This window comes from Somniosus microcephalus, chromosome 17 (genome assembly GCF_052327205.1).
Source record: "Somniosus microcephalus isolate GS21.2 chromosome 17, FLI_Smic_1.0, whole genome shotgun sequence".
NCBI classification, from domain to species: domain Eukaryota; kingdom Metazoa; phylum Chordata; class Chondrichthyes; order Squaliformes; family Somniosidae; genus Somniosus; species Somniosus microcephalus.
Window position 1 is genome coordinate 69,206,344 of NC_141003.1, and position 259,845 is coordinate 69,466,188.

Consider the following 259,845-nt stretch of genomic DNA (forward strand, 5'->3'; position numbering starts at 1 on the left):
TCCACTTCCCTGCCCTCTCCCTGTAACCCTTAATTCCCTTATCTGCTAGGAAACTGTCTATCTCCATTTTAAATTTATTTAATGTTGCAGCTTCCGCAGCTCTCTGGGGTAGCAAATTCCATAGATTTACTACCCTCTGAGTGAAGAAGTTTCTCCTCATCTCAGTTTTGAAAGGGCAGCCCCTTATTCTTAGATTATGCCCCCTAGTTCTAGTCTCACCCATCAGTGGAAACATCCTCACCGCATCCACCCGATCAAGCACCCTCACAATCTTATATGTTTTGATAAGATCGCCTCTCATTCTTCTGAACTCCAATGAGTAGAGTCCCAACCTACTCAACCTTTCCTCATACGTCAACCCCCTCATCTCCGGAATCAACCGAGTGAACCTTCTCTGAACCACCTCGAGAGCAAGTATATCTTTTCTTAAATATGGAAACCAAAACTGCACGCAGTATTCCAGGTGTGGCCTCACCAATACCCTGTATAACTGCAGCAAGACTTCCCTGTTTTTATACTCCATCCCCCTCGCAATAAAAGCCAAGATTCCATTGGCCTTCCTGATCACCTGCTGCACCTGCATACTAACTTTTTTGTGTTTCATGCACCAGGACCCCCAGATCCCTTTGTACTGTAGCACTTTGCAGTTTCTCTCCATTTAGATAATAACTTGCTCTTTGATTTTTTCTGCCAAAGTGCATAGCCTCACACTTTCCAACATTATATTGCATCTGCCAAATCTCTGCCCACTCACTTAGCCTGTCTATGTCCTTTTGCAGGTTTTTTATGTCCTCCTCACTCACTGCTTTCCCTCCCATCTTTGTATCGTCGGCAAACTTGGATATGTTGCACTCAGTCCCTTCCTCCAAATCGTTAATATAGATTATAAAGAGTTGGGGTCCCAGCACTGACCCCTGCGGAACACCACTAGTTACTGATTGCCAGCCCGACAATGAACCATTTATCCCAACTCTTTGTTTTCTGTTAGATAGCCAATCTTCCACCCATGCCAGTATATTACCCCCAATCCTGTGATTTCTTATCTTGATCAGTAGTCTTTTGTGTGGAACCTTGTCAAATGCCTTTTGGAAGTCCAAATACACTACATCCACTGGTTCCCCTTTATCCACCCTGTATGTTACATCCTCAAAGAATTCGAGCAAATTTGTCAAACATGACTTCCCCTTCATAAAACCATGCTGACTCTGTCCTATTAAATTATGTTTATCCAAATGCTCTGTTACTGTTTCCTTAATAATGGACTCCAACATTTTGCCAACCACAGATGTTAGGCTAACTGGTCTATAGTTTCCAGCTTTTTGTCTACTTCCCTTCTTAAATAAGGGTGTTACATTAGCAGTTTTCCAATCTGCTGGGACCTTTCCTGAGTCCAGGGAGTTCTGGAAAATAATCACCAATGCATCCACAATCCCTACCGCCACTTCTCTCAAGACCCTAGGATGTAGGCCATCAGGTCCGGGGGATTTATCCGCCTTAAGTCCCATTATTTTACTGAGTACCATCTCCTTAGTGATTTTAATCGTGTTTAGCTCCTCCCCCACCCCATTGCCCCCTGTTTGTCCAGTGTTGGGATATTTTTAGTGTCCTCTACTGTAAAGACTGATACAAAATATTTGTTCAGCGTCTTTGCCATCTCCATGTTCCCCACCACTAGTTTCCCGGTCCCATCCTCTAAGGGACCAACGTTCACTTTAGCCACCCTTTTACTTTTTATACAGCTGTAGAAACTCTTGCTATCTGTTTTTATATTTTTTGCTAGTTTACTTTCATAATCTATCTTCCCTTTCTTAATTAATCTTTTAGTTATTGTTTGCTGGCTTTTAAATGCTTCCCAATCTTCTATCCTCCCACTAGATTTGGCTACTTTATATGCCCTTGTTTTCAGTCAGATACTATCCTTTATTACTTTACTAAGCCACGGATGGCTGTCTTTTCTTTTATTCCCCTTTTTCCTCAGTGGCTTATATTTATCTTGAAAGATGTGAAATATCTCCTTGAATGTAGACCACTGCTCTTGTACCGTCTTACACTTTAATCTGTTTTCCCAGTCCACTTTAGTCAATTCAACTCTCATACCTTCATAGTCTCCTTTATTTAAGCTCAGTACGCTGGTTTGAGATCCAACTCTCTCATCCTCAAACTGAATTTGGAATTCAACCATATTATGGTCACTCATTCCAAGGGGATCCTTTACTAGGACATTTTTTATTATTCCTGTCTCATTACACAGGACACGCTGAAGATTGGTCCACCAAGCTGCCAATCAAAGTTAATGCCTTGAATGGAAAGCTGCCTCCTGACTTTGGGACCAAGTGGTACTTGTATACCTGGTTCAGCCAAGCCTCCTGCCTGGCACATGAATGAAAAGCTTCCCACCGCTTAGGATGAGAACTGTTATAGAATGTGCTCGATAACTTCCCATTGTCTCAAATCTGATGTAACATGAAAAAGTTCATCATTTTATGGCTGTATTCATGGAATCCTCCCTGGGAACCATACTAACCAACATTCTAAATGGTGAAGTCAAAAAATGTTATACCTGTCAGATCTTCATAGTATGAATTAAAATAAAATCCCTTCGAAGCTTAATAGATAATCCAAAAGGCTACACCAGCATAATTGATCAAAGCTCTGAATCACAGCTCTGAAGAGCAGCGGCGGCAGGCGGGCAGACCTCCGAGGGACGAGGCGACCGAGGCAGCGAGTTTAAAAGCGGCTCCGAGACCAGGTAGGCTTCAGAGCAGCGGCGGCAGGCAGGCGGACTTGCGAGAGACGAGGCGACTGAGCGGCGGCGGTTAAAAGCGGCTCTGAGACCAGGTAGCGTACTGATCTCCAGTCTCCGAGCTCAGAGGGAGGGAGAGAAGTAAAAAGTAATCAAAATGTGACGTTACCAGAAAGCAGGTAAGTGATTGGTTGGTGAGTATTTCTCTCTTTTTAAACTTTAACTCTGTGGCTTATTGTTACTAAGGTCTCTTTGGTGTAGCGGGGACTGTTGGTAAACCATTTAACTGTAGTGTAATTGGTGGGATTGATTTGATTTAATTTAATTTCAGTTAATTAAAGGGTAAGTCATGGCAGGATAGCCCGGCCACATGGTATGCTCCTCCTGCGCTATGTGGGAACTCAGGGACACTTCCTGTGTCCCTGACAACTATGTGTGCAGGAAGTGTATCCAGCTGCAGCTACTGACAGACCGCATTGTGGCATTGGAGCTGCGATTGGATGCACACTGGAGCATTCATGATGCTGAGGACGTCGTGAATAGCACGTTTAGCGAGTTGGACACATCGGAGGTAGAAAGGGAATGGGTGACCAACAGGCAGAGTACTAGGCACAGGCAGGTAGTGCAGGGGTCCCCTGTGGTCACCCCCCTCTCAAAAAGATACACCACTTTGAGTACTGTTGGGGGGGTGGCTTATCAGAGGAAGGCAGCAGCAGCCAACTTCCTGGCATCAGGGGTGGCTCTGCTGCACAGGATGGGAGGAAAAAGAGGGGTAGAGCTATAGTAATAGGGGATTCCATTGTAAGGGGAATAGATAGGCATTTCTGCGGTCGCAAACGAGACTCCAGGATGGTGTGTTGCCTCCCTGGTGCAAGGGTCAAGGATGTCTCAGAGCGGCTGCAGAACATTTTGGAAGGGGAGGGTGAACAGCCAGTTGTCGTGGTGCATATAGGTACCAACGATATAGGTAAAAACTGGGATAAGGTCCTAAAAGCTGAATATAGGGAGTTAGGAGGTAAATTAAAAAATAGGACCTCAAAGGTAGTAATCTCAGGATTGCTACCAGTGCCACGTGCTTGTCAGAGTAGAAATAGAAGGATATTTCAGATGAATACGTGGCTAGAGGAATGGTGCCAGGGGGAGGGATTCAAGTTCCTGGGACATTGGAACCGGCTCTGGGGGAGGTGGGACCATTTCAAACCGGACGGTTTGCATCTGGGCAGGGCTGGAACCAATGTCCTAGGGGGTGTGTTTGCTAGTGCTCTGGGGGAGGGTTTAAACTAAGATGGCAGGGGGTTGGGAACCTGAGCAGGGGGACAGAGGAAAGGGAAACAAGGATAAAAGCAAAAGATAGGAAGGAGAAAAACAAAAGTGGCAGTCAGAGAAATCAACGGTTTAAATCAAAAATGGCCACAATAAATAATAATTCTAATAGGTCTAAGAGCGTTAAAAAAATAAGCCTGAAGGCTTTGTGTCTTAATGCGAGGAGCGTTCGTAATAAGGTGGATGAATTGGCTACGCAAATAGAGGTAAACGAATATGATTTGGTTGGTATTACGGAAACGTGGCTCAAGGATGGCCAAGGCTGGGAACTCAACATCCAGGGGTATTTGATATTCAGGAAAGATAGGCAAAAAGGAAAGGGAGGTGGGGTAGCATTACTGGTTAAAGAAGAGACTAACACAATTGTAAGGAAGGATATTAGCTCTGATGAAGTGGAATCTGTATGGGTAGAACTGAGAAATACCAAGGGGCAGAAAACGTTAGTGGGAGTGGTATATAGACCTCCAAACAGTAGGGCGGAGGTTGGGGATGGCATTAAAAGGGAAATTAAAGAAGCGTGCAATAAGGGCACAACTGTCATCATGGGTGACTTTAATCTACATATAGATTGGGCTAACCAAATTAGTAACAATACTGTGGAGGAGGAATTCCTGGTGTGTTTACAGGATGGTTTCCTGGACCAATATGTCAAGGAACCAACCAGAGATCAGGCCATCTTAGACTGGGTAGTATGTAATGAGAAAGGATTAATTAGCAATCTTGTTGTGCGAGGCCCCTTGGGTCGGAGCGATCATAATATGATTGAATTCTTCATTAAGGTGGAGAATGAAGTAGTTGACTCAGAGACTAGGGTCCTCAATTTAAATAAAGGAAACTATGATGGTCTGAGGCGCGAGTTGGGTAGGATTGATTGGGGAATGTCACTCAAAGAGTTGACGGTGGATAGGCAATGGCAAACATTCAAAGACCGCATGGATGAACTACAGAATTTGTTCATCACAGTTTGGCGCAAAAATAAAACAAAAAAGGTGACTCAACCGTGGCTAACAAGGGAAATTAGGGATAGCATAAGATCCAAGGAGAGGACATATAAATTGGCCAGAAAAAACAATAATCCTGAGAATTGGGAGCAATTTAGAATTCAACAAAGGAGGACAAAGGGATTAATTAAGAAGGGCAAACTAGAATATGAGAGTTAGCTTACAGGGAACATAAAAACTGACTGTAAAAGCTTTTATAGATATGTGAAGAGAAAAAGATTGGTGTAGTCAAGCGTAGGTCCCTTGCAGTCAGAATCAGGGGAATTTATAATGGGGAACAAAGAAATGGTAGACCAACTAAATACATATTTTGGTTCTGTCTTCACAAAGGAGGACACAAATAACCTCCCAGAGATGCCGGGGAACATAGGGCCTGATGAAAGGGAGGAACTGAAAGAAATCAGTATTTGTAGGGAAATGGTGTCAGGGAAATTGATGGGATTGAAGGCCGATAAATCCCCAGGGCCTGATAATCTACATCCTAGGGTACTTAAGGAAGTGACCCTAGAAATAGTGGATGCATTGCTAATCATCTTCCAACATTCGATGGAATCTGGAACAGTACCCATGGGTTGGAGGGTAGCTAATGTTACCCCACTATTCAAAAAAGGTGGTAGAGAGAAAATGGGGAATTACAGACCGGTAAGCCTGACATCGGTAGTGGGGAAAATGCTAGAGTCCATTATAAAAGATGTAATAGCAGAGCACTTGGAAAGCAGTGACAGGATCGGACAAAGTGAACATGGATTTACAAAAGGTAAATCATGCTTGACTAATCTACTGGAATTTTTTGAAGATGTAACTGGTAAAATAGATAAGGGAGAACCAGTGGATGTGGTGTATCTGGACTTTCAGAAGGCCTTCGATAAGGTCCCGCATAAGAGATTAGCGTGTAAAGTTAAGGCACATGGGATTGGGGGCAAGGTATTGACTTGGACAGAGAACTGGTTGGCAGAATGAAAGCAAAGAGTTGGAATAAACGGGTCCTTTTCTGAGTGGCAGGCAGTGACTAGTGGGGTACCGCAGGGATCGGTCCTTGGACCCCAGCTATTCACAATATATATTAATGATCTAGACAAGGGAACTAGATGTAATATCTCCAAATTTGCAGATGACACAAAGCTGGGTGGGCGTGTGTGCTGTGAGGAGGATGCCGAGAAACTCCAGGATGATTTGGACAGGTTGGGTGATTGGGCAAAAGCATGGCAGATGCAATATAATGTGGATAAATGTGAGGTTATCCACTTTGGTGGCAAAAACAGGAAGGCAGATTATTATCTGAATGGCAATAGATTGGGAGAAGGGGAAGTGCAATGAGAGCTGGGTGTCCTTGTGCACCAGTCGCTGAAGGTAAGCATGCAGGTGCAGCAAGCGGTTAAGAAGGCAAATGGCATGTTAGCCTTTGTAGTGAGAGGGTTTGAGTACAGGAACAAGGATGTCTTGCTGCAGTTATACAGGGCCTTGGTGAGACCACATCTCGAGTATTGTGTGCAGTTTTGGTCGCCTTATCTGAGGAAGGATGTCCTTGCCATGGAAGGAGTTCAGCGAAGATTCACCAGGCTGATACCTGGGATGGCAGGCATGACATATGAGGAGAGATTGGGTCGATTGGGCTTGTACTCGCTGGAGTCTAGAAGAATGAGAGGTGATCTCATTGAAACTTATAAAATTCTGACAGGACTGGACAGACTAGAAGCAGGAAGGATGTTCCCGATGGTTGGGGAGTCCAGAACCAGGGGACACAGTCTAAGGATAATGTGTAGGCCATTTAGGACAGGAGGAATTTCTTCACCCAGACAGTGGTGAACCTGTGGAACACTCCACCACAGAAGGCGGTGGAGGCCAGTTCATTAAATATATTCAAGAAGGAGTTGGATATATTTCTTAAGGCTAAAGGGATCAAGGGGTATGGGGAGAAAGCAGGGACCGGGTACTGAATTTGGATGATCAGCCATGATCGCATTGAATGGCAGAGTAGGCTCGAGGGGCCAAATGGCCTACTCCTGCTCCTATCTTCTATGTTTCTATGTTTACGTCTTCCAAGTGATATACCTGTCAATCAAGTCAGCTTCTCCCCAGGCTTCCTGATACAGTTTTAGCATCTTTAGAACAAAGCAAAACTGCCACAATCAGCCACCCCCGCTCCCCGACCCCAGTGGGATTGTAATCACGGGTAATGATTTAAGGGAACATGTTCTGCTTTGGCACTCCTAACAGAGAGCACCACACGCCAGATTATGGGGAATGGAGAATTGCACGCCTGTTATGCAGCCTTCTATATTAGAACTGGTTACAATTTGCTTTTCAGAGGTCTGGGAAGTTGCAAATATAATAGATTGTAGGGCCTGAAATTCATGGACTTGCAGAAAACATTTGCAGTGCAATTGAGGCAGGACACAGTTCCACACCTTGGAGACAGCCCAGATTCAAACTAGGGCTTTAAAGGCTAAATTATGAGGGCACATGGGAACTGAACCCACAAGCTTCTGACTCAGAGGCAAGAGTGCTACCAATGAGCCAAGGCTGACACCAGAGAGCTGTGTGGTGCAGTTTGATATATTTCAATGGACAACAGAGTCATAGAGTTATACAGCACAGAAAGAGGCCCTTCGGCCCATCGTGTCTGCACCAGCCATCATGCTCTGTCTATTCTAATCCCATTTTCCAGCACTTGGTCCATAGCCTTGTATGCTATGGCGCTTCAAGTGCTCATCTAAATGCTTCTTGAATATTGTGAGGGTTCCTGCCTCTACCACCCTTTCAGGCAGTGAGTTCCAGATTCCAACCACCCTCTGGGTGAAAAAGTTTTTCCTCAAAACCCCTCTAAACCTCCTGCCCCTTACCTTGAAACTATGCCCCCTGGTTATAGACCCCTCTACTAAGGGGAAAAGTTCCTTTCTATCTACCCTATCTATGCCCCTCATAATTTTGTACACCTCAATCAGGTCCCCCCTCAGCCTTCTCTGCTCTAAGGAAAACAGCCCCAGCCTGTCCAGTCTCTCTTCATAGCTGAAGCGCTCCAGCCCAGGTAACATCCTGGTGAATCTCCTCTATAGGAGAGCAACGAGAGAAATAAGAAACAAGTGAGTAAAACATTAGAGCTGAGGGACAGGCTAGGGTGTGTGGCCCAAACAAGTGTTCTTTATACAAATGGTCTTCTATTTTTTCACACTTTCTTACATGAGACCCATTACCGTCCTTGCCTAACTTATCCATTTAGGAGCCTCCAATTAATCCAAACACATTGGTAGAAAAGATTCTTGCAAATAAGAACAAGGAGACACTTGTCTGCTGGTTATAGTGATTGTTTTATTATTGTGGTAGGTACCCTTGTCATAATTTGATATTCATTTAGTACACAGGATATTCAAAAAGAAGCAAAGCACTAAGAAGAGGAATTTTAAAACTAATTATTGGAGTGCTTTGTGCATTGAGTGCTGTTGGAGTTTTGCTAAGTGGGAGAAAAATCATTTAAGTGTATTTTGTGAATTTTAGTGTGTTAAGAAGTCAATTATTTGAAGTAAGTTTAATTTTTTAAGGGTTTTTTAAACTCTTGGGCAGTTTAAACAGGAAGTAGAATCTGGGTATAAAAGGGGAGGGGCTAGTGCAGTGCACGAAGTGCTTTGTGCATTGAATGCTGTTGGAGTTTTGCTAAGTGGGAGAAAAATCATTTAAGTGTATTTTGTGAATTTTAGTGTGTTAAGAAGTCAATTATTTGAAGTAAGTTTAATTTTTTAAGGGTTTTTTTTAACTCTTGGGCAGTTTAAACAGGAAGTAGAATCCGGGTATAAAAGGAGAGGGGCTAGTGCAGTGCACGGAGTGCTTTGTGCATTGAGGGCTGTTGGAGTTTTGCTAAGTGGGAGAGTTCGGATAAGTGGGAGGTGAGGGTGTGTTTTTTGCTCTGTTTTGTTCCCCACTCCCAGGCTTAGACAGCACTGCGGAGGCGGAGCAGCGAGACGAGTCAACCAAACAGGCTCCACAGACAGTATTCAAGGAGGAGGTTAGTGATCAGCTGGTTGGTTGGTTTTCTTCCTTCTCTTCTCTTTTATACCTTTAAGCTGGTAAGTCCTATTGAATAGTGGTGTGATATTATCATATATATCCGGGCAGGGTCTTCATAACTAATAATAAGAAATTAAATTAATTATATAGAATGGAGCAGGTGATGTGTTACTGTTGTGAGATGTGGGAGCCGGTGAACCCCATTGAGGCTCACGGTGATTACATCTGCGACAAGTGTTTGCTGCTAGAGGAACTCAAGTTCCATGTTATGGAGCTTGAGACCGAGCTTCAGACACTGCAACACATCAGGGAGGGGGAGAAGTTCCTGGACTCTATGTTTCAGGAGATGGTCACACCTATGAAGTTAATTACTGCAGATGTAGTCCGTGGTCAGGGACAGGACAGTGTGACTACGAGTGAGGAAGGTACAGGGATCCAGGATGTAGTGTTGAAGGAGACGCAGCCCTTGTTCTTGTCCAGCAGGATCGAGGTTCTTACTCCCTGTGAGGGCGGGAGCGGGGACTGCAGGGAGGATGAGCAACCTGGCCACAGCACCGTGGTACAGGGGGCCATTCAAGTGGAGGGAGTAAAAAGAAATGTTGTAGTGGTAGGGGATAGTATCATTAGGGGGATAGATAGGGTTCTCAGCAGTCAAGAGCGGGAGTCCCGAAGGCTGTGTTGCCTGCCTGGTGCCAGGGTTAAGGACATCTCTTCTGGGCTGGAAAGAAACTTGGAGTGGGAGGGGGAGGATCCAGTTGTCGTGGTCCATGTTGGTACAAACGACGTAGATAGGACAAGGAAGACGGTTCTGTTAAAGGAGTATGAGCAGCTAGGAGTCAAATTAAAAAACAGAACCTCAAGGGTAATAATCTCTGGGTTATTACCTGAGCCACGAGCGAATTTGGCTAGGATAAATAAAATTAAAGAGTTAAATGCGTGGCTCAAAGACTGGTGTGGGAGAAATGGGTTTTGCTTCTTGGGACACTGGCACCAGTACTGGGACAGGAGGGAGCTGTTCTGTTGGGACGGACTCCACTTGGCCAGTGCTGGGACTAGAGTCCTGGCGAATCATATAACTAGGGCTGTAGAGAGGGCTTTAAACTAATTAGTGGGGGGGAGGTTTCTAGAGAGCAAATAATAGAAATGACAACAGAGAAGGTCATAGACTTAGGTAGCAGTGGGGGAATTAAAAAACAGAATGTGTCAGGAAGGGACAGAAGGTATGGAGTAAAAAGTAAAGTACTAAAAAGGGAAAAAACAGGAACTAAGTGTTACAAAACATATTTGAAAGTTCTTTATCTGAATGCACGTAGCATTCGTAACAAAATGAATGAGTTAACGGCACAAATAATGACATATGGGTATGATCTTGTGGCCATTACAGAAACATGGCTGCAGGGTGACCATGACTGGGAATTAAACATACCAGGTTATTTAACAATCAGGAAGGACAGGCAGGAAGGGAGAGGAGGTGGGGTGGCTATGTTAATAAAGGAAGGAATCACTATAATACAGAGAAATGATATTGGGTCAAAGGAGCAGGATAGTGAAACAGTTTGGGTGGCGATAAGGAATAATAAGGGAAAAAAACACTAGTGGGTGTAGTCTATAGGCCTCCGAACAGTTGCAACTCTGTTGGACGGAGTATTAATCAGGAAATAGTTGAGGCTTGTAATAAGGGAACAGCTATAATTATGGGGGATTTTAATTATCATATTAACTGGACAAATCAAATTGGGCAGAGCAGCCTTGAGGAAGAGTTCATTGAGTGTATTAGGGATGGGTTTCTTGAGCAGTATGTAACTGAACCGACCAGGGGGCAAGCAACCTTAGATTTGGTCCTGTGTAATGAGACAGGATTAATTAAAAATGTCCTAGTAAAGGATCCCCTTGGAATGAGTGACCATAACATGGTTGAGTTCCATATTCAATTAGAGGGTGAGAAGGTTGGATCTCAAACAAGCGTGCTGAGCTTGAATAAAGGAGACTATGAAGGTATGAGAGCGGAATTAATTAGAGTGGACTGGGAAAATAGATTAAAGGGTAAGATGGTACATGACCAGTGGTGTACATTTAAGGAGTTATTTTACAACTTCCAAAAAAAATATATTCCACTGAGGAAAAAAGGGTGTAAAAGAAAAGATAGCCATCCGTGGCTAAGTAAAGTAATTAAGGATAGTATCCGACTAAAAACAAGGGCATATAAGGTAGCCAAATCTAGTGGGAGGATGGAAGATTGGGAAGTCTTTAAAAGACAGCAAAAAATAACTAAAAGATTGATTAAGAAAGGGAAGATAGATTATGAAAGTAAATTAGCAAAAAATATAAAAACAGACAGTAAAAGTTTCTATAGTTATATCAAAAGAAAAAGGGTGGCTAAAGTAAATGTTGGTCCCTTAGAGGATGAGACCGGGAAATTAATGGTGGGAAACATGGAGATGGCAAAAACACTGAACAATTATTTTGTATCAGTCTTTACAGTAGAGGACACTAAGAATATCCCAACACTGGACAAACAGGGGGCTCTAGGGGGGGAGGAACTAAATACGATTAAAATCACTAAGGAAGTGGTACTTGGTAAAATAATGGGACTCAAGGCGGATAAATCCCCTGGACCTGATGGCTTGCATCCTAGGGTCTTGAGGGAAGTAGCGGTAGGGATTGTGGATGCATTGGTAATAATTTTCCAAAACTCACTGGACTCAGCAAATGTCCCGGCAGATTGGAAAACTGCTAATGTAACACCCTTATTTAAAAAGGGTAGTAGGCAGAAGGCTGGAAACTATAGACCTGTTAGCCTAACATCTGTGGTTGGTAAAATGTTAGAGTCCATTATTAAGGAGACAGTAACGGGACATTTGGATAAACATAATTTAATAGGACAAACTCAGCATGGTTTCATGAAGGGGAAGTCATGTTTGACAAATTTGCTTAAGTTTTTTGAGGAAGTAACATACAGGATGGATAAAGGGGAACCAGTGGACGTAGTGTATTTAGACTTCCAAAAGGCATTTGACAAGGTGCCACACAAAAGATTATTGCTCAAGATAAAAAATCATGGGATTGGGGGTAATATTCTGGCGTGGGTGGAGGATTGGCTCTCTAACAGAAAGCAGAGAGTTGGGATAAATGGTTCGTTCTCAGATTGGCAACCAGTAACTAGTGGTGTTCCGCAGGGGTCAGTGCTGGGTCCCCAACTCTTTACAATCTATATTAACGATTTGGAGGAGGGGACCGAGTGTAACATATCAAAGTTTGCAGATGATACAAAGATGGGACGGAAAGTAGTGAGTGAGGAGGACATAAAAAACCTGCAAAGGGACATAGACAGGCTAAGTAAGTGGGCAGAGATTTGGCAGATGGAATACAATACTGGAAAGTGTGAGGTTATGCACTTTGGCAGGAAAAATCATAGAGCAAGTTATTATCTTAATGGCAAGAAACTGGAAAGTACTGTAGTACAAAGGGATCTGGGGGTCCTGGTGCACGAAACTCAAAAAGTTAGTATGCAGGTGCAGCAAGTGATTAAGAAGGCCAATGGAATGTTGGCTTTTATTGCTAGGGGGATGGAATATAAAAAGAGGGAGGTATTGCTGCAGTTGTACAAGGTATTGGTGAGACCGCACCTGGAATACTGCATACAGTTTTGGTGTCCATACTTAAGAAAAGACATACTTGCTCTCGAGTCAGTACAAAGAAGGTTCACTCGGTTAATCCCGGGGATGAGGGGGTGGTCATATGAGGAGAGGTTGAGTAGATTGGGACTCTACTCATTGGAGTTCAGAAGAATGAGAGGCGATCTTATTGAAACATATAAGATTGTGAAGGGGCTTGATCGGGTGGATGCGGTGAGGATGTTCCCAATGATGGGTGAAACTAGAACTAGGGGGCATAATCTTAAAATAAGGGGCTGCTCATTCAAAACTGAGATGAGGAGAAACTTCTTCACTCAGAGGGTGGTAGGTTTGTGGAATTTGCTGCCCCAGAAAGCTGTGGAAGCTACATCATTAAATAAATTTAAAACAGAAATAGATAGTTTCCTAGAAGTAAAGGGAATTAAGGGTTACGGGGAGCGGACAGGAAATTGGACATGAGTCTAGGTTCGGAATGGTCATGGCCCTGTGGGTAGTGGAGTGGGCCCAGGGGCCGTGTAGCCTTGTTCTGCTCCTACTGTGTTCTAATTCTGTGTTAGATTTCAGGAGATGGTTTTATTCCTGTTCCTGGCTGGGGTGGAGATCGCCTTTACAGAAGGTAAGTACTGTAGAAAATATAGGGACAGAGTGATCTCCTGGAAGAATTTCGATCGCCTAGATGGGTCGGAGAGGAATTTCCCAGATTTTTTTCTCCCAAATTGGCCATTGGGTCTTTATCTGGTTTTTCGCCTCTCGGGAGATCACATGGGTTCGGGTAGATGCAGAGTGATAGAAGATTTGAGGTTAGGATCAGATCAGCCATGATCTTATTGAATGGTGGAGCAGGCTCGAGGGGCCGATTGGCCTACTCCTGCTCCTATTTCTTATGTTCTTATGTTCTTATTTCTTGCATTTTATAATTTATCGTCATCATGGCAATATTCCGTATTCCCTCCTCCGTGTATAAACATGGTGCAAGATTCTTTACTACATACACGAGCCTTCATTTCTCAATTGGTGTTATTTAACACCAGCATTAACCCCTTTCCTTTAAATGGTTTAATGCCGGTGTTTAAACAATGGCCATTGGAAAATCTAGACCACTAACCCTTTAATTAAAGATTCACCAGCCACAGTCGCCGCTTGCAGTGTAAGGAGCCCTGAGCAAATAACTAAACCAGTAATTATTGTCAATATCCAGCACCAATAGTGATTGTGTGTCTAAAGTTGTTCTGGGCAAAGTAATTATTATTAACCACCCAATAAAAATGTTTGGATCAATTTCAAATTCATTATATACAATCACAGAACAAGAAAATCACATTTATAATCATCATGAAGGAAGAACAGAGTCCCTGACAGAGCAGTCTGTATGTGTACTATAGAAAAAAAAGTTTGATGTGTCAAATTGCCTTTTCTTGTTACGTGCTTTTATAGGTTTCTTAAGTTTCTGAATGGTGCAGTAACTATCAAAGTGTACATGAGAAAAGGAAATTATTTCACTTCGACAGAAACTGCCTAAATGAACATTTGGTCAGTGTGTGATTTAACAGAACGTGGCTCCAAAAGGAGGAAAACAACTCTTAATATTGTTTGTGGATCTTCCATCTCTCGCAGCGACATCCTGTGTGTTGATTAATAGAGCGGCCGGGACAGCGTCTTGTCCGAATTGATCCCCCGTCATCGCTAAGCCAATAGCTGCTGTCAACAGTGGACTGTATGTATACATCATCCCCGTGCACAAGAGGTTTTCCTCTACATGAACTGCACCCACCCATTCTCGCAGCTGAGAAGATGTAAAATCTTTCCCAAGTGCAGCCATGGAAATTGGGTCCGTGGAGTTTACCTGGGCAAGGACGCGTGGCACACAATTGTCCAGAGTGTGGACAACTTACCCAGTCATCCATCACACGGGAATGTATGCCAATCTCATCACCATGATGAATAGGAGAATTCTCACCGTGTCTCACTGATTTTATGTGAAATATTTCATCTCTACAGCTATACCACTCGTTTGAATGAATTTCATATCCTGGACAAGGACGAACTAGGCACTTATAAAAAACTGTACAAAAGGAGCACTGGCAACTCAGCCAGTGGTTTTGTGTGCATGAGCCTTTGAGAGCTATGGTGTCACCAGATCGGATCATTTTAGGACACTTTGCTCTGGACTCATCCTCTCCATTCCCACAGTCATTATTCCCATCACACAACTGTGACTCACGGATACATCTTCCATTTGAACATTGATAATTTCCATCCCTTGACAAACAACACTTCCTGTTGTTGCAGACCTTTTCCTCCCTGTACTCTGAGCCACAGAGGTGTGTTTCGTGGCCAATACACCCACGTGTACGATACTGTTTACCATTACCACAGGTAACAGAACAGGCACTCCAGCTTCCCCACCCAGCCCATTGGTAATTGCAGCTTGGAGTCGCGCTCCACACAAGCTTACCATTCCTCCTGACACACTGCACTGAACTGGGAGATGGGACCTTGTGATCGGAGCAGCTGAGCTGGACTTTCATATTTTCATAACTGAGCGTGTCAGTACAGAAGTTCTGAATTAAACCTGGAACCGTTAGAGACGGACAACTTGTCTCGCTCCAATAGTTATGATAGGTGCGCTGCCGAGTACTGAAATCCCGAACGAAGGTCTCTAGATTCGCAATTACAGACCTATCTCCTTTTTCAATCTTCCATAGTTTCCACATTAACAATGCTTCACCAACAGCCTCATCAAGATAAACCAGATTTTTTTTCAAATTGCTTACTGCAGTGGAATATGTTTGAGTACATGCATTGTTATAGTTAGAGACATAGTATTTCTTGAAGGTGTTAAAAAAATCCTCTCCTTTTAAGTCTGCTATCCCTTTACCAGGTAAAATTCCTCTCAGTCTGTAAAGAATATAATTCTCAGGATTAACCCTCAAGAATTTTCCCATTACCTGTCCAAATGTAGCAAGACTCTTCTGACCATGGCTTAAGCCAATGAAAAGCTGAGCAATATAGCTGGCCTTGTACAGTATCTCTGAGTGTTTAACCAAGGCCTGTGTGTGTGCTATAGCATCTTTTATACTCTTCAAACTAGTTTTCAATCCATTCTGTAACTCAAAGTAAATGTCCACTACAGTAGGAACCCCATTAACAGCCATGAATTCTGCTCGCAGTGCAGCCAAGTACTTTGAAATCTCATTGTTGGAAACAATTTCTTTCTCACATGTCTCACCGTCATACATCGGATGACAGATACACATGAACTGGTTTGTATCAGGGACAGAGTGACAATTACCATGTCCATTACAGACCTGCGGTTCACGACACTTATCCTTCCGTGCCTCAGCATCAACTGCAATCCAGTCCCAGTTCGTCACTACGTAGGCGTGAAAAGTGGGTTTAATACATTGTAGGTTTAAAGTGCGTGGACACTTTTTCTCAGTCAGGATATTCTGCGAAGCAGAGACATGATCATTATTACACTTATCACAGCGCTGATAGGGGACTAGTGTTCTGACACGCTTAATATCAGTACAGCTCAGACGATCATTAATGTCCTGCCATGTTACCAGAATGTTTGTCTTCTGCTCACCATTCTTCTCCTTAGTGAAGTAGTGGGCACCTTTTTTTATATGCTGATGTGGCTTACAAGTTGGCGATCCAATCTTCTTAAAGTCAGCAACTCCCCAGGCATACCAGGGATACAGGTTTGTCAGTCTCTTTGATATAAACTGTACCAAGACCTCAGGCAAGAGGCGAGTGTTCTTCTCCAGTATATTGTCCACTTCTTTCTTTGCATTCCCGATTGTGTTTTGCTTGCAGGAATAGACACGTTTTTGGAACTCTTGCCGCATTTGGAAGAGATACATTTTTATTGTTTCAAAGGAGCTCTTGGCGCGAGCTTCCTCACCCTTGAAGTAATAGTAAGTCAGGGTCTGTTGGGCGGCACTTGTCATCAGGCCTTTAAGGATGATCATTAAACCTAGAAAAGATGAGATTAATGTGATCAAAGGAAACAAAAATTAGGAAAAAATAGATATCTTAATCCTTAACGTAAAGAGACTCTCATTCCCTCTGTGTGTGTTTTCTATCTCTGACTCTCTCTAACACACACATTAGATCACCCCTCAATGTTCTTATAATCAAGGAGAATCAAGTCACGTTTATGTAAACTGTCCTCATAATTTAACCCTCTAAGCCCCAGTATCATTCTGGTGAATCTGTGCTGCACGCCCTCCAAGACCCATATATCCCTCCTGAGGTGCGGTGCCCAGAACTGAACGCAGTGCTCCGGGTGGGGTCTGACCAAGGCTCTGTACAACTGAAGCATCACTTTGTCCCCTTTGTAATCCAGCCCCTTGAGATAAAGGCCAACGTTCCATGAACCTTTTTGTACCTGTCCTCGCTTTAAATGTTCTGTCCATTAGCCTTTGAGATTATTTTGTGTACCTGTGCACTAGTTTTTAGTGATTTCTGTACAGGGACCTCTAAATCTCTCCGCTCCTCCACAGTTACTCACTTCTCACCATTTAGAACATATTCTGATCTTTCTTTCTTAGGCCCAAAGTGGATGACCTCCAATTGCCCACATTAAACTCCATCTGCCACAGTTCACAACTTCCTGCTCCCATTTGCACTGCTTACTGTCCCTCCTAACTTAGTATCTCAGACATGACTTACTTTGAACAAAGCCATGCTGGCTCTCTGTGATCAGCTCATATTTAGTCAAGTGCTCAGTCACTCTATCCTTAATGCCTACCAGTAGTCAGTGGCCAGAGTTTGCATAAAGATCACTAGGAGGTCTGTCTCCAACCTCAGGAAAAGTGATTGGAGAAAAAAAACTGGAGAGATAAATCATCATATCCAAGCAGAAAATACTGAACTTCTGTACATTTGACATATAAAAACAAAACAGGAGTGACACTGTGTACCTGATAATCGGGTGATGTCACAGGAGTGTTCCTCATTGAAGAGGTCAAACAGGTTTCGGTTGGTTGGGTTGTTCGCCGTAACTGTGATGCGATACAAGTTGAGCATCCTCCCCTCCAGCTGATTGTCATTGTAGTACGTTATATATTCTAAAGCCATTTTCAGCAGTGATTTTCTGTCTCGTGTTTGTCCCATTTCCTTCCTGACAACTCTCAGTTTCTCTGCACCATTCCTAATGGCATACTCCCACTCAATGTAGGTTGAGAGAAATGTGTTGAATGCTATTGAAGCTTTAACACTAGTTTCCATCAGATCAAGTTTGTTGGACAGGCCATCCAATTTCCTATTAACCTCATCAAATCTCTTGTTAATTAGCTCAGTGATCATATCCAACTCACTTGGTAGAAAGAAAGAAAGTATAAAACCGGCTATAGCAGAAGCAGCGTTAAGTAGTTTAAAGGCCTTCCCTAAAGCAGAGGCAATCTTTACCATTGTCTTTGACTGCTTAGTTGATTGATGGAATCTGCAATATTCAGTTTGACGACTGAATCTACAATATCCAAAGTTTCTTTCAGTTTCTCTAAATCTGCTGTGATATCTTGATTTGCCTCTTCCAACTTTTGCTCTGAGAGCTCTAGTTCCGCTTCTACCTTGATTTGGATATCTGAAAGAAGTAACAGGATTCAAAATGATAGTTTAATCATAACATAATAAAAATGTAGTTTCTAACTTATGTTATGTTACATATTGGGTAAAGCAATGTCATTTCAATTCTGGAATTTTGAACCTGCTACTAAGCTGGTAACTTTATTCCGACACCACAAGAATAGTTGTGCAGGAAATGGAATTATTACACCAGTGTACTAGGACTGGGTTCTGTTCTTCGATACCAATGGCTGCCAGCACCTGCCAGCTCTCGGACCCATCCTCGGCTATCCCCTGACCCATCCTCGGTCTTTTGATGGTCCTTGCTGGAGGGAGAACTCATGTGGTCTCCTTCAGAGGGGCTTCCCCTGCCAGCCCCACAAGAGCAGGCAATAGTTTGCCTGCAATGTGGCTGAAGCCTGACATCACTGCTCTCTTCAACCAATCACAGCCTAGTAAATGCAGCAGTGACAGACTCTTGTAATTGGGTGCCCAGAGTCTCAGTAGCAGCAATCATGGGTTTCGTGAGAAAACTCTGCTTTGTGCTCGCTCCCTCACTGCAGATGGCTGTGAAGATGCAACGTGGTCTATAACACTTCATATTTGAGTAAATCACTCCCGCAGGATCACAGTGATGCCAGAGGTGCACATTCTCTGACAGTGATTGCAGGCTGCTGATGGTGGACGCAAAGGCCTAGAAATTCAGTTGGTAGCGCCAGCCGCTAGGCAACTTAAGAGGGTGATAAGTGGGGCGCGAAGCGGCTAGTGCCTGGGCGCGGCATGATCTGCGCCTCTCGCGAACTTGAGTGAAGATTTAGCGGCGGCGCAAAACCGCAATGCCCGCTCAGCTGCACACGCAGATCCTGACGTCATTTCATGGTGCAACGCCCTTGGTGCGCCCCGAACCGGAACTTCAGTGGCACCCCCCTTCTTTCCGCCTGGTGCTCACAGCGACTGGTTGAATGGAACGGTTCCCAGTTGCTGTGGGGCGCGGGGGGCGCTATTTAAAGGGGACTCTTCCTGCATTGTTTGTGGTAGCCATTTTGAACCACTCCTTCTGTGTGAGAGAGAGACAAAGGGAGAGAGCTTTCTGCTTTGACTCAGCGCTCGCACAGGTACTTCTGGCTTCAGGCCAGAGCTTTGCAGTTGGATTTATTTTTCAGTGCCATAGCCTTGAGTGGCCACATATAATGGGGGCTGCAATGGGTGGAAACGTTGGGTTTCTGCATTGCATTGAAAGGGCTCAGAGACGCCAAGAGAGAGTGCCAATCATGGCCAGATGGAGAAGGGCCAACAGGCGTTGGCACAGGAGGCCTTACCCTCCCAGGGTATACCGCCAGCACTTCTCCTACCTCAACATGTCTGAGGAGCAGTGCATTCGGAGGCTTCGATTCAGAAGGGAGGTGGTCACTGAGATCTGCCACCTTCTTCAGAGAGATCTGCAGCCTCAGCTGAGGAGCAGGACGTCTTTGTCGGTGGCAGTGAAGGTGACAGTGGCTCTCAACTTCTATGCCACCGGCTCCTTCCAATCCGCTACTGGGGACATTGCCAATGTCTCCCAGTTCGTGGTGCATTGCTGCATCCGCCAGGTCACAAATACCCTCTTCAGAAGGAGACGTCAGTACATTTCCTTCCCCATGACCCTGGACAAGCAGCAAGAGCATGCCATGGGATTTGCAAGAATAGCGGGCTTCCCCATGGTCCAGGGCGCCATTGACTGCACGCATGTGGCTTTGCGGGTGCCTCTAGAGAATGCCGAGGATTACCGCAACCGGAAGGGGTACCATTCGCTGAACGTGCAGTTGGTGTGTGACCACAGGCAGCTCATACTAGCTGTCAATGCCCGCTTTCCAGGCAGCAGCCATGACGCCTTCATCCTGCGCCAGACTTCAGTGGCAGACATTTTCGAAGCCCCGGCTCACCCAGGAGGCTGGTTTCTCGGGGACAAGGGCTATCCTCTGTGCACCTGGCTGATGACCCCGCTCTGTGCGCCCACCACCCCTGCTGAAGAACGATACACTGACAGCCATCAAGCGACCAGGAACATCATTGTGCACACGATCGGCGTGCTGAAGCAACGGTTCCACTGTCTGGACCATTCCGGGGGAGCCCTACAGTACTCGCCTGAGCGAGTCTCCCATTTCGTTGTAGTGTGCTGCATGCTGCACAACCTGGCTATCCTCAGGACTCAGCCACTGCCAGCAGACATTGGAGCACCACCAGAGGAGGAGGAGGAGGAGGAGGAGCACCAAGACGGGAGGGAAGCACAAAGTGCAAGGGCCATCCGTCGGCGGCTTATTGCAAGTCGGTTCTAGGCCCCCTCTCAGGGAATGGCTTGTGCCATTGAAAGAACATGAATGGAGCCGCTCCGCAAACCCTGAGGCGGTCAAGGCAACAAATAGTTCAAAGTGCAAACATGCACAATCTGAATAAAGACAATTTTTTATTTAACAAACTCTGGGCCCTTCCCGCATGACAAACAAATACAGAGAAACCCCCCAAAAAACAGTCAGACACATAACTGGCTCTCACAACCTGGAGACAATGAACAAAAATTACCATGATCCTCGGCCTTCATAAAAAACAAAAACAACATCCTCGGCCTTCAGAAAAATAAACACAACATTTTGCCACACCTCCTACTTTTCGGCCTGCAAGGGTGATCTGCCTCACTTACAAGATTGGCCCCTTCCCGCCCTTCAGCTCCTCCGCAATGGGACCCCAGTGGCTGCAGCAAGGCTGGGGGAAGGCTGCTGAGGGTCAGAGAGTAAGTCGGCAGATGCTCTTGGGGGATGGCCTGGACCAGCTCTGGGCCTGGAGGGCCCGGCTGCTGACTGCTCCAACTCTGCTTGGGCGGCAGCAGTCTGTCCTATGGGTGGTGGCAGCTGCAGTGGAGGAGTGACAGTGTTGGCAGCAGGAATGCTGCCAACCTGACAGAGCACAGGCACTCCCTGGTCGGACGAGACACTGGCACTCGCACGGGGCAGCACTGAAGCATGCGCAGCAATCTGCTGAAGCACAGACTGGTGGGCTGCTGCAGCGCGGCAAGGGCCCCGGCAATTCCTGGCCAATCCAGCGAGGGTGGCAGCAGTTAGTGCTCGTGTGGCCCTGATTTGTGTCTGCATCAGACCAGCCAGTGACTGCATGGCACGACTAAGCACTTGGCTGGAAGCCGCATGTGATGCAGCGATGTCCTGCTGACTCCTGGCCTGTGCTGCCCCGAATTCCTGTACACTCCTTGCCAGTGACTCTATGCAGTCAGGCATCCTTGCCACTGCAGCCATGAGCTCAATGTGCCTGCGCTCAGCCTGGGCGCCCATTTCACCAAGGAGCCGCACCTCCTCTGCGCTCACTGTAGCAGGACTGGAGGCCGCACTCACCCTCCGGGGAGAAGGCCGCCGAGCTTCCCCACCCCTCCTGCGTTGCTGCAGCCCGCTGGGCCCTGGAGCTTCACCCTCCTCAGACCCTTCCCCCCTGCTCCCCTCCAGGGAAGACGTGTCCCCATCATGGCCATGGGCTGCCTCGGCTGAGGGTGGCACTGATGGTCCGGCTTCCTCTTCCTCCTCCCGCCTTCCGATTCACTCACAGTGCCAGCTTGAGGGCCCGCCTCCTCACCTGGCGAATCAGCATCTGAAAGCAGGGAGGCACAAGAGTTGCTTTAGCGTGAGGACAGGGCGGCAGTGAGGGAGGCATGAGTGCTGCAATGCACTGCATTGGTTCGAGAGTGGCAAAGGATGCTGGTGTGAGGCACAAGTGGAAAGAGAGGTCAAAAAGGTGATGGCCTTACCATTGCTGTCCAGAACGGGGTCGGCATCTCCAGTGGCGACGGGGCCAATCAGCCGCCTGCCATAATCCATACCACTTGCTGCTCCAGATCACTGAGGTCTTTAAGTTCAGCACGGCCTCCCCCGGTCCGTCGCTGCTGCCTCCTATTGTGGGCCAGCTTGCCCTGCAAGAGAAAGGACGGGCTCTGAGTACAGTGTCAAGCCCTGATCTTGCCTGCACTGCCTCCCATGGTCGAATAGCCCTGACTGTGTCAAGCCCTGATCTTGCCTGCACTGCCTCCCATGGTCAAATAGCCCTGACAGTGTCAAGCCCTGATCTTGCCTGCACTGCCTCCCATGGTCGAATAGCCCTGACAGTGTCAAGCCCTAATCTTGCCTGCACTGCCTCCCATGGTCGAATAGCCCTGACAGTGTGTAAAGTGGTGATTGTGCATGTGATTTTCTTGAGAGTCTCATAGGTGTTGGATGAGGGCTGGGCATTGGGGTTTCAGGACCCTTTGGCCATAAAGTGAGGTGCACATGCAGGGATGAAGAGGATACTGGAAAGGGTACTCACTCTGACAACCTGAGTGAGGTCATTGAACTTCTTTCTACATTGCGTTGGTGTCCTGGGGACCATGCTGCTGGAGGTCACTCTGTGTGCCACCTCCCTCCAAGCTTTTCTATATTCGCTGGGCAGCAGCCTCCTGCCACTGTCAGGGAAGAGGATAGGTCGCCTGTGCTCCACTGCACCAACCAGAACCTTCAGGGCACCCTCACTGAAGCGCTGCGCTCGCTCCCTAGCCTTAGCGTTGTCGAAGCAGGTCTGTCCAGGCCTAGAACCAGGGCTCCAGTGTGCAGGGCGTGGCTGCAAACCAAATCGACCCTCCCCCTTTAAGAGGTGACCGGCACCAGCGTGTCTACCTGCAATTGATAACTCGCCGCACCTGCGCTGCGCCCACCCTCGGTGGTAGCGCCTCGGCTCGCCGACTTAGTGCCTTATGATAGTCATGCACCGCCTGCTTTAGCGCAGCAGCGACCTCTTGGGGCAAAGCAACTCAATTTCGGTGAAGGTGGCGCTAAGTTGCGCCGGGCGCTAAATTTAGCGAACGCCCGGCTGTAGCGCCCCAAACGTGGCGATACTGAATTTCTAGGCCAAAGTGCCAAAAGCCTTTTGCTCTCGCATTAACTCCCAACTGAGGGCAGAGCCGATTGGATATCATGCATTAACTCCCATCTGAGGGCAGAGCCGATTGGATATCACGCTCTTCCCAGGCTGTTGGCAAATGGTGTGGCCTCAACTTGGGCAGATCTTTATTCTTCCTGACCCGTCACCTCCACTTACTTCTCCTCACTTGTGAGTTCTGTTTCACCCAATGCTCCTTGCTCAGTCTCTGAGTCCCAGTACAGGCGTACCTTGACAGATCGCAAGTTCGAAATCCCGAACTTGCAGTCAATTTCAAAGGCGGTATGACGGGGTATTCTCAGAGTATGCCATCATACCCACCGCAAAATCTGCCCCAATATCTCCTATTTCACCATCTACTGCTCCATAACAGAGGTGACAGAAGTTCAATATGCCAGGAGAGGGGACATCATTGTCTTCAGACGGAGTGTGCACGTGACTTCGCCAGAATTGCAGACTTCCCCATGGTGCAGGGTTTTGTGGGCATCGTATATACCATCACCGCAAAGGGTACCACTTGCTGAATGTACAGTTGGTGACCAGCACATCATGATGGTGAGTGCCCAGTATCCTGGTACAGTCATGATGTTTTTATTCTGTGCCAGTCCTCTGTTCCCTCAGTCTTTGAGCCACCAGAACAAACCAGAGGGTGGCTACTGGGCGACAAGGGCTATCCCTTGACCACCTGGCTCATGACTCAGCTTCGCAACCCAACCACACATGGGCAGCATGCTTACAACAAGAGCTAGGCTGCCACATGAAACATCATAGAGCAGACATTTGGCGTCCTTAAACAATGCTTCTGCTGCCTGGACTGCTCTGGAGGAGCCCTACAGTAGTCACCGGAGTGTGTGTCCCGGTTCGTGGTGGTCTGCTGTATCCTCCACAACCTGGCCATCATGAGGGCACAGCCATTACCACCCGGGATACAGCCATCAGCTCAGGAGCATGAGGAGGAGAAGAAGGAGGAAGCGGAAGGGAGGAGGCAGCCCAGACAGCCCCTTTCTGGCCGGGATATCCGGGATTGAATCATCCAGCTATGTTTCAATTGAACGCAACCCCATTCAACATTAGTCCCACACCTTCCCTTCCCTCTGTTACTGACCATCACAACATCATCTTGGCCACAATGCTGAAATAAAATCCACCACAAAGCAAACTTTCCAATCAAACATTATGCATATATGCATTCAATATTATATCAAAAATGTAACTAATCACCCTTATGCATTCCCCTTAGTGACTGTCTTCCATGTGCCCTTTCCTATCCTAGTGCCCCTACGCAGTACTACCCCAGTGGCTGCAACATGGTTGGCGGAAGGCTGCTGATTTTCAGTAGGGTAACTGCAGATGGCCTTGCAGGACGACCTTGAGGAGCTTTGGGCCTAGTAGGCCCGGCTTCGGACTGCACCACCTTGATATGGGCAGCAGCAGTCTCGGCTGGCTGGCTGACAGGCAACAGCAAGGGCACTGGCAGAGTGGCAGTGGTGGGAGGACGAATGTTGTCATCCTGAGAGAGGACAGCAGGGTCGGTCTCCACGGAGCCACTGCCACTCCCCCCGGGGCAACGCCTCAGCAATCCTAGTAATCTGCTGGAGTACAGACTGCTGGACACACTGCAAGTTCCTTTCCACACTGCTAAACCCAGCCATGATGGCAGCAGTCTGTGCTTGCATGACTTCAGTCTGAGTTTCCATTGCAGCACTCAGATGTGGGGTGGTTTGTGCTTGTGCTGCAATGGAAGCTGAGACATTGGCCATCAGGCGCTGCATCATGGTTGGCTCCACAAGTGCGTTAATGGATCTGCCCAGCCCTTCTACACTGGAAAGGATGGGCTCCAAGCTCTGTCCAAAACCCTGTGCAAGGCTGGAGCTGGACTCCTCCATGCTCCTTGACATTGCACTCAGCATTTCATTGTGCCTGCCCATCAGTGTTCTTCTGTAGGCCGCTCCATCAAGGTCTTCATCTGAATCCTGTGCCGCAGAACACATGTGCGACCTCGCCCTCCGGGGAGCTGGCACCTGAGCTACCCTTTCCCACTGCCCTGGCTGCAGGCCCCTCGTGCCCGGTGTCTCACTATGTGCAGATCCCACGTCTAACCTATCCTCTAAAGTACGTGGAGTGTCATATCTGAGCTGGTAGCTGGGAGTGTGTAAGCGAGTGACGATATTTCTTCTTCTGCTTCTGGACTCTCCTCTCCCTCTTGTTCTTCGACCACTGGCTGGGCAGGCTGCAATACTTGGGTGTCTGAAATGAGAAAAGATACAAGGGTAGGGTTGTGGTGAGGGGAGGGGGGGAAGCAATAGCTGCATGCTTAGACCATGTGCAGATTGTAAATCAGAAGAGATTGTGGGATGAGAGGAAGTAGGATGCGAGAAGGAGGATAACATATGAGGATATCGGACCGGCATCTTGAATTCCTTCAGCCCCGCCACTGGCCACGGGCTCAGCCATGCCCCTACCAAGAATGGTCAGCACCGTCTCCTCTAAGGGGGTGAGATGATGCAGGTGAGCCTGTCCCCTGCTGGTTAAGCTCTGCTGTCTGCGGTGATGTGGCACCTTTTCCTGGAAGACAAAGTGAGTTGTGTCAGCAAGTGTGGTGTAATGTGTTTGGGTGATGTGCCTGTCATGGTTGAATAGCTGACAGTGTGTTCAAGCTGTGAGATGTGGGTGTGAGTCTTACATTAGTGAGGTGAGGTGAAGCTACGAATGCGAGGTATGAATCGTGCTTGGTTGAGATTGTTGGTAGGTGAGTGATGGGGGTGTGTTGCACTGAGCAGTGCATGTGGCTAGTGGTGTAGAGGATGGGATATGGCATTTGAAGATGAATTTACTTACCTTGACCACACGTGTGAGGTCAGTAAACTTCTTCCTGCACTGAGTCCAGGCCCTCGCGGCTATACTGCTGTCATTGACCACATTGGTTATCTGCTCCTACTGCACTCTCATCGGTTTCCTGGAAGGCCTCCTCACACCTGTGGGAAGAGGACCGCTCTGCTGGAGTTGACCTCCAGGGCCAATGCCTCCAGTGCTGCATCTGAAAATCTCGGAGCCCTTTCTCTGGCTTGTTGAGCGATTATTCAATCTTGTTTTCCTTATAGCAGCCTTCATAATCACTCCCACCACCTGTTGCAGGCAGAAAACATCTCCCCTTTAAGAAGTGCAGACTGCCTTTAAGTAGTGCAGGCTAGCTTTAATTGAAGTTAGCCTTGCACGAACTTGGGCCCCCTGCTGAGCGTTCACCCACATAGCAGTGCATTCAGCCTGCTATCATATTAATTAGCAGGCAGCTCAAATTTCACATGCTGCCTGCAGTCCTCCGAAAGGGCGCGGGTTGCTATCGCAGCGTGATCCCCGCGCCCGTTTTCAGAGCCGATCGAATTTCTAGGCCATAATGTTTATTTCAAATGAAGCGGATTGAAGAGAGACCCTATGGTGCAATTTATATATACTTTTATATTTACAAAAACAAGATAGATCAACCATGTCATAGGATGCATGTTAGCTGAGTAATGTATTGTTTTCATGTTTATATTTTGATGTTCCATTTTAAAACTCAGTTTTATTTGGCATTTTTAATTTATAAGAAAACCAAAAGGAAAACACAAACACATGCATACCAATCCTTGGAGATGGGTCTGTGGCTGCCACCATCATCATGACTGACAAGTTGGGTGCTGAAAGAAAAAAGTGGAGACTCAACAACTTCCCAAATAACTAAACCATGCTTGTTTTTTTTTGTCTTATAATACTCCTGTGAAGCGCCTTGGGTCGTTTTACTACGTTAAAGGCGCTATATAAATACAAGTTGTTGTGGAAAAACAGAAGGATGAAAGACTGAAGCAAGTGGGTACTGGTAGACGTGGTGGGAAACCTGACAATTTTTACACTCGACAAAATGAGGATGTGAGGAAGAGGTGGAGAAATACTTGCTCTAGTTGAATGGACTACAGAAAATTACCGGGAGAAGGCACAGGTTGGATGTTTTCCCCCCAATTTTCCACCTTCCTGTCCTGAAAGTGGTGCCTGATGCTGATGCATGGTTCCACGGGAGCAGAGAGCTCTCCAGTATCTCAATCGAGTCCATTCCTCCAGTGAATGACTGTCAGCAATTCACCATTTGGGGGGCTTCAGCGATCAGCTGGATCTCGTCCAGCCCTGGATCCATACATGCAACAACAACAACAACAACTTGCATTTAATGTAGTAGAACGTGCCAATGTACTCCATAGGAGCGTTAACAAAATTTTACACCGAGTCACATAAGGAGATATTAGGACAGGTGACCAAAAGTCTCTTAAAAGGAGAGAGAGGTAGAGACACAGAGAGGTTTAGGGGGGAAATTCCAGAGCTTAGGGTCTAGGCAGCTGAAGGCACGTCCGCCAATAGTGGAGTGATTAAAATCTGGAATGCGCAAGAGGTCAGAACTGGAAGAGCGCAGATACCTAAGAGGGTTGTAGGGCTGGAGGAGGTTACAGAGATAGGGATCAAGAGTCAGTTATATACAGGAAACTCTTGTTTAAACAGCACCTAATTATCCGGAATTCTCTAATTACCGGCAAAATTCAGGAGTAGGTTTTGAGGCTTCCGTATACTGTATAATTGTGGCTGTGTAACCAGGGATCTTGTACCTTTTGCCATGTAACCATGGCTCCTGCACCTCTGGTTGTGTAACCGGGTTCCCTGTACCTGTGCTACGGGACTCCAGCACTTCTGGCTGTGTTCCGGGGCTCCAGCACTTCTGGCTATGTTCTGGGGCTCCAGCACTTCTGGCTGTGTTCCGGGGCTCCAGCACTTCTGGCTGTGTTACGGGACTCCAGCACTTCTGGCTGTGTTACGGGACTCCAGCACTTCTGGCTGTGTTCCGGGGCTCCAGCACTTCTGGCTGTGTTCCGGGGCTCCAGCACTTCTGGCTGTGTTCCGGGGCTCCAGCACTTCTGGCTGTGTTCCGGGGCTCTCGTACCTTGGGCCATTGTCACTCCATGTCCCTTCTTCCTTATCCGGAATTTTTTAATCAACCGGCACCATCCCGGTCCCGTTGGTGCTGGACACCAAACAGTTTCCTGTAGGTTTAAACTCTTCATTGCTAATTTTAGTAAAACATTAGAAGTGAGTAAAAGGAGGAGCATTTCTTGAGAGGCACGAATGGATTATTCATGCATGTTTAGTGCTTCGGAGGACACTCATTCCAAAAATGGATTAATTAGCATTAGTAACAAAACAGTAAAAAAAGGCTTTTTTTTTGATTTGTCAAGGCTGGTTAGGGTTCAGGAACAAGCAATTGTGCAGCATTCAACAGTTACATATTGTAATCAAGGACAGACCTGGCATTAGTGAGCTAATGAAGTCACACCGCAGCAGCGACAGAAGTGAATAGCTCCTCACAAAATATCATTCACAGGAGCCGTTCTTGCAATTCACTTTATATAATTGCTGGGATATGTTATTTTCATTGGATTCTTAGAATAACACTTTTGATAATCTTCTGCAGTGTATTCTGCAGATTCAAGTTTAGACATATCGAATTAAGATATTCCATCAGATATGCCACTCCAAAAATGTGGGGCCATAAATTGCTACAATGGCGGGTTTGGAGACAAGCTACATTAATTGGACTATTATGCTCACCACTGCCACCGCACTATGTTTGCACCGCAAATTTGTCACATGTGGGACCTCGTAAATGGCATGGCCAACGACATCTCCCAGGCCAATGAAAGAAAAGGTTAAAGAAACAGATCGAAATACAGAGAATAAATAGGGTGAATCAGAGTAAAACAAAATATAGACAGAAAGAGGGAAAGGAGGAGTAGATTAAGATATAGAGCAAAAAGGAAGATAAAGGAAAAGGAAAAAAGGAAGAACAAGCAGAAGAGGAGAACATTGTAACCCAGTTGTGTTTGGCTATTGTTGTATTGGTCCTTGAGAAGTTAATGAGTGAATGACAGGGTAGGTGGGCAAAATTCTTGACCCATGAAGTATAGAGCCAGCGTCCCCGGCCATCGTGATCAGGAACAATGGAACACACTGTGGGTACTAATTACACTGCTTTCATAGATTTAAAAAAAGCTCCATCTAGTTCTACCATCCTGGTAGTCACATGATGCAATGATAATTGATTCACTAATCATAGCAATCAATCTCTATCAATTAGTCTACAACAGACCCAGAAATGACACAAAGTGGTCGAGAACATTGGGATTCATAGGTCCAAAGTCGCCTTTTTCCTCCCAAGTATGCTACACTTATCAAGTCATGTATCAAATTACTCAGCTATGCATTTGAATGAGTGACCCTTTACTGAGCACCGATAGAGCTGAAAATTTTTGCCTTCCAAAAGTAACAGGAGTGTGAATGGCAAAACTGCCACAAAAAAACTGCCAAGACAGATACAAAGATTAAGAAACCTCTCGGTACAATTCACCACCTGTTCGAGTGAGAATCTACAGTTGTATACGTCCCTTTCTGGGCCTCCAAGGTTAAGTGTCATGTCAGGACCATAGATTACATCGTTACCGGGGTCCTTTAGATCATTAATTACCAGCCCTAAATGGCTGCGGCGGGAATAATTCGTAATAACGTCATAAATCCAGCAATTTCACAAACACCATTAATTTCAAGGGGGAGCGTCACGGAGAGCAGGGACTTTAATCGGCTTCGGGGAGGCAAATGGTGGAGCGGAGCAATTTATGGATAATGTGAACCTTTTCTCGTTTATTTGATACATTCCTGGATATTTTATGAATTAATAATGGTGAGCGCAGTTAATGCGTCATTCTAATGACAGGATATCCCAGCAATTTCTGGCCCTTGCTTACGTTTCTCCATGACAGAGTTACTAGCACATCCAACGCTGCGGTCCAAAACTGGATTAATGAACTTTGCAACATTCACACCAGTTCAGTGTAAGAAGGATTAAAGGATCATTACTACAAGTGCATTGTGATTTCTTTCTTTCTCAAGAATTGAGTATTTCCAAGCTGAGATTCCAAAGCTGCAAAGGAGTTATGCTGCTTTCCATAATAAGCTGGCAATTCACCCATTTTTCAAAAGAAAAAAGCAGTTTTGTTCCCTGTTATAAATCTCATCATCAAGAAACTACTTATGAAATAATGCTGGACAGCCAGCTGGTGGCGCCGTCCAAGGAGTATAAATACTCGGGCGTGGGCCCCAGCTATCCAGGGACATTTTGTAAGACAAGGAGCTAGTGAAATACAACTAGACTTCCATGTTCTGAAACAAGTTGATTAAAGCCTTGCTTTATGCTCAAACCAAGTGCGTAGTGAGTTTTATTACGTCAGTCCCTATTTAGTGATCAGTACCACAGCTGCTTTTTCCCTCCATAGCCCAGGGACACAGAAACCTGTGGTACTGTCCTGACTGATTGAAGTTTTGGATCACAATTCACCTTATAACTTCAATCATTCCCACAAAGAGGAATCTCAGAGATACAGAGAGAATGGCAATCTTTGAGAAACACCTCTGGCACATAGAATTCAACTAGTTCCAGCAGCCCTCAGAATGAAGTGCCCAGTCTCTGCTAGTGAGATAGGACGGTATCAACAAGCTATTTAACTATGGCAGACACCACTTTTGTGCCTTACTGGCCTCACCCAATGCCCATTTACGCACACACACACGGATAGTGGGTCTGAAATTCTGGCTGATTACTCTGCTCCCTAGCTCAGAGATATGATGCCGATTGTAATGTTCCTAGCCGAGATCAACTGGCTCAGCACGAACCTGCAATCAAACTTGGGACTTGCCTGCTCATTATCACACCACATATTGGCCCAGAAATTACTGGTAGTTCACAGCGCTCGCCATTACTAGTTTGTAAAAAAATCCAGGAATTTGTGGCAAAGGAAAGATCTGCCACGAGCTCTGATTCTCCACAAATTTCTGGACGATTTGAGCCATTCTGCAGTTAAACTCAACAAATGCCCCTGCCAAGAATGGCCAGCACCGTCTCATCCAAGGGGGTGAGGTGCAGCTAAGAATGGGAGGCGTGCCTCGTGATTGGTACAGATTGTTGGTAGGTGAGTAATGGGGGGGGAGGGGAGTCGTGCAGTGAGAAGTCTGTGAGGCTAGTGATGTAGTTGGTAGGAGATGGCTTTTGAAGATGCATTCACTGACCTTGACTACTGGTCTGAGGTCATGAAGCTTCTTTGGGCACTGGAGCCAGGTCCTGGGGGCGACACTGCTGGCAGTGATGACCTCGGTGATGTGGTCCCACATCATTCTTTCCGGAGGGCCTCCTGACCCCTGTGGGTAGAGAACCTTTGGGTCTGTTGTAGACTCATTGGGCTGGATTTTAACTCAGGTGCGGGATGGCATTGTGTTATCTGAATTTCGTGTTATCCACACAATTCTAAATGGATGTGGGAGATTGATGCAATTTTAACTTAATTGTCCAATTGATTTCCAACGTGTGGGAACCCTTGGCAAATGAGTTTCTCCTGACTGAAAGTCGCCTCCGATGTCGTCATCATTGCTGCTGCATTTAAGGTCTACAGCAAGCCTTGCTTCTTCTGCAGACTGCCAAGCTTCTTGCCTGTGGAGTGTGAGAGACCTGCAGGAAAGATGAGTAGCGGGAGACCCAGATCAGCTCCTCGTTTTGACGTGGTGGCCCTGCAGGCATTAGTAGATGGGGCTGCAGCCAACAGGGAGGTGCTCTTCCCTTTATCAGGGAGGAAGAGGCCTCCCAAGCAGACCAAGACAGTGTGGATGCAGGTGGCTGAGGAGGTCAACTCCTTCGGAGTCACCCGCAGAACCTGGATACAGTGCCGCAAGAGATTTCATGACCTTCTCCGCACTGGAAAAGTAAGTATGATTTTTCCATCACCCTCAATCTGAATCCCATTGCCTTTCCTCACCAGCACTCAGCTTCAGCAATCTCTTCCTCCACATCCCACTTGACACTGACATCCATGCACCCTTAGCCATTCCCTTTCTCTCTATGCTCACATTCACATAACTATTCGAAAATGCAGCCCTCACACTCCCTATCACTGTGGTGCTATGCAAACAACTGACAACACACAGGGAAGGCCCTTGGTCGTGCCACCTCACTCCATCTTTGTCTCCTTCTAAGTATCGATGCTATGGAATCTCTACACTTACTCCTTCATTCTCACTCAAACCTCCACTTGTCTCCCTCACTGCAGGAAAAGAGAGCTCACAATAAAAGAGAGCGAGCGAGGACAGGAGGAGGGACAGCCTCAATAGCCCACCTCACCCCCTGGGAGGAGGCGGTCCTGGAAATCGTGGAAGTAGAGGACGATGCACAAGTGGGGGACGGACAGATGGGTGAAACACAGCAAGCTGGTGACAGAAAAGTTTCCCACCTCTCTCATTGGCATTGCATGAGTCGCTGATAATGATTTTGAAGCTCTAACAGATGGACTTATGAGCATCTGCAATATGCAATGTGCATGTAACCTTGGCATCACATCTCTGATTCTTTCCTTTACTCCCCCACAGGACCATCACAAGCATCCGTCCCCACTAGCCAGGAAGAAGAAGCTGAGCAGCCAGGCTCCTCAGAGGAAGCTGCAACCTCTGAGGGCGCAGCGTCACCAGAATTCAGCGCACCCAGCACCAGTGCAGACACTCACACCTCGGTGGGACCTTCGGGACATAGAGTAGTATTGTCACCTGGTGTATCACAGCTCACAAGTGAGCATCAGCAGATTGTGGAGACAGGGACAGCAGTGGAGAGTCCTAGTCGGAGGGCACAGGACTCTGTCAGCTCGGCTCAGCAGCATGTCGATCCTCTGCCTCTGGGTCCATCCACAGTATCAGCGGTGATGGCACTCCAGGAAGAGATGCAGGAGTCTCTGGCAGGTTTTGTCTCCAGGGTCGCTGTGAGTGTGGAGCAAATGGAGGAGTCCATCGCTAACATGAGCAGAGCCTTTGTGGAGTCATTGGCGCATGAACGCATCACCACGGAAAGGATGGCAACCTCCGTGGAAAGGATGGCTACAGTAGACGAGAAGATGGCTACGGCCATGGAGGAGCTAAGTCGCCAGAGTGTTGAAAACATGGTGAGTGTTCAGAATAGACTGACATCTTTGGAGGAGCGATGGTCAGCTATTGAACAGAGAAACCAGACCTTCATGGCAGTCCCTCTGAGTAGGACTGCCAGTGCAGATACGGGTCCCCATGGCCCCCCTGATGTGCAGCAAGGTGCTCTCAAGCCACTTGCAAGCGCTGAGGGGGACCTGACCCATGAGATGGAAGTTGGTGGCAGACATCAAGGAAGTGGGGGCTCCTCTCCAAGCGCTCACACTTCCATACCACTGCAGAGCACTTGGTCAGATCCCACCGGAGTCCACACCCAAGTGAGATAGGCATCTCAACCCCTGCACAGCTGCAGGAGCAGCAGACTGTTGACGAGCCCTCACAGGCTCGCAACCCCAGAGGACGCCCGCCAAAGGTGTCGAGACAGGAGCAGCAGCAAAGTGAGCAAGGGGCCTCCACATCTGCTGAAGCCACAGGGGAGGCAACACGTAGGAGCACGCGTAAGAGAAAAATTCTGCACAAATAGTCACAAGGGTAGTCACTTGGGTGAAATGTTGTGTTTATTGTAAAAATGCCATCAGTTGGTTCTTGTACATAAAAATTCTGATGGCAACTGTTGCAGTTGTGGCGTGTGTCATTTCACGAATGGGACTTTCACATTGAGGGCTTAGGTTTACTTGCAACTGTCAGTATGCTGGTCAAATAGCTAGGAATCAGCAGGGTCTTGGCCATTGTCGATGCTCAGGCAAGAAGCTGCGAGGCAAAAGTGCTTGATCGGCTAGGCTAGGCAAATCTGGCCAAGATGAGTGCGTTCCTTGCATCCTGGGCAGCAATGTTCTCGCATACTGCTGCCGCTGGTTGATGGGCCTCTGCGAGATGTTAATTTTCGCTCTCCTCCTCATCTGAGGAGGATATGTGAGGAGCCACTTGGTCCTCAGGAATCTGCAAGCCACGACGCTGTGCCATGTTGTGAAGTGCACAGCAAACCACGACGATTCTGGAGACCCTGGCTGCTGAGTACTGCAGGGCTCCACCTGATCTATCCAGGCATCTGAAGCGCATCTTCAGCAAACCGATAGTTTGCTCGATTATGGCTCTGGTGGACATGTGGCTGGAGTTTTAGCTCTCCTCAGCTTCGTTGGATGGGCTCCTCAACGGCGTCATTAGCCACGTCCTCAGGGGATAGCCCTTATCTCCAAGTAGCCATCCGTTAAGTTGGTCTGGTGGACTGAATAGCGGAGGCACACTAGACTGGCGCATTATGAAGGAGTCATGGCAACTGCCAGGGTACTTTGCACAAACATGCAAAATTTCCTTCTTGTGGTCACACACCAGCTGAACTTTAAGGGAGTGGAAGCCCTTACGGTTGGCAAAAATACCTGGGATTGCGATGGGGTGCTTTAAGGGCCACATGTGTGCAGTCAACGATGCCCTGCGCCCTTGGAAAGCCTGCCAGATGAGCTAATCCAACCGCTCGCGCCATGACACTTGCTCGATCCGTGGTGAAATGGGTGTGATTGTGCACGATGGCAAAGAGGGCATCGGTTACCTGCATGATGCAAGTGTGTGCGGCCGCCTGGGAGGTGCCGCTGATGTCTGCTGCTGATCCCTGGAATGAGCCTGAGGCAAAAAAGTTGAGTGCGGTGGTGACTTTGACGGCCACTGGTAAGGCTTGTCCACCTGGTCCTCTGGGCTGCAGGTACTGTTGCAGCATTGCGCAGATGTCACTCACTACCTCTCGCGAAAGTTGGAGCCGCCTTTGGCACTGCTGCTCAGACATGTTGAGATAGCTGACCCTGTGTCTGCAGACCCTGTTTGGGAGGTATCTCCTGCGCCGACGGGCCAGGAGGTCGCACTGGAGATGGGTGTCAGGCTCCAAACTTCCACAGCTATGGTTATGCCTTCTAAAAGATCCCCCAGACCTGAGACAACAAAGTCCTGCCACCTGCAAACGATGGCTGATCAAATCTCCTCTTTAATGGTTGACCTGCAGCTGATAGTCAGCAATCCAATAGTGCTCCCGCCAGGTTTCACCATCATGTTTCCCACCAGGCATGTTTCATGTGGGAAAAGGGTTAAATTCGCAAGGGCCTTTCAAAATAGGATTATAGAGGCTATTTAGTGCTTGTTAAGGGCCTTAACGACCTATCCCACCTGTTGGAGACGGGACGGAGTCGGGACCATTAGACACGACTGAGTTAAAGTTGCTCGGAGTCGGGAACCAGGCGGGGGGGGGGGGGGTTCCGCCCGCCAGTTTTCACAATTTTAACCCCCCACACGTCTCCAATCACGCCTCCACGGCCCATTGAAAATTGAGCCCATTGATAGAGATTGATTGCTATGATTAGTCAACAGCTCCATCATCATGTATCATGCAACTGAAGGCACGGCTACCAATTTCTGCGCCGTATTTGTCACTATAAATGTTCATAGGTAAATTATTAATTTACCTGTCAGCTTGTCCATACCTATCAATTCATTTATCTCTGTCTCTATCAGTCTGTCCATCACTATCAAACCATGACTATCTATTCCTCTATCCCATCTATGACTCTCCATGTCTCCATCTACCCAAGTCAATCCCTACTATTACTCTATCTATTATTTATATATTTCTTTCCATTTATTTCTATCAATATCTTGCCAGCACTCTCCATTCAATAATCAAATTTTCTTCACATAATTCTGGGTATTGGAATTTCCAAATTGCGGGAATCGAGGGCCCTGAAAGTTACACGGTGGTAAATCCCATCACTTGTATCCGAGCAGTCATGCTACAATTGGCAATAAACAGCATTTTAACTTTCTGCCAGAGAAAAGTAATTTTCTGGTCCCACCAGGTGACATCCAGTCCATATAGTCACGACACTGTAGCTCTTGCCCATAGTAAACAGTAAGCAAGGTAGTGATGGACTTCAAGAACACATAGACAGGCTGGTGGAATGGGTGGACACATGGCAAATGAAATTCAATACAGAAAAGTGTGAGGTTGTATATTTTGGTAGGAAGAATGAGGAGAGACAATGGCCCGGAATTTGCGTTCAGCAGCAAAGTGAAGGCGTTCGCCGCTGGCCCCGAAGCACGCTCCGCACAAGGATCTCGCGATCCCTGTGTCGAGAACTTCGGGTTTTCCATCCTTGAATTCAATTCAACAGAACTTAATGGGGATCCCCTTGTGCGAACTGCTGTGACGTCAACAGGCTGTCTAAGCAGCCAATCAAAAGGCAGAATTCTCACAGGCAGCGAACAAGGAAGTGAGTAAGCCCTTAAAATTCTAACTTTTTTAAGGAGTTAGAGAGGGCAAAAGAAAGATTGGGGTTCCCACATGGGGAAAAGGCAAACCTGAAATAAAGATGGACAAACCTAAAAAGAAAATTTAAATTTTTTGAAAAGTTTCTTAAAAATGTTTATTTTTATTAAAATGGACACATTTCACACTGCACAGGATTAAAATTAGTTTTCCACGCCCTTAATATTTGTTTAGCAGTCAATAAACTGGTAAGGGGCAATTAGGAATGGGCAATAAATGCTGGCCTTGCCAGTGACACCCAAATCCCAGGAAAGAATTAAATAATTGACAGCTTGACAAAGCAGTTAAGGTTTTATAAATAGAGGCAAATAGTGCAAAAGCCAGGAAGTTATGCTAACCCTATATCAAACACTAGTTTAGCCCCAGCTGGAGTATTGTGTCCAATTCTGGGCACCACATTTTAGGAAGGATATGAAGGCTTTGGAGAGGGTACAGAAGAGATTTACTCCTTCCCGATTCCAGGAATGAGGGATTTCAGTTACGTGGATAGACTGGAGTAGCTGGGCTGTTCTTAGAGCAGAGAAGGCTAAGAGGAGATTTGATAGAGGTTTAAAATCATGAAGAGTTTAGATAGAATAAATAGAGAAACTGTTTCCAATGGCTGAAGGGTCGATAACCAGAGGACACAGATTTAAGGTGATTGGCAAAAGAGCCAGAGGCAACATGAAGCAAAACTTTTTACGCAACAAGTGGTTAGGATTTGAAATGCACTGCCTGATAGGGTGGTGGACACAGATTCAATAGTAGCTTTCAAAAGGGAATTGGAGAAAAGTAGCGCCCCAGCGAAGTTAGTGCCCCAAAGTGGGCGCGACTCAATTAACCCCCTCCAGGAGATTAAAATTCATTCAAATGAATGCATGTGCAATTTCCCATGACAAGCCCCTGAAAACTGATGTGTCCAGCTGCCCATATAACACAAGCTTTCCCGATTGTTGGGTTGCCTGCTGCCAGGAAGTTGGCATTTAAAAATTTTCCATTCGAATTTTTGGGGCCTGTAGGAGAATATTGGTGATTTTTTTCTTATTGGGGTACTTACTTTCTTCTCACTTTGTTTCGATATTGTTTGCGTCAAGAGTTTTGACACTGCCATTTTTAGTTACTGCAACTTACAGTTGCACTATGGGAATACCTTTAAATTTGTTATTTGGAGGAGGAGGCGGGGCAAAGGAGGGGTGCCAGGCAGTTACATTAGAGGCAGACAGCCTGCACATGTTGGTGCCCCTGAACCTGGATTTACAGGAAGAGGCGCAGTTACCTGGGTTTTTCCAAGGAACTCTGTCTTCACAGATAATGATTCACATGGAAGGCTGTGGCAAAGTTGAGCCTCACACTGAAACATGACAGTTATCAAAACTTCACCACAGACGTGGCCTGCCAGTGGCTGTCGAGATCACTAAAGCATTTAATGTTTAGGCTTCAGGCTCATTTCAGGGTGCCATATGGGACATCAGCAACATCAATTACTAAATCTGTGGGGCACAGATGAATAGTAGGTGGTTAATGTTGTGTTTTTAAAAATGAACCTCACTTACCTGTGCCCTGGATCCTGGCTGTCTCCCATCCCCAGCAGGCTCGCTCATCTCTCTTGAGCTTCCTTGTTATGTGGTTGCTGTACTGTTGTTTATGTTGGCTCCTACATAGAGCTACATTCCATCTCATGAGTTCCTTGTTACAAGGAAACCAAACTATTATTATGAGCTGTCAACCACCTCATAACTAATGTCAAATGATCTTCTTTATGACAGCATTTCAAGAGTAATGTTTACATGTATTGACAATGGACATGAACTTCCTGTGCATATTCCACTGGCAAAGTTCTCAATTCTTTTAAAAGTAAATTAGATAATTGCATGAAAAAGAGAAATATTAAAGTTTGTGGGAAGTGAGTAGGAGAGTGGGATTTTTAAAATTTATTCACAGGATGTGGGCGTCATTGGCAAGGCCAGCATTTATTGCTCATCCCTAACTGCCCTCGAGAAGGTGGTGGTGAGCCACCTTCTTGAACCACTGCAGTCCGTGTGGTGAATGTACTCCCACAATGCTGTTAGGTAGGATGTTCCAGGATTTTGACCCATCGACGATGAAGGAACATCGATATATTTCCAAGTCAGGATCATATGTGACTTGGAGGGGAACTTGGAGGTGGTGGTCCTCCCATGCTCTTGCTGCCCTTGTCCTTCTAGGTGGTAGCGGTCACGGGTTTGGGAAGTGCTGTTGAAGAAGCCTTGACGAGTTGCTGCAGTCATCTTATAGATGGTACGAACTGCAGCCGCGGTACGCCGGTGGCGGAGGGAGTGAATGTTTAAGGTGGTGGATGGGGTGCCAATCAAACGGGCTGCTTTGTCCTGGATGGTGTCGGGGTTCCTGAATGTTGTTGGAGTGATGTTGCACTCGTCCAGGCAAGTGGAGAGTATTGCATCACACTCCTGACTTGTGCCTTGCAGATGGTTGAAAGGCTTTGGGGAATCAGGAGGTGAATCACTTGCCACAGAATACCCAGCCTCTGACCTGCTCTTGTGGCTACAGTATTTATGTGGGTGGTCCAGTTAACTTTCTGGTCAATGGTGACCTCCAGGATGTTGATGGTGGGGGATTCAACAATGGTAATGCCATTTAATGTCAAGGGGAGGTGGTTAGACTCTCTCTTGTTGGAGATGGTCATTGCCTGCCATTTGTGTAGCGCAAATTTTACTTGCCATTTATCAGCCCAAGCCTGAATGTTGTCCAGGTCTTGCTGCAGACAGCTTCATTATCTGTGTAATATAACTGGGTAGAACAAATGAAGGACAGAGACACGAAGAGCTGCTAGTCCGTGTGCTTGCTTTATTAGGCCAGAGCAAACTGAGCATGCTCATACTAAGCCATGTGAAAAACCATGTGACAAAGCATGTGATAATACATTACACTGCTTTCTCCTTAAAAAAAATGTGTATTCCCCTCCCAATTACAACAAAACTATGGTCTCACCTTTCCCAGAATTCAAAATTCAGCTGAGCGTAAGCGTGGGACAGGTCAAGCTTGGAGAAAACCTTTGACCCAGAGTGCTGCGTACAAATCTTGTGATGTAGGTAACAGGTACTGCTCATAGTCAACTGCTTGGTTGATAGTAACTTTGTAGTCACCGCACAAGCGTACAGTTTTGTCTGCTTTGGACACGACCACAATTGGGGTAGCCCATTCACTTTTGACAGATGTTACTAGCACTCCGCTCTCTGAGCTTCACTAACTCTTCCTCCACCTAACTTTTCAACACCTAGGGGACCGGCCTTGCCTTACAATAGACAGGCTTCACGTTGGACTTGATGCGGATATGCTCGTCATACCCAGTGATGCCCTCATAACTGTATGTGAACATGCTTTCATACTTGTTCAGCATTGTGTTGAGTTGCTTCTTTGAAGCACCTACACTGAAGATGTTTTTCCAGTCTAGCTTTAACTTTCTCAACCAGTCTTTGCCCATGAGGGTTGGCCTGTTGTTGTAGCTCACTACAATAATGGGCAGCTTTACTGACTGGCCGTTGTGTTGAAATGTACATTCCATTTGTCCACATGACTCTAGGACTTCTCCAGAGTAGGTTTTTAACTCTACGGTACTCTTTGTAAGTGGTACTTGATTAAACTTACTCTCATATGTGTCCTTATTCATGATAGAGCAGTCCGCCGCCGTGTCAGTACACATATCAATATATTGCTTGTTGATCAAAAGTTTTGTACGGAAGTCTTTCTCACAACTGCTTTGCATTGCCACGAGAGTGGTTCTTACTTCCTGCTTTAGATCTAGCTTGCAAGCTGTTGAAATATGGCCTTGCTTCTGGCAGTGAAAATAATTTGCATTTCTGTATTGGCAGGACTGTGGTGAGTGATTTCCATTGCAGCAATAACAGTTCACTGAACTGCTTTCACCGACATGCTTTTGACTTGGTCTCACAACGTTAGGTTTGGCGGTGGCTTTGTGACTGTAGGCCTCAGCTGCACTAGTCACTGCACTAGTCACCCTAGCATTCTTAGACGCCATCGCTATAAGATGGGGCAATTTTGCATGCTATGTCAAACGTTAGGTTTATAGTGTTCAGTAACTTGGACTGTGGCGCTCATCCACCAGTTCACACACAAACTTATCTCGCAATGCACGATTCAAAAATGTGCCAAAGTTGCAATGCAAAGTCAGGTTTTTAAGACCTACAATGTACTCACTGATGGTTTCACTTTGGTTTTGGTTTCTGGTACCAAACTTATAGCTCTCTGCTATTTCTAACGGCTGTGGGTCGAAATGGTCGTCAAGTTTCTCGACAATGTCTTCAAACGACACATCCTTCTCTTTCCCTGGCACAAGTAGGTTTGTCAACGTTCTGTGGACATTTGGCCCAATCTCCGTTAGAAAAATTGCTTTCTTCCATTCACGAATTACTTTATTTTGAGCTTGAACATTCTCATCTGCACCTTCGGTCTCAATAATGTTATTGGCCTTAAAAAATATCTCTATCCACTCAATGTAAGAACTGAATGGTTCACGAGCTCGGTCATACATGCCGAGGCTGCCGATGAATCCTGTAGGTGCGGCCATGATTGTCCCGATCCCGTCAAACAGTGACTCAGAACGCCACCTGTGTACCTGTGAGAATCAACGCCACTGTTGCTGTGTATACACACATGCGAAGGCGAAGCACAGATGATTCTGCATCAGCATTAACAATAAAACATTGCAAAAATTCAGTTTAGGTGGCACAAATTCACCTTAAACTTTTCCACTAGAAGGTTAAACACTGTGTGTTCCCTAAAAGTGGCTTTGGAATCCCATTCTCGTCACCAAAATGTAATACACGTGGGTAGAACAAATGAAGGTCAGAAACACGATGAGTTGCGAGTCAATATGCTTGCTTTATTAGGCCAGAGCGATCTGAGCATGCCGTGTGACAAACTATGTGATAATACATTACAATCTGTGGAGATGCAAATGTCGCTGAACACTGCAATCATCAGTGAACATCCCCACTTCTGACCTTATGATGGAGGGAAGGTATTTGATGAAGCAGCTGAGGATAGTTGGGCCTAGGACACTGCCCTGAGGAACTCCTGCAGCGATGTCCTGGGGCTGTGATGAGTGACTTTCAACCACCACAGCCATCTTCCTTTGTGCTAGGTATGACCCTAGCCAGTGGAGAGTTTTCCCCCCCGATTCCCATTGACTTCAATTTTACTAGGGCTCCTTAATGCCACACTCAGTCAAATGCTGCCTTGATGTCAAGGGCAGTCACTCTCCCCTCACCTCTGGAATTCAGCTCCTTTGTCCATGTTTGGACCAAGGCTGTAATGAGGTCTGGAGATGAGTGGTCCAGGTGGAACTCAAACTGAGCATCGGTGAGCAGGTTATTGGTGAGTAAGTGCCGCTTGATAGCACTATTGCCGACACCTTCCATCACTTTGCTGATGATTGAGAGTAGGCTGTTGGGGCAATATTGGCTGGGTTGGATTTGTCCTGCTTTCTGTGGACAGGGCATACATTGGCAATTTTCTACTTTGTCGGATAGATGCCAGTGTTGTAGCTTTACTGGAACAGCTTAGCTAGAGGCATGGCTAGTTCTGCAGCACAAATCTTCAGCATTACAGCTGGGATATTGTCAGGGCCCATAGCCTTTACTGTATTCAGTGTGCTCAGCCGTTTCCTGATATAATGTGGAGTGAATCGGATTGGCTGAAGACTGGCTTCTGTGATGGTGGGGACCTCAGAAGGAGGCCGAGATGGATCATCCACTCGGCATTTCTGGCTGAAGAGGGTTGTAAACGCTTTAGCCGTGTCTTTTGCATTCACGTGCTGGGCTCCGCCATCATTGGGGATGGGGATGTTCGTGGAGCCTCCTCCTCTCCTTAGTTGTTTAATGGTCCACTAACATTCACGACTGGATGTGGTAGGACTGCAGAGCTTTGATCTGATCCGTTGATTGTGGGATCGCTTAGTTCTGTCTAGAGCATGCTGCTTCCGCTGTTTAGCATACATGTAGTCCTGTGCTGTAACTTCACCAGGTTGGCACCTCATTTTTAGGTACGCCTGGTGCTGCTCCTGGCATGCTCTTCTACACTCCTCATTGAACCAGGGTTGGTCCCCTGGCTTGATGTTAATGGTAGAGTGAGGGATATGCCAGGTCATGAGGTTACAGGATGTGGTGGAATACAATTCTGCTGCTGCTGATGGCCCACAGCGCCTCATGGATGCCCAGTTTTGAGCTGCTAGATCTGTTCTGAATCTATCCCATTTAGCACGGTGGTAGTGCCACACACACATGATGGAGGGTGTCCTCAGTGTGAAGACGGGACCTTTTCTCCACAATGACTGTGCGGCGGTCACTCCTATCAATACTGTCATGGACAGATGCATCTGCGACAGGTAGATTGGCAAGGACAAGGTCAAGTAAGATTTTCCCTGGTGTTGGTTCTCTCATCACCTGCTGCAGGCCCAGTCAGGCAGCTGTATCCTTCAGGACTCGGCCAGCTCGGTCAGTAGTGGTGCTACTGAGCCAGTCTTGGTGATGGGCATTGAAGTCTCCCACCTCTGTGCCCTTGCTGCCCTCAGAGCTTCTTCCAAGTGGTATTCAACATGGAGGAGTGCATATTCATCAGTTGAGGGAGGGCGGTAATCAGCAGGAGGTTTCCTTGCCCATATTTGACCTGATGCCATAAGACTTCATGGGGTCTGTAGTCAATGTTGAGGACTCCCAAGGCCACTCCCTCCCGGCTGTATACCACTGCTGCCACCACCTCTGGTGGGTCTGTCTTGCTGGTTGGATTCTGGGACATTGGCTGAAAGGTTTGATTCTGTTGCTGAAGGCTGTTGCTTGACTAGTCTGTGGGACAACTCTCCCATTTTGGCACAAGTCTCCAAATGTTAGTGAGGAGGACTTTGCAGGTTCGACTGGGCTGGGTGTGCCTTATTGTGTTCAAATCCGGTGCTGATGTCGATGCCGGGTGGTCCGTCCGATTTTATTCTTATTATTGTTTTTTGTAGTGGTTTGGTCAGGAGGCGTCCATTTCCCACGCTATTTAAAGGGATCATCTGCTGATCAGGTTAAATGATGGAAATGTCTGAGAGATTTCTCTTCAATTACATTGTGCTTTTAGGCTAATGAGACCATTTCAAATTGCTTGTAGTGGCTCTACATTGTTCTGAAATCATAGGGCTTCTGGAAATGCAGTTTTTTACCATGAGGGGGTAATTCCATTCTGGTAACAAGAGTAGGATCGGGCATAAGGAGCAGACAGAGCTGCAGCTGCAGGGAGGGAAAAGATAAGGTGGTGAGCTGGCAGGAATCATTAGCCTCCCAACAGAGGGTATAGGCCCATGATAACATATCTACACTTCCCTGAGGACTAGTGCAGAAGGCTGTGTTTCTCTAGGGAGCCTGTCACACAGAGAAACGTAAAAATAATGGAGCTGTAATAGTAGGGGACTTCAATTACTCTAATATAGACTGGGGGAAAACAGAGTAAAGGGCAAGAAGGGTGAAGAATTCCTAAAATGTGTACAGGGAAACTTTCTTAATCAGTGTGTTTCTAGCCCAACGAGGAAGGAAGCGGTGCTGGATCTAGTTCTGGGAAATGAAGCAGGACAAGTGGCGTGTGTTGCAGTGGGAGAGCATCTGGGTAATAGTGATCATGATAGAATTAGGTTTAAAGTAGTTATGGAAAGGGACAAAGAAAAATCAACGGTGAAAATACCCAACTGGAAGAGGGCCAATTTCAGTGATTTCAGAAGGGATCTAGCACAGGTGGACTGGAAACAAAGATTGGCCAGGAAAACAATAAATAAGCAATGGCAGCCTTTCAAGGTGGAGATAGTTTGGGTACAAAGCAAGCATATTACCATATGGAGGAAAGATAGGGCATCCAAAGCTAGAGCTCCCTGGATGACAAAGGGAATAGAGATTAAAATAAAACAGAAAAAGGAGGTTTATGACAAATGTCAGGTACAGAATATAGTCAAAAAACAGGCAGAATACAGAGTGTGCAGGGGGGTATTGAAAAAGTCTATAAGAAGGACAAAGAGAGAATGAGAAAAGATTAGCAGGTAACATAAAAGGGAACCAAAATATCTTTTAGAAACAAGGGCTCATGGGGTTGGGGGTAATAGCATGGATAGAGGATTGGTTAACAGACAGAAAACAGAGAGTAGGTATAAGAACATAAGACGTAGGAGCAGGAGTAGGTCATTTGGCTCCACGAGGCTGCTCCGTCATTCAATAAGATCCTGGCTGATCTGATCTTGGCCTCAACTCCACTTCCCTGCCTACTCCCCATAACCCTTGACTCCCTTACCTTTCAAAAATCTGTCTATCTCCACCTTAAATAATTTTAATGACCCAGCCTCCACAGCTCTCTGAGGAAGTGAATTCCAAAGATTCATGACCCTCAGAGAAGAAATTCCTCCTCATTTCTGATTACTTCTTCCTCACTTCTTATTCTGAAATTGTGCCCCCTAATTCTAAATTCCCCCACGAGGGAAAACATCCTCTCTGCATCTACCCTGTCAAGCCCCTTCAGAATCTTATATGTTTCAATAAGATCACCTCTCATTCTTCTAAACTCCAATGATTATAGGCCAAACTTGCTCAACCTTTCTTCATAAGACAACCGCTTCATCTCCAGAATCAACCTTATGAACTTTCTCTGAACTGCCTCCAATGCAAGTATATCCTTCCTTAAATAAGGAGACCAAAACTGTACGCAGTACTCCAGGTGTGGTCTCACCAACGCCCTGTACAGTTGTAACAGGACTTCCCTACTTTTATACTCCATTCCCTTTGCAATAAAGGCCAACATTCCATTTCCCTTCCTAATTACTTGCTGTACCTGCATGCTAACTTCTTGTGATTCATGTACAAGGACCCCCAGATCCCTCTGTACCTCAGCATTTTGTAATCTCTCCCCATTTAAATAATAATTTGCTATTTTATTTTTCCTACCAAAGTGGATAATCTCGCATTTTCCCACATTAAACTCCATCGGCCAGATTTTTGCCCACTCACTTAGCCTATCTATATCTCTTTGGAGATTCTTTGTGATGTAAGAAAAAGGAGTCTTACCATCAAGTAACTTTAAAGTAAGCTTTAAGTAACTTATAAACACACTATATACAAGAGAGGTCTTTACCATGCCTCTGGTAGAAGCCTCTTACAATACTGAACAGACCAGTATTTATACCAGTCCAACAGGAAGTGACATATGACAGGAAGTGAGGTATGTACACAGTTCATAGTTCATAGTTCACAGTTCACAGGAAGTGATGACATAACTTCCCGGAAGTTATTATTATTATCACATTCTTCCCTCCTGCAGGATTAGGAGGCTGTGGTCTACCTTTTGGTCCACAGCCGCCGAACAAGGAAGAGTCGCACCCGTTTGGATTCCCGTCGTAGAGGGTCGCTGGTCCGCTTACATGCGGTTGGCCATTGGTCAGAGTCTGTGTGGCCTGGATTGCCCTGTGAAGGGTCGGGGAGATCATGGCTTCGAGTACGAGCCCCAATAGGTTCAAAGTCGGACTGCCTCTGTTCAGAGGGAGGTGCAGAGCTGGTCTGTGGCGGATCAGTACTTTCATGCGCGGTACTGGGAGGGTCACAACCTTGAGTACGGGGTTCTACCGGCACCAAGCTAGTTGGTGTCCGATCAGGATCCTGGAGAGGGGTACCCGATAGGTCCCAAGAGTTTCCTGGTGAAATGCCATCACCCGATGTCCCACTAGGTCCTGGTGGGCAGGGAGCCAAATCCCGTAATGATACGGTAGATTCTCGGCCGTCGGAATATCGTATGTTTGCATAGGTGGGGTTGGCATCGGTTAGTTCGACCTCGTCTACGAGAGGGTCATTTTTAGACGTCCGAACGTATCTTCGGAGTAATACAGGTCCAGGAGTACTTAGCCATGACGGGAGTGATGTCCCATGAGATGAGCGACGCTGGAATCCAAAGAACCGCTCATGAGGTGTAGTATTTGTGGCTGTAGAAAGCAGGGACCGTATAGAGTGCAATGCATCTGGAAGCACTGTTTCCCATTGCTGGTCTGGTAGCCCCCGAGATCTTAAAGCGAGACGTACGGAATTCCAGATGATACCGTTATACCTCTCTACCTGCCCATTTCCGATGGGATGGTATGGTGTTGTTTTGCTTGAAGCAATTCCCCGTTCTGAGAGGTAGTCCTTGAGTTCCCTTGACAAAGGATGGACCCCGATCTGAGTGAATATAAGCCGGCATGCCACAGAGAGAAAATACCTGCTCAAGGCAGCAGATTACTGTGGACGCCAGCATATTGGAGCAGGGGAAGGCAAACGGAAAACGTGAATATTCGTCGATCATGGTGAGCAAATATGTGTTCCGAGTTGAAGAGGGCACTGGGCCCTTAAAATCGATGCTAAGTCGTTGCATCGGTTGGGTTGCATGTATGAGTATACCATCTGAGGGGCGGAAGAACTGAGGTTTTAATTCCGCACAAAGCCGGCATTCTGAGCATATTTTCTTTACATCTCCAGTGGAAAAAGGGAGATTCCGTGATCGTACGAAATGTAGCATGCGCGTAACGCCAGGATGACACAATCCATTGTGGACATCCATGAGAGTAGAGGATGACATAGTGGAGCAGAATGCCCGTGTGAGGGTGTCCGGGGCCACATTCTCCTTGCCAGGCCGATAGAGAATGGTATAACCAAAAGAGGCCAGTTCCATCCTCCAAAGTTGTATTTTATTATTCTTAATTTTGGTTCGTTTTCGATTATCGAGCATGAAGGCGACTGATCGTTGGTCCGTGATCAATGTAAAGTGCTGGCGAGCTAGAAAATGGTTCCACTTCCGTACTGCCTCTATGATGGCTGTGGCTTCTTTCTCAACCGGAGGATAATGTAGCTCGGCACCTTGTAAGGTCCTGGACATAAATGCTACAGGACGACCTTCCTGATTCAGAGTAGCCGAGATCGCCACCTCCGAGGCATCACATTCAACCACGAAAGGGAGATTCTCATCGATGGAGTGAAGAGCCGCTTTCTCCAACTGTTTTTTGAGAAGGTTAAAGGCTGCAACAGCCGCTGTTCCCAGTGGAAATGATCCAGCATGCAGCAAGGGTTGGATTTTGTCCGAAAAATGAGGAATCCATTTAGCGTAGTATGCAAACAGACCGAGAGCCCGACGTAAAGAAGCCGGATTCTTAGGTGACGGGAGCTCTTGGAGCGGGCGAAGTCTTTCTGGGTCTGGCTTAATGATACCATTGCCTACGCAGTAGCCAAGGATGTTGATGGTCGGTTGCGACTCAACAGATTTGGATTCATTCAGGGTCAAATTATGGCGATGGAGGGCATCCCGAAATTTTTGGAGGTTGGCGTCGTGTTCCTGTTGATCGTGACCTGCAATGGTAATGTTATCAAGATAGGGAAAAGTGTCCCTTAGGTTTTCCTGCTTAACCAGGCCATCCATTGCCCGTTGGAAGACAGCCACTCCATTAGTAACCCCGAATGGGAGGCGACGAAATTGGTACAGCCGTCCATTAGCCTCAAAGGCCGTGTACTGCTTATCTGAGACCTTCAAGGGTACCTGATGATAGGCACTTTTTAAATCGTAAGTTGAGAACACTTTGTATTCGGCCAGTTTATTAACCATATCATCAATGCGTGGCAATGGGTAGGCGTCCAAGTCGGTATATTGATTGATGGTTTGCGAATAATCGATGCATAGTCGCTGTTTGTGAGGTTTTAGAGGGTTCTTGACAATGACGACTTGAGCCCGCCAGGGCGACGAACATGGTTCGATGATATCCTCTGCTAGAAGTCGAGAGATTTCAGCCGCAATAAAAGATTGGTCTTCCTGATTAAAGCGCCGCGATTTCGTTATTATTGGTTTGCATCGAGGCGGAATACTGGCAAATAATGAGGGTTCATCAAGTGAAGCTGCTGACAATGCACAAAACGGTAATTTAGACGGTATATTAGAAATAGTAAGTCCGGGTTTGGATCCACCAAACTCAATGGTGAGTTTCTTATGCTGTTTTTGGAAGTCCAACCCTAAGAGGAGATCACTACATAAGTCCTTGAGCACCGAAAGTTGGGTGGAGGGATACATACGACCATGAAGTGTCATATCAACAACACAAAAGCCGGAGATTCTGGTATTAAGTGATGACTGAGCCATCGCAATTGCCTGGTCCGATGGGAAGACATGTAGTTTCAATTTCGCAACAATCTGTTCCTTAATGAAACTATCAGTACTTCCTGAGTCAATTAAGGCATCTAAGGTATGCCCTTTAATTGAAATTTTTGTGGCTGCATGAGACAGGTTCTGTGGGCAAGCAGCTGTAATTGGTGTCGTTGCACAGAGAGTGGCTAAAACTCTCGGTGTGCTTCTTCGGGAGAGAGCTCGAGAGGAAGCTTGATAGGCCCTAATTGGGGCAGTTCGGTAGGCCTTAGCTGGATTGGCCCTCGTAGAGGCCCTTGATAGGCAAACTTTAGCAAAGTGTCCTTTTTTTTTGCAATAACTGCAGATTGCATTGCGAGCAGGGCAGGTTTTCCTAGGGTGAAAAGCATCTCCACAAAAGAAACACTCCTTCCTAGATTGCCAAGAGGCTGCTAAAGTGGGGTCATCCTCCTCTTCTTCATCAGAATTAGATTCCCCCATGATAGGGTTCACCTGAGACCGCTTGAATTGTCTGGTTGCAGCTACAGCAGCAGATCGAGATCTGGGCAGCTGATAGAGGTCTGCATTTCTCTTTGCCAAATCCAGAGAACAAGCTAGGTCAAAAGCTTTTTGTAGCTCAAGTGTTTTACTTTCTAGTAGACGCTGGCGTATAAATGGAGAGGCAATCCCGCAGATGAAAGCATCACGAATCATTTCTTTGCGGTACAGCTCAGCTGAGGCTGCCTGAAAGTTACAATCTATGCTGAGCCTGCGAAGTTCTTGCAGGAATTCGTCAATTGATTCCCCTGGCCCTTGTTGGGCTGTGGCCAGTAGATGTCTAGCATAGACCTCATTTGGGGTCTTGGCATACAGTTTCTTAAGTGCCCGAATCACCTCATCGTAATTATCCCATTCATCAACATATTCGAACACTTTTGGGGTCACATAGTTGATAAGTATCCTCAATCTAGTAGGGGCATCCGCTTTACATTCATCCAGAAAATTCTCAAAAGTACGGTACCAATGCTTCCATACCCTGCCAGCTGCTGGTGTATTCGGGTCCAAGTCCAGATGGATAGGTCTAAGGATTCTCTCCATGATGGGTGGTTCCCTGGATCCTTAACTCCAAGTTTGTCTGAAGGTCTAGTATTTGTGAGTGTAAATACTAAGTTACTTAAATTGATGTAAGAAAAAGGAGTCTTACCATCAAGTAACTTTAAAGTAAGCTTTAAGTAACTTATAAACACACTATATACAAGAGAGGTCTTTACCATGCCTCTGGTAGAAGCCTCTTACAATACTGAACAGACCAGTATTTATACCAGTCCAACAGGAAGTGACATATGACAGGAAGTGAGGTATGTACACAGTTCATAGTTCATAGTTCACAGGAAGTGATGACATAACTTCCCGGAAGTTATTATTATTATCACACTTTGCATCCTCCATACAATTTGCTTTCCCACCTATCTTTGTATCATCAGCAAATTTGACTATATTACACTCAGTCCCTTCATCCAAGTCATTAATACAGATTGGCCTAGAAATTCAGTTGGGCGCGCCAGCCGTTAGCGCCTTAGGAGTAGATGATCTCGAGCGCTAGGCGCTTAGCGCCTCGCCCCAACTTCAGTACACATTTAGCGCCGGCGCAAAGTCTTAGCTGCGCGCGCAGATCATGACGTCATTTCGTCGTGCAACGCCCTTTGTGCGCCCCGACCCGGAACTTCACTCGCACCGGCCCATTGTGCGCCGGGCGGCCCTAACGACTGTGAAGTGGAACGGTACACAGCCGAGGCGGGCTGCGGGGAGCGCTAATTAAAGGGCACTTACCCTGCACTATAAAGGCCAGCCATTTTGCAGCATTCACTCTTGTGCAATGGTTTTTTGGAGAGAGACCAAGGAGGAGAGCTTACTGGTTTGGACCAACACTAGGACAGGTATTTTTGGCTCAGGCCAGAGCTTAGCAATTATCTTTGCCTTCATTGAGAGCTCAGTGTTTGCCAGCATATAATGGGGGCTGCATTGGGTGCCAACGCTGACTTTCAGCCTTATGCCAGAAGGGCTTACAGACGCCGTGAGAGAGTGGCAGCCCTGGCTAGACGCAGAGGGGGCAACAGGCGTCGCCAACTGAGGCCTTACCTACCCAGGGTATACCGCCAGCAGTCCTCCTATCTGACCATGTCTGCCGCGATGTGTGTTAGGAGGCTGCGATTCAGAAGGGAGGTGGTTGCAGACATCTGCCAGCTGCTTCACAGAGATCTGCAGCCACAGCTGATGCGCAGGACGTCTCTGTCGGTGGCAGTGAAGGTGACGGTGGCTCTCAACTTCTATGCCACCGGCTCCTTCCAATCCGCTGCCAGGGACATCGCTAACATCTCCCAGTTCGCCATGCATTGCTGCATCCGCCAGGTGACCGAAGCCCTTTTCAGAAGGAGACATCAATTCATCTCCTTCCCCATGACCCTGGACAAGCAGCAGCAGTGTGCAGTGGGATTTGCAAGAATAGCGGGCTTCCCCATGGTGCAGGGCGCCATTGACTGCACGCATGTGGCTTTGCGGGCACCTCTGGAGCATGCCGAGGATTACCGCAACCGGAAGGGCTACCATTCCCTCAATGTACAGCTGGTGTGTGACCACAGGCAGCGCATCCTAGCTGTCAATGCCCGCTTTCCAGGCAGCAGCCACGATGCCTTTATCCTGCGACAGACAACTGTGGCTGATATGTTCCAGGCACAGCCTCACCCAAGAGGATGGCTTATCGGAGACAAAGGCTATCCTTTGTGTACCTGGCTCATGACCTCGCTCCGCGCGCCCACGACCCCTGCTGAAGAGGCATACAACGAGAGCCATCAAGCGACTAGGAACATCATAGAACAAACAATCGGCGTCCTCAAGCAACGGTTCCGCTGTCTCAATCGCTCCGGGGGAGCCTTCCAGTATTCGCAGGAGCGAGTCTCCCAATTCGTCGTCGTTTGCTGCATGCTGCACAACCTGGCTATCCGCAGGACTCAGGCACTGCCACCTCACGTTGGACCACCACCTCAGGAGGAGGAGCAGGAGGAGGACGAGGAGTACCAGCCCAGGAGGGAGGCACAAGGTCCAAGGGCCGCCCGTCGGCGGCTTATTGAACGTCACTTCTAGGCCCCTGTCAGGGAATGGCTTGTGCCAATGAAAGAACATGATTGCAGCTGCTCCGCAAGCCCTCAGCCGGTTAAGGCAACAAACACTTCAAAGATCAAACATGGACAATGTTAATAAATAAAATGCTTTATTGTACAAACTCAGGGCCCCTCCCACATGAAAACCAAAAACAGACGAAACCCCCAAAAAACACTCAAACACATTACTCGCTCCCACAACCTGGAGAGGATTAACAAAACAGTGCAACTAAAATGGCCGTCATCCTCGGCCTTCATAAAAAACAAACATCACATCCTCGGCCTTCAAAAAACAAACATCCAATTCTCGGCCTTCAAAAAACAAACATCCAATTCTCGGCCTCAAAAAACAAACACAACTGGCCACACATTCGACTTTTTGGCCCGCTAGGGCGATGCCTTGGCCATCTTTGTGTGGCCCCTGCCCGCCCTGCTGCTGCTCCTCAAAGTAAGACCATTGGCTGCTGCAAGGCTGGGGGCAGGCTCCAGAGGGGCACATGTCGTGACGGCAGATGCCCTTGGGGGTCGGCCTAGTCGAGGTCTGGCCGTCGAGCGGGCGGCTGTTGAATGCTGCAGCTGTGGCTGGCCAGCATCAGTCGCTGCAGCAGCTCCTGGCAGCTCCACTGGGGGAGTGGCAGTGGCGGCTGGAGGAATGGGGGCAAGCTGGCGGATGGCAGGCGCTCGCTGGTCGCCTGAGACACTGGCACTCGCCTGGGCCAGCACTGCAGCATGCGCACCAATCTGCCGAGGGACAGACCGCTGTGCTGCTGCAGCGCGCCGGGTGCCCTGGCGATGCCTGGCTGACACAGCGAGTGTGGCAGCAGTGAGTGCCCGTGTTGACCTGTTCAGTGACCTCATCAGAGCACCCAGTGACTGCATGGCACCACTGATCAGCTGCCCACTCGCTGCCTGAGCTGCCCCGAATGCCGCCCGACTCGCTGCCTGCTCTGCCCTGAATTCCGCCAAACTGATGGCCTGTGAGGCCCCGACGTCGGTCACACTCCGAGAGAGGGACTCGATGGCCTCAGGCAACCATGCCACTACCCCCATGAGCTCCGTGTGCCGGCGCTCCGAGTCCGCGGACAAGTCCTCGAGGCGTTCCATCTCCTCGGCGAAGACCATCTCCGGACTGGAGGCCGGACTCTCCCTCTGGGGAGAAGGCCGCTGAGCTGGCCGACCCTTCCTGCATTGCTGGACGCCGCTGGGCCCAGCAATTGGACTCCCCTCCGACCCTTCCCCCCTCTGGGGAGAAGGCCGCCGAGCTGGCCGACCCTTCCTGCGTTGCTGGACGCCGCTGGGCCCAGCAATTGGACTCCCCTCCGACCCTTCCCCCCTCTGGGGAGAAGGCCGCTGAGCTTCCACCCCCTTCCCGCGTTTCTGCAGGCCGCAGGTCCCATGAGCTCCCCTCCCCTCCGACACTTCCGCCACGCTCCCCTCCAGGGAAGACGTGTCCCCTACATTCGCATGGGTTGCCGCGGCTGAGGGTTCCCCTGATGGGCCGCCTTCCTCTTGCTCCTCCTCCTCCTCCTCTTCTGAGGGGCTGTCACTGGCAAGTTCAGGGACCTCCTCCTCACCATCTGAAAGCAGGAAGGCACAAGAGTAGCTTTAGAGTGAGGAGAGGGCGTCAGCGAGGGATGCATGAGTGGTGGCATTCAGCGCATTGGTCGGACAGTGGCAAAGGATGTAGATCTGATGCGCAAGTGGGACGAGAGGGGTCCAAAAGGTGATGTCCTTACCATTGGTGCCCAGAACAGGGTCGGCATCTCCACATGCAACGGGGCCAATCACCCGGCCACCCATGATGCGCTCCATGCGATGTTGCAGCTCGGTGAGCGGCTGGATCTGGGGTCGGCCTCCCCCGGCCGCAGTCCGCCTCTTCTTATTATTGGCCAGCTTGGCCTGCAAGAGAAAGGACGGCCTCTAAGTACAGTGTGTAGCCCTGATCTTGTGTGCACTGCCTCCCATGGTGGAATAGCCTGGCCAGTGTGTCGCCCTGATCTTGTGTGCACTGCCTCCCATGGTGGAATAGCTTGGCCAGTGTGTTAAGTGCAGAATGTGCAATTGATGTTCATGCCTGTCCCATAGCTGCTGGATGAGGGCTGGCCATTAGGGCTTTCAGGTCCCTTTGCCCATAATGTGAGGTGCACATGCAAGGATGAGGAGGACACTGGAAAGGGTACTCACCCTGACAATCCGAGTGAGGTCATTAAACTTTTTGTGGCATTGGACACCGGTCCTGGGGACCTCGCTGTTGGCTGACACCTTGCTGGCGACATGCCTCCAGGCTCTCGGTAGACGCGGACCGGCGCCTTCCTGCCATTGTCCGGGTACAAAATATGGCGCCTCTTCTCCACACCACCAACCAGCACACTCAGATCAAGCTCTGAGAAGCGCTGCGCTCGTTCGCGGGCCTTCTGCATGGCTTCAGGCGCTATTTGGGTCCAGCAGCAGTGTTCAGGCCTAGCTGAAGGGCGCCACTATCCAGGGCGTGGCAGCAGACCAAGTCGACCCTTCCCCCTTAAGAGCTGGCCGGCGCCAGGGTGTCTGCTGTCAATCACGAGATGGCCGCACCTGCGCTGCGCCCGGCCTCGGCGCTCTCGCTCAGCACCTCCGGCTTAGCGCCTAAAGAGAGGCGTGCAGCGCCAGTTTTAGCGCTCGAGCAAACTCTTAGGGTGAAGCTAATGAATATCGGAGAAGTGGCCTCGATTTTGCGCCGGGTGCAAACTTTAGCAGCCGCCCGACTTTACCGCCCCAAAAGTGGCTACAATGAATTTCTAGGCCATTGTAAATAGTTGAGGCCCCAGCACTGATCCCTGCGGCACCCCACTAGTTACAGTTTGCCAATCTGAAAATGACCCATTTATCCTGACTCTCTGTTTTCTGTTAGTTAGCCAATCCTCTATCCATGCTAATATATTACCCCCAACCCCGTGAACTCTTATCTTGAGCAGTAACCTTTTATGTGGCACCTTATCGAATGCCATCTGGAAATCCAAATACACATCTACTGGTTCCCCTTTATCCACCCTGCTCGTTACATCCTCAAAGAATTCCAGCAAATTTGTCAAACACGATATCCCTTTCATAAAACCACGCTGACTCTGCTTGACTATATTATGATTTTCTAAATGTCCTGCTACCACTTCCTTAATGAGGGACTCCAGCATATGACAGATGTTAGGCTAACTGGTTGATAGTTGCCTGCTTTCTGGTTGGCAGGCTGTAACTAGTGGGGTGCCACAAGGATCAGTGCTTGGGCCTCAGCTATTTACAATCTATATCAATGACTTAGATCAAGGCACTGAATGTAACATATCCAAGTTTGCTGATGATACAAAGGTAGGTGGGAAAGTAAGCTGTAAGGAGGACACAAAGGGGGGAATTTTTTGTGGGGTCAGCGGGTGCGTTCGGTGGCGGGTTGGGTGGAAAAATGTTTTTTTTTTTTTGGAGAGGGTGAGGACCCCACTGTCAACCTGCTGCCACACGCCTTTCCCAAATGTTAGGTCTATCAATGCTGAACCGACCCGACACGCAGTGGCGGGGTAGGCAATTCAGGTCATTATAACCTTATTGACAGCCCCTTAAGTATTTTGAGCTCACCTTTACATTTTACGAGGTCACCCATGGGGTCCACGCTGCTCAGGGAACACATCAGGTAAGCAGGGCAGAAGTTGTATGACCGGGGAATCATCTCATTATTTGACAGCTGCAAATGTGCTACAAAAGCTCCCATCTCACAGCTATTCACTTTCCAAGCTCAGATGCTGTTGCTTACTGCATTTGGAAGACAGGTTGAGCTTTATGCAGGTTGCAAGTGTTTGGAGTAAACTCTCTAACCAGTGCCATCTCATTGGAACTACCTCTCTCACCATTGACAGCTCGCTTCTGTCATCTCTACTTCACCTGCCATTTATTACATCAGCATCGGTGCCCTTGAAACTATCTCACCTTAGTCCTCAGAATCCCACCACGATCAGCCCCAACACCAGCAGCACCAGGCATACCAGCAGCACCAACAATACTAACCTCTTCGCAATCAACTGATGCTGCACAGGACAGAGGCCATCAGCACCCGAGCACATTGCTGCCCGGGAGGCCAAGGATGGCCTTACCATGGCCAGATTTACTTCACTTAATGCTGTACACACTGGCTGACACATGATGTGCCAGGTTGGCACCACCCCACACCAACACCATAAAGCATCCCTACAATGCCCAAGCCATTCCTTTCACACTCATCACCGTTGCGGGGGGTACCGTTATGTCTCACCATTTATTGCAACTCACTAAGCCATTTCCAAAGGTGCACACAAATCTGTCCAAGAACGCTAAGTGTTCAAAATAAAGGTTTCACTGTTTGACACCATATTAACCGAAACTTTACATGAACATTGGATAAAACACCCAAGTGTTTTGTTAGTTGGTATGATTGAACTAGGATGAGGGTGAGTGTGAGGGGTAGCCAGTGAGATGGGGAAGTAATAATGTAGATAGAGAGGGATGGGTGGAGGTGCAAGGTAAGTTGGTGTAAGTAAGGATGTGCAGGAGTAGGGTAGGGAAGGCAGAGTGATGGGGATGTGATGAGAGGCACAGCAGGATGAGGTTGAGTGTGGCTTTGCAGTAACGTTTCGTGATCTACTGAGATTGTTGAAAGATTTGCGCCACTGCAGCCTGATCCTCTTGTGATCTCCTGTGCAATGTGCAACCAGGTTGCGTTGACTCCTGGGGAGGGAAGAGAACCTCTCTGCGTACTGTGACTCCCTCCAAAAGCATATGGAGGGAGTCATGGGAGAGCCTGGGTGCAGCCCTGCGCCTCTGTGCAGTGATTGTAAGTGTTTGCAGCACCTCAATTCTGTCGAACAGACAGCACAAATGTCAAAGTAAATTTGCGCATGGTCCCTTTAAGGAAACTGGTTGATGATGCGTCATCATATGACGTCATCAGACCCGCTTCCTTCAATTGGCTGGCAAACGCGCTGGGCGGGCTTAACAAACCCAATCGGGGAAAATCATTTTGGACAGCGGGCTGGAGCCAGCAGCGAGGCCGGGACCCGCCACCGACGTCGCCCACCCCGGACCCGCTGAGGTTGGGGAAATTACGGCCAAAATATACTTCTATAATTTAGAATGGTGTGTGACTTGGAGGGGAACTTGGAGGTGGTGGTGTTCCCATGCGCCTGCTGCTGCCCTTGTCCTTCTAGGTGGTAGAAGTCACGGGTTTGGGAGGTGCTGCTGAAGAAACCTTGGTAAGTTGCTGCAGTGCATCTTGTAGATGGTACACACTGCAGCCACGGTATGCCGGTGGTGGAGGGAGTGTATGTTTAAGGTGGTAGTTTTGGTGCCAATCAAGCGGGCTGCTTTGTCCTGGATGGTGTTGAGCTTCTTGAGTGTTGTTGGAACAGCACTTATCCAAGCAAGTGGAGAGTATTCCATCACACTCCTTACTTGTGCCTTGTAGATGGTAGAAAGGCTTTGGGGAGTCAGGAGGTGAGACACTTGCCACAGTATTTATGTAATTTAGCTAGATTTCCAAAAGGCCTTCGATAAGGTACCACATAATAGACTAATGAATAAGGTCAGAGATGTGGAGTCAGGGGCCAAGTAGCAGAATGGATAGTCAACTGGCTTCATGACAGAAAGCAGAGAATAGGGGTTAAGGGTAGCTATTTAGTGGCAGAAGGTGGAAAGTGGGGTCCCACAAGGATCAGTGCTGGGACCAATGTTGCTCACAATTTATATTAACGATTTAGACTTTGGAATCAAAAACACAATTTCAAAATTTGTGGATGACACCAAATTGTGGGGGATAGTCAATACCGAGGACGACTGCAAGAAAAACAAGACGACATTAATAAACTTGCAGAATGGGCATATAATTGGCATAGAATTTCAACACAAATAAATGTGAGATACTACATTTTGGTAAGAAAAATAAGGAGGTCACATATTATTTGGAAAATACGAATCTAAATGGGGTAAAAGAGCAAAGGGATCTCAGAGTACAGATACAAAAATCACTAAAAGTAGCAACGCAGGTTATGCTAAACCTGTATCGAGCCTTGGTTAGACCACACTTGAAGTACTGTATACAATTCTGGTTCGCCACATTTTAGAAATGATACAGAAGCACTGGCACTGGAGAGGGTGCAATAAAGATTTGTACGGATACCAGAATGCGAGGTCATACCCATCAGGAAAGGATGAACAGGCTGGATCTGTTTTCTCTTGAAAAGAGAAAGCGGAGGGGTGACCTAATAGAGGTCTTTAAAATTATGAATGGTTTTGATATAGACACAGAGGGCTGGATTTTGCCAATAGGGGCGGGCTGGGTGCATGTCAGGTGGTCGGCAGTTCCCGACCCCGCTTCCGATGTGATTCGTGACAATTGGCCGATTTTCCCCTAATTGGGCACTTGATTTCCAGGGTGTGGAAACCCCTGGCCCAATGAGTCTTTTCATACAGACACTCACCTCCGATGACGTCATCTATGCAGCTGGATTTAAGGCCTGCAAGCAGCCTTGCTTCTTTTTCAGCCTTACAACTTTATGACCATTTTTCTGAGGGATTCCTTCTGCAAGTATGTCCAGCACTAGACCAAAGTGTGCACCCAGATTCGATGAGGCCTCCCTCCAAGCTCTGGTGGAGGGAGCAAGAGTAAATAAGGAGGTGCTCTTTCCTTCCTCAGGGAGGAAAAAGCCTCCACAACAGACTAAAGCAGTGTGGCTGCAAGTGGCACAGGAGGTCAATGCTATTTCTATGTGCAGCTATTTCTGGCTGCAGTGCAAAAAGAGGTTTCATGACCTTCTCTGCACAGGAAAAGTGAATATTACATTCCCATCACCAGGACTCTGCTTTGTCAACCTCCTCCTCCACATCCCCCTTTACATCCCTGCACCCTTACCCATTCCCCCTCTCTCTATGTTCACATTCACTTAACTATTCGACTATGCAGCCCTCACACTCCCTATCACTGTGATGCAATGACAACTTACAACACACAGGGAGGGCCCTTGCTCTTGACACCTCACTCCATCATTGTCTCCTTCTAAGCATCAATGATATGGATTCTCTACACTCACTCCTTCATTCTCACTCAAACTCCACTTGTCTCCCTCATTGCAGGAAAAGAGAGCCCACAATAAGAGGGAAAGGGCAAGGACAGGAGGAGGGCCACCCTCAATAGCCCAGCTCACCAATGCAGAGGAGGCGGTCCTGGAAATCGTGGGAGTGGAGGAGGATGCGTAAGTGGGGGACGGACAGACGGGCGCATCACAGCAAGCTGGTGACAGAATAGTTTTGCATCTCTCTCATTGACATTGCATGAGCAACTGATAATGATTCTGTTGCTCTAACAGATTGACTTATGATCATCTGCACAATTCAATGTGCATGCAACCTTTATCTCATATCTCTGACTCTTTCCTTTACTCCCCCACAGGACCATTGAGAGGCCCTGTCCCCACTGTCCAGGAGGAACAGCCTGAGCCTGAAGACTTCTCAGAGGAATCTGCAACCTCTGAGGGTGCAGCATCAGCAGAATTCAGCGGACCCAGCACCAGCGCAGACACTCACCTCGGTGGGACCTTCACGAGATATAGTGTTGTCACCTGGTGTATCAGATCACAAGTGAGCATCAGCAGATGGTGGAGACAGGGACAGCAGTGGAGCATCCTCGTCGGAGGGCGCGGGACTCTGCCAGCTCGGCTCAGCTGCATGTCGACCCTGTGCCTCCGGGTCCATCCAGAAGGAGAGTGGTGCTGGAACTCCAGGAACAGGTGCAGGAGTCTCTGGCAGGTTTTGTCTCCAGGGTCACTGCGGTGTGGAGCAAATGGAGGAGTCCATCGCGAACATGAGCAGGGCCTTTGTGGAGGCATTGGTGCATGAACGCATCACCACACAGAAAGGATGGCAACCTCCGTGGAAAGGATGGGTTGAGGAAGCGCTCAGTCAAGGTGGGGAGAGGGGTTTCCCAGGAGGTCACACTGGAGATGGGTGTCAGGCTCCAAACTTCCACAACAATGAGTAGGCCTGCTAAAAGTTCCCCCAGACCTGAGACAACAAAGTTCTGCCACCTGCAAATGATCATTGGTGAAAACTCCTTTTTAATGGTGGAGCTGCAGCTGTTAGTAAGCAGTCCACTTGTGAGGTCGCCAGGATTAACTGGCGTGTTCCAGAGGAGACATGCAGCATGGGGGAAATGTGTTAAATTCAGAAAGGCCTCTCAAAATGGGATTATAGAGGCAATTAACTGGTTGTTAAGGGCCTTAAGGGCCTATCCTGCCTATTGGAGGTGGGATGGAAACGGGGTCTGAAACCACAAATGTGGGAAAATTGCCCAGAGGCGGAATCGGATCCGCCCGCCATTTCTTGCGATTTTAACACCTCACACGCCTCCAAGGGCCTGGCAAAATCGAGCCCAGAGTGTTTCAACTTGTGGGGAAGAACAAAACTAGAGGCCTTCAATATAAGATAGTCACCAAGAAATCAAATAGGGAATTCGGAAGAAACTTTTACCCAGAGTGGTGAGAATATGGAACTCGCTACCACAGGGAATGGTTGAAGCAAATAGTATAGATACATTTAAGGGGAGGCTAGACAGCATATGAGGGAAAAGGGAATAGAGGGTTATGCTGATAGGGTTAGACGAGGAAAGACGGGAAGAGGCTCGAGTGGAGCTTAGGGAACTAAGGTAAATATTTCAATTATGTGTTAGGCAATTAATTAACAATTTATTTGAGTTTTATATTGTGTTTAGCAACCCCCCCCCCTCCTCCTCACCCTCGCGCAGGGGGGACTCGGGGCCTGAAGCTGAAAAAATTTCTCTCTCTCTCTCTCTTTCTTCCCTCTCTCTCTCTCCTTCTCCTCTTCCCTCTCTCTCCTTCTCCTCTTCCCTCTCTGTCTCTCTGTCTCTCTCTACTTCCCCCTCTCAGGTGTCGCGGATGGAGCGCGGGTGCGCCGCCCGAAGTTTCCCGCTCGCTAACGGCCTTGCCGGCTCCCGCGGGCCGCTCGCACTGACCGCGCATGCGCCGCCCGCACTCACCGCGCATGCGCTGCCCGCCCGCAGCGGCCGTCCATCAGCCGCGCGATACGCGGGGGACCTCAGCAATGGCACCGGACCTCAGGCGCTAGGCAGGGGCCGGAGAGAGGGACAGAGGGGAGTGGGGGAGGGGTGGGGGGGGGAGAGGGAGACAGGGAGGGGAGGGAGGGAGACAGGGAGGGGAGGGAGACAGGGAGGGGAGGGGAGGGGAGGCAGGGAGAGAGGGGAGGGAGGGATAGGACAGGGAGAGGACATGACAGGGAGAGGGGGGACACACAGGGGCAGGGAGACCAAACGCCCCAAAATTGCCCTCGCAACGCGGGGCTCCCCAGCTAGTATCCTATGTAATATTAGGCTTGTTCACAAAATTGAAGCCCATTGGATAAAAGGGGCAGTAGCACCATGGATGCAAAATTGGCTAAGGAATAGAAAACAGAGAGTTGTGGTGAATGGCTGTTTTTCAGACTGGAGGGAAGTATACAGTGGAGTTCCTCAAGGTTCAGTACTAGGACCACTGCTGTTTTTGATATACATCGATGAGTTAGACTTCGGTGTACAGTGCACAATTTCAAAATTTGCAGATGACATAAAATGTGGAAGTGTAGTAAACAGTGAGGAAGATAGTAATAGATTTCAGGAAGACACAGACAGGCTGGTGGAATGGCGGACACATGGCAGATGAAATTCAATACCGAAAAGTGTCAGGTGATACATTTTGGTAGGAAGAATGAGGAGAGACAAATACATGCTAAACTAGCTGGGGGAGCCCGGCTTTGCCAGGGCTGTTTTGGGCCGGGCGGTTTAAATCGAGTCCCAGGCTTTGGGGCCTCTCTGTGTCCCTGGTTTTGGGGCCTCTCTGTGTCCCTCTCTCAATCTGCTGCCGGGCAACATATCTACCTTTTAATACCTTGAAAGATGAAAGTGAAAGTATTTATAAAACGTTTTTGGTAAATCTTATGTTATTTTTAAAAGAGATACTAACTTTTTCAAAGCTGGAGGAGCAGAGTAGTTTGAGCTGGAAGTAGTGAAGCAATGGCTGCCCGATGCCCGAGTTGAAAAGCATTAGTCCCGCCCACAGACGCAGCGATTGGCCAACCATCAGGCGACTGAACTGTAGGATTGGTCAATCGTGCCGGCACAGGATTGGTCGACCTTGACGTCAGTCAATCAATGCTACTTAGCAGATAATGAGTTTAATTTTGAAGGTTTTTTGCATAACGCGCGAACAATTTTTGTCCGGCCGAAACGTAAATACGCTTAGGACGGTTCTGGAATCGTCAGCTTTCTTTCGACGTAACGCACGTGTAGGTACGCTTTATAACTTTCGAGTTAATTCAAGACAGACAGACAGACAGAAAGACAGACGGAATGACAGACAGAAGTATCCTTTTATATATATAGATGGTACAATTTTAAAGGGGATGCAAATAGAGAGACCTGGGGGTGCTTGTGCACAAATCTTTGAAGGTGGCAGGACAGATTAACAAAGCGGTTAATAAAGCAGATGGGATCCCAGGTTTTATAGAGGTATATGAGTATAAAAGCCAGGAAGTTGTGACAAACTTATATAAAACACTAGTTTGGCCCCAGCTGGAGTAGTGTGTCCAATTCTGGGCACCACACGTTAGGAAATACGGGAAGGCAATACGGGAAGGCTTGAGGGGGTAGAGAAGAGATTTGCTAGAATGGTTCCAGGGATAAGGGATTACAGTTACGTGGAGAGACTGGAGTAGCTGGGTTTATTCTCCTTAGAGTAGAGAAGGCTAAGAGGAGATTTGATAGATGTGTTTAAAATCATGAAGGGTGTAGATAGAGTAAACAAAGGGAACCTGTTTCCAATGGTTGAAGGGTCGATAACCAGAAGGCATAGATTTAAGGTGATTGGCAAAAGAACCAGAGGCGAAATGAGGAAAAACTTTATGCAACGAGTGGTTGGGATTTGGAATGCACTGCCTAATAGGGTGGTGGATACAGATTCAATAGTAGCTTTCAAAAGGGAATTGGATAAATACTTGAAGGAGAAAAATTGCAGGGAAATGGGAAAAGAGCGGGGGAGTGGCGCAGACTCGATGGGCCAAATAGCCTCCTTCTGTGCTGTACTATTCTATGATTCTAACTCAGTACCTACTTTCAAATAATAAAGTCAAACACCTTCGGCAGTTCCAGTGTTTTAAACAACTAGGGGGAGAAATTGGGTGAGTAGCGTCACCTGTTAGCGCCTAAAGAGGCAGGCAGTGGCTGTAGCGCCACTGGCTGCGCCTCCCGCGATATTCAGGAGGGGCGCTAATGGTGGCGTTAGCCTGTTGCGCTGCGCCGCCACCGATGACGTTATTGGTGTGCGCAGCGCCCCATTCGTGATATTTGCAGTTGCGCCGTTCGCTACCCGCGCCCGGTTCACGGGGCCTTATTGTGCCGGCAGCGGCACAAGTTAAGGTGGAGGTGCGGGGCGGCCGCCTGCCAGCACCTCAGTCCCCGGCCTCCACCACCCCCCCCCCCCCCCCCGCGGCATTGGCGGCTGTTTCCGGAGAGCCCGGCACTTCTCCTTGGTGCCGGGCTCATTTGCCGGCACTCGCGAGCGGGGATCGCGCTGTTGCAGGCACCTCCCCCTTAACAGTGGGAGGAAGGCCTGCAGTACCGCTGCGGCACGTTGCGCTGCGATAATTAGTTTCAGCGCCCTAAGAGGGACGCGGAGCGCCTCGAGCCTCGCCCCGTGTCCCTCGAGGGGCACCGAAACTGAATTTCTGGCGATCGGTATTACTCCGATCGCTGCACTAAATCCTGCGCTCAGGCGACTTTTGCGCCCCAACCCAATTTCTAGGCCCTAGTGTCCTGATAAAGTGCTTTTACGTGAGAAAGACAACTCTCAATAACCTCTCCCTATACAGTGGTAAAGCAAGAGGAGAACTGGTGATCTAGTAAAGACATGAGATACTTACACCCAATTTCAAGCAGCTCCTGGCTTAAAAATATTATATAGCATTTACAGCACAGGAACAGGCCATTCAGCCCAAGTGGTTATTGCTCTACACAAGGCTCCTCCCACCCTACTTCATCTAACCCTATCAACGTATCCTTCTATTCCTTTCTCCCTTATGTAATTATCTAGCCTATCCTTAAATGTATCCATGCTATTCGACACAACTATTCCATGTGGTAGCAAGTTTCGCATTTACAGGAAAGATGTGATTGCACTCGAGAGGGTACAGAGGAAATTTACAAGGATGTTGCCAGGACTGGAGAATTTTGGCAATGAGGAAAGATTGGATAGGCTGGGGTTGTTTTCTTTGGAACAGAGGAGGCTGAGGGGAGACTTAATTGAGGTGTATAAAATTATGAGGGGCCTAGATCGAGTGGATAGGAAGGAACTTTTTCCCTTAGGAGAGCGGTCAATAACCAGGGGGCATAGATTTAAAGTAATTGGTAGAAGGACTAGAGGGGTGAGGGGTGTTGAGGGGAACTTTATTCACCCAGAGAGTGGTGGGGGTCTGGAACTCACTGCCTGAAAGGGTGGTAGAGGCAGAAACCCTCATCACAGTTAAGAAGTACTTGGATATGCACTTAAGGTGCCGTAAATTGCAGGTTACAGACCAAGAGCTGGAAAGTGAGATTAGGCTGGATAGCTTTTTTTTGGCTGGCACAGACACAATGGGCCAAATGGCCTCCTTCTGTGCTGTAAATTTCTATGTTTCCAACCACTCTCTGGGTAAAGAAGTTTTCCCTGAATTCCTTATTGGATTTATTAGTGACTATCTTATATTTAAGGCCCCTAGTTTTGAACTCCCCCACAAATGAAACCATTTGTTCTACGTTTACCCTATCAAACCCCTTCATAATTTTAAAGATCTCTATTTGGTCACCCCTCAGCCTTCTTTATTTTAGACAAAAGTGCCTCAGCTGGTTCAGTCTATCCTGATACAGGAAACTTTCTGGTATCCGGCACGGATGGGACTGACCTGGTGCCGGTCCATCAACAATGCCGGATAACCGAACGCTATACTAAAAAATACGGAGCTCAGAGCTCCGTCTAAAGCAACAAACCCTGTTGCTTACAGCTTCAAAACAATCGGCACAAGTTGCAAGCGTCTCTGTAGCTTAGCAACAGCTTCAGCTACACGCTTGCACAGCCACAAATGGAGTAAAAAAAGTAACTAAAAGTAAAAAAAGTTATCTGAACCGACTCCTGAATTTTGCTGGTGGATAGAGCGTTCTGGTTATTTAGTGGCCGGTTAATCGAAAGTTTCCTGTAGTTATAACCTCTCAGTTCTGGTATCATTCTTGTAAATTCTTTATGCACCTTCTCCAATGCCTCTATATCCTTTTTGTAATATGGAGAGGAGAACTGTGCATAGTACTCCAAGTGTGGTCTAACCAAGGTTCTATACAAGTTTAACATAACCTCTCTGCTTTTCAATTCTATACCTCTAGAAATGAAACCCAGTGCTTTGTTTGCATTTTTATGGCCTTGTATCCTGCGTTGCTACTTTTAATCATTTGTGATATTCTGTCTCGCTCTCCTTTCCTCCAGCCTGATCCCCTTCCTCCTCCATTAAAGTTGCAAATTCCCTTTGGGAATCCCATACCTAGTACTCAAACTTCTCATTGTGGATGGGAGCAAAATGTACATGGGCAGCAACTCAATTCAGCAACCCCACCCAAGCAGCTGTCTCCAGCCATCCATCCACTTGCAGGATGAAGTGGAGCAGTGAGACATGTTGTCATCAGCATCACTACACCAAGTCTCTTCAAAAGCCGGGTACAGTAGAAAATGCAAGAAGACTATAAATATGGGAAGCTGATGTAGTGTACCATCTAGACAGTCTACTCCTGGCCAGCAGTAACCAATTCTAAGTGGCCACAAAAAATTGGCATAGTGACAAATCCCCAACATAAAAAATAAATACAGATTCTTACATATGTGACAGGCTTCTGATCTTTCACAATCAAGTTGCTCAATGTTGAATTCATTCTTATATTGCACTGTTAGATCCAAAATTCCATTTAGTGTCAACGTAATATACATTAAAAACATTTTCTTCCTTCAAGTCATAATACAATTAAAATAGTGCACAGGAGTCTTTCAGTGGCAGTTATAATTACATGATACTTCAGTGGATCATACCTTCCCATTTAGAAACACATCAGTTTAATAATAACTGGTCACATGCTGGAGAACAGATTTCTAAAATGAAATATATCTTTCAGAGAAAACTGCACTAGTCATCGAATTTTTAGCAGTTATTTTTAAAGATGTTCATAATCACAATTGAAGCAGCACAGCATTACTGGAGTGATTTTACACTAATGATAATTGTTAACTGACTACCTTCAAAATATTGTTATGGCATTCTTAGGAATGTAATTTCAGCGAGCAACTTATTCAGTAATTCCCCAGGAAATAAGATTTAAACAACTGACCCAGGTGGTTATCATGAGTAGGAAAGAAGTGCATTTTGTGCCAAGACAGTGCACATGCTGCCTGAATTTATGGGGCCTCCCCCACACTGGTTCAGCACTGATGCCTATTTTAACTAGTACTGTACAAAAATACACCATACCACAGTATCACGACGAATGACCTGTACCATTTTAGTTAAAAAAGAGCAGCAAACGACATCATTTGAACCCCTCAATATAAAATGTTTGTTCACTTGTGTCTTGATCTCAGTTAATTTTAAAGGGGATGCAGGAACAGAGACCTGAGGGTGTATGTACACATGACTTTGAAGGTGTTCGGACAAGTTGAGAAGGCTGTTAAAAAGGCATACGGGATCCTTGGCTTTATAAATAGAGGCGTAAAGTACAAAAGTAAGCAAGTTATGCTAAACCTTTATAAAACACTGTTTATGCCCCAGCTAGAGTATTGTGGCCAATTCTGGGCACCACACTCTAGGATGGATGTCAAGGCCTTAGAGAGGGTGCTGAGGAGATGTATTGGAATGGTACCAGGGACGAAAGGCTTCAGTTATGTGGAGACTAGAGAAACTGAGGTTGTTCTCCTTACAACAGATAAGGTTAAGGGGAGATTTGATAGAGGTGTTCAAAATCATGAAGTTTTTTGCTCAAGTAAATAAAGACAAATTGTTTCCAGTGGTAGAAGGGCCAGTAACCAGAGGACACAGATTTACGGTAATTGGCAAAAGAACCAGAGACAACATGAGGAAGAAACTTTTTATGCAGCGAGTTGTTATGATATGAAATGCGCTGCCTGAAAGGGTGGTGGAAGCAGATTCAATAATAACTTTCAAAAGGGAATTGGATAAATACTTGAAAAGGACAAATTTGCTGGGCTGTGGGGAAAGAGCAGAGGAGTGGGACTAATTGGATAGATCTTGCAAAGAGCCAGCACAGGCACGATGGGCTGAATGGCCTCCTTCTGTGCTGCATCAGTCTATGATTCGAATCTGAAGCATCAAGCACAGGTTCCAGCTGGTCAACCCTGGAAATACATTGGTGCCAAAAAGGCAAAATGTAAATCAGAGGAAGGGCACACAACAATCAGAAATGAACAGGATTGCTTCTTTTGATCCAGAAGGCACAATTGGTAAATTATTTCAGTATTGATCAAAGCACAGAAAACCCCCCAGGATATTGCCTCTCTCTCAACAGTTTGGATTGGGCAATAGGAGCTTAGGAGCTGGGTGTTGTAGCACAAGGTGCTTTTCTAGAAATGCTAGAATCTTTTTCCAGGAGTCCTCCTGAGCATCTGCATGAGGTTTGGTCTCTCCTCCCCACAACACATTCACTGCAGAAAGAAACAGTGTAAAATAAGGAAACATTAGTTGGTAAGCTTGAGGTTTTAGGAGGTTAGCATAATTGTCAGATCTGTAATATTGCTGGGAGTCCAGTAACTGAATAAACTCTCACAAACACCACTTAATTTTCATCACTGGCATTTCTATCTGCAAAACGCTAACCTGCACTTGATAGAAAGCAAAAGGTTTTGAGAGTTCTTGTACTGTCCTACAATCTAGTACCTCCTAATTCACTTCTGAAGCAACTGAGAGCAGCACATTTGGTTGTAAAAAGATACGGAAGTGTAGGGAAATGTATTTTCTCAGAGGTGCTTCTGAATTCAAGTTCCAAACACATTGTGGAGTCTTGAAGGAATTCCTTAAAGTCCCATGGAAGACTCCTCAATTGGGAGTGCACACAGATATCCACTCCCAGTCCTATGTGAATAATGTTCTGTAAGCCTGCAGGTGAGCAATCAGACACAGGCTAACTCAGCTCCTATCTTAACTTCCTCCCTTGTCTCCCCTCAGCACCCTCTCATGCAGGCTATACAGACATTGGGAACTTGACAAGTAGGAAATTGAAAGCATGAACATCTGTTAATGCTGATTGGGAAGAGGGTTGGATGCAAAAGATAAAATTCAACAAACTTTCATTAAAAAAAACAATTTACTACTAATACTTTTATAGGTCAGGTGTAATGGGAGCATGATGGTATAAGGCGGCCTACCAACTTCTCAGGGTAACTAGGGATGGGCAATAAATGTGGCCTGGCCAGTGTCGCCCACATTCCGAGAACGGGAAAAAAAAGCAAATCTATGATTTCCCACACTGCTGACTTCCCAATCCTAGGCACGAGCAGATAGCAGATATATGCACAAATTAGGGAGAAGCAAAATTGTAAGTATATTACTTATACACTTCTGAACTACGGTTTTAAATGCACAGAGGCCTGTGATCAGCTTCCCTGCCCTTTTCTGGTGATAATGGAGGGAAGTACAGTGTTACACCTCAGAGATTTGTGTTGGGTTTGCAGCTGGCGCTGTGCAATGCCCACATTGCTGGGGAGAGTGCAAAGACAAATACCCAAACAGCATTGGAGTTTGAAACTAGCAGGGAAGTGGCACAAGGCCTCTCTGTTTCCTTTTCCTCTACCATTCACCCCAAAATGGGGTTTTGGGGCGGGGGGGGGGGGGGGGGCTAAGCAGGATGAAAATCTCGGCTGAAATTTCTTGTTCAAGGAAACAAGGCATCAAGTCACTCACTTGATAAATCTAAGGACAGAATTTGTTGCTGTTATAAATTGGGATCCTTACGGGGACAAGTGTTCAGGCCGGTTGTGATCTTGACAACCACTGATGCAATGCATCTGGTGAATCTGGGCTGCAGGTCTAATTGGAGCATTCAGTATAACTAACAGCAGATGTTCCAAGTTAGAGAGGCACTGCTCCTCAAATATGGGAATTCCCACGGAAAAATCCATTGTGGCAGCAGAAGTCAAGAAAAAAATGAATTTTTTGCAGTGAGCACAAGAAAATAAAATGGGAGCAAGTCCAAAACATAACAATTCTTTGAGCAGGTCAAAACCAGTGTCCACAATAACTCAATGAGAGTTTCACATGATCAATTGCTCATTTAGATAAGCCCTCTATTAAAGAGAATCTAGGACACTGAAATTTGTGGTAGCCCACCGTGCACATGCAAGTGGCAATTAGGAAAACACACATTGTGCAAACATATGAATTTGAAGGCAAAAGCATAAAATGATTATGTAACAAATCGGTCTCAGAAGGGAACAGAAAACCTACGAGGGAATTGGCTATTTAGATCTAGTACTGTGCAATGAGACAGCGTTAATTAATAACCTTGTAGTAAAGGAGCCTCTGGGGAGCAGTGATCATAATACAGGAAACTTTGTGCTATCCGGCACCCACGGGACTGAGCTGCTGCCGTTGCCTCAAAACTGCCGTACTCTCCAGAGTTAATGTTGAGAGATACGGAGATTCTTATCTCCGTATTTGACAACAAACACTGTTGCTTAGCAACAGCTTCTAAACACTCGGGTGTGGCCCTAAACCTCTGTAGCTGAAGCTGTTGCTATAGCTACAGACCTTGCACAGCTTGACTGTTCAAACAAAGCAAAAAAAAAAAAAAAAAAAGAATAAAAAACAGCTGCTGATTTTTGCCGGTGGCTCCAGATTGCCGGATAGCTCACCTCTGGATAGCACAAAGTTTCCTGTATGATAAAAATGTTATGTCGAGTTTGAGAGTGATTTAGATTATTCCGAAACTAGGGTCCTAAACCTGAACAAAGCAAACTACGTAGGTATGAGAGGCGAGTTGGCTAAGGTAGGTTGGGAAACTAGACTAAAAGATATGACAGTAGAAAAGCAGTGGCAAATATATAAAGAAACAATTCATAATTCGCAACGAATATACATTCTCTTAAGGAATAAAAACACCACGGGAAAAATGGTCCAACCGTGGCAAACAAGAGAAATTAAAGATAGTATTAGATTAAAAGGAAGAGGCTTATAATCTTGCCAAAAATAGTAAGCCTGAGGATTGGAAGGACTTTAGAATTCAGCAAAGGAAGACCAAGGAATTGATAAAGAAAGAGGAAATTGAATGAGAGTAAACTAGCAAAAGACAAAGAAAGACTGTAAAAGCTTCTATAGGTATGTAAAAAGGAAAAGATGAGCAAAAATAAACATGAGTCACTTACAGGCTGAGACAGGAGAAATTATAATGGGGAATAAGGAAATGGCAAAGAAATTAAAGAAATACTTGGGCCGCGATTTCACCGACCGAGGCGGGTCCGGGGTGGTGTTGCGGTCCCAGCCTGCTGCCTACTGCAACCCGCAATCTCCAAGTTATTTTACGTTAATAGGGCTTGTTAAACCCACCCTGTGAGGTTCCTGGCCAATTAAAAGGAAGCGGGTCTGATGATGTCATTTGATGACATCATCAGCTCGTTTCCTTAAAGGGGCTATGTCCAATTGATCTTGACAGTTCTGCTGTCAGTGTTTTACAGCACTGAGGTGCTGCAAACACTGACAAGTACTACACAAAGGTGCACGGCTGCACCCAGGCTCTCCCACGACTCCCTCCATATGCTTATGTAGGGAGTCACAACATGCAGGGAGGTTCTCTTCCCTTCCCATGGGCGGAAGAGACCTCCCCAGGAGATCAATGCAGTCTGGTTGTACATTGCACAGGAGGGTACAAGCAGGGATGTCGTCATGAGGACCAGGCTGCAGTGGCGCAAGCCTTTCAATCATCTCAGTAGATCAAGAAACGTTACTGCCAAGCCATACTCAACCTCACTCTGCCTTCCTTACCCTACTCCTGCACATCTCTACTCACACCAACTTACCTTGCACCTCCACTCATCCCTCTATATCTACATTATCACTTCCCCATCTCACTAGCCACCCCTCACCTTCATCCTACTGCAAGCATACCAACTAACAGTACACAAGGGTAGGCACTTAGGTGGTTTAGCCAATGTTCATGTGAAGTTTCTAGCAATGTGCTGTCAAACACTGAAACCTTTATTTTCAGCATTGTGTGTTCTTGGACAGATTTGTGTGCACCTTTGGAAGTGGCTTAGTGAGTTGTAGTGAATGGTGAGACATAAGGGTACCCCCGCAATGGTGATGAGTGTGAAAGGAATGGCTTAGGCATTGTAGGGGTGCTTTATGGTGTTGGTGTGGGGTGGTGCCAATCTGGCGCATCATGTGGCATCCATAGTGTACAGCGTCAAGTGAAGTAAATCTGGCCATGGTGAGGCCATCCCTGGCATCCTGGGTAGCAATGTGGTCGGGTGCTGATGCCCTGTGCAGCAACAGTTGATTGTGGAGAAGGCTAGTGTTGTTGCTGTTGTTGTTGGGGCTGATCTTGGTGGGATTCTGAGTACAAAGGTGAGATATTTTCAAGGTCATCGATGCTGATGGAATAGATGGCAGGTGAGGTTGAGATGAAAGAAGTGATCTGTCAATGGTGAGAGAGGTTATTCCAAAAGGTGGCACTGGATAGAGAGTTGGCTCCAAACATTTACAAGCTGCAGAAAGCTCAATATGTCTTCCAAATGCAGTAACCAACAATTTCTGAGCTTTGAAAGTGAACAGCTGTAACATGGGATTTTTTTATACAACTTTGGCAGCTGTCAGGTCATGAGATAATTCAATGCTGAATCCACTCATGACATGCTGAGCTGACGCGTTCCCCGAGCAGCAGGTAACCCGTGGGGGAGCATGTAAAATTGAAACGTAGGCTTAAAATAACAGTTAATTGGATGTTAACAACCCATTTAATGATGTGAATTGCCTCCCCCGCCGCTTGGTGTCAGGTCTGTTCAGCGCCGACAGACCTGACACCTAGGAGATTCGCGTGGAGGCGGGTTGACAGCGGGTTCCCTACCGACCGTCAATCTTTGCTATTTTGACAGCTGACCCGCCTCCGAACCCACCCTCTGAGCGCCGGCAAAATTCAGCCCTTTGTGTCTGTCTTCACAGAAGAAGACGCAAAAAACCTCCCGGAAATAGTGGCGAACCAAGGGTCTAGCGAGGATGAGGAACTGAAAGAAATTAGTATTAGTAAAAAAAATAGTACTGGAGAAATTAATGGGACTGAAAGCCGATAAATCCCCTGGACCTGATGGCCTACATCCTAGGGTTTTAAAAGAGGTGGCTATAGAGATAGTGGATGCATTGGTTGTCATCTTCCAAAATTCCATAGGTTCTAGAACGGTCCCCGTGGATTGGAAGGTAGCAAATGTAACCCCACTATTTAAGAAAGGAGGGAGAGCGATAACGGGGAACTACAGACCAGTTAGCCTGACATCAGTAGTAGCGAAAATGCTAGAATCTATTATTAAGGATGTGGTAACAGGGCACTTAGAAAATAATAATAGGATTGGGCAGAGTCAACACGGATTTATGAAAGGGAAATCCTGTTTGACAAATCTGTTTCTAAGGTTGTAATTAGCAGATTAGATAAGGGGGAACCAGTGGATGTGGTGTATTTGGATTTTCAGAAGGCATTCGATAAGGTGCCACACAAGAGGTTATTAAACAAAATTAGAGCTTATGCGATTGGGGGTAATATACTAGCATGGATTGAGGATTGGTTAATGGACAGAAAACAGAGAGTAGGAATAAGCTGGTCATTTTCGGGTTGGCAGGCTGTAACTAGTGGGGTACCGCAAGGATCAGTCTTGGGCCTCAGCTATTCACAATCTATATCAATGATTTGGATGAGGGAACCAAATGTAATATATTCAAGTTTGCTGATGATACAAAGCTAGATGGGAATGTAAGTTGTGAGGAGGATGCAGAGAGGCTTCAAGGGGATATAGACAGGCTAAGTGAGTGGGCAAGAACATGGCAAATGGAATATAATGTGGAGAAATGTGGTTATCCACTCTGTTAGGAAAACAGAAATGCAGAGTATTTTTTAAATGGTGAGAGATTGGGAAATGTTGGTGTTCAGAGGGACCTGGGTGTCGTTGTACACGAATCACTGAATGTTAACATGCAGGTACAGCAAGCAATTAGGAAAGCAAATGGTATGTTGGCCTTTATTACAAGAGGATTGGAGTATAAGAGTAAAGATGTCTTACTGCAATTATATAGGGCCCTGGTGAGACCACACCTGGAGTATTGTGTACAGTTTTGGTCTCCTTACCTAAGGGAGGATATACTTGCCATAGAGGGAGTGCAACAAAAGTTCACCAGACGGATTCCTGGATGGGGGGATTGTCCTATGAGGAGATTAGGCCTATATTCTCTAGAGTTTAAAAGAATGAGAGGTGATCTCATTGAAACATACAAAATTCTTACAGGACTTGATAGGGTAGATGCAGGGTGGATGTTTCCCCTGACTGGGGAGTCTAGAACCAGGGGTCACAGTCTCGGAATAAAGGGTTGGCCATTTAGGACTCAGATGAGGAGAAATTTCTTCACTCACAGAGGGTGGTGAATCTTTGGAATTCTCTACCCCAAAGGGCTGTGGAGGCTCAGTCGTTGAGTATATTCAAGACAGAGATCGATAGATTTTTTGGATAGTAAGGGAATCAAGGGATGTGGGGATAGTGCTGGAAACTGGAGATGAGGTAGAAGATCAACCATGATCTTACTGAATGGCGGAGCAGGCTCGAGGGAGCGAATGGCCTACTCCTGCTCCTATTTCTTAAAGGTCAAAGCCATTACAACTTTGTTTAGTAACACACCTAAGGACCGAAAAACATCTTTGGGTCTAACTAGTGGGGACAAGACTACCTAAAAATATTTGAATTATGAGTAGTAATATAAAAGCACGCGTGAGTACTTGGAGGGTTAATCCTATTTTTGGTACTAGCTCACCTGTTTTATTTAACGATTGTATCTTGAACTTGGTTTGTCTGAAGTGCGGGCTATATGGAGGCTCAATTAGATGTCCGGTTTGAGGGTATGAGATCGCTGTGAGCAAGTGATCATTTCCTGCAGCCTTCATTATCCTCCGGATCTGAAATGGAAAAGTAACCAAATTTTCACCTTCTGGTCAATACCCCAAATCTCATATAGGAACCAATTGATTCATGACAAAATGGAGCATAATATGCATTTACCTCAATGGCTGATTCAGGTGCAGGCCAGTTCTGATCATCCTCCCCAGAAATAAGCATCAAGGGGCATCTGATTTTATCAACCTGCCAATCAAACATAAGAGTTTATGCAGTGGAGAGTTAACAACAGTTCATGAGTATGAACTCCTGTCACTCAAATATCTGGCGGGCATGAGAAAGTAGAAATATCCTTTGCACAAGTGAGAAATATACAAATATCACTTTGCCATTTGAGCCCTTGGTAACTACCTTAGCTCAGAACTTTCTCTACATTTGTCTCCCTATAAAGGAATCTTTTGAATTCAAACATTTGTTTTGCAGCAGGAATTTATAACATGAGTTTGTGCAACAAACGCCATTAAAATTTAGAATTCCAATAGACAAAATTCACTTGAAATTTTGTTTCTTCAAATGTTACATGCAACTGAGCGCTACAAGTGAAAAATTATGATCTATTCCTACCTTCGCTTTCAGTTTTTAATAGACAGATAGCCAATTTACAGGTTTAAAATCATGTAGATGAGGGACCTTGAAGAGACACTTTAGTGTATTTTAAAAAAAACTTTAATACGGATGCTGTTACAGTTGCACTTCCACACACCATGCACATCTTTCCCGTGTTTATGGCCTGACAAGTTTCCATAAGCAGATCAAGCTCTTATTAAACAAGATATGCATCTATATACTAGGTGGCAGTGTCAGTTGTGAAGAGGATGTGAAGAGGCTTCAAGGGGATCTCGACAGGCTTAGTGAGTGGGCGAGAACATGGCAGATGTGATATAATGCGGATAAATGTGAAGTTATCCACTTTGGTAGAAAAAGCAGAAAGGCAGAGTATTTCCTAAATGGTGAAAGATTGGGGAATGCAGATGCTCAAAGGGACCTGGGTGTCCTTGTACATGAGTCACTGAAAGTGAATGTGCAGGTGCAGCAAGCCATTAGGAAGGCAAATGGTATGCTGGCCTTCATTACAAGAGGATTTAAGTATAGGAGTAAAGAAGTCTTACTCCAATTATATAGGGCCTTGGTGAGATCACACTTGGAGTACTGTGTACAATTTTGGTCTCCTTACCCAAGGAAGGATATACTTGCCATAGAGGGAGTGCAACGAAGGTTCACGAGATTGATTCCTGGGATGGCGGGACTATCGTATGAGAAGAGATTGAGTAAACTAGGCCTGTATTCTCTTGAATTCAGAAGAATGAGAGGGGATCTCATTGAAGCATACAAAATTATTACAGGGCTTGATAGGATGGATGCTGGGAGAATGTTTCCCTTGGCTGGGGAGTCTAGAACCAGGGGCCACAGCCTCAAGATAAAGGGTAGGCCATTCAGGACTGGGATGAGAAGAAATTTCTTCACAGAGGGTGGTGGAGGCTCAGTCATTGGGTATATTCAAAACAGAAGTCGATAGATTTCTGGCTAGTAAGGGCATCAAGGGATATGGTGATAGGGCCAGTGAATAGAGTTGAGGCAGAAGATCAGCCATGATCTCATTGAATGGTGGAGCAGTCTCGATGGGCCGAATGGCCTACTCCTGCTCCTATTTCTTATGTTTCCAGTGGGGTTTCGCAGGGCTCAGTACTAGGTCCCTTGCTTTTTGTGGTACAGGAAACTTTGTGCTATCCGGCACTGACGGGACCGAGCTGTTGCCGTTCCCTCAAAACTGCCGGACAAACCAGCGTTAATGTTGAAATATACGGAGATTTTCAGCTCCGTATCTGGCAACAAACACTAACAGCTTCTAAACAGTCGGCCGTACCTTGGAAGCGTCTGTCGTTTAGCAACAGCTTCAGAGAGACTTTGCAGAGCCTGATTGTTGAAAAAAAAGCCACGAGAAGAAAAAAAAACTAACAAAACGGCTCCTGATTTTTGCCGGTGGCTCGAGCTTGCCGGGCATTTAGCCTCCGGATAACACACAGTTTCCTGTATATATCAATGATCTAGACTTGAATATAGGGGGTATGATTAAGAAGTTTGTAGATGATACTAAAATCGGCTGTGTGGTTGATACTGCAGAAGGAAGCTGTAGACTGCAGGAAGATATCAGTGGCAAATGGAATTCAATCCGGATAAGTGTGAGGTAATGCATTTGGGGCGGGCTAACAAGGAAAGGGAATACACATTAAATGGTAGGACACTGAGTAGTGTAGAGGAACAAAGGGACCTTGGAGTGCATGTCCACAGGGCCCTGAAGGTAGCATGCCAGGTAGGTAAGGTGGTTAAGAAGGCATCTGGAATGCTTGCCTTAATTAGCCGTGGCATAGAATACAAGAGCTTATGTTCAACTGTATAAAACACTAGTTAGGCCTCAGCTAGAGTACTGCATGCAGTTCTGGTCACCACATTACATTAAAGATGTGACTGCACTAGAGAGGGTACAGAGGAGATTTACAAGGATGTTGCTGGGAGTAGAGAATCTTAGCTATGAGGAAAGACTGGATAGGCTGGGTCTGTTTTCCTTGGAACAGAGGAAGCTGAGGGGAGACCTTATTGAGGTGTATAAAATTATGAGGGGCCTAGATAAAGTGGATAGAAAGGACCTATTTCCCTTAGCAGAGGGGTCAAAAACCAGGGGGCACAAATTTAAAATAATTGGTGGAAGGTTTAGAGGGGATTTGAGGGGAAATTTCTTCACCCAGAGTGTTGTGGGGTTCTGGAACTCACTGCCTGAAAGGGTGGTAGAGGCAGGATCCCTAACCACATTTAAAAAGTACTTGGATGTGCACTTGGGATGCTCTAACCTGCAGGTCTACGGACCAAGAGCTGGGAAGTGGGATTAGGCTGGATAGCTCTTTGTTGGCCGGCGCAGACACAATGGGCCGAAATGGCCTCCTTCCATGCTGTAACTTTCTATGATTCTATTTACCAGGAATAAACAATACCATTTCCAGTGTACACAACAGAGATAAAAATGTGTTCACGCTTCATCCCAGGCACGTTACACCCTAGATAGTGTTGATACATGGTTGCATTTCGGTTCAGAGAGCAGGAACTGCCTATGGAAGTGTTCCTTTGAAGTGAACAGGAGTTAAAAATGTGTTGGAAGATAGTTCAAATTGTAATATCCAACACACTCTCACGAGACCTCAGAAGGCAGAACATCTACCACACCGAGAGGCCAGTTGTCCAGATTTATTTACAGTTTAAAATACACGGAAAGAGAAAGAGACACCATCTACAAGGCACAAGTAAGGAGTGTGATGGAATACTCTCCCCTTGCCTGGATGAGTGCAGCTGCAACAACACTCAAGAAGCTCGACACCATCCAAGACAAAGCAGCCCGTTGATTGGCACCCCATCCACCACATTAAACATTCACTCCCTCCACCACTGGCGTACCGTGGCTGCAGTGTGTACCATCTACAAGATGCAATGCAGCAACTCGCCAAGGCTTCTACGGCAGCACCTCCCAAACCCGCGACCTCTTCCACCTAGAAGGACAGCAGGCGCATGGGAACACCACCACCTCCAAGTTCCCCTCCAAGTCACACACCATCCTGACTTAGAAGTATATCGCCGATCCTTCATCGTCGCTGGGTCAAAATCCTGGAACTCCCTACCTAACAGCAATGTGGGAGTACCTTCACCACACGGACTGCAGCGGTTCAAGAAGGCGGCTCATCACCACCTTCTCAAGGGCAACTAGGGATGGGCAATAAATGCTGGCTTTGCCAGCGTCGCCCAGATCCCATAAGCAAATTTAAAAAAAATACTAACAGTATACTAATCAAATTTACATTACTTACAAACTAGATTAACTGCTTAAAACAAAGACAATCGTATAATTCTTATAGCTCCTCTCAGAAAGTTCCTGGAAATAATCTATTTAAACTACTTCCTCATAGTAAGTAGCTGAGGAGTGGCCTTAAAAAGCCAGGGTAGGTTAAACATATGGGCCATAAAATTCCTCAGGTCGCAATCCTGATGATTACGCTGGGATCACATCCAACCATGTGCTCCAACGCTGACTCCATTGCAGTTTATGGTGTCAGTGGAAGGACACCTTATTAGCTTGGGGAAAGTTCCATTATGGGTCAAATTAATATTTTTCATTGCAACTTGCTCTGCAATTTCTATTGAACTAAACATCTTTCATTATTCCTATACTTAGCAGAACCTTTTACCTGCACTATCCACTTTGGATCATCTGAAAACGGCAAGGGAATATTTCTCCATATCATAGCACCATCTTCTGTTAACTTAATTTTATCCAATTGACTGGGTAGGGAGGCCAAAAAAAGGAAAGAAAAGTCAATGACTAGACAATGAAACCCAACAGTAACACAGATATTTTTTCCATATTTTGTTAAATCCGTTAACACTCCCAGATTTTAAAATTAGTGTACCAACGACTTACATAACCTACCAATTTCACAACAGAGGAGGAGGCATTTGTGAGCTTTTTAATCAAGAGCTTTTGCAGAAGGCAACTGTGGTGTATGTAACCTGTTCCACCTTAAGAGAACTACTTTAAGAGATGTACTACTTTCTCTTGGCTGCTGTATACTGTAATACCGGTGGTGACCACACCGGTATATAAACGTTGTGTAGTGATTTGCTGGGCAGTTCAGCCCTGACCTCCGAATAGTAAAGACCTGTTAAAGTTATTCTTGTTGTCTGTGTCCAGTGATTTATAATAAGCATAACTGGGACACACAGACTCAACAGCAACCACTTCCCCCTGACCTTCAATGGCACCACCCTTACATTATACTCAATCCAAAGAAAGAGTATTTGGCTGTGCCCATATGAAGAACAGCAGACATACATAACATGAAAACACTAGGAAATTAGATTAACTTACTTGTAAAAGTCAGTTGAAAAATTAAATTTTCCTTCCTGGATAAGGTTAAAATGACTTCCACTGATGCAGATTAAGCACTTGGGCTAAGGGAAAAGCACATCAAATGCAGTAGATAAACAATCAAGATAAGCAAAAAGTGTTTTTATTCATGATAAAAATGAAACTATGGTCAAGAAGCTGGGTAACAGATTAATATGACGAACGTTCAGCAAATAAATCCATTGCAAAGGCCTAAATACCAGCCATACATGACCACAGCAAAATGTACGATAATGTACGCCAGGTCAGAATTAGCAAATGCTCTAGTTTAGTTGGGAAGCTTACTCTGAGATTGTCCTATCAGAAGTTTAATTTCTTCTGCATAAACGCAAGACTTACTGAATAAATCCCTATTTCAAAACACATGGTATGCCATGGGTTCTCAAGCTAGTTTGAAGGCTACAAGTAAATAAATACTCTGATGGAAAATTTATAGCTACCAATTCTCATTTTGACCCTTGCCACTGTAATTTTTCCTTTTGCAAACTTCTTTTACCAGTCAGATGTTTAAAAAAAAAATTATACAGGAATTGCTCTGTAGGCAATGGATTATAAATGAAAATACACAGAGAGTGAACAGATATAAACCCAGTTTAGATCTCACAGTAGTAAGATAACTGAAGTTGATATATTGTATTCTTCTCTAAACCTGTTTCATGGCTGGTCAACTTACATGAATATTTGGGATCTCTGTTGCCATCAGGAGTGCAAGTGTGAATCCAAACGAGAGCCCCAAAAGGGCAACTCTGCCTTTTGCAACCTTTGGGTGGTTATTCAGGGCATTGAAGGCTTCCTGTGAATCAGTAAATACAATGTTACAGTGCCCTTCATGATCTAACACAGCAACATCTCTATGTATCTAACAATAGAAAACACCAAGGGGCCGATTTTCCTGGAGCCATCAGGCGGGGTTTCAGGCGTGTGGGGGGGGGGGGGGAAATCCCAAATTCGGGGATCCCGACACCATCCCGCCCAAAACCCCGCTCCACGCAAGTTTCAGAGGCGGCGGGTACCCGCCCCGCACTGGGACCCGTCAACCCCAGGCGGGAAGGGATTAGTGCCAATTAACTGCCTGTTAACAGGTAGTTAACAGGCAGTTTTTAGCCTAATCCCTATTTTGAGGGGTGTCGTGTGGGATTCCCGACGGCTCCAAACCACGCCAGGTTAGAGCAGGCGGGCCGTCGGGTTGAAGGAGTTGGAGGGGTCGCAATGTCAGTGTTCAGGTGAGTGATGGGTGCATGAGTGCAAAGGTAAGTGTGTTTGGTGTGTCTAAAGTGTGTAAAGAACTTTTACTTACCTGTACTTACCTTAACAGCCTTTCTTCCTGTAGGTGTCAGGAGCGCATTACTCAGCCGGCACTTAAAGCTGAATGGCTGCGATCTGTGAAAAGTGACAGCCTTCAGCTTTGAGTGCTGCTGAGAGTTCTAACTGGGTCTGTGCAGAAGGACTCAGGTTAGAACTCAGACTGTCAGCGTTTGGCAGCTTCAAACAGCTGTGAAACACTGATATTTCATCTGTCAAGAACTCTTTGACGTCACCTGTTGCCAGGTAGCCCTTAATTGGCCTGCTGGCGGGCTCAACAAAGTCAATCCAGGGAAAATCGCGCGGATTGGCCGGACGTCGATGTAGGCGGGTCTAAAACCCGAAAGTTGTAGTCCCGCCTTCTTCCCGACAGCTTCGGGAAAATCGACCCCCAAATGCTTGAATTGCCTTTGCTGCAATGGTGCTGGAACTTCAGCAGAGTGTGACTTCCACCACCCCTTGCCTGTGCCTGACTTTGGCCCATTTCCTGCAACAGGATCATTTATATACTGAGTGAAGGCACCGGTGTCCTTTACAGCATCGCTGGGGTGCATGCCTTGGAGGCACGAAGAAGTGGAATTGTTACAGCGCCTTGCTGGATTTTTTTTTTTTTTTTTTTTATAAAAGGTCTAACTTTTTGAATTTGACAATTTACTTAATGCAAGTACTCGCAGAGCAAACTGGCCAATTATTTAACCCCCCATCCCCTTCCCCCAACCCTCCCCCCACCTCCCCAATTTGCTATGTCGCAAATAACAGGAAATAAATCTTACAACACCATCTCATTATTTGTGTTCCATTATAATACACAAGCCAGTATGTGGGTGGACATACTGTACACCCAGCATTACTTCTGGTAGAAAATCCCAGAAGTGGTGTTGGATGGCAGGGAGCTAGATTTTTTGTCCAGGTTTAGGCATTACCACAAAGGAAATTCAACAACCAAAGCTCCAAGTGTTTGAGAAACAGTAAACGTACATTGGAAGTAGGATAAAAAATTATCTAGGATTGTTAGCATAACAAACTGAGCAATTCCAAATTGTTAGATGTCATCAAAAATTACATTCGGTTTCCTGATAATACTAACTTCCCCCTAAAACAGACACAAATTACTGCAGCCACGTATGACCAGAAATGGACAATGGGCAAATAGTGTGCCATCTTCAGCACTGAGAAGCCAAAGTCATTACACTGAGAAATAGAGATCTTGATACTGCCCATTCAGATTTATTCTTCAGTTACAAAAAATCAGTTCTTTGGCTTGGTAATCACATCCGATCCACATTAGGACATGCAAGTGACAAAGGTGGCTGTGGTCTGTTACTGTCAACAACTTTAATTTTCCAAAAAGCCTACATCCACCCAGTAAAGAATACTGTAGCCTTTTTTGTCAGACAGAAGAGTAAACTCATCTTTTGCACCTGAACATTATACATTCCAAAGCAATTTAGACCATTGGACATGAGGAGCCTGATCCATACCAGTATCCATCCTCTGCAATGACAGGGAATGCGGCGAGGGGGCAGGAGGTGCCCTGATGGCACAAAGGGGGCTATAGATGGGTTGTGGAAGGAGGCTGACAGGCAGGACTGCAGTGGGAGGGTTGGGGGCCTAATGGACTGAAAGGGGCAAAAGGCAGTTCAGATCCCATGCTGCTCTCACCCCACTCCACCACAGGGCTTGAAGACCCTGTCCTCCAAATACTGCCAGATTCTAGTACTCCCAGACCATGGAATTTCCTCTGAAAGTATCGGGACAGACAGACTGCCATTACCGACAGACCCCAGGCTCCCCCAGTGCTGACAGATCAGTAACCCTGATAATACAATTTGGCGTAACATCCTTCTTCTTACAAAACCTCGAAATGGCCAAGGCGATTTGCTAGTATACAAATCAAAATAATGAAGGAAGAAAATGGGATCCATAAGACAACAGAGCTGAAGGATAACTTCAATTATGTAAAGATTTATCACAGCTAAAATGATGTCATCTTTACATTAAGTTTTCTGAATTTAATTCCTCTTAATTATTCAGTGACTTATCACTGGAATTATGGATGTGACAGTCAATCCAAATTTTACAATTCTTTGAGACATTAGTACTTTTGGCACTGATGTTTTCCTGATATAGTAAACATCTGCCAACTTCCTAATTATCACATTTGTAAATCCAAAGTAGTTGAAACATTGCAACCCATTAAAATATTCTTTACCTCAAAGTAAAACAGTTTTGGCTCAAAGGTTTGATGTGACTGTGGGACCGCCTTATGTCCCGTGTAAGCCAAAGCTAAGGTTGCAAATCCTCGGGATGCAAGAAGAGCTGCACGGTATTCAACAAGGCCTCCTCCACCACCCCACATATCTACAACAGCAGGAAATGGTCCAGGGCCTAAAAAACACAACAGTGAGTATAGTTCTAAAATGCATCCAACAGACTGCTATAATTCAGTAGAACATTGTGTACTACAGCTGAACCATGATTACTGCACATTGGAAGTAAATTTTATAGAACTTGCATGTGTATAGCGCCTTTAGATGCTTCACAAATAGAAAGAACAAACATCTTACATAGCACCTTTCAGGACCTCAGGACTTCCCAAGATGCTTTAAAGCCAATGAAGTACCTTTGAAGCGTAGTCACTGTTGTAATGTAGGAAACGCGGCAGCCAATTTGCAGACAGCAAGCTCCCAAAAACAGCAATGTGATAATGACCAGATAATCTGTTTTAGTGATGTCGATTGAGGGGTAAATATTGGTCAGGACATCAGGGAGAACTCCCCTACTCTTCTTCAAAATAGTGCCATGGGACTTGGTACAAAGTGGTTCTACACTTAGATCAAGATAATCCATTCAACTGGAATTGACCAGAATAGCTTTGCATGAGAAGGAAGTGCCTTTCAACTTGTTAGTCACAAGCGGACTATATATAGCACGTTTACCATACAAAACATCCCAACGCACTTTACAGGGTTGTACTAAGAGAATCAGAATACCAAGCCGAGGAGACAGTTTAGGAGGCTGAAAATTAATTCAATGCAAGAGAGGCCATAAAATATCACAAATGGAAATGTCACATTGATTGGTACAAGTGGAGTGACCTTCTAAAGTTGGGATTACGACACATCAATGGAGTAGAGTAATGGGTGTATTACACTGCAAATGGCTCTGCTGTATCTGATCCGAGAGCTCTTAAGTGTTGATACAATTAAAAATGAAAGTGTTCTATTTCATTGCATCTCTTATCTTGATGAACCAAAAATGCAATTAAGATTAAGAAATGCTTGTTCCCTTTCACAAATTACCCCACAATCCTATATTTGTATGGTTTCATCACTGGCAGTAGATTGGTCTGACTGCCTACCACAGAGATTCTATTACAAATACCTGGATTGAGAACTTAAAAGTGACTTTACTCAAAGAAGGTAAATCTAAGAAGTGTACTTTTTGTTTAAAATACTCCCCTATTTTTTTTTTACTGTAAAATAATATTCTCACTACGTTAATGAAATAACAGGAGATTCCCTATCACCAAATCCACAATACCCAGTATAGTTTTCAGAAATAACAACAGAAAATGCTGGAAATACTCAGCAGGCCAGGCAGCATCTGTGGAGAGAGAAACAGAGTTAACGTTTCAGGTCTGGGACCCTTCATCAGAACTGGAAAAAGCTGGAGATGTAACAGATATTAAGCAGGTGCAGAGCCGGGGAGGGGGGGGGGGGTTAGGAGGGGAGGAAGGAATAGAAAGAATACCCTGTGCTTTTGTAAGAGGCAGGAAAGATAAAATGTTGCAAATGGGAATGGCAAAAATCATACTGCATGAAAAATGGGGGCAGGGATAATTTTCAGGATAGTTTTCAGGATGGCCATTCAATTTGGTGCCTACATTATGCAGCTCTGGAACACTGCTCTTGAACACTTTGATGAATTAACTGTTTTCTCAAAGGCTTTGGAGATAGCCAAGGCAAAGTTTGGCACTGTATACTAAGCAAGTTACTATATGGATACACAGCAAAACAATTGTATACTCCTGGGATGATGTTTCCTCTGAAATCAATATTTGTGCTGTTGCTCATGGCTCACCTTCCAACTGTTTTTCCATTAATTTAGGGGTTTCCCAGTGTTCTGTTCCCTCTTCAATAACATCAACTTGTATTTATATAGCTCCCTTAACATAGTAAAACGTCCCATGGTGCTTCACAGGAGTGTTATCAAACAACATTTAACTTCGAGCCATTTAAGGAGATTTCAGGGCAAAGTCAAAGAGGTAGGTTTTAAGGAGCATCTTAAAAAGGAGAAAAGAGAGGTAGAGAGTTGGAGAGGTTTAAGGAGGGAATTAGAGCTTAGGGCCTCAGCAGCTGAAGGAATAGCTGCTAATGGTGGAGCAATTAAAACTGAGGATGCTCAAGAGGCCAGAATTGGAGGAGCACAGATATCTCTGAGGGTTGTAGGCAATGTTCCCCCTAAGTTCATCAGCTTTTCTGCTGGAAAAGATACCGCGCATGCGCAGCCGCTGGCCCGCGCACCTAAAATAAAAATTAGAGAGAACATTAGTTGTGGGGCTGGAGGTGGTTACAGAGCTAGGAAGGAGCAAGGCCATGGTGGGATTTGAAAACAAGGATGAAAATTTTAAAATAGAGGCGTTGCTTAACTGGGAGCCAATGTAGGTCAGCGAGCACAAGGATAATGGGTGAACGGGACTTGGTGCGAGTTAGGATATGGGCAGCAGAGTTTTGGATGACTTTTAAGTTTACGGAGGGTGGAAGATGGGAGGCTGGCCTGGGGTTCGTTGGAATAGTCAAATCTAGAGGTAACAAAGGCATGGATGAGGGTTTCAGCAGATGAGCTGAGGCAGGGGTAGAGTCAGGAGATGTTACGGAGGTGGAAACAGGCGGTCGTAGTGATGGCGTGGATATGTGATCAGAAGCTCATCTCAGGGTCAAATAAGACACCAAGGTTGTGAACAGTCTGGTTCAGCCTCAGACAGTTGCCAAGGAAAGGGATGGCGTCAGTGGCAGGGACCGAAGATAATGGCTTCAGTCTTCCCAATATTTAGTTGGAGGAAATTTCTGCAAATCCACTACTGGATGTTGGACAAGCAATAAGACAATGTAGAGACAGTGGCGGGGTTGAGAGAGGTGGTGGTGAGGTAGAGTTGTGTGTCGTCAGTGAACATGTGGAAACTGATGCTGTCGCTGAGGGGCAGCATGTAGATGAGAAATAGGAGGGAGTGAAGGATAAAACCTTGGGGGACCCCAGAAATAACGATGCGGAAGTGGGAAGAGAAGCCATTGCAGCTGTTTCTTTGACTTCAACTGGATAGATAAGAATGGAACTGGGCAAGTGCAGTCCCACCCAGTTGAATGACAGTGCAGAGTTGTTGGAGGAGGATGGTGTGGTCAAATATGTCAAAGGCTGCAGACAAGTCAAGAAGGACAAGGAGGGATAATTTACCTCCGTCACAGTCACATAGGATGTCATTTGTGACTTTGATAAGAGCCGTTTCGGTATGGTGGCAGGGGTGGAAACCTGATTGGAGGGATTCAAACATGGAGTTCCGGGAAAGATGGACACGGATTTGGGAGGCGGCAGCACGTTCAAGGACTTTGGAGAGGAAAGGGAGGTGGATATGGGGCGGTAGTTTGCAAGGATGGAGGTGTCAGGATTTTTTTTTTTTTTTTTTTTTTTTTTTTTTTTTTTTTTTTTTTTGAGGAGAGGGGTGATGACGACAGATTTGAAGGAGGGGGGGGACAGTATCAGAGGAGAGTACTGTTAATAATATCAGCTAACATGGGGGCCAGGAAGAGAAGTTGGGTGGTCAGCAGTTCAGTGGGAATAGGGTCGAGGGAGCAGGAGGTGGGTGTCACGGACACTCCATTCCTTCTTCCCATCAATAACCTCCTCCTTAGATCAATTTCCTACAGATTGCACCCCCTCAGTGTTCAAAACCACCAGACCTCTGGCAGTGTAATGTCTGAGTCACTACATCTTGATCTCCAGTATGCCCTTCAAATGGTGCAATAAAAATCTTACTTGTTTCAATTGTTCAAAAATACAATTTCTTGATGTCTTTCCCAAGTTTAACTCAACAACTACCATGATTGTTGACCTCCCTATAAAGCCCCAAGTCCATCCAGGCCTTCAGTACTGTTCTAACACCTGTTGCATTTGTCCATCTCCCTATCTCTCTCACTCATACAACCTTGTCTTTCTCTTTTATTGATAGTCTCTGCTGTTCTCTAAAATGTCCTCTTTTCATTCCTTCTAAGCTCCAAATAGACCTTCCGACACATTCTTCCTCTTCCCTACATCCCCACTGTGTTGAAATGAAGACTCATCACAAAGCCTCCTACTCTTAACTCACCATTTCCCAGGACCTCAACGCTGTGGAAGTCCTTACCCCATCCACCAATCCATCCTTCCTTCCTCGGATAATCCTACTAAGCTTTTAAATCCCAAACTTGGCACACTTAATCATTTCATTTTCATTTACCTGCCTTCTGTTTTACCCTTTTCATCCTTGTTTTGCATTATGGACTTTAGCCCTTTCCCTAGTTGTTCAATCATTTTATTTGGTTTATGTAAACATGCCAATTATCTTAACTCCATAAGGACCTGCTAGGCTGCTCCAGTGACATCACTGAAAAGAATCACCAGTGTATCCCAGAGTGTATCCATAGGAAAAAGCCAGGGCAACTTTGAACCATCTCAAGAGCTGCTTGACCCTGGGAAATCACAATTGGGCGTGCAGATTTCCCAGTTGACAGCACATTTTCCTGGAATTGCATGGTTCCAAGGCAGTTCTCAGGCTTGTCCGAAGTCACAGCTTCAGCAGTTTCCCACACTGACATTACTAGAGACACTTAACAAGGTGTCCACATGGTTACAAAAAAATGGCAATTTCCTCAAAAACGTGACAAGCAAAATTCTGGCGATTCCAACTAAATCTTAAATCTCCTTTAATAGTCACTAAAAAAAACCTAGACTTTAACTTAGTACGATATTTGAACGCAGGTCCCAGAGGTGAACAAAACATTCTCACACACTGTGTACTTCAGAATATTTATCAGATGAAAATATCTTCAGCCAAACAACAGTAACCTTTCACGAGAGTTTGAATAACATTGGCAAAACTGCAAAATGCAAGATTGTCAGTGGCTCAACCTAGTGCATCAACAGCACCACAGAGTTGGAGAAAACATGAGGCATTCCAGCTGTGGCCGCTCAAGTTAGAACATTGAAAATTCAGCACATTATCTAGGCCAACAGTACAGAGGGAGCATTGTATAACCAGAGATGCTGCCATTTAGATGAGACATAAACCTAAGCTCCTCTCTGCCTGTTTGTGTGGTTCAGGTGAACGTTAAAGATCCCATGGCACTATCCGAAGAAAAGCAGGGAGTTCTGGAGTCCTAGCTAACATTTCTCGCTTAACTACTATCACCAAACAGAAATATTCTAGCCATTCATGCAGTATCTGAATGTGGGATCTTGCTGTGTGAAAACTGGCTGGTGTGTTTCCCTACATATGAGTGAATGTACTTCAATGTAATTCACTTAATTCAAAGTACTTTGGGACGTCCTGAGACACACAATGAATGCTATGTAACGCTATTTATTTCTCTCTTTTTCCATGGTAAGGAATCAGGTAGGAAAAAGGAGAGAAAGAATGTCCATTAGTGACCAAATATAGAAAGACATTGGGAAAGGATTCAGGAAAAGTCAAAACTGCAGAATGGTCCATGGCATGCTGGATGCAAAAGAAGCAAAGATAAATAGTGAAACATTATCATTTACCTGGTGGAAAGAACATTGTTCCAATGACACGACCCTCTATGTGCTCTAACCTGGTGGTGCCTGGGGCCATATAAAAACGTTCTAATACAGTTGATGCCAGTACTGCCGCCTTGTCAAAATCACTGGAAATCCATCCATCATACACAGAAATGGTTATCGAAAATGGGACTGTCACATCCTTCTTCCTCAGCCTAAAAGGTAAATTGACATATGCTGGGATTATAACCTGCTACTAAAAGTCAAAATAGAATTAAAAATGTGATGGCATACATTTTCCTGTTTGGTAGAATTAGGTCTTTTGTCTGACATCAGGTGATTTTCCGGCCTCAGGGCTACTTCCATAATTTGGGCGGGCTCCTTGGCCTCAGTGGACGAGGCCACGTGCCATGGGTTTGGAGACTGGCTATGGCAGACCTCAGAGAGCTGCTGCAGCAGAGCGTTGCCAGCAGCCACAGAGATGCCAGCTCAAGTTTGAAAAATAATTTTTCTTTTGAATTTGCCACTAAAGCTTATGCTGTCCATGGCAATGCTGATATGAACCATTATACTGTTTTATTTCACGCAGATGAACATACGGAGCAATAGTTATGATCGGATTCACTTATTGAACTAGTACAACTTGTCTTCACATAATAATACAAAACTAATAAACACACCACACTACCCCACTTCAGTGGGTCATCTTGCTTGACTTAAAAGAAAATGTCTAACTTCTGTCTCTGGTATTTCTTCCTCCTGCTGCCTGACTGCCTGTTCCAAAAGCTTGACTGCCTTCCAGTACCTGTCACCCTGCTTTATTTCTGGCTGTTCACAAACGAGAGTAAAAACCTTCCAGCACAATGGGTGTGATGTAGTTTTTGATTATGGAGACAAGCTAACACATTGCTTATTATTTTCAGTCTATGAGGGAACAACATCAAAGATAGCTTATCAGCAATTTAATTACCTACTGTCTCAGACCCCCTTTTTGTCTTGCAGGAATGCACTATGCATTAAAGCTCAAAATTTAAAGGCCTAGAAATTGGGTATAGCCCCGCTTGAGGCGTTAGAACTGGCGCTGCGCAAAGTTTATAGCCAGACGCAACTTATCGCCGCCTGGCGCGATATTGGGTTGCATCGCCCCCAAAGGTGATTGAGGCGCAAATTCAGACGTTGCACGGGACTCCTAAGGCGCTAAACTTCCGGCGCAACCCAATATCGGCGCGGACGGGCGCAACGCAGGTGCTCTCAATTACCGATAACCACGAGACTTCCAGGCGCCGGCCGGCTCTTAAAGGGGTGGGTCAGTCAGCCTCAGCTTCCACACTCAGCGCCTTGTAGGCCTCAGAATCGGCGCAGGCCCTTCTCTGGCACAAAAAACTTGGACCAGATGGAGGTGGTGAGACAGAGAGCAGAGCGCTTCAGCAATGAGGCTCTGGAGCAATTGGTGGCCGCAGTGGAGCGCCATCGAGATGTTCTGTATCCAGACAATGGCAGGAGGTCGAATCAAAAGGAATACCGCCGAGCTTGGAGGGATGTTTCTCAGAGGGTCAACTCCAGCAGCATGGTGACCAGGAGCCCTTTACAGTGCAGGAAGAAATTCAACAACCTCACTCAGGTCGTGAGGGTGAGTGGTGTTTATGCAAACTTCTGATTCCCTCCATCTGCACCTGACTTTATGGCTACAGGGTGCGCGATGCCCCAATGGCCATGTGTCAGCAAGCACCCATGGCCCTTTCTGGGCACACACATGCACATTTGACTCAGGGCATCATGTAAGGGCTCTTCCATCATGGGGGGCATGAGATGATCACTCAGGGCATCATGTAAGGGCTCTTCCACCATGGGGGGCATGAGATGATCACTCAGGGCATCATGTAAGGGCTCTTCCACCATGGGGGGCATGAGATGATCACTCAGGGCATCATGTAAGGGCTCTTCCACCATGGGGGGCATGAGATGATCACTCAGGGCATCATGTAACATAACATCCCCTTCTTTCCCCTGCAGTCCAAGCTGGCGAAGATTCGCAAAGACCAGCTTCGAACCGGTGGAGGACCTTCACAAGTGGTCACTCTCACGGATCTCGAGGAGAGAGTGCACCAGATTCTTGGAGGACGTCTGAGTGGTCCTGTTACCACTGCAGCTGCCGACCCCATTGTCGACAGCGATGGTAAGGTTCTCACCTTTTACAGCTGTCTCCTTCCACTTGGTCCCCCCGCCAGCATGCTTTCTCACTGTGGAGCCATGTCAGAGCCTTGCCGCAATCTGGCATGCCTTGCTGCCAACCTGTCCTTTTGCTAAAGCCACTCTTCCACCTCCCTGCTTTCAGATGCTGCATCACCAGCTCGGGATCCGGGCCCTGAAGCTGCCAGTGCCAGTGCCTCCGGAGGCGAGGATCAGGAGGAAGCCGGACCATCCGTTCCAGCCTCAGGGGAGCTTACACATCTGCAGACTGGGGATAGTAGTTCCCTGGAGGGAAGGGGGGGGGGCTCTGATGAGGAGCCAGTTGCCGGAACAAGCGGCCTGCAGCAACGCGAGGGGGGTAGGCAAGTTCGGGCACCGGCTCCCCGGAGGGCAAGGCAGGGAACGATGACTGCTGCACAGAGTGCAGAGGAGGTGCGTAGCCTGGTTGAAATGAGCACCCAGGCCCGGCTCAGGCACACTGAGCTTATGGCTGCAGTGGGGAGTATGCCACAGTCGATAGAAACACTGGCAAAGAGTGTGCTGGACTTTGGGGCAGCAATGGAGAGGACTGTCCAGGGCTTCGGGGCAGCAATGGAGAGGACTATTCAGGGCTTCGGGGCAGCAATGGAGAGGAGTGTCCAGGGCTTCGAGGCCGCTATGGAAAGGACTGTTCAGAGCTTCGGACAATCCCTGGAAAGGTCTGTCCAGGGCTTGTCTGAGGCAGTGGAACGGACTGCTCCGGCCTTGTCCGAAGCAATGGAAAGAACTGTCCAGGGCTTCTCCGAAGCACTGGCACCTGCCACACAGGTCCTCACTTCTGCCACGCAGTCACTTGCTGACCTCGTCCACACCCAGATTGAGGCAACACGAACTCTCACTGCTGCCACCTTATCTGCATCAGCTAGGATCACCCCGGGCCCTTCCAGTACCACACGAGGCCAGGAAGCAGTGGAGCAGTCGATTGTGGCAGATGAGCCGAACCGGTCCCCTGAGAGCGCCAGTGTGTCGTCCGACCATGGTGCAGGTGTCCTCTCTCGGCAGGTGACCATTGCTCATGCCACCGCTGGAACGTCTGCAGTGCAGCTGCCACCACCTGCAGTGCACACTGCTTCCAGCCATGCCCAGATCAAGCAGCCAGCCTCCGCACCCTCCAAGCCCAGAGGTCATCCAGCCTGTCCCTCAGGGGCTTCTGCGCTTCCAGACAGTCAGCAGGCGTCCCCCAGCCTTGACGCCGCCACTAGGGTTCAATTACGTAGGAGCAGCAGGGAGGGAAGGGGCCGACCGCGAAAGAGAAGTCGGTCTCCATCAAGGGGCCAGCAGTAGAGGGAGTTGCTGAGACGTTTCTTTCTCCAAATTCAAGGACGCCCTCACCTGTTGTGATTGTTTGTGATGGTTTGTTTAGTTTTGCGGCTTTGCCAGAGAGTTAACTGTTATTTTGTTAGTTATGGTTTCTGTTGACATGACGTCGTTATGCTGGAAGGAAGCACTTTTTTGACAATAAAGAATTTTTTTTATTTACAATGGTACTCGTAACTATTTACACTCATGGTGGCCTTCATAGGCTTTGTACGATCCGAAGTGCGCAGGACGAATGTCACCCATCATTCCGTCAGAGGGGCCTAGAACCGAGTCCTTATGAGCCTCTGACGGACGGCCCTTCCAGTTTCAGGAGCCCTTCCATCTTCCTCCTCCTCCTCCTCGTCCGCATGCTCCTCCTCCTCCTCCTCCTCCTCGTCCGCCTGCTCCTCCTCCTCGTCCGCATGCTCCTCCTCCTCCTCGTCCGCCTGCTCTTCCTCCTCCTCCTTGTCCGCCTGCTCTGCTGGACCTTGAGGGTCGGCTGGCATTGGCTGGGTTCGTCGAATGGCCAAGTTGTGGAGCATGCAGCAGACGACGACGATGCGACCCACTTGCTCCAGCGAGTACTGCAGGGCTCCCCCCGAATGGTCTAGACAGCGGAAACGCTGTTTGAGCACACCAATAGTGTGCTCCACAATGTTCCTGGTCGCCTGATGGCTGCTGTTGTAAAGCTCTTCTGCCGGGGTGGCGGGCAAACGGAGTGGGGTCATGAGCCATGGGCAGAGAGGATAGCCCTTGTCGCCAATAAGCCAGCCTCGTGGGTGAGCCGGGCCCTCAAAAAGGTCAGAAACTGAGGTCTGCCGCAGGATGAACGCATCGTGGCTGCTCCCAGGGAATTGTGCGTTGACTGCCATGATCATCTGGCGGTGGTCACAGACCAGCTGGACATTGAGGGAGTGGAACCCCTTGCGGTTGCGGAACTCCTCAGGATTCTGTAATGGCGCCCGCAAAGCCACGTGTGTGCAATCAATGGCCCCCTGCACCATGGGGAAGTCCGCAATATCAGCGAATCCCTGCGCGCGCTCCGCCTACTTCTCCAGGGTCACAGGGAAGGTGATTAATTGACGCCTCCTTCTATAGAGGGCAGCTGTCACTTGCCGGATGCAACAATGCACCGCAAATTGAGATATATTCGCGATGTCCCCAGTGGCTGACTGAAAGGATCCGCTGGCGTAAAAGTTCAGGGCAACAGTCACTTTGACGGCCACTGACAGAGAGGTCCTGCACCGTAGACGCGGCTGCAGATCTTCAGCAAGCAGGTGGCACAGCTCACTCACAACCTCCTTACCGAATCTTAGCCTTCGCAGACACTGCTCCTCCGACATGGTAAGGTATGACACCTGCTGCCTGAAAACCCTCGCAGCGTATCATCGGATTGGGCGACCTCCATTGCCCCTCCTCCTTCTGGCCAATCCGGGCCCTCTCTCCCGCCGTCTCTGTGCCCCTTCCAAGTGTCCGGCCATGAGGACGTTCCCCTCCAAAGCAGCTCCCATTGCTATGCCAGACGGGCAACACGCAGTAATATGATAAGGCAGGATCTGGCCAAAGTGGACTGGGAGCAGCTACTTATAGGAAAATCCACATCAAAACAGTGGGAGACTTTCAGAAGGGAAATAGAGAGAGTACAACGCCAACATGTTCCTGTAAAGGTCAAGGGTGGGACCAACAAGCAAAGGGAACCTTGGATGACAAGGGATATACAAAAATGCATTAGAAATAAAAGGGGGGCTTTTGGCAGTTACAAAAGACTAAAGACGGAAGAAGCCCTAGAGGAGTATAAAAAGTGCAGGGGCATACTTAAAAAAGAAATTAGGAGGGCGAGGAGGGGCCATGAAATAACACTGGCGAGCAAAATAAAGGAAAATCCTAAGATGTTTTATAAGTATATTAAGGGCAAGAGGATAACCAGGGAAAGGGTAGGGCCCATTAGGGACCAAAGTGGCAATCTGTGTGTAGAGCCAGATGATGTAGGCGGGGTTTTAAATGAATTTTTTGCATCCGTGTTCACTATGGAGAAAGACGATGCAGACATAGAAATCGGGCAAGGGGACTGTGACATACTTGAACATATTAGCATCGAGAGGGAGGAGGTGCTAGCGGTTTTAGCAGGCCAAAAAGTGGATAAATCCCCAGGCCCGGACGAGATGTATCCCAGGCTGCTGTGGGAGGCAAAGGAGGAGATTGCAGGGGCTCTGACACAAATTTTCAGAACCTCTCTGGCCACAGGGGATGTACCAGAGGACTGGAGAACAGCTAATGTAGTACCATTATACAAGAAGGGTAGCAGGGATAAACCAGGGAATTACAGGCCAGTGAGCCTAACATCTGTGGTAGGGAAATTATTGGAAAAAATTCTGAGGGACAAAATTAGTCTCCACTTGGAGAGGCAAGGATTAATCGGGGATAGTCAGCATGGCTTTGTCAAGGGTAAATCATGTCTGACAAATCTGATTGAATTTTTCGAGGGGGTGACTAGGGGGGTGGATGAGGGAAATGCTGTGGATGTGGTTTACATGGACTTCAGTAAAGCTTTTGACAAAGTCCCGCATAGGAGACTGGTCAAGAAGGTAAGAGCCCATGGGATCCAGGGTGCCTTGGATCCTAAACTGGCTGAGTGGCAGGAGGCAGAGGGTGATGGTCGAAGGTTGCTTTTGTGACTGGAAGCCTGTGTCCAGTGGGGTACCTCAGGGATCGGTGCTGGGTCCCTTGTTGTTTGTGATCTACATAAATGATTTGGATGAGAATGTAAAAGGTATGATCAGTAAGTTCGCAGATGACACGAAAATTGGTGGGGTGGTAAATTGCGAGGAGGAAAGCCTCAGGCTACAGGACGATATAAACGGGTTGGTCAGATGGGCGGAAAAGTGGCAAATGGAATTTAACCCTGAAAAGTGCGAGGTGATGCATTTTGGACAGACAAATAAGGCAAGGGAATACACAATGAGTGGTAGGACCCTAGGAAGTACAGAGGGTCAGAGGGACCTTGGTGTACATGTACATAGATCCCTGAAGGCAGCGGAACAGGTAGATAAGGTGGTTAAAAAGGCATATGGGATACTTGCCTTCATTAGCCGAGGCATAGAATATAAGAGCAGGGAGGTTATGATGGAGCTGTACAAAACGCTGGCGAGGCCACAGCTGGAGTACTGTGTGCAGTTCTGGTCACCTCACTATAGGAAGGATGTGATTGCTTTGGAGAGGGTGCAGAGAAGATTCACCAGGATGTTACCTGGGATGGAGCGCCTCAGCTATGAAGAAAGACTAAACAGGCTGGGGTTGTTTTCCTTGGAGCAAAGAAGGCTGAGGGGCGACCTGATTGAGGTGTACAAAATGATGAGGGGCATAGATAGGGTAGACAAAGAGGAACTTTTCCCCTTAGTAGGGGGGTCAATAACAAGGGGGCATAGATTCAGGGTAAGGGGCAGGAGATTTAGAGGGGATTTGAGGAGGAACTTTTTCACCCAGAGGGTGGTTGGAATGTGGAACTCAATGCCTAAAAGGGTGGTAGAGGCAGGAACCCTCACAACATTCAAGAAGCATTTGGATGAGCACTTGAAATGCCATTGCATACAAGGCTATGGACCAAATGCTGGAAAATGGGATTAGACTGGACAGGGATGGATGGGCGGCGCAGACACGATGGGCCGAAGGGCCTCTTTCTGTGCTGTAAAACTCTATGACTCTATGACTCCAACTGCTCCGGACAGGGCTGCAGGTCCCAAGTCTCCGAAGGCTAAATCCGAAAAAGACTGTGCAACAGTAGCTCACCAACTCTCTCCAGCAACGCTCAGAATGAACAGGCCAAGTGGCTGCAGCTTTTATACTAGAGCTGTCCCCTTTAAATAGCGCCCCCCGACTCCGAGAAGGGCCTGGGAACATTCCATCCAACTGTCACTAATAGCACCAGGCGGAAAGGTTCCGGGCGCCACCGAATATCCGGTCAGGGGCGCCAAAAAGGTGTTGCACACTGAAATGACGTCATTAACTGCTTGCGCACGCGGGCACGCGCTAAGAGTTAGCGCAGGCGCTAAATGGATACTCAATATGGGAGGTGTCGCTATCTTCATTGCGCCTGCCCGAATATTGGGTAACGCCCCAATTCTCGGGCTCTTTAGGCGCTAATCGCTGGCGCAAACAACCGAATTTCTAGGCCAGTATCTTCCCCCCCACCCCCCCCCCTCACTCACCTAATCATTTCTTTCAAAAAAATGGTCAAAAGGTTGCAAATCATCACAATACTGACCTTTCATTTCTAGTACCAGGATTTAAATCCAACCCAGGCTGATGGAATGAAAGTCTCCTCTATCTGTTGACTGCCTTAAATGAAGACTTTGGGCAGACTCAGTCATGTTCTGAGTGAACACAAAACCACCCACGTATGGCAAGCTCACCTCAAAGACCACAGAATGATTACTGTGGAAAAATGGAAAAATGGCATACTGGTGTACTAGGGGTGTATTCTGGGGTTGGGACTGAAGTACAATATTCAAGCTGAGTAGAGCAAGTTTCAAACTGGAAAACCATTTCTCAGCAAACTTGGTGATTGCAAAATTCACAAAAAACAGTATTTTTATTTTCATTATACTCATATGGAGATTACCAGTGGAAGTGAAAACAAAACGGTGACAAACAGAGCAAGCAGGGAGGGAAAATATTTTCTTCCAATTTATATAAAGAAATGATCACCGGTCTGTCGATTTGTTTCCAAAAAGTAAAATAAAAGCACAGAAATATAAAACACAGATACAAATATAAGCAGTCTCCTATCTTTTAACAGATCAATATGGGTTGGAATCCACAGCGTTTAAAAAAGTGTACCTCATTCCAGGGCAACCACCAGGTGCAAGCTTCATGCTCCACATTAAGCCCATCGGTTCCTGGCCAGTGTAGGTGCCTCCCAAGGACTTATCTCTGGTGACTGTGAAGAATACCATTAAAGGACCTTTACTGTAGGCTTCTGCTAGCAATACTTCTATCCAGATGAAAAGCTAGATAATGAATACCATTCATAAGAACAATTTTTTTTTTTTAGAAATCTCACTTTTCTAAACAGAAGGCATATATCAAATATTACAAAATTTAAAGGTTATGGGGGAAAAATTCAGTATCGCCCCGTTTGGGGCGCGATTATCAGCCGTGCGCAAAGTTTAGCGCCTGGCGCTAATTATCGCCTCCAACTGCAAACTTGGCTTTTATCGCCCCCCAGAGTTGATTGGAGTGCTAAATCAGGCTCTTCACACCTCTCTTAAGACGCAAAGGCCGAGGAGCGAGTCGCTACCTCAGAGTGTTGGCGAAGCTCATGTGATGTCAGTCAGCAATGGAACAGAGACACAATGGCGCCGGCCAGTTCTTAAAGAGGAGGGTTGTTCTTGCTCTCCATCCACATCCTGCTCATTGCAGCCTTGAATCTCGGCCTGGAGAGACCTGTACATCAAATCTGCTGGAAAGAACAATGGAGAAGCCCAGGGAAAGAGCTCAGAGTGCAGCCCCCAGTCTCTTCTAAATCGATACAAGGAAGGGGAAATCAAAATGAACCTGCAAAGTGCTGCTCGGTACCCAAAACTCCTTCACACAGCGTTGAATCTCTCCAGAAGTCTCTCTCTCAGAATGCATGGTGCAAAAATGTCACCAACAAAAAAAGGCAGGAAGCGGTCGCCTTTAAATAGCGCTCCCCTAGTCCCTTCCTGACTGCAAAACACTCCCCTCAACCTGTCGTTGCTAGCGGCAGGCAGTAAGTCAGGGTGCGCCACTCAATATCCGGTCCGGGGCGCTACCGGGGCGTTGCACTCGGCGCAGGAGATTGTGGCGGTAGTGTTTAGCGCCGCCGCAAAATGTCTAGTTAATTTCGTGAGCAGCGCAAACATCGCCGCGCACTAGTTGCTTTGCGCCCCATTAGCGCCCTCTTAAGGCGCTAACGGGAGGTGTAAACCAACTGAATTTTCCCCCTATATATTTAAGAGACATTTTCCTTCTTGGAATCAATTATATTGACAATTTCAGTAAAAAGTTTTCTCCTTTACCTCCCTTATAGCTTAGATTCACTACAAGACCCACTGGGACAAGATATTTAGATTGTGTGCAATTTTTAGTCCAAATTGCTCCAATCTAATTTCTCCCTATTTCACTCTTGCAAGTTGTAACGGCAATCCTGACTGACATATCGGGGGAATTTTAACCCCAAAAAATGGGTGGGTTTGGTTCGGGTGGGAAGTTAAAATGTTAAACGTCTGAATCGCGACCAGAACCCGCCTCCAGCCCATGTGCGGTTTTAATGGAGGCACGACAGGGGGGCAGGCAGCCAGCCCACTCCCAAGAGGCGGGTCTCCCATTTAAATATTATAATGATGCTTCCATACCTCAGATTTAGCCTTGATTTTAAATTTAACTATAGCTGGTCGGGTTTTGCAGGCCTCGTGAAACCCGCCAGCTAAAGTAAGGTGAGGACTGCTGCATCCAGGAGGTAAGTGCCTTTACACTTACCTCCTGGATCCAGCGTTCCTGCCTAACCCAACCCCTGCGAGGCCTCCGATCCCTTCCCACCCCACACACCCAGGACTCCGATCCACCCTATGAGGCCTCCACCTACCCCCCCAGGAGGTGCAGAGGAGGCGTAAACAGTGGGGAGTCAGAAATGGCGGGCGCACACATGAGTCGGAGATGGCGGGGGCGGAGGTCAGAGATGGAGGTCGGAGACGGCAGGGGTGGTCAGAGATGGCTGGGGGAGGGCGGGTGGTGGGCTCAGAGATGGCTCGGGTTGGGGGGGGGGGGGAAATCGGAGACGGCAGGGGTGGTCAGAGATGGCTGGGGGAGGGCAGGTGGTGGGCTCAGAGATGGCTCAGGTGCGGGGGGGGGGAAATCGGAGACGGCAGGGGTGGTCAGAGATGGCTGGGGGAGGGCGGGTGGTGGGCTCAGAGATGGCTCGGGTGGGGGGGGGGAAAATCGGAGACGGCAAGGGTGGTCAGAGATGGCTGGGGGAGGGCGGGTGGTGGGCTCAGAGATGGCTCAGGTGCGGGGGGGGGGAAAATCGGAGACGATGGGGGTGGTCAGAGATGGCTGGGGGAGGGCGGGTGGTGGGCTCAGAGATGGCTCGGGTGGGGGGGGGGAAAATCGGAGACGGCAAGGGTGGTCAGAGATGGCTCAGGTGCGGGGGGGGGAATCGGAGATGACGGGGGTGGTCAGAGATGGCTGGGGGAGGGCTCTGTTAATAGTGGGCGGGATGGGGTTGGTTTGAGATCTAACATTTCTTTTTACTTCCCACCCACCTCCAGCCTACCATACTTGGGGGTTAAAATTCTCCCCAATGTTTCAATGACGAGGAATTACTTTGTAAAGGTAAAAATTGCACAGTGTAACTTAATTTCACAAACCTCGGACGATCCCCTCTGAATCACTGACATAGTGGGCATATGCTTCCCACCAATCAGAGTCCTCAGACAGCAACCTTGAGTGCAATGTGACTTGTTGGTTTGGCACTAAATGTGCAACCTCAAGTTTGACTGGCTCATCCACAAGTCCTCTTGCTGGCTCTGCTTTGACCATGGGTGCCACACTGTGACTGTATCTTCTCACACCACCTAGATGTAAAAAAAAACAAGTATCAATGTATACTCCAGCAATCGAAAACGAATTTTTAAAAAAGTTACTCATCTCCTGATGTATAGGATAGATTTTGAAATCAGCTAAATAAAATTCATTAAAAAAATTCAACTTTCACCAACAGAATCTGATCTTATAGAATGATAATACGCGTGTGTGGTACAGGTGTTGAATGAATCAGCAACAACTTGCATTTAATTAGCGCCTTTAATGTAATAACACGTCCCAATGCGCTTCACAGGAGCGTTATCAAACAAAATTTGACACCGAGCCACGTAAGGAGATATTCGGACAGGTGACCAACATCTTGGTGAAACAGGTAGGTTTTAAGGATCATCTTAAAGGATGAGAGCGGTGTAGCGAGGTGGAGAGGCTTAGGGAGGGAATTCCAGATCCTAGGGCCCAGACAGCTGAAGGCATGGCCACCAATGGCAGAACAATTAAAATCGGTGATACGTAAGAGCCCAGAATGAGAGGAGCGCAGAGATCTCAGAGGGTTGTAGGGCTAGAGGAGGTTACAGAGATAGGGAGGTGGGGGGGGGGGGGGGCGAGGACAAGGAGAGATTTGAAAATAAGGATAAGAATTTTAAAATTGAGGCGTTACCAGACCTGGAGCCAATGTAGGTCAGCGAGCAGAGCGGTGATGAGTGAACAGGACTCGGTGCAAGTTAGGATACGGACAACAGAGTTTTGGATGGGTTCAAATTTAAGGAGGGTGGAAGATGGGACGGCGGCCAGGAGAGCATTTAAATAGTCAAGTTTAGAGGTAACAAAGGCATGGATGAGAGTTTCAGCAGCAGATGAGCTAAGGCAGGGGCGGAGACAGGCAATGTTACAGAGGTGGCAGCAGATATATGGTTGGAAACTCATCTCATTTGAGAACGTTCTAGTTCAGCCTCAGACAGTGACTAGAGAGAAGGATGGAGTCAGTGGCTAGGACCAAAGACAATGGCTTCAGTGTTCCCAATATTTAGTTGGAGGAAATTTCTGCTCATTAGGGACTGGATGTTGGACAAGCAGCATGACAAATCAGAAACAGTGGAGGGTTGAGAGAGGTGGTGGTGAGGTAGAGCTGCATGTTGTCTAGTGACTTGTACAAATGTATTACCTCTTTGCTCATATAGGCTATACAAAATGACTTTTGAGTGGGTAGCACTCTAGCATCGGAGTCAGAAGGTTGTGGGTTCAAGTCCCACTCCAAAGACATGAGCACAAAAATCTAGGCTGACACTCCAGTGCAGTGCTGAGGGAGTGCTGCACTGTCAGAGGTGCCATCTTTTGGGTGAGGCCTTAAACCAAGGTCCCGTCTGCTCTCTCAGGTGGACGTAAAAGATCCCATGGCACTATTTCAAAGAAGAGCAGGGGAGTTATCCCCGGTGTCCTGGCCAATATTTATCCCTCAATCAGCATCACTAAAACAGATTATCTGGTCATTATCACATTGCTGTTTGTGGGAGCTTGCTGTGTGCAAATTCGCTGCCGCGTTTCCTAAATTACAACAGTGACTACATTTCAAAAGTACTTAATTGGCTGTAAAGCGCTTTGGGATGTCCGGTGATCATGAAAGGTGCTATATAAATGCAAGTCTTTCTTTGCCACCTGTCTGCCATTCCACTAACCTGTCTATATCCTCCTGAAGTTTTTTTTTTTTTAACTATAGCCCTCCTTACCATTTGACAAGCCCTCTGCAGTCAGAAAATTACAATATTGCGCTCCCTAAGCTCCTATGGTACATCACTTCAAAACTTTCTCCAGTCTACTGCTTTATTTCCTGTCTCCCAATCTACTTTCTATCCATTCTGCTGCATTTCCTCTTATACAATATGCCTGGAGTTTTGTAACAAGCTTTTTGTGAGATGCCTTCGGAAAATCTATTAACACTACATCTACTGCATTCCCTTTATCTATACAATCAGCCACTTGTTCAAAAAGCTCTCTTAAATTTGTCCAATCAAGGTTGTCCTTGATTATCCTATATATTCCTAAATGCTGATTAATTTGATCTCAAATTATAGATTCTAAGATGTGAGCCTAACTGATCTATAATTAGCCAGTTTATCCTACTCTCCCTTAGGATTGAAAATTGTGGTCCATCTCCTCTATAGCTTTTCTCAACAGCCTAGCGTGCCTGCCATCAGACCCAATGATTTATCCACTTTTGAGTTCCGCTAAATTTTTCAGAACCAAATCCTTTTCTAGTTACCTCTAACACTTTATGCACATGCTCTTCAAAACACCTACATATGATTTCAATGGAAAAGAAAATTTTACGGGTGTAAAATGGGTTGCTAATTCATTATCGTTCATTTTGCGCTACCGCTGAACTCGAATTTTACGTCCATTGTATTCAAATAAATATACAGGGAACGGTAGCGTAGTGGTAATGTCACTGGGCTAGTAATCCAGAGGCCTGGACTAATGATCCAGAGACGCGAGTTCAAATCCCACCACGGTAGCTGGGGAATTTAAATTCAGTTAATTAAATAAATCTGGACTAATTACTAGTATCAGTAATGGTAACCATGAAACTATCGGATTGTCGTAAAAACCCATCTGGTTCACTAATGTCCTTTTAGGGAAGGAAATCTGCCGTCCTTACCCGGTCTGGTCTATGTGACTCCAGACCCACAGCAATGTGATTGACTCTTAACTGCCCTCTGAAATGGGCTAGCAAGCCACTCAGTTGTAACAAACTGCTACGAAAAACAATAAAAAGAATGAAACCAGACGGACCACCCGGCAGCGACCTCGGAACCGGCAACGGCACACCCAGCCTAGTCGACCCTGCAAAGTCCTCCTCACCAACATCTGGGGACTTGTGCCAAAATTGGGAGAGCTGTCCCACAGACTAGTCAAGCAACAGCCTGACATAGTCATACTCACAGAATCATACCTTTCAGCCAATGTCCCAAACTCCTCCATCACCATCCCTGGGTATGTCCTGTCCCACCAGCTCGACAGACCCACCAGGGGTGGTGGCACAGTGGTATACAGGCAGGAAGCGGTGGCCCTGGGAGTCCTCAACATTGCCTCCAGACCCCATGAAGTCTCATGGCTTCAGGTCAAGTATGGGCAAGGAAACCTCCTACTGATTACCATCTACTGCCCCTCACCACCCGCCACCCCTCAGCTGATGAATCAGTACTCCTCCATGTTGAACACCACTTGGAAGAAGCACTGAGAGTAGAAAGGGCACAGAATGTACTCTGGGTGGGGGACTTCAATGTCCATCACCAAGAGTGGCTCGGTAGCACCACTACTAACCGAGCTGGCAGAGTCCTGAAGGCCATAACTGCCAGTCTGGGCCTGCGACAGGTGGCGAGGGAACCAACACGAGGGAAAAACCTTACTTGACCTCGTCCTCACCAATCTACCTGTCGCAGATGCATCTGTCCATGACAGTATTGGTAGCAGTGACCACCGCACAGTCATTGTGGAGACGAAGTTCTGTCTTCACACTGAGGACACCCTCCATTGTGTTGTGTGCACTACCACCGTGCTAAATGTGATTGTTAAGTCTGTGGGTTGTATTATAAATAATCACAGACTCCACTGTTAACAAAATAAAACACGTCTTTACTATTCAGAGGCTCGGGCGATTCTGCCCTAGTTAACGTATCACAACCCTTATATACTGGTGTGGTCACTATCGGTATTACAGTATACATGAGCCAATAGATAGTGCCACCCTAAAGTAGTGCTCTTAAAGGCGAACGGTTACATTCTATAGTTCCCTTAAAGGTAAACGGTTACATACACAACACTCCTCCCTTCCTAGCTTATTACTTACAGAATCCCGTTAAACATACAATCTTCAACTTTATATAAACAGTTTGCAGATATACTCTCGATGGAGTCAACGCCATATAACAATTTACAGATATACTCTCAATGGAGTCAACGTCATATAACAGTTTACAAACATACTCTCAGTGGAATCAGTTTACAGGTTCAGTCTCTGTGGGAACAGTTCATAAATTCAGTCTCTGGTATTAATTCGTTCCAGACAGCATCCTCCATAGCCTTTTTTTTTTTTTTTTTAACAGCTTGTACTTTCGTCCTGTTGAACCAGCAGTGCGGACTTATACAACCCACTGGCTGTCTTGATAATGTCCCTGGATTTTTTTTACAAATTTAGCACCTTTCGTAGTGTTCGGACTGAGGTAGTAGAAGTAATAATATTTTAAACAGTTATTATTTTCTGCTTCTTCTTTTTCTTTTCTGCCTTTTTGAAACTCTCCGAGCTCTTTTCCCGGCTGCCATCTGTAGCGCCACCAACTCTCTATGTTCCTTAGACCTTAAGTGCTTCCTCAGGATTTCAGCACTTTGGGAGTTCCCATCACAATTTGGGCAGACCACATCCTCATAACATTCGGTGTCACTCAACAGGTCAAAACCCTTCTTCAAGCAATCATATTCATCCTGCTCTTCCTCGGATGTCTGCCCTTCCTTCCCTCCTGGCCTCATTTGTGCGTTCAATCCTTTCCCTTCCTTCAGGGATTTCGTTATCAGGCTATTTAATCCTTCTACTGAAGTAGCTGTTTCCCCATTCTCCTGTTCCCCTGGACGTAATTCAGCGTACTCCTCCATTTCATCCATCATTTTCTCCAATGCTTTCATCTTCTCTTCCTCTTGTACTTTGGCTTCCAGTGCTTGGAGAAGTTGCGCCTCGATGCTCTCTAGCTCATGTTCAGGGCCCATTCCCAGTTGAAACTGTTCTTCAAGTCGGTCAACCTCGGTAATTGCCGCCTCATATTTGTCTTGGGCTTCCTTCCATATTTTTATGAGTTCTGCCATGTCTTTCACCTCTACATCCTCATCTATGTATGGAACTTCTACCGATGAGTCTGTCTTGGCCCTGAGCTCCTCAAGAATTTCCTGCAGCCTTTGGACTTCTTGCTCATGTTCAACCTTTAGTTGCTCATATACTTCCAACGAAACTAGCTTTTCGGAGGTTGCTGAGTTAACCCCCTCCAGAATTGTAGTCTGGGCCTGTTCATACTGTTTTTTCAACTTCTCGCACTCTGCTTGTAAGGAGTCGTAGAGAAGAACTGGAATAAAATCCTGGCTTCCTGAAGATTCCTCTTCATTTGTTTCTTTCGCAATTTCCTGTTGGAGTTCAGCCAAGGCTGCTATGCTATCTGCCTCTCGAAGTCTCACTGCCATCAACTCTTCTTTATTCTTGCAGTCCATCTCAGCCATTTCCCGTTTACTTTCATTTAACTGAGTGAGTAGTCCCTTATTTTGGGCTGAGAGATATTGCACCTTCTCATGTAGACCCTTGCACTCCTTCTCTGCTTGACATAGCTGATTACCGCTGATTTGGTTCTGCGTTTCAAGTTCCAACATCCTTTGCTTAGCTTCTTTCAGTTTCGCCCCTATAAGCTCCTCTTGCAACATGGCCACATTATTCTCATCAGGTAAAGAAGCGTTTCTCTTTTCCATGTCCAAGATTTGTTTCTGCATCTCCTTAAGAGCACCCTGTGATTCAACTTCTCTTAACTTTGCCTGCACTAGCTCCGTCTCTAATTGCAGAACAAAATCCTCAGTGCAGCGTGATTTGCCCTTCTGCTGTATCTCTAGATCATGCAAATATTCTAACCCCTGAACATCATCAGGGAGATGTGATCGGTAATTGGTCACGATGGCTCTATGGTCGCTCTCTGCTTGAGCCAGTAGGTTCTGTTGTCTTTCCAGACTCTCCCATTCGGTGTCATAGAACTTTTTCATTGTTTTCATCTCTTGTACGAGGCGGTAACTTAATTGTTCTAATTGTTGTTGTACTTTGAAATAGCGTTGAGTTCGAGCCCGGTGTTCCTCCGTAATGCATATGTCTGTAGCTTGAACAGACTCAGAATTCTCTGTCTTTATGCACGCCATCGATTTTCCAACCTTAGTCTGTGAGTTAATGTTAACCTTGTTTTTCATACATAAGCTGGACTTATCGTCTTCCGGCTCAGAGTCTGAGCTGCTTGTCTGCACCGAGTCCTCACTCGTCATTGCTTGTCGGTAGTGCCATTCCATGTCTATTTTCTTGATCCACTCCCGTCCTAGAAGTGGTGGTCCTCCCTCAGGTAGTACGTACAAATTCATTCTTGGGTGTACTTTACCCCTATCTCTCACCTTGACTCTTATTTTCCCCATGGGGTATACGCGATGCCCCGTGTATGTCTGTAATACGAACTTGGTATTTCTTAAGGGTATGTGAGAGAATAGTCGGTGGTAGTCCTTTTGGTTGATGACTGATACAGCTGATCCCGTGTCCAGCTCCATTCGTACTTGGACTCCAGCTATTTTTAGTGTGACCCAGATCGTCTGTAGATCAGTTACTTTACCCACATTGTGGATTCTCAGACTATCCAACTCCTGGCTGTTTGGGTCTGAGTCTGAATTTTGTTCGTCTGAACTCTTTTCAGCCACCTGATGCACCTTGTTGTACTTTTCTTGTGGTGGTGGCTTCCTTTGTTTGTTGGTCTTCTTTCTGGACCTGCATACCTTCGCGATGTGACCCAGTTTGCCACATTTCCTGCACTCTTGATTCTTAAACCAGCACTGATTCTGGTCGTGCGTTGTCTTTCCACAACGGTAGCATTTGGAAATGCTTGCAGTCATTTGGTCCACCCCGAGTGCCGCCGCCTTTAGCTGCATTTCCGCCGTTCCTTTCACTGCGGCTTCGTGCGATGAAGCTATGAGGACAGCCCTGTCCAGTGTGAGGTCGTTTTCCTCCAGGAGTCGCTTCTGCGTTCCTTCTTTGGCCAAGCCGCATACGAACTTGTCCCGCAGCGCCTCTGTCAAATTCCCTCCAAGCTGGCAGTATTTCGCTAGCTTACGCAGTTCGACTAAGTATTCCACATTGCTTTCATCTTGCCTCTGGGTTCTGGCGTAAAATTTAAATCGTTCAGCCAGTATCAACGGTGTGGGGTTCAAGTGATCCTTCAGCACTGCTACGATCTCTTCGAAGGTCTGGTCCACTGGTTTAACTGGTGCTATTAGATGTTTCAAAAGCCCGTATGTTTTTGCTCCCATCGAATTTAACAAAGTTATTGCCTTGTCGTATATGGCTACGCAATATATTCCTATGCGTTCCCCATACGTGGCCCTGTCTTCTATTTCAGCATTAAAATCATTAATATTTCCTCGCTTAGGCATCTTCTTCTCTTTCCGAGAACAGCACAAGTATTTCTTTACTTATTATTAATTTTCTTCTCTTCTTGAGAACACCACAAGTATTGCTTTACTTATTTCTTGTTTCTGAAAATTCTAATTAATTTTCTAAGATGGCGGTTTCCCGCTTCTGCCTTCTTCCCCTGCGGTTTTCCCGCGAAAAATGGCGGCTTTCCCGCGCTTCTCGCTCTCCCCGCCCACTTCAATGGCGGTTTTCCCGCGCTTGACGGTCTTCGCCCGTCCCCCGACGCTGTCTTTCAGCCCGAGTGCGGCCCTTATCAGCGGATGCGATCGATGGCCCGGCTGCGCCTCGCACTTGAAAGCGGCCCCCGGCCTCTGGCTCACCCGCTCGCGCGGATCTTGCTCGCTCCCTCCCGGGCTCTGGCTTACCCGCTCGCGCGTTTCACCGCGGCTCTTATCAGGGATTGCGATCGCCCTTATCTCCCGATCGGTGGCACTGTCTTTGCAGCCAACGCTGCGGCTTACCCACGAGGTTATGGAGGCTTCAGGGTCCTAATGCCTGTCGCTTCCAGCCTGTCGGTTCCAGACTGGTGAGGATTGAAACCTCTCTTCAACGTCCTGTCTTCGGACGAAGCCGCCGTGGAACAACTGCCGCAGGGTTCGAATCCTGACTCGTCGCCAATGTTAAGTCTGTGGGTTGTATTATAAATAATCACAGACTCCACTGTTAACAAAATAAAACACGTCTTTACTATTCAGAGGCTCGGGCGATTCTGCCCTAGTTAACGTATCACAACCCTTATATACTGGTGTGGTCACTATCGGTATTACAGTATACATGAGCCAATAGATAGTGCCACCCTAAAGTAGTGCTCTTAAAGGCAAACGGTTACATTCTATAGTTCCCTTAAAGGTAAACGGTTACATACACAACAGTGATAGATTCAGAACAGATCTAGCAGCTCAAAACTGGGCAATCATGAGGCGCTGTGGGCCATCAGCAGCAGCAAAATTGTATTCCACCACAATCTGTAATTGCCCGGCATATCCCTCACTCTACCATTACCATCAAGCCAGGGGACCAACCCTGGTTCAATATGGAGTGTAGAAGAGCATGCTAGGAGCAGCACCAGGCGTACCTAAAAATGAGGTGCCAACCTGGGGAAGCTGCAACACAGGACTACATGCATGCTAAAAAGTGGAAGCAGCATGCTATAGACAGGGCTAAGCGATCCCACAATCAATGGATCAGATCAAAACTCTGCAGTCCTGCCACATCCAGTCATGAATGGTAGTGGACCATTAAACAACTAACGGGAGGAGGAGGCTCCATGAATATCTCCATCCTCAATGATGGTGGAGCCCAGCACGTGAATGCAAAAGACAAGGCTGAAGCGTTTGCAACCATCTTCAGCCAGAAGTGCCGAGTGGATGACCCATATCGGCCTCCTCCTGAGGTCCCCACCATCACAGAAGCCAGTCTTCAGCCAATTCAATTCACACCACCTGATATCAAAAAACGGCTGAGCACACTGGATACAGCAAAGGTGATGGGCCCCAACAACATCCCCACTATCGTGCTGCAGAACTAGCCGTGCCTCTAGCCAAGCTGTTCCAGTACAGTTACAACACTGCCATCTATCTGACAATGTGGAAAACTGCCCAGGTATGTCCTGTCCACAAAAAGCAGGACAAATCCAACCCAGCCAATTACTGCCCCATCAGTCTACTCTCAATCATCAGCAAAGTGATGAAAGGTGTTATCGAAATTGCTATCAAGCAGCACTTACTCACCAATAACCTGCTCATGGATGCCCAGTCTGGGTTCCGCCAAGACCACTCGGCTTCTGACCTCATTACAGCCTTGGTCCAAACATGGACAAAGGAGCTGAATTCCAGAGGCGAGGTGAGACTGCCCTTGACATCAAGGCAACATTTGACCGAGTGTGGCATCAAGGAGCCCTCGTAAAGCTGAAGTCAATGGGAATCGGGGGGAAAATGCTCCACTGGCTGGAGTCATACCTAGCACAAAGGAAGATGGTTGTGGTGGTTGAAGGTCAATCATCATAGACCCAGGACATCGCTGCAGGAGTTCCTCAGGGCAGTGTCCTAGGCCCAACCATCTTCAGCTGCTTCATCAATGACATTCTCTCCAACATAAGGTCAGAAGTGGGGATGTTCGCTGATGACTGCACAGTGTTCAGCGCCATTCACAACTCCTCAGATAATGAATCAGTCCATGCCCACATGCAACAAGACCTGGACGACGTTCAGGCTTGGGCTAATAAGTGGCATTCGCACCACAGAAGTGCCAGGTGATGACTATCTCCAACATGCGAGAGTCTAACCACTTCCCCTTGACATTCAACGGTATTACCATCACTGAATCCCCCACCATCAACATCCTGGTGGTCACCATTGACCAGAAACTTAACTGGACCAGCCACATAAATAATGTCGCAACAAGAGCAGGTCAGAGGCTAGGTATTCTGCGGCAAGCGTCTCACCTCCTGACTCCCCAAAGCCTTTCCACCATCTACAAGGCACAAGTCAGGAGTGTGATGGAATACTCTCCACTTGCCTGGATGAGTGCAGCTCCAACAACACAAGAAGCTCGACACCATCCAGGACAAAGCAGCCCACTTGATTGGCACCCCATCCACCACCTTAAACATTCACTCCCTCCACCACCAGCGTACTGTGGCTGCAGTGTGTACCATCTACAAGATGCACTGCAGCAACTCGCCAAGGCTTCTCCGGCAGGACCTCCCAAACCCGTGACCTCTTCCACCTAGAAGGACAAGGGCAGCAGGCACATGGGAACACCACCACCTCCAAGCTCCCCTCCAAGTCACACACCATCCTGATTTAGAAGTATATCGCCGATCCTTCATCGTCGCTGAGTCAAAATCCTGGAACTCCCTCCCTAACAGCACTGTGGGAGCACCTTCACCACACGGACTGCAGCGGTTTAAGGCGGCGGCTCACCACCACCTTCTCGAGGGCAATTAGGGATGGGCAATAAATGCTGGCTTTGCCAGTGATGCCCACATCCCATAAACTAATTAAAAAAAATATAAGGAGGGGAGTGATATTGCCTGAGGAAGGCATTAATGGAAATGTGAGGCGGAATTAACATCTTGAAGGTTTGATAGACTGCCTTTGGGAAACAGGGAGTATTTATGCAGAACTCCTCAGTATACCGTATAAGTGATTATATTAAACAACAGAGCGGAATATACATGGTCTGTGGAAGTTGTGGAGGGAATAACACGGCCTTTTCTCATTCCTGCTTTTTATAGATGTAGTAACTATAATACTTTATGTCACAGGTTCATTAATTTGATCTATTTATTATGTTGAGAGGTTATTAAGCAGTTCATTAACTTATTGGTAATAACAGAACCCCAATACTGCAATTCCAGCAAATTGGGATTTTAAAATTTATTTTAACCAGAGCAGTATTCTGTCGGTGTTGCCTTTTGCAGACAATAGTAAACCATACATTATACAAAATAATTGACGAATACACTACAGATTCAGAAACCAATTAAAGATGCCATCCATCATTTTTCACTTAATTGAAAAGTTTACAATAGTAAGACCATACAGTATAATGCGGTACCTGAACAGAGCTGTCTTCCAATGGAGGGCATCATGTTGCAGATAGTATTAGAAGAGCTGCCTCTGATGAATCTTAGTATCCAAAAGTATTTCATAACCTAGCCAATGAAGACAAGAAACGCAGCTGTGAAAATATCCCAAATGAGATTAAAATAATATCCACCAACAGTTAAAATTGCAATTGCTCTGGCTTTATATGTTGACTTTCTACAAGCATCGCTCGTCTTTGGCAGATCTGCACAACAATATTACACAATTCTAGTACATAAATGAATAGCCCTGAATGTGTAACCCATAACAAGTTTATTGGTCACATTTTAACAGAACTGCCAAAGCAGAAAAAGATGACAACAGCAACTAAAAAGTTTTTTTTTTTCTAGTGGCATGGTTTCAATGGGTGCCTGATTTTTGATGGGAAGAGAAATCTTTGTGTCTCATTCTAAGTTCTGCCTGGTGCTGCTCCTAGTACACCCTTATACACTCTGCATTGATCCAGGATTGGTCTCCTGGCTTGATGACCAAGTCTAGCATTTACAACTTTTCACCTCCTTTCTGAACTTTATTACGTGATGCAACCTTTCTAGAGTACGAGAGATTTTACCAGCATTAATGCAGACATCTATTACATATTAAAAAAGTGAGTGACGGCAACATTTCTATTGGTATTGTGCACGTAGGTGGCGTTGTGATGGTCCTTTTTCTTCAGCTGAGGATTTCCCTCTATTGTGATCAATGGAGCCCTGGATTGGGTCTGTCCCATTTCTCATGGAACCTAGGAACAGGAGTAGGCCATTGAGCCCCTCGAGCCTGTTCCGCCATTCAATGAGATCATGGCTGATCTGCGACCTAACTCCATATACCCACCTAGGCCCATATCCCTTAATACCTTTGGTTAACAAAAATCTATCAATAGCCGATTTAAAATTAATAATTGATCTAGCATCAATTGCCGTTTGCAGAAGAGAGTTCCAAACTTCTACCACCCTTTGTGTGTAGAAGTGTTTCCTAATTTCACTCCTGAAAGGTCTGGCTCTAATTTTTAGACTATGCCCCCTAGTCCTAGACTCCCCAACCAGCGGAAATAGTTTCTCTCTATCTACCCTATCCGTTCCCCTTAATATCTTGAAAACTTCGATCAGATCACCTTCTAAATTCATGGGAATACAATCCTAATTTGTTTAATCTCTCCTCGCAACTTAACCCTTGAAGCCCGGGTATCATTCTGGTAAACCTACGCTGTACTCCCTCCAAGGCCAATATATCCTTCCTAAGGTGTGGTGCCCAGCACTGCTCACAGTGCTCCAGGTGTGGTCTAACCAGGGTTTTGTATAGCTGCAGCATAACTTCTACCCCCTTGTATTCTAGTCCTCTAAATATAAATGTAGCCTGGCGAAATGGAGCAGCACAGGACACGAACTTTCGTTTTTGGGGTTTTTTATTCTGTATTAATAACTTGGGTCTAGGTTTAGGATGAAATTGTAAATACATAAAATACAGTCGACAAAATACGGCAGTGGCTTGCTGCAAAACAGAACATGAGGCAAACCACAGGTGAAGGCAGTTAATTAACTAACAATCATTATACAAAACAAAACATATCATACCATACATTCGTATGTCCCGTTATCACTTGTCACCTCTTACAAGCAAACAGAAAGTATTAAACTCGTTCGAAACGTAGCCCCAAGGGCTCAACAACAATTTTAACAAAGGTTAACACCAGCACATGGTGGGACAATCTACAAGCATCCCCGTGATATCGAGTGATTTGGGAAACAATATCACTTTAAAACTATGTCTGGCTGCACTAAATGCTGTTTTAGTTGTACTTTACGCAGACTAAGTTCATTTAAAAAGTCATATTCACCCCAACTCTCCTGAGCACACCCCCCACGCTGGATCTAGAAAATGGAGGCTGTGAAGAAAGGGGAGGTTCCTTTGGCATCACATAGCCTTACCCATAACCCTTTTCTCAAATTCTAAAGGGGAAAATGAACCGCGCCATCTAGTGGACTTAAATATTCACTGCATTTTCCCACTTGGCTACATAAAGGTCAGCATTCCATTAGCCGTTTTGATTATTTTCTGTACCTGTTCACATTTGCCTACATTGAAATCCATTTGCCATAGTTTTGCCCATTCACTTAATCTGTCGATATCCCTTTGTAAGTTTATGTTTTTGTGTCAGCAGTGGCTCAGTTGGTAGCACACTTGCCTTTGAGTCAGAAGGTTGTGGGTTCAAGTCCCACTCCAGGGACTTGAGCACATAAAGCTAGGCTGACACACCAGTGCAATGCTGAGGGAGTGCTGCACTGTCGGAGGTGTCATCTTTCGAATGAGACGTTAAACCGAGGCCTCGTCTGCTCTCTCAGGTGGACGTAAAAGATCCCATGGCACTATTTCGAAGAAGCGCAGGGGAGTTATCCCCGGTTTTCTGGCCAATATTTATCCCTCAACCAACATAACAAAAACAGATTATCTGGTCATTATCACATTGCTGTTTGTGGGACCTTGCTGTGCACAAATTGGCTGCCGCGTTTCCCACATTACAACAGTGACTCCACTTCAAAAAGTACTTAATTGGCTATAAAGCGCTTTGAGACAGCACTATATAAATGCAAGTCTTTCTTTCTTTCATCTATAATGCCACCTATTTGCATCTGCCCCGACTCCTTACAATCATGACAAAGTCCACCAGGTCAACTTTTGCCATTTCCACCACCTACAACATGATCCCAAACACATCCCCCTCCGCTTTCCAGAGGGACCGTTCCTTATACCCTGGTTCACTTTTCCACCACCCGTACTTACAGGTGCCTTACCTCTGACATCTTCTCGTTCATATGCAGGAAATGCATCACAATCCTTCCTCCCACACCACTGTCCAGAACCCCACTTTCCATTTGCTGCAGCGATTTATGTGTTCTTCCTCTAATCTACTATACTGTATTTGCTGTTCACAGTGCAGTCCTCCTCTACAAATGCAGATCATGTGACTACTTTGTAAAACAAATATGTTCTGACCGCAAGTGCAACCCTGAGCTATCTGACCTCTTTGGTATTGGCCTTGTTCACTGTTCAAACAAAGCTCAATGCAAGTTTCAGGAAAGAAAGTAAAGAACAAACTCCCATCATATAGCACCTTTCACGACCTCAGGACAACCGAAAGCACTATACAGCCAATGAAGTCGTTTTGTAGTGTAGTCACTGTTGTAATGTAGGAATGATACTCATCTTGCTTCTAGGCACCCTGTAACCCTCTGCTCTGAGCACTGCCTTTGGTAACTTTAGTCTTTATAACTATATCCTCACTTTCAACCCTGTGTTAATTATATACCCAATCCCCAGGTTTTCCATCTCTCCCATCTTCTCACTCCCATAGCTATTTACATCCATAGCTATTTAGATATCCTTTGTTCCTTTAACATCTTTACACTTCTATCCATTACTTGACTGAGATAATCGGTTCCATCAATTCACTCATGATTCCTCTCTGGGTTTGTTGTTTTCCTCCCACCACACCCCAATGTTTCAGTTTCTATCTTTCAGTTCTGATGAAGGTTCACATCCAAAACATTAACCTGTCCTCTCACTTAAAAATAATAGGATTGGGCAGAGTCAACGCAGGTTTATGAAAGGGAAATCATGTTTGACAAATCTATTCTGCTAGTTACAACCTCAAAAACAGATAAGGGGGAACCAGTGGATGTGGTGTATTTGGATTTTCAGAAGGCATTTGATAAGGTGCCACACAAGAGGTTATTAAACAAAATTAGGGCTCATGGGATTGGGGGTAATATACTAGCATGGATTGAGGATTGGACAGAAAACAGAGAGTAGGAATAAACGGGTCATTTTCGGGTTGGCAGGCTGTAACTAATGGGGATCAGGGCTTGGGCCTCAGCTATTCACAATCTATATCAATGATTTGGATGAAGGGACCAAATGCAACATATCCAAGTTTGCTGATGATTCAAAGCTGGGTGGGAATGTAAGTTGTGAGGAGGCTTCAAGGGGATATAGACAGGCTAAGTGAGTGGGCAAGAACATGGCAAATGGAATATAATGTGGAGAAATGTGAAGTTATCCACTTTGGTAGGAAAATAGAAATGCAGAGTATTTTTTAAATGGTGAGAGATTGGGAAATGTTGGTGTTCAGAGGGACCTGGGTGTCCTTGTACACGAATCACTGAAAGTTAACATGCAGGTACAGCAAGCAATTAGGAAAGGTATGTTGGCCTTTAGTACAAGAGGATTTGAGTACAAGAGTAAAGACGTCTTACTGCAATTATATAGGGCCCTGGTGCGACCACACCTGGAGTGTTTGTAAAGTTGTGGTCTCCTTACCTAAGGAAAAAGTTGCCACAGAGGCAGGGCAACAAAGGTTCACCAGACTGGTTCCTGGGATGGGGGGATTGTCCTATGAGGAGAGATTGAGTAGACTAGGCCTGTATTCTCTAGAGTTTAGAAGAATGAGAGGTGATCACGTTGAAACATACAAAATTCTTACAGGGCTTGACAGGGTAGACGCAGGGAGAATGTTTCCCCTGGCTGGGAAGTCTAGAACCAGGGGTCACAGTCTCAGAATAAGGGGTCGACCATTTAGGATTGAGATGAGGAGAAATTTCTTCACTCAGAGGGTGGTGAATCTTTGGAATTCTCTACCCTAGAGGGCTGTGGAGGCTCAGTCATTGAGTATATTCAAGACAGAGGTTGATAGATTTTTGAATATTAAGGGAATCAGGGGATATGGGGATAGTGCAGGAAAGTGGAGATGAGGTAGAAGATCAGTCATGACCTTATTGAATAGCAGAGCTAGCTCGAAGAGTTAAATGACCTAGTCCTGCTCCTATTTCTTATGTTCTAATGTTTTCTCCACAGATGCTCACTGGCCTACAGAACATTTCAAGCATTTTCTGTTTTTATTTCAGATTTGTTTCAAGGTGTAAGCCTTGGTTCAGTGATAGCACTCTCTCTCCTCTGAGTCAGAAGGTTGTGGGTTCAAATTTCACTCCAGAGACTTAAGCTCATAATGTCAGCTGACACTCCAGTGCAGTAGAGGGAGTTAAGTGAGCCTTTGGCGCAGTGGTACCATTCCCACCTCTGGACCAGAAAGTACAGGGTTCAAACTTCACTCCAGACAGTCCCAGCGAGTGGAGACTGGAGCTCCGGCTTCGAATTCTGAGTTGACATCCAGCGGGATACTCACGTTTGGGTGGCGCACCCTCCCCTCATATGAGTTGTGGGAGTCCATAAAACCCACCCGCCGTATAGGACTAACCACCCTACCAGCTGGTATAAAGATGGTTATGACCATGGAAGGAGTTTTAACATCAGGGGCCTGTCATACTGTTAATCAGCCTGCAAATTCTTCCACTACTTCACACTGTTCCCCAAGGGAACAGCGAGCAGATACGAAAATAAGTAGAGGGAGTGCTGCACTGTCGGAGGTGCCATCTTTCAGACAAGGTGCTAAAACTGCTCTCTCAGCTGGGCGTAAAATATCCCACAACACTATTCGAAAAGTAGGAGTGTTCTCCCTGGTGTCCTGGCCAATACTTATCCCTCAACCAACATCACTGAAACAGATACAAAAGTCATAATACTGCATATGCTGGAAATCTGAAATATAAACAGAAAATGCTGGAAATACTCAGCAGGTCAGGCAGTATCTGTGGAGACAGAATCAGAGTTAACGGCCCAGAAATTCGGGTCTCCACGGGTGAGTACGCACGGGGTACTCACCCGAAGGCCGAATGGAAGTGCCAGTTTTCTGCATGCACGGGAAACCGGCACTTCCGTTCCTCTGAACGAAGGGGGTCAGAGGTCGAACGCGTGCGCAGGAGAGGCTGCGCGTGCGCATCAAACAGGTTTTTTTTGCAGGTTTTCCTGGGATCGTAAGCCTGCAGGATTTAGAAATGTAAAAAGCAGGCGTAAGGCCTGCTTTTTACAAGGTAAAGTGGTCAATTAATTAAAATTAAAACATTTTTTCCACAGGTTTATTATTTTAAAATACTTTAAAGCAAGGTAAGTTTATTTTTAGCACCATTAGAATATAAAATTATTTTTTTCAAAAATTTAAAATAGTTATTTAATGTAATTTATAGTTTATTTAAAAAGTGTGATTTTTAAAAAATGTATTTGAAGGTTTACTGCTATTTCGGGGCCCGTAGTATTTATAAGTTTTGACAGGTCTTCCTGTCAGACTTATGAATGGGCTTTTCCCTCCTCCGATTGGCTCCCCATGGCCCACGTGATCCCAGGGGACGCATCGCACTAATTGCGCCCCTGGGATACGCAAGCACTGCGCGCCGGCAGCTGGGCCAGGCCCCGGAGCGGAATTCCACAGGAGCCCACAGCTCAACGGCCGGCGCGCAAGGTAAGTGCAGGTCGGGGGCTTACACCCGCGGGAAGCCCCCGACCCGAATTTCTGGGCCAACGTTTCAGGTCTGTGACCTTTCGTCAGAACAGGAAAATGTTACAGATGTAACTTAAGCAAGTACAGATGCAAGAAAAGCGGGAGCAGGAGGGGAGACGAAGAAAAACAAAAGGGAAGGTCTGGGATTGGGTGCAAGGCAGGAGTGATTTCAATGACAAGCAGAGTGATGGTGTGAGGCAAAAGGGGATGGTAATGGGACAAATAAAGAAACATAAGATGGGTCGAGAGGAAATGGCTGAATCATTACCAGCGCCTGCTGTCCGAAAAAAAGTGGTTATGATCAGAAATTGTTGAACACTTTATTATCTGCTGTTTTGGGGACCTTGCTGTGCCCAAACTGACTGATGATTTCCCTGCAAGAGTGACTACACTTCAAAAAGTTGGCTGCAAAGCCCTTTGGGACTTCCTGAGGTCGTGGAAAGTGCTATATAAAATGCAAGTTATTCATTCCCGGCACCTGCAGTTTTTACTTCACTTAAATGCAACGGGAATCGGCCCCTTCGACCGCATTTGCAATACGAGGGAAGGCTCGGCTAAGGACACAGCGGAAGCACTAATCGGAGCTGCAGGGCAGACAGGCCCGGTCACACCTCACCGAGCGGCCATGTCACACAGCACACATTGGCGCCACCGCTAACTTCAAGAAAACCAGTCAGCCAGTTTTACAGAAGATAGGATTCAAGATTAAGAAAACAAACCCCCAAAAAACTCAATGCCTTAAAGTCATTGATCCTGGATACGAGGTGCCGGATTGCCTTTGCCCCCTCCTCCGCAGCCAAGAAGCGGTCGCCGTAGCAACGTAAGGCGCATGCGCTGTTCACGGTTGCGCGGGGCGGGGAAATTCCAGAGCGCGAGCCGCAACCGTCACAGGCCCGGGGGGGGGGGGGGGCCGGAGGCAGAGTTACCGCCCGAGGGGAGGAGGCCGGAGGGCGGAGTTACCGCCCGAGGGGAGGGGGCCGGAGGGCGGAGTTACCGCCCGAGGGGAGCGGGCCGGAGGGCGGAGTTACCGCCCGAGGGGAGCGGGCCGGAGGGCAGAGTTACCGCCCGAGGGGAGCGGGCCGGAGGGCGGAGTTACCGCCCGAGGGGAGCGGGCCGGAGGGCGGAGTTACCGCCCGAGGGGAGGGGGCCGGAGGCGGAGTTACCGCCCGAGGGGAGGGGGCCGGAGGCGGAGTTACCGCCCGGGGGGGGGGGGAGGAGAGGCCCGGAGGCGGAGTTACCGCCCGAGGGGAGGGGGCCGTTGGCGGAGGTACCGTCCATGGGGAGGGGAGCGGGCCGGTGGCGGAGTTACCGCCCGAGGTGAGCGGGCCGGAGGCGGAGTTACCGCCCGAGGGGAGGGGGCCGGAGGCGGAGTTACCGGCCGAGGGGAGGGGGCCGGAGGCGGAGTTACCGCCCGAGGGGAGGGGGCAGGAGGCGGAGTTACCGCCCGAGGGGAGGGGGCCGGAGGCGGAGTTACCGCCCGAGGGGAGGGGGCCGGAGGCGGAGTTACCGCCCGAGGGGAGGGGGCCGGAGGCGGAGTTACCGCCCGAGGGGAGGGGGCCGGAGGCGGAGTTACCGCCCGAGGGGAGGGGGGCGGAGTTACCGCCCGAGGGGAGGGGGCCGGAGGCGGAGTTACCGCCCGAGGGGAGGGGGCCGGAGGCGGAGTTACCGCCCGAGGGGAGGGGGCCGGAGGCGGAGTTACCGCCCGAGGGGAGGGGGCCGGAGGCGGAGTTACCGCCCGAGGGGAGGGGGCCGGAGGCGGAGTTACCGCCCGAGGGGAGGGGGCCGGAGGCGGAGTTACCGCCCGAGGGGAGGGGGCCGGAGGCGGAGTTACCGCCCGAGGGGAGGGGGCCGGAGGCGGAGTTACCGCCCGAGGGGAGGGGGCCGGAGGCGGAGTTACCGCCCGAGGGGAGGGGGCCGGAGGCGGAGTTACCGCCCGAGGGGAGGGGGCCGGAGGCGGAGTTACCGCCCGAGGGGAGGGGGCCGGAGGCGGAGTTACCGCCCGAGGGGAGGGGGCCGGAGGCGGAGTTACCGCCCGAGGGGAGGGGGCCGGAGGCGGAGTTACCGCCCGAGGGGAGGGGGCCGGAGGCGGAGTTACCGCCCGAGGGGAGGGGGCCGGAGGCGGAGTTACCGCCCAAGGGGAGGGGGCCAGAGGCACCGCCTTGGGGGGAGGGGGCCGGAGGCAGAGTTACCGCCCGAGGGGAGGGGGCCGGAGGCGGAGTTACCGCCCGAGGGGAGGGGGCCGGAGGCGGAGTTACCGCCCGAGGGGAGGGGGCCGGAGGCGGAGTTACCGCCCGAGGGGAGGGGGCCGGAGGCGGAGTTACTGCCCGAGGGGAGGGGGTAGGAGGTGGAGATACCGTGCGAGTGGCGGAGCCGGAGGCGGGTTATTGCAAGAGTGGAGGTGATGAGAGGCGGAATTTCCGCTTGAGGGGGGAAACCGGAGCCAGAGTTACCACGTGCAGGGAGGGGCCGGAGCCAGAGTTACCGCGTGCGGGGAGGGGCCGGAGCCGGAGTTACCGTGTGCGGGGAGGGGCCGGAGGCGGAGTTACCGTGTGCGGGGAGGGGCCGGAGGCGGAGTTACCGTGTGCGGGGAGGGGCCGGAGGCGGAGTTACCGTGTGCGGGGAGGGGAGAGGCTGAAGGAGGAGTTACTGCGTGAGGGAAGGGCCGGAGGCGGAGGAGACCTGAAGCGGTGTTCGTTGTAGATGGTACACACTGCAGCCATGGTACGCCGGTGGTGGAGGGAGTGGATGTTTAAAGTGGTGGAATGGGGTGCCAATCAAGCGGGCTGCTTTGTCCTGGATGGTGTCGAGCTTCTTGAGTGTTGTTGGAACTGCACTCATCCAGGCAAGTGGAGAGTATTCCATCACACTCCTGACTTACGCTTTGTTGATGGTGGAAAAGCTTTGGGGAGTCAGATGCTGAGACACTCGCCGCAGAATACCTAGCCTCTGACCTGCTCAATGGTGACCGCCCCCCCCCCGATGTTGATGGTGGCGATTTAAAAAAAAAATTGTTTTATGGGTTGTGGGTGTCGCTGGCAAGGCCAGCATTTATTGCCCATTTCTAATTGCCCTTGAGAAGGTGGTGGTGAGCCGCCTTCTTGAACCGCTGCAGTCCGTGTAGTGAAGGTGTTCCCACAGTGCTGTTAGGGAGGGAGTTCCAGGATTTTGACCCAGCGACTATGAAGGATCGGCGATATATTTCCAATTCACCATGGTATGTGACTTGGAGGGGAACTTGGAGGTGGTGGTGTTTCCATGCGCCGCCTGCCCTTGTTCTTCTAGGTGGAAGAGGTCGCGAGTTTGGGAAATGTTGTCGAAGAATCTTGCCGAGTTGCTGCAGTGCATCTTGTAGATGGTACACACAGCAGCCACGGTACGCCGGTGGTGGAGGAAGTGAATGTTTAAGGTGGTGGATGGAGTGCCAATCAAGTGGGCTGCTTTGTCCTGGATGGTGTCGAGCTTCTTGAGTGTTGTTGGAGCTTCACTCATCCAGGCAAGTGGAGAGTATTCCATCACACTCCTTACATGTGCCTTGTAGATGGTGGACAGGCTTTGCAGAACACCTAGCCTCGGACCTGCTCTTGTTGCCACAGTATTTATGTGGCTGGTCCAGTTAAGTTTCTGGTCAATGGTGACCCCCAGGATGTTGATGGTGGGGGATTCGGCAATGCCACTGAATATCAAAGGGAGGTGGTTAGACTCTCGATTGTTGGAGATGGTCATTGCCTGGCACTTATGTAGCGCGAATGTTACCTGCCACATCAGCCCAATGTGTGTGGCATGATCCACTGAAATAAAAAATAAAATGAAAATGCTGGAAATGTGAAATAAAAACTGAATCTTGAGAAAACACATCCATCAGAATCTGAAGAGTAAAGATAGTTTAAGGTTTTGAGCGTAAATTCTTCTTCAGAACCTGATATTTGTCTGAAGCATTAATCAGTCTTTTCTCTTAAATGCTGATGGGTATGTGTGTATTTCCAGTATTTTTTTAATTATAAATATATGAATGTATGGATATGAGAACTGAAAAGAAAAATTCAAAGGACATGGAAATAAGTTACACAGCTGCAGGATTACTTAAAAACAAATAAATAAAAAGAGAAAAACAACTGTGACAAAAATAAAATGATAAAACTTGGGATCTTCATGATTGGTGTGGCTTAGCAGGCGGCGTATTCAGATGCAACAAAAAAGCTACTGTAGTAGGTAGTTAACATGAAATTCAAGGCTCTTAATAACAGTAAAGGGTGCAGTAGATTACAATTTAAGAAAAATATAACACTTACCCATGTAACACCAATTACAGGTACCTAATTGTAGTAATGGTAAGAAAGGTCAGAAACTGAACTTCAATGCAGTCAGGCCCAGTATTTCCATGTTTTTATTTTTATTTATAGTAATGATAAGTCCATCTTTAAAATTGATAACTGAATTGTTTCTAGATTGAATTACAATAGTATCTCTCAATTTCAGTTGCAATTCTTATTGAGATGATCAAACTGGCAGCATTAAAGTTCTACTTACAATCTCCCTCAACCACATGGGGTGCATGATGTGACCAACTGAAGACCTTATTTTTTTGAATAACAGGAGAAGATTCCCTCTAAATATCCAAGTATATACAGTAATATCAACGCCATTTCCCCTATTTTGACATTTAATTGCCGAGCCATTTTGCCATCTTTGACTGACTAACTTATCTTCCATTTTAGGAATAATTTGGCTCCCCTCAATGGCCATGCAGAGTACTGAGCCACACCACAGGGGACGGTAGCGTAGTGGTAATGTCACTGGGCTAGTAATCCAGAGGCCTGGACTAATGATCCAGAGACGTGAGTTCAAATCCCACCATGGCAGCTGGGGAATTTAAATTCAATTAAATAAATCTGGAATTAAAAAAAGCTAATGGTAACCATGAAATTATCGGATTGTTGTAAAAAACCCATCTGGTTCACCAGGGAAGGAAATTTGCCGTCCTTACCTGGTCTGGCCTATATGTGACCCACAGCAATGTGGTTGACTCTTAACTGCTCTCTGCAGCAGTTCAAGAAGGTGGCTCACCACACCTTCGAGGGCAATTACGGATGGGCAATAAATGCTGGCCTTGCCAGCGACGCCCACATTCCATAAACGAATAAAAAAAAAAGTCATGAAGAGCGCAAGTTCTATTTTTCATTTGTGCTGAGTTTTCTGATTTCAATCAAGGTTACAGGGTGGACATTAGTACCCTGTATCTCCCAAGCTAGAGAGGGGAAAAAATCAACCAGGGTTCCTGCTCATAATCATTGATATTGAAACCAATATCACCCATGGTTTTGCTGACTTCCATAATTGAACAGCTGAAGATTATCTAGACTCAGACATGAAGGGTGGCTACTTTGGTGAGGTACTGGAGAGTGGTTGTATCCATGAAGCTGTGCCCCAACATAAGTCATCACCCTATGTGTGTCAGCTGTGGCTCAGTGGGTAGCACACTCGCTTCTGAGTCAGAAGGTTGTGGGTTCAAGTCCCACTCCTGGGAGATGCTGTATTTCAGACGAGACATTAAACCGAGGCCCTGTCTGCTCTCTCAGGTAGACGTAAAAGGTCCCATGGCACTATTTCGAAGAAGAGCAGGGGAGTTATCCCCAGTGTCCTGGCCAATATGTCAACATCAAACACATTGTCTGGTCATTATCACATTGTTGTTTGTGGCTGCTGCGTTTCCCACATTACAACAGTGACTACTCTCCAAAAAAGTACTTCATTGGCTGTAAAGCACTTTAAGACATCCGTTGGTCTTGAAAGGCACTATATAAATGCAAGTCTTTCTTTCAAGGACAAGATGTGAGAAAATTGGAAGAACAAAAAACTTGAAAACAAAATTTCTGTCTGCTAATTCTAACAAGAAAAGTAGTTGAGCATAAAAAGTGACATTCAGGCCTTTTGAAACTGCTAACGACACACATCAGTAATATCTTGAGAAACTCATTTTTTACAGCTTTAACACATGCCACATTGCCATAATAATCTGTCCTGTTTAAGCAATGTTCTTCAGAATGTTTACCCACAGTGGAAGACACATAGAGGAAGAGTAATTTTGCACCATACCAAGGTTTGACATCATAATATGTTTTAATTACTGAAAATGCTTCCTCTGTATTAAACCTCTTATTATAGTGGTTTAAACTATCCTTATGGCTTTTTGCTGCCTGAAAGAAAACAAATAGGGTCAGTAATCTAGGAATCTTGAGGCAATGCTACCATTGGTAGTTACGTCAGCAGTGTGGTTATGTTACTGGACTAGTAATCCAGAGGCCTGGATTAATGATCCGGAGACATGAGATCACGTCATGAATGTTCAATAAAAATTTTAATTCAGTTAATTAAATCAATCTGGAATAAAAAGCTAGTATCAGTAATGGCGACCATAAACCTACCGGATTGTGGTAATAACCCATCTGGTTCACTAATGTCCTTTTAGAGAAGGAAATCTGCCGTCCTTACCCGGTCTGGCCGATGTGACTCCAGAACCACAGCAATGTGGTTCTCTCTTAACTGCCCTCAGAAATGGCCTAGCAAGCCACTCAATTGTACCAAACCGCTACAAACAAGTATACCAAGAATAAAATTGGACAGACCACTCGGCATCGACCTAGGCACCAGATACGACAAAGGCACACCCAGCCCAGTCGACCCTGCAAAGTCCTCCTCACTAACATCTGGGAACTTGTGCCAAAATTGGAAGAGCAGTCCCACAGACTAGTCAAGCAACAGCCTGACATGGTCATACTCACAGAATCGTACCTTTCGACCAAGGTCCCAGACTCCTCCATCAGCATCCCTGGGTATGTCCAGACTCGCCAAAGGTGGCGGCACAGTGATATACATTCGGGAGAGGGTGGCCCTGGGAGTCCTCAACATTGACTCCGGACCCCTGCTGATTACCACATACTGCCCTCCTTCAGCTGATGAATCAGTACTCCTCCATGTGGAACACCACTTGAAAGAAGCACTGAGAGTAGCAAGGGCACAGAACGTACTCTGGGTGGGGGACTTCAATATCCATCACCAAGAGTGGCTCGGTACCACCACTACTGACCTAGCTGGCCGAGTCCTGAAGGACATAGCTGCGAGACTGAGCCTGCGGCAGGTGGTGAGGAAACCAACACGAGCGAAAAACCTCTGAGGCGAGTGTCTCACCTCCTGACTCCCCAAAGCCTTTCCACCTTCTACAAGGCACAAGTCAGGAGTGTGATGGAATACTCTCCACTTGCCTGCATAAGTGTAGCTCCAACAACACTAAGGAAGCTAGACACCAATCAGGACAAAAAGCTCGCTTGATTGGCACCCCATCCACCATTTTAAATATCCACTCCCTCCACCACCGGCGCACTGTGGCTGCAGTGTGTGCCATCTACAAGATGCACTGCAGCAACTCACCAAGACTTCTTCAACAACACCTCCCAAACCCGCAACCTCAACCACCTAGAAGGACAAGGGCAGCAGGCACATGGGTACACCATCACCTCCAAGTTCCCCTCCAAGTCACACACCATCCTGACTTGGAAATATATTGCCGTTCTTTCGTTGCTGGGTCATAATCCTAACAGTACCTTCACCACGTGGACTGCAGCGGTTCAAGAAGGCGGCTCACCAACACCTTCTGAGGGGTAATTACAGATGGGCAATAAATGCTGGCCTTGCCAGTGACACCCACATCCCATGAATGAATTTAAAAAAAAAATTCAGTTGATGCTCCACCAAGGATATCATAGAATCATAGAAATTTATAGCCCATCGTGTCAGTGCTGGCTGAAAAAGAGCTATCCAGCCTAATCCCACTTCCCAGCTCTTGGTCCATAGCCCTGTAGGTTACACCACTTCAAGTGCATATCCAAGTACTTTTTAAATGCGATGAGGGTTTCTGCCTCTACCACCCTTTCAGGCAGTGTGTTCCAGACCCCCACCACCCTCTGGGTGGAAATAATTCTCTTCAACTTCCTTCTAATCCTTCTACCATTTACTTTAAATCTATGCCCCCTGGTTATTCACCTCTCTGCTAAGGGAAATAGGTCCTTCCTATTCACTCTATTTAGGCCACTCATAATTTTATACACCTCAATTAAATCTCCTTTCAGCCTCCTCTGCTCCAAAGAAAACAACCCCAGCCTATTCAATCTTTCCTCATAGGTAAAATTCGCCAGTCCTGGCAACATCCTCGTAAATCTCCTCTGTACCCTCTTTAGTGCAATCACATCCTTCCTGTATGTGGTGACCAGAACTGTACGCAGTACTCTAGCTGTGGCCTAACTAGTGTTTTATACGGTTCCAGCATAACCTCTCTGCTCTTATATTCTATGCCTCGGCTAATAAAGGCAAGTATCCCGTACGCCTTACCTACCTGTCCTGCTACCTCCAGGGATCTGTGGACATGCAGTCCAAGGTCCCTCTACACTTCTCAGTACACTACCATTTATTGTGTATTCCCTTGCCTTGTTAGCCCTCCCCAAATGCACTACCATATTTTCTCACTATCCTTTTCTGCATCATGTGATTCTATCTCCCACCCAATCAGTGACAGTTCATTGGACCCCAATAAGCTGCCACCCCTGCTAAAATCACACTGACCAGGTTGCTTGGAAGAGTGAGAATAGTCGCAAAGTTCATTCTCCCTCTAAGTTCCCTGTTTTTCTTTTAGATACTTTGCTGAGTGTAATTGTTTTTGCTGCAGCTGAATTTTAAAATGGAACCCCAGTTAGTAAAAAAAAGTTTGGAACTTTTTTTTAACAATATAGCAAGCCATTTCATGATTCTGCCTCCTCCTCCACATAGACAAATCTTATTCTTTCTACCTTTTACGTACTCTTCTCCTACTCTTTAATTTCTCCCTTTACTATCTAGCATTTCCTAACTAAACATGGAACAGATAACCCAATCACAGGCCTTTACCAATGTGGCACTAGCACCAGCTGTTGCAGGATAGTGAGGAAGGAAGCTGTAGACTACAGGAAGATATCAATGGACTGGTCAGGTGGGCAGAAAAGTGGCAAATGGTCAGTGTGATTTTAGCAGGGGTGGCAGCTTATTGGGGTCTTCCTGTCAGACTTATGAATGGGCTTTTCCCTCCTCCGATTGGCTCCCCATGGCCCACGTGATCTCAGGGGACGCATCGCACTAATTGCGCCCCTGGGATACGCAAGCAATGCGCGCCGGCAGCTGGGCCAGGCCCCGGAGCGGAATTCCACAGGAGCCCACAGCTCAACGGCCGGCGCGCAAGGTAAGTGCAGGTCGGGGGCTTACACCCGCGGGAAGCCCCCGACCCGAATTTCTGGGCCAACGTTTCAGGTCTGTGACCTTTCGTCAGAACAGGAAAATGTTACAGATGTAACTTAAGCAAGTACAGATGCAAGAAAAGCGGGAGCAGGAGGGGAGACGAAGAAGAACAAAAGGGAAGGTCTGGGATTGGGTGCAAGGCAGGAGTGATTTCAATGACAAGCGGAGTGATGGTGTGAGGCAAAAGGGGATGGTAATGGGACAAATAAAGAAACATAAGATGGGTCGAGAGGAAATGGCTGAATCATTACCAGCGCCTGCTGTCCGAAAAAAAGTGGTTATGATCAGAAATTGTTGAACACTTTATTATCTGCTGTTTTGGGGACCTTGCTGTGCCCAAACTGACTGATGATTTCCCTGCAAGAGTGACTACACTTCAAAAAGTTGGCTGCAAAGCCCTTTGGGACTTCCTGAGGTCGTGGAAAGTGCTATATAAAATGCAAGTTATTCATTCCCGGCACCTGCAGTTTTTACTTCACTTAAATGCAACGGGAATCGGCCCCTTCGACCGCATTTGCAATACGAGGGAAGGCTCGGCTAAGGACACAGCGGAAGCACTAGTCGGAGCTGCAGGGCAGACAGGCCCGGTCACACCTCACCGAGCGGCCATGTCACACAGCACACATTGGCGCCACCGCTAACTTCAAGAAAACCAGTCAGCCAGTTTTACAGAAGATAGGATTCAAGATTAAGAAAACAAACCCCCAAAAAACTCAATGCCTTAAAGTCATTGATCCTGGATACGAGGTGCCGGATTGCCTTTGCCCCCTCCTCCGCAGCCAAGAAGCGGTCGCCGTAGCAACGTAAGGCGCATGCGCTGTTCACGGTTGCGCGGGGCGGGGAAATTCCAGAGCGCGAGCCGCAACCGTCACAGGCCGGGGGGGGGGCCGGAGGCGGAGTTACCGCCCGAGGGGAGGGGGCCGGAGGGCGGAGTTACCGCCCGAGGGGAGGGGGCCGGAGGCGGAGTTACCGCCCGAGGGGAGGGGGCCGGAGGCGGAGTTACCGCCCGAGGGGAGGGGGCCGGAGGCGGAGTTACCGCCCGAGGGGAGGGGGCCGGAGGCGGAGTTACCGCCCGAGGGGAGGGGGCCGGAGGCGGAGTTACCGCCCGAGGGGAGGGGGCCGGAGGCGGAGTTACCGCCCGAGGGGAGGGGGCCGGAGGCGGAGTTACCGCCCGAGGGGTGGGGGCCGGAGGCGGAGTTACCGCCCGAGGGGAGGGGACCGGAGGCACCGCCTTGGGGGGAGGGGGCCGGAGGCGGAGTTACCGCCCGAGGGGAGGGGGCCGGAGGCGGAGTTACCGCCCGAGGGGAGGGGGCCGGAGGCGGAGTTACCGCCCGAGGGGAGGGGGCCGGAGGCGGAGTTACCGTGTGCGGGGAGGGGCCGGAGGCGGAGTTACCGTGTGCGGGGAGGGGCCGGAGGCGGAGTTACCGTGTGCGGGGAGGGGAGAGGCTGAAGGAGGAGTTACTGCGTGAGGGAAGGGCCGGAGGCGGAGGAGACCTGAAGCGGTGTTCGTTGTAGATGGTACACACTGCAGCCATGGTACGCCGGTGGTGGAGGGAGTGGATGTTTAAAGTGGTGGAATGGGGTGCCAATCAAGCGGGCTGCTTTGTCCTGGATGGTGTCGAGCTTCTTGAGTGTTGTTGGAACTGCACTCATCCAGGCAAGTGGAGAGTATTCCATCACACTCCTGACTTACGCTTTGTTGATGGTGGAAAAGCTTTGGGGAGTCAGATGCTGAGACACTCGCCGCAGAATACCTAGCCTCTGACCTGCTCAATGGTGACCGCCCCCCCCCCGATGTTGATGGTGGCGATTTTAAAAAAAAATTGTTTTATGGGTTGTGGGTGTCGCTGGCAAGGCCAGCATTTATTGCCCATTTCTAATTGCCCTCGAGAAGGTGGTGGTGAGCCGCCTTCTTGAACCGCTGCAGTCCGTGTAGTGAAGGTGTTCCCACAGTGCTGTTAGGGAGGGAGTTCCAGGATTTTGACCCAGCGACTATGAAGGATCGGCGATATATTTCCAATTCACCATGGTATGTGACTTGGAGGGGAACTTGGAGGTGGTGGTGTTTCCATGCGCCGCCTGCCCTTGTTCTTCTAGGTGGAAGAGGTCGCGAGTTTGGGAAATGTTGTCGAAGAATCTTGCCGAGTTGCTGCAGTGCATCTTGTAGATGGTACACACAGCAGCCACGGTACGCCGGTGGTGGAGGAAGTGAATGTTTAAGGTGGTGGATGGAGTGCCAATCAAGTGGGCTGCTTTGTCCTGGATGGTGTCGAGCTTCTTGAGTGTTGTTGGAGCTTCACTCATCCAGGCAAGTGGAGAGTATTCCATCACACTCCTTACATGTGCCTTGTAGATGGTGGACAGGCTTTGCAGAACACCTAGCCTCGGACCTGCTCTTGTTGCCACAGTATTTATGTGGCTGGTCCAGTTAAGTTTCTGGTCAATGGTGACCCCCAGGATGTTGATGGTGGGGGATTCGGCAATGCCACTGAATATCAAAGGGAGGTGGTTAGACTCTCGATTGTTGGAGATGGTCATTGCCTGGCACTTATGTAGCGCGAATGTTACCTGCCACATCAGCCCAATGTGTGTGGCATGATCCACTGAAATAAAAAATAAAATGAAAATGCTGGAAATGTGAAATAAAAACTGAATCTTGAGAAAACACATCCATCAGAATCTGAAGAGTAAAGATAGTTTAAGGTTTTGAGCGTAAATTCTTCTTCAGAACCTGATATTTGTCTGAAGCATTAATCAGTCTTTTCTCTTAAATGCTGATGGGTATGTGTGTATTTCCAGTATTTTTTTAATTATAAATATATGAATGTATGGATATGAGAACTGAAAAGAAAAATTCAAAGGACATGGAAATAAGTTACACAGCTGCAGGATTACTTAAAAACAAATAAATAAAAAGAGAAAAACAACTGTGACAAAAATAAAATGATAAAACTTGGGATCTTCATGATTGGTGTGGCTTAGCAGGCGGCGTATTCAGATGCAACAAAAAAGCTACTGTAGTAGGTAGTTAACATGAAATTCAAGGCTCTTAATAACAGTAAAGGGTGCAGTAGATTACAATTTAAGAAAAATATAACACTTACCCATGTAACACCAATTACAGGTACCTAATTGTAGTAATGGTAAGAAAGGTCAGAAACTGAACTTCAATGCAGTCAGGCCCAGTATTTCCATGTTTTTATTTTTATTTATAGTAATGATAAGTCCATCTTTAAAATTGATAACTGAATTGTTTCTAGATTGAATTACAATAGTATCTCTCAATTTCAGTTGCAATTCTTATTGAGATGATCAAACTGGCAGCATTAAAGTTCTACTTACAATCTCCCTCAACCACATGGGGTGCATGATGTGACCAACTGAAGACCTTATTTTTTTGAATAACAGGAGAAGATTCCCTCTAAATATCCAAGTATATACAGTAATATCAACGCCATTTCCCCTATTTTGACATTTAATTGCCGAGCCATTTTGCCATCTTTGACTGACTAACTTATCTTCCATTTTAGGAATAATTTGGCTCCCCTCAATGGCCATGCAGAGTACTGAGCCACACCACAGGGGACGGTAGCGTAGTGGTAATGTCACTGGGCTAGTAATCCAGAGGCCTGGACTAATGATCCAGAGACGTGAGTTCAAATCCCACCATGGCAGCTGGGGAATTTAAATTCAATTAAATAAATCTGGAATTAAAAAAAGCTAATGGTAACCATGAAATTATCGGATTGTTGTAAAAAACCCATCTGGTTCACCAGGGAAGGAAATTTGCCGTCCTTACCTGGTCTGGCCTATATGTGACCCACAGCAATGTGGTTGACTCTTAACTGCTCTCTGCAGCAGTTCAAGAAGGTGGCTCACCACACCTTCGAGGGCAATTACGGATGGGCAATAAATGCTGGCCTTGCCAGCGACGCCCACATTCCATAAACGAATAAAAAAAAAAGTCATGAAGAGCGCAAGTTCTATTTTTCATTTGTGCTGAGTTTTCTGATTTCAATCAAGGTTACAGGGTGGACATTAGTACCCTGTATCTCCCAAGCTAGAGAGGGGAAAAAATCAACCAGGGTTCCTGCTCATAATCATTGATATTGAAACCAATATCACCCATGGTTTTGCTGACTTCCATAATTGAACAGCTGAAGATTATCTAGACTCAGACATGAAGGGTGGCTACTTTGGTGAGGTACTGGAGAGTGGTTGTATCCATGAAGCTGTGCCCCAACATAAGTCATCACCCTATGTGTGTCAGCTGTGGCTCAGTGGGTAGCACACTCGCTTCTGAGTCAGAAGGTTGTGGGTTCAAGTCCCACTCCTGGGAGATGCTGTATTTCAGACGAGACATTAAACCGAGGCCCTGTCTGCTCTCTCAGGTAGACGTAAAAGGTCCCATGGCACTATTTCGAAGAAGAGCAGGGGAGTTATCCCCAGTGTCCTGGCCAATATGTCAACATCAAACACATTGTCTGGTCATTATCACATTGTTGTTTGTGGCTGCTGCGTTTCCCACATTACAACAGTGACTACTCTCCAAAAAAGTACTTCATTGGCTGTAAAGCACTTTAAGACATCCGTTGGTCTTGAAAGGCACTATATAAATGCAAGTCTTTCTTTCAAGGACAAGATGTGAGAAAATTGGAAGAACAAAAAACTTGAAAACAAAATTTCTGTCTGCTAATTCTAACAAGAAAAGTAGTTGAGCATAAAAAGTGACATTCAGGCCTTTTGAAACTGCTAACGACACACATCAGTAATATCTTGAGAAACTCATTTTTTACAGCTTTAACACATGCCACATTGCCATAATAATCTGTCCTGTTTAAGCAATGTTCTTCAGAATGTTTACCCACAGTGGAAGACACATAGAGGAAGAGTAATTTTGCACCATACCAAGGTTTGACATCATAATATGTTTTAATTACTGAAAATGCTTCCTCTGTATTAAACCTCTTATTATAGTGGTTTAAACTATCCTTATGGCTTTTTGCTGCCTGAAAGAAAACAAATAGGGTCAGTAATCTAGGAATCTTGAGGCAATGCTACCATTGGTAGTTACGTCAGCAGTGTGGTTATGTTACTGGACTAGTAATCCAGAGGCCTGGATTAATGATCCGGAGACATGAGATCACGTCATGAATGTTCAATAAAAATTTTAATTCAGTTAATTAAATCAATCTGGAATAAAAAGCTAGTATCAGTAATGGCGACCATAAACCTACCGGATTGTGGTAATAACCCATCTGGTTCACTAATGTCCTTTTAGAGAAGGAAATCTGCCGTCCTTACCCGGTCTGGCCGATGTGACTCCAGAACCACAGCAATGTGGTTCTCTCTTAACTGCCCTCAGAAATGGCCTAGCAAGCCACTCAATTGTACCAAACCGCTACAAACAAGTATACCAAGAATAAAATTGGACAGACCACTCGGCATCGACCTAGGCACCAGATACGACAAAGGCACACCCAGCCCAGTCGACCCTGCAAAGTCCTCCTCACTAACATCTGGGGACTTGTGCCAAAATTGGAAGAGCAGTCCCACAGACTAGTCAAGCAACAGCCTGACATGGTCATACTCACAGAATCGTACCTTTCGACCAAGGTCCCAGACTCCTCCATCAGCATCCCTGGGTATGTCCAGACTCGCCAAAGGTGGCGGCACAGTGATATACATTCGGGAGAGGGTGGCCCTGGGAGTCCTCAACATTGACTCCGGACCCCTGCTGATTACCACATACTGCCCTCCTTCAGCTGATGAATCAGTACTCCTCCATGTGGAACACCACTTGAAAGAAGCACTGAGAGTAGCAAGGGCACAGAACGTACTCTGGGTGGGGGAATTCAATATCCATCACCAAGAGTGGCTCGGTACCACCACTACTGACCTAGCTGGCCGAGTCCTGAAGGACATAGCTGCGAGACTGAGCCTGCGGCAGGTGGTGAGGAAACCAACACGAGCGAAAAACCTCTGAGGCGAGTGTCTCACCTCCTGACTCCCCAAAGCCTTTCCACCTTCTACAAGGCACAAGTCAGGAGTGTGATGGAATACTCTCCACTTGCCTGCATAAGTGTAGCTCCAACAACACTAAGGAAGCTAGACACCAATCAGGACAAAAAGCTCGCTTGATTGGCACCCCATCCACCATTTTAAATATCCACTCCCTCCACCACCGGCGCACTGTGGCTGCAGTGTGTGCCATCTACAAGATGCACTGCAGCAACTCACCAAGACTTCTTCAACAACACCTCCCAAACCCGCAACCTCAACCACCTAGAAGGACAAGGGCAGCAGGCACATGGGTGCACCATCACCTCCAAGTTCCCCTCCAAGTCACACACCATCCTGACTTGGAAATATATTGCCGTTCTTTCGTTGCTGGGTCATAATCCTAACAGTACCTTCACCACGTGGACTGCAGCGGTTCAAGAAGGCGGCTCACCAACACCTTCTGAAGGGCAATTACAGATGGGCAATAAATGCTGGCCTTGCCAGTGACACCCACATCCCATGAATGAATTTTAAAAAAAAATTCAGTTGATGCTCCACCAAGGATATCATAGAATCATAGAAATTTATAGCCCATCGTGTCAGTGCTGGCTGAAAAAGAGCTATCCAGCCTAATCCCACTTCCCAGCTCTTGGTCCATAGCCCTGTAGGTTACACCACTTCAAGTGCATATCCAAGTACTTTTTAAATGCGATGAGGGTTTCTGCCTCTACCACCCTTTCAGGCAGTGTGTTCCAGACCCCCACCACCCTCTGGGTGGAAATAATTCTCTTCAACTTCCTTCTAATCCTTCTACCATTTACTTTAAATCTATGCCCCCTGGTTATTCACCTCTCTGCTAAGGGAAATAGGTCCTTCCTATTCACTCTATTTAGGCCACTCATAATTTTATACACCTCAATTAAATCTCCTTTCAGCCTCCTCTGCTCCAAAGAAAACAACCCCAGCCTATTCAATCTTTCCTCATAGGTAAAATTCGCCAGTCCTGGCAACATCCTCGTAAATCTCCTCTGTACCCTCTTTAGTGCAATCACATCCTTCCTGTATGTGGTGACCAGAACTGTACGCAGTACTCTAGCTGTGGCCTAACTAGTGTTTTATACGGTTCCAGCATAACCTCTCTGCTCTTATATTCTATGCCTCGGCTAATAAAGGCAAGTATCCCGTACGCCTTACCTACCTGTCCTGCTACCTCCAGGGATCTGTGGACATGCAGTCCAAGGTCCCTCTACACTTCTCAGTACACTACCATTTATTGTGTATTCCCTTGCCTTGTTAGCCCTCCCCAAATGCATTACCATATTTTCTCACTATCCTTTTCTGCATCATGTGATTCTATCTCCCACCCAATCAGTGACAGTTCATTGGACCCCAATAAGCTGCCACCCCTGCTAAAATCACACTGACCATTTGCCACTTTTCTGCCCACCTGACCAGTCCATTGATATCTTCCTGTAGTCTACAGCTTCCTTCCTCACTATCCTGCAACAGCTGGTGCTAGTGCCACATTGGTAAAGGCCTGTGATTGGGTTATCTGTTCCATGTTTAGTTAGGAAATGCTAGATAGTAAAGGGAGAAATTAAAGAGTAGGAGAAGAGTACGTAAAAGGTAGAAAGAATAAGATTTGTCTATGTGGAGGAGGAGGCAGAATCATGAAATGGCTTGCTATATTGTTAAAAAAAAGTTCCAAACTTTTTTTTACTAACTGGGGTTCCATTTTAAAATTCAGCTGCAGCAAAAACAATTACACTCAGCAAAGTATCTAAAAGAAAAACAGGGAACTTAGAGGGAGAATGAACTTTGCGACTATTCTCACTCTTCCAAGCAACCTGGTCAGTGTGATTTTAGCAGGGGTGGCAGCTTATTGGGGTCCAATGAACTGTCACTGATTGGGTGGGAGATAGAATCACATGATGCAGAAAAGGATAGTGAGAAAATATCAGAAACTTGCAAAATAATCGATTTCCTTCCATACAAATATATTAAGAACTTTTTATTTCATGTAGCCTGGGACAGTAAACCTAATGGGTTGCATACTCAAGATAAAAGCGCACTGTTAAGGCTCATGAATAAAGTCCACTTGGATAAAGTACTGGAGGGTGATGGGCAACCATGGAAATCTATCCCAGCAATGAGTTCACTCTTTCCATCATTTGGATGAAATGTTAAACTGAGATCCCATCACCCTGCCAGGTGGACGCAAAAGATCCCATGACAATATTTCAAAGAAGAGCAGGTTCTCCCGGTGTCCTGGGCAATATTTACCCCTCAGCCAACACCTAAAAGCATTATCTGGCCATTGTCTCATTGCTGTGTGGGAGCTTGCTGTGCACAAATTGGCTGATGTGTTTCCTACATTACAACAGTGACTAAACTTCAGAAGTACTTCATCGGCTGTAAAGCACTTTGGGACGTCCTGAGGTTGTGAATCATAGAATCACACAGCACATAAGGAGGACATTCTGCCCATTGTGCCTGTGCTAGCTCTTTGAAAGAACTATCCAATTAGTCCCACTCCCCTGCTTTCCCTGTAACCCTGCAAATTTTTCCTTTTTAAGTATTTATCCATTTCCCTTTTGAAAATTACTATTGAATCTGCTTCCACCACCCTTTCAGGCAATACATTCCAGATCAACATAACTCACCGAGTAAAAAAAATTCTCCTCATCTCTCCCTTGGCTTTTTTCCCCAATTATCTTAAATCTGTGTCCTCTGGTTACCAACCATCCTGCCACTGGAAACAGTGTCTCCCCATCTACTCTATCAAAACCCCCATAATTTTGAACACCTCTATCAGATCTCCCTTTAACCTTCTTTGCTCTAAAGAGAACAATCCCAGCTTCTCTAGTCTCTCCACATAACTGAATGTTCTCATCCCTGGTACCATTCTGGTAAATCTGCTCTGTACTCTTTCCAACCTTGACATCCTTTCTAAAGTGTGGTGCCCAGAATTGTACACAATACTCTAGCTGAGGTCTAACCAGTGATTTATAAAGGTTTACTATCACTTCCTTGCTTTTTTACTCTGTGCCTCTATTTATAAAGCTAAGGATCCCATATGCTTTAACAGCTTGATCAACTTGTCCTGCCACCTTCAAAGATATGTGTCTGTAAAACCCCAGGGCTGCGAAACTCGGTACCTTAGCGGCAACAGTTAAAGCCATTTTCAGAAAAAAAATGGCGGCCTCCTCACCCCGTGCTGGTTGCCATCTTGGTGAGGGCGATAGCATGGGCGGGACGTGTGCACGCCGGCAGTATGTAGAGTAGGCAGAGCGTGACGTCCAAAATGGCAGCGCTGATTTGACGCACGACCTGCCATTTTGGACGTCGCTGTTCCAAACAGCGCCCTCTCCTAAACACGCACGGCTGAACGTATTCAGCTGCACGAGGGACCCCCCCAGCCACCAGCTCTATTTAAAGGAATACAGCCAACTTGCAAGTAAGTTGACTATTTCTCTTGTACTGGCCCTCGCAGAGTTTATATCCATACTGGCTTGCTGGAAGACATTTATAACATTGTGTGCAGGGAGTGCTGCTGGATGCTTTGGCTGCAACTGCAAGGCCTCCGACTACACCACTTGCTCCCAGTCATGGGGGCTCTACTTACCGTCCCCCTCGTGGTGCAGCATGACAGGGAGATAAAGCAGAGGCAGCAAGGTGACCGTGGCCCTGAAATTTTTCACCAGCGGATCCTTCCAGGCTGGAATAGGCGACATAGCTAACATATCGCAGTTCACCATCCGTCGCTGCATCCGGGAGGTCACAGAGGCTCTGGACTCCAGGAGAAGGGACTTCATCTGCTTCTCTCTAAACAGAGAGAAGCAGGAGGAGCGTGCACGTGGCTTTGCCAGGATATCGGGCCTCTCCATGGTGCAGGGCGCCAATGACTGCACATACGTGGCTTTACGGACACCGCATATCAATGGTGAGATGTACTGTAACCGCAAAGGCTACCACTCTTAATGTGCAGTTGGTGTGCGACCACGCCCAGCACATCATGCTGGTGAATGCCCGGTACCCTGGCAGCAGCCATGATGCTTTCATCCTGCGTCAGTCTGCTGTGCCAGCAATTTTCCAGCCACTACGTCGAACCCAAGGGTGGCTGCTCAGAGAGGAGGGCTATCCGCTCTACACCTGGCTAATGACTCCCCTCTGCAACCCCACCACTCGTGGCCAGCAATCATATAATGAGAGCTATGCTGCCACAAGGAACCTCATTGGGCAGACCACTGGGGTGCTCAAGCAATGGTTCCACTGCCTTGACCACTCGGGAGGAGCTCTCCAAAACTCCCTGGCGCGGGTGTCACATTTCATGGTGGTCTGCTGCATCCTCCACAACTTTGGCCATCATGAGGGTGCAGCCCTTGCCACCACGGGTTCCGCAACCACCTCAGGAGGAGGAAGGGAGGAGGCAGCCTGCACATCCCCATTCTGGACAGGCTGTCCTTAAATGCATCATCAGACTCCGGCTCCCCTGAATGAAACCCCAGATCCCTTTTGCTCAACACTTTCCCACCTTATCATCCCTCTGTCACAGGACATCACAGCATCCTCTTGGGCATAGTGCTGAAATAAAAGCCACCACAAAACAAACATTCCAAACATAATTTACATAAGAACATAAGAAATAGGAGCAGGAATAGGCCACTTGGCCCCTCGAGCCTGCTCCGCCATTCAATAAGATCAGGGCTGATCTTGGGCTCAAAGCCACTTCCCTGCCCGCTCCCCATAACCCTTCACTCCCTTATCTTGTAAAAATCTGTCTATCTCCACCTTAAATGTATTTAATGACCCAGCCTCCACAGCTCTCTGGGGCAGAGCATTCCACAGATTTACGACCCTCAGAAGAAATTCCTCCACATCTCAGTTCTAAAAGGGCGACCCTTTATTTAAAACTGTGCCCCACGAGGGGAAACATCCTCGTTGCATCTACCTTGTCATGCCCCCAATTTACAAATGATTAATTCCAATATTACATTACAAAGTCAACTAATCACCCTTGTGCATTCCCTTAGTGTCTGTCTTTTGTGTTCCTTTGCCTATTCTAGTGCTCCTATGCAGTGCTACCCCAGTAGCTGCAGCATGGCTGGTGGAAGGCTGCTGACATTCCGGGGGGAACACTGCAGATGGCCTTGCAGGACAACGGCGACCAGCTCTAGGCCTAGAAGGCCCGGCTGTAGACTGCACCACCGCGGTATGGGCAGTAGCAGTCTGGGCTGGCTGGCAACTGCAATTGCATTGGCAGAGTGGAAGTACAAATGCTGTCATCCTGAGAACGGACAGCAGGTTCTTGCTCCTCCGGGGTGGCACCTCAGCATTCCTAGCCATCTGCTGCAGGGCAGATTGCTGGACTGCTGCGAGACCCTGCAAGCCCTTTTCCACACTTGTAAACCCAGCCACGATGGCGGCAGTCTGATCTTGCGTAGCAGCAAGCTGAGCCTGCATGAGCTTCCAGTGCAGCACTCAGACATTGGGTCACTTCTGCTTGTGCTGCAATGGAAGCTGCGACATCACCCGTCACACCTAGCATCATGGTGGGGTCCACAAGTGCTCTAATGGAGTTGCCCATCTCTTCCATCCTGGAAATCATGGACTCCAAGTTCTGTGCAAAGCACTGTGCAATGTTGGAGCTGATCGCCTCCATTCTCCTTGACAGTGACACGAGACTCTCTGGCAGGCCTGCCATTGCACCAAGCATTTCTGTGTGCATGCCCATCACCCTTCTTCTGAAGGCCACCCCATCGAAGTCCTCATCGGAGTCCTGTGCAGCAGAACTCGTGTGCAACCTCGCCCTCCAGGGAGCTGGCACCTGCATTACCCTCTAAAGTTCGGGCTGGTGCCTGGGAGTGTCAGATCGAGTGTCGGTGTCTCTTCCCCATCACTCTCCTCCTCTACTTCTTCATGCACAGGCTGGGCTGGTTCTTAGGATCACCACAGCTTCAGTGATGACCCCTCCAATTATCTCTTGCACTGTCTCCTCCAGCTGGGTCAGGTTCTGTAGTTATGCTTGCCCCCCCCGCCTGTTTGCTCCTGCTCGCTCTGGTTGTGCACCACCTTGGCCTGCAAGAGAAAGGGAAGTGTGTCAGTGAGTGTGGTGCAATGTGTTTGGGTGATGTGCCTGTCATGGTTGAATAGTTGGCATTGTAAGGTGTGAGATGTGAGGCTTGCAGCATTGGTGTGTGAGGGTGAGGTGAAGATATGATTGTGGAGTATGAGTCGTGATTGCTAGAGATTGTTGGTAGGTGAGTGATGGGGGTGTGGTGCATTGAGCAGTGTGTGAGGCTAGTGGTGCAGTTGTGGGATATGGCATTTGAAGATGCATTCACTGACCTTGACCACTCATGTTGTAAAGTCTGTGAGTTGTTTAGTTAATTAATACACAGACTACCAGAGTAACTTAAAACAGGACTTTACTATTCGAAGGTCAGGGCGAATCTGCCCAATAAATCCTGACACAGCACTTATATACCGGTGTGGTCACCGTCGGTATTACAGTATACAGAAGCCAACAAAGTAGTGCAGCACCTAAAGTAGTTCTCTTAAAGGTAGACGGGTACATACACTACAATCCTCCCTTTTTAGCTTACAACATACTGATTCCCCATTAAACATACATTATAACATATATACAACTTTATGCAAGACAGTTCACAGATTCAGTCTCTCTGGAGGTTTCCGGACTCTGTCCGGATAACGCCTCGGTGGTGTCGTAACTCCCGGCAGGGTAGTAGGTGCTTCTGGCAAGGTCGATTCGGCTTGAAGGACAGTGTCAGGTTCATCTGATTCCAGTATTACCAGATCGGAGGTAGGTGTTCTGGGTATCTCTGTCTCAACATTAACCGTGCAAGGTGGTGGAGTAGTTTGGCCATTTGTGGCTGACCCTATGATCTGGTCAACATGGCGCCTTATTATACTGTCCCCAATGTCCACCGTATACATCAACGGCCCTAGCCTTTTTCCAATAGTTCCAGGCTGCCATTTCTCGGTACGGTAGTCCCGGGCCAAAACTTGTTGACCTATCTGAAAAGATCTAGTTGGCCTTTCATTCATGCCCTGGAATTGCCAGTTCTCTACGTCCCTTCTGACGTTTGGCTTAAGCAAATCCAGCCGGCATCTTAGTCGTCTATTAAAAAACATCATGGCGGGAGTTTGATTTGTGACCGCATGTGTTGCATTCCTGTACGCCAACAAGAAGCTATCCACCTTATGTTGTAAGTTAATGGCTTCATTACCCATGGCCTTTATGGCCTTCTTGAAGGTCTGGACAAACCTTTCAGCCAATCCATTGGAGGTGGGATGGTATGGGGCTGACGTGTAGTGCTTAACCCCATTGCTCTTTAAGAATTTCTTGAATTCTTCGGACACAAATTGCAGTCCATTATCAGAACAGATCTGTTCCGGCAGCCCATTCCTAGCAAACATGGTCCTTAACACTGTGATGGTTTTTTCCGTGGTGGTGGTGGACATCTTTATTACCTCCGACCACTTGGAGTGTGCATCCACCGCTATTAGAAACATTGAGTCCATAAATGGACCAGCAAAGTCGATGTGTACCCTTTGCCAAGGAGATGAGGGCCACTCCCATGGATGCAGAGGAGCCTGTGGTGGCGCGGTTTGGACCTTCTGGCATCCTAGACAGCTCTTAGTGATTTCTTCGATGTCCCCATCAATGCCTGGCCACCACACAAACGCTCTTGCTAGGTTCTTCATTTTCACTCCACCCAGATGTCCCTCGTGCAGCTCCTTTAACACCTTCTGTTGAAGTTTGGGTGGAATCACCACTCCAGATCCACACATCAGGGTTCCTCGACACACTGACAGCTGTTCTTTTCTCTGCGAAAATGCTGGCAGCGTTGGTTCGCCCTGTGCTGGCCATCCCTCCACCGTTAAATCATAGACTCGTGAGAGAGTCGGGTCATTTCTTGTTTCGCTTTCGATCATCGAATTTGTTACTGGTAGACATTCCACTATGGATGAGTGGAACATCTCTACCGGGTCCACTGTAGTCGCTTCTTCTACTATCGGCAATGGCAAGCGCGATAACCCATCAGCATTTCCATGCTGTTTGGACCTTTTGTATTCGATGTCATATTGGTGTGCCCCAAGTAACACGGACCACCTCTGTAACCTTTGTGCTGTCATGGTGGAAACGGCCTTGTTAGGGTTGAATATGGACACCAACGGCTGGTGGTCTGTCAGTAATGTGAACTTCTTGCCCTGCAGGTAATGATTGAATTTCTTTACGCCCCACACAAGGCTGAGGGCCTCCCTATCTATTTGAGCATAATTTCGCTCCGCGGAGGTCAATGATCGGGACGCGAATGCCACTGGCCTTTCCGAGCCATTTGGTAACTTGTGTGAAAGTACTGCTTCAATTCCATAGGGGGAAGCATCACAAGCTAGACGGAGAGGTAACGTTGGGTTGAAATGAGCCAACACTTCTTCAGAGGTAATCAACGCCTTGCTTCTGCGAAAGGCCTTTTTACATTCCTCACTCCACTTCCATGGTAATTCTTTCCGCAACAGAGCATTCAGCGGATGCAGCACCGTGGATAGATTCGGCAGAAACTTGTGATAATAATTAATCAACCCCAAGAATGATCTTAACTGTGATACGTTTTCTGGAGCGGGGGCCTTCACGACAGCTTCTATCTTGTCAGGTGACTTGTGCAGCCCCTCTCGGTCAATGACATGACCGCAGTACGAGATCCGTTTTTGGAAGAACTCACATTTCTTGCGATTAACTCGAAGGCCATATTCCTTCAACCTAGTGAGCACCAGTTTCAAATTTGTGAGGTGTTCTTCCTCGTCTTCTCCTGTAATCAGGATATCGTCTAAGTAACACTGCGTGCTTGGAATTCCTTGTAATACCTGCTCCATGGCCCTCTGCCAAATTGCTGGAGCCGAAGCTACCCCAAAAACCAGTCTATTATAACAATACAAGCCTCTGTGTGTGTTGATGGTGAGGTACTGACGCGACTCTTCCTCGACTTCCATTTGTAAGTATGCCTGTGCCAGGTCTATCTTGGTGAAGTGTTTCCCTCCAGCCAACGAAGCAAAGATATCTTCAATCCGCGGAAGCGGGTATTGTACCGTGTGAAGCACCGGATTCACTGTGATCTTGAAGTCTCCGCAGATGCGGACCTTCCCCGGTCCCCCTGGCTTGTTACTTGGTGAAGACTTCATGACGGGAACAATGGGCGTGGCCCACTCACTCCAGTCCACTTTTGACAGTACCCCTGATCGTTCAAGTTCTTCCAGTTCTGCCTCCACAGCAGGTCGTATCGCGTAAGGTACCGATCTGGCTTTGAAAAATTTTGGGCTTGCATGTTCTGCAATCTTAACCTTTGCTTTAATTCCTCGCAGTGTTCCCAGTCCTTGCTGGAATACCTCTTTAGCTTCGTCCAATATTCTGGACAACCGTTCAGGTTTGACATCTTCCTCTCCGGAATCTACCGTCATGGTGTTTAGTGAATGCCAGTCTATCTTTATTTTCCTGATCCACTCCCGTCCCAGAAGTGGTGGACCTCCCTCAGGCAACACACACAGGTCCATCCTTTGGTGATCTTTGTCCTTGTATCTCACCTTGACTTCTATCTTTCCGATGGGGTATACTTTGTGCCCAGTGTATGTCTGCAATACTAGTTCCGTATCCCGTAGGGGAATATGCTTGAATAACTTTTTATAATCATGCTTATTCATGACCATCAACGCCGATCCGGTGTCCACTTCCATTTTCACTTGGACTTTTGCAATCTGTAGTGTGATCCAGATAGCTTGTCGGTCAGCTTCATTCCTCACATTGTGAATTCTCAGACTATCCCGTTCCTTGCAGTTGGAGTGTGAGTCCGAATTCTGTTCTTCCGGACTCTTCCTAGTCACCTCATGTACCTTTCTGTACCTCTTTTGTGGTGACTCATTATTGTTGGTCTTCTTTCCTGACCGGCATACCTTAGCTATGTGACCGAGCTTGCCACATTTCCTACATTCCTGGTTTTTAAACCAGCATTGGTTCTGGTCGTGTGTTGTCTTCCCACAACGATAGCATTTCGTTGTACCCGAAGTAATTTGCTGCACACTGAGTGCCGCTGCCTTTAGCTGCATGTCCACCGTTCCTTTCACTGCGGCTTCGTTCGATGCAGCAATAAGGACAGCCTTATCAAGTGTAAGATCGTTCTCTTCGAGCAGTCGCTTTTGCGTTCCTTCCTTTGACAACCCGCACACGAACTTGTCTCGCAATGCCTCTGTCAGATTCCCTCCAAACTGGCAGTGTTTCGCTAGTCTACGCAGTTCGACCAAGTATTCTGCGTTGCTTTCGTCTTTCCTTTGCGTTCTCGCATAGAATTTGAATCGTTCCGCCAACATCAACGGTGTGGGGTTCAAGTGATCCTTCAGAACAGTCACAATATCATCGAAAGTCTGATCCGCCGGTTTAGCTGGTGCTAGTAGATGCTTCAAGAGCCCGTATGTCTTCGCGCCCATCGAGTTTAGCAAGGTTATAGCTTTGTCATCTTCTATTTTATTGGCCTCACAATAGATCTCAATGCGTTCCACATACGTGGCCCAGTCTTCTACCTCGGAATTAAAATCGTTGATGTTACCACACTTAGGCATCTTCCTCTCTTCCTGATAACACCACGAATTATTTCTTTAAATTTTCTTTTATTTTTTTTTCCCCAAGATGGCGGTTCCCGCGAAAATGGCGGTTTCCCGCGCTTATCTTCTCTCCCCGCCCACTTCAATGGCGGTTTCCCGCTTCTGTCTTCTTCTCCGCCTAATGGCGGCTTCCCGCGTTTCTTCCCTAGCGGGAGGGGTACACTTTCCCCACGGGCGACAGCCGCTGGCTTTCAGGTTCACAGCCTGCGTGTCGGCTTCAGTGCTTTCCCTTTTCTCGGCAGGGCAACCGGCGCTGGGTACACCCCGTTGACGGCGAACAGTTTCAGCCGCTGGACTGGCTCTCGCTCAGTCTCCCTTGGTCGGTGTTGTGTATGTAACCTGTTCCACCTTAAGAGAGCTTAAGCCTGTTCCACCTTAAGAGATGTACTACTTTCTCAGGCTGCTGTAGACGTAATACCGGGGGTGAACACACCGGTATATAAGCACTGTGCAATAATCTTGTATTCAGTATAGTCCCTACCTCCAACCAGTAAAGACCTGTTTTTATTGTTACTCATTAGTCTGTGTCTTAATTAACTAAATAATTCACAGACTTAACAGTCGGCTCTGCCTCTCCCGCTCGCTCGGCTCCCAATCGCGCCTCCCAGCCCTCTCGCAGTCCGGAGCTTCCCTCCCCGGCTGCGGCTGAGGTTTTATATCTTCCCGCGCCTACACTCCCGGTCGCAGCGCTTCGTGGCTTCGGTCGCTGCCCGGCCTTTTTCGCCGGTCGCGGTCTAGCTGTCTCACGACGCCGTTGCGTCCCCAGCCTGTCTGTACCGCGGCTTCCTTGCTCCACGCTGCCCCAGTCTCAGCGCCTCTGGGCCCGACTTCTGTCCGGCTCCTTTCCCCCTCGACCGTGGTCGAGTGCACCGCCCTTATCCTCCAGTTATTCTTTTTACTTTTCCCTTACTCACAGTCACCGTGGCCGGCTTGCTTCTCGTGCTGATCGGCTCACTCCTCACCGTGGCAGAAGGGACAGTCAGTGCCTGTTGCTGATGGAAGTCTTTGTCTCTGAATTCTTCCTCCTTTCCAGCTCTGCAGACTCGAGTTTTCTCCCAGCAGAATGACGAGGGCGGTTGCCTCTTCTCGACGCTCGTTAACTGCTTCGGAAGTATTGTTGCCGCAGGGTACGATCGGACTCATCGCCACTGTAAAGTCTGTGAGTTGTTTAGTTAATTAATACACAGACTACCAGAGTAACTTAAAACAGGACTTTACTATTCGAAGGTCAGGGCGAATCTGCCCAATAAATCCTGACACAGCACTTATATACCGGTGTGGTCACCGTCGGTATTACAGTATACAGAAGCCAACAAAGTAGTGCAACACCTAAAGTAGTTCTCTTAAAGGTAGACGGGTACATACACTACACATGTGAGGTCATTAAACTTCTTCCGGCACTGGATCCATGTCCTGGGGACAGACTAGTGGCACTGACAGCTTCAGCAATCTGCCCACACTGCTTTTGTACAGTGTGTCTGCAAGGCCTCCTGCCCCCCTGCGGGTAGAGGACCCGTCTCCTCCTATAGACCCACTGTACCAAGGCCTCCAGTGCTGCATCAGAGAACTGAGGTGCCCTTTCTCTGCCCTATTGAGACATTGCTAAGTTGCAGCTGCAGTCACAATGAGGTACTTCTCTTACAAAGCACCTCCTTTAAGAAGTGCAGACAGCCTTTCACTCTGCAGGCAACCTTTAAATAGAGAGCAGACTCCACACAATATTGGGCCCCCTGTCGAGCTCTGAGCCAACCAGCAGCGTGTTTAGCACTGAGCTCAGTGCTGCAATCATGCTAATTAGCAGGCAGCACAAATTTTGCGTGCTGCCTGCACTACTTTCAAAGGGCGCGGGCACATTGCGATCCCTACGCATGTGTTCAGACCTTTTCCAATTTAGCCCCCCAGGTCTCTCAGTTCCTGCACCCCCATGTAAGATTGTACCATTTAGTTTATATTGCCTCTCCTCATTCTTCCTTCCAAAATGCATCACTTCACACTGTGGAAGAAGATGGCCTTAAAACTGTCAGTGTATGGCTACAGAACAGTACCATTTATCAGGTGGCTCTAGTGAGGCTTGTCAACCTTTTATACATTTACTACTGGCCTATGCTAAGCCTTGACACAACGGGGTCGATTTTAGGTCAGGTGCGGGGAATTGGCGGGTACCCCGAATTTAGTGATTCCGACACAATTGTAAATGGGTCTGTGAGATTGATGCAAATTTAACACAATTGGCCAATTGATTTCCAGCGTGCGGGAAGCCTTGGCAATTGAGTATTTCCAGTCAGAAAGTCACAGAATATGACGTCATCATTGCTGCTGCTTTTAAGGTCCACAGCAAGCCTTGCTTCCTCTGCAGGCTTCCAACCTTCAACATTAAAATGGCGCAGGAGGAACGGCCAGCGGGAGGGCCAGATCTGCCCCCAAATTTGATGAGGCTTCACTACAGGCATTACTGGATGGTGCTAGGGCCCACAGGGACGTCCTCCTCTCTTCTTCAGGGAGGAAGAGGCCTCCCAGCCAGACCAAGGCTGTGTGGCTAGAGGTTGCAGGTCAAGTCAACTGCTTGGGGCTCACACGAAGAACGTGGTTGCAGTGCAGGAAAAGATTCCGTGACCTTCTTCACACTGGAAAAGTAAGTACTGTATGATGTTTCCATCACCCTCAATCTGATCCCCATTGCCTTTCCTCACCAGCACTCAGCTTTAGCAATCTCTTCCTGCACATCCCACTAGACACACACATCCATGCACCTTTACCCATTCCTTCTCTCTCTATGCTCACATTCACAGAACTATGCCACCATGCAGCCCTCACATTCCCTCTCACTCTGATGCTTTGAACACAACTGACAACGCACAGGGAGGACCCTTGGTATTGCAACCTCACTCCACCTTTGTCTCCTTCCAAGTATCTATGCTATGCAATCTCTGCACTCACTCCTTCATTCTCACTCAACCTCCACTTGTCTCCCTCATTGCAGGAAAAGAGAGCCCACAACAGGAGAGAGCGAGCCAGGACAGGAGGAGGGCTGCCCTCATTAGCCCAGCTCACCCCCTGGGAGGAAGGCGTCCTGGAGATTGCTGGGGCTGACCGAGATGTGGACATTGGGGAAGGACAGGCAGGAACATCCCCGCAAACTGGTGACAGAATAGTTTTCCATCTCTCGCATTGGCATTGCATGAGTCGCTGATAATGATTCTGAAGCTACATCATATGGACTTATGATCATCTGCAAAATGCAATGTGCATGTAACCTTGGCATCACATCTCTAACTTTTTCCTTGACTCCCCCACAGGGCCATCGAGAGCCCCCGTCCCCACTGTGCAGGAGGAAGAGCCTGAGCAGCCAGACTCCTCAGAGGAATCTGCAACCTCTGAGGGCGCAGCGTCATCAGAAATAAGCACACCCAGCACCAGCACAGATACTCCCACCTCGGTGGGACCTTCGGGACATAGAGTAGAGTTGTCACCTGGTGTATCACAGCTCACAAGTGAGCATCAGCAGATTGTGGAGACAGGGACAGCAGTGGAGAGTCCTCGTCAGAGGGCGCAGGACTCTGCCAGCTCGGCTCAGCTGCATGTCGACCCTCTGCCTCTGGGTCCATCTGTAAGATCAGAGATGATGGAACTCCAGGCACAGATTCAGGAATCTCTGGCAGGTTTTGTCTCTAGGGTCGCTGCGAGTGTGGAGCGAATGGAGGAGTCCATAGCGAACATGAGCAGAGCCTTTGTGGAGTCACTGGCGCATGAACGCACCAACATGGAAAGGATGGCTACCTACGTGGAAATGATAGCTGCCTCCATGGTAAGGCTGGCTACGGTAGAGGAGAGGAGGGCTACGGCCATGGAGGAGGTTAGTCGCCAGGGTATGGAAAACGTGAGTGTTCAGAATAGAATGACATCTCTTGTGGGAGGGTATGCTGTGAGGAGGATGTCGTGAAACTCCAGTACGATTTGGACAGGTTGGGTGATTGGGCAGAAACATGGCAAATGCACTATAATGTGGATAAATGTGAGGTTATCCACTTTGGTGGCAAAAACAGGAAGGCAGATTATTATTTGAATGGCAATAGATTGGGAGAAGGGGAAGTGCAAAGAGACCTGGGTATTCTTGTGCACCAGTCGCTGAAGGTAAGCATGCAGGTACAGCAGGTGGTTAAGAAGGCAAATGGTATGTTGGCCTTCGTAGCAAGAGGGTTCGAGTACAGGAACAAGGATGTCTTGCTGCAGTTGTACAGGGCCTTGGTGAGACCGCACCTTGAGTATTGTGTGCAGTTTTGGTCGCCTTACCTGAGGAAGGACGTTCTTGCCATGGAAGGAGTGCAGTGAAGATTCACCAGGCTGATACCTGGGATGGCAGGAATGACGTTTGAGGAGAGATTGTGTCGATTGGGCTTGTACTCGCTGGAGTTTAGAAGATCGAGAGGGGATCTCATCGAAACCTATAAAAATTCTGTCAGGCCTGGACAGACTAGATGCAGGAAGGATGTTTCCGATGGCCGGGGAGTCCAGAACCAGGGGTCATAGTCTAAGGATAAGGGGTAAGCCATTTAGGACTGAAATGAGGAGGAATTTCTTCACCCAGAGAGTGGTGAACCTGTGAAATTCTCTGCCACAGAGGGCGGTGGAGGCCAGTTCATTAAATATATTCAAGAAAGAGTTGGATATATTTCTTAAGGCTAAAGGGATCAAGGGATATGGGGAGAAGGCAGGGACAGGGTACTGAATTTGGATGATCAGCCATGATCTCGTTGAATGGCGGAGCAGGCTTGAAGGGCCGAATGGTCTACTCCTGCTCCTATCTTCCATGTTTCTATGTTTCTTGAGGAGCGATGGGCATCTATTGAACAGAGAAACCAGACCTTCATGGAAGTCCTTCTGAGTAGGACTGCCATTGCAGATACGGGTCCCCATGGCCCCCCTGATGTGCAGCAAGCTGCTCTTAAGCCACTTGCAGGCACTGAGGGGGATCTGACCCATGAGAGGGAGGTTGGTGGCAGACCTCAAGGAAGTGGGGGCTCCTCTCCAAGCGCTCACACTTCCATGCCACTGCAGAGCCCTCCGTCAGAGCCCCGCCGGAGTACACACCCAACGGAGATAGAGGTCTCAACCCCTGCACAGCCGCAGGAGCAGCAGACTGCTGACGAGCCCTCACAGGCTCGCCACCCCAGAGGACGCCCGCCAATGGTGTCGAGACAGGAGCAGCAGGAAAGTGAGCAAGGGGCCTCCACATCTGCTGAAGCCACAGGGGAACCACTATGTAGGAGCACACGTAAGAGGAAAATAAAGCACAAATAGTCACAAGGGTAGTCACTTGGGTGAAATGCTGTGTATTTTGTGAAAATGCCATCAGTTGTGTGTTTTTCATAAAAATTCTGATGGCAACTTCTGCAGTTGTGGCGTGTGTCATTTCACGAATGGGGCTGGAGGTCCTCTAATGCCAAGAGGGGAAGGAAAAAAAGGCCTCCCATGCTTCTGGTAGGTGCCTCAGTTGAGGAAGCGCTGAGTGAGGGTGGCGAGAGGGGTCTCAGGAGCTCACACTGGAGATGGGTGTCAGGCTCCAAACTTCCACAGATGTGGTTAAGCCTGGTAAAAGTTGCCCCAGGCCTGAGACAACAAAGTCCTGCCACCTGCAAATGATGACTGATCAAATATCCTCTTTAATGTTGGACCTGCAGCTGATAGTCAGTAAGCCAATAGTGTTCACGCCAGGTTTCACAGGCGTGATCCCCACCAGGCGCGTTTTACATGTAGGGCAATGTCTGTTACTGTAAGTATTCCGTCAAAACTATTTGTCTGCTTGCAAGACAAAGTGGTACATAGTAAAAGGGAAGAGACCTGAAATGGTAGGAAGTCCATTAGTTACAAGGCCTTTGAGAAGGCCACCCTGTACTTCCTTGTCAATAAGAGCATTAAGATATTAGGGAGATGTGAAACAGCAGATCTCTCTCCCAAGTTCCAGGCTAGTACAAACCTAATCTTGTTATGTTTTGTTCCCCTTCTCACTCACTTACACAACTATACAAACATCGCGCCAAGGATTTTTGGGACCATAGATGATCAAACTAGGTATATATTGTTGAATGTTTCATCAGCTTCCACATTTTTAGTAGCACATCTGAGCTGATAAAATATACCAAAATGTGCAGGAAAGATTTATCAGTCATAGAAATGAAGCTGATGGAGGATATTATGTTGTGGTAAATGGTGTGATGTGTTTTTTAGGATATACAGTAATGAGCTTATTAAAACCACCTTGTTCTGGTAGCTTTCCACTTGAGGTCAGTTCATATGTTACTGCAGTGGATAAGTGGTTGAGTGCTCTTCCTGCTGCTGTGGCCACCTGCATTTACACATACATTTCTATAGCCTAAATGAGCCATATTTATTAAGACCATGCCAACCTCAGGGTAAAGGGTTTCCTGTGTCATAGTATCTGTTATGTGTAAACTGTTGCAGACCAAGGTGATAAAAATATTCCCTGATGCGCTTCCTATTTCACTACAAGCCTGTTTAGCACAATCTAGACATTTCCACGAGATAATTGTGAAGCCATGTTTCCTCTGCTTATTTAAATATCTAGATGTTTGTGACATCTGTTAAAGAAGCAAAGAAACATTGGAGATGTTACGAACAGGGGAAGGCTATTCGGCCCAATAAGCTTCACTCTTTATGGTTGATTGCAACTTTATCTTCTCACCAATTCCTTAATCTTTTTCTCCTGAAACAGAAGTTGTTTCATGAACTTAATAAAATTATTTTCTTCAATTGCCTATTAAGGAAATAAAGAGCTTGTATCTGTATAGCATCTTTCACAATCTCAGGCTGTCCCAAAGCGATTCATTGCCAATGAATGTATTTTTGAATTGTAGTCATTCTTGTAAGCCAATTTGCGCACATCAAGGTCTCACAAAGAGGATTGTGATAAATGGCCAGATAATTTGTTTTTAGTGAGGTTAATGATGGGATTAATGTTGGCTAGGACATTGGGCGAACTCCCCTGCTTTTCTTCAAATAGTGCCATGGGATCTTTTTCATCCATGATTCTATGATTCAACTCAGTGGACAGATGGGCCCTCAGTTTAACGTCATCTGAAAGTCAACACCACCTTTCTTCAGTACTGCCCTGAAATGTCAGCCTAGATAATGTGCCCAAGTCCGTGGAGCAGCGCTTCAACCCACAACCTTCTGGCTCAGATGGCAGACTGCCACCAGGTGAAAACCTAACTAATTCTCTAACTGGAGCCACCGAAGTGCGAGTATCTGCTCTGGTGTCATAGAGTTATACAGCACAGAAAGAGGCCCTTCGGCCCATCGCGTCCGCGCCAGCCATCAAGCCCTGTCTAATCTAATCCCATTTTCCAGCATTTGGCCCGTAGCCTTGTATGCTATGGCATTTCAAGTGCTCATCCAAATGCTTCTTGAATGTTGTGAGGGTTCCTGCCTCTACCACCCTTTCAGGCAGTGAGTTCCAGATTCCAACCACCCTCTGGGTGAAAAAGTTTTTCCTCAAATCCCCTCTAAACCTCCTGCCCCTTACTTTGAATCTATGCCCCCTTGTTATTGACCCCTCTACTAAGGGGAAAAGTTCCTTTCTATCTACCCTATCTATGCCCCTCATAATTTTGTACACCTCAATCAGGTCCCCCCTCAGCCTTCTCTGCTCCAAGGAAAACAACCCCAGCCTTTCCAGTCTTTCTTCATAGCTGAAGCGCTCTAGCCCAGGTAACATCCTGGTAAATCTCCTCTGCACCCTCTCCAAAGCAATCACATCCTTCCTATAGTGTGGCGACCAGAACTGCACACAGTACTCCAGCTGTGGCCTTTGATGTGCCTCAATAATCCCGAGACTCGATGTTAGCGAAACAAAACAAGGCTTTTATTAACTTAGAAGTGGAGAGAGGTATCTTCCCTGGAGGTCTGCAGTACTGGCTGTGAGGCCAGACTGAGCTGGCTTACATAGAGGCCAGGTATGGGCGGAGCCCTACACACAACACATTCCATACATTCCAATACACAATACAATGGTGAGGAGAAACCTGAAACCAACCACAGTCACAGGCAATACAATGGTAAGGGGGAACCTGAAACCAACCACAGTCACAGACAGTGATGAATGGAATATTTCATCACATTCACCCCTTCTATAGATTTAGTCTGTTCGGGGGCTTGGTAGTCCTCTGCGACCGACGTGGCTGTTGTGGTGTCGCGGGTGTCGGCTGGGTGTCCCCGGTGGCCTCCTGGGTCTCTGCCGGGGGTGCCGCCAGGGTTGTTGAAGGGGTAGTTGGTGGGGGTGCCGTTGGTCGATGTTCTTCCGGGGGTGATGAAAGAGTAGTGGGTGGGTAAGAGTTGCTGTGGTCGTTGTTGCTGCTATTGCCGTGGTTGCTGTCGTTACCGGCTGGGGCGACGTCTTTTATTGACACGGTGTCCTCCCTTCCGTCGGCGTGCCGGACATACGCGTATTGGGGGTTGGCGTGGAGTAGGTGCACTGGCTCCACGAGAGCATCCGTCTTATGGCCCCTCACATGCCTTCGCACGAATACCGGACCCGGGGTGGAGAGCCATGACGGCATGGATACGCCGGAGGTGGATTTCCGGGGGAAGCTAAACATTCGTTCATGAGGCGTGGCATTAGTGGCAGTACACAATAGCGACCGTATCAAATGGAGCACATCTGAGAGGACTTCCTGCCAGCGGGAGATAGGGAGGCCCTTGGTCCTTAGAGCTAGAGTGACTGCTTTCCATACTGTCCCGTTCTCTCGCTCCACTTGACCGTTACCCCGGGGGTTGTAGCTGGTGGTACGGCTCGTGGCGATACCCCTGGACAGCATGTACTGGCGTAGCTCTTCACTCATGAAGGACGCCCCACTATCCGTGTGGATGTAGCTCAGCATACCGAACAGGCAGAACAGGCTGTTGAGGCATTTAATGACCGTGGCGCTGGTCATGTCTGGGCAGGGGAAGGCGAATGGGAACCAGGAGTATTCGTCCACAATGTTCAGGAAGTAAACATTGCGGTCGACGGACGGGAGGGGGCCCTTGAAATCTAAGCTGAGCCGCTCAAAGGGCCGTGTAGCTTTGATTAAGTGGGCTCTATCAGGGTGGTAGAACCGAGGCTTGCACTCAGCGCAAGTGCGGCAGTTCCTGGTCAGAGACCGAACTTCCTCAATCGAGTAGGGTAAGTTGCGGGACTTTATGAAGTGGAACAGCCGCGTGACCCCTGGGTGGCAGAGGTCGTTGTGGAGGGTCTGTAGCCGATCCCCGGTGGCGCTGGCACACATCCCTCGTGAGAGGGCATCTGGGGATTCGTTAAGGGCCCCTGGCCGGTAAATGATGTCATACTCGAAGGTGGAGAGCTCGATCCGCCACCTAAGAATCTTATCATTTTTGATCTTCCCCCTCTGTTTATTATTGAACATAAACGCTACCGACCGCTGGTCGGTAAGTAGGGTGAAGCGTTTGCCGGCTAGGTAGTGGCGCACTGCCTCCACGATGGCTTGGGCCTCCTTTTCCACGGAGGAGTGTCTGATCTCGGGCCCTTGGAGGGTCCTCGAGAAGAAAGCTACGGGCCACCCCGCCTGGTTGAGGGTGGCCGCCAAGGCAAAGTCAGACGCATCACTTTCCACTTGAAATGGAGTGTTCTCGTCCACTGCCTGTAGCGTGGCCCGCTCAATATCCTGCTTAATGCTTTTGAAGGCGGCGTGGGCCTCAGCAGAGAGCGGAAAAGAGGATGCTTTCAAGAGGGGGCGGGCTTTGTCGGAGTAGTTGGGGACCCATTGGGAATAATAAGAAAATAACCCCAGGCACCTTTTCAGGGCTTTGGGAGTGTTGGGCAGGGGCAGCTCCCGTAGGGGGCGCAATCGGTCGGGGTCTGGTCCGATTTCCCCATTCTCCACCACGCTGCCTAGTATGCAGAGGCGGTGGTGTTGAAAACGCACTTGTCCTCGTTATAGGTGAGGTTGAGTTTTTGTGCGGTTTTCAGGAACCTCTCGAGGTTCGAGTCGTGATCCTGCTGGTTGTGACCGCAGATGGTGACGTTGTCGAGGTAGGGGAAGGTTGCCTGCAAGTGGTGGTCATCGACCATGCGATCCATCTCCCTCTGGAAGACCGAGACCCCATTCGTCACCCCAAAGGGGACTCTGAGGAATTGGTAGAGGCGTCCGTTCACCTCGAAGGCGGTGTACGGGCGGTCCTCTGGTCTGATAGGGAGCTGGTGGTACGCTGACTTGAGGTCGATGGTGGAGAACACCCGGTATTGGGCGATTTGGTTCACCATTTCTGATATGCGGGGTAGCGGGTAGGCGTCTAGTTGGGTGTACCTGTTGATCGTTTGGCTATAGTCGATCACCATCCGTTTCTTCTCGCTACCCCTTACCACCACCACTTGGGCGCACCACGGGCTATTGCTGCATTCAATAATGCGCTCTTTCAGGAGCCTGTCTACCTCGGTTGCGATAAACCGCCTGTCCTCCCAGCTGTACCTCCTGCTTTTGGTCGCTATTGGCCGGCAGTTAGGGGTAAGGTTCGCGAATAGCGAAGGCGGCTTTACCTTCAGGGTAGCCAGGCCGCACACTGTGAGGGGCGGCTGGGACCCACCGTACTTGAGCGTGATGCTTTGGTGGTTGCACTGGAAATCCAGGCCCAAGATCACGCTCGCGCATAGATTCTTCATGATTAACACTTTAAAATTATCGTATACAGTCCCGTTAACGGACAATTGTACCGTGCAGTAACCCAGAATGGTCGATGTCTGGGTTTTATCAGCCATAGAGATGGTACCCCGAGTAGGGACTGAAGTAAGATATTAAAAATTGGATTTAATAAGGTAAAACAAACCAGGATTCATCTGTAACACCAATATACAAAATGGAGGGAATAGGTTAATTCGTGCTCCGAGTTGAACAATAGAAGTCTGTAAAAGTTGTATAAACCCAGATAAGGTTTAAACAGGACTACGGGGTAACTGCTGAGAGATTAAAACTGTCAAAACAACCCCTTAGAAAGAGGGAGAGATATATGGGTTCGGCCACGCGAGTCGACACTTTTGCACTTAAGGGTTTGTTAAGTGTGAAGCTCAATAGGGTTCTATTCTTTTAACTAACTAAAGTGTTTTTGCTCTGTAGAAATAATTTAAGAGAGAGAGACAGAAAGTCTGTGGATTGCCCGCTTTGGAAAGATCTACTATCTTAGAAAAATACTTAAAAAGACCAAGCCATCTGACAACAGCAAATGGACGATTGTAAAGTAATAAAGTTGAGGCCCCTGGGTCATGAGAAAGTAACAGGACCAACTGATAACGAAATGTGAGATTTGTAAGCGACTGGAAGAATGGAATGTCACGGTTTTATAATTACAATTTAACTGTAATTCTGTATATGCTAATAAGCTTATCCCCGCCTTTAGGGCAGGGCCTTAATTTTTGTATAACTGTGTGAACCTCAAGAGATTCGGTGGAGTTGGAGCCTTGTGTTGGGACGCAAGAGCCATAGCTCCCCAGGCCTGAATAAACCGTTTTTACTTCAATTATTGGGTCTGTCTTTCTTATAACAAGCCAGTGTTGTTGACTTTGTATATCACTTAGTCCACACTTTGGGGGCTTACATCAGGGACCACCTTTAGGGAGAGTTGTCGTGCCAGTTCCGGGTGGATAAAACTCTCCGTGCTTCCACTGTCAATTAAACATTTAACCCCGCACCCGTTTACCTCGATGTCCACCATTGATTTGGATAGCGGGTGGGGCCTGGTCTGGTCCACTGTGACCGATGCCACTGTAGGGCCCTGATCGAGACAAGATGGCGTCCGCGCTGTCTGCTCACAAGATGGCGGACCCCACGAGGTCGGGCAAGATGGCGTCCAAGATGGCCGCTCCCACGGCGCACACGCGGCGGTGGCGGGTTTTGGTTTTGGTTTTCCAGCGGGGTTCCCTCTGCACACCTTCTTACCGCACTTAAAGCAGGTGGTGCCTTTCGCCGGGCACAGGTTTCTGGTGTGCTTTGGCTGCCTGCAGAAGTAGCAGTTGGGTCCCCGACGCGTCGCGGCTGTCGTAGGGCTTCTGGGCGGGGAAGATGCCTTCCAAGATGGCGGCGCCCTTGGTGCACACGTGGCGGCGTGGACGGCGCGGGCTGAAGAGTAGGCGTCCGAGTTTCTCTGGGCCACATCCAGGGATCGCGCGGTGTCCGCAGCCTGTTTCAGGTCCAATCCCGTTTTTTCCAGCAGTCTTTGCCGGATGTAAGTGGAGCTGAGGCCTGTGATAAAGGCATCGCGAACAAGCTCGTCGGTGTACACTGCGGCTTTTACATCTCGGCACTTGCAGTCTTTGCCAAGCATTTTCAGGGTGCCTAGGAACTCCTCCACCGATTCCCCAGGTCGCTGTGCGCGAGTGGCGAGCAGATGCCTAGCATACACCTCATTCGTAGGCTGCTGGTAATGCGCCTTTAAGATGTCGCAGGTGGCCAGGTACGTGTCGGCGTCTTGGATGAGGGGGTAAACCCGGTGGCTTACCCAATTCCGCAGAATTCCGAGTTTCATACTCGCAGCGTCCGTAGCGTCTTTGACGGCTGCGGAATTGTCCAGGAACAATTCCATACACATAAACCAGTGTCCGAAGCGTGCTGATGCGTCCGGAGCATGCTGATCCAAATCCAAACGTTCGGGTTTCAGGAGTTGATCCATTGTGTTGAAAAATAAGTTAATAAAATTGATGTGCCTCAATAATCCTGAGACTCGATGTTAGCGAAACAAAACAAGGCTTTTATTAACTTAGAAGATAACACGCAGTGGAGAGAGGTATCTTCCCTGGAGGTCTGCAGTACTGGCTGTGAGGCCAGACTGAGCTGGCTTACATAGAGGCCAGGTATGGGCGGAGCCCTACACACAACACATTCCATACATTCCAATACACAATACAATGGTGAGGAGAAACCTGAAACCAACCACAGTCACAGGAAATACAATGGTAAGGGGGAACCTGAAACCAACCACAGTCACAGGCAGTGATGAATGGAATATTTCATCACAGCCTTACCAGCGTTTTGTACAGCTCCATCATAACCTCCCTGCTCTTATATTCTATGCCTCGGCTAATGAAGGCAAGTATCCCAAATGCCTTTTTAACCACCTTATCCACCTGTTCTGCTGCCTTCAGGGATCTATGTACATGCACACCAAGGTCCCTCTGATCCTCTCTTTCCTAGGGTCTTACCATTCATTGTGTATTCCCTTGCCTTGTTAGTCCATCCAAAATGCATCACCTCACACTTTTCAGGGTTAAATTCCATTTGGCACTATGTAACACCATCTAACCAACCCATCTATATTGTCCTGTAGCCTGAGGCTTCCCTCCTCGCTATTTACCACCCTACCAATTTTCGTGTCATCTGCGAACTTACTGATCATACCTTTTACATTCACATCCAAATCATTAATGTAGACCACAAACAGCAAGGGACCCAGCACCGATTCCTGCGGTACCCCACTGGACACAGGCTTCCAGTCACAAAAACAACCTTCCACCATCACCCTCTGCCTTCTGCCACTAAGCCAGTTTTGGATCCAATGTGCCAAGGCACCCTGGATCCCATGGGCTCTTACCTTCCTGACCAGTCTCCTATGCAGGACTTTATCAAAAGCCTTACTGAAATCCATGTAAACCACATCCACTGCACTACCCTCATCCACACACCTAGTCACCCCCTCGAAAAATTCAATCAAATTGGTCAGACATAATCTTCCCTTGACAAAGCTATGCTGGCTATCCCTAATTAATCCTTGCCTCTCCAAGTGGAGACTAATTCTGTCCCTCAGAATGTTTTCCAATAATTTCCCTACCACTGATGTTAGGCTCACTGGCCTGTAATTTCCTGGTTTATCCCTACTACCCTTCTTGAATAATGGTACTATGTTAGCTGTTCTCCAGTCCTCTGGCACATCCCCTGTGGCCAGAGAGGTTCTGAAAATTAGTGTCAGAGCCCCTGCAATCTCCTCCTTTGCCTCACATAGTAGCCTGGGATACATCTCGTCCGGTCCTGGGGATTTATCCACTTTTAAGCCTGCTAAAACCGCTAGTACCTCCTCCCTCTCGATGCTAATATGTTCAAGTATATCACAGTCCCCCTGCCCGATTTCTATGTCCACATCGTCCTTCTCCATAGTGAACACAGATGCAAAAAATTCATTTAAAACCCCACCTACATCTTCTGGCTCTACACTAAAAAATGAACAGATTATCTGGTTATTATCACATTGCTGTTTGTGGGAGCTTGCCGTGCACAAATTGGCTGCTACGTTTCCCACAATACAACAGTGATTACACTACAAAAAGTACTTCATTGGCTGTAAAGTGCTTTGGGACGTCCGGTGGTCATGAAAGGCACTATATAAATGCAAGTCTTTCTTTTCTGTCTAATCAGCTCAAATTTCTCTAAGTGCTCAGTCACTCTGTCCTTAATTATAGATTCCAATAACTTCTCCATAACAGATGTTAGACTAACAGGTCTATAATTTCTGGGTTTCTCTCTCTCACCTTTCTTAGGGGAGAGAGAGTGACACGAACACAAACTCCAGATAAACAGCATAAATGCCCTTTTACACTATTTCTCCGGGGCTTTTGTCGAAGTTTCGGTGGGCAATCCAGAGAACTCCCCTCTCCCTCCCCGCGGAAATTCTACCCTGCAGATTCTGCCCGAGAAATGGAGGAAGTGACTGAGAAAGCACTGTCAGAGAGAGAGAGAGGCTCGGAGAAGCTCCAGGAACAGGGACCCGGTCGATCAGCGCTCTTACCTGAGAAAGAGAGAAGGGCAGGAATCATCCCCCCGCTGAGGGGAGACGCCCGCAGTAAAAGGAACAAAAAGCCCAGAGAGCGATAGCAAAAGCCCAGAGAGCGGTCGCTTATACTCCACTGTGAGCCAATCACCCGGAGCTGGGAATCTCTCTGCTCTCTCTCCACTTCCTGCTCTGGGCTGAATCAGCTGATGTAACTTAAAATGGGACAAGAAGAAATAACTTGCATTTATATGGCGCCTTTAATGTAGTAAAAATGTCCCAAGCACTTCACAAACAAAATTAAACACTGAGCCACATAAAGAGATATTAGGACAGGTGACCAAAAACTTGGTCAAAGTTTTAAGGAGCATCTTAAAGGAGGAGAAGCAGAGAGGTTTAGGGAGGGAATTCCTGAGCTTAGGGCTGGAAGAGGTTACAGAGATAGGGAGGGGGTAGGCCATGAACAAACAATATCGGTACTTTTATATCTCTTGTTTATTTTTTCTGGGATTAATATCTGGAGATGTAAAGGGGGGTAATTTTTGCAGTGATAGTTTCTGCCATCCCCTGGGTACGGTGTAGAAAGAGTGGGCCCAATCTCAACTTGCTGCAATTGGTGTTAAAGGAGCAGCAACAGCCTCAAAATGGGGTTGGTGGGCTCGCCACCCCGTTAACCCCGAGGATGGGCTCGCGGCCACGCTTACAGGGATCCGCCCACTCGTGGGAGGTTCCTTTTAATATGCAAATCAGGGTCCTATAACGTACGTAAGATCCCAATGACCATTTTGAGGTAGAACTGGCCGTGCATTCTCCGACCAGTTACACTGGCGATTTGAGTCGAAGAGCTAAGTTTGAAGTAATTTTTGTGGCACCCAAGAGAGGCGGGGGGGGGAGACCCCATAAAAATAATCTGTTTCCGACCCCCTCCGCCTTTGCAATCGCGACCCCAGCGATACGTTAATGAGGATCGTGTGCCAGAAAGGTCCGAATTATTATTGAATTTGCTTCCACCACCCTTTCGGGCAGCATATTCCAGAACAAAACAGCTTGCAGTATCAAAAAAAACCTCATCTCCCCTCTGGTTCTTTCACTAATGATCTTAAATCTGTGGTTATCGACCCTCCTGCCAGTGGGAACAGCTTCTCCTTATTTTACTCTATCAAAACCCCCTCATCATTTTGAACACCTCTATAACTAGTAAAGACATTTATGCACTGATACTAATGATAGCTGACACTTTCTTTGGTAAGTTAGTTCTCAAAGTGAGGGTCAATATTTGCAGCTGGTCCTCTGGGATGCGTCAATATTGACGGAGGGGTTCCCAGTAGGAACATAGGAACAGGAGGAGGCCATTCGCCCATCTAGCCTGTTCCGCCATTCAATTAGCTCACTGCTGATCCATTTACCTGCCTTGGTTCCATATCCCTTAATACCCTTGCCCAACAAAAATCTATCACGTCGGGTTGGCAACTCTGGTTGGTTGTATTCTGGGAGCTTGAATCACATGACTTCCAGCGACCAGTGGGAGTGGGAGCTCGCGGTTGAGGGTAGAATCGCTGGGCATAGCCACCGGGAGCAGTGCCACGGGGAACCAGGGCACGGAGGGCCTGATCCCACTGGAGAACGAGCTACAGGAGGCATTCGGCTCCGTGAAGCTGAAATGTCGGAATGTGGGAAGGTGAATAGCCTCGAAAGAGAAGCAAAGTTCAAAAATAATAGTTTCAACAGAAAAAAAAATCAGCTCCCATTTCATTCCAGGGAGAATCTTCCTGTTCCCTCCCAGCTACGATAAGGGAGAAGGAGTTAGTCTTTGTACCTTGAGCCCGAAGGACTGTGCGTTGCTTATTATTGTAAACCCGTCTGTTGAAGGAATCCTCCAAATAGGTTATGTTGAGAGAGTGAGATGAAATAAGGTGGGAGGAGGCTCGTGTGTAGCATAAACACCGGCATAGACCAGTTGGGCTGAATGGCCTGTTTCTGTGCTGTAAACACTATGTACTACCTCCTTTGGCTTGCTGTCCATTTTTGTCTGATTACACTTCTGAACCACCTTGCGAGGTTTTTCTACATTAAAGTCACTATAATCGATACAACTTGTGGTGGAGGAGGAATACACTCACTGTCACCGAGCATACATTAATAACTATTGGCGCGTGAGGTACTGGATACCAGGCAGCAGCTGCTATATGACCAGACCCTAGTAGATGACACAGCAGCCATGTAATCAGACCCCAGTTGGACATAGCAGCCATGTGACCAGGTCCCAGCCAGGCACAGCAGCTATGTGACCAGACCCCAACAGGACACAACAGCCCTGTGATCAGATTCCAGCAGGATACTGCAGCCAGCAGTTTCACAGGTAGAGAGATTTTTTTTTTAAAATTAATTCTCAGGCTTTGGCTGTTGCTGGCAAGGCCTGCATTTATTGCCCACCCTAGTTGCCCTTCAGAAGGTTCGTGAACAGCTTCAGTCTGCATGGTGAAGGTAGTCAGTGCTGTTAGGTAGGGTGTTCCAAGATTTTGACCGTGACGATGAAGGAACAGCCGATTATATGTTCAAGGCAGAGTGTGACGTGGGAGGATGACATGGAGGTGGTGATAGTGAAAAAGAAACTTACTGGAATATTGTATTTTTGATAATGTGCAACACTGCAAGGAGAAGATTATATTAGAAACACAAAAGGCACAAGACAACGGTTATTCATTCAAGATTTTGCTCTTTTTATTGGGAGTTTTATTTAGACAGAAATTATGCGTACGGCCTTGTAAATAGGAGGCATTTGTCTTTACCGGCTGGGGCCCCTCATCCCGCCGAACCAAGCAACGCAGACAACCTGAAGCGAAAAAATAAACTAAAAAAATAAGCTAAAATAAAAAAAATTAAAAAAGTTTGTCGTTTTGTTTTGGTTTTTTGCTTTTGGTTGTGTGGTCATTTGTTTCGTTGCTTTGAGTGCTCTGCCAGTTCTTCTCGACACTGAAGCCGACCAATCAGACAACTTCTCATTGCCTTCAACTGGTCGGCTTGAACGCTCGACGCCAGATGTATCCATTCTACATGCTCATCACTGGACTATCCGATCTGCGCACTAGCGCCCAAGACACTAGTGTTCCTGCCGCTGTGGACACAGGACCATCTTGTCTTTTCCTGCCGAGAGAAAAACAGAACATAATGGAATGAAAAAAAGCCAATCAGCCCATTAGACTTGCTCCTTCCACAGACAGACAATCTACCTCATCATGAACTCCCACTCATTTTATTTCCAGAGGCAGAGTTCTGCAACTGTACATCCATCCCTACATCTTCACCAGCTCCCTTCCACAGATCCCATCAGTAAAAGACACCATTGTGTCCTCTGGAGTGTTTGATCATTAGTCTGCACCCATTCCCATCACTAATTTCATTCCCAACTAGACATTTCTACACCATTGGGGAATTTGATAACTTTCAAAGATTGGAGAATGTAGACAACAATTTATATAGCACCTTTAATGTAGTAAAACATCCCAAGGCACTTCACAGGATTATTAGAAGAAAAAAGTTGACAGCCATATAAGGAGCAATTAGGGCAGATGACCAAGTTGTCAAAACAGATCGAGTCTTAAAAAGGTTTTGATGTGCCTCAATAATCCCGAGACTCGATGTTAGCGAAACAAAACAAGGCTTTTATTAACTTAGAAGATAACACGCAGTGGAGAGAGGTATCTTCCCTGGAGGTCTGCAGTACTGGCTGTGAGGCCAGACTGAGCTGGCTTACATAGAGGCCAGGTATGGGCGGAGCCCTACACACAACACATTCCATACATTCCAATACACAATACAATGGTGAGGAGAAACCTGAAACCAACCACAGTCACAGGCAATACAATGGTAAGGGGGAACCTGAAACCAACCACAGTCACAGGCAGTGATGAATGGAATATTTCATCACAGGTTTCAGAGGGACTTCCAGAGCTTAGAGCCTAGGCAACAGAAGGCACGGTCATCAATGGTTGAGCGATTATAATCAGGGATGCTCAAGAGGGCAGAATTAGGAGTGCAGCCATCTCAGGAGGTTGTGAGGCTGGTGGAGATTAGAGATAGGAGGGGCAAGGCCATGGAGGGATTTGAAAACTGAGAATTTTGAAATCGAAGCATTGCTCAACTAGGAGCCAATGTAGTTCAGCGAGCACAGGGGTGATGGGTGAACAAGACTTGGTGCGAGTTAGGGTAGCTGAGTTTTGGAATAATCAAGTCTAGAGGTAACAAAGGCCTGGATGAGGGTGTCAGCAGCAGACGAACTAAGGCAAGGGCAGAGACGAGCGATGTTACAGATGTGGAAATAGGCTGTCTTAGTTGTGCTGTGGACATGTGGTCAGAAGCTCATTTCAGGGTCAAATATGACAAACATGTCCACTTGTCAACTCAACAGTACTCCCCTCCAGGCAACAACACTGCCCCCACCCTCCCTCCTTCCCAAACTACACAAACTATGATATCCTGTGTTATTTTTGCCTTCAGTTTGTACCAATCCCTGTAAACATCAATCCAATTTCCTATCAGATATTTACACAGCTCCTTTTCATAGGATTTAACAGCCTGGAAGAAATGCTGCAGAGTAGATTGGGCTTTGAATTAGCAACAGCCAATAGTGGGATATGGGGAGATGCGTCAATGCACAGACAGTGGAACATGCAATCCTTAAAGATGAGTGTTGTACGATTTCCCAGGACATGGAACTCATTAATAGTTTTAACGACAAATATATCCCACTATCTCTCACCCCTTATGATCAAAGTGCCTTTGGAGTTTTAGGCTAAATGACAAAAGCCAAGGATCCCATATGGTATTTTTAAGCAGCCGTCTCAACTTGTCCTGTCACCTTCAAAAATTTGTGTACGTACACCCCTGGGTCTCTGTTCCTGCCCCCACTCCCTTTAAAATTGTACTATTTTAGTTTATATCACCTCACCTCATTCTATCAAAATGAATCACTTCTGGAAACTTTTACAAATATTATATAAGTTGCAACGTCCCCAACCCTCGGAATCATCTGTTACTTTCACTGCGGAGCCAGCCAGCCCAAAATTAAAGTACTCACCATAGAACTACAAGTAAACTACTGCAAGCAGATCAGCTGGGCCACCAGTCAGTGTCCCTGGCTAAAGGAAAGAAACAGTAAGATAAAATTAGTCAGGAATGGATACTTATACATCTTTCACAACCTCCAGACATCCCAAAGCACTTTACAGCCATTGATACTTTTGAAGTGTAGTCACTGTTGTAATGTAGTAGCCAATTTGCTCACAGCAAGGTCCTAGAAACAGCTCTATGATAAATGACTGGATCATCTGTTTTAGGTGTTAAGGGATAAATGTTGGCCAGGACACTGGGGAGAACTCCTTGTTCTTGTTTAAATAGTGCCACAGGATCTTTAACATCCACCGGAAAGGGCAGACCAAGTCTTGGTCTAACTTCTCATCTGAAATACAGCACCTCCAACAGTGCAGCACTCCTGCAGTATTGCACGGGAGTGTCAGCCTAGATTGTGTGCTCAAGTCTCTGGAGTGGGGCTTGAACCCACGACCTTCTGACAGAGGCAAATGTGTTACCCACTGAGCTATGCCGATTCTATGACCTGGGCTTTTTGCTTAGCGGGGGTGATGCTGGGAATGCAGCATCGCAAAAATTACCCGTTGAATTTATTTTTCGGTGCTTTAGTATTTTATACTGGGTGCAGTTTGTGTTTAAAAAGAAACCCATTCCAGAGCCACTATGAGGAGCTCTGGGGAGAGCTTGCCCGCAGACCGAAGCTGTATCTGTGGCAGTTTGGACTGTGGGCCATTTCTAGAGGTTTAATGGTCAAATACACAAACTCTAACTGAGCCCCATTTTCAACACTTTCCCTGGGGGCTCCGCCAGGAGGGAGATCAGGAGAAACTCTGTACAATTTCAAGTCAATCATTAATTTACCAATAGTGTCACCACGACCGCGCCCCATTTTTGTTTGCTCTCCAGAACATGAGCTGTAAACAACTAACAGGACAACTGCGCTGCTTTAAACATTTAGCAGCTCTTCGATACAAGAGAAAAAGAGAGAGAGAGAGAGAGAGAGAGAGTGGGGAGACAAATACCCTTTTGCACCATTTCTCCGGGGTTTCTGTCGAAGTTGCGGTGGGCGATCGGGAGAACCGTCCCCCCGCAGAACTTCTACCCCCGAGAAACAAAGCACAGAGAGATAGAGAGAGGCTGGGAGAAGCTCCAGGAACAAGGGCCCGGTCGATCAGCGCTCTTACCTGAGAGAGAGAAGCGAGAAGGGCAGGAATCATCCCCCCTAACTGAAGGGAGATGCCCGCAGTAAAAGGAAGAAACAGCGCAGAGAGCGGCCTCTTATACTCCGCTGTGAGCCAATCACAAGGAGCTGGGAATCTCTCTGCACTTCCTCAATGGGCTGAATCAGTGCCGTTTTACCTTCCGACGGAGGCAGAGGTCCCCAATGGGGGGCTCTCTATGCGGGAGTCCTCCCTTGTTCTATTGGGGACTTGGCCTGGAGGGTGTTGCACAGGACAGTCCCGTGCAATAGGTATTTAAGTAGGTTCACGGACTCCCAGACCGCATGTTTGTTCTGCGGTCTGGAGGAGTCCGTATTTCATATTTATATCGAGTGTGTGAGGTTGCAGCCCCTCTTTCATTATTTGAAGGGGCTGCTCCTCAAGTTTTGGTTGCACTTCAGTCCCACGCTCTTGATCTATGGTCACCCGGTGCGGAGGGGAGCGGGCAGGTCGGAGGACCTCCTCGTGGGTCTGCTCCTGGGCCTGGCCAAGAAGGCCATTAATTGGTCCAGGCAGCGGGCGGTCGAGGGGGTCGTCCGGCCGGATTGCCTCCCTCTCTTCCGTGGCCATGTTCGCGCCCGGGTGGCCCTAGAGCTGGAGCACGCGGTGTCCGCCGGCGCGCTAGATCACTTTCGTGACCGGTGGGCGCCGCGGGGACTGGAGTGCATAATTGGGCTGGAGAACCAAATTTTAATTTGATTATTAAGGTTCATTTGAAGTTTTATTGGTTTATTACAGTTTTATTGGTTTATTTACAGTTTTAATGGTTTATTTACAGTTTTTATCTGTCTAAATTTATGGTTTCACCAAAAGAGGATGGGCTGAATCAGCTGATGTAACTTCAAGTGGGACAACAAGAGATTACTTCACATGCCTTTCGGTAAACATTGTTTTTTTTAATTGTTTTTTTAAATTTTAAAATTGAACATTTTACAGTAATCCACATTTACGGAGCTCATTCAGCTCTTTGTACAAAGTCACAAGCCCTCATGCCTACAAGGCAGGGGTCCCAGTCTCTACAAGCTTCTTGGTCGTCTTTAGGCAAACATTGTTACGGCAGCACTAAACGACAAACTTTTGGGACACAAAAAGAAATGTGTTTTGGGTCAGCAAGAGGAATTGGAAAAGTACATTATTTTCAGTGTTGATTTTTTTGTTTGTTTTTGTTTGAAAATCTGTACTGTTCTCTGATCTTTAAAAGAGGCTTAAAAATGCGTTAATATTTTTGATAAGTCTCCAAGTGGTACTGAGGTTGGGCATTGTCTCAGTTTTAAAACCCAACAAGAAAATGGCGAAGCTTGGAACTGAAGCCAAGGCGTACGTTTGTTTACATGATTATGTACTGTAAAAAGAAATAACTTCACTTGAGGCCTTCCGCGACCGGTGGGCTCCGCGGGGACTGGAGTGCATCATCACCCTGGCTGGGGTGATTTTAATTTAATTTGATAAGTTTAAAAAATTAATCTAGGGTTTTTTAAGCTTCTTTACAGTCCACTTGTTCGGTCGGGAGAGCAAGAGGCTCCGCTCGGCGATGCAGAGAGCCCTGCAGATGGAAAAGAATGTCAACCAGAGTCTGCCGGATCTGCACAAACCCTCCCCTGGGAGCGCCGACCCTCATCTATGTGAATTCCTGGAGACCCACTATCTGGATGAACAAGTGAAGACGACCAAGAAGCTTGTAGAGACTGGGACCCCTGTCTTGTAGGCATGAGGGCTTGTGACTTTGTACAAAGAGCTGAGACTTGAGCTCTGTAAATGTGATTTACTGTAAAATGTTCAAATTAAAAAAAAACTAAAACTTGGTGGCACCCACTGGTGCTGCTTAGGAGAGAGGGAGTGAGAGTGTGTAGGGAGTCTCTCTCAGGGGAGGAGGAGGTGCCTGGAGAGAGGCGAGGTCTAAGAAAAGGAAAACAAGAAATAACTTCACTTGAGGCCTTCCGAGACCGGTGAGCGCCGCGGGGACTGGAGCGCATCGCCACCCCGGGCAATGTAATTTTAATTTGATTTGATAAGTTTTATTTTAAGTTCTAGTTAATTTACAGGTAATTTGGTTTTCTATAAAAAGAGGATCACCCCGGCCAACAATATCTTAATTTAATTTGTTAAATTTTATTTAATGTTTTCTTAAGTTACAGTTGATTTGGTTAATCACCTCACCAGAAAGAGTAACAAGAAATAACTTGCATTTATGTAGCGCCTTTAATATAGTAAAAATATCCCAAGGCATTTCACAGGAGCGATTATCAGACAAAATTTGACACCGAGCCACATAAGGCAATATTAGGACAGGTGACCAAAAACTTGCTCAAATCAAAGCAGCGGGTTTTAAGGAGCATCTTAAAGGGAGATCGAGGGGCAGTGGGGTTTAAGAGGGAATTCCAGAGCTTAGGATCAGGCAGCTGAAGGCACGGCCGCCCATGGTGGATTGATGAAAATCGGGGTTGTGCAAGAGGCCAGATCTGATTCGAGGAGCGCAGAGATCTCGGAGAGTTGTAGGGCTGGAGGAGGTTATAGAGATAGGGATGGGCGAGACACTGGACAAACAATATTGGCACTTTTATATCTCTTGTTTATATTTTCCAGCATTAAAATCTGGAGCTATTAAGCGGGTTAATTTTAAACATCCGCCAACCCCCACCACCCCAGTGGGAAGCGGACGCGATCCAATGGCTGGCTCGTTTTACACGTCGTCTATTTTTAATGGAAAATAAAATTGGGCGTGGTGTAAAACGAGCAGCCAACAGATCATAATGTGACCCAACCAGTTCCCCACTCCTTCACCAGAACGGAGCAGGGCAGATATTGCTGGTCAGAATGTTTTAAAAGTTGTTTACAGAATAGTGGAGTCTGCAGTATGGGCGGAAGTTTGCAGACAATCCAGAACTAAAGACAGCTGCAGAAGGAAGGAGAAGTAGGACAAGATTAGCTTCATTAGGGATTGGTGACAGCTGCCATTTCATTGCTCTCTTTAAAAATATATTTACTTATGGCGAGTTTTTGTGCTGATCGAGTAAAGTATGTCTGATCAGAAGAATGGAATATTCTTCCATTGTCACATGGATTAATTTCAGAGTAGTGCTAGTGTTGTGGGGCGGTTTTAAAGGAATTTGTCAGAGCAGGGCACCCGGACGTCGCGGCATAATGGAGAGACAAGGTTCTGGCTATCGTGCTGCACGCGTAAAGGCCCTGGAAGACAAAAGAAAGGTGTAAGACGTGCACATTGGTTTGAACTTCTGTCTACAGTTTGTAGAGTTCTGACCCGTGGAACAGACAACTCGAGACAAAGATTTCAGGGTAAACTATTCTTTATTTAAAGTCAACAAGAGGTTACAAGTAAACACACAAAATACAACCCGTACTCAAATCATTTACTTATCACAAGTAAGCACGCATGAATCTAAATCATTTACTTTTAAGCTCAAGTGATCACAAGCAATCACATACGTACTATAACACCAGTGAGGGGTCAGCTCGGCAGTGACTAGACCTACGACTTTAACTGGCAACTGACCAGGTTGCTCCCGACTGCAGCAGCGAGTGGTCAATTTACGGCATCTTGTATACCCCAAAACTTGGCAACTCGCTCACAGCATTCATGTCCCAAACTGTGTGAATAGTGTTGTTTTCTCTCTCTCTCATTCTTTCCTATCTGTTTTGACGCTTGGTTAACCAAGGCCAGACGTTGGAAAAGTCCTTGTTTTTGCATCTGAGGGTTGACTCCTCGTTCTCACAGAACTTTCAAGAACTTTTTGGAGGAAAAAAACAGCTTGCAAGTGCATCATTTATTTTACAAATGTTTACCCAAGAAGTCTCTTGCCCTCAAAGCTTGGCAGTACATCAAATTTGATCACTTTAGCTTCAGTCAGGTTTACCATGAACGGTGTATTCTTACAAAGGGATAGATTCTTCGACAGCACCTCCTAAACCCATGACTCCTACCACCTATGAGGACAAGGGCAGCAGGTGCATGGGAACACCACCACCTCCAAGTTCCGCTCCAAGTCACACACCATCCTGACTTGGAAATATAGCGCCATTTCTTCATCATCACTGGGTCAAATTCCTGGAACTCCCTCCCTAACAGCACTATGGGGGTAACTTCACCTCATGGAATGCAGCGGTTCCAGAAGCAATTAGGGATGTGCAATAAATGCTGGCCTTGCCAGCAACGCCTACATCCCATGAACGAATAAAAAAAAAGTCACAAACTTATCACCATACTCAGTCTTCTCATAGTTCAGTCATTGATGAAATAAAGTCAGCATATATGTGTGCCACAGATATTTGTAATTCTGTCACCAGCTATCTGTCCCTGTTTCTCCATCTCCAACAGAGGGAAACACAGATGTGCCATTTATCTCCAAGACATCCTCCTCTGCATCTGTGAGCTGTATGATTTGTGGCGGTCCACCTCCAGTCCTGCCCCTCTCCCTTGTGTTTTGCGCTTTCTTCACCTACAAGGGGCGAAAAAAGCAGACCTGAGAGTTATTATGTCCGTGAATGATTGAGACACGGACAGCAGGAGTTGAACAAAACAAGTCTTTACTGATGGAAGTCAATAGTGAAACTGAAAACAACAGAGGCTCACTAGCGCCTTTTATACAGGGGTGGTGACTGCCGGTACTGCAGTCTGAGACCAGTTATTCTCTTAAAGGTACATACACAACAATTCCTCCCCATTTAGATAAACAGTACATAACATTCATTTAACAACTAAATGATAACTAATTACAATCACAATTACGGTTGCTAGATACATTGGTTAAGTTTAAGCAACTATAAGTTCAGTCTTTGAGGAGGCTTCCTGATTCTGTCTGGATAACGCCTCTTTGGGGTATCAGGTTCTTCTGGCAATGTTGAGTCGGGATCAATGACATTGTTTGGTTCATCTGCTTCCAATATTACCGGTTCTGCGGTAGCTGCAATTGGTACGTCGATTTCATTACCAGGTGTATCAGATCGTGGTGTGGAGTTGACGTTTTCCAGTGACTCTAGAATCTGGTCAGCACGGCGTCTTACAATGCTCTCTCCAATGTCCACGGTATACATGAGAGGTCCTTGCCGTGTACAAATCATTCCTGGCTGCCATTTCTCAGTGCGGTAGTCCCGGGCCAAAACTGGTTGACCTATCTTAAAACTCCTGGTTGGCCTTTCATTCATATTCTGAAACTGCCTGTTCTCCACATCTCTTCGGACGTTTGGCTTAACCAAATCCAAGCGGCATCGTAGTCTTCGATTGAAGAACATCATGGCTGGAGTTTGGTTGGTAACCGCACGTGTCGCATTCCGGTAGGCAAACAAGAAGTTGTCCACCTTGTGTTGTAGGGGTATATCTTCATTACACATTGCCTTGATAGCCTTCTTGAATGTTTGGACAAACCTCTCGGCCAATCCATTAGTAGCTGGATGATATGGGGCAGATGTGTAGTGCTTAACACCATTGTTCTTTAAGAACCTCCGGAACTCTTCAGACACAAACTGTGGTCCATTGTCAGAGCAAATGTGTTCAGGCAGCCCATTCCTGGCGAATATGGTTCGTCAAACCGTGATAGTTTTTTCCATGGTGGTTGAGGACATTTTTATTACCTCTGGCCACTTTGAATGTGCATCCACCGCAATTAAAAACATCGAGTCCATGAAGGGACCAGCAAAATCAATGTGCACCCTTTGCCATGGAGATGAGGGCCACTCCCATGGATGCAGAGGAGCTTGTGGTGGGGCGTTTTGGACCTTCTGACATCCTGCACAGCTCTTGGTCATCTCTTCGATTTCTCTATCGATTCCCGGCCACCACACAAATGCTCTGGCTAAGTTCTTCATTTTTACCCCACCCAGATGACCCTCATGAAGCTCACTGAGCACTCTATCCGTCAACTTAGGTGGAATTACTACTCTGGATCCACACATCAAGGTTCCTCTGCACACTGACAGCTGTTCTCTTCTGGGCGAGAATGCTGGCAGCAGTGGTTTGCCATGTGCTGGCCATCCCTTCACCGTTAAATCATAGACCCGTGATAGTGTCGGGTCATTCCGTGTTTCCTTTTCTATGTTTGCATTCGTCACAGGGAGACATTCGACTATGGTCGAGTGGAATAACTCCATTGGATCCACTGCAAGGTCTTCTTCTTCCACCGTCGGCAACGGTAGGCGTGACAATCCATCAGCATTCCCATGCTGTTTAGTTCCTTTGTACTCAATGTCATATTGGTGTGCCACTAGGAAAAGGGACCACCTCTGCAGCCGTTGTGCTGTCATTATCGGTACGCCCTTCTGAGGGTTGAAAATGGAGACAAGAGGTTGATGATCGGTTAGTAGAGTAAATTTTTGACCGTGCAGGTAGTGATTGAACTTCTTCACCCCCCACACTAGGCTGAGGGCCTCTCTGTCAATCTGGGCGTAGTTACGCTTGGCAGAAGTTAACGAGCGTGACGCAAAAGCTATCGGCCTCTCTAAACCATCAAGGAATTTATGTGACAGTACCGCCCCAATGCCGTAGGGAGACGCATCACACACCAGTCTGATCGGCAGTGCTGGGTTGTAGTGAGCCAATACTTCCTTTGAAGTGATTAAGTCCTTACTCTTCTGAAAGGCCCGTTTACAATCATCGCTCCATTTCCATGCTACCCCCGTTCGTAGCAGGGCGTTCAGTGGGTGCAGAATTGTCGACAAATTCGGCAAAAACTTATGGTAGTTGTGATAAAAATGATAACTTCCGGGAAGTTATGTCATCACTTCCTGTGAACTATGAACTATGAACTGTGTACATACCTCACTTCCTGTCATATGTCACTTCCTGTTGGACTGGTATAAATACTGGTCTGTTCAGTATTGTAAGAGGCTTCTACCAGAGGCATGGTAAAGACCTCTCTTGTGTATATAGTGTGTTTATAAGTTACTTAAAGCTTACTTTAAAGTTACTTGATGGTAAGTCTCCTTTTTCTTACATCAATTTAAGTAACTTAGTATTTACACTGACAAATACTCGACCTTCAGACAAACTCGGAAGTTAAGGATCCAGGGAACCACCCATCATGGAGAAAATCCTTAGACCTATTCGTCTGGACTTGGACCCGAATACTCCAGCAGCTGGCAGGGTATGGAAGCATTGATATCGTACTTTTGAGAATTTTCTGGATGAATGTAAAGCGGATGCTCCTGCTAAATTGAAGATACTTGTCAATTATGTGACCCCAAAAGTGTTCTCAACTTACGATTTAAAAAGTGCCTATCATCAGTTACCCTTGAAGGTCTCAGATAAGCAGTACACAGCCTTTGAGGCTAATGGACGGCTGTACCAATTTCGTCGCCTCCCATTCGGGGTTACTAATGGAGTGGCTGTCTTTCAACGGGCAATGGATGGCCTGGTTAAGCAGGAAAACCTAAGGGACACTTTTCCCTATCTTGATAACATTACCATTGCAGGTCACGATCAACAGGAACACGACTCCAACCTCCAAAAATTTCGGGATGCCCTCCATCGCCGTAATTTGACCCTGAATGAATCCAAATCTGTTGAGTTGCAACCGACCATCAACATCCTTGGCTACTGCATAGGCAATGGTATCATTAAGCCAGACCCAGAAAGACTTCGCCCGCTCCAAGAGCTCCCGTCACCTAAGAATCCGGCTTCTTTACGTCGGGCTCTCGGTCTGTTTGCATACTACGCTAAATGGATTCCTCATTTTTCGGACAAAATCCAACCCTTGCTGCATGCTAGATCATTTCCACTGGGAACAGCGGCTGTTGCAGCCTTTAACCTTCTCAAAAAACAGTTGGAGAAAGCGGCTCTTCACTCCATCGATGAGAATCTCCCTTTCGTGGTTGAATGTGATGCCTCGGAGGTGGCGATCTCGGCTACTCTGAATCAGGAAGGTCGTCCTGTAGCATTTATGTCCAGGACCTTACAAGGTGCCGAGCTACATTATCCTCCGGTTGAGAAAGAAGCCACAGCCATCATAGAGGCAGTACGGAAGTGGAACCATTTTCTAGCTCGCCAGCACTTTACATTGATCACGGACCAACGATCAGTCGCCTTCATGCTCGATAATCGAAAACGAACCAAAATTAAGAATAATAAAATACAACTTTGGAGGATGGAACTGGCCTCTTTTGGTTAAAACATTCTCTATCGGCCTGGCAAGGAGAATGTGGCCCCGGACACCCTCACACGGGCATTCTGCTCCACTATGTCATCCTCCACTCTCATGGATGTCCACAATGGTTTGTGTCATCCTGGTGTTACGCGCATGCTACATTTCGTACGATCACGGAATCTCCCTTTTTCCACTGGAGATGTGAAGAAAATATGCTCAGAATGCCGGCTTTGTGCGGAATTAAAACCTCAGTTCTTCCGCCCCTCAGATGGTATACTCATACATGCAACCCAACCGATGCAACGACTTAGCATCGATTTTAAGGGCCCAGTGCCCTCTTCAACTCGGAACACATATTTGCTCACCATGATCGACGAATATTCACGTTTTCCGTTTGCCTTCCCCTGCTCCAATATGCTGGCGTCCACAGTAATCTGCTGCCTTGAGCAGGTATTTTCTCTCTGTGGCATGCCGGCTTATATTCACTCAGATCGGGGTCCATCCTTTATGTCAAGGGAACTCAAGGACTACCTCTCAGAACGGGGAATTGCTTCAAGCAAAACAACACCATACCATCCCATCGGAAATGGGCAGGTAGAGAGGTATAACGGTATCATCTGGAATTCCGTACGTCTCGCTTTAAGATCTCGGGGCCTACCAGACCAGCAATGGGAAACAGTGCTTCCGGATGCATTGCACTCTATACGGTCCCTGCTTTCTACAGCCACAAATACTACACCTCATGAGCGGTTCTTTGGATTCCAGCGTCGCTCATCTCATGGGACATCACTCCCGTCATGGCTAACTACTCCTGGACCTGTATTACTCCGAAGATACGTTCGGACGTCTAAAAATGACCCTCTTGTAGACGAGGTCAAACTAACCGATGCCAACCCCACCTATGCAAACATACGATATTCCGACGGCCGAGAATCTACCGTATCATTACGGGATCTGGCTCCCTGCCCACCAGGACCTAGTGGGACATCGGGTGATGGCATTTCACCAGGAAACTCTTGGGACCTATCGGGTACCCCTCTCCAGGATCCTGATCGGACACCAACTAGCTTGGTGCCGGTAGAACCCCGTGCTCAAGGTTGCGACCCTCCCAGTACCGCGCATGTAAGTACTGATCCGCCACAGACCAGCTCTGCACCTCCCTCTGAACAGAGGCAGTCCGACTTTGAACCTATTGGGGCTCGTACTCGAAGCCATGATCTCCCCGACCCTTCACAGGGCAATCCAGGCCACACAGACTCTGACCAATGGCCAACCGCGTGTAAGCGGACCAGCGACCCTCTACGACGGGAATCCAAACGGGTGCGACTCTTCCTTGTTCGGCGGCTGCGGACCAAAAGGTAGACCACAGCCTCCTAATCCTGCAGGAGGGAAGAATGTGATAAAAATGATAACTTCCGGGAAGTTATGTCATCACTTCCTGTGAACTATGAACTATGAACTGTGTACATACCTCACTTCCTGTCATATGTCACTTCCTGTTGGACTGGTATAAATACTGGTCTGTTCAGTATTGTAAGAGGCTTCTACCAGAGGCATGGTAAAGACCTCTCTTGTGTATATAGTGTGTTTATAAGTTACTTAAAGCTTACTTTAAAGTTACTTGATGGTAAGTCTCCTTTTTCTTACATCAGTAGTAATTCACCAATCCGAGGAATGACCTCAGTTGCGACACATTTTCAGGCGCTGGGGCCTTAACAACCGCTTCAATTTTGTCAGGGGACTTATGTAACCCCTCTTCATCAATCACGTGGCCACAATACGATATCTGTTTCTTAAAAAACTCGCACTTGGGGCGGTTGGCTCGTAGCCCATGTTCCCGTAGTCTAGTGAGCACCTGTTCTAGGTTGTTAAGGTGTTCACTGTCATCTTCACCTGTCACAAGGATGTCGTCCAAGTACCACTGAGTCCCCAGAATCCCTTGCAGGACTTGTTCCATCGCTCTTTGCCATATCGCCGGAGCCGATGCTACTCCGAATACCAATCGATGATACTGGTAAAGACCTTTGTGAGTGTTTATCGTGAGATACTTCCTAGAGGACTCTTCAACCTCCATCTGCAAATATGCTTGTGCTAGATCAATTTTTGTAAAACGCTTCCCTCCAGACAGTGAGGCGAAGATGTCTTCTATCCTTGGAAGAGGATATTGTACTGTGTGAAGGACTGCGTTCACCGTCACCTTGAAATCCCCACAGATGCGAATCTTCCTTGGCTCCCCGGACTTATTGCTTAACGTTTTCTTCATGACAGGAACGATGGGTGTCGCCCACTCGCTCCAGTCGACCTTAGACAACACGCCTGCCTTCTCCAGATTCTCCAGCTCTGCCTCGACGGCTGGGTGAATTGCATATGGTATCGGTCTTGCTTTGAAAAACTTGGGAACTGCATTCTCTTCTATTTTTATCGAGGCGGTTACACCTTTAAGCGTGCCCAGTTCTTGTTGAAATACCTCTTTGGCGTTAGCTAAGATTGTTGACAATCATCCAGGAGTGACGTCTTCATCTTTTTTACCGTCCACCATCATTGCATGAATGGAGTGCCAATCTAAGTTTATCTTCCTGATCCATTCCCATCCCAATAACGGTGGTCCACCATTTTGCAGTATGTAGAGATACAATTTCCGTATTTCCTTGCCGTTGTATTCGACAGGCACCCTTATTTTTCCTCTGGGGTATACTTTTTGCCCCGTATACGTCGTCAAGACGATGGATGTCTCTCTCAAGGGTATGTGTGAGAATAGCCGCTCGTAGTCTCGTCGATTCATGATGGTTAGCGCTGATCCTGTATCCAATTCCATTTTAACTTGGGACCCTGCTATTGTGAGGGTGACCCAAATGGTTCGGTGATCCTCTTTTGTGATTACATTGTGAAGTTTGAGACAGCTTAGTCTCCTGTTCCCGGATTCACTATCGCTCATCTGGTCTTCAGAACTACTGTCCGTCATCTTTTGTACTTTCTTGTACGGTTCCTTAGTAGCCTTTTTGTTGTCGCTGGTCTTCTTCCCAGACCTGCAAACTCGTGCAATGTGTCCCATCTTTCCGCATTGCCTGCATATTTTGTCTTTGGACCAGCAGTCCTTCTGGTCATGGTTAGTTCTGCCGCAGCGATAACATTTTGCAAATCCCCGTGTCATTTCGTGGGTGCCGTATTCCTGTGGCTTTTGTTGTATTTCCGCAGCTCCCCTTGCTGCTGCTTCGTACGATACTGCCACGCTGAAAGCCTTATCTAGCGTCAGCTCTTTCTCTGAGAGTAACCTCTTCTGGGTTCCTTCACTCAGGAGTCCACAGACAAATTTGTCCCGTAGGGTATCTGCCAGTCCTGTTCCGAACTGGCAGTGCTTTGATAGCTTGCGTAGTTCCGTAAGGTACTCAGCATTGCTCTCATCTTTATGCTGAGTTCTCCTGTGGAATTTAAATCTTTCTGCTATCAACAGCAGTGCAGGGTTTAGGTGTTCCTGTAGGACAGCAACAATTTCGTTAAAACTCTTCACCTTCGGTTTGGCTGGAGTAATCAGGTCCCGCAATAGGCCGTACGTTCTAGCGCCCATTAAGTTTAGCAATATTGATGCCTTTTTCTCCTCAGCTATTTCGTTTGCCTCGAAATATACCTCGACTCTTTCCACATACGTGGTCCAGTCCTCTATTGTATTATCAAAAGCAGTGATACAGCCAGTCTTCGGCATCTTGCAAATCTAAAATGGCGCCTCCTGCGCTTTGCCTTCTTCCCCGATTTAACAAAATGGCACCTCCCGCGCTTTGCCTTCTTCCCCGATGATTAAGATGGCGCCTCCCGCGCTTTGCCTTCTTCCCCGCTGTTGCTAGCGCTGCTTTCCGCGGTTCCCGTTGCAACCTGCAGCTCCTCGCGGTTTCTTGCGCGTTTAATATTTTTAAAAATTATTTTCCCGTCGTGGAACAACCCTGTGGGACTCTTGCCTCCCTCTTCTCGGGTCTATACGCAGCCCGGCTTCGTAGCACCGGCCGCGCCCTGTGTGCTCCACCCTCTCTCTCTCTTCTTCTCAACAATGCTGCTCGGCCCCGTTGCAAGCCACCCGCTTGAGTTTGCGACCGCCGCAGCCGAAGGAAGGATCAGTGTACTACCTGCCACCAGCCCGATTAGCTGAAGCACCGTCGACAGGAACCAGGCCCCGGTTTCGACAGCTTCCCCAGCAATCTTCAACTCCGGTAACACAGGGGCGGATGCCCACGGTCGACGCCCGTTTCTACTGCCTCTTACTTTCTTTTCTTTCTGGCCTCGACCTCTGCTCACTTCGCTGTAGGAATGGATCCCAGGAGGTGGTGCAGACTGTAGGTAGGTTCGTATCTGCTCGTCGCCAGTATTATGTCCGTGAATGATTGAGACACGGACAGCAGGAGTTGAACAAAACAAGTCTTTACTGAAGGAAGTCAATAGTGAAACTGAAAACAACAGAGACTCACTAGCGCCTTTTATACAGGGGTGGTGACTGCCGGTACTGCAGTCTGAGACCAATTATTCTCTTAAAGGTACATACACAACAATTGTGAGTGAAGGTGAGGTATTCACCCAATAGATGTAGTGCAATCAGTGAGGGTGACTATGAGACACTTGCATCACATTGCATAATGATTGGGGTGTGTGTCAAAGGTGGATGGATGAATCGGAAGGTGATGAGGTGCATAGAAAGATAGGCTGGATGCTGCTGAAAGTTGAGTGGGTGTGAGAAGTGATGTGATGGAGAATACTTAGCAAGACATAGTGAGGTGGGAGGGTGCTTAAAGCACAGGATTTTTAAAAATTCATTCATGGGATGTGGGCATCACTGGCAAGGCCAGCATTTATTGCCCATCCCTAATTGTCCTTGAGAAGGTGGTGGTGAGCCGCCATCTTGAACCGCTGTACACCGTGTGGTGAAGGTACTCCCACGGTGATGTTAGGCAGGGAGTTCCAGGATTTTGACCCAGCGACGATGAAGGAACGGCACTATACGTCTAAGTCAGGATGGTGTGTGACTTGGAGGTGATGGTGTTCCCATGCACCTGCTGCCCTTGTCCTTCTAGGTGGAAAAGGTCGCGGTTTTGGGAGGTGCTGCCAAAGAAGCCTTGGTGAGTTGCTGCAGTGCATCTTGTAGATGGTACACACTGCAGCCACAGTACGCAGGTGGAGGGAGTGAATGTTTAAGGTGGTAGATGGGGTGCCGATCAAGTGGGCTGCTTTGTCCTGGATGACGTTGAGCTTCTTGAGTGTTGTTGGAGCTGCACTCATCCAGGCAAGTGGAGAGTATTCCATCACACTCTTTACTTGTGCCTTTTAGATGGTGGAAAGGCTTTGCGGAGTCAGCAGGTGAGACACTCGCCGCATAATACCCAGCCTCTGACCTGCTCTTGTTGCCACAGTATTTATGTGGCTGGTCCAGTTAAGTTTCTGGTCAATGGTGACCCCCAGGATGTTGATGGTGGGGGATTTGGCGATGGTAATGCCATTGAGTGTCAAGGGGCAGTGGTTAGACTCTTGCTTGTTGGAGATAGTCATTGTCTGGCACTTCTGTGGCGCGAATGTTACCTGCCACTTATCAGCCCAGCCTGAACGTCGTCCAAACATGTTAAAAGGGGTTTGCGCGCACATGCCGTAACAACCACCGGCAGCATGCAGACCAGGCAGATCATGATACGACTCAGTGTGCAATGCTGATTTGAAGCCACTGCTATATTTCGGAACTGCACACTCCAGCCAATGTCCTTTCCTAATCTCGCACAGCTGAGCACAATGTTTAACGGCATGACAGACCCCCCCACCAGCGCTATTTAAAGGGATCATGAAGTATTTACAGGTTAGTTGCTGGATTATTTTTTTTGGCTGCTGGTGCACTTGTAGGTATTGATACGATTTGTGGTATGATGCTGCACAACCTCACTATTATGAGAGAGCAGCCCATGCCACCGCCAATCAGGCGAGAAGCTGAGGAGCAGGAGGAGGAGGAAGGGAGGCTATACATAGACAGCCCCTTTTTGCCAGGACTCCACATTATCAGATTATTCATGAGCCGTACTAGTATCAACGACATCTCTTCATTCACCACACCTTTAACCCCCAAAACAGGCAGGTTGGGGTCGGGTGGGATGTTAAAATGTTAAAAATCTGAATCCCGGCTCCAACCCGCCCACTTCTGGTTTTAACGGAGGCGGGACAGGGGGCGGACAGCCAAACCATTACGCAGAAGGCGGGCTGGCAATTTAAATATTATAATGAGGCTCGGAGCCTCATATTTAACCACCATTTTAAATTTAACCCTGGCTGGGCAGGTTTCCCGAGCTGCGGGAAACTCGGCGGCTAAAGTGAGGCAAGGACTGCTGGATCCAGGAGGTAAGTGCCTTTCCTCTTGCCTGCTGGATGCAGCTTACCTGCTTCACCCACCCCCCTACCCCCCGCCGCGCGATCGTACACCCCTCCTGACCTCCTCCATGAGGCCTCCAATCTCACCCCCCGAATTCCTAATCCTTCCAATCTCCCCCCCCTGCTCTGGCCTCCGATCTTCCTTGTGGCCTCCAGACTCCGGTCACCCAGGCCACCGATCTCCCTGATGTTGCCGGCTCATGACTCCCGCTCTTCCTCCCCCTGCTTCAGCCTCCAAAGATGTGCAGGTTAGGTTGATTGGCTATGATAAATTGACCCTTAGTGTTAGGGGGATTAAATACGTGGGGTTACAGGATAGGGTGGGATATGTGTTGGTGTAGGGGTTACGGGGATCGGGTGGGATATGTGTCGGTGCAGGCTCGATGGGCCAAAATGGCCTCTATCTGCACTGTGGGGTTTCTGTGATTCTGTGATCTCCCCCGGCTCAGGACTCTCGATCTATCTCCCCCTGCCCCAGTCTCCCGATGTTGCCCGACTCCCAATCCTCCAGCCTCCCTCACCCCTAGGCCTCCCCGATCCATCCCTCCCTCCTCTCGGCTCCCCGGCTGCAGCCTGGTTCCGAAGGTCTACCCGCCTGACAGCCAGCCAGCCTTTCAATCTGGTTGGCAGCAGCCGGGAAACGGAGACAAAATATGTTAATCAGGTCCTGCCGTTCTTCCAGGTTTCCCAACCTCAATCCAGCCCCCGCACCGCTACCCCCCCCAACCCCAACGCGCTCTCTCCCCGCCTCAGAGTTAATATCTAGCCCTTTACCTTTCCTCTCTCACTGATCATCACATCTTTCTGACAACACTTATTGGTTCCTCCCTTAGTTCACGGCGGAAATAAAAACCAACACCACCTGCAAAGCCAAAATCATGAATGGTATAGCAAAGTAAATAAGGAGAAACTGTTTCCAGCGGTAACCAGAGGACACAGATTTAATGTGATTGGCAAAAGAACCAGAGGCGACACGAGGAAACGTAATTTTACACATGAGTTGTGATCTGGAATGCACGGCCTGAAAGGATGGTAGAAGCAGATTCGATAGTAACATTCAAGAGAGAATTGGATAAATATTTGAAGGGAAAAATTTTACAGGGCTATGGGGAAAGAGCAAGGATTAATTGGCTACCAAAGAGCCGGCACAGGCACGGTGGATCGAATGGCCTCCTTTTGTTCTGTATCATTCCATGATTCTAAATCCAAATTTATGAAGTAAATCACTAGATAATACATACAAAATGAAGCTAATCACCCTTGTGCATTCCATAATTGCCTGTCTTCCATGTGCCTTTGCTTTTCCTAGTGCTCGTACAAGGTGTTTCTCTAGTGGCTGCAGCATAGGACCTTGCTGACCTTCAATGGAGGATGACCTCGAGCAGCTCTGGGCCTAGACTGCCTGGCTTCAGACTACACCATCTTATCATGGGCTGCATCAGTCTGTACCGACTGGCTGACAGGCAACAGCAAGGGCACTGGTGGAGTAGCAGGGATGGGAGTAGGAATGCTGTCATCCTGAGAGAGGGCTGCAGGTTCTTGTTCCATGGAGCCACTGCCACTCTCCCGGAATGGCTCCTCAACAATCGTGGTGATCTATGGCAGACAGATGATGGATTCCTCTGATGCTCTAGAAGCCACTTTCAACAATGGTACCCAGAGCCACGGTGGCAGCAGTCTGAGCTTCCAAGGCAGCATGGAAATGACTGTGCTGCAATGGAAGCATTGGTGAAAAGAATATAAGAAATAGGAGTCGGCCATTCAGCCCTTCGAGCCTGCTCCACCATCCTGTAAGATCATGGCTGATCTTCTACCTCATCTCCACCTTCCACTTTGGTAGGAAAAACAAAAAAGCAGAATATTTTTGAATGGTGAGAGACTGGGAAATGTTTGCATTCAGAGGGACCTGGGTGTCCTTGTACATGAATCACAGAAGGTTAACATGCAGGTACAGCAAGCAATTAAGAAAGTAAATGGTATATTAACTTTTGTTACAAAGAGATTAGAATATAAGAGTAAAGAAGTATTACTACAATTATACAGGGCATTGGTGAGGCCACACCTGGAGTACTGTGTGCAGTTCTGGTCTCCTTACCTAAGGAAAGACATTCTTGCCTTAGAGGAAGTGCAACAAAGGCTCTGTAGACTAGTGCCTGGGATGAGGGGATTGCCCTATGAGAAGAGATTGAGTAGACTAGGCCTATATTCCCTAGAGTTTAGAAGAATGAGAGGTGATCTAATTGAAACATATAAAATTCTTAAGTGGCTTGACAGGGTTAATGCTGGGAAAATGTTTCCCCTGGCTGGGGAATCTAGAACATGAGTTTATTCGGGTTGGTTTCTTAGAACAATACATTGTGGAACCAACCAGGGAGCAGGCTATTTTAGATCTTGTAATGTGTAATGAGATAGGATTAATTAATGATCTCATAGTAAAGGATCCTCTAGGGAAGAGTGATCATAGCATGATAGAATTTCAAATTCAGTTTGAGGGTGAGAAACCTGGGTCTCAAACTAGTGTCCTGAACTTAAATAAAGACAATTACAAAGGTATGAAGACAGAGTTGGCTAAAGTGGACTGGGAAAATAGGTTAAAGGGTAAGATGGTAGATAAGCAGTGGCAGACATTTAAGGAGATATTTCATAACTCTCAGCAAAGATATATTCCAGTGAGAAAGAAAGACTCTAAGAGAAGAATGAACCATCCGTGGCTAACTAAGGAAGTTAAGGATGGTATCAAATTGAAAACAAAGGCATACAATGATGCGAAGATTAGAGGTAGGCCAGAGGATTGGGAAATTTTTAGAAACCAACAAAGGACGACTAAAAAAAGAGAGAAGATAGATTATGAGAGTAAACTAGCAAGAAATTGTGAGTAATGAGAAGGATGCAAAGAGGCTTCAAGGTGATTTAGACAAGTTGAGTGAGTGGGCAAATACATGGCTGATGCAGTATAACGTGGATAAATGTGAAGTTATCCACTTCGGTAGGAAAAACAGAAAGGCAGAGTATTATTTAAATGGTGATAGATTGGGAAATGTTGATGTACAAAGGGACCTGGGTGTCCTTGTACACCAGTCACTGAAAGAAAACATGCAGGTGCAACAAGCAGTTAGGAAGGCAAATGGTATGTTGGCCTTCATTGCAAGAGGATTTGAGTACAGGAGCAAGGATGTCTTACTACAGTTATACAGGGCCTTGGTGAGATCACACCAGGAGTACTGTGTGCAGTTCTGGTCTCCTTACCTAAGAAAGGATATACTTGCCATAGAGGGAGTGCAACGAAGGTTCACCAGACTGATTCCTGGGATGGCAGGACTGTTGTATGAGGAGAGATTGAGTCGACTAGGCCTGTATTCACTAGAGTTTAGAAGAATGAGAGGGGATCTCATTGAAACGTATAAAATTCTGACAGGGCTAGACAGACTGGATGCAGGGAGGATGTTTCCCCTGGCTGGAGTGTCTAGAATGAGGGGTCACAGTCTCAGGATACGGAGTAGGACATTTAGGACTGAGATGAGGAGAAGTTTCGTCACTCAGAGGGTGGTGAACCTGTGGACTTCTCTACCACAGAAGGCTGTGGAGGCCAAGTCACTGAATATATTTAAGAAGGAGATAGATAGATTTCTAGACACAAAAGGCATCAAGGGGTATGGGGAGAGAGTGGGAATATGGTATTGAGATAAAGGATCAGCCATGATCATATTGAATGGCGGAGCAGGCTCGAAGGGTCGAATGGCCTGCTCCTGCTCCTATTTTTCTATGTTCTAAATATAAAAACAGACAGTAAGAGCTTCTAGGGGTATATAAAAAGGAAGAGAGTAACTCATAGTCATAGAGTTATACTGCACAGAAAGAGGCCCTTCGGCCCATCGTGTCTGCGCCAGCCATCAAGCCCTGGCTAATCCCATTTTCCGGCACTTGGTCTGTAGCCTTGAATGCTATGGCGTTTCAAGTGCTCATCTAAATGCTTCTTGAATGTTGTGAGGGTTCCTGCCTCTACCACCCTTTCAGGCAGTCAGTTCCAGATTCCAACCACCCTCTGGGTGAAAAAGTTTTTCCTCAAAACCCCTCTAAACCTCCTGCCCCTTATCTTGAAACTATGCCCCCTGGTTATTGACCCCTCTACTAAGGGGAAATGTTCCTTTCTATCTACCCTATCTATGCCCCTCATAATTTTGTACACCTCAATCAGGTCCCCCCTCAGCCTTCACTGCTCTAAGGAAAACAACCCCAGTCTGTCCAGTCTCTCTTCATAGCTGAAGCACTCCAGCCCAGGTAACATCCTGGTGAATCTCCTCTGCACCCTCTCCAATGCAATTACATCCTTCCTATAGTGTGGCAACCAGAACTACACACACTATTCCAGCTGTGGCCTAACTAGCATTTTGTACAGCTCCATCATAACCTCCCTGCTCTTATATTCTATATCTCAGCTAATGAAGGCAAGTATCCCATATGCCTTTGTAACCACCTTATCTACATGCACACTAAGGTCCCTCTGATCCTAGAAACATAGAAACATAGAAGATAGGAGCAGGAGTAGGCCATTCGGCCCCTCGAGCCTGCTCCGCCATTCAATGCGATCATGGCTGATCATCCAAATTCAGTACCCTGTCCCTGCTTTCTCCTCATACCCCTTGATCCCTTTAGCCTTGAGAAATATATCCAACTCCTTCTTGGATACATTTAATGAATTGGCCTGTACTGCCGTCTGTGGTAGAGAATCCCACAGGTTCACCATTCTCTGGGTGAAGAAATTCCTCCTCATTTCTGTCCTAAATGGCCTACCCCTTATCCTTAGACTGTGACCCCTGGTTCTGGACTCCCCGACCATCGGGAACATCCTTCCAGCATCTAGTCTGTCTAGTCCTGTTAGAATTTTATAAGTTTCGATGAGATCCCCTCTCATTCTTCTAAACTCCAGCGAGTACAAGCCCAATCGACCCAATCTCTCCTCATACGTCATTCCTGCCATCCCAGGTATCAGCCTGGTGAATCTTCGCTGAACTCTGTCCTTCCTAGGGTCCTACCATTCATTGTGTATTCCCTTGCCTTGTTAGTCCTCCTAAAATGCATCACCTCACAGTCTTCAGGGTTAAATTCCATTTGCCACTGTTCTGCCCATCTAACCAACCCATCTATATCGTCCTGTAGCCTAAGGCTTCCCTCCTCGCTAGTAACCACTCCACCAATTTTCATGTCATCTGCGAACTTACTGATCATACCTCCTACATTCATATCTAAATCATTAACTAAAGTAAATGTTGTTCTTTTAGAGGATGAGACTGGGGAATTACTAATGGGAAACAGGAAAATGGCAGAGACTTTGAACCAATATTTTGTATCAGTCTTCACGGTAGAAGACACCAAAAGCATCCCAATAATAATTGATAATCAAGGGGCTATAGGGAGGGGGGAACTTAAAACAATCACTCACTAGAGAAAAAGTACTAGGCAAACTTGTGGGTCTAAAGGCTGACAAGTCCCCTGGACCTGATGGCCTGCATCCTAGGGTCTTAAAAGAAGTGGCTGCAGAGATAGTGGATGCATTGGTTGTAATCTACCAACATTCCCTGGATTCTGGAGAGGTCCCAGCGAATTGGAAAACCGCAAATGTAACACCCCTATTCAAGAAAGAAGGGAGACAGAAAGCAGGAAACTGTAGGCCAGTTAGCCTAACATCTGTCATTGGCAAAATGTTAGAGTCCATTATTAAGGAAGTAGTAGCAGGACATTTATAAAATCAAAATACAGTCAAGCAGAGTCAGCATGGTTTTATGAAAGGGAAATCATGTTTGACAAATTTGCTAGAGTTCTTTGAGGATGTAACGAGCAGGGTGGATAAAGGGGAACCAGTAGATGTCGTGTATTTGGATTTCCAGAAAGCATTCGATAAGGTGCCACATAAAAGGTTACTACACAAGATAAGAGCTCATGGGGTTGGGGGTAATAATATTAGCATGGATAGAGGATTGGCTAACTAACAGGAAACAGAGAGTCGGGATAAATGGGTCATTTTCAGGTTGGCAAACTGGGGCGCCACAGGAATCAGTGCTGGGGCCTCAGCTGTTTACAATCTATATTAATGACTTGGATGAAGAGACTGAGTGTAATGTAGTCCAATTTGCTGATGATACAAATATAGGTGGGAAAGCAAGTTCTGAAGAGGACACAAAGAATCTGTAAAGGGATATAGATAGGTTAAGTGAGTGGGCAAAAATTTATAGATGGAGTATAACGTGGGAAAATGTGAGGTAGGAAAAATAAAAAAGCAAATTATTATTTAAATGGAGAGAGACTACAAAATGCAGCAGTGCAGAAGGATCTGGGGGTCCTTGTACATGAAACGCAAAACGTTACCATGCAGGTACAGCAAGTAATTAGGAAGGCAAATGGAATGTTGGCCTTTATTGCAAGGGGGATGGAGTATAAAAGTAGGGAAGTCTTGCTACAACTGTATAGGGTGTTGGTGAGACCACACCTGGAATACTGCGTACAATTTTGATCTCCTTATTTAAGGAGGGATATACTTGCATTGGAGGTAGGTCAGAGAAGGTTCACTAGGTTGATTCCTGAGATGAAGGGTGTTATAAATCTCACCATCATAAAGAAACTACTCATGAAATAACGCTGGACGACCAGCTGGTGGCGCCGTCCAAGGAGTATAAATACTCGGGCGTGGACCCAGCTTGCCCAGGGACATTTTGTAAGACAGGAACTAGTGAAGTACAACTAGACCTCCATGTTCTGAAACAAGTTGATTAAAGCCTTGCTTTATACTCAAACCAAGTGCGTAGTGAGTTTTATTACGTCAATGGGGTTGTCTTATGAAGAAAGGTTAAGCAGGTTGGGCCTATACTCATTGGAGTTTAGAAGAATGAGAGGTGATCTTTTTGAAACGTAAGATTCTGAGGGGGCTTGACGGGGTAAATGCAGAGAGGATGTTTCCACTCGTGGGGGAATCTAGAACTAGGGGGCATAGTTTCAGAATAAGGGGTCGCCCATTTAAATCAGAAATGAGGAGGAATTTCTTCTCTCAAAGGGTTGTGAATCTGTGGAATTCTCTACCCCAGAGAGCAGTGGAGGCTGGGTCACTGAATATATTTAAGGTGGAGATAGACAGATTTTTGAACGATAAGAGAGTCAAGGGTTACGGGGAGTGGGCAGGGAAGTGGAGTAAAGGCCAAGACCAGATCAGCCTTGATCTTATTGAGTGGTGGAGCAGGCTCGAGGGGCCAAATGGCCTCCTCCTGCTCCTATTTCTTATGTTCTTGCAAGTTTCTTTTCATATTCCCTTTTTGTAGCTCTTGCTATCTGTTTTGTGACCCTTTGCTGTTCTTTGTATCTTTCCCATTCACCTGGATCTGTGCTAATTTTTGTCTGCCCTTTCCTTTAGTTTTATGCTGTCCCTTTACCTCTTCAGTTGTCCATGACTTTTTTTGGCAAGTTGAGCTCTTGCTCCTCAGGGGTATAAACTGGTTCTGTATCACATTAAATTCTTTTTTAAACATCTCCCACTGATCTTCAGTCATTTTATCCATTAACAGATTTGCCCAGTTTGCTGTGGACAGTCTCTACCTCATCCCGTTGAAGTAGGCTTGCCTAAATCTAGAATCTTAGTAGCTGTTTCACGTTTCTCCCTTTCAAATGCTACGTTGAACTCAATCATGTTATGATCGCTATTGGATAAATGTTCATGCACAGTTAGGCTGTTAACTAAATCTGGCTCATTACTAAATCTAATATGGCTTGCCCCATTGTTGCCTCTTGGACATATTGTTATAGAAAACTATCCCGGACACACTCAAGAAATTCACTACCTTTCCGACAGGTGCTAGTCTGCTTTTCCCAATCTATATGAAAGTTAAATGCCCCCATTTAAACCACGCTGCCTTTACTGCACGCTTGTCTAATCTCTGTATTTATACAATCTTGTACTTCAGAGCTGCTACCAGGGGGGCCTATATACAACTCCCACTACAGTCTTAGATCCTTTCCTATTTCTTAATTCAACCCATAAGGTCTCCACTGGCTGCTTACCTCTCTTTAAATCCTCTCTTATCATTGAAGTGATTTCATCCTTAATCACTAAGGCTACTCCTCCCCCTCTGCCATTTTCCCTATCTGTCCTGTAGACATTATAACCTGGTATATTTAGTTCCCAGTCCTGACTGTCTTGCAGCCATGTCTCAGTAATGGCTACCATGTCATACCCTCTAATTTGAATTTGTGCCTGCAGTTGATTCAATTTATTCCTTATACTCCATGCATTTGTATAAAGAACGCTTATTGGGCCACACACCCTAGCATGTCCTTCAGCACTAATGTTTTACTCACATGCTTCTTATTTCTCTCTCCTGGTTTAATCACTTTACATCTTTTAGTTTTCCCCTTACCTAAAGCACAATTTCTGACTGCTGCTCTACTTTCTTCCCTTTCGTTTGTTTTTGAACTACTATTTGTACTGCAATTTCCCCCTGAGCCCTCTCCCCCATTTATTAGTTTAAAGTCCTTGTGACTACCCTATTTATTCTTTCCGCTAGGACCCAGGTCCCAGAGCCGGTCCCAACAGTATAGTTCCTACCTGTCCCAATACTGGTGCCAGTACCCTTCTTTCCCACACCACTCCTTTAGCCACATGTTTACTTCCCTAATCAGCTTATCCCTACGCCAATTTGCACGTAGTTCAGGTAATAATCCAGAGATTATAACCCTTGAGGTCCTGTTCTTTAATTTAGCTCCTAGTTCCTGGTACTCCCCAAACATGACCTCTTTCCTACTCTTCCCTATGTTGTTGGTCCCAATATGGACCACAACAACTGAATCCTCCCCCTCCCTCTCCAATATCCTTTCAAGCCGGTTCAAGATGTCCCTCACCCTGGCACCAGGTAGGTAACATACCATGTGGGACTCTCGATCTTGCTTACAAAGGATGCTATCTGTCCCCCTAATTATGGAATCCCCTACAACTACCACATTATGCTTCCTCTCCTCCTCCTCCTCCTCCCCCCTTAGGACAGCCTCCTGCTCCAAAGTGCCATGGTCCGCATTCTGGTTGTCCTTCTGACAGTCTTTATCCTTATCCTCACAGGTAGCAAGTACATTGTACCTGTTGGATAGGATCAGTTTTTGTGGATCCTCAGTCCCTTTCTTACCTGGGTTCCCCTTACTCTGCACACTATCGGTCATACCAACCCCATTCTGATCCTGCACCTTTCTACGAGGTGTGACCAAAGTCTGGAGCAAACTGCCCAAATACCCTTCCCCCTCCCTTATGTGTCGTAGTGAGTCCAACTCGCACTCCAGCTCAATGACTCTGAGCCAGAGAGATTCGAATTGGAGACACCTACTGCAGATGTGTTCACTCGGGACAGTCTCGCTGCCCACAAACTCCGACATACTGCAGTCCAGACACACAACCTGTTCTGCCATGTCTTAGTCTAACCTTCTTTTATTTATTTAATTAGTTAAAGTCTTTATTCAACGACTATTTATAGTTATATGAATTAGTTTAACTAGTTAAGTTATAAATTTAATAAAGTGCGGTATAATTTCCCACTCCTAGTTTAAACCACTGTCCTAGCGTAGAGAGAAAAAATGTTAATACTCATCAACCAATCACCTACCTGTTATCCTGTGGCATCACTCCATGGTTTTTTTGTTGTTGTTGAAATTGTCGGAGGTGCCGCCTCCTCCGATGCTGCTGATTTCTTACAGCTGTCTCTCAGGCCCACACTATCTCTCTCACTGTTTAAATCTTGCCGCCTCCTCCGATGCTGCAGTCTCTCAGGTCCACACTACCTCTCCTCTCACTGTTTAAATCTTGCCGCCTCCTCCGATGCTGCTGATTTCTTACAGCTGTCTCTCAGGTCCACACTACCTCTCCTCTCACTGTTTAAATCTTGCCGCCTCCTCCGATGCTGCTGATTTCTTACAGCTGTCTCTCAGGTCCACACTACCTCTCCTCTCACTGTTTAAATTGTTGAGTCTGTGTTTCCAAATGTAGTTATGCTGAATAACTGGACACAGACTACAGAAATAATTAAACAGGTCTTTAGTAATTGAGGGTCAGGGCTGAACTGGAATACACTTTGCTCCACAGGGTTTATATACCGGTGTGGTCACCACCGGTACTACAATGTACAGGAGCCATCAAAAAGTAGTCCATCACCTTAAGGTATCCTCTTAAGGTGGTACAGGTTACATACACTACAATTCCTCCCCTTTTAGCTTAACAGTGTACACCCCAATTTAAACATTACATGGATAACATATATACAACTTTCACACAAAACTGTTCAAAGATTCAGGCCTAGAAATTCACTGGCCTTAGCGCCGCTTTTGAGGCGCTAGAGGGCCTAGCGCCGAAGTTATGGCCAGTTTAGAAATTGACAGGGGTCCTAAATCGGCGTTAGGCCGGTAGCGCTGCGCCGGCACCGATGACGTCATCGGTGTGCGCAGCGTCCCGGTTGCCATGGTAACCCGCCCGAACTCGGAAATTGAGTTGCGGCCGCCTCGCCCGTGGCAGCCGCAAGCAACGTTCTGGCAGAGGTGCCTTACAGAACTTTGCGCCGGCGCATTAAAGGCCCCGCGGCGGCCGGCCGCTTTCCCGCCAGCCGCCTGGCCGCAGCTCCCTCCCCGGACTTCCCCCCCCCCCCCCCCGGAACAGAAGCAAGCCCGGCACTTGTCCGAGGTGCCGGGCTCATTTTTAAAAAGATTATCGCGGGCCGTGGCCGGGTGCAGGCAGCTCCTCCTTAACGGAAGGAGGAAGCCTGCACTTCCCGAGCCTGCCGCACCGCAGCGGGCGCCGCAGCGCCGGAATAGCACCGCAATGCGGCGCGTGGCGCCAGTTTTGAGGCGCTGAGACCCCTCAGTAGCGCCGGCAGCCGTTTGGGCGCGGCGCTACTGAATTTTTGGCGCGCGCAGGGGGACTTAGCGCCGGCACTAACTTCCGGCGCTAAAGCCCTCGCTGCGCCAAAACCGAATTTCTAGGCCTCAGTCTCTGAGGAGGCCTCCTGATCCGGGCCAGATAACGCCTTTCAGGGGTCTCTGGTTCTCATTGCTGGGGTGACTCATCCATTTGATCTCCTATGGATTGAACATCATCATGTACGTTCGAGTCTGAGGTAGATGCTACAGGCTCAATAACTTCTTCAACTGGTGTCTCTGCCGTAGACATGGGGTCGACCCTTGTTCTCGATTCCACAAGTTGGTCAGCATGACGTCGTATTACGTTCTCTCCAATGTCTACCGTGTACATCAAGGGTGCTTGTCGGGCACGAATTGTTCCGGATTGCCATTTATCATTCCTATAGTCCCTGGCCAACACTGGTTGTCCTATTTCGAAACTCCGAGTGGCCTTGTTATTTACGTGCTGGAATTGCTTGTTTTCGACTTCCCTACACACATTGGGTTTTAATAAATCCAACCGGGACCGCAACCTCCTGTTATAGAACATTATGGCAGGGCTTTGATTTGTCACTGCATGCGTGGCGTTTCGATATGCCATCAGGAAATTGTCCACCTTGTGTTGTAGTGGAATATGGTCTTCGCTCATGGCCTTTATCGCCTTTTTGAACGTTTGTACAAATCTCTCGGCCAACCCATTTGTAGCCGGATGATATGGGGCAGATGTATAGTGTTTCACCCCATTCTTTTTCATGAATTTCTGGAATTCTTCTGACACGAACTGTGGTCCGTTGTCTGAACATATTTGTTCCGGCAACCCATTCCTTGCAAATATGGTTCTTAGAACTGCGATCGTCTTTTCAGAGGTAGTGGTCGACATCTTAATCACTTCTGGCCATTTAGAATGTGCGTCTACTGCTATCAAAAACATGGAATCCATGAATGGACCTGCAAAGTCGATATGCACACGTTGCCATGGGGTTGAAGGCCATTCCCACGGATGCAGCGGTGCAATTGGAGGTGCGTTTTGAACTTTTTGGCACCCTGAGCAGCTTTTAGTCAGATCCTCTATTTGTTTGTCAATACCTGGCCACCACACATAAGCCCTAGCAAGGCTTTTCATCTTGACTCCCCCCAGATGACCTTCATGCAATTCCTTCAGAACTCTCTCCCTTAATTTAGGAGGAATAATCACCCTTGTTCCATACATCAATGTTCCTTGACAGATGGGCAGCTGTTCTCGTCTGGCTGAGAATGCTGGTAACAGTGGGTCGCCATGTGCTGGCCATCCCTTCACTGTCAAATCGTAGACCCGAGACAGTGTCGGGTCATTTCGGGTCTCTCTCTCAATACCCGCATTGGTGACTGGTAAGCATTCGATGATGGTCGAGTGAAATATCTCGACAGGGTCAACTGCCAGTGCCTCTTCCGCTGTAGGTAGTGGCAGGTGCGACAGCCCATCAGCATTACCATGTTGCTTTGTACCTTTGAATTTGATATCATATTGATGTGCCCCTAGGAAAAGGGACCATCTCTGAAGCCTCTGCGCCGTCATAACCGGAACACCCTTCTTAGGGTTAAAAATGGAAACCAACAGCTGGTGATCTGTCAGCAGCGTAAACTTTTGGCCTTGCAGGTAATGTTTAAATTTCTTAACTCCCCACACGAGGCTGAGAGCCTCCCTATCTATCTGAGCATAGTTGCGCTCTGCGGAGGTCAATGATCTGGATGCGAACGCGACTGGCCTTTCCAAGCCATTTGGAAACTTATGTGAGAGCACTGCCCCGATACCATATGGAGAAGCATCACAAGCTAAACGAATAGGCAGCGTTGGGTTAAAGTGAGCCAACACTTCCTTAGAGGTGATCAGTGCCTTGCTTTTTTGAAAAGCCCGCTTACAATCATCGCTCCACTTCCATGGTATTCCCATTTGCAAAAGAGTGTTCAGCGGGTGTAACACCGTGGATAAATTTGGAAGAAACTTGTGGTAATAGTTAACCAACCCAAGGAACGACCTCAACTGGGATACATTTTCCGGAGCGGGAGCTTTCACAACAGCTTCGATCTTGTCAGGTGACTTATGGAGCCCCTCCTGGTCAATGACGTGGCTGCAGTACGAGATTCGCTTTTGAAAGAACTCACATTTCTGGCGATTAACTCTGAGCCCATATTCTTTCAATCTGGTGAGCACCTGCTCCAAATTCGCGAGGTGATCCTTATCATCTCCTGTAATCAGAATGTCATCCAGGTAGCATTGTGTGCCTGGAATTCCCTGCAATACCTGCTCCATGGCCCTTTGCCAAATCGCTGGAGCCGATGCCACTCCAAAAACCAGTCTATTATACCGATATAAGCCCTTATGTGTGTTGATCGTGAGATACTGGCGTGACGCTTCATCAACTTCCATCTGTAGGTACGCCTGCGCCAGGTCTATCTTGGTGAAGTGTTTCCCGCCAGACAGCGAAGCGAAGATATCTTCAATCCGCGGAAGCGGATATTGCACCGTGTGAAGAACCGGATTAACAGTGATCTTGAAATCGCCACGGATGCGAACCTTCCCAGGTTCCCCCGGCTTGTTGCTCAACGAACGCTTCATGACAGGAACAATGGGTGTGGCCCATTCGCTCCAGTCCACCTTTGACAATACTCCTGAACGTTCTAGCCCTTCCAGCTCTGCTTCCACAGCAGGTCGTATCGCATAAGGTACCGGTCTGGCTTTGAAAAATTTTGGGTTTGCATGTTCTTCAACCTTGATGTTTGCCGTAATTCCTTTCAGTGTTCCCAGTCCCTGTTGGAACACCTCCTTAGCATCGTCCAATATTTTGGACAGTCGTTTAGGTTTGACGTCGTCCTCTTTACAGGAATCTACAGTCAGTGCTTGTATGGAATGCCAGTCCACATTTATTCTCCGGATCAATTCCCGTCCCAGTAGTGGCGGACCTCCATCAGGTAACACATACAAGTCCATTTCCTGACTTTCTTTACCATTGTAGACCACATTTACTTTTATCTTTCCAATGGGGTATACTATTTGCCCCGTGTATGTTTTCAATACAATCTCCGTATCCCTCAGGGAATGTGCGAGAATAACCTTTTGTAATCTTGCTTATTCATGACCGTCAATGCCGATCCAGTGTCCAATTCCATCTTCACTTGGACTCCTGCTATCCGAAGCATGACCCAGATAGTTTGGTGGTCTGCTGTGTTACCCACATTATGTATTTTTAGACAACCCAGTTCCTTACTGCTGGAGTCTGAATCCATCTTCTGTTCATCCGAACTGTTCTCTGTCACCTTGTGTACTTTTTTGTACTTCTCCTGCGACGACTTTTTGCTGCTGGTCTTCTTTCCTGACCGGCATACTCTCGCTATGTGACCAAGTTTGCCACATTGCCTGCATTCTTTATCTTTGAACCAGCACTGGTTCTGGTCATGCGTTGTCCTTCCGCAATGATAGCACTTTACTGCGCCCAATGCCATTTCATTGGTGCTGAATTCCAATGGCCTTTGCTGTATCTCTGCAGCGCCTCGTGCTGCTGCCTCGTGCGATGCTGCAATGCTGAAAGCTTTGTCCAGCATAAGATCCTTTTCCTCTAGCAGTCGCTTCTGGGTTCCTTCCCTTAGGAGCCCACACACAAACTTATCTCTCAGTGCGTCTGCTAGTCCTGTACCGAACTGACAGTACTTTGATAACTTGCGCAGTTCGATTAAGAATTCAGCGTTGCTTTCCTCTTTAAGTTGAATTCTTTTGTAGAATTTAAATCGTTCCGCTATCAGCAGCGGCGTGGGGTTTAAATGCTCTTGCAGGATAGTGACAATATCCGCGAAACTCTTTCCTACCGGTTTATCTGGTGTTACAAGGTTCCTTAATAACCCGTACGTCTTCGCACCCATCGAGTTTAATAGGGTTAGTGCTTTCTTATCCTCCGGTACCTCATTCGTTGTACAGTAAACTTCAACACGTTCCACATAAGTGGCCCAATCTTCCACATCACTATCAAAAGCAGTGATGTTACCCGTTTTTGGCATCCTTGTTGAGTTTCCTTTCCTTCAGATATGATTATTATTTTATTTTATTTTTTTCAAAATGGCGGCTTCCCACGCTTGGCGGCTTTTCCCGCGCTTGTCTTCTTCCCCTGCCGACTCAAAATGGCGATTACCGCGCTGTTGCCGTTCTCGCCTCCCAGCGGTCCTTTATTTTCCCCTACACTGCTGCTCTTGTTCCCCGCCGCTCCCGCGGTCCTTGTGGACATAAACGCTTTTCTGGCTGCTGCGCGTCTCTGCCCCGATTGCAGTCCGGCCCCTGACACCGGCTGCGGTCGTGTTCTCCGCCCTTTTCGTCGTTTCCCTCCCCTTCTCTTACTGACAACTCGGCCGACTTCCCCCCCGTGCCACTTGATCGGGCTTACCCGCCGCTGTCGTCGAAGGGATGTTCACTGATGTTTGACTTCGTGGCCAGAAACCAACCCGGGTTCCCGATTGCCTCCCGTGCTATGCAGTGCCCAGCAGGATGTTGAGGGTGGATGTCCTTGATCGACGCCCGTTTCAGAGGCGAAGCTTCCTTTGATGCAACTGCCGCTAGGTAAGATCAGACTCGTCGCCACTGTTGAGTCTGTGTTTCCAAATGTAGTTATGCTGAATAACTGGACACAGACTACAGAAATAATTAAACAGGTCTTTAGTAATTGAGGGTCAGGGCTGAACTGGAGTACACTTTGCTCCACAGGGTTTATATACCGGTGTGGTCACCACCGGTACTACAATGTACAGGAGCCATCAAAAAGTAGTCCATCACCTTAAGGTATCCTCTTAAGGTGGTACAGGTTACATACACTACATAAATCTTGCCGCCCCCTCCGATGCTGCAGTCTCTCAGACCCACACTACCTCTCCTCTCACTGTTTAAATCTTGCCGCCCCCTCCGATGCTGCAGTCTCTCAGGTCCACACTGCCTCTCCTCTCACTGTTTAAATCTTGCCGCCCCCTCCGATGCTGCAGTCTCTCAGGCCCACCCTACCTCTCCTCTCACTGTTTAAATCTTGCCGCCCCCTCCGATGCTGCAGTCTCTCAGGTCCACACTGCCTCTCCTCTCACTGTTTAAATCTTGCCGCCTCCTCCAATGCTGCAGTCTCTCAGGCCCACACTGCCTCTCCTCTCACTGTTTAAATCTTGCCGCCTCCTCCGATGCTGCTGTCTCTCAGGTCCACACTGTCTCTCCTCTCGCTGTTTAAATCTTGCCGCCTCCTCCGATGCTGCTGTCTCTCAGGTCCACACTGTCTCTCCTCTCGCTGTTTAAATCTTGCCGCCTCCTCCGATGCTGCAGTCTCTCAGGTCCACGCTGCCTCTCCTCTCAATTCAATTCAATTCAAATCGCTTTATTGGCATGATGACAAGGTACACCTTATGTTGCCAAAGCATCGAAAAACATTTATGGTTGAACACATAAACACAGATCTATCCATACAGTGTATAAACAGATATATCCCTGAGTATATAAATATACATTCATATAATTTGTATATACTCTTTTCTTAGATTTAGTGGTTGTCCCTCTGTTTATGGCAAGCTGTAACATAGTGTGCTCACTGTTTAAATCTTGCCGCCTCCTCCGATGCTGCCGTCTCTCAGGTCCACACTACCTCTCCTCTCGCTGTTTAAATCTTGCCGCCTCCTCCGATGCTGCCGTCTCTCAGGTCCACACTATCTCTCCTCTCGCTGTTTAAATCTTGCCGCCTCCTCCGATGCTGCCGTCTCTCAGGTCCACACTACCTCTCCTCTTGCTGTTTAAATCTTGCCGCCTCCTCCGATGCTGCAGTCTCTCAGGTCAACACTATCTCTCCTCTCGCTGTTTAAATCTTGCCGCCTCCTCCGATGCTGCAGTCTCTCAGGCCCACACTGCCTCTCCTCTCGCTGTTTAAATCTTGCCGCCTCCTCCGATGCTGCCACAATACTCTGTGCTAATCCGTCACTGGCTTGTAGCAGTACACTGGAACCTAGTATGACATAGTGTGCTGCAGTGCTAGTGCCGCCACATATAACAATTTTCAGTATTTTTTAAAGCCCAGGTAGTGTATATTGTCATCCTGCCCTCCCAATCTGTTACTGCCCTGTTCCTGTGTTTTTCTGTATAAAGCCCCTTTTTACTGCCTTAATGACACTTTAAAGTCCAGCACATGGTTCAACCTATTTTTACGCGCACACAAGTTTGTTCTGCCAGCAGACAGATGCACAGTATTCATGCTGTGTATGGAAATAGTGAACTGAATTCACTGATGTGACTTTCTCCTCTGAGGCTGGGTTTAAAAGTATTCACTAAATTGAACAAAAATGCAGGATTATGTAAACAGTGGTCAGCAGAAAGCAATAATGGACTATTTACCTGTGCTGAACATTGCTCCTGTTCAAAAATGGAAATTAACAAAAAATAGGGGACAGTTTTCTGCCTGCTAAGGCCTTTTCAAAGAGTAACCATGCAATTATATTGGGCAGGGGGACAGAAATCAAAAGTGGGTGTTGAAAAGCAGCCCTACCTCCGATCTATCTTTTCTTTCCAGTTTTGAAGAAGGGTTCGACCCGAAACGTCAACTCAAATTTCTGTCCACGGATGTTGCCTGACCTGCTGGGTTTTTCCAGCATTTTCTGTTGTTATTTCATGAATATTGTTGTCTGAACGAACGGCAAGATTTCAAAATATCACTTCAGCCACAGAGATAGTGTGATGATAATTGAGAGTCAACATTTCTGTTGTCTACATAATATTTGAATAGAGGCTCAAAATACAAACCCTAACTTAAATAGAAACTGAACTTAAAGGATTAAACAAAAAATCTAAGTTTGTCGGATGGGTGGAGTCTTCAAGTAACAGGCATGTGTAATTCAAATGTGTTTAGTGGAAGAGATAATGGTCCTGAGAATCGACATGGGAGCAATCCTGATAGTTATGCCAGGATTGCGCCTGCTGGAGAACCCTGCCGCTGGCCCCGCTGACGTTCACGGGAGGGGTCTCTGGAAGCCGGCCTTTGCCATTTTGGGGGCACATCTCTGACATCTGCCACCAAAGATCCTGGAAATGCGGGTGTAAACTGGCCAGCTCAGTGAAAGGAGAAGGACCAGGTCCCCTCCCTAGACGGTGTGGGGGCGAGGGGGGGGGGGGGGTTGCCCCAGCACAATCTGCTATGTCGGGGCCACCTTAAAAATCTTTTTTTTTTAATCTGTGCCCCCCCGACCGTCAGGGGTCCAGTCCAGGCCCAGGCCTGGACCCCAGGAGGGCTCCAGTTTCGCTAGATTCAGCTAGTTATACCTAATGAGACCTGCGCCAATGCCACATTAAGTCCTGAGGGCCGAGACATAGTCATTTCTGATTTAGGGAGCACCCCCCCCCCGCTTACATTGATGGTCTTGATGGGGTGGGCAGAGAGTTTGACCCCCACACGTCCATCCCAGAAAATGCAGTTTAAGGCAGATTTTTGGGGCCAGTGGAACTAGTCACTCAGGAGGTTACAAAATTTGAAGTGTTGCTAATATTAAATGGCTTTGACTACAATAAAAATACAAATGATGTATTGGATCAGCCAGAGGAACAACTCTACACAAAGCCCTTGGGAAAGGGCTCACTTAGATAATTATTTGTTGCTAATTCTTTACTATTGTACACACTGAATTTTAAGAAATTCTGTTGGCCATACAGGCCTCCCCCTCCCAAAAATCAAAGGATGTGCAAATAAATACAAAGGGTCACAAAAGTAAACTAGGTTTTACGCTAGTCCCACAAGTTAGATTACTAAACATTTTGCCATTGATGCTGGTTAATTCCCTCATTAACTGCTTGAGAAGTGTTAAACGGTCTTTATTACAGAAACATCGTAATTGTCTGCTTTTCTTGTGCTCCCAACTAAAGAATTCAACCAAAGCGTGCATTTAAAAACTGCGCATACCCGCCATTTTATTAGCAGTCAAAGGCCTAGAAATTCGGTTGTGGGTTCGCCAGGGCTTTAGTGCTGGAAATTTAGCGCCGGCGCTAAGTCCCCCTGCGCGCGCCAAAAATTCAGTAGCGCCGCGCCCAAACGGCTGCCGGCGCTACTAGAGGGTGTCAGCGCCTCGAAATGGGCGCTGAGTGCCGCATTGCGGCGCAATTCCGGCGCTGCGGCACCCGATGCGGTGCAGCAGGCTGGGGAAGTGCAGGCCTCCTCCTTCAGTTAAGGAGGAGCTGCCTGCACCCGCCCGCTGGCCGTTCAAATGTTCAGAAAAATGAGCCCGGCACCTCGGACAAGTGCCGGGCTTGCAGGCCAGACGCATCTGTTCCGTGGGGGGGGGGTGGAGGAGTCCGGGGAGGGAGGTGCGGGCAGGCGGCCGGCGGGAAAGCGGCCGGCCGCCGCGCGACCTTAATGCGCCGGCGCTAACTCCTGCAAGACTCGGTTGCCAAAGTCTTAGTTGCGGCTGCCACGGGCGAGGCGGCCGCAACTCAATTTCGGCGCTGGGGCCCGTCACCACGGCAACCGGGACGCTGCGCACACCGATGACGTCATCGGTGCCGGCGCAGCGCAACCGGTGTAACGCCGACGGAAGGGCCCCACTGAATTTGCCAACTGGCCATAACTCCGGCGCTAGGCCCTCCAGCGCCCCAAATGGGGCGCTAAGCCTAGTGAATTTCTAGGCCAAAGAGTAAAACATACCTGGAAATACTCAGCCGGTCAGGCAGCATCTGTGGAGAGAGAAACAGAGTTAACGGTTCAGGTCGATGACTGTTCGAAGGTCGTCAGCCTGAAACGTTAACTCTGTTTCTCTCTCCACAGAGGCTGCCTGACCTGCTGAGTATTTCCAGCATTTTCTGTTTTTATTTCAGATTTCCAGCATCCGCTTCATTTTGGTTTAGTAAAATATAGCTGATTGTCGGGACAGACTGGAATGAGCCTCTGTCCATGTCATACACTGTACAGCTGACCGTGCTTGGTATTGACACTGGTCCATAGCACTAACACCCCTCACTTTAACAGCACTGGTCTTAATTTTTTGATAATAGCCAGAGTTATGAATTGACACTGGCATCATACTTATTTTTCCGGGTGCGGAGTACAATATAGCTGGAGTGATCGCTGTTGCATTTAAGCATCGTCACGTGGACTGTGGTTAGAATTTAAGTTTCAATTTTTGTTTTGTGCCAAGATACAAATCTTGGTTGCTTCATATATCAACCAGTGTGGTGTCAAGTTACAAAGGCAGTCTGCTTAACTGTGGACAGCAAAACAATTCAGTGGTTACATAACCTTTTATTACTGTGACATTTCACCACATTAAAAGCTGGAACTATGTCAAATGCAAACTGTTGTGTATGTAACCTGTTGCCTGTTCCACCTTAAGAGATGTACTACTTTCTCAGGCTGCTGTAGACGTAATACCGGGGGTGAACACACCAGTATATAAGCACTGTGCAGTAATCTTGTATTCAGTATAGTCCCTACCTCTAACCAGTAAAGACCTGTTTTATTGTTACTGATTAAGTCTGAGTATTAATTACTTGAACAACTCACAGATTTAACACATACTTTATTTGATAGTTTCTCTTTGTGCAAAACTGAACGTTTTACAATGGCCATAGCAATGTTGAAACTTCCAGGCATCAATGAAATGAATAATGAAAAGTTAGCAGAGCAGACTTGCTTTTCCAATCAGTTATACATAGATACATAGATACATAGAAGATAGGAGCAGGAGTAGGCCATTCGGCCCTTCGTGCCTGCTCCGCCATTTAATGAGATCATGGCTGATCCTTTAATTCAGTATCCCGTCCCCGCCTTCTCTCCGTAACCCTTAACCCCTTTTGCCCGTAGAAATATATCTAATTCCCTCTTAAATATATTTAATGAGTTGGCGTACACTGCCCTCTGTGGCAATGAGTTCCACAGGTTCACCACTCTCTGAGTGAAGAAATTCCCCCTCATCTCTGTCCTAAATGGTTTAGCCCTTATCCTTAAATTATGTCCTCTAGTTCTGTTCTCACCCGCCAAGGGAAACATTCCTTCTGCATCCAGTCTGTCTAGACCTGTCAGAATTTTATACACTTCTATGAGGTCCCCTCTCAATCTTCTAAACTCCAGTGTGTACATCCCTAAACTACATAGTCTCTCCTCATAGGTCATTCCCGCCATTCCTGGTATCAGCCTGGTGAATCGCCGCTGCACCCCCTCCATGGCAAGAACATCCTTCCTCAGATGAGGCGACCAAAACTGTACACAGTACTCGAGGTGTGGTCTCACCAGTGCCCTGTACAGCTGCAGCAAGGTATCCCTGTTCCTGTATTCTAACCCTTTTGCTATGAAGGCCAGCATACCGTTTGCCTTCTTGACCGCCTGTTGCACCTGCATGCTCGCCTTCAGTGACTGGTGTACAAGAACACCCAGGTCTCTCTGTACTTCCCCCTCTCCCAATCTATTGCCATTTAAATAATAATTTGCCCTCCCGTTCCTGCACCCAAGGTGGATAACTTCGCACTTGTCCACATTATAGTGCATCTGCCATTTATCCGCCCAATCGCCCAGTCTGTCCAAATCGCTCTGGAGCTTCCTGGTCTCTTCCTCTGAGCCCACCCCACCTCCTAGTTTAGTGTCGTCTGCAAATTTGGAAATGCTGCATCCGACTCCCTGATCCAGGTCATTAATGTAAATTGTGAACAGCTGGGGGCCCAGGACAGATCCCTGTGGTACCCCACTTGTTACTGCCTGCCATTCAGAAAATGAGCCGTTTATTCCAACTCTCTGTTTTCTATCTGACAGCCAGTTCCCTATCCACGCCAAAACTTTCCCCTTTATCCCATGAGCCTCAATTTTCCATGCTAATCTTTTATGTGGGACCTTATCGAAGGCCTTTTGGAAGTCCAGGTACACCACATCTACTGGCTCTCCCCCATCTATTCTACCAGTTACTCCCTCAAAAAATTCCAATAGATTAGTCAAGCACGATTTACCCTTTGTAAATCCATGTTGACTCTGTCCTATCCTGTCCCCATTTGCTAAGTGCTCCGCTATTTCATCCTTAATGATGGACTCCAGCATTTTGCCCACAACTGATGTAAGGCTTACAGGTCTGTAATTACCTGCTTTTTCCCTACCCCCCTTTTTGAATAGTGGGGTAACGTTAGCTACCCTCCAATCCATCGGCACTGTTCCCGAGTCTAATGAATTCTGAAAAATCATCCTTAGTGCATCCGCTATCTCTAGGGCCACCTCCTTCAGTACCCTAGGATGCATGTTATCAGGCCCTGGGGATTTGTCCACCTTCAATCCCTTTAGCTTCCTTAACACCATATCCTTAGAGATATTGATTTGCGTCAGTTCCTCCTTTGCCAATGTCCCTATTTTTCCCGATATCCCAGGGAGGTTTTTTGTGTCTTCCTTCGTAAAGACTGACCCAAAGTATGCATTTAGTTGATCTGCCATTTCCTTATTTCCCATTATATATTCCCCCGTATCTGACTGCAATGGACCAACTTTGGTTTTCACCAGTCTTTTCCTTTTGATATATTTATAAAAGCTTTATGCCTGACAAACTGGCATAAATCAGAAAATGGGGTGGAGGTCTACGAGATTATGGGCTGGATTGTTACTCGGAGACAGGGAGGGAGTTGGGGGGGGTGGGTGGTGGGCTGGATTGAAACCTGGAAGAACGGGTTTCCCTCAGGCCCTGCCGAATTTAATGGCAGGACCTGATTAACATTTTTTCCCTCCGTTTTGCAGCTGCAGCCAGCCAGATTGAGAGGCTGGCTGTCGGGCGGGTAGGCCTTTGGCGGTGGGAGAGGAGGGAGGGAGGGATTGAAGGCCTGGGGGTGCGGGGCATCACTCCATTGTCCCTCTTTTTTCCTTCAGAAAGTACAAGGGGGGTTCCCACGAGGAAATCCATTGCGACACTGTTGTGCATATAGCAAAAAAATGGCAGTGTCACCACAATTGACACAAGGACTCCTAAGTGGGAACAGGGAAAAACAAATACATTCAAAATGCTGCTATAAATCTTCCAATGGAGTTTTTTCAATCCACTTCCATCAACAGTACTGGCCCAGGCTGCTATTTATATGGGTGGGTGGATGAATCAACATGGTAACCGGGGTGCTAGTTATATAGGTGGTGTACAAATTAGCAGAGTCATTGGGTGCCCTTTATATGGGTGGCTGGATGAATCGGCATTAAACCGGCTTAAATGCTGAGAGATTGTTTGCACGAGAAAGTGGCGCATACGCGGATCAACCTACAAACTGGTAGGCATAAAGCCCTGAATCCCCAGCATTAACGGATATGTTTAAATATTACATTTTCATTTAACAAGCTGCACATAAATATGCGGCTGCTTGACATGTAGTTTTCTAAAAAAAAGTTGCTTCAGCTTAGCTATACTAAAAGCTTCTTCAGTAGGCTCGATCCCTGCGGTAATAAAGATCAAAATCTAAGGCAGTGACAAACTAATCAGGTGTAAAATGACTGCATAGCAATCTCGTACATCCAGCTCTTCTTGCAGCCAAAGCTACATATAAACCAGTGGCCTGGCAGCACTTGCATCCATTATGCCCTGCCACCAAGCGTCTTGTCCATGCGCTTTCACTCTCCTTTTGTACTTAAGGTAACGGGTTATCTCATGATTTACAAGAAATAGGCCGAGCTGGGCTGGGGTTGTTGAGGGTTTAACAGGATGCAGTCAGTTCATCTGATGATTTCTGACGAGTAACTTCGCCTTTGTGTGACATGGCGACATTATTCTGCCTTTTCCTACAGCTACTGCTACTGTTTACAGGTACGGGACCCAAGGATAATACTTCAATCAAAGTTTGAAAAATCAAAGTTGGATAGACGTTAAATTTAAAGTTACAGCTGTAAATAACTATAAAATGTGACATTTATAGTGACTGATCAGATGGCCAGTAACGATGTGAGTCAGTTGTTTTTAGTGCTGTTTGAGTTTAATTTATATGATGACATGGATTTTGGGTTACACATGATCTATTCCTCCACTGTGTTTTTGGTAACAACGTTTTTCAATCTAGGATAGGAGTGTTTTAGTTTTTCCTAAACTAACGGTGTCTAACTTATTTCCATATATATACTTATTTGATAATATTTTTACTGGTGTTTAAATTAACTTCCACCTGGTTTTATTGCCAATTTTTAATTTCATTGAGTAGCGTGCCACGGCCTTTCACTGCACCTGTGCTGATAAATGTAGCTAAAATCTGTGAAAAACTGATTTAAACTTTCCAAAAAAATGCATTGCACAAGTCAGAAATTTGGTGATTTATGCAAAATAAACTATTTGGTTCACAGATGCTTAAATCACTTGTGCCTGTTCCATTTGTGAGCCAGCCGTCGATGTTCCTCAGTTCAGTTTGCATAAACCACCATTCTGTGCTATGTATCCCTCATACATGTTATGGTACTTGCCGTGTTGTTTTGTATCACTATAATGCACTTTTACTAAAATACCATAATATTCTCCGTTATTAAGGTGGGTACAGTTAATAACATTTTTTCCATTCCATACTTTATGATGTTATTATGTCGCACCCAATGGGTCTATTTGGTCAGCAGCTCTTCTTATGTGGCGCACAACAGTTATCTTTTGAGTCCGGTGTTGTTCTTATGTAGCACACAATCGGATCATTTGTGAACATCTCTGTTCCCGTATGAATGCTGAACATGTTGTACTAAATTCCTGTGTTTACTTTTTTAAACACCTGCAGGAACAGCTTTAAAATTATACCCAACAAGGTTGAAAATGTGATGTGTGGTATTTAGTAACAGACACATTAATGTGAACACATAAAATGTTTTATCCTCTATTTGAACAAGGAATTAAATGGGTTAACCGCTCCAATGAAAATAGCAGAGAAGTTTCATACAAACACATTCACGTTCATTACTAATATTTTATCCCCATTACATGACATTGTAATTACTTCTTCTGAATCTCTTTTCCAAGCTGGACAGCCGATTGATCTATTGGATTTACAGCAGCCTAATACTCTTGCTGTCGCAAAAGGAGACTTGATCGCATTAAATTGTTCCTACTCAATACCTGATCTACAAAGGTTCGAAGCATGGTGGGTTTTTCATAGTGATGACCAGAGTTCTCCCAAGACCATCGCCAACTTATCGACCAATGAACCCCAGGTGACTCGTTCTCGATATTCTGCAATACACAACTCCAGTCAGAAAGCATTCACCTTATGGATTACGGATGTTCAAGCCAGTGACACTGGAGTCTATCACTGTGAGATGTTTCAGACCATACCTCCACCAAATGTTAAAGCAAAAGGAAATGGAACGCTGCTGAATGTAACCGGTAATTGTTTTATAACTTTATGAATTCGATTTTTTGGCAATATTATTTGGAAAATTCATGCAAAGTTTAGCAGTGATGAATTTTGTACAAGTGTGTGTCGGTCATACATACATATGTGAGACGTCTCAGGTTTGATCGTTAGTCTATGGTGAGTTAGCTGACCTTAGCCAGCATGATGGTAGGAGTTCTACATTTGCCCTCAGTGCCCCAGGGCTAGGAAGGTTCCTATCCCTGACCACTATCAGATGGAAGTGCATATATGACTTTGGTTGAGGACAGAATCAGGGTCTCCATGATAGAACAGCCTCGTGACATTCATTCCCTAGAGTCGCACATGAAGAATATTCATGGGTGAGGTGCTGGAGGGAATCTCTGGCACTGTACCCCAGCAATGCCTTCAGGAGAGGAGAAAGGAAAAAAATGGGTGGAAAAAGGAGGCAAAAAGGAAAGTAAAAATAAAAATAAATATCACTGCAGCAGTTACATCAAGGGTACAAGCTGGAAAATTACTGTATATTACTGCCCCATTAATGGACCAGTTTGTCACTCAATCTGCTTACGTCTTTTCATTTTTTTGGGGGGGGGTGATGTTGTGTATGTAACCTGTTCCACCTTAAGAGAGCTTAAGCCTGTTCCACCTTAAGAGATGTACTACTTTCTCAGGCTGCTGTAGACATAATACCGGGGGTGAACACACCGGTATATAAGCACTGTGCAGTAATCTTGTATTCAGTATAGTCCCTACCTCCAACCAGTAAAGACCTGTTTTTATTGTTACTCATTAGTCTGTGTCTTAATTAACTAAATAATTCACAGACTTAACACTGGCGACGAGTCAGATTCTTACCCTGCGGCAGTTATTCCACGGCGGCTTCGTCCACAGACAGGACGTTGAAGAGAGGTTTCAAACCGCACCACCCCACTGGAAGCGACAGGCATTAGGACCCTGAAGCCTCCATCAGCGACTGAAAACTGGAGGACAGAAGACATCCTGCAGCTTCTTTTTCAACCTCGGTGGTGTGTAAGCCGAGCAGCGTTGGCTGCAAAGACAGGGCTGGGGGAAGTCGGAGGTACAAGGGCGATCGCGATCGGGAGATAAGGGCCATCGATCGCAATCCCTGATAAGGGCCGCACTCGGGCTGAAAGGCGCAGCGTCGGCAGACACTGAAGGCGCGAGAGCCGCGGTGAAAAGCGCGGGCCATCGATCGCAGCGGAGATAAGGGCCGCACTCGGGGCTGAAGGGAGACGGCATCGGGGGACGGGTGAAGACCGCCAAGCGCGGGAAAACCCCCATTTTGTGGGCAGAGGACGACGGCAAGAGCGGGAAGCCGCCATCTTGGATAGCAGTAAAAAAAAAAATCTGAGAAATTGCAAATCTGATAAAGTACTACAATGCCTAAACACGGGAATATTAGCAACTTTGATAGTGACATCGAAGATTGGGCCATATATGTTGAACGAGTTAAAAGTTATTGTAAGGCCAATAAAATTCGTGAGGCTGATAAAGCACTAACATTATTAAATTTAATGGGTGCGAAGACATACGGGCAATTGAAACACCTGTTATCACCAGATGAACCGGCGGATAAGACGTTCGATGAGATTGTTACTGTCCTGAAAGATCATCTAAACCCCACGCCGCTGATGCTAGCGGAACGATTTAAATTTTACGACAGAAGGCAGCTACAGAATGAAAGCAATGCTGAATATTTGATGGAATTACGTAAGTTAGCGAAATATTGTCAGTTTGGAACGGGACTGACAGAAGCACTACGAGACAAATTTGTGTGTGGTTTATTTAAACAAGATACACAAAAGCGACTGCTCGAGGAGAATGAGCTGACGCTTGAGAAGGCGGTCACTATGGCAGCAGCACACGAAGCCGCAGCGAGAGGCACGGCAGTAATGCAGCTACGGTCACCGGAGCTCAGTGCACACAAATTGGGTGTGAGTTCTGTTAAATGTTATCGTTGTGGAAAGACAACGCATGATCAGAACCAGTGTTGGTTTAAAAACCAAGAATGCAGAACATGTAGTAGGCTTGGACATATAGCTAGAGTATGCAGGTCAGGGAAGAAGACCAGCAACAAGAAGTCACCGCAAGGGAAATACGCAAAGGTACACAAGGTGGCCGAACAGGAGTCCGATTCAGACGCTAGCAGTAATGAACTGGCTGGCTTAAGCAGTATTGAACTGGCTAGCTTAAGGGTACTCAACATTGGTAAGGGTGCAGACCTCCAGACAATTTGGGTTACTCTTCAGATAGAAGGAGTCCAAGTAAAAATGGAATTGGACACTGGATCGGCATTGTCGGTCATGAATAAGAAAGATTACAGAAGGTTATTCCAACATATTCCCCTACAGGATACGGAGATTATATTGACAACCTACACGGGGCAGAGAGTGTACCCCATCGGGACAATAAAGGTTGCAGTGGCCAACAAGGGCGAAGGAAGTCAAATAATGGACTTATATGTGCTACCGGAGGGAGGTCCACCACTACTAGGCCGGGAGTGGTTTAGAAACATAAATATGGACTGGCATTCGCTAAAAGCCATAAAGAGTGAGAACTCGGTGCAGATAATCAGCCCAGACTCTAGAACTGATGATGGTAAGACCAACCCATGTGCAAAAGACAAAGTTTCAGCACAGAATTCCACTGAGCAACAACAACATAGTTTAACAGAGAATTCTGAGTCTGTCAAGTCTACTGATATGCACATTTTTGAGGGACACTGGGCTCGAACTCAACTCCATTTCAAACTACAACAGCAATTAGAACAAATGATTCGCCGTTTTGAGCAAGAGATGAATAAAATAAAAAAGTTCTTTGTTACAGAGTGGGAGAATCTGGAAAGTCAACAGAAGCAACTGATGGAGAAAATGGAGCAGGAGCACACCAACCATCTGCGCGAGGAGGCCGAACGAATCAAAGCTGATTCAGGTTCTGAAGGTGCGTGCCATAATCTGGTGTCAGAAGAGTTAACGGTCAGCCAACTCCTTCATATGCTGAGGGACAAGACTCTGAAATGGGAAAAACTTGAACACGAGCTGCGATCTTCAAAGGAAAAGGGTTCGGAGCTCTCAAAAGTCATTGAGATGGCTGATGTGACGACACAGACTGAAACGACTGCAACAGAGCAGCCATTGGATGCCAAAAGTACGCTGACTCACGTCAATGTAGAACAACAGACCGCTGAAACAGCTGCTCCGGTAGAGGGATTGCATCGTCTGATCAATCAATCTCCAAAGGAAGTTGAAGTATTAAAATCACAAATGAGGTCACTAGTAAACGACTTGCTGAAAGCCCAGAAAAAGCTGGATGCAGAGGTACACATGAAGAAGTCTCTTCAGGAAAGATGTCTGGATTTGGAACAAGAGCTGGCTAACGTCCAGCTGGGTATGGAGGAAATAGACGACCCTCTCACTGGTCTAGCTCAGGACGACACCGAATATTACCATGACCTGGTGGACGACACCGAATATTACGATGTCCTGTCCTGCCCAGCTTGTAACTTCGACTCCCAAAGTGCAGAAATCATGGAGGAGCACCAAAAGTCTACAGAACATCGGGAGAAGCTGGCTCTATGACAGAAACAGGAGGAAGAGAAGGAGGAACTGCGCATGCAGCTGGCAGCTGTGGCAGCTGACAATGGAGCCCAGAGAGTCTCCAAGAAGCAGAAAAGGAAAAGTAAAAACAGAAGATGACCCATCTGAACCATTATCACCTCTACCAGATCACACACGTGGTCCCTCCAGACGGAGCCAAATCAGTTCGGAAGTTCAAGCTGTTAAATCCATGAAAGGACTATTGAATGAGTAACGTGAACTGACTACACCACAGAGATTGAATCTATGAACTGTTTTCCGCAGAGACTGAATCTGTGATATGTTACGTTAAACATGAAGTTATATATGTATATATGTTATTACGTTATGTTAAATGGGGGGGATGACTATAAAGCTAAGAAGGGAGGAGTGTTGTGTATGTAACCTGTTCCACCTTAAGAGAGCTTAAGCCTGTTCCACCTTAAGAGATGCACTACTTTCTCAGGCTGCTGTAGACGTAATACCGGGGGTGAACACACCGGTATATAAGCACTGTGCAGTAATCTTGTATTCAGTATAGTCCCTACCTCCAACCAGTAAAGACCTGTTTTTATTGTTACTCATTAGTCTGTGTCTTAATTAACTAAATAATTCACAGACTTAACAGGTGAGGCCTGTTGTGTTCACCAATAATTGAAATAACAATGCTGGAGAATGGAATACTGGCAACCAGTATCAGCATCAAATCATTATATATAGATTAAAATTCCTTCTACTCTGCCGTAAAAATGAATCATACTTTTCTCAATGGACTAACTTTAACAGAATTGATATGAATAAAGCGGTGAGGAAAACTCTGAGCATGCGAAAAAACATACTTTTTCCCAATACTAACCAATGTCCATAATTTTCCTCCCACGCTTAAAATATTGGGAGTAACTGAAGCAAAATGTTGTTTGACTGCTTAAAGGCTATTCTACGTAGAAACAGCTAGCATTCCTCAACTTGGGCTAATGAAATAAGTTTAGTTGTTCTACAAATCCATCATAATATCACTCATCTTGTTCTCAACCCTCGCTTTAGTAAAGACAGGCATGAAGTACATATTACATATCCCTGCTATTTTTTGATCATCATCTACAATCCTCTCTGTGGGTTTTGTCTCACTTTTTACTGATATACTAGTAAAAAACTTTACTCTTCCTTTTGATTTAAAACATTTTTTTCCCTCATACTCCCTCTTAGCACATTGTATATACAGTAATGAAATTACTCATCTCTTTACCTTATTAGTTGGGCCTAACAACTTTCTAAAGTCAGAAAATGCTGGAAACACTCAGCAGGTCAGGCACAGCATCTATGGCAAGATGTGACAAGTTAATGTTTCAAGCATAACTCTTCATCAGATTTCCTGCAGCCACAGTTTTTTGTTTTAATGTTCTGGTATATTTTAGAACAAAGGTCATTTCCTTTGCAGTACATTCACAGAATCACAGAAACCCCACAGTGCAGATAGAGGTCATTTCGGCCCATCGAGCCTGCACCGACACATATCCCACCCGATCCCCGTAACTCCTACACCAACACATATCCCATCCTATCCCCGTAACCCCACGTATTTAATCCCCCTAACACTAAGGGTCAATTTATCATAGCCAATCAACCTAACCCGCACATCTTTGGACTGTGGGAGGAAACCGGAGCACCCGGAGGAAACCCATGCAAACACGGGGAGAATGTGCAAACTCCACACAGACATTGAAAGGAGGATAAATTGCAACATTTTTCCCCAAGGTGATGTCATTTTTAAAGATGGCTCATGGGGTTTCATAATTATCCATGAAAATGAAATATCTGCAAGAACTGTACACATTGTCCCCATCACATTCTTAACAGGTGGATTCATTCTGTGCTGATTAAAGATTAGTTAAGTAACAGGTACAAATTGTAGATTCTAACGCATGGTACTGTTTAATAATGAAAATCCCAAACAAAACATAAAAAATACCAGGAATGTCAGTTTACTCAGCAGTGCAGTAAATACAGTGTTATATTAAGAGAAAGATGGGCTGCGTGTTGTGCTACCTACTTATTTATTGGTTTTCAAACTATGGTATAGCAGCAATTTTTAAGAAGAAAAGTCACTGTTGGATACACAATGTATTACTGATAACAGTAGCTGCTTTAAAGTATTGCTTTTTAACAATATAATTGTTATCGTTATTTTACTTTTTCTAAAATACCCTAATGTTACACTGTGGATGTTTAATTATTTTCCCCTAGATCTACTTTGATTCTGACATTAATAAGGAAATCCAATAGTACAAATTAAATCAACAGATGAACTATTCTTTTTTAAATGCTCATGATTTCTTGTCTGTATTTTTTTTCAATATTTACTGTGTTATTATTGCAACTAATGGTGCATTTACTTAACTAAGCATTTTAATTAATGAGCTGCAGTATCACTAAGAATATTGTTCTTTCTGTGCATTACTTTTGCATATCCGTTGGATGTTGGCATTTATGGTAAATTGGAAGGTAGCATTACCATGAATTACAGTGATAACTTGAGGTTTTCTATGTAGTTATATTTCTAAGCTATATTTATCTCATTATTATGGATTTAATTTTATTGGTAGCTTTTACTGCTGTGAAAAACAAAGCAAGCTTAGTTTAGCCCAAATCAAACAGCAGTCAGGAAGGGCTGATAGAGTAGAGTTAGGGTTCCGACAGTGGGGTCGGGATGTGGTCTGGGTTAAAGACAGGGTCACATTGGGGTCCCAGTGGACAGAGTGGTTGTGCTGGGGTCCAGGCTGACACTGAGATCCATTCAGGCTGACAGTGACATCAGCTGAGAGAGAAGGCAGATTAGGGTCTGGACTGACAGCAGAGTCAAGCCTTACAGCTGGGTCAGGTCAGAGTCCTGACTAACAATGGTGTTGTATCAGGATTTGAATTGATGGAAGGATCTGGTCATGGTTCAGGAATGCTTTATTTTGAACTTATAGACCAGTTGAGCTTTGCTGCAGAGGTGAGTCTTTCTGTCCTCGCATGAAGGCCATGGCTGCTTTGAATATGGTTCCCATGAAACGCATTTTGCACATTCCCTGTTGATTCAGATATTTTCACATTTCACAGCTGGATTTGTGCAAATTGTGCCATTAAACTATTTAAATGGCACTTTACTGTCTTAATAAAGGGGAGTGTTTTTTGGCCAGCTCTTTGCTGTCTTAATAAAGGGGAGTGTTTTTTGGCCAGCTCTTTACTGTTTTTGGCCAGTGTTTTTTGGCCAGTTCTTTCCTGCTAATCTCGCAGATTTGAAAATGAAGTAGCTGAGAGGAAAATCATGACACAAACACCAATTTTAAATCTACTGCATCAAAATCTACAAAATGCAACTGGTTCCTTTATGCCCTGCAGACAGAGGAAAATGAAAGTGGACTTGCACCCATTCAAAACTGGGTTGAGACAGCTGCAAACTAACTGTATCTATTACAGCTAGCCAAAGAGATCACTTTCATCCAATTCATCCCAGTTTAACCAATCCATTGCTTTACACACTGAGAATAATCTCCGAAATATTGTTTTAAATCACAGCTGTTCGGGTATCTGATGTAGCTGACATGATGCAATTGTTGGTGATATTGTTAGTGTACCAGAGAGTGGTATATCACTTACTCGTTCAGTTGATTGTGGCCGCAGGAGGAAAGAACAAATTTAGAAAGGCTGACAGAGCCGAAGAAGAAACAGCAAGAGGCCAGGAGTGGTGGGTGGGGGCAGCATGGAGTCAACGGGGCAGAGGCAAGAGGCAAGGGTGGTTGAGTGACCGGAAAATTAAGCAAACGGCGACAGATGCTGGAGTGGGGTTAGGCTGGAGAGTGCCTGAAAAGGGTAAAAAAAAAACAGCGGCAGTCCTGACAGGGCGGAAACAGCAGCGGGGAGAGGATGGCTGGGGATGGATGGGGTGGGTGGGTGGGCGGGGAGAGGATGGCTGGGGACGGGGTGGGTGGGCGGGGAGAGGATGGCTGGGGACGGGGTGGGTGGGTGGGCGGGGAGAGGATGGCTGGGGACAGGGTGGGTGGGCGGGGAGAGGATGGCTGGGGACGGGGTGGGTGGGTGGGCGAGGAGAGGATGGCTGGGGACGGGGTGGGCGGGCGGGGAGAGGACGGGGTGGGCGGGCGGGGAGAGGACGGGGTGGGCGGGTGGGGAGAGGATGGCTGGGGACGGGGTGGGTGGGTGGGCGGGGAGAGGATGGCTGGGGACAGGGTGGGTGGGCGGGGAGAGGATGGCTGGGGACGGGGTGGGTGGGTGGGCGAGGAGAGGATGGCTGGGGACGGGGTGGGCGGGCGGGGAGAGGACGGGGTGGGCGGGCGGGGAGAGGACGGGGTGGGTGGGCGGGGAGAGGATGGCTGGGGACGGGGTGGGTGGGTGGGCGAGGAGAGGATGGCTGGGGACGGGGTGGGCGGGCGGGGAGAGGACGGGGTGGGAGAGGATGGCTGGGGACGGGGTGGGCGGGCGGGGAGAGGATGGCTGAGGACGGGGTGGGCGGGCGGGGAGAGGATGGCTGGGGACGGGGTGGGCGGGCGGGTGGGCGGGTGGGAGAGGATGGCTGGGGACGGGGTGGGCGGGCAGGGAGAGGATGGCTGGGGACGGGGTGGGCGGGCGGGGAGAGGATGGCTGGGGATGGGGTGGGCGGGCGGGGAGAGAATGGCTGGGGGTGGGGAGAGGATGGCTGGGGACGGGGTGGGCGGGCGGGGAGAGGATGGCTGGGGGCGGGGAGAGGATGGCTGGGGATGGGGTGGGCGGGCGGGGAGAGGATGGCTGGGGGCGGGGAGAGGATGGCTGGGGACGGGGTGGGCAGGCGGGCGGGAGAGGATGGCTGGGGACGGGGTGGGTGGGCAGGCGGGAGAGGATGGCTGGGGGCGGGAGAGGATGGCTGGGGACGGGGTGGGTGGGCGGGCGGGAGAGGATGGCTGGGGACGGGGTGGGTGGGCGGGCGGGAGAGGATGGCTGGGGACGGGGTGGGTGGGCGGGGAGAGGATGGCTGGGGGCGGGAGAGGATGGCTGGGGACGGGGTGGGTGGGCGGGCGGGAGAGGATGGCTGGGGACGGGGTGGGTGGGCGGGCGGGAGAGGATGGCTGGGGACGGGGTGGGTGGGCGGGCGGGGAAAGGATGGCTGGGGGCGGGGCGGGCGGGGAAAGGATGGCTGGGGGCGGGGTGGGCGGGCGGGGAAAGGATGGCTGGGGGCGGGGTGGGCTGGGGGCGGGGTGGGCGGGCGGGGAGAGGATGGCTGGGGGCGGGGTGGGCGGGGAGAGGATGGCTGGGGGCGGGGAGAGGATGGCTGGGGGCGGGGCGGGCGGGGAGAGGATGGCTGGGGGCGGGGCGGGGGGGGAGAGGATGGCTGGGGCGGGGCGGGGGGGAGAGGATGGCTGGGGGCAGGGGGGAGAGGATGGCTGGGGGCGGGGCGGGCGGGGAGAGGATGGCTGGGGGCGGGGCGGGGGGGAGAGGATGGCTGGGGGTGGGGTGGGCGGGCGGGGAGAGGATGGCTGGGGGCGGGGCGGGCGGGGAGAGGATGGCTGGGGGCGGGGCGGGCGGGGAGAGGATGGCTGGGGGCGGGGCGGGGGGGAGAGGATGGCTGGGGCGGGGCGGGGGGGAGAGGATGGCTGGGGGCGGGGCGGGCGGGGAGAGGATGGCTGGGGGCGGGGCGGGGGGGGGAGAGGATGGCTGGGGCGGGGCGGGGGGGAGAGGATGGCTGGGGGCGGGGCGGGCGGGGAGAGGATGGCTGGGGGCGGGGCGGGGGGGGAGAGGATGGCTGGGGCGGGGCGGGGGGGAGAGGATGGCTGGGGGCGGGGCGGGGGGGGGAGAGGATGGCTGGGGGCGGGGCGGGCGGGGAGAGGATGGCTGGGGGCGGGGTGGGCTGCGGGCGGGGAGAGGATGGCTGGGGGCGGGGAGAGGATGGCTGGGGATGGGGTGGGCGGGCGGGGAGAGGATGGCTGGGGGCGGGGTGGGCGGGCGGGGAAAGAATGGCTGGGGGCGGGGTGGGCGGGCGGGGAGAGGATGGCTGGGGACGGGGTGGGCGGGCGGGGAGAGGATGGCTGGGGACGGGGTGGGCGGGCGGGGAGAGGATGGCTGGGGGCGGGGCGGGCGGGGAGAGGATGGCTGGGGGCGGGGCGGGGGGGGAGAGGATGGCTGGGGCGGGGCGGGGGGGAGAGGATGGCTGGGGGCAGGGGGGAGAGGATGGCTGGGGGCGGGGAGAGGATGGCTGGGGGCGGGGCGGGGCGGGGGGGGAGAGGATGGCTGGGGGCGGGGAGAGGATGGCTGGGGACGGGGCGGGCGGGGAGAGGATGGCTGGGGGCGGGGCGGGCGGGGAGAGGATGGCTGGGGGCGGGGCGGGGGGGGAGAGGATGGCTGGGGCGGGGCGGGGGGGAGAGGATGGCTGGGGGCAGGATGGGCTGGGGGCGGGGTGGGCGGGCGGGGAGAGGATGGCTGGGGGCGGGGAGAGGATGGCTGGGGATGGGCTGGGCGGGCGGGGAGAGGATGGCTGGGGGCGGGGCGGGCGGGGAGAGGATGGCTGGGGGCAGGGCGGGGGGGGAGAGGATGGCTGGGGCGGGGCGGGGGGGAGAGGATGGCTGGGGGCGGGGCGGGGGGGAGAGGATGGCTGGGGCGGGGCGGGGGGGAGAGGATGGCTGGGGCGGGGCGGGGGGGAGAGGATGGCTGGGGGCGGGGCGGGGGGGAGAGGATGGCTGGGGGCGGGGTGGGGGGGGAGAGGATGGCTGGGGGCGGGGCGGGGGGGGAGAGGATGGCTGGGGCGGGGCGGGCGGGGAGAGGATGGCTGGGGGCGGGGCGGGCGGGGAGAGGATGGCTGGGGGCGGGGCGGGGGGGAGAGGATGGCTGGGGGCGGGGTGGGGGGGGAAGAGGATGGCTGGGGGCGGGGCGGGAGGGGGAGAGGATGGCTGGGGCGGGGCGGGGGGGAGAGGATGGCTGGGGCGGGGCGGGGGGGAGAGGATGGCTGGGGGCGGGGTGGGGGGGGAGAGGATGGCTGGGGGCGGGGCGGGGGGGGAGAGGATGGCTGGGGCGGGTCGGGCGGGGAGAGGATGGCTGGGGGCGGGGCGGGGGGGGGAGAGGATGGCTGGGGCGGGGCGGGGGGGAGAGGATGGCTGGGGGCGGGGCGGGGGGGAGAGGATGGCTGGGGGCGGGGCGGGGGGGAGAGGATGGCTGGGGGCGGGGCGGGGGGGGAGAGGATGGCTGGGGCGGGGCGGGCGGGGAGAGGATGGCTGGGGCGGGGCGGGCGGGGAGAGGATGGCTGGGGCGGGGCGGGGGGGAGAGGATGGCTGGGGGCGGGGTGGGCGGGCGGGGAGAGGATGGCTGGGGCGGGGCGGGCGGGGAGAGGATGGCTGGGGCGGGGCGGGGGGGGAGAGGATGGCTGGGGGCGGGGCGGGGGGGGAGAGGATGGCTGGGGCGGGGCGGGGGGGAGAGGATGGCTGGGGGCGGGGCGGGGGGGAGAGGATGGCTGGGGGCGGGGCGGGGGGGAGAGGATGGCTGGGGGCGGGGCAGGGGGGGAGAGGATGGCTGGGGCGGGGCGGGCGGGGAGAGGATGGCTGGGGCGGGGCGGGCGGGGAGAGGATGGCTGGGGCGGGGCGGGGGGGAGAGGATGGCTGGGGGCGGGGCGGGGGGGGAGAGGATGGCTGGGGCGGGGCGGGGGGGGAGAGGATGGCTGGGGGCGGGGCGGGGGGGGAGAGGATGGCTGGGGCGGGGCGGGCGGGGAGAGGATGGCTGGGGCAGGGCGGGGGGGAGAGGATGGCTGGGGCGGGGCGGGCGGGGAGAGGATGGCTGGGGCGGGGCGGGGGGGGAGAGGATGGCTGGGGGCGGGGCGGGGGGGGAGAGGATGGCTGGGGCGGGGCGGGGGGGGAGAGGATGGCTGGGGGCGGGGCGGGGGGGGAGAGGATGGCTGGGGCGGGGCGGGCGGGGAGAGGATGGCTGGGGCGGGGCGGGGGGGAGAGGATGGCTGGGGGCGGGGTGGGCGGGCGGGGAGAGGATGGCTGGGGCGGGGCGGGCGGGGAGAGGATGGCTGGGGCAGGGCGGGGGGGAGAGGATGGCTGGGGCGGGGCGGGGGGGGAGAGGATGGCTGGGGCGGGGCGGGAGGGGAGAGGATGGCTGGGGCGGGGCGGGGGGGAGAGAATGGCTGGGGCGGGGCGGGGGGGAGAGGATGGCTGGGGCGGGGCGGGGGGGGAGAGGATGGCTGGGGCGGGGCGGGGGGGAGAGGATGGAGTCCGAGGACCAAGAGGAAAACAATATCAGGAAGGAGGGAAAGATTACATTTAACATGCAGAAGTGTCGTTTACCAGACTGCGAAAGACGAAGAAACATCAGCGATTGGGTGAAAATGAAAATATGCAAATATTTGGTATCCTTTAAAAAGATCGTAATTGATTGCTAGAAAGCTATCTTTATGTTTAGAAATACTGGTGTAAGATATCATAAACTTTTTTTAGTAGCTTTGAAATCTGGATGGTTCAGTTGCACACTGATCTCACGTCAGTCGGATTCCATTGCTAATCTATCGCTCTGCCCTTTATTTTATAACCAGCTCGTCCTGCTCTTTGGCTACTTGCATCTTCTGAAGAAATTGCTTCTTCGCCTTCACTTACTGTCACATGTTCAGCCTACGGGTTCTATCCAAATATTATCACAAGGAGTGTCCAACCAACCTGCCTCACCATCCAGCTTACCAGTGAAAGCAACAGGTCCAACCCCGATGGAACCTACAACCGCACAGCAATCTTCAGCATCTCCACCGAAAACTGCACCAGCTCCACTGAATTCACCTGCACAGTTCAACACCCAGCATCGCAGTCCAACATAACCCGCACTATCCTCATTGCTGTGCGCACAAAGGGTGAAGGTAGGCTCGATCAGCTTATTCAGAGTGTCTATTTGCAAGAGTACAATTTGCTTTTAATACATGGTGGAAGAATTGCTATGGGCAAGATAGACCCAGATAAGGAAGATCAATCAATCTATCCACCAAGATAATGCTAGTCCCTGTCCCCACATCTCGGCATCCAATTGTTTCTAATTGATTAGAGGATTTTTGTCTCCACTATCCTACCCAGAAATTCCATATCACTGTGGGAAGAATTTCCTGGCACCATTAGTAAATTTGTCTTGTACATGTTTAAACCTGTATCCTATTTGAAGCAGTGTTCACGGTGGATTTGTTGACCCGTTTACGATTTTGCTACAGATACCAAACAGAGGAGGTCCTCGTGAATGAATTGATGTTGCTGCAAGGATCGAGCAGAGCAAATGTTCCCCATGCTAAGCGGAATACTTGCCTTTAAATCTTTTTGTAGCTCTCCAAATTATTTAGCAAGCTTATCCAGTGAGTAACTAATATCGGCACACTATCAAGTCATTCTGGTTCTATAATTAATACTTTCCATTAAGTCACGTTATTTCAGTCTTTGTTTCTATTCTCACACTTTTTTCACACAAAGTAACCTCCCAAACGGCAGCTGACACTGTGTGCTCCGGTGATGTTACTTTGCTTCTAGTCACACCTTATTTCTCTGAGAAGCTCATTGTTCCATTCCGATTTGAATAAAGCCTCCTTATCAGCACAATCCTCTTCTTCCTGACGTGCTGCTCGATGGAAACGGGGCAACAGCTGGTAATTGTCCGATTGTAATCAGAACCCGAGTTCAAGCTCTAAAACTAAACAGTTGGCAAATACCATCACGGACTGGAGAAGGAAATGGTTTAAACTAAAGCCATCACACCACTAGAGTTTAACATTCAGCCCTGGAAACCAGTGCCTTAAGATGCACGGTGGTCCAACCTGAAAAGGCAACAGGTACGGTACACAGTCTTAGCTGTAAAATTCCAGCAGCACCACTTCATTTGGTCAATCCACACCTAAACTCTCTGGGCTAGAAATACGGCTATCAGCGTTACGGGTGTCGTTTTTGTGACAAATGGCGATCACGCCGCGCGCAAGCGCACTTCTGGTGCGTGCTGCGCCGGACACCATCTTGGTGAGGGCAGTAGGGCGGGCGTTAGGAGCATGTGCCGAAAGAATGTTGCGTGTGCAGATACGTCAATTAGCGTGCAAATGTTGATTTGAGGCCAGCGCTGCCATTTTCGTCCTCAACGCTGGAGATAACGCCCTGTCTTAACCTCGCACAGACGAACATGCGTTCAGCTGCAGCAAGGACCCCCCAATGCCACCACAATCTAACGTTAGTTGCTGATTAATTTCTACTGGCTCTGTGTACGTTTGTGGAAGTGTTTGGAGTTTTCCAGAGTTGTTTAAAGTTGGTGAGGTGACATGGAGTGGCGCTGCAAGTGGAGAAGGCCTTGGTTCTGAGTTCGAGGGTTCTGGTCAGGCCACTTGCTCCCAGTCATGGGTGCTGTAATTGTCATCCCCCTTGGCCTGCAGCATGACGGGGAGATGGAGCAGAGGCAGCAAAGAAGAGGACAAGCTGCTCAGAGATGGAGGAGGAGGAGGGGCTGACAGAGGTGACAGCCACTCTTTATGCCAGGAGAGGGGACATGATTGTTTTCTCTCTGTGCAGAGAGAAGCAGGCGGTGCGTGCACATGGCTTTGCCAGGATAGCGGGCTTCCCCGTGGTACAGGGCACCATCGACTGCTCAGTCACGATGCTTATCGCCAGTCCATTGTTCACTCAATCTTTGAGCCACCACGACAAACCAGAGGGTGGCTACTGGGCGACAAGGGCTATCCACTGACCACCTGGCTCATGACTCCGCTGCGCAACCCACCCACATGTGGGCAGTATGCATAAAACAAAAGCCATGCTGCCACACGGGATCCGATAGAGCAGACCAATGGCATCCTTAAACGATGCCTCCGCTGCTTGACCCCCTCTGGAGGAGCCCTGCAGTACTCACCAGAGCTCGTCTCAAGATTCATCGTGATCTGCTGCTGCTCCACAACCTCGCCATCATGAGGGCACAGCCCTTGCCACCAGGCATACGGCAACCGTATGAGGAGGAGGAAGCAGAAGAGGAGGAAGAGAAAGGGAGGCAACCCAGACAGCCCCTTTCTGCCCAGGCTGTACATGATCAACTCATCAGGCTGCGGTACCAGTGAACGCAAACCCAATTCAACAATAGTCCCACACCTTACCTTTCCTCTGTTACCTACATCACATCATCCTCTTGGCCACAATGCTGAAATAAAAGCCACCACAATTGAAACATTCTAATCCAACTTTATACATCAATCCATCCAATATTACATAACAAAGTCAACTAATCACCCTTGTGCATTCCCTTACTGCCTGTTTTCAATATGTCTTTGCCTAGTGCTCCTACAAAGTGCTACCAGCATGGCTGGTGGAAGGCTGCTGACTTTCAGTGGGGGAGGCTGAAGATGGCCTTGAGGATGACCTCGAGCAGCTCTGGGCCTAGAAGGCCTGGCTGCGAACTGCATCACCTTAGCATGGGCGGCAGCAGTCTGGGCTGGCTGACCGGCAACATCAAGGGCACTGGCGAAGTGACAGTGGTGGGAGGACAAATGGTGTCATCGTAAGAGAGGAAAGCAGGTTCGTGCAACAAGGAACCACGGCCACTCCCCTGGGGCGACGCCTCAGCAATCCTAGTAATCTGTTGGAGGACAGATTGCTGGACTGCTGAGACACCCTGCAAGCCCCTTTCCAACTGGTAAATGCAGCCACGATGGCAGCAGTCTGAGCTTGGATGACACAAGTCTGAGCTTCTGCTGCAGCACTCAGACGTTGGGTGGCTTGTGTTTGTGCTGCAATGGAAGCTGAGACATCGGCCATCAGACGCTGCGCCATGGTTGGGTCCACAAGTGCACTAATGGAGTTGCCCATCACTTCCATGCTGAAAATCTTTGGCTCCAAGCTCTGCACAAAGCCATGTGTACTCTTTTGATTAAGTACATAAACAAATTGACTGTAAATTAATAAAACTTTAAATAAAACTTAACAAATCAAATTAAAATTTGGTTGTCCGAATTGATAATGCACTCCAGTCCCCGCGGCGCCCACCGGTCACGGAAGTACTCAAGCGTGAAGGCGGACACCGCGTGCTCCATCTCCAGGGCCACCCGGGCGCGAACGTGGCCACGGAAGAGAGGCAGGCAGTCCGGCTGAATGACCCCAAAGCCATGTGTACTCTTCTGAACAGTACGTTTAACAAATTTGACTGTAACTAATAAAACTTTAAATGAAACTTAAACAAATCAAATTAAAATTGTGTTGGCCGGGTTGATGATGCACTCCAGTCCCCGCGGCGCCCACCGGTCGCGGAAATACTCAAGCATGCCGGCGAACACCGCGTGCTCCATCTCCAGGGCCACCCGGGCGCGAACGTGGCCACGGAAGAGAGGCAGGCAGTCCGGCTGAACGACCCCAAAGCCATGTGTACTCTTCTGAACAGTACATTTAACAAATTTGACTGTAACTAATAAAACTTTAAATGAAACTTAAACAAATCAAATTAAAATTGTGTTGGCCGGGTTGATGATGCACTCCAGTCCCCGCGGCGCCCACCGGTCGCGGAAATACTCAAGCGTGCCGGTGGACACTGCCTGCTCCATCTCCAGGGCCACCCGGGAGCGAACATGGCCACGGAAGAGAGGCAGGCAGTCGGGCTGAACGACCCCAAAGCCATGTGTAAGGTTGGTGCCAGACTCCTCCATGCTCCCTGACACTGCACTCAGGCTTTCTGGCAGGCCAGCCAATGCACAAAGCATTTCACTGTGCATACCCATCAGCATCCTTCTGTAGGCCGCCCCATCAAAGTCCTCATCCGAGTCCTCTGCAACAGAACTCGTGCGCGACCTCGCCCTCCGGGGAGCTGGCACCTGCGCTACCCTTTCCCCCTGCCCTGGCTGCAGGCCACTTGTGTCCGGTGTCTCACCACATGTAGATCCCGCTTCTACCTATTCTCTAAACTATGCGGAGTGTCAGTATCTGAGCTGGTGGCTGTGAGTGTTAAATCGAGTGACGGTGCTGTGTCTTCATCATCAGTGCCTTGGTGCTCTTCTAGTTCATGCTGCTCCACCGGTGCCTGGCCAGGTGTCAGTTCTTGGCTATCTGAAAGGTTAGGGTTGTGGTGTGGAAATGGGGGGGGGAAAGCAAGAGGTGCACACTTACACCATGTGCAGCTTGTAAATCAGAAGAGATTGTGGGATGAGGGGAAGTGGGATATGAGGAGGAGGATTACGTATGAGGCATCTTGTATTCTTTGAGCCTGGCCGCTGGCCACAGGCTCAGCCATGCCCCTGCCAACAATGGCCAGCACCGTCTCCTCCAAGGAGGTGAGATGATGCAGGCGAGCCTGTACCCCACCCGTTAAGGTCTGCTGGCGTCTGTTATGTGCCACCTTTTCCTGCAAGAGAAAGGGAAGTGTGTCAGTGAGTGCGGTGTAATGTGTTTGGGTGATGTGCCTGTCATGGTTGAATAGCTGCCAGTGTGTGCAAGCTGTGAGATGTGCGTGTGAGGCTTGCAGTAGTGGTAGGTGTGTGAGGGTGAGGTGAAGCTATGAATGTGAGGTTTGAGTCGTGTTTGATAGAGATTGTTGGTAGGTGAGTGATGGGGGTGTGGTGCCTTGAGCAGTGTGTGAAGCTAATTGTGCAGATGGTGGGATATGGCATTTGATGATTAATTCACTGACCTTGACCACTCGTGTCAGGTCATTAAACTTCTTCCTGCACTGCCCGGTCCTTGAGGCTATACTGCTGGACTTCACCAAAGCGGCTATCTGCTCCCATTGGATTTTACACATTTGCCTGGAGCTTCCCCACTCGTTTTCGGGACAAACACATTTTTGGCCCTCTGACTTTAGATCAAGGAGTGTGCCCAGTTAGGAAGAAATGTGCACTCCATGTCAGGCAATTAGAAATTTTATTTGTGTGGATTACCCAGTATGCTTAAGCATGATTGATGGGGCTACCATGTGTGTTAGACACCCAGCTGACCAGAACAAAAATCATTTCACGCAGACTAATCATCCATTTTATCTACATATCGGATAAAAGACACTAACAAACAGAAAAACTCCATCTCTAAGGGCAGGGATCATTTGTGTATTTCATGTACTTTCTGATTCATTCATTGCACCTGAAACATTAGCAATTGTTCATGTATCAACAGAATCTGAAGAATTTCCATGTTTTCGGTATTCACTGCATGGATCTGCTCACACACGTACAGAGCCACACGGCCATTGGTTATACATGCATGGCCATGCAAAGGACCTGCTCACACATGCATAGAGCCACACGGCCATTGGTTATACATGCATGGCCATGCAAAGGACCTGCTCACACATGTACAGAGCCACATATGGACTGCTTGGACTTGCCCAGGACCTGTTCATACATGTACAGAACCACACAAGCACTCCTTGTACATGCGAAGGAGCTGTCAAAGTTTGTTTGATAACGCTCCCTTGAAGTGCTTTGGGACGTTATACTACTTTAAAGGCGCTATATAAATGCAAGCTGTTGTTGCTCACACATGCACAGAGCCACACAAGCACTGCTTGGAGTTGCAGAAGACCTGTTCATACATATGCAGAGCCACATGGACATTGTTTGTTCACGTATGGACCTGCTCACATATGCACAGAACCACACATGCATGGTATTTATTTTTAAATGGAGTAATCAAAACTAGAACTCTGTTGTCTGGTTTTCAGTGATCAAAATTACTAGGCACGTACCCCCAGAACTGGACTGTCCAGTTTAAAACGGATCAGGCAGCCACCCTATACCTGGATGAAGCTACAGGAGGCACACAGACATCCTAGTATGAGTCAGCACCTTCATGAAAGGAGGGAGAAAAAAGGCAAAAATTAAAAAGAAATTCAGCTTAAACAATGTGGCCTAGAAATTCAATTGCGTTTGCGCCCAATTAGGGGCGAAAGAGTGGGTTGCGCCGGAAGTTGCGTCGCGCCCGAAATTAGGTGGGCCCTAACATCAGCGTTAGCCGGTAGCGCTGCGCCGGCACCGATGACGTCATCGGTGTGCGCAGTGCCCCGGTACCGCCCGAAACCACGCCGATCCCCATCTTCAGTAGCGGCCGCCTCATCCGTGGCGGCCGCTAACAACATCGGGAGACCGGGTCCTTACAGCAGCCTTAGCGGGGCGCTTTAAGGTGGAGGTGCGGCCGGCCGCTTTTTCGGCGGCCGCCTGCCCGCACCTCCTTCCCCGGCCTCCTCCACCCCCCCCCCCCCGCGTCATTGCCGGCTGGTTTCCGTGGAGCCCGGCACTTCTCCGTTGTGCCGGGCTCTTTTGCCGGCACTTGCAATCGGGGCTCCGGCCGTTGCAGGCACCTCCCCCTTAAGAGAAGGGGGAGGCCTGCAGTACAGCAGCCTGCCGCACCGCATCGGGTGGCGCAGCGGCACCGGCAGCGCTGAAATTCACTTTCAGCGCCCCAAGCGGGGTGGCCAAACCCTGGAACAGCGCCCGGTTCCGCTTTGGGGCGCTGAAAGTGAATATGGGGCGGGCACAACTGGCTCCGCGGCGGGCGCTAAATTTACGGCGCAAACGAGCTGGCGGGGCTATACCCAATTTCTAGGCCTGTAGCTCGGGACTAACAACCGGGCTTGGATTTTACAGGAAGGGAATACATGCCTTAGTGAAGTTTGAGTTATGAAATATGGATGATTGTAAAATAGAACAAACAATATTTTAAGGTCAAAAAATAGTTGCCCTATTTAAGCAAAGCTTTCAAAAGACAAAAGGAACTGTGTCACAGTAGTTTTATCATTGAAGTTTTTACCAAACAAGTCTGTGATGGTGGAATAGAAACCGGATGAATATACCTTCAGTGCAAGGATCTGGAAATGTGGAATATCTTGGCACCTCATTTTTTAATTATGTATCAGAAATTCCGGTGCACAATTTTCTGACCATTAATTTAAATAGTTGGAAAATTATGCACAGTGTGTGCTCAAACTTAAGCACACAAGGGAGGTGATGCTGTACACTGGGAATGTGAAGTCAGAAAATTACTCCTCAACTGTCAGTTTGGCTCAGTTTGCAGCACTCTAACCTTGGAGTCAGAAGGTTGTGAGTTCAAACCTCACTAAAGACATGAATACATAATCTAGGCTGACAATCTGGTGCAGTACTGAGGGAGTGTTGCACTGTCAGATGAGACGTTCGTTAGTATTGAAGAAGAGCAGGGAATTTGCCAGGTGTCTTGACCACCAAAAATGAATTATCTGATCATGCACCTTGCTACTATTTGTAAGATATTGCTGTGTGCAAATTGCCACTGCATTTCTCTGTATTACAATGACTGCACTTCAAAGATTTTACTTGGAAAAATAAACTTTGGCAGTTGAGTGTCTCATCGCCTTGTTTTAATTGTTAATCACACCTTTCATATGATTCAAAAGTAATCAATTGGTTGTAAAGTGGTTTGGGACCTTCTGAGGAAATGAAATATGCTATATAAATAGAAGTCTTTCCTTTACAGTTCTGGTCACCCCATGATAGGAAGAACAGAAAAGCAATGGAATAGCTGCAGATTCATCAGAATGTTTTCAGGGAAGAGGGGTTACCGTTCTTTCTTCTCATTGCCCATTATAATCTTGAAAAATATGGAACTCAAAGGATATACATTTCTGGAAAATTTGTCATTATTTCCAGGACCTGAAGGATTCATTCGATTCTAAATTAAATAGATGATTAGCGGATTGCTTCATAGGTCACACAGTCTCAAAATAGACATTAGTGTTAATTTATCACACCATGAAATTTCCATTTCCGTCCATTGGTGAAGTAAAAGCTAAAACTAAGCCTCCTGTGGTCTCTAGTGTTATTCTGTAAGTATTTTGAGCTGAGCGGATTGCATTTCAGTTCGTGTGAGACCAGGTGTAATGCAGTCAAGTGACTTTATGCATTTGGCTTTTAAAGAAAAATAAAAAGCCTACAAAACCACATAGAAGTAGGAGTCGTAAATTAAACCAACCAAAAATAAATAAGGAATTAGGATACAATGAAGAGACAATTAGTATCACATAGAAGATTGAGATTAAAGGACGAGGGTCTCACCAACAGAACACCTCATAAAAAAAAGTTAGAAAGAAAAAGGAATTAAATAAAAACGGCAAATGGAAATCTGTTAATAAACAGAAAATGCTGGAACTAGAGGGGACAGGTGTGTTAGATCCGTGTATTTTTGATGTAGTGTGTCTTTCAATAACTAGACACGAGACTGCAGGAACAATCAACAGGTATTTACTGGATGAGGGTTACTCTAAAACTAAAAACAGATCTCTACTCAGGGTTTATATACAGGTGTGGTCACTGCCGGTACTACAGTATACAGGAGCTGTAAAAAGTAGTTCTCCCCTTAAAGGTACATACACTACAATTCCTCCCCTTTTAGATTAACAGTACCATAACATTCATTTAACAGTTAACGCTTTTAACATGCAACATTAACTGAAAATAGTCCATTTATAAATTCAGTCTTTGGGGCGGCTTCCTGATCCTTTCTGGATAGTGCCTTTCCTGAGTGTCTTGCTCTTGGTGCGGAGGCGATTCTGGCCCCCTGTCGTCGGTTGGTTCATCAGCTTCCGATGCTACTGTTCCTGGGGTAGATGCTACCTGTATGTTGGGTTCATCACCAGGTACGCGAGACATGGGGTTGACTCGTTCCTGTGACTCTAGGATCTGGTCGACATGGCGTCTCACGATGTTCTCCCCAACATCCACTGTATACATTAGTGGCCCCTGCCGTGTGCGTATCGTTCCGGGTTGCCATTTCTCTGTTCGGTAGTCGCGGGCCAAGACTGGTTGCCCTACATTGAAGCTCCTTGTCGGCTTCTCATTGATGTGCTGGAATTGCTTATTCTCAACATCTCTTCGTACATTTGGTCTGAGCAAAGCCAGACAAGATCTCAACCTTCGGTTAAAGAACATCATGGCCGGGGTCTGGTCAGTGACTGCATGTGTCGCATTTCTGTAGGCTAACAGGAAATTGTCCACCTTATGCTGCAGTGGAATGTCGTCATCGCACATGGCCCTTACTGCCTTTTTAAAGGTTTGTACGAACCTCTCAGCCAATCCATTTGTGGCTGCATGATACGGGGCGGATGTGAAATGCCTTACCCCATTCCTTTTCATAAATTTCCAAAACTCTTCGGACACAAACTGTGGTCCGTTATCAGAGCAAATCTGCTCTGGCAAGTCGTTCCTGGCAAATATGGTCCGTAGGACTGCAATCGTTTTCTCCGTGGTGATGGAGGATATTTTGATCACCTCAGGCCATTTCGAGTGCGCATCCACGGCTATTAAAAACCATGGGCTGGATTTTCCTAAGCCCCTGGAGTCGGGTTGGAGGCGTGCGGGCGATAAAAATCGGAGATCCGGGGGTTCCGACCCCATCCCGCCTCCAACCCGCCTCCATGTCAATTTCATAGGAGTCGGGTTGCCGACAAGTGCTGGAACCCGACTCCCAGAGGCGGGAAGGGATTAAAGGCAATTAAACTGCCTGTTAACAGGTAGTTAACAGGTAGTTTTTTGCCTATTCGCGATTTTTATTGCTGGTTTGTGGGCTTCCCGACAGCTCTAAACCACGAAAAGTTTTCGAGGCGGGACGTGGGTCTGAGGTCTTGGAGGGGTCGAGATGCCCAGTGTTCAGGTGAGTGAGGGATGCAGGAGTGCAAAGGTCAGTGTTTTGCAAGTGTTTAAAGTGTTTAAATAAGTTTAACTTACTTTTACTTACCTTTACAGGAATCCTGCATTCCGGTGTCGGGAGTCGGCTGCAAGAACCACAGAAGCTCCGATTTTTAAAAAAAAATCAGCTTCTTGGTTTCTGCAGCAAAATGATTTTAAAGTTATCCTGAGAAAGGAGTGAGGCTGAATTAGCAGTTTTTCAGTGCTTGACAGCTTCAAACAGCTGCTAAACACTGATATTTCATCTGCCAAAAGCTTTTGACAGATGAAATGTCAATCTCTGACGTCACCTGTTGCCGGGTGGCCCTTAATTGGCCTGCTGAGCCCACAGGGCGGGCTCAACAAGGTCACTCAGAGGAAAATCCAGTGGGTTGGCCACATCTCCATGGAGGCGGGACAACAAGCCCGAATGTGGGTTTCCCACCTCCAACCCGCCCCCGTAGCAAAATCCAGCCCATTGAGTCCATGAATGGACCAGCAAAATCAATATGCACCCGTTGCCATGGAGAGGAGGGCCACTCCCATGGGTGTAGAGGGGCATGTGGTGGTGCATTTTGGACCTTCTGGCATCCTGAGCAGCTCTTTGTCAGGTCCTCGATTTGCTGATCGATCCCCGGTCACCACACATAAGCCCTAGCAAGGCTTTTCATTTTCACCCCTCCCAGATGGCCTTCGTGAAGCTCATTGAGCACTCTCTCCCTTAACTTGGGTGGAATTACCACTTGGGATCCACACATCAAGGTCCCCTGGCATACTGACAGCTGTTCTCTTCTGGATGAGAATGCTGGCACCAGTGAGTCGCCATGTGTTGGCCATCCCTTCACCGTCAAGTCATATACCCGAGACAGTGTCGGGTCATTTCGGGTCTCCTTCTCTATATCCGCGTTAGTTACTGGCAAGCGTTCAATTATAGTCGAATAAAATATTTCAACAGGGTCCACTGCTGGTGCTTCCTCCGCAGTAGGCAGTGGCAAGCGTGATAGCCCATCAGCGTTTCCATGCTGTTTCGTGCCCTTATACTCTATTTCATATTGGTTCGCCCCTAGAAAAAGGGACCATCTTTGTAGCCGTTGCGCAGTCATCACCGGCACGCCCTTCTTTGGATTAAAGATGGAGACAAGTGGTTGGTGGTCAGTCAGCAAGGTGAACTTCTGCCCATGCAGATAGTGGTTGAACTTTTTCACTCCCCACACTAGGCTGAGGGCCTCCCTGTCAATCTGGGCGTAGTTACGCTCGGCTGAGGTTAGTGACCGAGACGCAAAGGCTACCGGCCTCTCCGAGCCGTCCGGGAACTTCTGCGACAGCACCGCTCCAATGCCATAGGGTGATGCATCACATGCCAAACGAATTGGTAGTGCTGGGTTGAAATGAGCCAACACCTCTTTTGATGTGATCAATTCTTTGCACTTCTGGAAAGCTCGTTTACATTCGTCATTCCACTTCCATGGTACCCCCGTTTGCAGTAGGGTGTTCAGTGGGTGTAGTACTGTAGACAAATTCGGCAAGAACTTATGGTAGTAGTTCACCAGCCCGAAGAACGACCTCAGTTGTGACACATTTTCCGGTGCTGGAGCCTTGACTACTGCCTCAATCTTTTCAGGGGACTTATGTAACCCCTCTTCATCAATAACGTGGCCACAATACGAGATCTGCTTCTGGAAAAACTCGCATTTGTGGCGATTTGCTCGGAGCCCATATTCCTTCAATCTAGTGAGCACCTGCTCCAGGTTGGCAAGGTGAGCACTGTCATTTTCGCCCGTGACCAGGATGTCATCCAAATAACACTGGGTCCCTGGAATCCCTTGCAGGACTTGATCCATTGCCCTTTGCCAAATAGCCGGAGCTGATGCTACCCCAAACACCAGCCGGTTGTATTGGTAGAGACCTTTATGAGTGTTGATCGTGAGGTACTGTTTCGAGGCTTCTTCTACCTCCATTTGCAGGTACGCCTGGGCCAGATCAACCTTAGTGAAGCGTTTCCCTCCAGATAGCGAGGCGAAAATATCTTCAATCCGCGGAAGCGGATATTGTACCGTGTGAAGGACTGGGTTCACTGTCACCTTAAAGTCCCCACAGATGCGAACTTTCTTTGGTTCCCCAGGCATATTACTCAACGACCTCTTCATTACAGGAATGATGGGTGTGGCCCACTCGCTCCAGTCTACTTTGGACAGTACTCCTGAACGTTCCAAACCTTCCAGCTCTGCTTCGACGGCTGGGCGGATCGCATAAGGCACCGGTCTGGCCTTAAAAAACTTTGGGCTTGCATTTTCCTCTATTTTGATCGTCGCTGTTATGCCTTTTAGTGTTCCAAGTCCCTCCTGGAACACTTCTTGTGCGTCAGTTAGCATTTTTGACAGTCGTCCAGGTGTGGCGTCGTCATCCTTTTTGGCATCTACAGTCAGTGCTTGTATGGAATGCCAATCTAGCTGTATCTTCTGGATCCATTCATGTCCTAGTAGTGGTGGTCCTCCATCTGGCAATACATATAGGTCCATTTTTGGTGTTTCCTTACCGTTATATACAACGTTCACCCTTATTTTTCCTTTGGGGTAGACTTTTTGCCCTGTGTACGTCTTCAAGACAATCTCTGTATCTCTCAAGGGTATATGTGAGAATAGCCGCTTGTAGTCTCTTCGGTTTATGACTGTTAGGGCTGATCCTGTGTCCAATTCCATTTTCACTTGGACTCCAGCTATCTTGAGCGTGACCCAGATAGTTTGATGATCCTCCGTTTGGATCACCTTATGTAGTTTCAGACAACCCAGCTCCTTGCTTCCGGAGTCTGTATCACTTTTCTGTTCGTCTGAACTACTCTCCGTCACCTTATGTACCTTCTTGTACTTCTCCTGTGGAGATTTCTTGTTGCTGGTTTTCTTTCCCGACCTGCAGACTCTTGCTATGTGTCCTACTTTTCCACACTGTCTGCACACTTTGCCCTTAAACCAGCAATCATTATGGTCGTGTGTTGTTCTGCCGCAGCGATAACACTTCACTGTTCCGTATGACATTTCATTTGTGCCATATTCTTGCGGTCTCCGTTGTATCTCTGCAGCACCCCGTGCGGCTGCTTCATGTGATACTGCCATGCTGAAAGCCTTTTCCAGCGTAAGGTCCTTTTCAGATAAAAGCCGTTTCTGGGTTCCTTCACTTTGAAGCCCACACACAAACTTGTCCCTTAAGGTATCTGCCAGTCCTGCTCCAAACTGGCAGTGTTTCGATAGCTTACGCAGTTCCGTTAAATACTCAGCATTACTTTCATCTTTATGCTGGTCCCTTTTGTGAAACTTAAATCTTTCTGCTATCAGCAGCGGTGTGGGGTTTAAGTGGTTCTGTAGGGTTGACACTATGTTTCCAATATCCTTGTCCACTGGCTTCTCTGGGGTTACTAGGTCTCGCAGTAAGCCATACGTTTTTGCACCCATGGAATTCAACAATACCAGCGCTTTCCTCTCATCTGGCACTTCATTCGCCTTGCAGTACACTTCTATGCGTTCGACATATGTCGTCCAATCTTCGACTTCATTGTCGAACGCTGTGATACTGCCACTCTTCGGCAGCCCTGGGTGTGGTTAGACTGGCTCAAAATGGCATTTTCCCGCGCTTCCCTTCTTCTCCGCTGCGGCTCAAAATGGCGTTTTCCCGCGCTCTCCCTTCTTCTCCGCTGCGGCTCAAAATGGCGTTTTCCCGTGCTTTCCCTTCTTCTCTGCTGCGGCTGCTCGGCCCTTGAACACCGGCTGCGCTCTGCGCGTTTCCCTTTCTTCCCCGCTGACGCTGCTCGTCCCTTGAACACCGGCTGCGCTCTGCGCGTTTTCTTTCGCGCCTCTCTCTCTTCTCCCGTCGACGCCGCTCGGTCCTGAACACCGGCTGCGCCCTGTGCACTCTACCCTCTCTCTTCTCCCGTCGACGCTGCTCGGCCTTTTCTGTGCCGTTGGTCGGCTCTAGCCGCCGCTGTCCGGAAAGGGTCTGCGCCGTACCTGTTGCCAGCCCGTTTCGCTGGACCACCGTGACTGGAGAACCAAGCCCAGCTCTCAACAGCCTCCCCTGCGATGCTCAATCTCTGCTGGATGACTGGGCGGTTGCTCGTGGTCGACGCCCGTGCTTCTGGCCTCAACTTTCTTCCACTGTTCTCCAGGAGCGAATCCCTGGGGGGTAATGCAGAGTTGCAGGTATGTTCGAATCTGCCTCGTCGCCACTGTTAGATCCGTGTATTTTTGATGTAGTGTGTCTTTCAATAACTAGACACGAGACTGCAGGAACAATCAACAGGTATTTACTGGATGAGGGTTACTCTAAAACTAAAAACAGATCCCTACTCAGGGTTTATATACAGGTGTGGTCACTGCTGGTACTACAGTATACAGGAGCTGTAAAAAGTAGTTCTCCCCTTAAAGGTACATACACTACAAGGTGGATTCGGTTTTTTAAGTGTGGTGACACATATGCAAAAAAAATAAAAGCAGTCATGCGAACCCTTGCCAAATAAAAAGTATGGCTCCACAAATCTGAGAGTCTTCCGGCAGACTCCTGGGGGGTGCTTTTATCAATGGGGACATGATGGAGGCGGGACTGCTGCTTGTCGGGTTTTAGTCCCGCCTCCATCAACGTCTAGCCAACTCTCACTATTTTCCCTTGATTGACCTTGTTAAGCCCGCCCAGCAGGCTTAGCAGGCCAATTAAGGGAAAGCCGGTGACAGAGAACGTCAGCGTATGACGGTATTTTTTGACAGATGAATTGTCATCGTTTGACAGCTTTGAGAAGCTGTCAAACACTGACAATCTTTGTTCTTTGGTGAGTCCTTGTACTCAAGACTCACCAAACCTCTTTCTTGAGCAGAAATCAGATGGCTGTTGCATTGGAGAATGCAGCAGCCATTCTGTCATCTCTGCCGTGGCGATGAGGCAGCTCTGCAGCTTAAAGGGATGAAGCCTGGAGGAAGAAGCAAAGGTAAGTAATCTTACTAAAACACTTTCGAGTCACCTCACACACTTACCTCTCCACACTTGCACTCATCACTCACCTGCACACCGGACATTTCGGCCCCTCCGACCCCCGCAGACCCACGGCTCACCTCGCTGACCCTGGCGAGGATCGGAGCCGTCGCGAAGCCCATGCTTTAGGGCTCAAAATAGGGATTAGCAAAAAAACTGCCTGTTAACTACCTGTTAACAGGCAGTTAATTGGCACTAATCCCTTTCCCGCCTCAAGGAGACGGGACCCGGCATGAGTCGGGTACCCGCCTCCTGGGAAGATGGCACGTAGACAGGATGGGTGCCCGCACCCAGATTCTGCCATTTTCCCAGCAGCCCCGCTTCCATACCCGCCTCCCCAGGGCTGGGAAAACCGCCCCCCTTCGGCATGCAAACTTGGCTGGAACCTGCCTTAAGTCACATTTTCCAGGTTGGTCATATGAGGGCGGATCCTTTTCCGCCTCTACAAGGTTATCAACATGAGGTGGGCTGGGCCTGGTGACTACCTCGGTCAGGATCCTGCATGGCACTGGTGCAGGTATACCTGGTTTTCACCCAGTGCACCTGACCAAAACTGGCAGAAGTGGAGCTCGCCTGGACTCCTAAAAAGAAGATAAGGGGGAGAATCATCTTTCTTCAAGTGGCTCCCTGATGCACCCACCCCACAGGCTGTCCAGCTCCTACCAGTATTTCCATCATGTTACCCCATACCAATGAAGGCTCGCTCCTTAAGGCCTCTTCCCCTGACCCCACAAACTTTGTCAGGATCAGTTGCAGAGATCCACGGCGGACTTGATCCCCGGTGTAACTGCCTAGATTGAGCCCCCATGGGCTTTCAGGGCTTACATTCTTGGAAAAATAAATATCTCTACAGATGTTAATCTTGGCCCCTCACCCCAGCACACTGCACATGAGCTTTTCAAATTTAAAAAGTAAGTTCAGATGGCTTCACACTAGTTGCAATCATACCGCAGCTTGTGTGGAGTCCAAACAGCGAGGTTACTCCTCAAGGCGGTATCACACCACTAGCCAAAAGTCAGATCAATCTCAGATTGGCAACTCAAATAAGAGTTATATGGGACTTCATGCATTGATACAATATAAAAACTGCATTACAACAATAAAGAAACTATGAACGATGACCCATTCTGTAATGGAGATGAGAAAGAGGGTGGAGCTGGGAAATAAATTGCTGCAAGAAGTCAGTTTGCATAATAAGGCTGAATGTATTGAAAGTGAGTTTGAGTTTTGGGGGGGTGCCTTCATGATCCACGCATATGGTGATTTCACAATTCATATTTTTACAGATCATGATGGGCGTTTCTGGATGCTACCCATTTTACTTTCCATATGTGGTGGAACAGCTTGTATTATTCCTCTTGTGCTCTTCCTCCTCATAAAATGCACATGTGGTAAGTGGCTTCACTGCCAACTTAGTTTGCTCCATGAGGAACACTGTCTGTTTTCAAACTCCATGATGACCCTGAACCATAATCCTTCCTCCTTCTTCCGCTGGACCCAGGTATCTACCAACTCTCCTTTAGGCTAATGGAAATGCTCACATTCACTAATTTGACTGTTGGTGATATAAAGTGCCAATAAAATACTCCACATATTATAAATCTCCCTAGCTTAGCACAACTCCAGATTCTGCACAAACTACCTCTCTACAATCAGCCTATAGATTCTGTTTACTTGTTCAAAGTCTTGGATTGTGCCATCTCCTCAATTATTTTCTTCCCCGATGAGAACAGAATTAGTTCTATAAACTCTCGTCATAAGTTGACCTAATACTTGAATCTGTTTTTGATTCCCCCTTTGTGTATCCTGGCCACGACTTCTAAATCTAGTCATAAATACTGTCTCCACACCTGGGTACAATGTTCCAGTGTGAGGCCTCACCACGGATTTCATTCATTCAGCACCTATTTAGGAATGTGTGGTTACCCAACATGTATGAGACTGCAGTACTGTATTTCTTTATCTTTTTGTTACATTCCATAGCCAATATTTATCAGATAGTGACTGAAATGGATTTCATTTTCCCAGTCTAACAATTTTTCTTTGTTCAAGGGCTGCTTTCAATTTGAACAATATTAGACCAGATTACAAATTACTGTACATAGAATAGCCTTCATCATCACATGGCAATGCTCTGACTGTTAGACTCCAAAGAGTTAAAAATATTCACTGACTAAAATTATATTTATGATTTTCACTTGATGTGAAAGGAATATACTTATAAATAAATTAATGTCTCATGATGTAAAGGGAGTCCATCCTGGCCATACCTAAACACCAATACATCAAGGGTATGAAATTGATAAATTTATAATATTAGGTCCTGAAAGTCCAGCTCCCAGCGGAGATCCTACTTTGGGCCCAGAGACAACCACACCAGACTACAATGTCTTCATAAACAACACATGTATTTAGTTTCAACAAATTTATTAATCAGAGCTCATTTACTTGGTTAGCACGGATATCACAATAATTTTTAATTAGCACTCACGGTCACCTGTTTCAACCTGGATCAATGCCTTCAGTCAGTAACCCTTTTGCCAGCGGTGTTGGTGAACTCCCTGGATTAGGATGTCAGTTCCCTTCGGTGCTCCTGCTGCTAGAGGTTTAGGAGCTCCCTGTCTGGGCAGGTTGCAAGTCTGATAACGTTCACAGGCATGTAGCATATCTGGGACAACATCTTTTCGGTGTTGCAGCTGCTGCCATGATCCAGCTGCTTGTGGCAATGAGCGACTCTCTGGCTGGTCAGGAAGTGGGACACCAAACCAGAGTCCAAAAGTCAACATTTCTCCTTTAAATTCAGTTAGTTTTGCAAACACCTGCAGGCTTAACTTCTCTCTCCTATTCCAATCACTGATGATAACAAACTGCTAACCTGGACAGGCATTAACTGCTCTTTCTTAGGGAAAATACTATGTTTTAACACCAACTTGTATTTATGTAGCGCCTTTAATGTAGTAAAACGTCCCAAAGCGCTTCACAGGAGCGTTATCAAACACATTTTGACACCGAGCCACATAAGGAGATGTTAGGGCAGATGACAAAGGGATAGGTCTTAAGGAGCATCTTAAAGGAGGAAGGAGAGGTAGAGAGGCAGAGAAGTTTAGGGAGGGAATTCCAGAGCTTAGGCACGGCCGCCGATGGTGGAACGATTAAAACTGGGGATGCGCAAGAGGCCAGAATTGGAGGATCCCAGCTATCTGGGAGGGCTGGAGGAGGTTACAGAGACAGGGAGGGGTGAGGCCATGGAGGGATTTGAAAGCCAGGATGAGAATTTTAAAACGAAGCGTGGCTTAACCACGAGCAAATGTACGTCAGTGAGCAATTCTCACACCTCAACAATGGTGTTTAATTTAACTCAGACTTTCAGAAGTCTCTTTCCCCGTTATCTACTTCAATGTTACTTCAATTACATTTTCAGTGTTTCATGGTTAATTGGTTCACTGGGCTACCAATGGTCCTTAACTGATATGAAAAATACCTTTTGCACTGTGTTTAAGTCATTCTGTTACAAATGATACACACAGAGCACAAGTATCTGATCTCTCAGTTCCTTTCTTCTCACATTTGCACTTGTTCTCGCAGTTTGTAACTAACTTTAATAATATTATAAGCAAATATCAGAGGCAACTACTTTAGATGATATAAAATATAAGATTATTATACATCACTGCAGTTCACTATGCACTGCAACACATAAAATGTTCTTTACAAATACATTATTCTATCTCAATTATTATTTTATATAAAAGGGAAAGGAACTCAAGAACGAAAAGGAACTCAAGCTAGTAATCGAAGATTGCACCGTGGGCAGGATAACATGGTAAATATAACATTAATTTTTAAAGAGTGAATATGTAAATTAGGGGCCAAACGTCTGTTACTAGTGCAAAGCTGTGTTGGGCCTGCCCATGCTCAGGATTCTTCTGCAGCCGCCAACAAAAGGTATGTAATAAAATATTTTTTAAAAGCCCTCCCTATCCAGCCAGGCCAGGAGGAGCAGGCCTGACTTGGTGCGCGTTAGGATACGGGCAGCAGAGTTTTGGATATATTCAAGGTTATGGAGGGTGGAAGATGGGAGGCTGGCCAGGAGTGGGTTGGAATAGTCAAGTTTAGAGGTAACAAGACATGGATGAGGGTTTCAGCAGGTTACCAGCGGGGACAGATACTGGGAGGTTGCCTGCGGGGACAGACACTGGGAGGTTGCCAGCAGGGACTGACACTGGGAGGTTACCATCAGGGACTGACACTGGGAGATTGCCTGCGGGGACTGACACTGGGAGGTTACCAGCGGGGACAGATACTGGGAGGTTGCCTGCGGGGACTGACATTGGGAGGATACCAGCAGGGACTGACACTGGGAGGTTACCATCAGGGACTGACACTGGGAGATTGCCTGCGGGGACTGACACTGGGAGGTTACCAGCGGGGACAGATACTGGGAGGTTGCCTGCGGGGACTGACATTGGGAGGATACCAGCAGGGACTGACACTGGGAGGTTACCATCAGGGACTGACACTGGGAGATTGCCTGCGGGGACCGACACTGGGAGGTTACCAGCGGGGACTGACACTGGGAGGTTACCAGCAGGGACTGACACTGGGAGATTGCCAGCAGGGACTGACGCTGGGAGATTGCCAGCGGGGACTGACACTGGGAGATTGCCAGCGGGGACCGACACTGGGAGGTTACCATCAGGGACTGACACTGGGAGATTGCCAGCGGGGACTGACACTGGGAGGTTACCATCAGGGACTGACACTGGGAGGTTACCTGCGGGGACTGACACTGGGAGGTTACCATCAGGGACTGACACTGGGAGGTTACCTGCGGGGACCGACACTGGGAGGTTACCATCAGGGACTGACACTGGGAGATTGCCTGCGGGGACCGACACTGGGAGGTTGCCAGCGGGGACTGACACTGGGAAGTTGCCAGCGGGGTCCGACACTGGGAGGGTACCAGCGGGGACTGACACTGGGAGGGTACCAGCGGGGACTGACACTGGGAGGGTACCAGCGGGGACTGACACTGGGAGATTGCCAGCGGGGACTGACACTGGGAGGTTACCAGCAGGGACTGACACTGGGAGGTTACCAGCGGGGACTGACACTGGGAGGTTACCAGCAGGGACTGACACTGGGAGGTTACCAGCAGGGACTGACACTGGGAGATTGCCAGCGGGGACTGACACTGGGAGATTGCCAGCGGGGACCGACACTGGGAGGTTACCATCAGGGACTGACACTGGGAGATTGCCAGCGGGGACTGACACTGGGAGATTGCCAGCGGGGACTGATACTGGGAGATTGCCTGCGGGGACCGACACTGGGAGGTTACCTGCGGGGACCGACACTGGGAGGTTACCATCAGGGACTGACACTGGGAGATTGCCTGCGGGGACCGACACTGGGAGGTTGCCAGCGGGGACTGACACTGGGAAGTTGCCAGCGGGGACCGACACTGGGAGGGTACCAGCGGGGACTGACACTGGGAGATTGCCAGCGGGGACCGACACTGGGAGGATACCAGCGGGGACTGACACTGGGAGGATACCAGCGGGGACCGACACTGGGAGGATACCAGCGGGGACTGACACTGGGAGGATACCAGCGGGGACCGACACTGGGAGGTTGCCAGCGGGGACTGACACTGGGAGGTTGCCAGCGGGGACTGACACTGGGAGGTTACCAGCGGGGACTGACACTGGGAGGTTACCAGCGGGGACTGACACTGGGAGGTTACCTGCGGGGACCGACACTGGGAGGATACCAGCGGGGACCGACACTGGGAGGTTGCCAGCGGGGACTGACACTGGGAGGTTACCAGCGGGGACTGACACTGGGAGGTTACCAGCGGGGACTGACACTGGGAGGTTACCAGCGGGGGCCGACACTGGGAGGATACCAGCGGGGACCGACACTGGGAGGTTGCCAGCGGGGACTGACACTGGGAGGTTGCCAGCGGGGACCGACACTGGGAGGTTACCAGCGGGGACTGACACTGGGAGGTTACCAGCGGGGACTGACACTGGGAGGTTGCCAGCGGGGACTGACAGTGGGAGGATACCAGCGGGGACCGACACTGGGAGGTTACCAGCGGGGACCGACACTGGGAGGTTGCCAGCGGGGACCGACACTGGGAGGTTGCCAGCAGGGACTGACACTGGGAGGTTACCAGTGGGGACTGACACTGGGAGGTTACCAGCGGGGACTGACACTGGGAGGTTACCAGCGGGGACTGACACTGGGAGGTTGCCAGCGGGGACCGACACTGGGAGGTTGCCAGCAGGGACTGACACTGGGAGGTTACCAGTGGGGACTGACACTGGGAGGTTACCAGCGGGGACTGACACTGGGAGGTTACCAGCGGGGACTGACACTGGGAGGTTACCAGCGGGGACTGACACTGGGAGGTTGCCAGCGGGGACTGACAGTGGGAGGATACCAGCGGGGACCGACACTGGGAGGATACCAGCGGGGACCGACACTGGGAGGTTACCAGCGGGGACCGACACTGGGAGGTTGCCAGCGGGGACCGACACTGGGAGGTTGCCAGCGGGGACCGACACTGGGAGGTTACCAGCGGGGACTGACACTGGGAGGTTGCCAGCGGGGACTGACACTGGGAGGTTACCAGCGGGGACTGACACTGGGAGGTTGCCAGCGGGGACCGACACTGGGAGGTTGCCAGCGGGGACCGACACTGGGAGGTTGTCAGTGGGGACTGACACTGGGAGATTGCCAGCGGGGACTGACACTGGGAGATTGCCAGCGGGGACTGACACTGGGAGATTGCCAGCGGGGACTGACACTGGGAGATTGCCAGCGGGGACTGACACTGGGAGATTGCCAGCGGGGACTGACACTGGGAGGTTACCAGAGGGGACTGACACTGGGAGGTTACCAGCGGGGACCGACACTGGGAGGTTGCCAGCGGGGACCGACACTGGGAGGTTGTCAGTGGGGACTGACACTGGGAGATTGCCAGCGGGGACTGACACTGGGAGATTGCCAGCGGGGACTGACACTGGGAGATTGCCAGCGGGGACTGACACTGGGAGATTGCCAGTGGGGACTGACACTGGGAGATTGCCAGCGGGGACTGACACTGGGAGATTGCCAGCGGGGACTGACACTGGGAGCATACACGGAATTCTCTGATTATTTTACCAGCAGGGTCTGTGCTGGGATGATCTGTAAATGTAAACTGTTCAGTAATAGAAAATAATAGAATAATGTAAGCAACAGACCCAAGTCATATTCCGAGGTGTTTCAGAATATTTCTAATCACATATTTTTGCAATGACTGAGCAGTTGAGAGCTGTGCAATAAGACCAAACTTGGACCATTTTGATTTTGATTGTCACCAGTACAATGTATCCCATTAGCTCACTCAAATAGACTCAAATATGTTGAAACATTAAAAGAAATAAGCAACTCAAAATCAGTCCACTGTCAGCTTGGCTCAGTTGGAGAACTCTCTCGTTACAAACTATATATTTTATTGAGAAACCCAAGTGAAGGGGAAAAAGCCGGTCGTGGATAATACCAGCAAAGTTGAAAAGAGGAAGAGAAAAGGTGAGCTAAACCGAGGAGCAGTGATCAGCCAATGCCAGCTTGGGTTTGAACAGTCTGCAGATTGTAGGAGGAAGGCAGGCTCAGGAAGGTAAGGACAGAGAAAGTAAAAGCATGTGTGTTTTTTCCCCCGTTTTGCAGGGTGAGAGCAATGGGAATGATATCTGCTATGCACAACTGCAATTGGGAAACTTGCCGAAAGTAAGAAAAAAGGAAGAGGAGATTGTGTACAGTGCAGTGCTTCACTGAGAGGATGTTGGATAGGACACCCGGCAAATACTGACACAGATCATTACTAATAAACTGGAACATTCCAGAAAAGAATCCCGGATCAAACTGCTGCATCCAAATCCTTCTTTGTGATCATTCTCGCACAGCGTTTTTTCACTTGCATTATCTTGGAGTTGGACGGTTAGCTATGTGTCATATTTGTACATTGACGTATGTGTGCCTTTATGCTCTGTTTGTGTGAGTATACATATTTGTATGTTGTCTCTGTTCTGTATATGTGTATGTGCTGTCTATGCTCCATTTGCAATTGTGCTGTATTTGTGCTGCATATGTGTGTTTCTGTTCTGTCTAGCTGTGTGTTTTTATATGATGTATTGTGGCAGAGCCACCAAGGGGACTCTGATCTTATGTACATAATTATCTTTAACTAATTGTTAGCTACAGAATGAATCTGTATCTCTGTTCATATTATCGCATGTACATAGCGCGGTCCCTTTAAGACTGAGACCCAACGCGATGATGTCATCACGTTGATCACGTGATCCTCCAGCGGCGGGAAAACGTGATGACGTCATGACGTCCGACCAGGGAGGGGCTCTAGTCAGTCCTCGTGGAGCTAGCAACCAGTACAGACCTGTTATCCAGCTTTCCATTGTTTTAGTGTTAAACTCTGTTTATTAGTATTAAACATCGTTTGTTTAATAGACTGACTCGATCTCAGTCCTTTAGTTAGGAATCTAGCCATTCCTAGTGGTGACCCCGAATTTTCGTGGACAATTTTCGCGAAAGAAGCGTAACGAAACATGGAAGCACACGCCGTGGCTTTGAAACTCCCACAGTTTTGGGAACAACATGCTGCCTCCTGGTTCGTCCAAGCAGAAGCACAATTCGAACTATGTAACATCGCCATGGATCAGACCCGCTACCTCCACGTGGTCTCCGCACTCGACAGCTCCACAGCCGCACGGATCATCAGCCTGCTCGAAAACCCCCCAGAGGCCAGCAAGTATGATGCTCTTAAAGCGCGGTTAATACAGGTCTTCGGACTCACAAAGGCAGAGCGGGCCCGCCGGCTGCTCGCTATGCCAGGCCTGGGCGATTCCAAGCCATCTGAGTTACTGAGCCAGATGCTCACGCTCCTGGGCTCCGAACCCCAATGCTTCCTTTTTCGGGAGTTATTCCTGAGTCAACTCCCCAAACAGGTTCAAGCCGCTCTCGCTAGATCGGACACCGCGGATTGCGCAGCACTGGCTGCAGAAGCAGACACGGTTTATGCGGTCACGCAGCAATACTGCTCCGCCACGAGACAACCCTCCTCCGCGGATGCCGCCCCGACGCCTCCATCCCCCAGCTTGTGTTTTTACCACGCCCGTTTCGGCACGAAAGCCAGAAGCTGCCGCCCTCCTTGCAGTTTCGCGCCTAAAAAAAACCAGCAACCCCGGCAGCAGCCCCAGAAAAGGAGGATCGAGTTTAAGGTACGGGCCGCAGCCACAATGGCGATTGGGAATTCCGGGAAGCTCCTCTACATTACCGATTCCCTTTCGGGCCGGCGCTTTTTATGCGACACCGGGGCGCAGTGCAGCATCCTTCCCGCCTCAGCACTTGACATCCAGTCTGGGAGGCACGGTCCCGCCCTCGAGGCAGCTAATGGTGGAGCCATTCGTACCTTTGGCAAATGGCAGGTCCGGGTGTGCTTCGGCGGACAATGGTTTCAGTGGGATTTTATCACAGCCAAAGTTTCACAAGCCATACTCGGCGCGGATTTCTTATGCGCCAACAGCCTCTTGGTAGATGTCCGAAACCGTCGACTGGTCAACGCGGCTACCTTCCATTCCATTCCGTGCTTCCGCAGTTCCGCACCGGCCCATACTGTCTCTTGCGCGTTACCCTCGCCGGACGAATTCACCCGCCTACTAAGTGAATTCCCAGATCTGACCAAGTCCACTTTCTCCGCCTCGGCATCTAAGCATGGTGTCCAACACCACATTACTACGACCGGCTCCCCAGTGTACGCACGAGCTCGGCGACTGGAACCCGGTAAACTCGCGGCAGCGAAGGCCGAGGTTGCCACAATGGAGTGGCTGGGAATTATTCACCGGTCGAATAGTCCCTGGTCCTCACCCCTACATATCATTCCAAAGCCCGGCGGCGGATGGCGGCCATGTGGGGACTACCGTCGACTGAATGATGCAACGACGCCCGATCGGTACCCGATCCTGCACATTCAAGACTTTTCCGCCCATTTGGCGGGAAACTCAATCTTCTCCAAGGTCGACCTCGTCCTGGGCTACCATCAGGTCCCTGTACACCAGCAGGACATCCAAAAAACTGCAGTTATTGCTCCCTTTGGACTGTTCGAGTTCCTCAGAATGCCTTTTGGGCTCAAGAACGCCGCGCAGGTCTTTCAACGACTCATGGACTCGGTCCTGCGGGATCTCCAGTTTTTATTTGTCTATCTGGACGATATCCTGATAGCCAGCTCCACCAAAGCGGAGCACGTCGACCATCTCCGCACCCTTTTTCGGCGCCTCAGCCAGCATGGCCTCATAATCAACCCGGCCAAATGCCAGTTCGGCCTACATCAGATTGACTTCTTGGGCCACCGCATTACCCAGGAGGGTGCAATCCCGCTGCAGTCAAAGGTCGAAGCAATTTCGGCATTCCTGAAGCCACAGTCCACCAAAGCCCTCCAAGAATTCCTAGGCATGGTGAACTTCTATCACCGCTTTGTGCCGAAGGCAGCACAACTCATGCAGCCCCTCTACGAGGCCCTCAAAGGCAAGATGGGAAAGGATGCAATAACCTGGACGGCGGCAATGGACGACGCTTTCGACAACACAAAAACCGCTCTAGCCTATGCAACTATGTTGGCGCACCCTCTGCCAGGAGCCACCATCGCCCTCACCACGGACTCTTCCAACTATGCCATAGGCGCCGTGCAAGCACAGTGGGTCAACGGGTCGTGGCAGCCACTGGCGTTCTTCAGCCGCCAACTCCGGCGCAACGAACGCAAATATAGTACTTTCGACCGTGAGTTGCTGACACTGTTCCTGGCCATTCGCCATTTTCATTTCCTGTTGGAGGGACATCCCTTCACCGCGTTTGTAGATCACAAACCACTGACTTTTGCAATGGCCAAGACCGCCGAACCGTGGTCGGCCCGACAGCAGAGACAGCTAACTTACATTTCGGAATTCACGACAGACATCCAGCACGTAGCTGGCAAGGACAATTTGGTAGTCGATTGCCTTTCTCACGTGCCTGTATGGGCAGTCCAGTTGGGCATCGATTATGCCCTCATGGCCACCGACCAAGCATCTGACCCTGAAACGCAGTTGTATCGCGCCGACACCTCTAGCCTCCAACTGGCCGATGTGCAATTCCACGCAGCAGGCACCTCGTTGCTCTGCGATGTCTCCATGGGGGAATCCTTGCCCGATCGTTCCAGCTGCCTGGCGCTGCCAAGTCTTCGATGCCATCCATGGGCTTTCGCACCCGGGTGTGAAAGCATCCCAAAAATTACTGTCGGCTAAGTTCGTCTGGAGAAGAATGCGTAAGGATATCCGCGACTGGGCTAACACCTGCGTCGTCTGTCAAAAGTCTAAGGTGCAGCGCCACGTCAGGACCCCATTGGCCACGTTCGCTGTGCCGGAACGGCGATTCGACCATGTCAACGTGGATCTCGTCGGACCGCTGCCACCGTCCCAGGGTTACACACACATTCTAACCATGGTCGATCGTACTACCAGATGGCCCGAGGCAGTACCTTTGGCGTCTACTACGCCTGCCGATGTAGCCAGAGCGTTCCTCTCCTCGTGGGTCGCACGTTTCGGCGTTCCGGTGGATATTTCTTCAGACCACGGTCCACAATTCTTATCCGAGCTCTGGAACGCTGTGGCCCAGGGTCTTGGCACCAAACTCCACCGCACTACGGCCTATCACCCACAGGCAAACGGTTTGTGTGAACGTTTCCACCGATCGTTAAAGGCATCGCTGAGAGCCAGCCTCCAAGGCGCCGGCTGGGTGGATAAGCTTCCATGGGTCATGTTGGGGCTGCGCACGGCACCCAAAGAGGACCTGCAATTGTCTGCCACAGAGCTCGTGTACGGTCAGCCGCTCCGCGTACCAGGAGATTTCCTGCCGCTTCCCACCGCGCCATGGTCTGTGGCCGACCAACTCAGCAACCACCGGGAAATGGCCAAGGCTTTCGCGCCCATTCCGACTTCGTATCACGGCCTGCCATCTTCGCATGTTCCAGCGGAGCTAGAATATGCTGAATTCGTATTCATTCGGCATGATGCCCATAGGGATCTGCTCAAGGGTCCCTACACAGGACCTTTCCGCGTAATAGAGCCCAGCGACAAGAGTTTCTTGGTTGACATCGGTGGTAAACCAGACCACATCTCCATTGATCATCTCAAACCGACGCATCTGGACATCGACCGGCCAGTAGAGACTGCACAGCCACCACGCCGTGGCCACCCTCCAGCTGCATCTGTTATGTATTGTGTGTTCTCCTCCCACCTGTGGTGGCGCTGTCACAGGAGATAAATGGTTGGGTGTTCTCTGTTAAGTTTTAGCTCTCTTTGTTCGGAACTTTCCAGAACTTCCTTTCCTTCCAATAAAGCACTTCATGTTTGAATCTCTGAGTTCTGAGTCCTAAATTGTGTCTAGGTAGAAAGGTACCGACACAACAAGTGGCAACGAGGAGCGGATGAATCTGCGTACGTTACGGGTGCAGTGAGTAAACAGAAAATTTAATTTGAAACGTGAGATGGCTACTATATTAGGAAACATCGGTGATTTTGATGAAAATGTGGAGCAATGGAGCGCATATACGGAACGTTTTGACTATTTTGTATTGGCGAATGCGGTGGCAAATGAAAAGGTCGTGCCTACCTTTTTGAGTGTAATCGGGCCGAAGACTTTCAATTTACTTCGCAGCCTCGTGCAGCCAGATAAGCCAGGAACTAAAACATATAAGCAACTAGTGGAAATTCTTGGAGCACATTTTTCACCAAAACCTCTGGTTATTGCTGAGAGATTTAGATTTCACAAACGGAATCAAGAGGAGGGGGAATCAGTGACGATGTTTATTGCTGCTTTAAAAAGGTTGTCGGAACACTGCCAGTTCAAGGAGGTGCTGAATGACACCATTAGAGACAGACTTGTGTGTGGTCTGCAAAATGCAGCCACACCGAAGCGCCTTCTTACTGAGGACAACCTTACTCTTGAAAAGGCCATTGAAGTTAGTGTCTCCATGGAGATGGCGGAAAAGGAGGCTCACCAGTTGAGTTCAACAGGGAGAGTTCACAAGGTGTCGTCTGAGCCTAAAGGTGCGCGGAACGGCACATGTTACCGTTGTGGGAAAACGGGCCATCACGCTAATGACTGCTGGTGTACGGAGCTGGAATGCCGAAATTGTGGCAAAAAGGGTCACATTGAACGCGCCTGTAGAGGTAAAAAAAGAACAGACAGGGCTGGGAAGCATGGAAGCAAAATGTCTGTATTTGGACAAGAGAGGAAAAAGAGTGTTCATTCAGTGCAGTATGATGGAACAAGCAAAACAGAGGGGAGCGACACCTCTGAGGAGGAAGAGGTGCACATACTGACGGTTGCAGGTGGTTCAAATGGCTACTGGGTGTCACCACTGGTGGAGGGACAATCAGTGCGGATGGAGGTGGACACAGGTGCGGCTGTGTCCCTTGTTTCAGACACTGTCTACAACAAAATGCTAAAGCATCTTACCCTTCAGCCAACAAACATTGTGCTAAAGACGTATACCGGCGAACCTGTGGCCATGAGAGGCGTCATTGAGGTGACAGTTAAATTGAACGGACAGACTGCAAAACTGCCACTATATGTGGTAAAGGGAAATTACCCATCGCTACTGGGACGTGCGTGGCTAGAGAAAATCACGCTGGACTGGCCTGCAGTCTGCATGATGTCAAAAGGGGAGTCAGGTCTGACTGCAGTGTTAAACAAACATGCAGAACTCCTCAATGGGGAACTTGGGAGCATGAAAAAGATCTGCGTGAGACTGGACATTAAACCTGACAGCAAGCCGAAGTTTCACAAAGCCCGACTTGTACCCTATGCAATTAGGCCAAAAGTTGAGGCTAACTTGGAGGCCTTAGTCGGGAATAGAGTCCTGGAGCCTGTGAGCATGAGCAAATGTGTGGCAGCACGGTGGCATAGTGGTTAGCACTGTTGCCTCACAGCGCCAGGGACCCGGGTTCGAATCTGGCCTCGGGCAACTGTCTGTGTGGAGTTTGCACATTCTCCCCGTGTTTGCGTGGGTTTCCTCCGGGTGCTCCGGTTTCCTCCCACAGTCCAAAGATGTGCGAGTTAGGTTGATTGGCTATGATAAATTGACCCTTAGTGTTAGGGGGATTAAATACGTGGGGTTACGGGGATAGGATGGGATATGTGTCGGTGCAGGCTCGATGGGCCGAAATGGCCTCTATCTGCACTGTGGGGTTTCTGTGATTCTGTGAAATGGGCCACACCCATTGTTCCTGTCCTGAAAAAGGATGGATCTGTTCGAATCTGTGGGGATTTTAAAGTGACTATTAACCCGGTGCTGTCTGTGGAACAGTACCCTCATTGATGATCTTTTTACGGGCCTAGCCAGAGGGCAAAAGTTCAGCAAAATAGACTTATGCCTGGCTTATCTACAAATGCATGTCGATGACAAATCAAAGGAGCTACTGACAATTGTGACACACAAGGGGCTATACAGGTACTGCCGCCTTCCATTTGGAATTACATCGGCCCCTGCTCTATTCCAAAGGGCAATGGATCAGATTTTGAGTGGACTGCCAGGAGTCCAGTGCTACCTGGACGACATCCTTGTCACTGGGACAAATGAGGATGATCATCTTCTGAACTTGGATGCGACACTACGACTGAAAGAGTACGGACTCAGAGTTCGTAAAGACAAATGTGAATTCTTTCAGTCTTCAGTTGAGTACCTGGGGCATGTGATTGACGCTACTGGCCTGCATAAGGCGCCGACAAAGGTCAAGGCGATCGTGGAGGCCCCAGCACCCCAGAATGTGAGCCAGTTACGTTCATTTCTGGGGCTACTTAACTACTGTGGGAAGTTTATTCCAGACTTAGCAACATTGCTGAAGCCATTACATCAGTTGCTATGTCAAGGCAAAACATGGAAATGGACTGAACTGTGCAACGAAGCTTTCGCCCAAGCAAAGAAAGCATTGCTGAAATCGGAGGTCCTGACACACTTCGACCCAAAGCTACCCGTGCAGCTAGCATGTGATGCATCACCATATGGTGTGGGAGCAGTCATATCCCACATCATGCCTTCGGGTGAAGAGAAACCTATCGCCTTCGCATCACGCACCTTGAACAAGGCCGAGAGTAACTATGCGCAGATCGAGCGCGAGGCCTTGGGAATCGTTTTTGGAATTCGAAAATTTCATCAGTACCTGTTTGGGAGAAGGTTCACACTCCTGACAGACCACCGTCCATTGACTTCAATCTTCGGGCCCCACACCGGAATTCCATCTCTCGCTGCAAGCAGGATGCAAAGGTGGGCTTTACTGTTGTCAGGACACACATACGACATCAAATATCGCAAATCAGACTTGCATGGCAACACAGACGGTCTCTCGAGGCTACCCTTGCCTGTTACTCCCCCAGAGCCTCGTCAGATAGACATCTTCTACTTTAGACAAGTGGAGGGAGCACCTGTCACTGCAGTTCAGGTGCGAAGGTACACCCGCAACGATCCAGTCCTGTCTGAGGTAATGGACGATGTCATTCGAGGGAGAGCGATAGGAGATTCTCCTAGTTTGAAACCTTACATTTCAAAAAGAAATGAGCTCTCCATCCAGGCAGGTTGTCTTCTTTGGGGACGCCGTGTCATCATTCCGCCACCTCTGAGGGAACCTATACTGCAACAACTTCATACAGGCCACAGTGGGATGGTTCGGATGAAGGAAATGGCAAGAAGCTACTTCTGGTGGCCAGGTCTCGATGGGAATATTGAGGAGAAAGCCAAAACATGTTCCCCATGTCAAAGGGTCCGGAATGTTCCACAGCTGGCAACCCTACACCCCTGGGATTGGCCTGCAGAAGTGTGGCAGTGAGTACATGTGGACTTCACCGGTCCTTTCGAAGGGAAGATGTTTATGGTGGTTGTGGACGCTCATAGCAAGTGGCCGGAGGTCGCTGTGATGAGGTCTACCACGGCAGAGAAAACAATTGAGAAACTTGGTGAGCTGTTCAGCCGTTATGGCTCACCAGAACAACTCGTAAGTGACAACGGTCCACAATTTGTATCACAGGAGTTTGCAACCCTCCTGCATGTGAATGGTGTCCAACACATCAGGTCTGCGCCCTACCATCCCTCTACTAACGGCCAGGCAGAAAGGTTTGTGCAAACTTTGAAGCACGCCTTGAAGGCATCGCAAGGTCAGGGCTCAATCCACCAATGTCTGAACAGCTTCCTGTTGTCCTACAGGAACGAGCCGTATGCCACAACCAAAACTTCCCCCGCTTCGCTCATGATGAAGAGGCAGTTGCGGACAAGTTTTGACTTACTCAAACCTCCAAGGGCAGAACAGGTTGTCCATTGTCAACAACAAGCTCAAGTTGAAAAGAGCCAAGGAGAGACGGTTTCATCCGGGAGAGCACGTCCTAGCTCGAAACTACAACACTGGACCGAAATGGGTTCCTGCTACGGTGATCGCGCAGACGGGCCCTGTGTCTTACACGGTTGAGACTGCTGAGGACGTCGTCTGGAGAAGACACACAGATTAACTGTTGCTAGGAGCAGAGACAGCCACAGAGGCTCCAACGGCTGGTTGGCCTGAACTGTTTCCGGATGATACCGCAAACCAGCATCCTTTGCCACAGTGCTCTTCTCCAACACAGGAAGTCAAAGAGACTGTTCCACCTGTGCAAACTCCTGACTTTCAACTGACACAGGCACCTTCTCCATCCAGGCCTGTGTCAATGCCTACTGCTGTGGAAGCCAGCGATGACCGCCGGTATCCTGTCAGAGAGCGGCGGCCTCCAAGACGCTTGGATCTGTAGGCTTAGTGACTTACCCACAAGACTGGGGCAGAATAAACCCAAGGGTAAAGCCAGGGTTTGAGGCAGTCTACCTCTACCCTAGGTTCGTTGAGTGCATTGAAAGTAACTTACCTGTTGAGGAATAATGTGGACCTTCCATTTAAGAGGGGAGAAAATGTTATGTATTGTGTGTTCTCCCACCTGTGGTGGCGCTGTCACAGGAGATAAATGGTTGGGTGTTCTCTGTTTTAGCTCTCTTTGATCAGAACTTTCCAGAACTTCCTTTCCTTCCAATAAAGCACTTCATGTTTGAATCTCTGAGTTCTGAGTCCTAAATTGTGTCTAGGTAGAAAGGTACCGACACAACAGCATCCACACCAGTCCGAAGGCTCCCATCCGCCAGCCCGCCCGCTGTTCAACAACGTTCACTCCGAGAATACAGGAGTCGCTCTGACAGGCTTGTCAGACCTCCTAGTCGATTAACTTTTACTGTTAAAGACAATTCTGGGGGGCGCATGTGGCAGAGCCACCAAGGGGACTCTGATCTTATGTACATAATTATCTTTAACTAATTGTTAGCTACAGAATGAATCTGTATCTCTGTTCATATTATCGCATGTACATAGCGCGGTCCTTTTAAGACTGAGACCCAACGCGATGACGTCATCACGTTGATCACGTGATCCTCCAGCGGCGGGAAAATGTGATGACGTCATGACGTCCGACCAGGGTGGGGCTCTAGTCAGTCCTCGTGGAGCTAGCAACCAGTACAGACCTGTTATCCAGCTTTCCATTGTTTTAGTGTTAAACTCTGTTTATTAGTATTAAACATCGCTTGTTTAATAGACTGACTCGATCTCAGTCCTTTAGTTAGGAATCTAGCCGTTCCGACAGTATGTTTGTATTGTGTCCATGCATGCGTTACTGTTCTGTATGTGGTGTGCATATTTGTGTTGTGTGTGTGCATGCGTTGTATGTGTCTGTTTATGTGCATGCACAGTAAATGTTTGTACTTAGGTTTAAGTCTGTTTGTTTAAAGCTGTTTATTTTGCAAATTTTTAAAAATTTAAATTCTGCAGCTAGAATTTCATGTAAATTATTATGCAACAGGCTTGGAACAGTTTTCTAACATACAGTAATGTATTATATTATTGCTTAGTGTGATGCCTTTCTCTAGTGGTTTAGCTTGTTCTGCAGACCTCTTCCTGTGCCTGTCTCGATCTGAAGGGCTGAAGAGGTACTTTTAATTGGGCAGTGAATCTAAATTTCCATTTCCCATTCTGGTGAATATTAAAAAGCTTGCAAGAGTTCTGAGAAAGAGCAGGGAAGTTCTCCCCGGTGTCCAGGCCAATATTTATCTCTCAACCAAGATCATTAAAACAGATAGGGCCGTATTTTGCGACCCCTACGGGTGTGTACGCGCCCGTAGGGGCCGCGCAAGTGCCGGGTTTAGGCATGCGAAGCGCATGCACTAAAACCTGGCACTTGCGATCTGTCACGAATCTTCTTGACAGATCCTCTGCATCCCCAGGAAAAGGGCTTCTGCAGGTGGAGAGTTGCGCTATTTGCCCAACTTCCGCCCGCTGAAAGACCGTGGAATTCTTACGCCTGGTGAAAGCAGGAATATGCATAGGAACAGGAGTAGGTAATTCAGCCTCTCAAGCTTGTTCCACCATTCACTTAGATCATGGCTGATCTATACCTCAACACCAATTTCAATGGACAGAATAGTGTGTGAATTGTGGTCACTTATGTCCATGGCTGAATTCCCAATATGTGCTCCTGTTAAATCGTTAAATGAGTCATACGGACCAGGCAAATTTCAGGTTGCATCCCTAGTCTGTGCCGAGTTAGCTGAACTCAGCCAGGGGAGCAGGCTTGGCATGGGTCAGTAGTAAATGTATAGTAGGTCAACAAGCCACACTTTGGCAAGCATACTAGGGCCATCTACCTGATAAATGGTACTGTTGTGTAGCCATATCTTTCCAGTTTTCTTAAGATCTGCCATCTTCTTCCTCATCTATTCCCAGGTCTTGTGGTTATTGGATACAACTAGCCAGCAGCTCTTACTACCCTCTGGGGAGGGTCTCTGATGTGCTAGAGGATAATCCTCCTCACACCACATCAAACAGGAGCACCTTCATTTTTCCAACCATCAAATGTGGTTTGGGTGTCCAGCCGCTGCGTCACTTGGCCATTTCGCTCTTAGTCCATGGATACTGAGGGCAATTATGCTCCAATGGTCCAGAAATTCGGGTCGGGGACTTCCCGCGGGTGTAAGTCCCCGACCTGCACTTACCTTGCGCGCCGGCCATTGTGCTGTGGGCCCCCGTGGAATTCCGATCCTGGGCCTGCTCCAACTGCCGGCGCGCAGTGCTTGCGTATCCCAGGGGCGCAGTTAGTTCGAAGCATCCCCTGGGATCACGTGGGCCATGGGGAGCCAATCGGAGCAGGGAATTCATAAGTTTGACAGGAAGGGCTGTAAATACTACAAGCCCCAAAACATCACTAAATCTTCAAATAAATGTTTAAAAAAATCATATTTCTTAAATAAACTATAAATTACATGAAATAACTATTTTAAACAATAATTTAAATTTTTGAAAAAAATAATTTTATTTTCTAACAGGGCTAAAAATAAACTTACCTTTCTTTAAAGTATTTAAAAATAATAAACCTGTGGAAAAATGTTTTAATTTGAATTAGTTCACCACTTACCTTGTAAAAAGCAGGCCTTACGACTGCTTTTTATATGTGTAACTTCTGGAGACTTACCCTGCCGGGAAAACCTGCAAAAAAAACGTAAGTTCGATGCGCACGCGCAGCCTCTCCTACGCACGCGTTCGAACTCTGAACCCCTTTCAGGGGAACGGAAGTGCTGGTTTCCCGTGCATGCGCAGTGCATGTAGGAAACCGGCAGTTCCATTGGGCCTACGGGTGAGTACCCCGTGCGTACTCACCCGTGGAGACCTGAATTTCTGGGCCAATATTTCAGTTCTTTCGTTGCTTACCGTGGATGCCCATATTATAGCAGGGTGCACATTCACGGTGCAACTTAGCAGCTGAATGTTTTAACATCGTAAATGGACCTCACGCAGCAAATCATTGGAACGCCGCCTAGCTTCATGATGAATGGTCACTTTCTGACACCCAAGATGGGCTACAGGTTGGGCAATGTCTGTTACTGTAAGTATGCCTTCAATTTGCAACATTTCAAGATTACTTATCTGCTTACAAGACAACGTGGACATAATAGAAGGGGAGAGACCTGAAATGGAAGAAAGTCCATTCATTACAAGCCCTTTTTGAAGGCCACCCCGTACTTCCTTGACTATAAGAGCATTAAGGTATTCGGGAGAGGTGAAACTGCAGTCCTCTCTCCTAAGTTCCAGGCTAGTACAAATCTGATCTTGTTATGTTTTGTTCCCCTTCTCACTCACTTACACAACTACACAAACATCTTGCAAACGAAGGATCTTGCAATCCAAGGATAATTTGGGACCATCGTTTTTCAAACTATGTAAATATTGTTGAATGTTTCATACGACGCCACATTTCTAGCTGATAAAACATACTACTGTATTATAAAACATGCTATTATCAATATGTGCAGGAAAGATTAATTAGTCATAGAAATGAAGTTGATGGAGGATATCATGTCATATTAAATGATGTAATGTGTTTATTAGGATACAATATGTTTATTAAACCATCTTGTTCTGGTAGCTTTCCACTTGAGGTCAGTTCAGACATTACTACAGATCAGTAGCTGGAAAAGTGGGTGGGTGCTCTTCCTGCCATGGCCACCTGCATTTACGCATTCACTTCTTTGGCTGATAATGAGCCTTATTTATTAAAACCTTGTCAACCTCAGGGTAATGGGTTTCCTGTGTTATAGTATCTGTTATGTGTAAGCTATGCTATAGACAGAGGAAACAAAAATATTCCCTGATGCGCTTCCTATTTTAGTACATGGTGTGGAGATGCCGGAGTTGGACTGGGGTGGACAAATGTAAGAAGTCACACAACACCAGGTTATAGTCCAACAGCTTTATTTGAAATCACAAGCTTTCGGAGCACTGCTCCTTCTTCAGGTGAAGTGGAGAAATGCATAAAGACACAGCTTATATAGTCAGAGAATCATGTCAGATGTTTACAGGTAACCTTTCCAACTGCCATTTATCACACCTCGGCAGAGAGATAATCACAGCAGTCAAAGGTGTAAATGGTGTCCAAACAGGTCAGTCAGGGAAACATTACATCAAAGAACAATGAGGTGGGGTCACAAGGGGTCAAATATTGCAGATGCTGGGGTCTGTATGAAAAACAAAAAAAGACAAAAAACTTTTTTTTTGCTGGAAATCACAGCAGGTCCGGCCGCATCTGTGTAGAGAGAACAAGCCAATGTCGACTCGAGTCTGGATGACCCTGCGTCAGGTGGGGTTACATGTAGTGTGACATGAACCCAAGATCTCGGTTGAGGCCGTCCTCATGGGTGCGGAACTTGGCTATCAGTTTCTGCTCGACGATTTTGCGTTGTCGTGTGTCTCGAAGGCCGCCTTGGAGAATGCTTACCCGAAGATCGGAGGCTGAATGTCCTTGACTGCTGAAGTGTTCCCCGACTGGGAGGGAACACTCCTGCCTGGTGATTGTTGCGCGGTGTCCGTTCATCCGTTGTCGCAGTGTCTGCATGGTCTCGCCGATGTGCCATGCTCCGGGGCATCCTTTCCTGCAACGTATGAGGTCGACAATGTTGACCGAGTCACATGAGTATGTACCATGTACCTGGTGGGTGGTGTCCTCACGTGTGATGATGGTATCTGTGTTGATGATTTCCAGCAAAAAAAATGTTTTTTGTCTGTTTTTTTGTTTTTCATACAGACCCCAGCATCTGCAATATTTGACCCCTTGTGACCCCACCTCATTGTTCTTTGATGTAATGTTTCCCTGACTGACCTGTTTGGACACCATTCACACCTTTGATTGCTGTGATTATCTCTCTGCCGAGGTGTGATTAATGGCAGTTGGAAAGGTTACCTGTAAACATCTGACATGATTCTCTGACTATATAAGCTGTGTCTTTATGCATTTCTCCACTTCACCTGAAGAAGGAGCAGCGCTCCGAAAGCTTGTGATTTCAAATAAAGCTGTTGGACTATAACCTGGTGTTGTGTGACTTCTCTTATTTTAGTACAAGCCTGTTTACCACAATCGGGACATTTCCATAAGATAATTGTGAAGCCATGTTAAACAGTCACTTTCTGACACCCAAGATGATCAACAGGTTGGGCAATGTCTGTTACTGAAGTATTCCTTCAACTTACAACATTTTAAGACTATGGCACGGACCTGAGCGGGAGTGGCGCTGGCAGCATAAAGGGAGCACTGGAGAAGGCCCAGAACACAGTGCGGACCTGAGCAGGAGCAGAGCTGGCGGCTTAAAAAGCCAAAAAACAAGGAGGGACATCACAGGACAGCAGGTAGGTAATTGGTTGGTGAGTACAGCCCTTTTGATCTCTAGGTTAGGTAAATGGATTAAATTCAGAACTGGGAGAGTATTAAGTACTATAACTTTATTGAATTAATAACTTAAACTAAATTAACTTATTAAAACTAAAAATTAAAAGTAAAAATAGTCATTTGAATAAATACTGTGACTAATTGGCCCGGATATTCCGATCCCTACGGGTGTGTACGGGCTGTGTACCCACCCGTAGGGACATCGGAAATGCCGGTTTCAGGCATGCACAGCGCTGAAAACTCAAGAATGCTTTTGACAGATCGGATGCCTGCCCTAGAGAAGGGCCTCTGCGGGCGGATAGTTCCGCTTTCTGGAGCCCCTCCGCCCACAAAAACCCCTTCGAATTCTTGCCCCTGGTTAAAGCAGGCGCAAGGCCCGCTTTTACCAGGATAAGAGTTGAAAAAAGTTTTTTTTTAAATTTCAGTCATTTATCATTTAAAAATAGTTTTAAAAAGTACGTTTATTTTTAGCCCCATAAAAAACTTTAATTATTTTTCTCAAAAAATAAAATTTTTGTTTAAAAATATTTAATTTATTGTCATTTCAACTAATTTTAAAAAGGTGATGGTTTTTTAAAAATTATTTAAAGTTTTACTATGTTTTTTCATTGATCTCCAATCATATATTTGCAACATTTCAAAACTACTTAATCTGCTTACAAGACAAAGTGGACATAATAGAAGGGGAGAGACCTGAAATGGACACCTCCTCCTACCTCCACCTGGACCATGACCCCACTACTGAACATCAAGCCACCATTTCCAAGACTGTCACTGACCTCATCTCCTCTGGAGATCTTCCCCCCCACAGCCGCCAACCTCATAGTTCCCCAACCCCGCACAGCCCGCTTCTACCTCCTTCCCAAGATCCACAAACAGGACTGTCCTGGTAGACCCATCGTTTCAGCCTGTTCTTGCCCCACGGAACTTATCTCTTCCTATCTTGACTCTATTTTTTCTCCCCTTGTCCAGTCTCTTCCAACCTACATCCGCGACTCTTCCGACGCCCTCCGCCACGTTAACAGTTTCCAGTTTCCCGGCCCCAACCGCCTCCTTTTCACTATGGACGTACAATCCCTCTACACCTCCATCCCCCACCAGGATGGCCTGAGGGTGCTCCGCTTCTTCTTTGAACAGAGGCCCAACCAGTCCCCATCCACCACCACCCTCCTCCGCCTGGCTGAAATTGTTCTCACATTGAACAACTTCTCCTTTGACTCCACTCATTTCCTCCAAATCAAAGGTGTTGCTATGGGTACCCACATGGGTCCGAGCTATGCCTGCCTTTTCGTGGGATATGTGGAACACTCTTTGTTCCAGTCCTACTCGGGTCCCCTCCCTCACCTCTTTTTCCGGTACATTGGAGACTGTATCAGTGCCGTCTCCTGCTCTCGCCCTGAACTAGAAAATTTCATTCACTTTGCTTCCAATTTCCGCCCTTCCCTCACCTTCACATGGTCCATCTCCGACTCTTCCCTTCCCTTCCTCGACTTCTCCGTCTCCATCTCTGGGGATAGGTTATTGACAAACATTCACTACAAGCCCACTGACTCCCACAGCTACCTGGACTACACTTCCTCCCACCCCACCTCCTGTAAGGACTCTATTCCATTCTCCCAGTTTCTCCGTCTTCGCCACATCTGCTCCGACGACGCCACCTTCCAAGCCAGTGCTCCCGACATGTCTTCCTTTTTCCTCAACCGAGGATTCCCCTCTACTGTGGTTGACACGGCCCTCGACCGTGTCCGTTCTATCTCCCGCACTTCTGCCCTCACCCCTGCCCCTCCCTCCCGGAACCACGATAGAGTTCCCCTTGTCCTCACCTTTCACCCCACCAGCCTCCACATTCAACGGATCATCCTCCGCCATTTCTGCCACCTCCAGCATGATCCCACCACCAAATGCATCTTCCCCTCACCTCCCCTTTCAGCATTCCGTAGGGACCGCTCCCTCCGCGACACCCTAGTCCATTCCTCTACCACCCCCAGCACCCCTTCCCCTTCGCCCGGCACCTTCCCGTGCAAGCGCAGGAGATGCAACACATGCCCTTATACCTCCCCCCTTCACACTGTCCAGGGCCCCAAACACCCCTTCCAGGTGAAACAGCGATTTACTTGTACTTCACAGAATCACAGAAACCCCACAGTGCAGATAGAGGCCATTTCGGCCCATCGAGCCTGCACCGACACATATCCCACCCGATCCCCGTAACCCCTACACCAACACATATCCCACCCTATCCCCGTAACCCCACGTATTTAATCCCCCTAACACTAAGGGTCAATTTATCATAGCCAATCAACCTAACCCGCACATCTTTGGACTGTGGGAGGAAACCGGAGCACCCGGAGGAAACCCACGCAAACACGGGGAGAATGTGCAAACTCCACACAGACAGTCACCCAAGGCCGGATTCGAACCCGGGTCCCTGGCGCTGCTGTATTCGCTGCTCACTTTAATTCACCGCTCCATTCCCACTCAGACCTCACCATCCTCGGCCTCTTGCATTGTTCCACGGAAGCTCAGCGTAAGCTCGAGGAACAGCACCTCATCTTTCGATTAGGCACTTTACAGCTCTCTGGACTCAACATAGAGTTCAACAATTTCAGATCATAACCTCGGCCCCTATCACATATATATATATATTTTTAATCCACACTTTTTGTTTGGCCTTTTTTCTTCCCTCCTACATGCCAGCTGTCTTCCATTCTGCCAGCATAATTCACACTTCATCTAGAGCCATCCTTTATTCCTTAACCTGTCCCATTACCACCTCCTCTTGCCTTGAATATCTCTTAATGTCTCTCAATGCCTCTTAATCTCTCCTGCTTTCTATCCTATCACTGACCTTCCCGTTTGTTCTTTCATCCCCTCCCCCTTTTCCCAGCCCCTAAACTTGCTTTCCATTTCCTGCTTTTTTCCAGTTCTGATGAAAGGTCTTCGACCTGAAACGTTAACTCTGTTTCTCTCTCCACGGATGCTGCCCTGGCCTGCTGAGTTTTTCCAGCGTTTTCTGTTGTTATTTTGGATTTCCAGCATCTGCAGTATCTTGCTAATATATTTGACAGGTCTATCTGTCAAGTGTATGAAAGGAGATTCCCTTCTTCTATTGGCTGGCCTGGCCCACGTGATCCCAGGGACGCTTGCGAACTGCATGCGCCTCTGGGATACGTGGGCCCTGCGCACTTGAAGTTTGGAGAGGCCCAGGATCAGAAGTGTAGGCGCCCCGGGAGCCCTGAGGTAAGTCCATAGATTTTTCCAGATCGGAGGCCTCCGCACGCAGGAGGTCTCTGATCGGAAAATATGGCCCATTATATAAATAAAATAAAGTTAGATGGAGATGGCAGGGCAGGTGGTGTGTTGTAACTGCAGCATGTGGGAGTTGGTGGAGATCAGCGAGATCCCGAGCAACCACATCTGCGGTAAGTGCCTGCAGCTCGAGGAACTTCGGCTCAGAGGTGTTGAGCTGGAGTCCAAGCTGCAGACATTGCAATGCATCAGGGAGGGGGAAGAGTTACCTGGACACTTTGTTCCAGGAGGCAGTCACACCCATTAGGTTAAGCAGTACTTTAGAGTTAGTCAATGGTCAGGAATAGGAGGGTGTGACTACGAGTCAGGAAGGTATGGGGACCCAGGATATAGTGATGGAGGAGCCTCAGCCCTTGACCTTGTCCAACAGGTATGAGATACTTGCTGCCTGCATGGATGAGAACAAGGACTGCAGGGAGGATGGGCAAACTGACCATGGCACCGTGGTACAGGAGGCCATTCAAGTGGGGGGAGTAAAAAGGAATGTGGTAGTGGTAGGTGACAGTATAGTCAGGGGGATAGATACTGTTCTCTGTAGCCGTGACAGGGAATACCGAAGGCTGTGTTGCCTGCCCGGTGCCAGGGTTAAGGATATCTCCTCGCGGCTGGAGAAGAACTTGGAGTGGGAGTGGGAGGATCCAGTTGTCGTGGTCCACGTAGGAACCAACAACATAGGTAGAACGAGGAATGAGTTGCTGCTGAGGGAGTTTGAGGAGCTAGGATCCAAATTAAAAAGCGGAACCTCAAAAGGTAATAATCTGTGGATTGTTACCTGAGCCATGCGCAAATTGGCATAGGGACAAACAGATTAGAGGTTTAAATGCGTGGCTCAAAGAGTGGTGTGGGAGGAAGAGGTTTCAGTTCATGGGGCACTGGCGCCAGTACTGAGGAAAGAAGGAGCTGGTCTGATGGGACGGGCTCCACTTAAACCGGCTTGGGACCAGTGTCCTGGCGAATCGAATAACTAGGGCAGCAGACAGGGCTTTAAACTAATGAAGGTGGGGTGGGAGGATTCAGGAAAGAGTCAATTTAAAAGCAGCAAAAGAAATGTCAAGGCTGTGGAGCAGAGTAGAGTTTGGGGAAAATAAGCAGAGTGGGTCAGGAAGGGACAGAGAGAATAACAAAGGTAATAGGGCATCAGTGAATAATAGAAATAAGTCAAAGCTAAAGGCACTATATCGAAATGCACGAAGCATTCGCAACAAATAGCGCAGATAGAAATTAACAGGTTTTATCTAATAGCCATAACGGAGACGTGGTTGCAAAGTGGCCGAGGTTGGGAACTAAATATTCCAGGATACTTATCTTTTAGAAGAGATAGGCAAAATGGAAAAGGAGGAGGGGTAGCCCTGATAATAAAGGATGGGGTAAAGACAGTAGAGAGAAAGGGTCTTCGCTCCGAAAATCAAGAAGTAGAATCAGTTTAGGTGGAGCTAAGAAACAGCAAGGGGCAGAAAACATTGGTGGGAGTTGTTTATAGGCCCCCAAAGAGAAGTTGTAATGGAGGGCAAAGTATAAATCATGAAATTAGAGGCACATGTAACAAGGGTAATACAATAATCATGGGGGACTTTAATCTCCATATACGATGCCACCGTCCATACCAGTGTTTCCGACATGTCTTCCTTTTTCCTCAACCGAGGATTCCCCTCTACCGTGGTTGACGCGGCCCTTGACCGTGTCCGTTCTATTTCCCGCACTTCTGCTCTCACCCCTGCCCCTCCCTCCCAGAACCATGATAGGGTTCCCCTTGTCCTCACCTTTCACCCCACCAGCCTCCACATTCAACGTATCATCCTCCGCCACTTCCGCCACCTCCAACGTGATCCCACCACCAAACACATCTTCCCCTCACCTCCCCTTTCAGCATTCTGAAGGGACCGCTCCCTCCGCGACACCCTGGTCCACTCCTCAATCGCCCCTAATAGCCCTTCTCCTTCGCCTGGCACCTTCCCGTGCAAGCGCAGGAGATGCAACACATGCCCTTTTACCTCCTCCCTTCCCACTGTCCAGGGCCCCAAACACCCCTTCCAGGTGAAACAGCGATTTACTTGTACTTCCTGCAATCTAGTATACTGTATTCGCTGCTCACGATGCGGTCTCCTCTACATTGGGGAGACCAAATGCAGATTGGGCAACCACTTTGCGGAACACCTCCGTTCAGTCCGTAAGGGTGACCCTGAGCTTCCAGTTGCCTGTCACTTTAATTCACCGCTTCACTCCCACTCTGATCTCTCTGTCCTCGGCCTATTACATTGTTCCAATGAAGCTCAACGTAAGCTCGAGGAACAGCACCTCATCTTTCGATTGGGCACTTTACAGCCTGCCGGACTCAACATTGAGTTCAACAATTTCAGATAATAATCTCTGCCCCATTTTTCATGCTGTATGATTTTTGCCATTCCCATTTGCAACATTTTATGTTTCCTGCCTATGTAGTATGTTCTTTCAATTCCTTCCTCCCCCTCCTAAACCCCCCCCCGCCCCCTGTCTCTGCACCTGCTTAATATCTGTTACATCTCCAGCTTTTTCCAGTTCTGATGAAGGGTCCCAGACCTGAAACGGTTAACTCTGTTTCTCTCTCCACGGATGCTGCCTGACCTGCTGAGTATTTCAGCATTTTCTGTTGTTATTTTTAATCTACATATAGACCGGGCAAACCAAATTTGCAGTAATAGTGTGGGGGACGAGTTCATGGAATGTATACAAGATAGTTTTCTAGATCAGTATGTTGAGGAACCAACAAAGGAACATGTTATTTTAGATCTAGTATTGTGCAATGAGAAAGGGTTAATTAATAACCTTGTAGTAAAGGGGCCTTTAGGGAAGAGTGACCAAAATATGATAGAATTTTATATTGAGTTTGGAAGTGGATTTAGTTAAATCCGAAACTAGGGTCTTAAATCTAAACAAAGCAAACTACATAGGTATGAGGGGCGAGTTGCTAAGTAGATTGAGAAACTACATTAAAAGGTATGATGGTAGAGAAGCAATGGCTACCATTTAAAGAATTAATACATAATTTACAACAAATATACATTCCTTTAAGGCACAAAAACCCGACAGGAAAAGTGGTCCCAACCGTGGCTAACAAGAGAAGTTAAAGATACTGTTAGTATTAGATCAAAGGAAGAGGCTTATACTGCTGCCAAAGAGAGTAGTAAGCCCTGAGGATTGGGAGAATTTAGAATTCAGCAAAGGAAGACCAAGAAATTGATAAAGAAAGGGAAATAGAATGAGAGTAAACTAGTGAGAGACATAAAAACAGACTGTAAAAGCTTCTATAGGTATGTAAAAGGAAAAGATTAGCGAAAGTAAACGTGGGTCCCTTACAGGCTGAGACAGGAGAAATTATAGTGGGGAATAAGGAAATGGCAGAGAAATTAAACACTTTGGGCTGGATTTTGCCAATGGGGAGCTTTTGGAGGCGGGACTCCCACTTGTTGGGTTTCAGTCCCACCTCCATCAACTTCTGGCCAACCACGCTATTTTCCTTGATTTCCCAGCGGGCTTAGCAGGTCAATTAAGGAAAGCCGGTTACAGAGAACGCCAACCAACGTATGACGTTTCATCTGTCAAAAATGTTTGACAGATGAATTGTCATCGTTTGACAGCTCTGTGAAGCTGTCAAACACTGACATTCCTCTGTAGTTTGATGAGTTCTTGTATGGGCGGGCCTTATCGTTCTGATTCTTGATCT

General features: G+C 47.8%; 3 protein-coding genes and 1 long non-coding RNA gene across 6 annotated transcripts; 1 reads left to right on the plus strand and 3 right to left on the minus strand.

Annotated features, from left to right (window-relative positions):
• Positions 1-13,926: 13,926 nt before the first annotated feature.
• On the minus strand, positions 13,927-28,766 carry LOC147105826 (SE-cephalotoxin-like). The gene is made up of 4 exons (XM_086010597.1): positions 27,782-28,766; positions 26,846-26,902; positions 17,633-18,294; positions 13,927-16,683 (listed from the first exon to the last, which is right to left on the minus strand). The coding sequence occupies exons 3-4, from the start codon at positions 18,120-18,122 to the stop codon at positions 14,285-14,287; spliced, it is 2,889 nt and encodes a 962-aa protein (XP_085866723.1). The 5' UTR covers positions 18,123-18,294; positions 26,846-26,902; positions 27,782-28,766; the 3' UTR covers positions 13,927-14,284.
• Positions 28,767-57,706: 28,940 nt separating this feature from the next.
• LOC147105827 (peroxisomal succinyl-coenzyme A thioesterase-like) lies at positions 57,707-157,395 on the minus strand. 3 transcript variants are annotated; one of them, XM_086010599.1, is made up of 12 exons: positions 157,234-157,395; positions 110,044-110,140; positions 99,065-99,271; positions 96,516-96,615; positions 88,176-88,366; positions 82,591-82,766; positions 79,750-79,869; positions 79,038-79,120; positions 78,358-78,451; positions 74,234-74,314; positions 73,989-74,130; positions 57,707-67,633 (listed from the first exon to the last, which is right to left on the minus strand). In XM_086010599.1, exons 2-12 carry the CDS (start codon positions 110,135-110,137, stop codon positions 67,491-67,493), a joined length of 1,431 nt encoding a protein of 476 aa, XP_085866725.1. In that variant the 5' UTR covers positions 110,138-110,140; positions 157,234-157,395; the 3' UTR covers positions 57,707-67,490. The 3 variants fall into 3 exon arrangements, with proteins under 3 accessions (XP_085866725.1, XP_085866724.1, XP_085866726.1); XM_086010598.1 differs by lacking the exon at positions 157,234-157,395 and adding an exon at positions 111,910-111,971; XM_086010600.1 differs by lacking the exons at positions 110,044-110,140; positions 157,234-157,395 and having other exon boundaries at positions 96,516-96,685; positions 99,065-99,133.
• Positions 157,396-159,911: 2,516 nt separating this feature from the next.
• Positions 159,912-163,563, minus strand: LOC147105828 (uncharacterized). The gene is made up of 3 exons (XR_015081596.1): positions 163,488-163,563; positions 162,293-162,353; positions 159,912-160,359 (listed from the first exon to the last, which is right to left on the minus strand). It is a non-coding gene; the product is annotated as an uncharacterized LOC147105828 (long non-coding RNA).
• Positions 163,564-202,767: 39,204 nt separating this feature from the next.
• LOC147105829 (uncharacterized) lies at positions 202,768-239,162 on the plus strand. The gene is made up of 5 exons (XM_086010945.1): positions 202,768-203,236; positions 215,376-215,690; positions 231,752-231,856; positions 234,218-234,288; positions 238,185-239,162. The coding sequence occupies exons 1-5, from the start codon at positions 202,768-202,770 to the stop codon at positions 238,290-238,292; spliced, it is 1,068 nt and encodes a 355-aa protein (XP_085867071.1). The 3' UTR covers positions 238,293-239,162.
• Positions 239,163-259,845: the final 20,683 nt, after the last annotated feature.

Coding starts and splice junctions, on each gene's coding strand:
- LOC147105826 (XM_086010597.1), bottom strand. CDS start 18,122: ATGGTAAAGATTGCCTCTGCTTTAGGGAAGGCCTTTAAACTACTTAAC. Junction 16,684..17,632: donor TGACATCACCCGATTATCAG/GTACACAGTGTC, acceptor CATCTTTTCTAG/GTTTAATGATCATCCTTAAA.
- LOC147105827 (XM_086010599.1), bottom strand. CDS start 110,137: ATGAAATACTTTTGGATACTAAGATTCATCAGAGGCAGCTCTTCTAAT. Junction 82,767..88,175: donor AACAATGTTCTTTCCACCAG/GTAAATGATAAT, acceptor TGTGTTTTTTAG/GCCCTGGACCATTTCCTGCT. Junction 79,121..79,749: donor CAGAGATCCCAAATATTCAT/GTAAGTTGACCA, acceptor CTTTTCCCTTAG/CCCAAGTGCTTAATCTGCAT.
- LOC147105829 (XM_086010945.1), top strand. CDS start 202,768: ATGAAAATAGCAGAGAAGTTTCATACAAACACATTCACGTTCATTACT. Junction 215,691..231,751: donor TGTGCGCACAAAGGGTGAAG/GTAGGCTCGATC, acceptor ATATTTTTACAG/ATCATGATGGGCGTTTCTGG. Junction 234,289..238,184: donor ACCGTGGGCAGGATAACATG/GTAAATATAACA, acceptor CCCGTTTTGCAG/GGTGAGAGCAATGGGAATGA.